This window comes from Columba livia, chromosome 1, assembly GCF_036013475.1.
Source record: "Columba livia isolate bColLiv1 breed racing homer chromosome 1, bColLiv1.pat.W.v2, whole genome shotgun sequence".
Classification (NCBI taxonomy): Eukaryota; Metazoa; Chordata; class Aves; order Columbiformes; family Columbidae; genus Columba; species Columba livia.
Window position 1 is genome coordinate 167187665 of NC_088602.1, and position 288358 is coordinate 167476022.

Sequence of the window (288358 nt, forward strand, 5' to 3'; positions counted from 1 at the left end):
CAGCGAATGTCTCCATGCCCACAATGTGTGTCCAGGATGGGTGCCAGGGAAAACCATGAGCACACTCTGCTCTGAGCACCCCTCAGCCCCAGCAAGGCAGCACCCTTTCCATTGCCTGCAACCCCATCCTCTGCCTCGCTGCTGTGACACAGAGAGGTGGCAGCTACATTTTGGTCCAGGGAAGGTGAAGGCTCCTGTGCCCCGTGCTCTAGACTCATAGCATGGCCCACCCCACTTTTGGAGAAATCATGAATTAGCTTTTTTGGGGGCTGGAGATTTCTCAGAAAAAAAACAAAAACAAAACAAAACAAAACAAAAAAACAAAAAACCACAACCCACTCACACACAACAACAACAACAAAAAAGGGTCACTTGGAGTTGTTTTTATATGCCTTCTGACTCCTGAGCCTTTTAGCTGCACTGGGCTTTTCTCTGCCCCCAACAGACCTAGCAGGTGACTTTTTATTTTCAGTGGGAGGCAGATTCCACAAAGAAGAACTGAGGTGCACGGCTGACTCACAGCCCAACATCCCCCTTCCCGCTACCCAAACCCGAGCATTCTTGGGTGCCATGGGGCTTCTAGATGGCAAATACCTCAGCACTTGGCCTTGGCTGCCATTTTTAACATAGTTCCAGTAAAATGGGGTGCCTGGGTTCCTAGTGGGGGGATGGCAGCAGCCACAGCAGCCACACTCACACCGCAGCCTGCGGGGCCTGGACTTCTCACCCCCGTCCTCTGAAGGAGCGGGCTCATGTCCCTGCAGAAAGGGACACAAGCACTGGGACGCCACCAGGCACAGCTTGACCTGTCCCCAGTGCCAGCCTTTGCAGCTCCCCGGCTCATTTCAGTGAAGGACCAGTTCCGTCTAGGATGGGACGGGGAAGGTGGCAGTGTCCCATCTGCTCCTCCTGGCTGTGGGTGGACAGTTGAACCAGCACTGTCCAGAGAGACTAAATGCACTCCCAAACTCTAAAAGTCCACATGCAAACCTAATTGGTTTGTATTAATCTAAATTATTTTTAAGGAACCGCCTGGGACTATTAGCATTTGTTGCTTTCATACAGAGTTGGACATTTCTGGTGTTGTGTGTAGACTTTGCCTCCTTAAAATGGAGCAGAAGGTACTCCATAAAGAACAAATTCAATGTGCTCCTCAATTTCTCCTCTCAGTCTAGACTGAGTAAACATTTTAGGTCCTCTCAGTGTTCATGGTCTACATTAAAAAAGCTGAGACCAATAGAGGTTAGTATAGTTCTTCTGTAGAGTGACTTATGGACACACAGGCCAGGGACATGGCAGCAATATGTCTGACCCACAGCAAAAGTACTTTCTAATGTTAGCATTGACCCAGTCGAATTACACAGAGATGCCTGTGTAATTATCCCTCTTTGAAAGGCCATTCACTAAACATATATGTGTATAAAGTGTCTTTCTTTTAAAGAACACAAAGTGGTTTGGGTCTTATTCCACACCATTTACACTAAGTCACCATTACACTTCTGTGGAGGTGAAACAATACTGGGCTTCAGCCTGGGGAAAACCACACGTGTTTGTGTCCTGCAACAAACATTCCTGGGTGCCTACACTAACATTTGTAGAGGTAATCACAAAATGAGCTACCATGGGGCCACAAACCTGGCTATAAATACATACACAAATTTCATGTTTCCTGAAGCAGGCACTGCTATTTATTGTGTACAGCACCTGACATAATGCAGTCTCAACCTGGTTAGGACTCCTGTGCCGTCCTGCAGTGAAATGGTAAATAAAATAGCAATGATGTTTTCTCCTTTCCTTCTGCACGGTATTGCTGGAGTATTTTCGCTTAGTCGCTCTAATTAGTGAACTTGCGGAGTTGCTACTGAATGAAAAGGATTTGGAAGAAGGCATGTTTTTTGCCATTTGTGAATCCCATCTACTTTAAAACAGGGCATCGGTTTCTTGAAATTTTGTAAGAAACAAACGTATAGTTTTTACAATAGTAATGAATTCTGTGCAGTGCAAAAGGTCATATAAGAAACAGCAGGAGGACAGGGTGCTGGGATAAAACACTGAGCAGATTTACTTCCTAAATTAACATTTTTTTCTCTCTTTTTTTTTTACTCTCACTGGGACTTTGTGGAAAAACAGCATCTTGTGCTAGACAAAGGAAATGAAAGAGCATTAAGTATAGGTATACTGCAAACACGGTAGGCAAAATGCTGGGATGTTTTTAAAGAAAACCAACAAAAGCACTCAAAAAGCAATGCAGATTTAAGTGGAAACATGCAATTCAGCTTTTCAGCAACTTTACATTTTATACATTGTCAAATGTATTAGAAAGATATTAAATTGACAAGTATGTGTAAAAGTTGTCAAATATGATGAACAAGAATGAAGTCACTGAATTTATGAGAAACTCATGTACATCTACCTATGCAAGTGTGAAGTAAGGTTATATGGCTGCATATTTCCTGATTCTGAAGAGAATGGACCAAATTCCTCTTTACCACAATTTAATCACAGTCTTCAGACATTTAAGAAGCTCATATTTGTCTGGTGTAAGTGCCTGAAAACTTAAGCTCCAATAACACTTCAATCCAATAGATGTATGAAAGTTTGGTTTAATAAATATAAGGGTCACAAAATCAAATGTCTGAGATGTTTGGAAGAAGTCTTAATTAAAGATAAGTTTAGCTCACTGCAGAGCTAATGATTTGCTTGTATGAGGTGTTTGGCTCACCAATAAAAATCTGTGTCAAAGCATAAAATATCACAACATGGACTTTGAGAACCTTGCTAAGTTTTTGAGAAATGCCCGTACATATTTGTCCCTTTGCATTACCAGCTGGGCCCTTCTGCCTGCTCTGAGGCCTCAGGAGGACACCTTGGCAGTGAGGCTTTCTCCCCTGGTCCTCATCCACCGGGTGGCCACAGTGATTTATCTCACCATCCGGCCACACCTTCTAGCCAATGCCAGGTGGGGGTCAGCGTCATTCCTGTCCTTCTGCATGCCAAGGAGATGTATAAACCACAGTCCTGACATCTCTGCCCGTTCTTCTTTCTTGGCTTCCTCCTCCATGGGACTGTTTCTAATTTCTTGCCTTGCTGTCACACTTGATGGATTCACCCATCCATCACCAGGCTCCCGTGGGATAAAAGGAGGATTAAGTTACCTGTTTTCTATTTCAGGGAAGAGTTTCAGGACCCTTTCCTGTCCCAAGTCCCCAGGATCCTGCAGGGCTCGCCAAGGATGAGCTCTTGCAGAAGGAGGGAAGCAGAGAAGGCACTCATAGCAACAACACTCCTTCCTGCTATCTCTCCTCATGCATCCTGTGGATTTTCATCTGCAGAATAGAAAAATATAAGCTTTGCCCTATTTTCCTTTCCAACAGGCACTGGGAGATTACCAAGAGGGCTAGGAAGATGTAAAAAGCATAAATATAAATATTAAGGCAAAGGAGAAAAAGCTTAAATATAGAGAAGTATATAAGTAAAAGGAGGAAAACAATGAAATGAGAAAGAGTCAAGAGAAGGAAGGTGTAGAAATCATGATCCCAGGTATCTGTGTAGCGGAGAATTCCATTTCCATGTCGAAGTGCGCTTCCTAGATTGACATAACTGTTCAGGAGCATTTTGTGCTCAGAAACACTAATTTCACCCAGAACCTGTTGAAAGGATCACAGAAAGCCAGTCCCTTGTGAAATGTGCTGGAATAGCTATATCCGACTTACTATTCCAGGGAACAGAGAGAAAAAGTCAATACAGGGTCATGGACTATATCATGCTCCTACATTCTGCCCGGAATTTCTCCCCAAAAACCTCCTACTGGGATAATTTAAAACTTCGAAGGTTTATAACCAGTGCATACAAATCGTATCCTCCTTTGCTTTTTCTTTATCATCTTCCTCCCAACCTTCCTCTTAGTTCTTTGGGTCAAAAGGGCATAACTTCCTGTCTGCCTCCTAAAACCATAATCTTTTTTATTTTGAAACAAGAATGAGCTGAACACGAATTTTATTTTGCAGATAGCTGAACATGAAAACATTTGAAATAAATAGAAACAGAATTTAAGTGCTTTTATAAATGAAGAAAAAAATGCAAGCAAAGTGATTCCTACAGAATACTTGCAAAAAAGAAACAGATGTTTTAAAAAAAACTAAATGTGAATATAAAATAAAATCCAGACCTGTGAAACCTATTTTTTGGGGCAAAGAAAGCCAGATTTATTGATATATCCTCAAAATATGGAAACAACATATTTGAAAAAGTGAAAAATAACGTGAAAATACAGCATCATAGACCTGAAAAAATCAATTACAAGAACAAAGTGAGTGAGGATTTGCAGAAGCCAAATAGATGCTGACATGACTTGAAGAGAGCAAAGAAAATAATTCTAGTTAGCAAAAGAAAGTCTCTGCATCATGGCTGAAAAAAATATGTGAGAGATGACACTTAGAAAGGTGATCTGTTATCTTCACCAAGAATTTCCTTGCTGAATTCTGAACCTAATGAGGCTGTAGTATAACATTTCTGCAGCTGATCATTGTGCTACTTAAAAGGGTGTTTGTTTATTTTTTATAAATCGGATACTAAGGCTACTTTGAAGTTTCCAGACACTAACATCACATACACTCCACCACAGTGTTTAGGTTGTTTCCAGGCTGAAAGGTTTAGAAAAATGTACAACTGATCTGCTAAGCATAAAATTAATCCCAATGAGATCTATAAGTTAATAAATTTAACATACATAACATAAACTGGTTTTGTTTGTTTTTTTTTTTTTTCTCATTATTCTAAGGAAGAACATAATAAAAGCCACACCTGAAATCTCACACAGAAAAAATGTGGGCTTATATGCTTCATCCTTATCTGTTGAACACTTAGCACACACAGATACAATCCTTATTCCCACTGGCAAATTAATCCTTATTCTCAGTGAACTTTGATGTTCAAAATACAGGCTTACTCAAAAAATCCCAAGTATGTATCTGACTAAAACCAGGGTTTTGGTTGTTACCTGATTTTCTTCTTCACAATTTTAAGACATGTAAGATGTCTCACACACATGTACAGATTCAAATTCTTCCAAGAACTTAGCTTATAATATGCAAGATGTCAACTGCTAAAATATTGGAAAGAAAATGTGACGACACTTGTGCTTTTTTTTGCAGATATTTCATTGGTGTCATTGACCAAAAAAAAAACTGAGTTTTTTAATTAGGACATCAGTGCAAGGTCTTTCTGAAACTTCTTAAGCAATTATGGCAGGCCTACACAGCCACTTCTAAACTTTCTTCAGCTTGTATCTTACAGAACAATAATTTTCTGCAACCCCTAATGCTGGACCCAGTAGTGGCATAATCAGTACAGAGCAGCCCTGTACGTAAGCATTAATGTTAGCAAAGAAATAGAATTTCTGTTGGATGCATAAGCCCACAAACAGCTACATTTGAGGGTACAACTCCTGATTTATTATAATAATATATATATTGTTTAAGCTGTCAGATACAGGTGAACACAGTTTAAATCCTTTTTCTCTTCTCCTCCTCTCCTCTCCTCTCCTCTCCTCTCCTCTCCTCTCCTCTCCTCTCCTCTCCTCTCCTCTCCTCTCCTCTCCTCTCCTCTCCTCTCCTCTCCTCTCCTCTCCTCTCCTCTCCTCTCCTCTCCTCTCCTCTCCTCTCCTCTCCTCTCCTCTCCTCTCCTCTCCTCTCCTCTCCTCTCCTCTCCTCTCCTCTCCTCTCCTCTCCTCTCCTCTCCTCTCCTCTCCTCTCCTCTCCTCTCCATCTCTTATAGAATGTTTGCTTTACAGCTCTTTAAAGCAGACCTCTTTCATGCTGCATACTAAGAAGTCAGAGATATTAGATTAAATGTTTTTTTTTTTTGTGTCCTTTCCATCTTTGATATTTTCTCTTCTGTACCCTGGAAGAATCCCATTCTCATCTCACAGACAGATGACTCCTTGTCATCTCTAGGCAGAAGACTCAGTTTAAGTCCTGCACAAAGTCACTCTGATAGCATATATCTGTTACAGAGTGACAGGGTGATTGATACCTTACCAGCCAAGATTGCCCTCCCCTTTCTAAGCAATTGAATTGAAAAGGTTAGCAGGTAATGCCAGAAGCCCTAACTTTGACACCTGAGGCTCCATCTTCTTCTCATCTAAGTACAAATACATATTTTCCAGGCAGATGACTTCCCTTTTTCTCCAGACCCAAGAAAAGTGACAATACAGTAGTTTGCAAATCACTGCAAGATAATACTTCCCTAAAGGTATAAAATATTCTCACAGTTCAGCAAAGACCTTGAAACAGCTAAGTTCTCCATTCTGAAGCAAAGGACCATTATCAATAACTGCTCATCGCTTCCTGGTGCCCTTGCCATGAGACCAAGAACATCTCAGTTCCCTGTTTCACTCCACTCAACAGTTATGCAGAAATTTGAAGAGAGGTGATGAAACAACATGCATCTTGGAAAAAAGGCACTGACTCTATTTTGGTTGAGTTCCATGGAAATTTAGCAGTTTTGTGAGTAGAACAGCTCATCTAAAAGGACTGAAATGCTACAATTCCAGATTTTCTTTGTGCTTAGAGGTCTCTAAACCGGCAGACCTACCTTAAAAGAAGCTGGCAAAGCTAAAGTGAGGTAAGACAGAGGTGATTCTTGCTGGGAGAAAGACAGGCATCATAGAAGTTGCTGTTTCCTCTACTATACCACACATCCTCAAGGGCATCTGTTTCTAGATTATTAAATTAATCTTTAGCCTGTGAGTCATTTTTGTTTCTTCACAAACATAAACTCCCTTGACAGCTGTTCCGCTCAACTGAGGAAAGCATCAGGCCCCAAAGGAAGGTTTTTGCATGTGGGAGAGAAATAGAAACGGAGACTGTGGGAGCTGCAAGGGCAGATGCGGCCCTGCCATAAATATGACTTATAGCCATGATTTAGTGATATGGCCCGCGAGTGCATGGGGGTCTCGCAGACCATGCTAATTGGGGAAGTACGAGGAAGAGGAAGGAAACCCTTTCAGCATCATGGTAAATGCCCATCTCGGTTACCTCCCACAGAAGGCGCTAGTCATGATTCTGGCATCACTGTTTGCAGAATTATACAGATCATTCATCTTTTTGATGTGTCTTTACCTCAATAAAATCCTCATAGAAGCACACACAGCTTTTTAAAAAATGTAATCAAATTATGAAAAAGTTTTTTCTGGGGTGAATAAATAATTGTTTGGAGCTGCTTGTAATGAGATTTTAAAAAACAAACCAACCTGAAAATGCAGGTTCTGAAATAGCTGCTAAACTTTCAAGAGACTGGTCTTTACTTTGAGTGAAAACTCTTTCACTAGAGCATCCCCTGTCCACTTTCACAGAGTCCAGGTGTCCCTTGTAACACCACCAAGCAATAGCTTAGTGATAAAAATGTGCTATAAGAAGCACCACATGAAACCAACCATCCCTGTGTCTCATAACTCCACTTTTACTATTATAACACTGGTTTGGGTACATAAAGGTTTCCACTTATCCTAGAGAAAGCAATGAGTTTACAGCCCTATGTGTACAGGTAACTGGGGAAACTGGTTCAGAAAGCCACTGCTTCGAAACTGTCTGTCTGTGCAACAAGAGAACCCTATAGAGACTGAAGCAAGTTATTCATCAAGCTGCTTGTTTACATTTTTTTCCTCTATAAAACTCAGTAAAGACTGTCTTATCTAATATAGTTGATCAGAAGTGTAACCGATAAATTAGGGTAAAATACACATTTCTTTTATTCTCCTTGAGTTTTCACATTGTTTTTTATAAACCTTGTTCTTGTTAAGATCACTATCACATGTGGAATTCTACACTGATGCCCCCAAGGAAAGAAGACTCCTGCAGCCCCTGGGGGGAAGGTATTGAACAGTTTGCACTGCTTTTGAGGTTAATCCAGAAAGCAGAACAGAGTTATCTATACCTTCTGGTTTCAAGAGGCTCTGACAGGTAAACCAAGATTATCTAGAGAACCAGAAAGACTACAGAAGACGTAAAGAAGGAGGAGAAGGTCAAAGCCTGTTAAGTAATCTGTGTTTAACTGGCACAATGCTGCACCCCAGGACAGCCCCGTCTTTCCTAGTAGCCTTTTGCAAGTGTTGGACAAGAAGAGAAGAATTTACATCTCCATGGAGCTGTGCAAAAAACCCCACTTGTTACAGGAAGGAAGAGCTAATGAAATCTGGCTTCATATGGATTTACAGATTTTGACCGGGTTTTTTGGCACCTAGTAAGTGCAAACTCCAATTGACTCTAATGACATGATTAAGGTATTTGTAGCATAAATCATGTGGACTCACTGGTGTCCATGACTTGTTGGGTTCAGTTGTACTTCCTCCTGATGTAGCATTAGCAGGGCCTTCTTTCCAAGAGTTATTTTGCACAGATTTTTTATGCAACTTAATGTCAGTTGGACTTTTGAGACCAATTCTGCCAATTTGGCTGAAATGGGAAAGCTTGGTTACCTGTTATGAGGGAGAACAGGCAGATGCTGTGTAAACACATCAACATGGGAAAATCTACAGCGGCACAGACACAGCTTCTCTCACCAACATTCACGCCATGCGTGATCACAAAAAATAATTTCTTATTAAAAAAAAAAAGGCTAAAGTTATTTCTGCCTCTTCAGACCATGAAGCCAATGTTTATTTCTGAAATACCAACATGGGTCTGAAATTGTTCATAATTAGCACAATGAAAATTCAGAGTAACACCAACGATTTCAGTACAGTTCTGTTGATTTAGACATGAGGGAGCCTGAGCAGAACAGGAATTGGAGTCAAATCTATTAACCACAAAAGCCGAATGCTCTAATAAAATCATAAACGTTTGCCACATGCAAAAGTGTAGCTCCTGCTGCTAATTGCAATTTTGTGATTTGCTTAGAAAAAAACACTCTCATCAATTTACAGTGTCATTGTATCAGTTTTAAACACAGGGTTGGTTGGTTGGTTGGTTGGTTGGTTGGTTTGTTTGATTGTTTTTGGGGACCACTCCTTGGCACGTCTTAGCCTTGTGCTTAATTACTTATTATGAAAGAAATTATTTTTATAGAAATTAAGTTTAGGCAAGAAAATAATAAAATAAATAGGAAGGATAAATAAAATCTAAATAAAACTAAGGTTAAATTGATATATACTTTTAAATCAGCTTGGTAATCAGCAAAGGCACAAATTTTAAGTAATTTTGTTAGTTACATCCTTATTTTGTTCTTCATACTAATTTCCTACAAGTCAAAACATTTCCCTTTATTCTGTTTGCCTGTTCTGTTTAGCACAAAGGGGAAGATAAACAAGCCAATAAAACATATACATTATCAGAAAAGGTGGAGAAGAAAATAAAAGACTGACAACTATAAGAAACTTTTATCTCAACAGATCTCATCCAGGTAGAGGGAGGAGTTTTGTTCTCTATTATTTTAAAGGCAAATTTTAAATAATCTACTCCTTATTTCTGATGTATTCCAAAAAATTGTCTGAAACCTCTGCATATTTTTAGAAGTTTCTGCCTTTTGACATTGTTTTAACTCGGCAGCCCTGTGGATCATTTATTGTTTTACGTACATTAACTTCAGTTGAAATTAATAATCAGTTTGTTTTCTGTTCTTCCCTGTCTACCTGACTACAGAATAATTATTGTCTGTCTTGGCCACCATCATGTCTTATTGCTATTTCTACAGAAGAAACATACATATAGACATCTGCATTTATATGTGTGTAGGGTTATAAAACAGGCTTCCAACATCCAGAGGAATGATACAACGGTAAAAGCCTACGCTAACTGATCAGGAACATGGTCCATTAACATTAACTAAGCTTTTAAAGTCCCTGTCCTTTATTTTATTGTCAGTATTGACTTTTAGAATGAATTAAGTCTGGAACTCAGATCAAAGGCCCTTACTAATTTCCTTATTTATTACTGGGAGTTAAGAAATTCCCGTACAATTCCCACAAGGATGCAGACAGAGTCTGGACAGACAGACAAGTGAAAAGTGGGAGCTAATGAATATTGCTCTGGTGTCAGACAGGTAAAGCACTCCCCCTTTCCTGTTAATTCAGTTGAAACAATGAAGAGAAAAACCCAACCCACCCTTGTCTTGTTTGGCTTAGACATGAACCCTTGATAAGACTCTGGAAAACAAGAAACTTTGTAATAGATTTTAGCTACCTTTGGCTGAGAAACTCATGGGTCATAAAAATGTAAAAATAGTAGTGTACTTCTGCAACCAATGTACACTCAGCTTGATATGTTGTACATAAAAGAAAATTACTGAGATAAAGAATAATATAACATTTCTGCTTGAATATTACATACTTTACATTTCGCTACAGAAAGGATATCCCAGCAGGAAGGAGAAAGGTGGAGCACAATCCCCATAGCATTTCTTGTTCTGTATTGTACAAAACTTTGTAGGGACAAAGGAAGAGGATACGGAAGTTTCTACAGGAAAACGGAGAAAAGTTAAAACATAAACAGCATCCAAAAAATTTACCAACAGTTTCTAACATTTCCTTTTTCTCTTTAAATGTTTAAAGACACATTACAGCATAGTTTACTATACATTTTTATAGGTATACGTTTTAGCAATTTCTCTTGCAATAATATCTCAAAGCAATTTTTAACATGAATTAGGCAAGCTATACTACATGGAGTAATGTGAGCAATAATGCATTTGATATAGCATCCTTCTTTTAGCAGAATGAGCAAGTGTCAGACTAACAAGTTTATACTACAATCTGTGTAGGATTTTGAAAAAACTTGGTATTTAACCAAAATGTCCCTGAAAACCACTTCCACAATAAAGCCCTGGCTGAAAAATCACTGAAGTCAAAAGAAACTTGTCATTACCTCAACACCTTTTACATAAGGATGTAAGACCTTGTCTCAGCAAAGCTTAAGAGGAGATGAGAGGGTTATAGATGAAGACCTGTCCTCTCGCCTGGAGCAGCCAGGCTTCACTGGATGGTGCCAGTGGTGGGACACAGCCATGCCAGCTGTTCCCACAGGTTTGTGGCTGTTTGAATTTATTTTTTGTTAAGCACAACAGAAGAGTGCATGGTTAACTCTTAAGAATTAGTTTACTGCATAGGGACTTAGGCTTGTGTTTATGGTCTTTTGCCAAGTCTGGTTAGGAAGGAGCGTACAAAAAAAGCTTTCTATGTAGATATGATACAGAACCACAGAATCACAGAAAGTTAAGGTTTGGAACAGATGTCAAAAGATCACCTAGTCCAATCCCCCTGCTGGAGAAGGAACACCTAGATGAGGTTACACAGGAAGGTGTCCAGGTGGGTTTTTAATGTCTGCAGACTAGGAGACTCCACAACCTCCCTGGGCAGCCTGTTCCAGTGCTCTGTCACCCTCATTGAGAAGAAGTGTCTTCTTGAATTTAAGTGGAACCTCTTGTGTTCCAGTTTGAACCCATTGCCCCTTGTCCTACCATTGGTTGTCATCGAGAAGAGCCTGGCTCCACCCTCATGACACTCGTCCTTTACATATTTATTAACATTAATGAGGTCACCCCTCAGTCTCCTCTTCTCCAAGCTAAAGAGCCCCAGCTCCCTCAGCCTTTCCTCATAAGGGAGATGCTCCACTCCCTTAATCATCTTTGTTGCCCTGCTCTGGACTCTTGATAACACCCAGTCAAGAGCACACAACAACACCCAAGGCAATATTCATATAGCTGTGCTTTTGACTGCATATCAACAATCTTCTTAGAACTGTAACTATCACTAGGATGTGATAAAAGGGTATCAGGTGGGCAAACGATACCATCTTTTCCACCTGTATATTTAAAGTACAGGTAGGACAGCAGTCCTGATCTAATACAGAGCAAGCCAGTATATGAAAGATGTACAAACTGGGTATTTTTGGAGGAACAAGATGAAGTTTGCATTGCAAGCCTGCATTACTTGAGTTTTTAGAAGGATCAAAATGCTATCACTTCTAAATTACTTAAGATGTATGTCTACCCTGAAAGCTTTTCATACTTGTAATTCAAATGTATAGTAAAAAACTCTGAAAAATCCCCCCATAGACAGCTGAAAAGTGACTCCACGCTTTAGCTGTACCGAAAACAGAATGTGAATCTAAGAGATACCTATGTCTTCTAACTCTAAGCACTGAATTTGGGCAGCTGAATTAGCTGAGGGGGCTTCCCAGGATCCCTGAACAGTCAGCAGAGCGAAGGAGGCACCTCCAGATCATTCATGGCAGGCTCCTGACTTACATGCTTTGAATTTTGTTTTCTGAAGTGTCTCTCTCTGTTACCATTCATCAAGAAAAATGAGCACACATGCACATGTAAGGAAAAGGTATTGAAACAAATTCATTTTTTTTTTTACTTTTTTGTGTAATGCGGCCCAGAAAAAGGATTTTCTAGCAAGCAAAAGGCAATGACAATTATGCTATGACCTGCAACAATGACTGGTTAAGGGGTTAATTTTGACTTTAGAAAAGAAAAAAAAAAATAGTTTGTTTTTCCAAAGTGTCTTTTCTATGAAGTTTATAATTACAGCTATGGAGTATGAGAACAGAGAGGGCTTTATGAAAATATTGATTATTTTATTAGAAAATGCACATCACCAAGAACATGCATAATTAACGTTGTAACTAAAACCATGATAATACGATCATTGGAACATCATAAACAAATACACAATAATAAGAAGAGGAAAAAAAAATGTCATTTGCACCTAACAGAAAATTAGTAAGTAGAAATGTCTCCCAAAGTGTGTGTGATACTGTGAAACATAAAAGCTGTAAAGTCTCTTGTTGAAGATAAAATCTGCACAATTTCATTCAGAAACTGAAAAACTTAGAATTAGTGTGGGCTGAACACAAGTGGCAGTGAGATGTGCTCCATTTTGTCCAAAAGAATCTGTGAAGAGTAGTTTAATTATATTCAGATGCTATGGTGCTACTTGGTTAAGTTATATTTAGAGATTAGGTTAGAATAAAATAGACAGATGGGAGACAGAAGGAAAAAAAAAATAAAGAGACTGATAAAATGCAAGTAAAGTTTTAGTTCAAACCTTCAACTAATTAGCCTGGAAAAGAAATTGCAGTAGAACAGATTGAAAGATTTAAGAGAAGCGCAGTGACCTCTGGAAGGGTTAATCTTTGTGGTTAAGATTAGACTTCACTGTTATTCAAGGATTCTTGGAATCCTCTTTCCCGGTTTTTAGGGATTGCTCACTTAGGTGCTATAGGCTCCTTCAACACACAGCAGCATGATATTCCTGCAATGACAAAGAAATCATAGGCAATTACAGTGCGCACTGGTGGAAATCCCTTATAGACCTTTCACTAAGAAGGCAAACCTAACAAAATCCTACATGCAAGAGATGCTTTTAATTGAAACTTACTGGGTCATGTGCTTTGTTCCACAACAACATCCAGGGAAAACAAAACATTCAGGAAAGCAAAAATGTGCCAGAGGAAGAGAAATGTAAAAGCAGTCATTTCCCCCAAACTTTCCTTCCTGATCAAGCCCCAGAATCTTCCGGGGGTGGGGAGGGGAGAAGAGGAAAACCCTGGGGTCTCCAAAACATCATTCCCTTCAGACCGAAGGCAGATGTCTAATTGCAATCCAGCAGTAATTCTCCTTCACAGCCTCTGTCACGAGGGACTGAAACATGCTCCCCGAGGGAAAAAGAAGTCCCTGGGAGGACAGAAGGGGCTCCTGCTTCCTTGCTGAGGTCCTACCATCTGCACAATATACTTGTTTCATGGTGTGAAGAAGAAGCTGCACTTATCCCTTCTCCTGCCTCTGACGGGAAACACATTAGGTTAAAACTTGCAGAGTTCCAGAGGCATGAAGTTCTGAACCTTTTGATGACGCCATGCAATTGTTTTTCCCTCTAATCCGATCCAGCTTCAAGCAAGAGGTTTCTCAGCAGCACACACAGTTCTGTCCATGTCTGCCACCTAAAAGCTCCCAGTTTTACTCTAGATAGCTCAGCAAAAAGACCAGGAAGAACGCTTGCCAGGGAACAATGTGCGGTCCAGTCTCTCAAGTTTCCATGGCTTTAGAGTCAGTGTGACATCCTGGAGATAGCACCATGCGCTATTGCAGACAGCGCTTTTCTTGACAGCGAAGCTCCCTGTGAGATGAGGTGATGAGATAAAACTGGGGACCTGACCGCTTTGTGAGCAGTATGGATACCCCAGGACTTTTTGGCAGTAATGAAGTTGTTGTCTCTGAAGCCCGTGTTTGTCCAGCTACAGGAAAGTGTGAAAGAGAAAAGCCAAACCTGCTAGAGGAACATTCATCAATATTGATGCAACATTTGTAAGGCATTTAAATAGCATGTTGTGAAGGGCGACCAAGAATCTTACATTAATTAGGCTGTCATTACAACTGAGGTAATTAGTTTCTATATACCCACTTCCCAAAAATCCCCTGGAAACCCCCTGTAACCTGGCAGGTGGTTATTCAAGCTAGAATTACCAGAAACTAAGAGAGAAGAACAGTTACGAGTATTCTCCCACAGAACCTATTGTGTTGATTGTCATAAAAGCAGACACAAATTTGAAGCCTCTTCACTACAGATCCTGTAATTCAGAAAGAAATGCAAACTGTTTACAGAGGGTGAAACAATGTATACATTCATTAAATATATTCACAATTAAAACATTAAATGAAACTACAATTCACAACCGCTTTCAACTTTGTTCTCGATAATTACACATGATTATAAGCATCTATGTACATTTAAGAAAAATCATGTACCGCAAAGTGACATTACAATTATTTAATTTAATTTAATAATTTAATTACAGTGGGACTCAAGGCTCAGAGTGAAATTACACTAAAACCTAGACCAACACAGACATGAGCCTCAGCCTGAAGAGCTTAAACAGAGATCTGGAGCACAGCAAATTTACTTTTATTTTTTTTGTTTCCTTCTTTTAGATTGGTTAATTACAGCAGCACATGAGATTTATGAACAGTTTAAAAATACGGTAGAAACAATCTGAAAGGACAGACAAAGCCTGGTTTCTTAATTGATGTAATCGAATCAAAATGAGGCAGAATTATAGTCACTATACTTAGGAACGCTTTGGGGCAATTTTTTCAACGGAAGGACAGGTTTATAAATACGGGCTCTTTTACAAACTGCACTATCCCTAGATAAACAGGACACAGGGACATCCTGGGTGCATATGTTTGTTTGGGGATCATCTGAACTCATCAGATCAGGACTTTTAGCAGGGGTAACCAGCTTTACTAGTTGAAGAGGAGCTGTCTCTAGTTACTCTTAGTCCTTTACAAGTGCGACAGCTGTTGTCTGAACCAACTCCGAACAAGGAACAACAACTTCTAGAGCTAAAAGCCCGAATCTTCACAGCTTGGGGACAAGATTCAAGCTTTATAATTAACAGTTGTAATGATAATATGTGCTGATGAATGGATGTGAATCAAGACACAGAAGTTCTCTAGTGTATCTACTAAAAGCATAACTAGCATTTTTATGACTACATCAACCAACAGGTTTTCTGAGTGAAATTGTTTTTTGCAGAAGAAAAAGGCTCCTACACAGCACAAACCTGCAATTTTCCTCATTCATCGTCTTTTTTTTCATTCATCATCTATTTTTGCATCAGATAATCCTTAAGGGTAACTGTAAGTCTAGGTTAATTTAGCCAGGCAGATTTCACAGATGAGAGAGTTTTGGCAACCATTCTGTAAAGAACAATGTTTGTATCAGGCACATAGATGTAGTTTCAAAAAATATTTTCCAGATGACATCCATAGTGCTAGAATCAGTAGCCATGGCCAGAAGCTCTTATTTTCCGCCCCTTCCAGCAGAACTTCATGATTTTCTCATGTTTCCAACATATCCTGGTGGCTTTATTCCATTAAGCAAGTTACACACTTTCTTCTCCAGCATCCGTAGGGTAATATGTAGGGTAATATGTATGGTAATATGAAGAGCCCTTATCCAGTGGCCAACCAACCTTGAACATGGCAGCTTTATTTAAATTTTAACTTCACTATCTAGAAAAAAAAAGGAGTGGTGCTGTAAAAGGTAAAGGAAAATAAATCGTACTGGTTTTGAGAGTTTGTTCTCTGAGATCTCCACACAAATAACCAGTTAAGGCAACTCTGGAATATCTCTGCTTCATCTTTTCTTCACAAAATCAACAAAAGATAAATGCAGGAGGTGAATTCTGATACCCTCAGCTGTCACTTCAACACTGTGTATTGGTACTAGAAGGCAGGAGGGCTCTGCAGAGGGATCTGGATAGACTGGAAAAATGGGCTAATTCCAATGGGATGAAGTTCAACAAAGCCAAGTGCCTGGTCCTGCACTTTGGCCACAACAACCCCCTGCAGCGCTACAGGCTGGGCGCAGAGTGGCTGGAGAGCAGTCAAGCAGAAAGGGACCTGGGGAGACTAATTGACAGGAAGCTCAACATGAGCCAACAGTGTGCCCAGGTGGCCAAGAAGGCCAATGGTATCCTGTCTTGTAACAAAAATAGCGTGGTCAGCAGGACAAGTGAAGTGATCCTTCCCCTGTACTCTGCATTGGTGAGGCCACACCTGGAGTATTGTGTTCAGTTCTGGGCCCTTCAGTTCAGGAAAGACATTGAAGTGCTGGAGCGGGTCCAGAGAAGAGCAACACGACTGGTGAAGGGACTTGAACACAAGACCTATGGGGAGAGGCTGCGGGAGCTGGGGTTATTTAGTCTGGAGAAGAGGAGGCTTAGAGGTGACCTCATCACTCTCTATAACTACCTGAAGGGAAGTTACAGCCAGGTGGGGATTGGTCTCTTCTCCCAGGCAGTTAGCAATAGGAGAAGGGGGCATGGGCTTAAACTCTGCCAGGGGAAATTTAGGCTGGATATTAGAAAGAAATTCTTTACAGAGAGTGGTCAGGCATTGGAATGGCCTGCCCAGGAAGGTGGTGGACTCGCCGTCCCTGGAGGTTTTTAAACTGAGATTGGACATGGCACTTAGTGCCATGATCTAGTATTTGGACTGGAGTTGGAACAAGGGTTGGACTTGATGATCTCTGAGGTCTTTTCCAACCCAGTCGATTCTGTGATTCTGTGGTACCATAAAAAGTTCCCCGGCTGCCCTGGTTTTGCAAAACCAGGTCTTCAGTTGTAGTTCCCAAACAAAGATTGATTCCTGCATCCTAAGACTTAAACTAATGTTTACAGCAAGGGCCTCATGCACCGCACATTTTAGTCTAGGAAATATGCTATCTAAAGTTAGACATTTTAATGCTTCTTTATTTGGGAAAAACAAAATGAGGATTTACCAGACCTCACACCTGTATTCTAAAATCCAGAATGACTTCTTAGAGAGTATTATTTAAGGAAAATAACAAAGTTACATAATTTGGTGTGCCAGTACCATATAATTTGTGCTCCCCCATGGCATGTTAGAAGATGAGAAGCAAGAAACCTGATGGACTTCCACAAGAGACTCGCAATTTGCTCACTGCCAGCTGTTCAGACGCTATTGACTAATGCTTAGTGGCCGACTATGACAAACTCTTTAATTCCATCAAAGCATACTTTAGTTCCCAATGGCATTGTAAGCAACAATCCAATAGTGATAAAAAATAATCAGAGCTTCTGTGTGACTGCATGTCAAGAACATCCTGAACTGCATTTATTGTGCTGGAATGATAAGTCTTGACTGTTAAAAGAAATAGCAGCGTATTATGCATTGAACACCACTGATGCACCAGGTAGACAGAAGATAATGTTGCTCAGCCTGAGAATTTCCAAATAAAGTTAGAAATCAACAATACAATGCAGATTTATGAGATACACAAGACATGAAGGATGTAAACTCCAAATACTGGAAATGTGTCGCTTTTAATAAATCCACACCAACAGTTTAGATTGGAGGTCTAGAGCTTTGAGGGTCAAAACTTAAAACCAAATCAGCAAGCTGCCACCGATCTGTCTCTGAGATATGATCTGAACGTGGAAGGTCCAGCTCAGACTTGATGATTTGACTTTAAATGTCGTTTCCCTCAATTTATGTTGTTGTGCCATGTGTGTATCTACTCGAGGTGTTGCACGGGAAGATGTCCAGCGCACCCAGCAAGCTACCACACATCACCAACCCCTCCGCCTCCACCAACCCAAACTGGAGGTGCCCAACTCCACTGCCACCTCAGCCCCCAGTTGGGTGGAACAAGCCCGGCCACCTCTCCCAGGGCCAGCGCTTCGCCGAGGACCCTGGCGATGCTCCGGGAGGGTAGAAGCGCTTCCCTTAAGCCCTTCCTGAGCATCTCCCGGCTGTCACCCGGGGGTACACTTATAGCAAACCACTTGGGCCGGCTGGTAGCCCGGTGCCGACGGTGGGCCAAGCGCCGGGCCGGCGGGAAGCTCCTCCCCAGGGGTGTAGCACAGGAAGAGGGGGAGGTCGGGGGAGCTCCCTGCGAGCCGGCGGCGTTCCCGTTACCCGCGCTTGCTATGTGTGTGTGTCTTGTGTTACAGCCATGCTGCACATCAGTGGCCAGAGCGAGGGGAGAGGGGAGGAAAAGCCTGTTTACACAGACTGCAAACCGCCTGGGGAATAATGCAGGAAAGGAAGTGAGCCGGCTCTCTGTCTGACTGCTCTGACTTCCTGCTCGCTCTCACACGGGCACACACACACACACACACCCCGGCCGAAAAAAAAAAAAAGAAAAAAAGAAAAAAAAAAAGAGGGGGGGGAAATCAGGATCTCATTACAGGAGCAACAGAGCGTTTGCAGAAGACTGTCAGCATGGAGAACCAGGGGATTTTATCCAGCTCCCTCTGAACTACCAGGAGAGAGCGGAAAAGTCCCTCAGGCTCTGGGTAGGTACAAGTGCTCCTGCGCCCGCCCCGGCTCCTGCAAAGTTTCAGGGGGTTTCGGGGAGGGGAAGGGGAGGCCGGCGGCTGCTGCTGCGGGGGTCGGCGCCCCCCTCGCCGGTGAGGCAGCGGGGGGGACGCCGCGGGGCGAGCGGCGGCTGGAGGTGAGGAGCGCGGGGGTGCAGCGTGGAGACGGGGGCTCGCAGCCCCACACGGGGTCCGGGGGTCCTGCCCCAGGGTCGGGCCCGGCCGGCGCGGCGGTAACGAGGGCAAGGGGTGGCGGTTGGGGGAATTCGCGCCGCCTCAGGGGTCCCCCCGCTGCGGTCTGGGTCTGCCCGCGGACCCCGGCGCCCCCCAGGAGCTGCGGGTGTCGGTGTGGGGACGGAGCGTGTGTGCGGGGCGGGCGGCGCGGGAGAGGGTGCCGGGGTGTGAGGAGAGGCAGGGCCGGGGGGAAGGCGCTGCCTGACAGGGCGCAGCGGGTCGGGGGGAGCCCTGGGACCCCTGGCCGCCCCGCAGCCCCCTCGGCGGTGGCGGGTCGGATCCTGCCTCCCTTCCCCGGCGCTGTCCGGCTGCCGCGGTCCCGCCCGGTACCAGCAGCGCGGTGATTACGGCGTTTGGGGCGGCGGGGGCCGCCTGTCACGGCGGCGGGGTCGGTGCGGGGTCCCCGGAGCTGCTGCGGGGCCGAGCGGGGCCGGTGTTGGGGAGGAGGGAGGGAAGGGAAAGCTCCTGCAGAAATTGCAGAAGGGGCTTTAAAAAAAAGGGGAGGGGGGGAGGAAAAAAAAAAAGTGTCGGGAGAGTTTCTGGCTTGTCTGGAAACAGCAAGACTAATTGCCATGCGCTTCCGGTTTGAAACTGGCAGCAGACAACATCTTGAAAATGAGTCACTGCAGCTCACAAAGAAACTCTGTGGTTTTCTCCCTCTCAGGTTTATATATTTGCTCCTTTTTACAGTTTCCTTTGTAGTCTTATGCGTTCTCTCCGGCCCTCCCCCTCCTCGCTTTTCTGAGCCACCCCCGGCCCCAAGACCCCTCGGCCGACGTGGATAGTTGAAAAAAACACTAAAAATGTTTGTAAGGGAAGAAAAAGAAGAAAAAAAAAAAGAGAGAGAGAGAAAGAAAGGGAGAGAAAGTGGAGAGTTGTTTTTGGATCTGGCTTTGCTGAAGGTTAGAGGGACTCTGATGCTGCAGGGGGAAAAAGTTCCCTGAATTTTCCACTGGCTGCAGGAAGAGAGCCCATTTAGTCATGGCTAAGTAATGTCTGCACACACACCAACTAATCTCATTAGGAGTTTCCGTTCCCTAACACAGGAGGGTTTTGTGAAGCCCTGTCAGCCTTTCTAACGTTGCATTTGAAAGGGAGACAACTTCCATCTTTATTTACTTTGGGGTGTAGTGCTAAGATGGGTTTACACAATGCAGCATCTTTTTGGTTACGAGGACTCCAACTTCAAAAAGTCAATGGTTTCATTTAATTTCAAACAGAAAGTCATGGTTCATCTCATATTTTGCTCATACAGACTCTTCAGTTATTTCAGATTAAGCATAAGTTATGCAAAAATAGTTTCATAGGGTTAAGAAATGGGCTACACAGACAGCTGCGTTAGCATAAGCATGTTCTGTGTGTTTATGACAATTGTATGTAATTGCATGATAAAAAGATTTGTGCCGAGATGCTGAGGTCATGGGCGTGTTTGAAAAGTATATTTGCTTATATAACCTTGATGTATTGGTGCTTTACATATTTAATTTCCAAGTGATATTTATTTGCTACATATCACTTGACTTAGTGGTTTGTGTAATTATTTAGTGAGGATTTATTTTCATGAAAATGAAAATAAAAAAAATGAAAAAAATCTGCGTTCAGAATGAGAAGCGCTTATGCCATGTCCCACTGATCTTTAAATCAGAATTTAATATTTTTTATCTAAAAAAAGTCTGGAGCAAACAAAGAAAATGGAGTCTTGTTTGCAAGTTGGTCTTAACTTAAAGAAATATCGAAAAGATGTAAATAAAACTGCATTTAATAGGAAATAACACTTAGCTACTTACTTGAATTATCATGTGATAGCATTAAACTAGCAAATATCGTGCAAAAAGTAGTATTTGGATGGAGGACTAATTGCAGTATACCACATGTTTACCTTTGGGGATCTTCAGTGTTTCCTGCACTTCCTATGTCCAAGCTGCACAGAAAAATTCTTCTTTAACATCACTTTACAGAGGACTTTTATTAGTGGATTAGTGACACAGTCTCCAGACACAGATGCCTCTTGATTTCTTGGTTGGGCAGAGAAGAATTTTTAGAGTAGTATGTAAGCCAGAAAGTGTCTGATCTATGTTTCAATGTAATGCAGTCACTGGGTAGTGAGAGCTATTTTCTGGTTTTGGAGTTTTATTTCTTTCGTAAAATTCTAAATTTTAGACAAAGTGGTGCATTATGTGGCGTAATATTCAAAATTCTGTGCAATATGGCATGCAACAGTTAGTGTGGTGTATAACACCAAAACTCTTAATGAAGAATGTTCCCTAGCTCTTATTATCTGTCTTTGAAATATGGACATTAAATCGTCCACTTATTGCATTAAACATTGCTTGAATTTCAGTGTGCCATCTGCTGAATCAGTATAGATGAAGCACACATTTTCATACATGCAGATAAATATATATATAGTCTATCTACACTATATAAATTTAATATATTTTATTCACTCAGCATAAGTAAAAACATCTTGATGTCCACATAGAAAAACAGATGTTGTAGTAGTAGTGTACCGGTTGTGTGTATTGTATATTTGAAAGAGTGAACGTGTGTTAAAAAATACGACAGTTCTATTTGGAACAGAAAAAAAAATCCAAATATTAAATAGTGCATGATGGTCCCCACTCTAAAAATGCTTTAATGGTGTTTTCACTGTAAGTATGATTTTATTATTTACCTGTTTTAATTTATGAAATATAAGTGTTTGAGAAGAATATATACCGTCTGCTAAGGGATGAGATATTATCATAATTGTTTCTATCTTGATTTTCCAAATCACCTGCGTGAGTTGTTCCTAAAAAGCAAAAAAAGCTCTGGGTTATATCCTTTCTGATACCACTAACTCCACCTGGATGCAACAGCTGAAATAAGCAACACAATCTCAGGGGGAGAAACTCAGTTACAGCCTTCCTTGTAACTGCCTTTATGAATTGTGTTTATGCACCACTATGCACATGTATACTATCATATGTAGAAACAAAAAGCTGTTTTGTTTTACTCATTAGCAATCATCACTGCTTACTGATTCACAGGTTTTTTTTGCTCCTTTAACTTAATGTTGTTGCATTAAAACCAAATTATGAAAACAAATCAAGTATTAAAGACTGAAGTATTCCCCTTTGCTGTGCATGAAATCAAGTTATGTAAACTTTACCTTCTTGTTGTAATGCCCTTCTCAGCATGGAGGCCAGCTTCAGGGTGTTCTTATGGGAAGGTATTGCAGCTCAAGTGGCTTAATGTAACTGAAGTTGAAATCTACCTTAGTTTAAAAATCTGTTCTGGAAGACTTAGCACAGAATAGAAGTCGTTTTGCAGGTTCACCAAGGTACGTGGAGCCTGTTGTTGCTCTGAGGGTCGTGTGTTTATATGTAGGAAGATAGGTGTGTGTATATATAATACTGACTGACCCTGAGGTCCATCAGCTGTTGTAGAAAATACAAATCTTTGCCTTGGGACTGCAATCACATGAGTTCAATGTGTTGCTTCCAAAAATCAAAAGAAAATAAGTAGATGCTGCAATAAAAAGTAATTTGGCTACTAAAGGTAAGGACAAGTGGGATAAGGCTGGGAGAGGCAACATACAGTTATTTGTGATGCATGTATTTATAAAGAGTTAATTTAGCTGGTTTGTCTTGGTGATACCATACAAAATTTGTGTGCCCTTGTAGTTACAGTTATCTCTCTGAGTGGTGCTCTGTCATAGTCTTAAATAATCGAAGATGGCAAAGAGCCGATACATGAGCTAGTGCTTCCCATGAGGATGCGACAGGTTGGACTCGCTTGTGTGTATTTACCAGCCCCTGTTTTTTCTGATGCCTGGATCCACCTCGGAGCCACGACGCTGGTCACAGGACACGGTCAGTCTGGGCCAGTTTCAAAGAGCGCTGTTGGTTTTGATCTGCTGTCTGTCTTCTGTAACCACACCCAATGGGGCTTTTGAAAAATCACGTTGTGCTGCGTATCCCCGGCTTGATTCACCGTGGCTTTCTCCTCGGTGATTCCCACAATAGGGAATCTCACAGTCCTGAATCATTAGACAGATGTTTACTTCATCTGTGGCTTGTTAAATGAATCAGCTAATATTCTGGAGGCTGTTGAGAGCTCTTGGAAGGCTGAATATGCCTCTTCTCACGTTGAAGTATTTTGTTGAATAATGAATGATTAAAGAATTAGTCACGATTTTTAGGAGAATGTCAAGGTGTAGGCACAGGAAGTCCAGCTCACGGCACTGCAATATACAGGGCTGCATGGATGGAAACAAAGCAGATGAAGCACAAAGTACCTCTTATCTGTGCCCTTCAGAAAAAAAGAAAATGCATCTTCTTCCTTAAAACTTTCTTTAGCTCATTGTGGTTTTATATGCCAGTAATTATATCAGAATTCAAATTCTTAAGGGTATGCTGTTAAGACTGGATTCTAATTAAAAAACTCTTTGAAGGAAACTTGCTTTTTTTCTGGAACCAGAAGCTAGAGAAAATACCTGCCATAAGCAGTGATATGAAAATATCACTAAGGCGCTACCTGCCAGCTAGTTTGATGCCAATTAATAACTGTACAGTCATTCTGCATTTTTACTTTTGTATGAGTACTGTGGTAGTTTCTGCAGTAACAAAAAGTACCTTGCAGTTGTTGGTCTGCTTAATTAGTATAACTCATGGTCATTATCTCATGGTGTACTGAATAATTCAATATTTAAGTAATTATTTTGAAGTTATATTACAGTAAAGAACATTGGAGACCAAATTTTGCCATCCCCTAAGCAGATAGAACTCAGCTGAAAATTCTGCTTTTTTTTTCACTTCAATGGAGTTGCAGTTACCAACACCATGTCCAATTTTGGCCCGCTTGCTGTGACTATCTGGAGCAGGGTGGGTTGTCCTTTTCGTATCTGTGGATCTGTGCCCACTGTGGTAGCACCGCCGTACTTCTGCCTGTGCTTCAGGAGGAATCCATCAACCTTCCTGCAGGGGCCACGTGTTGAAAACTGCTCACCTGTATGGTGACACCTATGACAGTGTAAGATAAATATCAGTCGACTGTGTAAGGACTGTGCCATGTTCTCTGTCTACATCTGAGTGATTAGATACAGCTTAGGGTCTTCAGGAGAAGAATTCCTGTAGGAAGCCGGAGGCTTACCTTGTTTTGATCTTTGAAAGCACTTAGGTATGTATTTAGTTTTGAGTGTGTCAGCACTTCTGTTACTGTAGGGAGGCTAACTGCATGTTGCAAACATTTAGATGCTAGCTGCGGCTTTCAGTGCAACTAAGGCATTGGAGTAGCTCTTGCTTGCTCTTTGCAAGTGTCCTCCTAGTCACAGAATCACAGGATGTCAGGGATTGGAATGGACCTCGAAAGATCATCTAGTCCAATCCCCCTGCCGGAGCAGGAACACCTAGATGAGGTTACACAGGAAGGTGTCCAGGCAGGTTTTGAATGTCTCCAGAGAAGGAGACTCCACAACCCCCCTGGACAGCCTGTTCCAGTGTCTGTCACCCTCACTGGGAAGAAATTTCTTCTCAAATTTAAATGGAACCTCCTGTGTTCCAGTTTATGCTCATTGCCCCTTGTCTCTTCCATAGCTTAGCTCTAAATTTTTCAGTGTCAGGATGTACCGTGGTTGTGAAGGATACTACCCATTCTGTGGCTTCCCTCACACCCGTTTCAGAGAGTCATTCCAATCATGTCTGCATCCCTGCCTACCGATTCACTACTCAATATTTGAAGATTCAGAATATAGCTTGGATAATCTTTATAAATACTGATTACTACAAGTTAATGTATGTTGGCTCTCATGCAAAGAACCATGTCTCCTTTTCTTCAGCTTTAAGTTGTAGTTTATTTTTTCATCTTGTGGATCCTAGCTCGAAGATTATTTGAGGTACTCGGAGAGGAAAACTTACATCTTACACATTATTTTTTTAATTTTAGCTGTCGTTAAATTATGTAATGAATCATTTGGTTGTAATTTAGGGGATTCTTACCAAGCATTCAAAATTAGTAAAAGCTTTCTAAGCACTAACCAGAGTATTAAGTCTTATTAATACAATTTTCTAAGATAGGCCTTTCTCTAAAAATATTAGTGAACAAGCAAAGAAGTTTGTATACAATATACTTTCGCAGTTGTACAAAAAAAGAGTAGACTTGGGTTATATACTTCATCTAAAGAATCTAAATGTTTTTAATCAAATGTTCTATAAGTTTCCCATCCTCAATTTGAAAAACAGCTGACAGTTCATCTGGAAAACAGATTTCTGTTATGCATCCATTTGCCTCTAATGTGGTGACAGTATCTCCTTACTGTACCTCTGTATATTTCTTCATCTATTTTGTTCTTTTTTTTTTTAATGAAGAAAATTGATCAGATGTATTTCAGTTTAAGCTTTTTGGGAAGGACAGTAATGAGTGTTATTGCTTTGAAATGTTTATACTGTGGTAATGTTGAGTGGCTTCTGTTATATCAAGTCACAATACAGCACAAACAAAAAGTTTATAGGCTCAAGTACCACTATTATCTCTTCCCAGCAATTAACAGTAATTCATGAGGAGAAACAATCTTTAAAATGCACTTAGAAAGTCAGAACAAACTCTTGTTTCCAGCTCTGTTAGTGAAACCTGGAGAAAGTTGACTACCTTCAGAGTGTGTCTTCCATGCTCTGCTAATGTAGCTGAGATGGGAATGTGGGTGTAGATTCTAGATACAGACCTCTGTGAAGTCTGGTGACTCAGAGCAGACTCAGAGCGACTGGCGTGTGTGGTTAGTTCAGCAAACTGCGAGCGTGGAGTGGGGCTGGTACAGAAGGGATGGCTGCAGAACTCCTTCAGCGCTCCCGCTTCAGCTCTGCCATGCAAACGCTTCCAACCGGAGCAGCACTGAGGCTGGACTGATTCCCTGGGGGGAGGGTACGATAAATCTGTGCGGTTTCATCCAAGTTGAGGAGGGGGGATAGAGTCTTTATCATAGGATCATAGAATCATTTAGGTTGGAAGAGACCCTCTAGATCACTGAATCCAACCATAACCTACTTCTAACACTAACCCATGTCTCTAAGAACTTCGTCTGTACGTTTTTTTGTTTTATTTAAACGTGGAATCTTATCCAGGATTCAACATACAAATCAAATTAGTGGCTGTTATGTATCCTGAGCAGCAGAGACACTAACAAGCTGGTTTTCACCAGTATTGATGCAACTTCAAAACATAGGCTACCTCGGCACCTTGGGTACAGCAGAGTTTGCTGAAATCATGGAAATATTGTCCCATTTGTCTCTCCTTCATAGTTTGCAGCAGCCACAGGAATTAGTTTGCAGGACACAGACAGTACAGGAGAGTAACAACCAGGTCTTCTGTTGTCTGAAATCTTATATATTTTATTACACATTCTGTTGAGTATTCCAGTGTTTAATGAACGATGTTAGGGGAAATGTGTAGGTGTGACCTTCAGGTTCTTGTTGGTGTAGTAGACAAGTTAATAATGTCAGAAGATAGGAACCTTTTAATTGGGTTTCAGTTTAGCTCAGCTCATGATAAACATGCCTGTCAGGACTTTGATTAGCACTGAGAAAGGAGGAAAATAGGAGATTTTTGAGATTTTGACATGTAAGAGTGAGTCTGAATTCAGGTTTTTACTATGAGACTGTTGCACACAGATATAATACCATTTAAAGTGAAAAATACAAACCTTGACTGGTGTTGTGACTAGTTGCTCATTTTTTATGACTAAGGAACCTGCACCCTGGCTTGTGCTCCAAGAACCATTGCAATAGCACTAAAGTTTTGGGAAGGAATTGTCCATGTAAAATGTCTCTCTATGTATGTAGGTTACCATATATTGAATCATGTTACACCATTTTCAGCATAATGCTATGACTGACTCCCCCTCGCAACATGAGAATCCACAGGTAAGCCTATACGTTATTTAATAGCTTAATGGCTCGTTTTGCTACTCCAGCAAATTCTGAATGTTCGGTGTGCACGGGACGACAAGCCCTGACCGCCAGTGTACACTGCGGTCATCTCGTTGTGCTTCAGGTCCCATGGAAATTGCCAGCAGCTTGGTTTGCCTGAGCAGAACTCCCAGGACAGCATTCCCCATCCTCCTGGCCAGGTTCCTCTCTGCTCACTGTATTCTGAAGACCTGCTTGTTTATCTGAGTTTCTAGCGTAGGAAAAATTAATCACACAAAAGGGGAAGATGCGTTGAAGAATCTGAACATGCAACACTTGAGGCAGTAGGTAGTATTAGTACTCCATTTAAAGCGTTAGAGCCGCTAGCATAGGTTACAAAGCATTCAGTCTGCTGTCACAAAATTAGACATTTTAACGCTTCAGTTTAAGAAGGCAGTACAGTAAGGATAAAGCATTTACATTTGGATATGTCAAGTGAACTTTCAGAATAGCCACTGTTCCTGAAGGCTGTTTCCTCTGCCCTCTTTAGCTATGCTTTTTTGTTTCTGTGCGTGTTTTCTCTGAACTTACCAAAGAGAATATCAGAAATTTTATACAGGACAGTCAAATAATCGCGATCTGTGTCCTCCCGATGCCGACAAAAATGTAAGAGAAAGTCATATGGGAAAAATAAACATACAGGGCTGGCTTTGAAAGCAGCAGTCCCTGGGGTTGCGGTGCAGCGCGCTGCCAGCGCAGCACAGATGTGCACCACATGAGCAGACAGCGAGCGGCGCGAGGAGCCTGCCTTCATTTCGTGGCTGTCCCAAGGTGAACAAATGCTTGGAGCCATTACGGGTTTATGTAGTTTTGTTTACAGCTAGCAGGTTGTTTTTTGGGTTTTTTTTTAAGGCTTTCAGAGGCGGGAAACTAGTTGTATTCCCTCCTGCAAAGAGCTTGTACTTCAGTCGGATTAAAACTGTTTCTTTAAGCGCATCCTTATGGAGAATCTGAAAACACTCGTGTTTTAGAGGCGGTGTCATCACACCTCAGCTTGGCAGGCGACCAGTCCTTTGTTGTATTAATGTGGAGGTTGCAGAACTTTCTTCCTTTGGACGTCTGCCTCAGCCTCTCTTTGACTTACCTAAAAAAATTTAGAACTGTGAACACTGTATTACCAAATGTACCTACTGGAAGGATTACTGGATGTTTGTGAGTGCTTTCTTTTCTGCAGTGGAACTTGGTGTTATCCTATAATATTTTGCTACATCTTGCTGCTGTCGCTTTTGTGCTTCTCTTAACCATAGGAGTCTGTTTATTTTTTTAAATGTCCCGTGCCAGAACAGTGGGTATTCTCACTTGAGAAGGAGACCTTGTAAATTATTACTGTAAATATTTTAAATTATAATATGAAGTTAAGACTGTTATGCAGGTGCGACAGAGTGGGCATACTTCATGTGACTCTGTTAAGTACACGGGCCAGCAAAACCCTCTCTACTTTTTTGGCACATCCTAGACCACTCTGAGTTTGTGTGGCAATATTAACTGTAGTTTTGCAGCAAATCAGAACTCCTGTGGCTGAGGCACTCTGTAACTTTTTCTAATGTTTCCACTGGGTGGTGCTGCAGGAATTCCTATTTTTTTTTTTTCATTTGAATCTGCATTTCCCAGAAAGACGCCTCTCAGATATAATAGGAGGAAGTCCTGATTTAGAAAGTTTTTGCAGTTTCAACACAATGGAAGAACTCAGAGGATGCTCGGGCAGGAAATGTCCTGGTTGCTGGATGTGGAAAAATTACCAACGTTCTGTATCATACACAAAACCAGTTCCCTAAAGTACCCAGCATATAGATTGCACCATTAGTTTGATTTATTACCCTCGACAGAGAAAGTTCTGCGTCAAGTTAAAACAGGTATATTTACACACTTGGTTGAGAGCTTATTTTTTCAAGGCCAATTAAATTAGCAGTAATATCTTCTTTGAAGAGTATTTGAAAACTTTCTGAGTAAACAAATTGATATTTGTTTTTCCTCCTTTCTGGCAGAATCACTAACTTTTCACCAACCACATCCTATTTATCACCCTTGAAGCATCTCTGTTGAGAAATAAAGTGTGAGGACTGACTCAGACTTTTGCCTTGTTCTTTCAAATGTTTCTGAGCAAACGTTTGGGCAGATTTGGCAGTTGTGCTAAACCTCTCATGATATACTCATTGTTATACGATGAATTTTCAGTGGAAAATGTTACGGCTGACTGCTTTTTTGATTATTCTATAAACGTTTATTTTCTTGATCAGTACTCTCTTGCTTCTGTAATCAAGTGCAAAACAAGCGTGCTTCTATTTTTTATAGAAACTAAAGTGTAAAAGAAAAGTTGGCCTACGGGATTTGTAAGCTGTTCAACTTTCCATACGGACATTCACTTTAGAACTATGTCAAACGTGTATATATAGCTGAAACAACTAGAGGCTGCCTTATTCCATATTTTTCTCTAAATATACTCTTTGATATTTGTCATTATGGAATGGAATTGTTTTGGTAATTTTAAACTAAAATTGTTTGAAACTCGCATAACTGTTGATTTTATAAGTATTAATCTACTTAAAAAATGAGTACGGTTTAGGAAAATCTCAATTTCCAGTGTTGAGAAACGGTGGTTTAAAAAATTAACGACAAAGCAGCAATGTTCTTTCCCATGTTATTGCAGCAGTCATCTCAAGGGTTAAAATGAACCTGAGAGACTTAGAAAAATAAAACCAGAGCTGCTATTACGAACTGGGACAGATGTAGGAGGCCAGGTTTCCTGTGGCCCATTTTCCAGTTTCCTGCCTGCAACCTGCAGAAATAAGGAAGCCGAACGCTTAACGTGAATGAGAAGCCAACAATGCCCCACGTCACGCCACTCCGAGCAACGTGCTGTTGGCCAGAATTGGGATACAAAAGCAGTAAATGGATGTACAAAAAGAAAATATATATATATATATATACACGTTTTCTAGAGTAGTTGAAAAGGACACACACACAAAAAAGGCATGTGTTACAGGGAAATGCAAAAACACATGCTTGCCTGTGGGGGAATGGAAGTGGAGGTGTGTGCCTGTTGTGGGGCAGATGAGAAGGAGCTGTGTCCTTTGCAGCTGCTTTGGCTACAGGAGGAATCAGCAGTTTCTTCATACATTAAGGGAAATTAATTTTCCTGCCCTGACTCTGCCTCTTAATCCCTTTCATGTACGTGTCTGATCACTATCTCTCTGTGACTACCTCTAGTGTATTATGCTGGTTAACGCCTTTTATGTCTTCCTGACTTAATTGATCTCCAGCTGATGTTTTCAGCCTCTGGGCTCCCCAGGCAGTCTGGCCCAGATGTTCCTCTGCGGACCCTCTAAAGCATCGAGGGGCTGGTTTTGAACCTAATGCCTTGAGGGATTTCTAGTTTTAGCCTTCAGAACTTGTTCATGTTGGTTGTCCAGGATCAGCAATGGATCTCTTTTATTTCAGAAAGGCTGTGGGGGAGCTAACATAGAGTGGGGAGGAGGAATCCAGGTAGGAAATCTGGAGTATTATGTGGGAGAAGGGGAAGGTAAGAACACAGCTGTAACATAGTGGTGTGGAGCTGCTTTCCAGCTTTCTGCCTTTTTCTTTGAGCTTTTCCCGTGTGAGAGTCCTACAAAACATAATGCCCCAAATCTGACAGTTCATGTCATAAATCTCTCTGATGCTGAGCTTTTTATTTAGGTAGCTTTGTTTCTGGGCTTCCTGGTTTTCTACTGCCTGGGTTTAAGATGGCTTGCTTATTTATTTTATTTTCCCTTAGCAGGTTAATGACTTTCTTTGGACCTTAATGCCACATTACTGACATTTTGTCACATGGAATTTCATATATATTGTCTTGGTCAAAAAATGGTCATGCAGCTCATCAGTATGTGTGTTAATTCATACATCTTAACCGTTTCTAGTGTAATTTGCATAATGTCTTCATAAATCTTGTTCATGCTGCCAGACTATGCACTAAGGGGAGAGCCAGTGTTTGGCATTTGGCCCCTCACCTAAGGGATTTGGACACCCCCTGTGCAGGACAATAATCTCTTAGATGGGATGCTTTACCTTGTAGATGTCTCTGTCCTTTTCTATTATTCTCTTCAGGGACTGCTTACCGTGTCGATTTTCCTGCTGCTCCAAGTTGAGGCATTTCTGTTGGTCCCTTGATGTGGTTAAAATGAACAGGGGCAGTATTATCAGCACAGATAATCTCAGTTGCCTCCTTCCCACATCAGTCCTGCACTTAAGATTTGATGTGTGGAGAGCACATTGTATCACACTGATCATGCAGTTGGTGGGATTTGTATGGGGGGGCACAGTTGAAAAAATGTAAATGGGTAACACAGAGGGTGCAAGTGTGGTTACCTGTCACAGCTGCCTGAGAAATGGATGTTCAGAAAACTCAGTCCTGAAAGATCCTTTTGCTGTCTAACACAGCATTTCCAAGTATAATTCCCACTAGCTTTGCCAGTGATTATTTGAATCAGCGGTAGTGGAGCTGATCACAAAGTAAAATTACTAGGCTGTTTAGGTCAGAAAAACCTAGCAAATTTTGTTTCATGGCTTAGAAAATACCTTTAACTGTCAAATGCATTGTATAAATATTTAAAAAATGGTAAGATGGTAAAGCTGCATGTGTTAAAGTTAATGGATGAAAAAATTAGTTGACTCTTGTCTGTATGAATTTTGATCAGGCTTTCCATGACACAGAATGTATGATTCTAACATAGGTTGCCTTTCTCATTCTGTAACATAGATGGATGCCACTGACTATGTAAGTGATGTTTTAAAACTATTTTTCTTCCATTCCATGTAGTTCAGTGTGTGGTTCCATGTATTATTTATTGCCCAGCATTCAAATTCTGTCCTGAGCACAAAAGTAACAGGATTATTCATTATTACTATTTAATATTAATAAAGAGTTGAGTGAAATGTGAAATATATGCCCTGTAGAAAGTGACCACATCCTGCCACCCGTTTCTGTCAAATTAAGGCAAGACACTAAATTCCCTCTGTGTCAGTAAAAATTCAAAAGAATTGGAAAATACATAAATGAAATACAATGTTTTCTGAAGATTTCTGGCTCCCCCCAATCATAATTTATAATAACTTTTAATACAGGTAGCAGATTCTTGGTTAAATTACATGTCCTGTAATACATCTGTCATGTGACTCTTTTGCTCCACCACTGAAATGAGGCACAGGTTAAGGCTTGGTACACTGAGTGGCCACCTTGTCCTCCCAAAAGGGTGGTTAACACTTTGTGGAACCCAAAAATGGTGCCCATAGAGAAAAACAGGTTAGTACTTCAGTTGACCTGATTGGAAATGAAGTATTTTGCATCAGTTTAAAAATCCTGTCACTGCAGGATCTTCGATTTTTATTATTCCCTTGCAAATCACATTTTGGAGAACAGAAATGAAATGCAAAGATTAACACCAGTTTACCGAATTCAAGGTATTTAAGATTTTACTTCGCTGTATATGTAGAGTGCAAAGCTTCTGTTAAAGGTAGTTACAGCTGTGAATATTCAGCACAGCTCAGACCTGAATGCCTCAAGTTGGGTGCTTAGAAGAAAAGTACTGTACAGTTAATGATGAGCTGAAAATCTAATTTGCATGATTTGCCTCATGTAGGAATCATAAACATAGTTATTATATAGGCAATATGGGAAGCTTTGTACAGGACCCCAGTGGCGGATGGAGGGATGGAGAACAGCTCTCCTTAGTCACCAGGACAGATCATGCGAGGTGGATACACCTGTTGGATCTTCTCACCCAGGCTTGCACTGTTCACATGTTCTACATTATGCCTGTGTGAGGCCCACACTCCATAGATAAACTGGAATCCAAAACTGTGTACATTTTACAAACTATAAGCGTCAGAAAACAGGTTCATACTGGAAAGTGTAGTGCAATGCTAGCTGTAGGTTACTCTGTGAGTGGTGTTGGGCCGAGGTGAATGGGGATGGTGGAGGCTGCAGCAAAATGTGCTTTGCTGTGAGTTCAGTTCCACCTTGGCTCCGCGGAGGTGAGATTGCTGATGATCTGAAGGAAGATGTTAATATAAAGTCTGGATGAGTGAGTTGCATCTCTGATACACTGTACTCTTTTGGCTAATGGCACGGTGGAAGAGTTTGTATTGGTGCTTCTGGAACTCTCTTCCATCTTTAATTTCCTCGACTGAAGTTCTACTGAGGTGTCTCTGTAGCACAGGAACTGTGTACTTATTTTAATACCATTTTGAAGAACTATTTTTATAAGTTACTTATAACTTTCCAGAGGAAAAAAAAAAAGTTCTGTTTGTGATTTCTTATTTGGAAGAGTTGTATGATACAAGCTGAAATTGTGCAGAGTATGGCTGTATAATATGTGACGTACAGAAGATATTTTAAAGTAATATGGCTGTATATACCTACGCATGTTTAGTGAAGTAAGTTGCAAAATTTATAAATAGTAATTTAAAAGTATGTGTATATATATATTATATGTGTATATTTGTATATATACTTGTATATATACAAATATATGTATATAATATATGTATATTTGTATATACACTTGTATATTTCTAGCATATATATATATTTGTATATATATGTGTATATATAATATATATATTAATAGGTATACTTTATTAGCTATCATGTTATAGAAAAATAATCCATTCAAGATGTTAATACTTGCACAGGTGGTGTAATTTAAAGGAACTTTAAAAGACTGCAAAACCAGTATAAAGCTTTCAGGTTTAACTTTCTAGCTATGCATTTTTTTCCTTGCCTTACACTATGTGGAAAATGACTCGTATAAAGTGATAGAAAATGCAATGAAGCGAATGCAAACCTTGGAAGGCGCCAAGTCATCCATACAATCCTGTTTGAGGGACGCCCGGCAGTCCGGGGAGCCTCTGTCCTCCCTGCAAGGTGCGATGTAGTTACGATGTTACGCAGCTGGGGGGCGGGGACAGATATTTTTGTCCTCGTCAGTCATACTGCACTCTCAGTTAATTAGAGAAATCAAGCTTTTGCATGGATAATAAGACCATCATTAGTTCTTCAAACCTTTGTTTGGCCAGCATACGTGGAAACTATTTGGACCAAAACAGAGCTCCAAATTCTGTTTTTCTGTAAAACTATTGACAGGGGTCTCTAGCACCTTTAATTTGCTTTTAAACTAGTGAAGCTGATGCAGTTTATTTTCCTTTACACCAGTGAAATTTACGCAGCACGATGCCCTTGGTGCTGGGACAGACTTGAGGAGGTAGATGTTCCCTCAGCCGTCTGCTGTCCTGCTCCGTGGGGTGGATGGCTGGAGGTCTTGTGCCCTCTTGTGGTCAGCACACCAGGAGAAACCTCGGGCCTGTTCTGGCTGTGTAATCCCTTAGGACACTGACGGTAATACATTAGGAAACAAGAGGAGCAAGGAAGTTAAAAGTCATCAGTTTAGATAACGACAGAAATATCCATTGGTACGTGGACAAAGTCAGGTAACAATTAGCCCCATTAGCACTATAGTCAGTCCAGTAATACCAGCATCTTTAAATCCATGATAGTCAGACATAACACATCCAAGTTAAGTATTGGAAAAGGCCAAGAAAAAATTATTTGATACAGTGTTAACATGCTACGGCTGGCAATATTGTTGAAAGGGGGTGGAAATCTCATTTTGTAGTTCTGTAGTTTAAAAGGTCAATTTTAGCCGCATGTTCATTACAATAATAGATTGTCTTCAGCGGTAATGCTCCCAAGTTTTAAGTTATGTATATGCCTGTGCTGAGTTGGAATATAGTAATTATTCAGTGTATCCTTTTACTGCAGTGCCTGAAAAAAAGGTTTACTGTAGGGAGGGCTCAGTAGCACAGGCAGTTAGCAGAGAAAGAAATATTCAAATAACCTTTAGCAGAGAAAAAATATTCAAACAACCTTAGAAGCGGGGTCAGGCACTGTTAAAATATTCCTAATTCTCAGCTGTATGCTTAATAATGAAAGATCCCTGTTAGAGAAGGGGTCAGGGTAAACATCACTTACTTTACTGTGCTTAAGTGTACTGAACTTTCAGCATTTCTGCAAAATAGATAATATCTTTTGAGCTATTTGGCTTGGCAACCAGAAGCAGCAAGAGTCATTTCAGGCCCTGGGAGAAACAAAACAGCCAACGGCCATATGACACTGGGATGGCATATGTGTGTGGTGGGACAGGAGAGAGTTTGGTTTCTGCCTCTCTAACCAAAGGTGACTGTACTGGTCTTGTCTTTTCCTCCTCTTCTTCACAGTGACATATCCAAACCAGTTCAGTATACTTTTCATGGCAGTAAACAGCAGTCTTTCGGCTCATTTCAGTGGATAGTTATATCAAGCCCTTTCCCTCTCTCCCCCATATGTTCCTTTGAATGGTGATTGGGTACATTGAATTGTCACCAGCTAGAGATGACCCTGTACCATATCAACTACATCGGCAACGCTTTTCTGAATGCTTACTGTATTTTCTGTGTCCCTTCAGAAAATTGCGGTGGGAAGAATAATGAAACGGGAGTGCAAGACCTGTAGGTCTTATGCATGTTTGGTTGTAAATGATATAGGAGCTTCCTGTGCTCAGTTACGTAGGATGACTCCAATACAGAGTTTATTACTGAAATGAGCATTGGGTGGAACACCTGCTCCCAAATGTTTTTCACACTCTTGCTCTCCTTTGTCCCTTGTAGGTATGGAGAGTGCAATCACACTGTGGCAGTTCCTTTTGCAGTTGCTGCTAGACCAGAAACATGAGCACCTGATTTGCTGGACGTCTAATGATGGCGAATTCAAGCTACTCAAGGCAGAAGAAGTGGCTAAGCTGTGGGGACTCAGAAAAAACAAAACTAATATGAATTATGACAAGCTGAGCCGAGCGCTCAGATACTATTATGACAAGGTAAATTTTGTTATTCTCATGCAGACTAAGAAAATAGAAACACTACCATTTAATATTTCACCTCTCTGTGGAAGCTATTCAAAAGTTCCTCTAACTAGTTTTTACGACAGACAACAGTATTGAAGGCAATCACAGTGAAGGTAAGAGGGCAGCTAAAAGATACACAGGAAAACCCTGTACATCTCATTTCCCGAGGAGGGGAGGTTTTGACCTAGGTTTACACTTACCGCTGCTTTCATGTGTTCATGCGTTTGGCTACCCTATATTTTCTGTAGCTTTTGACAACAATAAAATACCTGTTGATAACGGAGAACTGTTTGATTATTACAGCCCACATAGGGTCTTCTGGAATGCAGGGAAGTGGTAGAAAGCAGGGATACTGCGATGCAGCAGGCAGAGTGGCAGCTTTACCAGCAGGTATCACCTATGTCAGAACAAGGAAAAGAGAAACAAACAACCCGACAGCATGGAGAGCGGGACTGAGTTTTCACAGTTTTCATAGGACACATCTTTTGGAGCATAGATCCTGTTGGCCAGTGTTTTTAGCTGGTTTTGCCTTAGCTCTCCGGTAAATCTTTTCTACAGTTACATTGTGTCCTAATCTATTAGCTGGAAATACAACACCGAAACACTTCTGTAGTTAGGACAGCGCAGTATTACCTCAGCAGGATCTCACCGTAACTATTCCTTTGTTAATACTCAGTGTTTCTAGGAGTTTGGAAATTTTCCACTATGTCATTTTAGGAAAAAATCTGCTAGCTTGAACCGTAGTCTAAGTTACATGTTGCTGTCATTTAAATTAGCAGCAATATATATGAGAAAGCACTGATGTGGTGTCTTACTGGATGAAAATGCAGAATAAGAGTAGCAAACAGAGGGAAAAAGTGGCTGGTTGGATGGTGGGTATCAGAGCAGGGATACATGTGAGTCTGTTTGTCAAGGTAGCAGTCTCATGCTGAGCTCATCTCAGGTGAAGACTGTATTTGCTGTAGAAAGTTAAATTTACTCCCACTTGGGAACTTACATTCTGGGTATCTCAAGTCAAAAGAGTAGAACATGCGCTTTGGTAGGGTTTTCTACATCCAGCTTTTCTGTCCTTGCAAGACCTACTGAATTTTGCCCCTCCTTCATGGATACATCTTTTGGGGTTTGATAGAACTAATAAGAGCCAAGGAGTCAGCGTGGTTTAGGCAGCTACTTTATAACTGGCAAGCTGTGGTTATGTGGGTGCTCTCAGACACTGGTTACAAGCAGATAGTGTAGGCATACACTTAGTGCAGAGTTGTTGGGAGCTTGGCTTTCAACCTCTTCTTTTAAAACTGAAATTCAAAATGGCAACATATGGGACATAGTAATCTGGAATTATTTTGATCCCTCGATTTGCTTCTGATTTTCAGACGTCATGAGCATGCCTACAATCTAGAAGCGGTCAGTAGAGGTTACTGCTAGCTCGCACCTCTGAAAAGAAAGTTTCTGCAATATAGTGAGAGTTCCTAAGATCATTGTCACTCTTGTGAAACCATCCTTTACTTTGACATTTAGTCCTTGGTCTTATTCTTCAGCAGGAAGCAAGGTGGCAACAGTACAACAGAGAATGCAAAAATGAGAACAGAGGGTAACCAGGATATGTATTGGGTTGCTATAACAGAAAGATATTTGAAGGGCATCTCTCAGATGTGTCAAGATACTAGAAGAAAAAATAGTAGAACACATATGGAGGTGCTAAAATATCTTGCATATTCACCTTTCTCAATTTTAGACTCCAGTAAATTCAAGGAGTTTCCAAATCGTTTCTCTAGCCTTTTTATTGATGAACACTATGTTGTTTAAACTAATTAATGTTAAATCTTTTCAGGATTAGTTCCCCATAAATGGCTGTATTTTATAATAAGTCTAAATTAATAGGTTTTGCTATTTCCTGTATTCTTGAAGATTAAATATTAGAAAGAAGGACTGTTATAGATTTTGTATATTAAACAAGAAAATAGCCACGCTTAGCAGCCTCGTCTCATCTTGATTTTCAGAAGAGGCAGTGAGATGAGATTATACAGTGAGTAACACCAGCGTTCAGCACAGTTATGGCGTGATTGCTGCCTGCACAAGGCACAGGAAACTAGATATTTTTGCTGAACCGAGCTCGGAGTACTGTTGTCATGTATTACTTGTAGTGCACTTATTCTTGAAGGGCACAGTCAAGCTGGATGCTATTTTAACGCAGCAAATCAAAAAAACACGATCACAAATAAACTGTGCGCGATTTGGTGATCAGAATTTTCATTACCCACATTGGCATTTGGAAGGGCTCCTCCTGTAAGAATTTTTTTAGATTCAGAGCTGTAAGTTCTGCAATGAAAGGTTTTTAGTATTTCGTCCACTAGAAGTCAAATTTTTCCACTTAACATGTTTCAAATGACTGAGAAGGCACAAAAGGATTCAGGGAGGACAGTGCAGCGGCTGTTCCAAGCAGTTGGTGTGATGAATTCCTCTTCACTAAGCACTCAAAAGGCTTCTGCTCAGCATGGGGAAGCTCGCTTTATTGTGTGACTCCAGCCCCTCTGATTATAAACGTGACTGGGATCAGTGGAGACAGAGTGCCTGCTGGTGAATGAACAGCGTATCCAGGCAGAGCCCAAACGCACTGTTAGTGCCTGAACAGACGCCGCTTAAAAACAAGGGGTGAGATATTGGTAGCACTTTTCCTTTGAGATCTCTCTGATCTCTTCAAATCAATGCAACATAATGGCTTTTTACGCGAGGCTCCCTTTCTTCTTTTATCCCTTAACCTTTTATTTTTTGTACCCTTATACTGGTTTCAGTTGCCACCCCCAGCACACACACCTCTGTCATCTGTTTTGTCTCTGCTCACACAGCATCTGCTCCAGGAGTGGCTGTACCGTTCCTTCACCAGGGCTCTTGCTGAGGCGATTCCTTGCTCTTCTTACAGCAGTCTTCCCAGACTGTGCTCTGATCTGCCTGCAGATTTTATCTAGGTGTGGCACAAGGAATTTGGCCATTTTTCTGGAAGTCCTGCAGCCCAACGGAGGTTGTGGCTCCTTAGATTGAAAGAAGGAGAAACTCTTTCTTCCCAGTGTATTGTGATCAGGGTTTGAACCCCAAACCAAAATGTTGCCTATTGCTATTTAAATTGAGGGAGTAACTCCTTTAGTGGAAAACAGTGGGAGCTTCTCAGTCCCTCTGTGGATTTGGTGTGTTATGTCCTGTTGGTGCCCAAGGAGTGGAGAAAGGCAGATTATTAGGAGAGTGCAGAGAGACGGGAACTTGCTGCAGGTTTTGAAGTGTAAGAAATACTGGCACAATAGCAGATAATGAATCACAGTAGGCTGGTAGGGGGTGCTCAGCAGTGGGTTCAGTCCCAGATGCTTCCTCTGCTTTCAGTCTATGCTGCATAGCACAGAAAAAGAAGGAAGGAAGGAAGGAGAGAAGGAAGGAAGGAGGGAGGGAGGGAAGAAAGGAGGAAAGGAAGGAAAGAAGGAAGGAGGGAAGGAAGGAAGGAGGGAGGGAAGAAGGAAGGAAAGAAGAAAAGAAGGGCGGGCATTCTTTCCCTTCTGTAAAACAAAAAGGGAGGGCTGGTGAGGTGAGAGCCTCTCAGACTTCTGCACTCCTCTCCCCTGGACCATTCACCAATTTGTGGGATAAACAGCAGTTTAGACCCTGAGGTAGCCTTAAGGAGCCTTCTGAAAACCTTGTCCCCTCCCTTGCGGTTGGCAGTGATGGATGGGTTGGCAGCTGGATGTACTGAGGCACATGGGATGCACACTGAGCAAATGGGATAAACATTGTGCTGCAGGCTGGAAAGTGGCAGCAGGAAAGCCAAAAGGCAGAACTCTGGACAAGACTTCATTTGCATTGTGGAACTATTGACAGGGAGTTCTCAACCTATAGCCCAAATGACCTGGCAGCATGTGAGTTTGAGGCAAAGCGCAGAGAGTTTTTAGAAATGATGGTGGCACATGGGATGGTGCTTCCTTTCTTCAGCTGCCCTCTGCTGCTACTGGGTACAGCTGACACCAGCTGAGCTACTGCTTCATGGTTTGCCTTTGAAATTATTCACTGTGGAGAAATAAAAACTGATCACTGGATAAATGGAGGTTTATGAGCTCTGCTATTTTGCTTGGGGGGAACACTGGCTTGTTAAAATTCATCATGTGATTCATCTGAACTTAAAAGTAAATTAATTCCAGTACTGGGGAAAAATAACACAATTAGGACAAGTTCCTTAGCCTGGCTTTGAAAGGAAGCATGATGTGCTCTTGAGGCTGATGGCTAGATTTATATTAAATTCAAATATAAAGCACCCCAGGAAATGTAGAATGTAGCATGTCTTGATTGTAATTTGCTATCATGATTCTGTTTGCTAAAGGTTTGTAGATAATCTGAAGACTTCCCATATCCTCATTTGTTCCTTACCTTAATTCCCCTCCCCACTTTTTATTTAATGCATTTCCCCTATTCCCTCAACAGAGCAGCAGAACGGATGACAGATAGCGCTGAGGAAAGGCATCCTGCAGTCTCTCTACGTACAGCTTGAGCAGCATGTCCATCATGTCACACACTTCTGCTGCTCAGAAATCTCTTGTACTGATTTCAAGCAAGGAAGTCCTTCGCATCTTTTCCCAGGCAGAACACTTTAGCTTGATGTTTAGAACTAAAGTACCTTTATAAGTAAGATTAGTACCTTTCTTTTTGTTGAAGTTGCCCAGTTACTTTGTTTTTCTGATAGCTGTAATGACAGATGATACCTTTTGGAAGTCTCTAGCGGTTTCAGGACTGCTAAAGGTCTCCATGAAAATTTCAAGATGACACCACAAGAGGGAAGCTAGTGAGTTTTCCCCAAGAGGGTTTTTTGTTTTGAGGGAAGGAGGGCGAATCCAGGAATTTACATGTGGATACCAACACTAATAGGATGTAGCAGTTGTGGAAGTCAAGCCCTCAGAAGTTCGGAAATGCAAGAATCGCAGTTCCCTGGGTAACCTTAATGTTTGCATGAGTTATGTCACATCTTTAATTACACAGTCACATACTGTTGTGATGAACTATTCAATATTTTTTTGCATCCTCTCTGAACAGTATGTCGCCCCAGGCTTTACTCAGTGAGTGCTATTCAATCTGTCTTCTAAAGACAGAATAAATCATTTTAGTTTCAGTTAATGGCTGCCTGCTTGTTTAGATGGGTTGGCAGGGTGATGTACGGTATATAAATAATATGGGCTGCTTTGTGCTTGTTGCACTGTAAGGAGACAGAGCTTCTCAGGTGCTCTCAGGATTCAGGGGTGCCCATGGCATTCCCTCCCTTCCCATAACAGGTCAGACCCTGCAGTCTGGTTAAGTTCCTGTTTTAAATGCCCAAGTGTGGGTGGCAGCGTGGAAGAATTGCTTTGGGAAGAGGGTCCCTTGCTTATTCTGCTTACAGAACTTCAGGCTATAAAGTGATAATAGAAACGGTTGTTTTACTTTTGGGAAGATCTTCTCTTGAGTTACCTCAGGGGAGACAGAATATTACAGTGAAACAATTGCGGTATGATGGTGCTAGAGTACCAGCTATATGTTTTGTAGTGGTAGAGGTAAGAGGTGTTATAAGGAAATACTTAAAGGAGCGTTAGAAAATAGCTTTATAGAGAACTGGAAACAGCTTCTTTCCTGACTTCCACATGTTGCTCTTGAAAGTGCTTGTCTGAAATGGCATAAAAGTGATTATTGAGTGCTGTCCTTATGGAAAGATGGAAGTAAAGTATTTGATACTCAGTAAGAAGTGATGGGTAGAGGAGAAAACCCAAGAACCCCCGAAGGGCGTGACAAACAGTTGATGTTTGATGTGGGAGAAAAGGGACGCCCAGTGAGCTGCAGCAGAGAGAGTAGAGAACCTGGCCAAAGGTGCTGGCCAGAGGAACGGCCTTTGCCTTCCAGATGGAGGCAGGTGAGGAAAGACTGAAATCCAGCTAAAGGAGAGCCTTGCTCTTCCCAAGGTCTGTATAGGCTCACACTCTAGTAGCACCTGTGTCTCCATCAAAAATTTCACAAAATCTAGCTTCTGTGCACACAGTATAATAAGCATAAATGCATAAAGTGTGATGTTAAGAGAACCCGCCTGCCTGCACATGCTGAAATGGACACATGCTCTGGTTTTTGGTGCAAACTATGCAGCCACAGGTACCTCCTGCCAGCTTTTGTACTTCAGACATGGGGATGTGAGCAGCCCTCTCTGTAGGCAGGGTTTCCAATAGCCAGAGGCAGCCCAGAGTCCTGTGGGGAATTCATAGCCTAAGTGTCCCTACAGGTGGTCCCTTAGTACTCTTGGAGCCAGGAAACTTGCGACACATCCAAATGGGAGTTAAGTCCAGCAGCTACAGCTCTCGTCCTTCTTTTCCAAGCAGGGATGTTTAGTACCTACAGACAAGTTAATCCTGTTCTGCCATAAATTTTGAGATCTCGGGCACCTTGATTATAAATCACTTCCTGGGGGCAGGAAAAAAGTCCCAATCTGGTCTTTCTGCCCCTGAGGCCCCTCATTAGTCTGAAGTTCAACTGGGAACTGGGTCCTGTTTCCCAGCTTAGTCTCCTAAGACTCCTTAGTCTCCAGCAAACTTGCTAGCTAGCAGGTTTGAGCCATGCCACTAAAATCCTTGTGGCGCACTGGTAGTTAGTATAGTTACACCTTAGTGCTATATGGCTCAAACCAGGGAGTAAGAGTCAGAGTTGATGAAAATAAAACACATGACAGAAGAAGTCTGAGTTTCACCAGAAAACGCCTGTGAGGAAAGGAGAAAACTGGAAAGAATCCCAGAGATCATGTGCTGTTGAGAAGGGCAAACAGCTCCTCCTCTCTATTTTTGGAAGCCTTCCAAAAGTACTAGTGCAAATGCATAATTGACACACAGACACAAAAACCCAAACACCACATTATAGCCTGGTTTAAACTGCAGGGGGAACCAGGCCACTGAGCCTTTGGCATCCGGCTCAGCTGTCTGTTCTGTGGAGAAGGACAGGGGGAGAGACCCATCCCTCCAGCTGGTGATTCAGGGCACTGGGGTAAGGCTGGTTTTGGAGTTGCTCATACAGTGAGTGCCTGAAGCGATGTGGTGATAATAAAACCTGAGCTTCCTCACACAGCAGGCATGCTAGAGCAGATGTCAGGCAGTGCTGTACCCAGTTCTGATCGGCAGCTTGCAAAGCACTTTGCAATGGGGGTGGTCACATTTGCTGTAGTCACTGTGTGACACACTGGGGACACAGGAAGGGAAGTGTAAAGTGTTCAAGTGCGGAACAGTCAAGAAGCCAAGAGAAGAGGGGCATTCCCAGCTCCCTGCTTTCTTTCTAAATGTCAGAGTGCTGTCTCTTGATAAGAGGGTTTTTTTTTTAAGCCATTGGACTGGAGCCCCCGCTCCCAGCCTGCTTGCCCAGTTCTCCTCCCCAGCAGCTGCACTGGCCCAGCAGTTGCCATCCCCAGCAGCCTCGGAGTTCCCCACAGCCCTGGCCCGCAGCCACTAGCGCTTATGGCAAGGCTGCTCACAGGGGAACTTACCTAGAAAGTTAAAAGAACAACAATAAAAAAGGGCCAAATGTGCACATACATATATATATATATATATGTATCAGAAATTGTGTGGCCTACAGGACTAGGGCAGTGATTGTCCCCGGTACTTGGCACTGGTGAGGCTGCACCCTGAATTCTGTGTTCAGTTTTGGGCCCCTCACTACAAGGAAGACATTGAGTTGCTGGAGAGAGTTCAGAGAAGGGCAACAAAGCTGGTGAAGTGTCTGGAGCGCAAGTCTGATGAGAAGCAGCTGAGGGAACTGGGGCTGTTCAGCCTGGAGAAAAGGAGGCTGAGGGGAGACCTTATCGCTGTCTACAACTACCTGAAAGGAGGTTGTAGCATGGAGGGTGTTGGTCTCTTCTCCCAAGTAACAAGTGATAGGACAAGAGGAAATGGCCTCAAGTTGTGCCAGGGGAGGTTTGGATTGGATTTGAAGAAACATTCACAGAAAGGGTTGTCAGGCACTGGAACAGGCTGCCCAGGGAAGTGGTTGAGTCACCATCCCTGGAGGTGTTAAAAAGACACGTAGATGAGGTTCTTAGGGACATGGTTAGTGGTGGATTTGGCAGTGTTAGGGTTATGGTTGTACTTGTTAAACTTAAAGGTGTTTTCCAAACAAAATGATTGTATGATTCTGTATATTTACAGTCCTGCTACCAAGCGAGTGGTCTAATCTCCCTGCAAATGCAATCCTTAATATAAGGCAGCCTCCTTTGCTCTTCAAACTGAGGGTGGAAGACCCCTGCTTGTTGTAGTGCCTGTCGCTGTCTTCTGTGGTTTGAACCATCATCCACAGCTCAGAATGATTCTGACAGATCACTGAGGTGATGGTAAAATAAGCTGCTTTTTACCTTCACCTCTGTTATTTGTCAAAAAGAAATTTAGAAAAGCCAGTGGCATTTCAGAGGCACTTAATTAATTTGCATCCTTATTTTCTCTTACATGCTGACAGAGATTTCCTCAGGCTCCACATTTCAGAGAAGCCTGAAAGTTCTTGAGGGATCTGCACTTGGATCCTTTTCATCTCCAGCCATCGTTAAGCGGGCCTTTGCTGCAGGCTTAGAGAGTCACTGGAGCCACACTGAGACCTTCTTAAAATATAACTATATTTAATAATAACAGAGGAAGTATAAACTCATGAGCCGGTTTGGTTATTTTTATAGCAGTGTTCCCCTGTTTCAGGCCTGTATCAGTGTAAAAGTCCCACCCTGAAATACATTTAATCTTCTTCTGCTGGGACTCACATTTTCCAAGTAGGATCTCAGTCGCCAGGGCCTGATGTAGCAATAACTCAAAGCTGCCAGGAGCAGAGGGGAAGCATTATTTTAAATTAAAAAATATGTATTAAAAAAAAAACAAAACAAAACAAAACAAAATCCAGTTGGGATGTTTCTTTTTGTATGTGAGTAGTTTGGAGGTTTTGCCTTTTTCAAGAATGTAATATTGAGAGTGCAGAAAAAATGTGTCCATCCAATGTTTCACCTGATTAAGACACCCTCCTCCCCCCAAAAAATCTAGGCCTAGCCCAAAGCCATGGGAATTAAAGCTTGTGCAGACTGAGATTCTGTGGGCTAAGTGCATGTCCTGAACTTTTGGAGGGCAAAAATAGGCATTGCAGGATCCACCAGGTGTGGAGATGTGTGTACGGTTGGGCATAGAAGAGGGCAGTTCTGCGCCTTTACTCTGAGCTTGCTGAATTTAATTCTCTTTGCTACAGATCCCCGTTATCAACTTGAGAAACAACTTTCTCCATTTGTGCCACAGCTCCTGACGTGTGGAGCAAAGCTGTGTCCCAGGGCTCTTTGTAGGTTTGATTTTGTGTGCAAGAAGGTGCCTGAATGAAACGCCAGGATGTTCAGATAGATGAGTTACAGGGTGTAGAAGCTCAGCTGAAAGACAGAACAGGTTCTGATACCCAAGTGCAGACTCTTCTTTCCCAAGATGAGCCTTGCTTTTGTGACAAAAAAGGTGTAGTGTGGGCACTGCAAGCACCCAGCACTAGGTACTGTCTATATATAAATAAAGATGATGATTGTATTCCTTTTTCTTTCTCTCTCTCTCTTTTTTTTTTTTCATTTTCAGTCAGTTTAACAAATGTTTCCTCTACTGGTCTCAGAATCTGTGGCGGAATGAAAAGCAAATTAGATTTTTAGGAATACTGTAAATATTTACATCCCCATATGTACAGAAAAGCAGATGTCTGTTTGCAGAGTATCAGCTGGAGGTGCAGCAGACGTGTGGCACTAAAGGGAAGCTTCTTGGAAAGGGTTTTTCAGAGGTGACTTTAAAGACAAACTCCCCACCAGAGGCTTCAAGAGGAGAGAGATCGCTATGGAAGTCTCAGGAGATATCGCTTCTTGTTTTCCACAGAACTTGGCTTAGGGTGATAAATGTTCCAGTCATTTTCCTGGGTTCTACAAACCTTTGAGAGGTTTGAGGTGTTTTTTTCAGTAATTAATTTCAGTAGCCTGCTTAAACCGATGAAAACCTCTGCCTGCACCAGTGAGCATCCTGAGCCTCATGCCAACCTGGAGATAGCACAGGGGATACAGGAGGACACAAATGCTGTTCCAAGCTGTGCAAGCACTTGTGTCTGTCACAGACACAGTCCATGACTGTTGAGTGTCACTCCCAGCCCAGGTCAATCCTGCATGTGGTGAGGAAGGGAAGGTACATAACTGGAGCAGGGAGGTTGGGGAGGTTTTGTCCCTTGCAGACATTCTGAGAGTATTTCACACTCAGGGTAGTTGGTGTCAGTTTTGGGAGGCATAAAGGAAGGAGTTTGCAGTCGTCGTGAAACACAAACGATGCCATGGCTTGAGTGTGCAAGGTGGCAGAACAGTTTTTTTTACTGGAAAGAAAGCATTCCCAAGCTGCCTCAGAGGAAACAGGAGGAAAACTGCCCACCTCTAGGTCTTTATCACCTAGTAATGGTGATTTTGTAAGGCACCATGAGGAGCAGAGGGTGATTTTCCTGGCTGAGCAGGGACATGGGAATAAGCCAAGGATGAGCAGTGTTAGGAGCCCCACCAGAATGACCTGCTCAGCTCACGGAAGGAGCTGTGCCCACCCCCACCCTCATGCATCCCCTTATGTTTGCTGTACTCAGTGCCTCTAAAATGCTGATCTTTCTAGCATCTGCTTTTGTATTTGCAGAACATCATCAAGAAAGTGATCGGACAAAAATTTGTGTACAAATTTGTCTGCTTTCCTGAGATTTTAAAAATGGATCCGCATGCTGTGGAAATCAGCAGAGAGAACCTTTTGCTGCAGGACAGCGACTGTAAGATGCCTTCTGAGAGCAGGGATCAGCACAAGCACAGCTTGTCAGCACTCAAAAGCACAAGTCGTAATGAATATATCCACTCTGGCCTGTACTCCTCCTTCACTATCAACTCTCTGCAGAACCAGCCAGATCCTTACAAGCCAATCAAAACAGAAAAACTGGAGGAGAAGTCAGAAGGGAACACACCAGTCGAAGAAGTTCGGACTGTTATAAGATTCGTGACAAACAAAACAGACAAACAAGTGATGAGGCCCATGGTGTCATTGCCTTCCACTTCCGAAACAGCAGCTGCCTCTGCTTTTCTCAGCTCGTCAGTATCAGCTAAAATATCTTCCTTAATGCTACCCAACAGTGCCAGCATTTCATCTCCATCATCATCTTCCTCCAGGTCACCGTCTCTGTCTCCCACCTCACCCCTTCCTGCAGAACACAGGAGCCTCTTCCTTGAGTCCAATTGCCACGACTCAGATTCCCTTGAGCCTCTGAACCTCTCCTCAGGCTCCAAGGCAAAATCTCCATCTCTTCCCCCAAAGGCTAAAAAGCCCAAAGGCTTGGAAATCTCCGCCCCCCCCATGGTTCTCTCCAGCACTGACATCGGTTCCATCGCCCTCAACAGCCCCGCTCTTCCTTCGGGATCCCTGACTCCAGCTTTCTTCACTGCACAGGTAAGACCTGCCTGTTTGCTCTTGTTTTTGCCAGGTATTCCTTCTGTGTCAGCCCTATGGGTCTGTCATCATCCGATGGGGAAAAAAAAATATTGGGGGAAGAGGGAATCACAGCAGAGGTCTGAACAAAGGGTGGAAAGTAGGTTCCTCCTGGGGTTCCTACATGGGTGTGGGAAAAGCCATCACAGTTCACAGACTGCCTGGAGGGGTAACGAGATGGGCAGCTGTTACTTAACGTGAGTGAATTGCTTATCAGTTCAAAGCAGCCTCCAGGTCTACAGAACAAGCAGGAAAAAAAAACAACAAGAAAAACACGGGGGTTTTTGTAGGTCACGAGTTGAGCACGTGCATTGTGGGATGCTTGGTTAGATTTATGTCCTAGATGTTGTATCCATTCAAACAGTGTGACCTTTTCATTAGTATTTGAATACAAGGCAAATTAGGTGGTTTCTAAGACAAGGCTTTTAAGCCAGTTTTGATTTCCAAAGTTTTTAGATCCACAGAGTACTTGCCAGAGCTTCCTTTCAGCACAGACCTACTGAATAACCAGTAGGTTATTTGTTCTTTTTAATCACATATCTGTGGCAATGTCAATGGCGTGTTCTCAATTTCAAGCAAGTTTACAAAAAAAAATCTGGCAGTTCAGAGAAGAGGAAAATCAGGTAGCTAATGACTCGGTGTGTCATCAGTGAGTTTTGTCTTATGCTACCACTGCAAAACTAGACTAGAATTAGCCCAGTGGGGGAACACCCCCTAACATGCCCCCCACCCTCCATGAAACAAAACAAATAGTAAATAAATAAACACAAAGGTGTGTGTAACAAGCGCTCATTTACTTCAGGCTGTCTAGGGCTCACACTGTACGCAGAATCCCCTTGCCCCATTCACCTGGCAGAGGTGACGGTGTTGGATTTTGTGGGCCGCTATCTGTCGTTTTTGACATTGTAAAGCCTTTAAATGAAGTTCTGTTTGGCAGGAAGAACAGAAGTGTGGCGAACCAAAATTGAGGTGCATTGACAGGCTCTTATAACCTCTAACTGTGGTATAACCACAGTAAGTATTTTGCTCGTAGGGAGGAAATCTGACAAATAAATCGTATCAGATGCCAACCAGATATGATGACAGCATGGGTTATTACAAGCTCGCTTTAATCTGCTACTGCCCCAAAACTCAGTATGAACAGAGATTTCTCATTTTGTATTTATTTCTTTGAATATTTCATTTTCTCATTCATCTATAAACTGGTGTACTTATTGCCCCTGAAAGATGTAGAAGGGAATTAGATGGTTGTGTCTCCCCTTTAGCAGGCTGGCTGGCTAAGGCCGTGATGGCTGTTACGCAACTTAATGGCATTACAAATCTTGTTTTACAGGTTATCCTAACACAGAAGAGGCAGATGGCACCTGTGTAGGGTAGTTTCTCTGTCTACATATTTAAACTTTTGACTATACAGCAACACAGCTTTTTTCCTCTCTTTTAGCCTTCTATTTCTAGCATGCATAAGAAGCACCCTGCATCCTAAATACTTGACCTATTGAATATGAAATAAAAACCAGATGACAAATGTGTTCAGAGAACTGTAATACCACAATGCAACATAACCGCAGCCCTAACTTAGGCTGGAAATCTGCCATTCATCCCATTACCCTAGGAAGAGCATGCATGGTATCTCGGATGATCTCTGGTTTATTAGATCTCAGACACCTGCTGCAATGGGGCCGGTGCAGCACAGGGTGTCACACACCAGTTCCTGCTCCAGGAGTGATGTAGAAGGTCCTGCTGCCTGGGAGGGTGTTTCAGATGGCTTTCCACTGGACCTGCCAGTCACAAAGAATAGCCCTGGGTGGAGCCCTGTGGAAGGGCACATGATACACACAACCAGTTTCAGAAGAGAAAAACGGGTTTGAAGACGTCAGCTCATACAGGATCTTACTTGGGTAGAAAAATGTCGGCTTTCCATTTGCTTGGCTTCAAAGAGAGATAGCAGGACAGGGAACTGCTTGAGAGAGTCCAGCGCAGGGCAGCAAAGATGATTAAGGGAGTGGAGCATCTCCCTTATCAAGAAAGGCTGAGGGAGCTGGGTCTCTTTAGCTTGGAGAACAGGAGACTGAGGGGTGACCTCATTAATGCTTATAAATATGTAAAGGGTGAGTGTCATGAGGATGGAGCCAGGCTCTTCTCGGTGGCAAACAATGATAGACAAGGGGCAGTGGGTACAAACTGGAACACAAGAGGTTCCACTTAAATTTGAGGAGAAACTTCTTCTCAATGAGGGTGACAGAGCACTGGAACAGGCTGCCCAGGGAGGTTGTGGAGTCTCCTACTCTGGAGACATTAAAAAGCCAGCTGGATGCCTTCCTGTGTAACCTCATCTAGGTGTTCCTGCTTAGGCAGGGGGGTTGGACTACATGATCTCTTGAGGTGCCTTCCAAACCCTAACATTCTGTGATTCCATGATTCTGTGATATCTAGATTTTATTCAGTACTTGCTTCTTTTACAGATCACTTACACTCGTTATTTTTTCTTGGCTCTCCCTCGGCCAGTGTGGATACATCATTTTGACTCTTTTTCTTCAGGCCTGTACTTCAGCGTTTGTAACATCTACAACGCGCTGTTTCCTCACGGACGCAGCCGTGTGCCTGCAGCCAGCACGTGCGTGGTCTGTGTTGTGTCCCCATACACCGTACAGGCTCCAGCACGTGCCTAATGACCTGGGAAGTACCGTACGTGTGACAGCACTTGTCTGTTATCTCACAGCCAGAAGTGGCAAAGATTGTACTTACACGTATTCTTTGTTGGAGAAGTCAGGAGCTGCGGGCATCAATGCTGAACATAATCCTTTCCGTGCAATGAATTGTTTCTAACCAAATGGTTCCTATGCTTAGATTATAATGACGTTTTTTAAGTAGGAACTTCCCACTGAGTTCTACATCTAATACAGATGTACAGCTGCGTGAGGGCAGAAAATGAAGTGACACATCAATTTCCGTGTGTAATTTAAGGATAGCCTGTGCTGTGGTGGTGTTTACACTTACGTGTCCTCTGGTGGTTTTGATGCTTGGCTCATGGAGATACTGAGAACAAGCCTGGGAGGCCCCGTGCTCTTTTTGCATTAAATATTAACAGATTCAGAGGCTTGCTTTGGCTGGCTCTTGGCTCTGGCAGAACTTGCAGACATCAGTGCTCTGATCATCAGAGGACATGAACTTTTGCTGAGCACTGTTGTTAGGCATGTTAACATGCTTCCAGAAATGAATGGAGGACAGCTCAGTTTCAAACCTCCTCTCTCTCTGAAGACTTGCTCTGACTCTATCTAGGTAGGAATAAACACCTCCAAGTTTTATTCACTATTTTCAAAAGACCCTCTCAAGAACTGGATCTTCAGTTCTGGATATCTGCAGATTCTTAGAGGAAAAAATAAAGGACTGAGGCAGAGCTCATTGGAGCTCTTACTACAGTTGGCACAACAATGTGTCCTTAGCTAAATGTTGTTGGGTTGCTGATTAACGTCTTTGGTTTTAAGGCTAGTAGGCTCTTCTGTAAGTAGATCTCGGAGTATTTATCTGTCGGGGATTGGCTCAAGGAGCACAGACATGAGTCCACCAAGCAACTGTACGAGCAGAGCCCATTTTAGTTGACATAAGTAGGCCTTAGTTAGCTTGTCTATTAGGCCGTGGGAAAGGGGGGAACGGAAAAGTACTGACTAAAGCAGGGTCAGGATATTTTTGAAGAGATAAGGGTCAGAAGAATGTGGGATGCGCATAGCTAGCTAAACCCAAGTAGGTGGAGTAAGTAAATGTGCTTAGCCTATTAGATAGAGACAAGTATGCATAATTATGGTATTTGGTATAAATGCACGCCATCTCGGGCAATAAAGTTGAAGTATGCTTTATCACTCATATTGAGTCGGCCGCATTTCTTCCTCCGTCCGCTCGGGTCTGGAACTCTGATGGGACTTTTCTCTGCATTTATCCTGACCTAATTCGGTGTGTTCTTTGTCAGCCTTGTAAATCCCCATCAGTAGCTGCCTGCCTGTGGAGCACCAGCTTGTGAAGCGGCACAGGGAAGGTGTTCTCACGGGTGCTGCGCTTTTCCTGCCCCGTGGTCCCGCAAAGAGGCTGTTTGTGAAGGAGCCGTTCACAAGGGCCTGCTTGTCAAGCATTTTTTCTCAGATATTTTGAGAAGAGCTGTCACTTGATGAGATCAAGACAGAAGTTTTCTCCTTGCCAGGCCTCCACCCACTCTTTAACCCCTTCTGTTGTCATCCCTGACCTCACTGGTACTTCTGTGACCACCTTACCTGCTGTTTTACTGCATGAACACCTTTTGCTTTCCCAGCAATACCACATGTTTGTCACTCCTTGGGACATAACTGTGGTTTCTTCCACGGGGTCTGGTGATTCTGATCCACCTTCTCCAGCACAAAGGAGATGGCAGTGTCCTTCCCCCTTGCATTTCTCCATGAGCCCCTCTTCTTTTGAGATTCATAAGAGAGCAGCCAAGCTCACAGAATCACAGAATGTCAGGGATTGGAAGGCACCTCAAGAGATCATCTAGTCCAATCCCCCTGCCAGAGCAGGAACACCTAGATGAGGTTGCACAGGAAGGTGTCCAGGTGGGTTTTGAATGTCTCCAGAGTAGGAGACTCCACAACCTCCCTGGGCAGCCTGTTCCAGTGTCTGTCACCCTCACTGAGAAGAATTTTCTTCTCATATTTAAGTGGAACCTCCTGTGTTCCAGTTCGTACCCATTTCCCCTTGTCCTATCATTGGTTGTCATCGAGAAGAGCCTGGCTCCATCCTCGTGACACTCACCCTTTATATATCTGTAAACATTAATGAGGTCACCCCTCAGTCTACTCTGTTCCAAGCTAAAGAGCCCCAGCTCCCTCAGCCTTTCCTCATAAGGGAGATGCTCCACTCCCTTAATCACTTTGTTTCCCTGTGCTGGACTCTCTCCAGCAGTTCCCTGTCCTTCTGAAACTGAGGGGCCCAGAACTGGACACAATATTCCAGATGTGGTCTTACTAGGGCAAAGTAGAGGGGGAGGAGAACCTCTCTCGACCTATTAAAGCTCTTCGTATTAAAGAGCCTTTCAGACACCTTGGGACAGAATCACTGGGAGGACCTTAATGTTTGCTGCTCCTTGTCTCTCCCATCTCTTCTGCCAGTGTTAAACTAATTGTTTGACTCTGCTGTGAACTGTAGTGCAAGCAGGTCAGAGCAGGTCTGTATTATTCTTGCGCATTTGCACAGAGCCTCAAACATCACAGCCGAGCCCTCAGGCACCGCTTTGCAAATAATATGTCCATCGTCTTCGAAAATATGTGTGAGCTGTGGTACCTGCCTTTCTGAGCCTGCTGAGGCGGAGTCCTGGCAGCTGGATGTGACAGCCCGTGGTGGAAGAAGCTGTGAAGTGAGAACGCCTGGTTGCAGTTGCCAAATGTCGGAGTTTATATTTCTGTCCTGGTGGGAAGCTAGCGGGTACCAGAATGCATGACGTGCTCAGTAGTAGGGGGAGATACTGAGATACTCCTCATCGTCTGTCTTGTCTTCACATGTTCTAAACTCTGCACAAACTGATGCCCCAGTTCAGCAGAGCACCGAGACACTTGTCCTACTCAGCGAAATATATACTTACTCGCTAAGTGTGCACTCAAATTCCATTAAGTGCTCTGCTAAATAGGACTGATTTTGATAATTGGCATCAAGATTACTGCTGAGATTAATTCATTATGCTGAACACTTTGTTCAAAACTGTCACATCACTTTCATGTCGCAGTTTTTTTTTTTTTTGAAAGATAAAAGTTACTCTGGATACAAAATAATTCATGTGATTCTTCCTTTGAATGGAGATTTGAATGTGCTTTAACTTCATCTCCCCTCCAACCCTGCTTTAGAAGCGCCGAGAGCAATCCCTGTGCGCCATGGAACTGGCAGGAGCCACCTCTGAGCTGGGAAAAGCCTTGAATTCTTAGTTAGTGCCTTTTTGGTTCTTTTCTAACAATCAGCTGTGCTCTCCAGCGTCCCTCTGGGCAGGCAGCCCATACACCTGCCTCTGGCTGCATCAGCCTGGGCACCGCCAGGTTCTTGGAACTTCTTCCATTTCGAACAGGCGCCATCAGAGGAGTAAACTTCAAAGGGCAGCCAGTGGCTCTTTGGGCTCCACACGCAATTGCATTAATGCTTCAAAAGCTGCAGTCGATTTGAGCAATTGCTGCCCTTCAAAAGGTAAAAAATTATTCTGAAGGAGCCGAGGCTGTGTTTACAGGTGTTGGGGCACACATGGTGTTTTGTACAGTCACATGTGTGGTTCAAATAAACTATAACTGTGTTTCCTCTAAAGCAAATCACAGTAACATCTGAATGAATTTGCATATGAAGGAATATTAAACGTGCAGATATCCAGTACCGAGCACTGCGGAGACAGGATGCAGGGCAGGGTAGGGTAGGCAGTTGCTGTATGTCTGTCTGCATTCACTGGGAGAAGGAGCCAGTAGGTGAAGTGCAAGACTTTGGGGGTTATGACCATTGTCTGGAGCTGTAACCCCTGAGCCATGTATGCATCATGAGATGGGGTTTTTTTTGTCTTGCAGACCCCAAATGGATTATTGCTGACTCCAAGCCCGCTGCTGTCTAGCATTCATTTCTGGAGCAGCCTCAGTCCTGTTGCTCCTCTGAGTCCTGCCAGGCTGCAGGGACCAAACACTCTGTTCCAGGTAGGTCTTGCCAATGCACCAGGTATCATTTCTGAAAGTGCACATGTGGAGGAGACATCAGGGGAGCATCTCCTCACATCGATCTGGAGCTTTTCAAATAGTTTAAGAAAATACAGGAGTTACCAGGCACTTTTAAAGAGAGGTCTACTTATTCGCACCCTCTTTAAACCCTTGGCAGCACAGTCAGGACCCACAGGGCAGCATCTACTGCAGCAAGCACATACATGCTGTGTGAAGGAAACAGAAATAAATGCTGGACCCCAGTAAAAGCAGGTGACTGAGCTCTCAGAGCTTCAAGAGGAGAGTGCAGACCAGTCAGGGACCAGCCAGGAGAGTGGTGGACTCTAGGAAAACCGAGACAGGTTTGGGTCTCACACAGTAAGGTCAGTGTACGTTTATCCTTCTGTCTTAATGAGCTACTTCTTACTCAGAAAGACAGGGCATAGTTGTATTTACAACAGGGGTGCTCTGAACCTGAAGGCTCCATTTTCAGTTCGCCTGCAAATTATCCCTGTGTCCTCTACCAAGTGACTGCACAGCTTTGAGCATGACCTCTCCGTGTTTAACAGGAGAAAGGCAGCACTGTCCCTTCTCTCATGGGTACTGGGAGAGTAAAAATCTCCAAGTTTTATAGGGATGTGGTAAGTACAAAAGTTATTCAGTAAACTGCAATGGCCATGGCACTCAGCTGCAGCATTTACTGGAGACTTAAGAAGGAGATGGTATTATAATAGCAGCTCCAGCTGTAGCTGCTGAAGAACAGCTGATTCAGTAAGTCACAGAAGAAATTATGCTGATCAGCTAATTGGCAAGAAGCACAAGAAGCTGATGGCCATCTGAGCAGCTGAAGAATGCAGGGACACCCCTGGAATGAATTCCCTGACTCCTGTGGAGGGCTGGAACTAACAGAGGAGGGGCTGCTGCTATATGGGCCTGCTGCATTAGTCTCTGAACCTTCAGCATGACTGACTGCCCAGCTCCAGGGCTCTGCTCAGGTGGGGTCCCCTCTGGGGTAGTAAGTCCTGCCTCCAGTGGGACAGCTCAGCCTGGATCCCTGGGGCTCCTTATTCATGTTTCAGATAAACTCATTTATCCCCATTGGACCTTAGTTTTGCACAGGTGGTTAAAAACAGGCAGACATTTTGTTTAAGAGGGACGCGTCTGTGCCACGGCCTGAATCGAGCTTGTATGGATGGACACAGGCCAACCCCTGTGGGAACTGAGACTGAAGACCAGCCTTGACTGTCTCCCTTCTGAGAGACCCAAAGGGCCTTATAAACCATGTTGGATTCAGGCAAAGGCCATACTGACAAGTCTTTAGAGCATGGCACTTGATTTAGACAGTAAATAGGAAAGGGCAAGTGCAGCCGAAGCTTAGCCAACCCCACTGACAACTGCTGGTCATCCCGCATGGGCCTTGGGGCAGAGCTCCAGGCCCGGCTCCCTACAGCTGGGCAGGGAGGGGAGGTGAGAGCTGGGGCTGCTTCACAAGTCACTTTTGCTTCCACCTGCTCATTCGCCCTGGGAGTTGAAAGACCATTCGGTCCTTGTGGAAGGAGTCAAAGTGCTGCCAGCAGCAAGCGGCCGGGGCAGCTCTGCCGCTGCCCATCTGCCTCTGTGCCCTTTCCTGCTGGCGTGCGTGGAGGAGAGACTGGGTTCCTGAATTTATTTCAGGTGTGTGCTGCTTTTCACAACAGTGCTATGCTTGGCACTAACTATGGTTTTTGGTTCTTTAGTACTCATCTTTGTGTAGCACAAGGAGCAGGGTGGGAGCCACCCGTGTCCGTGGTCCCATACGACCCAGAACAAGCCTATGGGAGGGTGCAGTCCCTCCTTTAAGGAACCCTGAGGAGCCTGTTCTGGCTGTGCTGGACACAACTACGTGCCTGCTGCCTCACAGAGCACATAGATGCTTTTTAACCGGTAAAAGCTCTGCTTTGATGTTTATAATGTGAAAGCAACTCCCATACAGCTAGGCCTGTACACCCCTACAGCCCATGTAGAGCATCACTGAAATCTGCAGGCTCCTTCCACACAATTGATATTGACCTACCTGGCAAGTCTTCCCTTTGATGCCACACTGCTGTGTAATTAAACTTACTTTGATATTTTGTCATTAGTTTGAAATTACCACATAACTGGAACAGCAAAAGACTTGCACAGAATTGGTCAAGAAAATACAGCCAAAAGGAAAGACTACCAAGTCAGCTTGAATACTTATTTCAGTTAGCACTTAGCTAACTAAATGAAGTGTTTTATTTTCTTTGCTACCATTGTATAGATGGCAGCACTGAGAAGGCATAGGCCAGTCTCAGATCCTCACTGTATGGAGGTGTATGAATACAGAGCATCATCCTGGCCCCAGGGGCTACAGAGACAACAGGAAGAACAAGAGAGCTGGGTTGGGGTGGAGACCAGGAGAAGGATGAAATTGCGACACCAGCATTGTTTGCATCTCAGGCCGTAGTGCCAGTGTGCCACCGGCTTCAACAGAGACCTAACAACCCTTTGTCAGCTTTAGAAATCACATGAACCACTTTGTAATTTACATGTCTCACTTTGGAACCTAGACTAGAAAAGCAAGAGCTTGTTATCGAGTTCTGTGTTTTAATGAATCTCGGCAGAAGCGACAGAAACATTTCCTGAGGTTTGGTTAAAATAGAGCTATCAGCCGGTCCTGCAGCCCCCGGGAGCGCAGTTCCAGCCCCCTGCTGCCCTGCTCAGCGTGATTCTCAACATTGGAAGATCAATATCGCTATCTAACGTCTTTGCGGAAGAGTAATCCTGTTATGAGCCGATTACACACACGTGCAGAGGTTGATTATGCCACCGTTGGCTGCTGAAGGACTGATCCGATCGGTGGTAAAAGTGCACCAGACACTCCAAGTCAGGAGCTCTGTTATTCAGAGCCAGGAGAAGCGCGGCGCAGCTCGTGGTACCGGCCTGGAGGCCAGATGGGTATCTATGGCAGGGACAACTCCTGCCTCATGCCGCAGCACGTTCGTTCCACCTACTTGCTTTGCTTTTGCTCAGGTCAGATGTTAAGAACTAGTCACTACACGTCACTGCAAGCAAGTTAGGACGCTGTCATGAACTAGGAGTATACGGGTTAGGTATTGAATCAGTATTTTTTGCGCAGTATTTCAGAAGTAGAAGGTTAATACTGTATTACGGCATATTCTGCTTCACATAACGAATGATCCGGCCTACCTAGTCTGTGCTTTCTTAGTGAATACAGGCAGAAACTGTAATTACTTGAGAGTAATTTTTCCCATGTTTATATTCACAATTGTGTTTTTTCTGCCCTAAAATCTCTCTCAGCTTTCCCTTTTGCAGAGCTCTTTACTGCTTTTATGAAGGGTGAGCGAAAAACATGGATTTTAGTATTTTATAGACTGAAAAACATTTTGGGAAAGCAGAATGGATGGCAAAGATTGCTCTGTAGTATTCACTTTCCCAGGTTGACAACAGCTGTATCGTTACGTGAGCTCTTATATAAAAACCAGCCAGTAACAGATTTACACATCCCCACACGTGTACAAATTACTCAGATTTCATCCTCGATTTTACATGTGGTATATATCTTCCTGTATAGAAATGATAAGCCCTGAGACCACCCTGAGTCAGTTGCTGATGCTAAATGTATGCCCTTCTGGGCCGAATACTTTGAGAGAGAAGAGTAATTTCTACCCTTTGGCCTCTTCCAGTTTCCAACTCTGCTAAATGGCCACATCCCGGTGCCGCTCCCCAGCCTGGACGGAGCCTCTTCGCCAGTCCTGCTCTCTCCAAACGCTCAGAAATCCTGATGATGCCTCATCGCACCAAGGACTTACTGGTGGATTTAACACTTCATTCCTATGGGCTCGTTTTTCCTGTGTCATGAGAAGGACATTGTGAAACCCTCTATTACTTTGGTTTGCACTTTTCATTACATGGATAATCTACTTTTATTATGTTAGCATTTTTTAAACAGTGTTTATATATAAAAGTATATATAAATCTGTTTTGCATTAAATGAATTATAATTTTTTTATATCGTAGCTCTCAAGTGTTGAACACTTCTGTTGTTGATGAAGTACTTTTCTTAATGGATCGCAACAATGTATCTAATAAGGATGTGAAGCTTCTTTTTAATCCCTTTTTCTGCATATTATGCATTGTGCTTGTGTAAACTATAACCGGCTGTGCCTTCCTTTGCATATTGTCACGTAAATGATTTATATATTTTCTAGTATTAAGATAAAAGGTTGAAAGACAAAACTAGTATTGAACAGCCCTATGGTAGTTATTTCAGTATTTTCTCCACGGGTAGGCCATACGATGCAGTGTATTCATGTAACTTTGTATTAAGTGCTTTCCAATTGTATAAAAATAGCCTTATAATTTTTCTTTGCTGAAGTGAAAAACGTAATCGACGTTACAGTCGGGAGATGCATTTAGGAGTAACAAAGCCACATTTACACATTTATGCCCAAGTTCTTGTGCAGAGTTGCAACAGGGAGGAACTGGGCTGTGTATATTCGAGACATTTCCAGCACTTGAGAGTATATCTGTAGAAAATGAGATGTTGCTCAGAATTTAATTGGCGTATACTTCTTATGAACTGTCAGCGTTACAGCTGGAAAGACTGCAGGTAATCTCTGTCCTCCCAGGGAATGAGGATCATTCCTGATAGAGAATTTCCAGGTGCTTTGTTCAGCCGTGCCAAGTGCCTTCTACTATTTCCCTGGAAAGATGGTTCTGGCTGCTCAAGCTCAGAAAGTCACTTTTCTCCTCCCCCCAAAGCTGGAAAAGTTACGGGACTGTAAATGAATGCCTGGGGCTCGTCAAGAGGCATACTGTACAAGCAGGATGTTTATGTATAAACATCTGAATTCTGGATTAAAAACCAGCACTGTGTTACTATATACTCGCAACTTGAACTTACTGGGTATGTCCTCTACCTTGAGGTAGATGGTTTAGTCATCTAAATGTCAGGTTAGGCTTAGGCTAGACTCCCTGGCACCACAGATTCTAATCTTGGCCGGGCTGATGCAAATCTTCAGTTTTCTGAGGTGGCTAAATCGGGTTGAATGCAGCTTTACCACGTAGGTTTTTCAGATGAGACCTTCAAAAACCAAACCAAAATCAGAATCCTGTTTGCTACAGGTCATTAGAGCTTCTATTTTGCTTTCCAAGTCCGTTCTTTTGGAAAGTTATGCAGTGAGTCGTCTGCTGATTTTCTGCTTGGATGCATTTCAGTGATGATGTGTGTAGTTAATTGTAAAGTGCTTTTGGATCCTTCAACCTGAAAGGTGCTAAATAAACATTTTATTAATGCAGTTATGATGTTGAAAAGCCATTTTTGGGGCAGAGGTAGCCTGACAAAAGACAGCAGGAATTTTCCTCAGGCTCCTGGGTTGCACAACCAAAAATGACTCCTCAAGTTTCACTTGCAGCAATTAACGGGATAAAAACCTGCTGTATCTGTACAAAGTACCAGTGCTGATAAACAGAGCAATTAGGTGCAAGACATAAAGAGAAAGAATGAAGCCATTTGCTCGATTGAGCGTTTTAAGAGCTCCAAGAGGTACCACCCTGCGGAGTCAAAACCAGAAGATGAACCCATGCAAAGCTGAAGAGCGAAGGGAAGTTTTATACCGAGTAAAATCAGAATAGGTGTGAAGAAGAGGCAGCAGGTAACATGTTGACTAGTCCAGCGGAGATGAAATCACAAGGGCTCACAGGTCAAATATTCTCTTTCAGTGGATTCCTCCCAGGTACATAGAGTATTTTTCAGTAACCAAGTTAGAGAGAGGCAATTGTTCACACTCCAGAGCCAGTGCTCCTCTCACTTTTAAAAAAGCACAAATACTTCAGTGGGGTTTTGCCTTGAACACACCAGGATAGCTAACGGGAGAAAAAAGCAACAGAGGTGAAGGGTTTAAAAAGTAGATACTCATAAAAATTCTCATGACTGTTTCTTCCAAGGTTTTGCTATTAATAAGGCAGATGTTTTTTCTTCTCAAAAGGCTCAACACCACCTCAACACACACCCCCACACCTCCCCTACCTCCTTGAGTAACGTTTAGAGATAGTAGAAAATAGTAATTCTTGGACAAAACCCAAAAAACACTGTTTCAACAGATGACTGTCAAGGGTCTAAGAGAATCCAATAAAACTTAAGACACCTAGAAACTGGAAAGCAGAGCTGTCTCCTCATCTTTGAGAGAATAAAAATAGCAACAGAACACATCTTCACATCTTGTTTTGCTGGTTGATTTTTCAATTAACAAAAAAAACCCCAGGTTGTCAAAATGGAATCTGCCTTCCAAACTGGTCAATGATGTGCAACAAAAATTCTTCCTACTGGGGACAAAATGAAGTATTTATACAAATAAAGTCCGGCCCCTCAAGTCCAGCACTTACCAAAACCACTAGATTATTTTGCTTTACACTGAAGAAAATATTCTATTGGTAAATGTCTGTTGGATTTTCTTAGCAGGTATCTTTTTAACTGTAGAGGAAGGTCAAATAAACGTTTATAAAATAAATACAGTGAAAGCATCAATATTTCTGTGGCATGGAGAGCTCCAAGACACCAACCCTGGGGAACAAAACCGGAGTTATTCTTCCTTGAGTATTCTCTGGAGTAATTGCAACTTGATCATACTTCAGGGTTTGGGTTTTTTTTTGATAGATTTACATTTTACTCATGCTTCAGCAATACATGAAGTTTTCGGTATGATATAGGCTATGTGCATGATTAAGCTATTTTTGTCTTACCTTTACATTGTTTTATTATTCTTTTTCCAGAGAAGCAAGTACCCACCAGCAGGGCCGCAGTTACCGGGTAGCTTTGCCAAGAGATTGCACACATCTTCTGCCCTGGCACAGGTAAGTGGCTTCAGTTCTAAAGAAAACTTTCAAGGTGGGGAAAACAGCGATGGGCAATAGCAAACTATGGAGAAAGAAAGATCTGACACATCCATTACGTCAACAGTTTGTTTTGTCTGAATAAAACTGGCCTCATCAGGTAGGCACTTGCCAATCTGGAAATACCTACCAACGAAGCAATGGATGACTGTTGAAAGGGAAGGTGGCCCTTTAAAGCAGAAAATGGCATTTAATTTTAACAGAGCAAGTCTCTACATTAAGAGGCAGAGTGGTTTTGTGCGTCCAGGAAGCATCTATAGAAGCCATGATGACCACCACATCAATTTAGGAAAGGCACAGTAACTACAGGTAGACTTTTATGTAAGGGCATCACTGTTCCCTTCTGACCTTGAGACCGTTTCTGTATCCCATAGGATAAACAAACACGTGTCTCTCAGATTTGCAAACACCTCCACAAAGTTTTCAGAAAACTACAACTTTGGAAATCCCTTTTAGCCCCAAACTGTAACTGCTCTTCCCAAGTAACACATGAGCGCTTGGCCTACACAGATGGAGGACAAACCTATTTCTTGAGGGCCAAGAGGCTAGACAGCATTAGTGAGGAGAAGTGTACATTTATTTAAATGAAAAAAAGGAGAAGGGACCTTAGGCAAGGACTCCGGACATCACAACCTGCTTTGGGAGAGATATCTGTAGAAAAGCATCTTAGAGGAGAGGGCTTCAGGACAGGGTGTTTTTTGTCTTCAAAGGTTCGTGTTTGCTCTGCAGGAAGTGTGAATGGATAAATGTAACCTTAATTATTCCTAACACTGCTCCAGGGCAGCCGCCTCCTCCCACAAATTAAGTAAAAGGACATGGAAGAGGGAAAAAGGAATCTTTGGAAAAACAAGCTGAGGGTGTGAAAGAGGAGCAGGCAGCGCCGACACGGGAGAAGCTCTGCGAGCGCGTGTTGGAGCGGGGACAGGGAAGAGCCTTCTCCCCGGTTTGCAATCCGCAGTTAATGCCATTTCCATCAGCCAGAAGATCCCACTGCAGCAAATGAAGGAATTTCAGAGCTCTCAGGGGAAAAACGTGTTTCCACGTTTGCGTCTGAGCTAAGTAAGACTCATATTTCATTAGGAGGACCGTAAAAGCAATCTGCTCGGGCAGGCTTGCTGCTTAAGTGATTCTGGAGGATGCAGCCAGGACAAGAAGTTAAGCAGTCATTTACAACAGCAAGTATGTGCCTATGTGTACACTCACAGTTTGAGCTGGCTCAGAAATCACAGAACTTAAATGAGTTAAGGGATTTTAGAAAACGTGAATATAATGGAACATTGTAAAGTGCACATTTTTCCACTGACAATCTTTACAGTACAGCCCAGTGGAAATCACACAGAGAAGAGAAATAAAACAATCTAGAATAGCTGAACTCTAATCCCAGTTCTGACAACATGAATTTCCACTGGGGCCTAGCACAAGAGTGTGATTTCTCTGCAAGTAAACTCCACAGACCAAAGGGCTGGATGGTATGAATTACAAAGCTTGGCTTTTGTACTTTTCAGAATCATCCCACCTATACAGCCAGAGCTTACTTTACGATGTGCCAATGTGCTAAACACTTGTATGGTGCTTCCTTTATGTTTTGTAATAGATACTTGTTATCTTGTCAGTCTCTTACATTGGTCTGACATGGATGTTGGTGAGAAACGCGAATGTTGCTGACCCACACACAGGCCAAAGAGTAGCATTAAATCTCAGCAGCCCAGCCTCTGAAATGGAGAAAAGTAAGCATTCGAGTTCCTCCCAAAATTTAAGAAATTTCATAGACATGTTGCACTGTACCAAGGGGAAAAAAGGTACTGAAATGTGCTAACAAGATGCATGAATTATTTCAACTCTGCCCATTAGTGACCAGACAAAATGATCATGTCTGTGACCACATGTTGTCACAGACAAGGTAAGGTCTAATTTTTCTTCAGCGTCACTATGTGCTATAGCTGTGCATTTCCATACCTGAATTTGTTTGGATTTCTTTCAAGTCTGACCTTAATTCTGGGTATTTCCTGGGTTTATAATACTTAGCTTGGGGATATTTACAACATACTTTCCATATATTTTGTCCTCAATAACTGAGTGCATTCTTAACCTTAATTCCATCTTAACATTGCAAAACAGAAACAATGCACCTTTATTACACAGAAAAATTCCTGTGCAAACAACAAGCAAGCAGCCCAAAGAACGCTACCTTGCAGCTTTTCAAATGATTTGCAAAAACAAAGTATGCAGGTTCTTTAATAATAGTTTATTTCAACCTTTATTGCCCAGTTCAGGGATACACTCTGGCTACTTAATGCTGTGGTAAAGCAGCACAACAATAACACAGCTGTGTTGAGATGCACGTTCCACTAGAGCGTTGCTGAGCAGCTGGTTTGCCCCTTCCATCTCCACCCTGTCCTGTCCTGTCCTGTCCATTCCCCTCTTCCACCCGCCCTCTCTCCCCTTCAGCCTCCACCTGCACCCTCGTCACCACCTGCCTCCTCCTCCCTGTCTCCAAGCCCACCGGGTTCCCACACGCACCTACACGCACACCTTGGCGTTCCTACGGGAGCTGGGATACACCAGGGATCTCCTCAAAGTCATTTCAGCATCAGCAACAACTCGTGGGCCACTTCTCCTGAACTGACCAACTCACCTTCAAGCAAAGGTTGTCACACCAAAGCTTGAAAGCCGTCCATTTTTAGCGACTAATCTGCTTGGGTTTTGTCATGGTTGAGGTCTTCGACACTCCCGACGGTGAAACCAAGTCCTCGGTGGCTGTGGCTGTCAGAGAGGAGGCAGCACGCTGGACTGCGGGAAAAGGACGTCAGAGAAATGCCCAGTGACTTCAGACTCACTGACTGCTGCCCCAAACAGGCAGCTGCCACAGAACCCTCTCTCGCAGGAATTCCAATTACAATTAAAAAAAACCCAGAAACCGGCTTGACGATAGATGCCAAGTTTCTTAAGAAATCCATTCTTTAAAGCTACCTTCTGATGAAGCAAAACGATTCAACTTGCAGGTCCTTAGAGAAATCTCTTTATAAACAGAGAGCTTTAATTTTACGGAAGATCTTTTCATCTGTAACAAAACGGCTGAATTCCTACCTAAAATGGAAACCTCCTTTTGTTAGCTGCAGCTGACCCCTTTCTAAATTTGTTAACGCACTTGATTTTACCAGTTAAACCTTTAAGTCCTTTACTCGCTAGCGTCACATTTTACTTGTTCTTTCATGACCTATAAAATACTAACTGTTCTAGAAACGCGAAATCCCACATCTACCCACAGTGAACATTTACTCTATATCTTCACTACTCTCATAAAAAGAAAAGATGTTTTTCTGATACTTCTTCCTTCACCACCACCACGTCTACAACGTTTTCCTACAAAGTTAATCGGTATAAAATCTAGATCAGATCCATAGCAACTATACAAAAATATATATAACAACTATTTCAGGACAAAGGTTTTTCATCAGTGCCAAATCTGCCTCTGACGCGCACACGACGCTCCCGCGTGGGAGACCCACGCGCGTACCTGAGCCACGTATCGCACCCCTAGACCTCGGCAAGGCTTCTGATACCCTGTGACAGGCAGGACTTGCCCATCATTAGACTGCGGACCAGGTTTATGGTAAGATCCCGAACGGCCTCGATCGCGGATGAGTCACGTTGCGTTTTGCTGCCACTACTCCTGCGTTGCACGAATTAACCAGCGGCCAAAGTCCAAACCCACGACTCCCACAACACACAGATCTAGCTACACGTTTCCAACAACGCCCCAAGAACCGCGTTAAGTTCACTCAGTCTGTATTTTTAACAACACAGGGCCTTTGTTATTATAAATTTCAAAACAAAACCAAAGAATTCCACATAATATTTATACTTTCAAAAGTACAATATTAATACAGGTCGGTCAGTTAGAAATAACAGCAGTTTGTTAGGTCTACAAGATTCAACATAAAACCGGTTTACAAATGCTGAAAAGCAGTAGTGGTCCAATAGTCACCATTACACATGAATTTCTCTCTTCCAGAAAATTAAAAAAAAAAAAAAAAAAATCCCAATTCAAATTTACCAGCATCAATGAAATATTAATAAAACACCCCCAAACATGCCACAATCACTATTCACAAATAAAGTTAAAATGAAATATACAAAAATTCACTTAATACTGTTAAATAACAATAAACTACAAGATTTCCTGAACAGAAATGGTAGGACCCCTGAATGTTTTACAGTGAATGTCAGGAAAAATTAAGTTACCTATGACTATTTTCATGATATACCAGCCAAAGATTTACATGACCATTTCAAAATATACCAATAAAGATTTACAGTCTCTTTAAGATGCACTAAACAAATAGGTTCATAAAGGTGAACACAAATGCTTAAAAATACTGTAACCATCACCAAGGGTGTACTTATGATACTCACTGAGATGCATAAGCATAGTAGTAACATGTTTACTATCTCTGGTAAACAGAAAACATCTATGATCTGAAAAACTCTCTAAGTTCCCATAGTAAAAGCTCTGTAGCATAGTGAGTTCTTATCAAGTACAAACTTGCGTCTTTCCAGTTGATTTCAAGTGAATAATGCGCAAATGGGAGAGCAACAAGGTGGGAAAAGTGTGACATTATTCCCATGTTCTCGTAATTTGTTGTCCTGTTCCTCTGTAATGGAATTCTACATTTCAAAAGTAAGCCAGGGTCCAATGTCTATGAATCATCTTTTTACCGTTTGTATTTCTAAGTTAAAAACAAGGTAAAAAAAGTCATCGCTTCTGCAGGCCCCACGTGCACAACAATGTGCAAATATCTTACGCTGGAGTAAGCCTGAGAAAATGTTGTTGTCCAGTCTCCATGCTCAAATTTATCAATAACTAACGTAGGATCTAAGAGCAAATAAGTTACTGTTCACTTGTTTGAATCAACTTTCACACCATGTGCTTTTCAAAAACGTAAAGATGCGTTATAATTTCTCAACTATTTCAACACATACTTCCAATGTTAAATAAGGAATTAAGTGCCATGAACTTAGAGCATTAAAGATGGTTCACCTATAGCCAAGCAAAGCTCTGCTTACATTCCAGGAAACACTGCAGTTTAAGAAATACAAAAAAACCCCGCAGCAGTAGAACATTTTATGAAGAGAAACAGATGCATTCACATATTATAAAGCCATTGCAACTTCTTCAGGCATGGAACTGTTGTGTTAACTATACAGACAGTAGTTATTTAGCAGCAATGATTCCGCAATAAATAATGCACTGTGTTTCTCAGTCCTGCACAAAAATTGCAGCTACAGTTACATCAACAGCTGTAACCTACTGGCTCTAGTGGCAGAGGAGACCTTAAAACCAACTGTACAAAAAATTGTCACACTGTGACAACAAATATAAAAACATAATCTGCAGGTTGGAAATAAAAAGACCCCACTGTGAAGAGGACAGTGTAGACAAACTGCGATTCCAAGTCCACCAACAGAGAAGCACTGCCTTCAGATCCCAGTCCTTGTCGACAGGATAGGCTCGGGCTTGTCCCTGCACGTCCCTTCAGAAAAGCATGCTCTGCCTCCTGTTCTTCCCGTGTCCTGCAACACAACACGGACCGCGGTGAGAAACCAAAGCATTTGCACCACAGCTGTTATCTGCATCTGCTGTCTTCCCGCTTCGAAAGAATATCCTTTATTTGTGCTTAAACGGAGATCGGCATCTTTCTTTTAGCTGCGCTTACTGCATTTTTATGTACTTTGCCACTATTCAACGCCCACACAGTGATGGCTGGAAACTCCAAGACGTTCTCATATTAAGTCCTTCTGCCCATCCCTAATAAACTCACCTCCTTCTGTGCATTTAACTTATATGTCTCTACAGAAATCCGAGCAAATCATTCTTGATAATTTGAGTACATTCACACAGATCAATTTAACAAAGGATTTTTCAGTTCTGAACTGCACTCCATTTGCAGATAGGAGAAAATGTTGAGCTTTCTGTACCTGTCTCTGGGTAAGTGGAATTTCGAAAGCCAGGGTCTTTTTGCAGCTGAATCTCTTTTAGACTGAATATTGAAACACCTGGAATGTAACAAAGAAATTAATTCTGATCCAAACATAATGATGCCTTATTGAACAAAGTTATTCTTGATTATATAGTTTAGATAAAAAATGTTTCCCAGTCCCGAACACTTAAGTCAATATATACCAGACTTCTTTAAGAGAGTAGACTTGAGAGTTTTTCCTTAAGCAAGGTACTCAGCTTTAATCTACTATCTTAACAATACTCTGCTACTTTACTACTCCTCTTACTTTCAGGCAAAGTGTGTATTCTTGTTCCAAGACTTCTGAAGTATGCATGTTTCATGGCCTCTTCTGCTGAAATTCTCTTCTTCGATTCATACTATTAACATAAAAGGATACAATTGTGTTGATTTTCATTAAAAAACTCTTTGTACCAAGTGATTTCATCAAAGGGAGGAAAAGAATTGCACTTGCTCAATATTTCCACCAACTCACAAGGATAAATTTGTTTTCATTATTTTTAGTTCACATACGAAAATCTAACATATGTTACCTAAATCAGTATTATCAACATATAACAAGTTCGCTAAAATAGCCAAAATAACTGCTGTAAATGGATGCAAGTGAAAAATATACTTTATCTTTACTGACAGATGTCACAATGATTAGATAACAGACTTCTGTCTACATCATATTCTAATATTAAATTGCAATGAAATGCTATTACACGAGTTTTCTAATTTGATGGACTATGCTGCAGCATTTTGCATAAATTGGAACTTTAGACAACATGGTCTTCGATCTGTGCTCCAATATCTTCTGCTTGGCATGTGTGCACACTTGGCCAAAGATGCAGACATTTAAAAAGCTGTGTACAAGTAAGAACAAAGTGCAAACAAGGACTGCAAATACTGTTCTGACACAATGCGTAAATAGATGAAGACCTGATGTAGTATTTATATCACAGGCTGCAAAGCAGGGTAACTGCCCTCTGCCTTGTGTACTAAGAATTTTTAACACAGGGAAGTTACAGCGCATATACCCAAAAACTCAAGAGTTGGCCTCCATCCTGCTTTCCCCCTCCTGTTGCTTCTGTCTCATTTTTAATACAGATCAAAAGATTAAACCCACGTACTACTTCACCTTTTAATACCGTTTGCAGGATCAAAGAGTAATATTACACCTTAGCTTACTACCAGAGAAGCAGTTACCAAGTTCACCGTTACAGAAATTTGTATTTGTATTTAAAAGTTCTGTTTTAATACCATATTTCGAAAGAGATTTAGTTTTTTCAGGGAAATGCTAACACAGCATCAATTCTATTTCTAGAAAAAGCAGTGAGAGAAGAAATAACTTCTGGCAAAAATAAAAAGTATAAACATCAGGTTTTAGTTTCTTACAGTACATAAGCTTCCCCAAACTGTAATTCTTCCCATATCTGTCATCCCCTACAGACTCGGCTGCATATTCCGCTTTGAGATAGATCTAACAGATACTATAGCATCTAACATATTTGTGAATAATATATTAAAACTCTAAACTTGCACTTCTATGAAGTAAAGCCACAAAACACATCTTACTTGAAGGAACTTCGCTATCAATTCAATCCCTTCCGTGTCTAGCCTAAAAATAAAGATATTTTAAAAAATTAAAACAGTTACCAAACTATATTTACAAAAGCAAAACTGCAAAGGAACTGACTTTATTAAGTGATATCAAACCTGAAAATTCAATTTAAACATGGAAATGCTTCCACCCAAAACAAGTTTTCTGCATGTTAATACATGTACATACTAGTACCAATATCTCCGAACAAGATTATTTGAAAAACACTTGGGACAGATAAATACTGAGCTTTGGATTGTGATTTACCAGGTTGACCTGGATAAGATTTCCTGGGTTGACCTGATAATTTATTTTAGCAAAAAAGCCTTTTTTTTTTTAAAAGCCCCACATTATTCATTTAATAGAAGGACACTGCGAACACTTTTTCTTGAGAGTTAAGGAAAAAAATGTGTTAGTCTGTGTGGTAGTTTATTTATAATAATTGTGCAGACCCTTCAAATTCAGTTCCAGAATGATTTCAAGAGACCGCCTGAGGAAACTTTGCCATTTTAACAATAGGCCTATTACATAACAGAAAAGAATTTGGGTTATTTAGGAAGTGCTGTGTGAATACTCCTAATTCACAGACATTGTTGATGGGAGTTTATAGTTCTATAGGCCATTAAGGAGTTGTGGTACCTTGAATGATATTAGACAAAGTGATCACGTAGTACCAGGATTATGCTTTGCATTGGGATCTGCCCACAATAACAAAACCAACATGGAGTTTTCCAGCACTCAGTAGCAGAGCGTGACTGGAAACATGCTCACGTTTACTAATATCCAAAGCCACAAGGATGCATATTTGCTATTAATAAAACACAAAGTACCTTGGTGCATGGTTGATGAGGGGCTGTGGTTTGTACTTAGGAAAGTTGTAGTTTCTAAATTCATCACTGGAAGAAATTCCTGGCCATGTTTCTTGACATGGGGTTCCTGCGTTTAGAAAAAGCAACAAATCCAACTTAAAAAAATGTAAAGAATTAACTTTGTCATAAATAAGCATTTAATCCTGTAATTTAAACAGGAAAGGAAAAAAAAAAAATCAGTCAATGACTGTACGTTGTACAAACTCAGCTGTGCACTCAGCTCATTTTTGATCAAGTGCACACTCATTTACCTTAATTACAATGCAATATAAAATACCATTGCTTAAAGATCTACAGTTCTCGTGGTAAAAGTGTTTAGAACAACAAATGTACAGCATTAACATCACTGCTAAAAGTATCTGCTTACCCAGAAGTCTGAAAATTAAGTGCAGTTCATCTTCAACAGTCGAACCAGGAAAAAGAGGCCTTCCTGATGCCATTTCAAAAAATATGCATCCAACACCCCTTTACAAAAACAAAGAAAAAGATAAATCAGAAGCAATAAACAATTTAAGCCTTCAACTCTTAAAGACTTCTGTGATTTCCTTTCAATTAAAACAAATCATTACATTAGTTGTTAGCCACATGCTGCTATTAAAAATATTGTTTCGGAAGATGTGTACCAGCAACTAGACTAGACAAAGACTAAACAAGATCTATGTCCTATCTATATTATATCCTCTTCCTTCAGATGTCAAGTTTATCAACTGTATTGAAATTCATTGCAAACCACCACATTATCATGTCATTAGGAGAACGTTTGGTTTTTTTCCCCTAATGCTGTGGGCCTAATGCCTGCTTACTCCAAGCAACAAAAAGATACTCTGCATTTTCAGAGAGAAATAATAGCATCTTCCCTGTCTGCCAATCCTTTCTCTAAAAATCTAACTCCTTCAAAAATTAAAAGGATTAGTATTTGAATGCAACTACATAATAAGGAAGAGTTGACATTTTTTAAAACTTGACTGAGAACAAAGATTTAAATTAGACAAAGCTATACAAACCACATGTCAATTTGAGTTGAATACTCTGAAGATCCGAGGAGAACATCAGGTGGTCTGTACCATAACGTGACAACTTCATTGGAGTAGGTCTTTGTAGGAACAGACTTTGCTCTAGCCAATCCTTGATAAAGGAGAAATAAAGAGTCATGTGCAGCTTGCTGAAATGGGGTTTTTTTGCATGGAAAAGACAAAGAATTTCTAAGAGCTAAATCAACCTTGCTAGACTTGCTAAATACCTTCCCAATGATGCTCATTTAAAAGCTGTAATAAATACATTTCTACAACTTGTGATTTGCCTATTAGTACTTACAGCAATCTCATGATCAGCATTTTTAAGCACAGAAAGGTAAACAGATCAAAACCTGGAGTAATCCTACAAATTTCATTAAAACAACAATGCATTAGATCAACATGACACCTCCCTGTGTGAAAACCCTTCCGCACTCTTTCCATTTGAGAATTACATTGCAACCGGCAGCAGGCAACAAATGGATAACAAAATAGTGGAAAGAGACCAAATCAGTGTTGGATCAGCAGGGGTTTTCCACCCTAATGTTGTCAGTTTGTCGGAAATAACTTCAATAAAATTTAGGTCTGTTAGGTTAGATGCAACCTTGTAAGCAACTTTCCTTCACCCACAAGGGGAAAAACCAGCGGTAGCACAACTTTCAAGGACTTTCCTAACATCGAAGATAAGAAGAAACTGTGAATGCCCCATTTAACTGGAAATCCCAAAAGAACTTGGTGTGTCAGTGACAGAGTAACACCCGACACTTTCGCACATGGACCTGTTCTCTCTCCCATCGTGGTTACTCTGCTTTCGAGTGACTGTGGAGAGATAGAAAAAGCAACTCGAGCTCCACCTCAGGGATCTGACTAAGTGCCAATTTCAAAGGAAGCTGCAGAACTACTTTCAAACCACAACTCAAGTGACAGCATCACCCATACACATAACACTAATATCCTGTAAAAGGCTGACTTTCATTTTCCATCTGAGAATGCACAAATTCACTACAGACCCCATGTTCTCATGTCTCTTTTATAAGGAAAGATGCCTCTTCTCCTGAGTGAATAAAATATTTGTTAAAGAATAATTTCAGGCCATACCAAAGTCAGCAAGCTTCAGTTCTCCTTTCTCATTAATTAGTAGATTTTGTGGCTTCAGATCTCGATGTAATACCTTTCTCCTATGGCAGTATGCCAAACCACGAAGAATCTGGTATAAAAATAGCTACAAAAGAAAACATTTATATAAATTAGACTAAAAATGTTAATCTACAGATTACACGACTAAAACAGCCCATTTGGGCACTGTAGAGTTAACTCTCTATTATAAGCAGAATGAAAATACTTCTCAAAAAAGTTACCTATCCTTATGAACACATACTGAACATCTTCATCATTGTTTACAGATTTAAAATGCCTTTATGCTAATGCATTGCTTTAACACGATACTTCACAACAAAGATTTTAAGAGCAATTTGTTCTGGCTTAACTGAAGAGAACCACAGGCCTGTTTATTTTTAAGCATTTACCAATGCTCTTCTTCCACAGGAATATCTTTAAAGGTAACAGTTTCTGACAATACTCAAGTTCCCTTCTGCCACAGAATCCATTCTGAAAACGCAGCTCAGTATCCTTTCCTGTCCAATTGTGCTAAATTATGTAAATATTATTTTGGTTTGCTATTGGAAAAATACACTTGGATTCAGAATCTCATGAAACATGGAGAAATGGGGGAATGAGGATTATTAAAACAGCCTGGCTGCCTCTGGCATTTATATTCATCCCCTCACCTTGACACACGCAGGTTTATTTTAGTCCTTTGGAACAACACACCAAGCAACCCACTGCAGTCATGCATATTAATGCTGCACGTATATAGAGACAGAGGCAGAAAGGGATGAGAAAGGTTTGGCAGAGGGCAGCCAAGCCACTTTTCTATATCACTGCAGTAAGAACTACTATTTTGCAGTTTCTGTACCTATAATATAAAGGGTCTGATCTTCACCATTGGGCTTCTGTGTAACCACTGCTGGCATTTACCACACAACAGTCCTCTGCCAGTAGAGATGATCAAATGTACAATGAAAAAATACAGGTGTTTATCAATGTGACAAATCCAACATGTAATAATAGGACTTTTGAGGAGAAACACTAGAATGTTTTTATATAACCATTTTTTACACATTGGTTTATTTTTGTACGAGGTGATGCCACCAAATTCTTTTTCCTAAACTGGGCAAATAACACAGCAGGTGTAGTTTACATCCATCTGTCCTCAGTCTGCTTAAGCAGGATAAATCTCTTCTAAGAAAAAAAGTATTTGGGAATCAATTCTCTTTCTTTCTTTGCCTTTTTGATGAGCAGTATGAGGAGCAACAAGTTTTGGTCCATCTATTCGTGTCCACACTGCTGCAGGGGTAGTCAGTGCCAAGTGATATTAACAGGACAGCTGTGGAAATCAATGGCCGGCTCTAGCGCGCACTGGGACCGCAAGGATTAGTCAAGAAGGCAAAGCAGATTATTCTACAGAAAATGTGGATCTTCACCACAGCTGGCATGGATCCTCTTGGAAATGCACAAGTCGACATGTATTAGCTCAAAAATTTGTTTGAGGCAGTAACACCTACAGAGATCACATGCATCTTTATATTATACGACTTCATTTTGTTAAAACTGAAAAAAATAAAATTAGCTGAGGAATGTGAAGGGAATGATGACAAGGTCTCTCAAATGTTAATAATGCCCCAAGCCCCCACAGTTACTGGAAGGTAAGCACCTACAGCTACCACAGTCCAGCAGCTGCTCCCAGTGCCAAAGGTACTGACCGTATAAATCTGCTCTTGGGGCACAGCTTCAACCACAGGCAAACAAGGAAAAACAGCTCCCCTGCTCAGCTCGGATTACCACAAGCAGATTTGGTGTGTTCTCTAACTGCATTTATTGCAGGACTCAGCGTCCCACTCACAGCTTTTCTTTATTGTTTTTTTAAAGCTTAAACCACTACTTATTAACTTGTAGTTAACTGAAAACACAAGCATAATTACATTTTTTGTTGTCTCTCCGAAGTAGATACAAATTAAAGAATTTCCCTTTGCAGAATCTCAAAGGAAGCAACAGAGCTGGGTAAGGGCAGATGTCTGTCCCTAGAGATACTTACTGTAATGTGACAACAGAATAAAAAAGCCAACCAAACAGCAACCAGTATCTAGACTGAATCCCATATGCAATTCAACTAAGAACAGATTTCTCAACATGCAACTAAGCCAAAAACAAGGATAAAAACTCCACTGTAATGCACAGGAAGGCCCATCACTTCACAGTATTTAGTACGTTGTGTTGTCAACCACATTTGTGCCATGTGCTACTGTACAAGAGTAAAAGTAATTTTCCTACCATGCTCGCATGCTCATGGTTTTGTTCTTCAGGATCACAGCTTGAAGGTAATTTTTTTTAGGAGGCATGGAAGAGTTTCTAAAACACACTTGCCATACCGATAACATCCCTTATATGAATTATATATGACTTAATAAGAGGTCTGAAGGTACAGTCCAGCACAGGCTGCCACACAGCAGGATGATACTGGTAACCCAACCTCCTCGACAACTTCACTCATTTCAAGATAATATTATCCTCTGTTTTGAATCTTGTTTATAAAGCCATTAATTATTAAAGAATAGAAAGAGTTATTCCAGTTTTCCAAATCAAAAGCTGCTTGTTATGAGGGAGGTAACACTTGAACCTGAGTTAGTTTCAGAGGGACAGACTGGAAACTGAGTCACTCGATCTGGCCACAGCCATAGGTAAAAGGAACAGACACTTAAACCGTAAACAAAATAATTTCCATTTTATTACTAATGGAAAGATGAACATCACTCATTCTTAAACACATTATTTTTAATTTCTTACTTGTGTCATAGGCAGTGGCATCCAAACCCACATTCATGACTGAGGCTACATTGTCCTTAGTGTTCATAACTAGATTTAATTTGAGGATATGCCAAACTATAGACTTAATAATGGAAGGACAAGAAGAGGTAAAAAGACTTATAAATGTATTATTTTTTTGGAATTTTTAAATCTTAAATATATAGCTTCAAAGAGAATGAAAAACATATACAGTTATATATCTCCTCTTTTCAGTGCTTTGAATACTTCAAAGCCATCAAAACCAAAAGGAAAGACTCCATCTGATGTCAAATGCACCTAAACCAGGCCTAAAGGTCAAAAGTTACGTTTCTTCATTTTATTTATTTATTATTTTTAAGCCCTAAACCATATACCTCCTGATTATTAAGTTCTCTGAAATTCTCAGAACAGAGAAAGCTGGAAGACAGTCACTGTCACTAAAAAAAACCCACTCACCTTTACATTGTGCATGCTCATGATGTTACCACAGTCATCCATGTACTGCTTCAGATCTTTGTCCTGTCAAAACACCACCATCATTGTTCAGTAAAATCATGGACAATAAATTATGTGAATGTTGTTTGTTAGAACTGAATTAATTGCTCAGAAAATTGAGTTTTCTGCAAATTACGTTCAATGATAAGAAACACAAAAGCCTCAATATGCAGAAAAACAGCTTTTCAGAAGATATAAATGCCCATATTTTCCAGGAAGCTGCATCATCTCAGGTAATATTATTTATCTCCTTCTCCTCCATCTTGCGTGTGTCACAGTATTTTATGAAATTGTTGTATTCTCCAATTATATTGGAAGTAAAAAATACATTGGAGCTGGGTCTCTTCAGCCTGGAGAAGGCTGAGAGGGGATCTTATCGATGCTTATAAACATCTCAAGGGTGGGTGTCAAGAGGATGGGACCAGACTCCATTCAGTGGTGCCCAACGATAGGATGAGGGGCAATGGGCACAGACTGAAACACAGGAGGTTCCATCTAATATGAACAGAAACTTCTTCACTTTGAGGGTGATGGAACTCTGCAACAGGCTGCCCAGAGAGGTTATGAAGTCTCCTTCTCTGGAGACATTCAAAACCTGCCTGGACACATTCCTGTGTGATCTGCTCCAGGTGATGAACCTGCTTTAGCAGGTGGGTTGGACTAAATGATCTCCAGAGGTCCCTTCCAATCTCAATCGTGCTGTCATTCTGTGAAGAGTTTTTCTTCATCCCTCTTATCATGCTTATATATTCCAGCATATTATACAAAATGATCATTAGGTAAAGCTTCAGTGAGAAACTTAAAATTCTACAATGCAAGAGGTAAGCAAGTAAGAGATGTAATTGCAGACAATTGCTTCAGAAGATCGTTACAAAAAGTTTGAATATGTGTTTACTTAGAAGTATACTTTCTTCCTTTGTTTGAATAATAGTCTGATTATCCTTTTTCACAGGTAATGATTCTACTGCAAATGGACAGTCTGCTCAGGTAGATCACCACTAATTGATATTAATGAAACTCTGAAATGATCAGAAAAATTATACAATAATTTACAGCAATTTAAGAACTGAATACACTTTTCTCATTTTCACTTGGATGATTCTAGATGCAGGAGAAAACTATAGAAGTCCCAGTACTTTTAAAAACAGTATAGAATTTTGTTATGTCTATGTTACTTTGGAACAATAAATCAAATGTAAAGCTCGCTAATTGTTTAAGTGCTTACCAGATATTCAAAAACAAGAGTCAAAGACTTGTCTGTGTGCACAATATCGTGTAACGTAACAATATTTGCATGCTTCAGATCCTTTAATAATGACACTGCAAAAGATAATTGTAAGTAAAAAATAAATGAATGTAAAACACCTGAGCCATAAATGCATTTCTAGCAAGTTCACACATATCAACTATTTCTCTTAAATTAAAAAAGCTACTTTTAAGAACATAATACTCATAGAGATAAAGTTAGTAAGAAACTCCAAACAGACATTTGAGTAATAAACTGTAAATATTTCCTAAATTACACATTTCAGGCAGTGGTCATCATTTGGCAAGATGTATTCTGAATCCCTGAAAGTTACTCACTAATAATAGTCTAATTCAGTATAAAATCACACATTTATAATGCTGCATTTGAAACCAAAACCACCCTCATACAGTAAATAAGTATGTCTAGACTAAAATTCTCCTCACCAAAACTAATACCAGTTTAATTAACATCCCATGTAGCCTATGTATTTCCAAGTACCAACAGTACTTTGGTCAAAAAGAAATCCAGAAGTATCTGAAATTCTAAAGGATTAAGAAAAAAGTTAGCACCTTCTCTTATGGCTGTGCATGGTGCTCCCTCTTCATGTTCCAGGCGGATTTCTTTCAGGGCTACCAGGTTCTCTGTCAATTTACTTCTCCCCTTATAAACTGTTGCGTAAGTACCCTACAAAATGAAAAAAAGAGAAGGAAACTCTTAGATGTTGTTCCTTCATTGAAAAATCAGTCAAAAAAGAAAATATAAACTTCTGCCTGAGGTTCTAATAGGTTTCATTTGGGGTATGAATAGTTTTTACACTGTCTTCTTTTGATAAATGTAAAGCTACAGAAATATTTTGTCTGAACACAGAAGACCCAAGGGATGCATATGCTTAGCAACTCTGAAAATGACATGGAATGCTGTACACCACACAGCTACCAAAGAAGTCAGATCAGGTGGCATTAAGTTCACCAAGTTCACTGCTGGGATCATTTACCCCCTTGAAAGTGTCTAATTGATTAAAGCTCAGGTACCTCTACACTGCAGTTATGTTTCTGAAGGCTGCAGACAAACTCTTGCATTACTTTCATAAAAACATGTAACTCCTTTTGATAGATTCTTGTATTTGCTACATATTTTATATGAGAATTCTTTATTGGGGAGGGTAGTTGTCAAAGTTTCATTTTGGTTGACATAATGAACAGTGAATATTATGAAGCTTGTATTTTGTTTGTTTGTTTGTTTTCCTTAGACAAGAAGAGATTCAAAACTCTCAGGGCATGTTACATAAGGACAAGAAATTCTGACAAAACAGCAAAGTAGGTACAACTAATCCCAGCAAACGCAGAGAAGAAGCAACAAAGTTCCAGAAGCTGCCCTAGGTCATAGTACATGCCTGGTGCCTTGCGCTGCACTTTGTAAGCAAGTGAGATAATGTATACCTGCAACTATGACCTGATAGCTACTAGATTAACATTCCTCCAAAGATACGCAATGTTATGTCATGTCTAGTGACTCACCTAACAAGTACTAGAGGCAAAATAAAACAATAAATGCCTTTGGAAATGAAAATGTTGCAAACGGAGGACTAGCTGCAATACTGACAGCAGAGATGCTGAACAGCCCTGCTGACTTCTGCAATACTCAGCGTGCTCCATTCTGGTGCTCCTTGTCCATTTTTTATCCCATTGGCAAACCTCAATCAAACTGGACAGGGCTGATACATGGCCCCTCCTGAATTCTACCATTTCTCTGGAAGTCCGAGGCTGGGTGAAGGTAGAAAGCTGCATTGCTGCCCTCCCAGAAATAAAAGCAAGCTTAGCATTACATCTTTCCCTTAGCAGCCCTGGATCTACTCACGCCCAGCTCAGGCGTGAAGGTTTCTCTATGAAAACATGCACGACTACTATGTGGTCCCTGCAAACACTGACTTCTTGTCCACCAGGAGTGCTCCGCAACACCCAACCCATGGCAGGAGGGCACCAGACTTAACTAGTTTTATTATCCACAGAATAATTATGTTTATCTGCATACAAATCCAGCCTGTGTAAGAAGGTCACAGCTCATTTGCTAATGGAGTCTTGCTCTTCCCCAGCTCAGCGACGGTTTTGCTGCCCCCCTTTTTTTTTCTCATAGTATATGCATAGAATATTTGTATGGTTGTGACACTGTTACACATGTTGAATACATTTGGCTTACTGAAAAAATAAATTCAACGAGTCTTTTGAGGGATATGGAGATTTTCAGTTAACACATATGTAAAACTTCACACAATTGTCATCAAAGCAGTAATCATTTCAAAAGAAAGCCATACATACCTCTCCAAGCTTTTCTAACTTGATATAGGTTTCCATTTTTCCAAATCCAATTTCTGACTGCAGTGAAAAGAAATGCTAAATCAGTCACAGAAACTGAGCACTTTATTTACATATCATTTAATCAGCAAGCTAAACTTTTTTTCCAAAAAATACCTGGTAGTACTTGCCTAAACACCACACAATTCTGCTACTTTAAAAACAATTTAGCATATTGTGATACAAATGCATCCCAGCATCCAAGCCTAATGCTCAGCCTTTTGGGCAGTCTATGTACTGAGAGACACTTAGACCGACACCTCACTTTACTTCCTGCTTAAGTCTTCTCCACTCTTCTGATCTGATCACTACTAATGAAGTTGTTATAGTCTAAAGCACAGAAATAATCTCAAACTATTCCATCCTTTCTCTTCCGTAGCATAACCATATGCTGCTGCTTCTTTCACAGTAGCTTTGATTACTTATTTGCTCTCTACCAATATATATCTAACACATTTGATCTCAGTTCCAGTTTTCCTCTGCCATTCTGACCTCTCACTGCCTTTCAGTCTAAAACTTTGCCAGTAAAATCCCCAAACATTTTCCCACAACCTTCAGCTTTGTCTCAACAATTTACATTTCATGGCTTATAACTTTAAGTCTTCGTGTATTTAATTTGGATCTACTCACCTTTTTTTGTCCCCAACTCAGCTTTGCAATGCAAGCCAGGGGGGGTTGCCTGCCTATAGTATGCCTTTTTTATGAAGACTATAAGATCATTATTCTTTTCACGTTCAAATCCATTGCTACTCTCATATTTGATACGGTTATCTCTTACAGTTACTTTCATGTAAGACCACTTTCAATTACACCAAAGCTTTATATTGTTCTTATAGTGTAAAGAATGCTGAAAGCAGGCATGTAAAATATGTCCATTTTTAAATCAACTTAAAAAGTGCATTATAGCCTGTACTCTATCAAAACTAAAAATCCATAGCCTTCATGAGGTTTTGATTTACTGCCAATTGAACGTAAACTAAGACAAAAAGGCAGGTTTTCTCCCTAGCATCACCTTCTCCTTCCACTTCCCAACATAACTGTCCACTTGCTATTTCTTTCTAAGCAATGACACTTTTACCCCAGATTGGCTTCAGCACCTACATCCACAAGCCTGAAGATGTCGATTTGCTCCTAAAATCCAATGGATATTAAAGCTGTATATTATTTCATGATTAACACAGTGCAACAAATACTGCTGACTGTATTAAGATTTGGCAACAATATAATATGAAGGTATACTAAGAAAATTTGGATTGATACTTTATTTTCAGAACACATGCATGAAAATACATCTGAAGTGACTGTAAGATCGTCTGTAAAAATATTTGACATATCTAAGAGAAAAAATGGGCATATAATCAAGTTAATGCAGTATGAAGAGTAATTCTGCTTTATTAGTGTTAGAATTGAAATTTTTAAAACTGCATAAGGATACCTTATCATCAAGCACATTTAACAGCTTGTTGAAGCCAAGCTGTTTATCCCAAAATACAGGTAAAGTTGATTATCTGACAAGCCTTATAACTCCAGTCAGATTTTAAACATACCACTGATATAGGTACAATGTTAGTAAAATAAATATTATGTTTCCAAAGCGCATTTTGACCTACTTAAACAAACATATCTTGAGGTGAGTATTAGACAGTATTAGAAAAATAGGCTGCTTAGTTTACAGAGAAAGTAAAGGAGAACTCATAGCCATTGGCCTTCCTATTGCCAGACAGCCTGGAATACAACTTAGAAGTCTGATTTCTGAGTAACTTAAATGTTGTTCATCAAGACTAACAAACTTTAAATCTTCTTCAGACAATAAAATCATGCAATATTTCCCACAAACAGAGGCCAGATATTCTTCAAGACCTGCCTTTCAATGTACTTAGTTTTTTAATTACAATTTGGTTGCCTACCACTCAGTAGAAAAAACTGATTTTTACATTCCTCAAAGTAATACAAATTTCCTTTTTTCCTCAAAATAATTTCTGAACTCTTTTTTTCTGCAATTCACATCTGTCTATCTTGACTTACAGAGAAACAACGATGCATCATATTTATGGTCTCTTTAAATCGCTGGTGCATAAAAGTTAAATCTATGCTACTGCGCATGAATGTACATGTTTACACAAAACAAAATTACCATAAAAGCTAATTTTTTTGGTTGTATTTCAAAGAAATACACCAGGCCTAAAGTATAACAAGTCCTCACTTGATACTTTTTATAGCTTTCTTCCTTTGATTCCTACTAAGCCTTGAAAAGAGAGATGGCTTTGAAGCAGAGCACGATATTCATATATTGTAATGAGAAGTCTGCTAGCAAGCTTTCAACAACAATCTCAGAACAATGAACCCTTGAATTTCTTTTTTTTAAAGGTTAGTTTGAAATCATGAAAGGACAACGCAATAAATGCATGCCTGCATACCCCAGCACTGCTGGCAGGTTTCATTTTGGACTTTTAAGCCCTGAAAATGTTTTTACAAGGCAAAAAAACCCCAAACAAGCTTGTAACAGGAAGGTGATTCCACACACCCACCATATTCATTAGAGGGCACTGTTTTTCTGTTTGTCCTCTAGACCGTAAAGAGGCAAGAACTGCTGTTTCTCTCAGGGCTCATTATTGCATGAGCAAATGGATTCAGAGATATAGGAAAAATCTCTCCAGGCCCCCAAATTCTATATTCCTATCCTGAACATGTTCTATTGAAAAGGTACTTCACCAGCATCTGAAAGGAAAAGGTTTTGGGAAGTCTATTCCTCAGGTCAATGCTACATCAGTAACTAAGGGGTTAATGAGCTACAAAATTCTGGCACAAATATTTAAGCTTGTTACATTACTATTACTTCCACTGCTTTGATCCAATCTTTTCTTCTTTTAATATTTTTCTTGTAAAAGACGACATGCAGATGAGAGCTTTAGTCTAGCACACTAAATTGCCTTTTTTCAGGGGAAAAATACATGATAAAACTCAACCACTGCTTTGTTACAGACATTATTAATTCAGAAAGAATAAAGGTATTTTGCAGTTAATAAAAGCAATTCACTACATGTACTTTCGTATTTGTTTTTCAGCAAATAAACCATTAAATCAAGGAGATAAAGAATAATGTGGATTTCACAAACATATCCCGTTTTTCTCTGAAAAGAATTTCTCGCCAATGAATTTCCTCAGGAAGCCAGTAATGGTCTAGCAATTCTTTAAGATCTTGATTAACACTGAGAAATCGGATAGATCAAATTATGATCGAAACGTAAAGATTCTTGTAAAAATAAGACAATTTTTTTTCACTATTTGAGGGATGTGCATATTTAATATGTGTCCAGGATTTTGAGCATTCACACTCTAATTACAGTGTAGGCATACTTCTGCCATCTCTAAGGAAAGACTTATTTTAAAAAATAAGCCAATATCCTAAAAATTAATAAATCTAAACAAAATAAGTAATACATCTAAACAAAACCCAAACCAACAACAACCAAAACCCAAAACAAAAGCCCAAACAAAACCAAAACAAAATACACAAACAGGAAAAAACCTCAACACACACAAAACTTCCCTATCCTCTCAACAGCAATCTTGAGAAAGCAAATTTGTTATCAAATAGAAACAGAAGAGTGAGGAGGACCTGCCTTCATACTATGCTGCTTTAGGGCCTTCCTACTCTACCACGTGAGAGCCCCAACCTTGACCTAAGACGACATGGCCTATTTGCTCAAACAGATCATCCCTGCTCTAAAAAGCAGAAGGATTTAAGCATCCACTTTGGGAGATGAGTTTAGCCACTGATTTCAACAGCCCAAGCCCTTCCCTGAGCAACAACAAGGCCAAGTTTGCAGAAGAGAAATTAAAGAAAGGGTGAAATTCTTCAGTGGACTTTGACAGAAGTTCAGGACATGATAGCCAAGGTGCTACTGGCGTAGAATCGTACCTATGGTATAGAGACATCTGCATTAAATGAGACCTGAAGTCCCGAGAGGCTGGTTTAGCAAGGCAGATGCAATATTAGACTTACTAGGGATGCTCTGCGAGAACGTCGACTCATGGGCTGATCGAACGGCGGGCTGTTAATCTGCAGCTTTTCAAGGTAACCATCAGGTATCCTGATGTCAGCAGGCAGGGACAAGCGCTTGTTCAAATCCTGCAGTAAACAGTGTTAATAACAGAAGGGTCAGGGACAATTCAGTATTTTCTGAAACATTTTTTAACACCTGTAGTGTTACTGTTGTTATGGTGTTGCTATTTAAAAATGGAAATATGTACATGAATGAAAAATAAATAATTTCACAGAAGTTGCGTTTAAAAATATTCTCTTCTTGTAAGACTTCAAATTGCTTAGATAGCAGGTTCAAAATTTCAGTGATTTACAAACTCACTACTTTAACAAGAGGAATGAAATATTAAAATGTAATTAACCACCCTGTGGATAAATTTACTGAGTGTACGTAAATATTCATACATCCCTGGAATACCAGAAACTAAAAATTCAGAGCCTGGTTTAATAAATTTTTTCCATATAATAATTACATTAGTATAACAAAAGATATCCACAACTCAAAATATATCGCTCTCCCTTTCTCTAACTACTAAAAGCTATGATTGCTTCAACTTCCATTTTTCCAGTCTCACAGAACAGAATCACTTCATTATTGAGCCAAACTACTACAAATGTTAACATGTTTTTCTATTTCAAGCTCTTTAGCACATGAAAATCAAACTGCCACTATGGATATACAGTTTTTCCTACATCAGATTCTGTTTTTCACCAGTAAGTTTTTATAACAACAGGGATAGTTTCTAAGACAAGAGGGAAATAAAATTTCTTCACCTTTCAATAAAAACGAAGAAAATATTTTTTTTTCACGGCTGCACATCCTCATGTATTTTTTTAGTTTGGTTTTAATCTCAAACGTGCCAGAAAATGAAATACCAAATATTCTCTTAAAGTGGCTTGTCACCCCCCCAGAGATACAAAAGGAAACATATCCAGACTCACAAAAAATGGGAAGTAATTTCCAGAAGATCAGGAACTGTTTTTCAGTAAAGGTAGTTTATCCAGACACTGAAAATCACACTCAACATCAGACCATACAATCCATGCCCACAGATTCTGCCCTAAAGTTAAGAGGACATCTCTGGTTTCACCACTGTTTTCACACTTCTCTTCTGAGGAAGCAAGAAAACTCCAGATTGCTGATGGTGGACCTCAGATTTCATCAATCCTGACCTGAGGGCAGTAAGCTCTCCTTCAGGTAACCATATTCTATCTTACATGCCACCTCCAGCTTTGAATTTTGGGCATCCTGAGCTAAGCTAAATACCAACAGCTACCTCCCCCGTTCGGTTCCCCTCAGGCTTGGGCATGTGCTTCTACTTGTATCTTTGCAGCAGGTTTGAACGACTTCAGCATGCTAAATCATGGAGAAACCATTTCATGCGAAGGAAAGAGCTTCCTGCCAGCTTTGTGCTCCAAACAGGTTCAGTGTCAGGTCAGACAAGCTCACAGCCTGAACACAGGGCAGGAGAGGCAGCAGGGCAAGCCCGGGAAGCCAGCAGCTAAACTGGCTTAAGGCTGCCAAAGAACCGGATCATCAGACTTTCCAGAACTTGACATCTTGGTGGAGACCTCACTAAGCTTTCAGTGTTGGTAATGCATGTGAACCATGTACATGAATGATCCCTGCGTGTACCTGGAGCTAAGCAAAAAATATCAGTTTAAAATATATATTAAAAAAATGAAAAATTTTGGGCACAAACTGAAGCATAGGAGGTTCCATCTAAACATGAGGAGAAACTTCTTTACTTTGAGGGTGCCAGAGCACTGGAACAGGCTGCCCAGGGGGGTTGTGGAGTCTCCTATGGAGACATTCAAAACCCACCTGGGCATATTCCTGTGCGATCTGCTCTGGGTAAACCTGCGATGGCAGGTGGGTTGGACTAGATGATCTCCAGAGGTCCCTTCCAACCCCAACCATTTTGTGATTCTGTAATGTAATTTGGCAATTAATTCAATTTCAGGTAAAACCGAAGTGCTAATATATATCCCCCAAATGACTGACCTACATATGGTATTCATCAGATATGGTCAGAAATATTTGGAGAGATGATGACAAAGCTTCAACTTCTGGCAGCCGACCCTCCTGTTTTCCCTATGCTCCTCCCACCTCCTTAGGTACGGAGCACAAAGTCTGCCAGCTTCTACTTTGCTGCCCAACATCAGCTTCTTTGCATAGCTGGAAAAATCAGTGTCTATATTTCTTATTTTTGTACAGAAATTTAAAATTGCCTTTAAACAAAAGAAGTACTGTTCACAGAATGGCAGCTTTGGCCAGCATTTGAAGTTCAATTAAAAGAAAACAAAAGGATTCCTTAGTTTTGGCAGCCTCCAATTTCTTCACTAATTTTCAATGTTGGTATTTCAAATTTTTCAAAATATTGGCAATTTTAAACTGTCTATGTGGTTTTCAGGAGAGTGGAGGAACTAATTAATTATAACACCAGCCTGCAGTAACCCCTTCAGTAAAGCAGTATTTTCCGCTAAAGCATTTTCCTTCTTTATGATAGGGTCTGCTAATGCCATTTTTGTCACAGACAACTCAAATTTAGTGAAGTTAGAGTCCTCTCTTCTTGAAAAGAGAAATTCCTCTCCCCTACTGAAGAGAGCTTCAGATTATTATAAATAATTTCAGTCTATAATTGATTTCATTCTTCAGAAAACTCAGATAGCCCATGAAACCTACGAGCACAAAGGAAAGAGCTCCACATTGCCTTAAAGAAAGCAGCTTTGCCACCTCACTGCACCAGGAAACCACGGAATTGCTGGAACAAGACAGGGATGGCAAGAAGAGGACTAGCATCCGTCTCTGCTCCACCTTCCCATTGTAACCCCAGATCAACAGTGGGGCAATATCCTGACTTTCTTTCTCTCACTGCTCAAGAACATAAAGCAAAAAGTTGACAAATTCCAAGGCAGCAGAAAAAAAAGAGCATTAAGCTCTTTTCAAGATAACTTCCCAAACATAGTAGATATCATCATTATCCCATATACCCTGTGGCAAAATAGCTTTATCCTGTTCCTATCTATTATCTATGGCACAGAAACCTGATGTAAGTGCTCTCCTCTTACCGACCCATAGTGCTTGTTTGACAACAAGTATCTTAACAGTGTGTTTATAGGGATACTGAAACCACGGACCGCAAACCGAAGGCCTCATGAAACACCGAGTGGATTGTACTCCAGAGCCCTCCATCTCTCTGTTCTCTCCTCCCACAGCACTCATCCTTGGGGCAGCCAAAGCGGTGCCTCCCACCCATCTCCACAGCCTCGACGCAGCATTTCCAAGCACAGAGAGTTGGTGGGTATGGAGGAGGAAGGAAGAAAATGCAGCCTTGAAGCTGCAACGGCAATTTGAAAACTATGCGATTAACTGTGCACAGTGCCTGCCATCAATAACAACGTACCTTTTCAAATGGAGAGAAAGGGAAGCAAAACATGTTTAAGATGCTTTACAGATGCCAAGGATTCATTACTTTGGAGTCCTGCTACCATAAAAACTGGAGATAGCAATACTTTATGTACCAGAAAACATTATAATGGGAGCAGGTTGCAATTCTATTACAGAATTCCCCTTCCTTCATTCCCAAAAGCTCTTTTGCAACAGGCAATTGCAACCCCCCCATGACTTACTTCAGCGACCCATGTGACATCCTCCGTTTTAAACCAAGCTTAAGTTGTGAACTTAGTATTTGGTGCTAACACAGTGCTCCACAGTGCATAATACAGATACTGTCTGAACATAAGTACTTCCTGACACAAAGGCCAAAAACTATTTCAGCTTGGGGAAAAACCCTACAAACAATAGTCTACTATAGTCTACTTAAATGTGTAACAATGGTTCCCCTGCCTCGCCCCTACTGTCTGTCCTTAAAAGAAAACAACACACAACACAACCTGAGGGGAAAAGAAGGGAGAATTTTTTTCAGGATTGTTGTACCTGTTTTTAATGTAATTACTTATTTGTGTAATATAATGGACAATATATGACAGTGAACACTCTTCCCTCCCTCCCACCCCCCTCAAAAATGTGTATTTAGTGCTGAAAGCCTCAATTTTTGTCATGTAAATAAAATCAAAACACCATCCATTCTCCTTAACTTCTCAGAGCTGAAGAAAGTTTATTTTCTAAGAGGAAAACATAATGATTTCATGGAAACTGCAGCAGGTACCTTATAGATTCTTCCTCCTGATGATCTACACTACTTCCCTGCTTGCAATACACTCAAGTATACTTGGTTCCGTTGAAATATCAGCCAAGTCAAGGCTTCTTTTTTAAAACCATATATTAAAATTGTTACCTACCAGCCTTTTATGACATCAATATTTGAAAGATTACATATAAAGTTACATATATAAAGTCACATATAAAAAGTCTTCTTTGTATTATAATTATCCTTTACCTAACTGCCTAAAATAGGGAAAATTAAAGAAAATCATTTAGACCACAGATACCCGAAAGACAGAAATTATTGTTTTGTTTGCCTCTAACACCTTTATTTCTCCCAGTTTTTGCCATAATTGAGCCAACCACCTCTTGGGAAAAGAAAGCAATTGTAATTAAATGCTCTACGGCAACACGAAAGGTGATTCATCAGATGCGCACGAGAGAAATAAGCACAATGTTTCCTACAGGCTGAATAGAAAAACCGAAAACTAAAATTACATCAGTTTGACACAGTTGAAAAACCCAGTTAATTTAAATGAGATTATGTTAAAAAGGAAAACAAGAACCCTACCACACACCGAACAATTTTGAGCCTTCAGTGTTCAGACCGGGCTGTCCGCTGATGCTGGGGCAGCCTGTTCAGCTGAGGGCAACCTGGGACCTGTCCCCACTGTGGGCTGACCCCGCGGGGTGAACAGCTGAGCCCATGGGACGCAGAGAAGATGGAAGGACTGCGAGGAGACTTGTGGTTGGAGGTAATGACAGTTTCACAGGGAGAGCAAAAGCCGTGTGCCGGAGCGGAAAAGGAACTGACTCAGTGCGTCCTGCTGCAGGCAGGTGTCCAGCTGTGTCCCGGAACACTCGACCCCAGCACACCTGGCTTTGGCCTGGGACAGGAGAATAAACACCACAGGCACAAATGTCCCCAGCTTCTCCTCCTTCCCCCCAGCTTTTATTGTCAAGCTCCATGTCAGGTGGCACAGAACAGCTTTTTCACAGAATGAAGAGGGTTGGAAGGGACCTCTGGAGATCATCTGCTAAAGCAAGTTCACCTGGAGCAGATCACACAGGAATGTGTCCAGGCAGGTTTTGAATGTCTCCAGAGAAGAAGACTTCACGGCCTCTCTGGGCAGCCTGTTCCAGTGCTCTGGCACCCTCCAAGTAAATAAGTTTCTCCTCGTATTCAGATGGAACCTCCTATGTTTCTATCTGTGCCCAGTGCCCCTCATTCTATCACTGGGCATCACTCAAATGAGTCTGGCCCCGTCCTCTTGACACCCACCCTTGATATGTTTATAAACATCAATAAGATCCCCTCTCAGCCTTCTCTTCTCCAGGCTGAACAGACCCAGCTCTCTCAGTCTCTCCTCATAAGAAAGGTGCTCCATACCCCTCATCATCTTCGTAGCTGGCTGCTGGACTCCTTACAGTAATTCTTTGTCCTTCTTACACTGGTGAGCCCAGAACTGGACACAGCTCTCCAGATGTGGCCTCTCTAGGGCAGAGCAGAGGGAGACCTGCTGGTCACACTCTTTCTAATGCACCCCAGGATACCACTGGCCACCTTGGCCACAAGGACACATTGCTGGCTCATGGTCAACCTGTTGTCTACCAGGACTCCTAGGTCCCTCTCTGCAATGTGGCTTTCTAGTAGGTTAACCCCCTAACCTGTACTGGTACATGGGCCAGTTCAGGTCAGCTGTCAAGTCTGGGGGACATAACCCATCTCCCCACTGGTGCTGAGAAGCCTTCATGGAGTGGAGGCTCCGGTCAAGCCCTGGCCTTGGCGTGTGGGGCCTGGAGTTGCGTGTTGGACACAGTCACCATCTCTGCTCCCTCATGCTGCTGGGGCAGCCACCCCACTGCAACCTCAATATTGCTGCTCCAGTGTAGCAAAACCTGCTCTCCTGAAGCCCACGGCTTGCTCGTGGTTTTGGCATGATGCCAGGCTGGAGTGCCAAGTAGGGAACAGGGATTTTTTTACAATTTCTAATTCTCCTAAACCTCTGTGGAATTCCATGAAACAACGAAAAAGACACTTTTGGGACAGAGGACTTTATCTACACTAATTTAAACGATCAACTGAATCTAATGACATGCTAGTATTTCTCAGAAAAAAAAGAACACTAAAAAAAACCTTAAAGTAAGGCATATGACTAAAACCAAGAAACCTTTTCTAATGGAAATTATTAGCTGGCTGTTAAAAACTGTGGGCTGTTACCAAGTTCCTGCTACAATGCTTTTGAAAGAAGTAATAAGGAAAGATGTAAAATTAATGGCAGGATTGATTATTTTCCCTATTTAAGATTTTTAAGATAAGATTTCAAGCTTGTCAACACTACAGAGTTAAATGTCAATTTTAACACTACTTAATTTTGCATCCCTCTATGAATATTTAAAATTTTTCTTTCATTTTTTAAAGGCAGTAGAGCAACTCCCTATATTATCTTATGTATCCTTTTTTAAACATAACAGGTGTGTGAGTGGTGTACACAGACCTTCAACTATGCACAGGGAATTTGGTTGCATTCCTTTGTAACTCCAACAAGCAGAGGTTCACTGGAATGCAAAACTTGAGCTTCCAGGGACAACAAAGTGCTGCAGGTAGAATAAACTAGCTTTTAGAAAATTAAAATGATAGTATTTTCTTGATGTTATTTCCAATTTATTTTTCCAAATGAGGTCTGATTTATGAAAAAGCTCCTATCAATTCATAACATTTTCTAGTCTGGTTCTTTTATGCCTATCTTTAGGGTCAAATTGCAAGGAAATACCAGCCTTCAGTAAACACCATACTCCTAAATGTTCAAATGCCTACATTTAACTATATGTTGCTTAATGAGCTCGGTTTTGATCCAGTTCCAGAACATATTCTGAAGAACATATTCAGGCACCAGTTGCTTCGCTTTGGTAGCCAGAATGCTCGTGGCATTTCCCCCCTCCCCTACATCTTAAAACCACATTTTCTGTCTTCACGTGCAATGCTTATTCTCAGTCTTGCTTTATTACTGGCTAAGAAATGCATACTATTTTTATAATACGCCTGAAATAAGAATCACATTTGTCCTACTCTGCTTAATGGCAGATAAACATGTAAGCACTTGTGACACTAATATCACTTTGTTTCCTGTGGAGATACACTACCCAACTCCTGCTTATCTTTACTATCTGTTCCTAATGCTGGCTACAGCAAATGCTCTGACAAGAGCCACACTTCGTTGTGCCTTTTCTTTTGCCTGGTGAGCATCCAACTGTGCTGCTGTAACTTCATGTGTATGTTCTGTCTACCACTGACTACTTAATGCTTGGGCACAAGAAAAGGAGGCAGGTGTTTAAACTTAAAACCTGTAGGTCCTCTGAGCCAAGTTTAATTAATGTTATAAGTAAACAAACATGCCTTAAAAACAAAACAAAACACAACACAACCCCCCCCAAACATATACCAAAATAACCCCCCCAAAAAACATCCCCTGTTTTCCACATATACTTGGAAGTAAAAAAAAAAATACCAAAATAACCACATTTTTTATTTCTTCACTTCTGGTCCCCTTTTGTATGGCCTAAAATACTATTGCAAATATTAGCTTCTTGACTTGTCACACACAGTAATTAATTCACAAGAGTTTAACACTGCAATTTTGTTACCACAATCTGTTTTTCACATCTGACTTTCAAACAACTCTATTCCTTTGCTAACTACACTTTTTCTGGTTTCCTATTCTCCATTACACAAGCTTACAAGCTAATTCCTCTTTCTAATTGCTTGTCTTGGCCCATATGATATTCTTCAGTGCTGCAGTGCGACACTTTTCAGAATATTTCATTCCTGGTCAACAGATCAATTTTCACGTAAGCCCTGTGAAAAAAGTACGTTTTCTCACAAAATGAACCTACCCTTATTTGTGAAAGCAACACTCTTAACTCTTCACACTTCAAATCAGATATTAAAATCAACTTCCGTTTTTCTTTAACTCATGATTTAATTTTTTTGCCAAGACACAGTAGATAGAATCACAGAATGAATTACAGAATGGCTGGCATTGGAAGGGACCTCTGGGGATCGTCTAGTCCAACCCACCTGCTAAAGCAGGTTCACCTGGAGTAGATTGCACAGACTTCAGTAAATTTCACTGAAATAAAATAAAAATGATTCTAACTCAAGATATAGAATGTTTGAGCTCTACATGTTAACAAAGCTCTAAAAAGAAGCCATTTGAGCTAGTCACACTTCTTAGTCTGTCTTCTGACGACTGAAGTCATTATGTCTGTGATTATATAGCACATTTAGATAATAAACACTAACATTTTGCACAAACCAATACAACAATAATCAAAAATATAAAAATAAACAAACTGAAAATTGCCCTACAGAAGGATTTGTTGAGGTGTTCCTGAGTCCAATCCTTATTACGCTACAAAAAGCAGAAAAACTTCAGACTATTTCTATTTTTATCCTTTAACGAATGTGCCAACTTGCAGGCTGTTTCTTTCTCGCTGGAGTAGCACTAATAAATCCTTCCCAAATCTATTGGGCTACACATGCCATTGATCTTTTAACTGCTGGGCTGTTTGAAGCTGTCGCTCCGCTCAAAAATGCAGCAAGAGAAGAAAGGTTCGAGCTCCTGCAGTGAAGCAGGAGGCACAAAAAAAGGCAATCCTGTAGTACCAAGCGACTCACCAGAAAGATCATGAAAGCATCAGCCTCAGTTGACTATTCCTGGAATGTTTCATTTAGCTAATCTAACAGCCGACTACCTCCAAACCCAGTATTTTGTTGCCTGTGGCCAGATGTTGCCATCACTTCTTGGAGGAGAACATCTCAGCTCATGACACAGCGGTGTGGGGTAAGAAGGTCAACTGGTAGAAAACTATCAACTATTCCTTCAAAACAAAGTGAATAATTGTTGATGCAAGTGAATCTGTGGATGCAAGTTTAGGAGAGGTGAAGGAAGTCGGCTCTGTCAGGATCAGGTAGTCAGTGGATGACACAGACTATACTGCCAAGATGCATCTTTATATACCAATCCTTACTGCTTTGGTTCTGCAGTTGACTGACAGATCACATTTCCAGACCAACCACTACTTAAGGTACGTACTTACGACATGGCAGAAGACAACAAGCTTTCCACCTCTCCCTGAAATTTTATCTTTTAAGAGTAAATATTGTTAAATTCCATCAATAAAATTTTGTTACAGCCTCACAAAGAACTGTTCTTCTGAGTCTACAGCCATCAGTCTGACAGCCCAAACAATCCGCTATAGATCAAGTGGAAATGCTTTGCTCTCTTGTGTAAGCATCAGTCTGAATTAGTCTTCTCACCAGCTTCAGCAAATACCAGAGAGACATGTCAGCTGCGACCACAAGCTGTTCACTAATAAGTCATAGTGGTTTTGTTCACTAGAGAATGCTTAAAGAGATCTAAAATGCTACATCATATAACCCTCTATGCAACACAGTTCAATTTCATGACATGCTTACTATTAAAAAAAAAAATCGACTTTTAATAGTATTCTTTCCTTGCATATTTTAAATAAAAATGTGTATTATGTGCTACTTCAAAATACAGAAACAAATTAAAAACATTTGCTTATGCCAATGAGAATGTAAACATTCTAATATACAACCTTATATGTGTGTATTTACTGTACCATTTTAGTATCAAATACCATGTGGAGTTTTTTTCTGAAGGTTGCCTTACCAAATTTCAGTGCATTTTTGTCAAATGACAGCACAGTTGAAGCCAACTGGATCCTCTACAGAATTATGACATACAGCAAGACTGCCAGAGGCAAAAGCAAACAGAAAAAGAAAAAATAACAACCCTAAATCAGCGAATATATTTATAGAGAATTTTGTTGTTACAGCCCTGCAGACCTCCAAGGTCTTGAAGCAAAACACCAGCATACACATCCATCAAAAGAAACCTATAGCATCCTTGCAGCATGCTATTTTAACATCTTTATAAATAAGGCCCGATTACTGCAAGCAAAACCACTATTTTAACTGCTGGTATGATTTACCTATACCAGTTTTTCTATTGGGTATATAAAACCACCACCATTCCCTCACTCGCCTGATCAGCTGTGATGCAGAACATGCATTTTTTTCTGCCTTCTGCAGAATGGTTTACACCTGAATACCACATTTTTCCTTTACACTCGAATGTTGTTGTTATTATTATCATTCTACTGAAAACATTAAATCCAATGAATTGATTATTATTCTGTTAAATGTGAGGAAAGAATCAAAGAACTCTCTCTTCTCTTAGAAGTATGAGTGAAAATACAATCTGAAGACTCATCTACTGTTACCTCTCACTCCACAAATCCATGCTGGTTTTCAGCCAGTCTACCGAAATGCAACGCAATTAAAGAGAGTATCGATTTTGAGCACTGAATCAGGTGGCTTATATTTGAGACAGAAATGACCCAAAATATGGAATTCATTAATTGATTAAATAAAGTTTTTTTTTCCAATTGCTAATCAAATCAAGCACACAAAGTATCTTCAGGGATTTTATCAAGAGATGGGAGTCCACAGGCTATTTCAGACCCTGGAGAAATACCAACGACAACAGCTATTACATGTTCTCTGCACCTTTGCACAGTTTGTCAGATTTAATGTTGAGATACTAGGAGAAGACACGGAGACAAGTGTAATCAATGACGTATTGATATTACTAAGAATCCTAAGGTTTAATCTCCATGCGGGGACTAGGAGTCACATTTTTCCAGCTTATCTACCAGTATTAATCAACAAAGCAAGGACTTTACTGCCAGGAGTTCAAGAAAGCTATTGCCAATATTTGCAGTAGCTATGGCCATTCAAATAAAAATGTATTTTTTAAAAAGCACGGAAACCAGAAGTGCAAGCAGATAGCTTTGCTTCCATTTACTCTGGCACAACAAAAAAACTTACGGTAAGAAACCTCATCTCTTTTCAGGAATATCTGTAAAAATGAGTATTTTTGCACCCACAAAATTAGTATTACAGTTGAATAGAAAGGACTTTTTCATATAAGCAGTCAAAAATATGAATAATTTCTTCAAAATACTTTTAATAAGAATTTTAATTTCATAGGTATGGTGTTCAGCCTACTGACTAGCTGAATAAAAACTGCTCTTTCCTTCTTCTCCCCCTCCCACCCCTGACAGTTCTTTTATTTAATTCATATCTCCCAGCAGCTTTAAGGTGAAAGGCTGAAACTGTTCAGCACAAATACAGGATTCAGAAACTGCATTCCAGAAGTTTCTATTCACAACCAATGAAACCAAACTAAAACTAAACAAATAGATGTGACATATAAAACCATTTTTCAAAAATCCGAGAAAGGGGAAATGAAACTCAAATCTGAGACATTACTTTCTTTTCATCAAGGGTATAAACACACACAAAAAATTGTGACAAATTATGTCAGAAATACTTCAAAATTCTTCTTGGGTGTTGCTTTGTTATTGTTTTATTGCATTCTCAGAGAACCTGTAAGGAAGTGAACTTAGTATAAGGAAGAATAAGAAAAATAATAATAACCATAAAAAGACCATGCCTGATTTTGTTTGCCTGGCTAAATTATCACCTAACAAGATCCCATTCTATGGCATCAGCCTCTTAAGATAAACCCAGCTGAAATCCAAGGTCTGATGGCTGTCTGACTCAGTGGTAGGTGCTGGGCAGTAACAGATGCTAATTAAGCAACCTCTGCCTTATTTGCTGCTCCTTCCTGATTTTTAAACGTAGATTTCTCTATGTTTTCATCAGCTTCTGTAGAGGAGTACTAGGAGAAACTGCCCAAAATAAAAAGATAGCATAAGTTTACCAGCTTACAAGAAGAATGAGGTGGAGGGAAAGGGAACTGGAAAAAACACCACGAGAAACGAAACAGAACATATCACTGCACAAATGTAAGCCTGGACCCTTAAACCAGCTCTCTGTAATGTTAATCACTAACTTGAAACATTCACATCAACACAAAGCTGCAAGTACCAAAGAGAAAGTCCCACGAAGAAACTGGCTAATTCAAAATAAACCAGCCTCTTGAATACGGATACTGAAAATCTGATCTTCCTGGACAGGACGACGAGGCTGGAGTGCAGTGTAAGAAACCGCATCCAAGTACTAACTTCTCATCTCCTGCATTCCAGTGATTACTAGAGATGTGTTTTGTAGATGGCTGAACACATCCAATGTGATAGCAGATTACTCTTAAATGGAACTTAAAAGGAAAACCAAGTTATAAAGAAGCAAAAGCAAAAAAGCAGATCTTCCATCCTTACAGAAAGCGTACTGTTTGGTGTGGTAGCTTCTCTAAGGGAAGTAGCATTTGCAAGTGCAATACAAAAGCTCTAGCATCAGCATTACAAAGGTTGCTAACAGAAGAGAAAAAAACAAACCAAAACAACTTGCTGATAACATTACCCCTAGAAAATCTAGTAAAAGGCAGGTTTAAGAAATCTGTCTGTTATCCAGGCTGAAATTATTTTTCTTGTGCAGTGCCCGTTTTCTTCTGTAGAAGAAATGAAAGTCTGCTAATTGAATACATCAAAAGCAGGTCCATCAGTTTTGACAAAACCATACTAGCAATTTAGAACATGCACCTGTGTTTCTAGAAGAGGGATTTCAAAAACATCAAGCTTCATGTGAACTTGAAAGCAGAACTCTACAAAAATAATCGCATATTTTCTAGCGTAACCCTGCAAAAGGTTGAGACAGCTGCTGACTGTGACTGAAGGGAGACAATACAGCAATCCCTGAAAATCAAATAGCCTTGATGGTATTCGGCCTCAATTTTTTTTCTGTCTGGTACTGAAATCTTCTGGTAGGTGACCACAGGCTCAGATTCAAAGAAGAGAGAATCAGAAAAGCTATGCATTCTCGGGAGATGCAAAGAAGGAAATCAGACAACATCCAGTAAGTAAAAAGACGGTTGTCAAGCACAGAAGGAAAGGAGAAGGCAGAACTTCTGCTCAGAGAAGGCTCTGTGTGGTAATGCCTGCTGGGGATCCAAGGGAACCGCTTCAGCGGCAAGAGACATAGGTCTGAAAATTCAGGCTGTTCTTGATACAATGCTTCCTACCTCCAAAATTAACCACAGGAGAATATACTGTACTGCCTCTTGCTGAAAGCCTGGGTCAGTACTGCCGTCCAGTCCGCTGGTCACGAATGCGAACAGTTTACTGGAGCCAAGAGTGCCCTATTTGCACATGTGAATGAGGATCTAGGAACCACATTCTAATTTGAAGCCTACAGACAGAAAGTCTTAGCACTACATCAGTTGAAAACATCAATTAATCTTGTTGGGCTTTCCCTGGAAACAAAAGAAGCCTGAGCTACTCAGGCTGTGTCAAGACCCCCAAAGCAGCCACACCCCTGGTAAAGGTAGAGCTCACCAAATACTTCTTTCTTATCTACGTGTTCTTTGTTTGGGAGGGTGACATGTACAACTCACACACGACTAGCAGATCACTTCATAGCCTACGTAATTTCTCTCTGTTCAACTAAAAGCACTCACCCCGCAGCTAATCCTCCCAGGGGAGAATTACACCCTACAGCAGTGTGGCAGGAGCAGCCTGATCTGGAACACGCTCCCGTCACTAATGTGACAGTCAGACGGATAAGAACTGTTTCTCAGGATAAAATATCTGGGAAACAGGCTGGTGAACAGCGGGTTATGGCCCTCCGCCAGTTCACATGGAAAGACAGCTTACAGACCTTGGACTTCTGGGAAAGGGAAACAGATGTTTCAATTTGCACAGACTCTATCTCCCTATTTTATATCCACCACAGTTCTTAATGAAGCATTTGCTATCCAGTACACGGGCACAAGGCCCCCAGTGAACACTTATGGCTTGAAACATGAATTTATATAAATGTATTACTGCCCATGTCATCTTTTCCAGCAAATCAAAGAGAAAATGCTTTAAGGTATAACTCCATGATCTGGAGAACTGTTTCTCATTACATGATGAAGCACCTGCACTTAAAATATTGACACAGATGTATTCATTCTTAGGCTCTACTGCTCCTGGCACTGGAAAAAAAAGATTCCATACATCTGTTTTGATAAACAGTTTTACTGATTTACTAAGTAATCATTAATATTAGCATGAGATTAGTAGACATTTTAATTAAAACCTAACAGCTGTTGGAAGCCAAATTCCTCACACAATAGATGTTCGCACATCAGCATGGTTCCTGAATGAGGGGAAGGAAGGAGAAAAAAAAAACCCGCAACTGCTTTCTGGACCATTTGTAGCCTGTGGATTACAGGCAAAATAAACTTTATCTAGGCAACACAATGAGATTCTGGTATTTTCTCTTTGTTTTCTAAGCACACAAAAACAATGAACAATCATTAAAAAAAAAATATCTAGTCCAACAACTGCAGCGTTGTCGAATTCAGAAGCAGATGTGTTATCATCTCCCTGTCTGTAACAGTCACGCTGGTCTAAATTCTATGTCATCTGGGGGGAGATGACAGATTGAAAGTTGGTATCTCCATAGCTGCTACTGCGGATGGGAAGTTTTCAGCCCAGCAGATTGTTCACTGTGGAGCAGGAATATCTAAAATGCTTCATATTTAGGTTACACTGCAGTATGATGATCTCCTATCTAAACCAGGTCAACTTAAGGTTATGAAATTTCCACTTTCTATTGGTATGGAGATTCTGCTACAACAAACACATTTTCCATCTCCGTCTCCATTGTCTATTTTGAACTTCTCTATCTTCCATGATATCTCTACATGAAACTTTTAGAAACATTGAGTTTTCTTTCCCAACAAAATCTTTCATATACTCTGGACAAGAGAATCTGTCTGGTCTTCCATAATGTTACAATTTTATTTGTAGCTCTGAATTATTTAGTGATTACAGAAAAAGCAGCTTTATTATATGACTTACTGCAGTGGGGATGGACACTAAGAATCAAAATATATATTCTAAGGTACATAACATCCCAGGAATACAAATATTCAGTATCGGTAATTGGCATTTTGAATGAATAATGCATGTTTTTAGCAAGAATTTTGTTTTTTAATGGGCTGCTAATTTTCAGAATTCTAGAGGAAGTTCAAGCTGAGCATGAAAAAGTTGGCTATATATTCAAAGTTATTAGAGGTTAAAAGAACGGTTCCAAGGTTTCTGCTTTACCTGATTAGTTACCTTGAAAACAAACCTGGAGAAAAACAAACGAGAAATTATGTACAAAAATATTACAAATACAGTGAACACTGGCCAAACTAAATACAAAAAAGCATGTACTCACAGTGTGACAGGCACACTCATCTTAATGGGGAGGAACGAGGAATATTGCTTTATTGGGTTTATCCAGCTTCGTCTAGTTATCAAATAGATTCTACAATGGATTTCAAGTGTGACTACTGACTTCAGCAGACTACAGCAAAAACCTACTATCACATACACACTAATTCACTCCGACCTGTACATATACAGCTATAACTCACCTTAAATGACTATAAATGGCACACAGCCTCAAGCTACGCAATGATGTCTAGAGATGACAGATCCCCACAAACCAGCAAATTAAAACTGAAATAACAGAAACTTACTTGACAAGAAAGACTGTTTATTTATTTATCTTTTAATAATCAAATTACTACTCCTGAACCAGCCAGCTCCATGGCAGAAATCACCCAAGGCATGTAGGTAAGATTTCATACAAGAGGAAACCTTTTTTTGGTTCCCTCAAAGGCCACAGAAGCAAGTGATCCCACTCCATGAACAGCAAAACCAGTGAAATATGGATTTTAGTATGTATGTATGTATGTAAGTGTGCATGTTTTCTGTGGATGCACGTCTTGAGACTCAACTCAGATATGGATACTGTGGCATTTAATAAAGACTGCATTTTTCCCAGCAGTGGATGCATTAACAATCTCTCACGATGCAGAGCCTTTTTTTCACAGAAATTAATAGAAAATTAGCATCTGAGATTTCTATCCATCTGTCAAAACTGACAGAAAATGACTCATGGGAAAAATAGGGGGAGGAAAAGACAGGCAGACAATGTAATCACCTAAGGCCTTTCCACTTAGGAAATAAGAAAGTCGACTGAAAAGATTATGATTAGAGAGGTATTTTAACCAAAGCTACCAAGATTGTTATAGCTATTTTTTTTTCCTCTGGAATGCACAAACAGGTAAAAACCCCACCTACTAAAGTACTTCCAAGAAGTAAACTTAAGCCAAACAGAAATATCTCTCAATGACAGCATTCTTGAAATTCAGAAGTGAGAGTGTTCGTAGACATTAGCTTGAAACCTTATTGGAGAAGTCACCCTATGAACACTGAAGCTATTTAGGGAAAACATTAGAATTCTCACAGAATATACATGAATAGCTGCCAAGAAATTATTGCTCTCATTGACTGAGCCAGTCAATGAAGAAATAATGTTAATTTCAACTCGCAGGGACAAGCATTCGGAATTTGGAGAAAAATGTGAACATTAGCAATGGTTAAACAAAACTTCAACAAAAGCTTCCCAAAGCCTCTTAAATAGTCATATTAGAATTGTTTCACAGCTAAAGAGGCCAATGAAAAGATGTTTTGATTTGACACCTTCTGAAAAAATGCACAGAAATTGCCTGAACTTCAATGACTATTCCTGAGTTCTTTTGGAATTTCCTTTAGAGTTTCTTAAATCCTAATCTAAAAGAGATTTTTTTAATGGTTCTGAGCTGTCTCTGAAAGACTTGACACATTTCCATTTCAGTTTGTTAATTTCACTATATATCACTGATTTCTTTCTTTCCTGTTCTAAATGTACATTTCAAAATGTGGGGGAAACAAACAATGAGCAAAAAGTAAATAATCCTTTTAAATAATTTCCTTGATTTTCAGTTTTTCCAGCATACATTCTGACATGCCAGTTTTCAGAGACTTTTTTTTTTTTCCCTTAATTTAAGCATCCTGCAATAAATCAATAGACCCACCTTAGTTCTCCCAAGTAAGTGGTTTAACAGTCTTTATAACAAACCTGAGATTAACACACAAATTTAGGAATTTGGGAACAAAACCTCCCAGGTGCAAGAAGCAACATAAATCATTAATACATCTAATTCACAAGTTCTTGGAACTGTATCAGCGTTACATGCCTGGAGTCTTGGAATTCCAAGCATAACAAAACGCCTCACAAATACAAAATTTTTGGCATGTACACCCTACTCTAATTTACCCAGATCTGCTTCCCCAATCCTGTATTTGATAACAGGCATTGAATGAAGATGTAAAAATCTTACAAACTGCGCCTATCGGTATGTGTACTATAAAGCAGTAACTACAACATGTTCCGTGCTTCTGTAACAAAGGCGTTCTAACTGTAACTTCTGTACACTCAAGAAACAGGGAAGTGTTCTGTTTTTCTTCGCCAAGGGAAATGACAACAAAGCAAGCACAAGGGTGGCTAGTATTCATAATGAGACTCATAAATAAAGGAAATTATGTGCACAGTTATTCGTAAGGTACTTTTCCTCCTTTTGTTTACCATCCTGTAAAGTTCCGTTCATTAAAAAACAGGAAGAGAGGGAAAGGCTGAAGCATTCAGAAGCATTGCTGCTGTAGCATTAGTTTTACAAAGATTAGAAAACAGTCTTCAGTGAAAAATGTCTAAAAAGTCTATCTTCTTCAATATACTCAGTGAATTGCACAGAATGCGACGAAAAGAAATTCACAGGCTACACTTAAATTCTTCCCAAGAAACCAAATTTCAACATATATTTAGATTTTCAAAATTAACCACTCATAAACTATGCAACATAATAATCTGATTTCTGTGTGACAAATGGAGACAAATTAAGTTAATATTAAAATGATGCTCCCTGCATGGAATATATGTCAGAGTAGTTACAGTTAATTGAGAAGACAAGCAGTTAAAACAAGCAATTAAAGCAACCCTCAAGTCTCTGGTCAATTTAAATGATCCTTATATGAAAAGCAAATTACCTCCATTGAGATTCGCCTGTGTATCCGGTTTCTGAGACAAACACCAGTGGGAGATTGAACTTCATCAGAAGACGTTCCAGAAGCTTGGTCACTTTCACCATCTGACCCCATTTTCAGATTTTCATGAACAATATCTTAAAAATAATCCAAAGCATTGAGAACAGTTAATCAGAATTCCACGAAACATCTCTCTTGTACAGATGGAAAACAACCGTATCATTACTGTGGACTGGGTTTTATGGCAGGGAAAGACTCATCACGGTCATGATGTACTTTGTATAGTCTTCATACACCTTTTATGGCTCAGGAATCACACAATGAACAGGATTACTTTATCGGACTTCTACACAAACTTTATAATTATTTTTCTTTTTGTGCTTTACAGCAGAACTCAGTTTCCCAAAACGAAAGACAGACAGTCCAAACCGAATTTTAATTCCCATAAGCCACCTTCCCCTCATGGCTTCAATTCCTGGACTCCCTCAATACCTCTTCTCTTTTAGCTGCTCTTGGACATAAAACATTAGCATTTTCAAATCAGAGTACCTGATGTTAGCAACCTAGCCATATCTCAGGGAAACTTAAAAATACCTGAGAGCTATAGGCACTATTTTCAGAAATATCAAATATGGAAACTTCAGATATAAAAACCACTGGTGTGCACGTGTAGAGGAAGGGGACGTATTCTGACCATCTAAACACAGGCCTACAACATGCAAGCGGATTCAGCAGCGGACCTGATATTTAGGAGCAATTAAGGGAAACCTGTGACCTTATGGAGGAATTGAGGTAACAAACTGCCTGAGTTGTTATATATGGTGTTGCAGGCCCTTCATGTCAACTGAAATTGGTATTTTTAACACAATCTGGTAGATTCCTCCACACAAAAGCACTTCTGTATATTATGTACATGCATACATGTTACTTTTAAGCACCCCAGGATCTTCCAGACTTTGAAAGACACCATAATGAACGAACATCAAGGTGGTGTCAGTAATAGCACAAAGAGTCAAACAAATTGCAAAAGGACACACAATTGGAAACTGGTCATACAGGCAATTCACTGTGAGTAATGCTTCACCATCACCTCTGAAATATTTAAACTCCAAATTACTGTAGAGATTATATACTTACAAATATAAAGGAGGTGTTTCAAAAGACACCAGTTTCCCTGCCCTGTCCTGATCCTTGGTATTAAGCATGACCTTTTACAGGATAAAACAGAACCTGACGAACGACTAAAAATCTCAAAACTCTGCCCCTAAGAAATCACTAATTCTAGCAAAACTCACAGAACTCCATTCAGCCTTGCCACCAACAGAACTGAAAATATTTAGCATTTGCACAGCACTAATTAAAAAAAAGAGAACGTTCAAGTTTTATCACTATCAACAAGGAAGAAAGCTGAATTTTCTAAGAAAAAAACAAAACAAAACAAAACTGTACACCAGTGTTTGGGTATGAACAAATCTTCTAAAATGTCCATCCAGTTTGGCTCACACAGAATCACGTACACTTCAAAGGATCAAATCCTTCCTCAGTACAAAGAATTTCCTTTTACAGAAAACAGAATGGATATAAAAAGATTAACTCACAAGGTACTGGCAGCACGTATTTTAACTCAAAGTACTGTAATTAAACACATAAAATAAGCATGCATCCCATGCACCAAGAGTATTTTCAAGCAGCAATGTGGATCTAAATTTGATCTTGATTAAAAATCCACATTCCACCAGAATTTTTCCTGCAAGTCATACTCAGATTTGGACCGAATGAGGAAAAAAGAAAGAAAAGCTGCACTCCTTGCTTGATAAGGAACAAAAATTCTGGTTTCAAACAAGGTAAATATTCATCAGTGCTTCTAATAGCATGGTAGCTTGAAGCAGAGGAAAAGATTCTTAAAGATCAGCCTTAACCTTCAGCTAAGCAGACAAAATGTGATTCCTTTTTGCCCAGTCTCTAAGAAATCTCTCTTACTCTCTCGAATGACTTGGTACCTGTCTTTTCAAAAATATTTAACAAACTGAAGGGAATTGTTTTCAGTACCATAAGTCATTATTGAAAACAGTATTTGCAGCAAAGCTGTTATGGCAGCACTGATGTATCTGGTAAACGGCACATTCACTATATCAGTTTTTTATTAAAGATTCTCTTTTAAAACATTTTTTTGAGAGGTCATACAATTCATTTTAGCAATTACAGCTCTCAAGATTCTGTTTGTAAAATTAAGTGTAACAGCTACTGACAATTGTTCCCCAATCTATTTATCCTCGTGTTAGTACAAGCCCACTGATTGAGCCTCAAAGTCTATTTTCTTCAGAGAAGCTACACAAGAGACAGTCATCTGATCAACCTCACAAAATAAGGCTGATGAAATTAAAGAAGTATTGTCTTCTAAGCCATGGAGCAATTACATAATTTATTTTTTTAAAAGACTGACACTTATTAAAGTAATCATGTGATTAATACTATCATATTCTGTATCTTAAAATATGCAATGTTCAGTTCACAAAATCACACATGTTATGAAATGACCGTAAAAAAATGACACTCTGAAATGTAACACTCAGAACTACAATGAGCATCCTAGTTGACAAAGATAATTCTACTAAAAAGATGGCCTATGCAATCATACACAACTAATGCATCTTTCAGGAACTAGTGACACAAACCCATACATCTGGGGCAGATAATGTATCTGCAAGGGGATTCTGCTCTTTGTAAACCAGGAATAAGAAGACACTCAATGACAATGAGAATACAATGAGTACCACTCAAGTCTAAAGATGTGGTATTTCAGACTTCAATAAGATGACGGTCAGTCTATTATGAATACTGCTGTGATCTAACTAATTCTGTTAAGTCTGTATAAGCTATATATACCCATTACCAAAAGATTTTAAGCAGGATACCGGCTCTATCATCCAAAAAAAAAAAAATCAAAAATAATCTATCATTAAGCACATGCCTGAATTTCTGATGGGCTAAATACCCACCTCCTTCTATCTAGAAAGGTTTGCAGTGTTTTAATTATATTCTAAATAGGGATACTTTTAAAAAAGGTCTTAACCGTGTTATCATCTAATATAAATGTGTCCTTTTATTCAATTAAAAAGGCATTAGTAGAGCCTTATGTTAATTATTTTAATAGCATAAACCCAGCAATAAGGCATCAACCTAGTAATTTTAATCATTTTACACAGGTGCATGAAGATAATATTTCATTAAGCAATGATGAAAATCATGCAAATACTCCCTTAATTTCACTAAGCTTTTCTATTGGCAAGTTCACCTGCACCAAAGCCAGCTTGCATGGTCTTCAGAGGTTTTAATGGTTCAATAATTTATTGAACTGCTTACACTGAATACCCAGGCCATTCTCTTACACACGTTTATGTTAATGTACTCTACATATCTAATTAATTATTCAGTATGGCCACATAATGAAAAGTTGCAGATGACTACAATATAACAAGAAAACTACGGAAGAACATTTAAAAGAAAATATTGTTCTCATGTCAGCTATGGGGAATGCACCACACAAGAAATTCATACAGGGAACCTACAGTGCAGCAAATTAGAACTCCTCCAAGTGAGCTAAAATAATGTCCACTAATGAGTCAGCAGTGAGTGAGCCTGCAGGATCTTTCCGTCTTATTTCAAATGATTACAAAAATGACCACGTGACTTGCAGACTGGGTTCTTTCCAAGGTGCACTGTTCTATCAAGTGGCTAAATTTTACAATTAGTTTCATTAATAACAATTCAAATTGAGGAAGGCAATAGTGAGAAATTGCCTTTGCCATTAACACTAGTGATCTATGAAAGCTGTATGGAAAAATCATTCCTTTCAATTCAAATATTTAGGACAAAGAAACAAAGCCTCTCCGTAACTATATCAACACCACTGGCAAAAGCAGGGGAAACTCAGGTTCACCAGGAGGGTTGGCTTCAGTTGGCTTTCCACATGCCAAGTGCCTCTCCAGCGCTCCCAGTAATATAAATACTACAAGGACAACTAAGTTGCCTTTGCATTTAGCCAGGCCAGGTCCAAAAAGGGTTTATCAGCTCTGGCTCCATCACGGGCTGGAGGTGCAAGACTGTATAGATATATAGAGGCTGTGTAGATATATGTGAGCTAAAAAACCTCAGCCAAACCTTCACTCGCCTCAGCGGCATGGCCGATTCAAAATTGGGCCTGAGAGTCACCTACGTCACTTAAAATCATTACGACAACCAAATTCTAAATTAAAAAGGACTACAAAATTTTAAACAAATGCACACTTTGTAAAGATCCATTCAGAATTCCGGTCTTCACAAAACTTTTTACAAAACCTAAAGCTAACAGAGATGTTTCCAAGTAGAAATTCTTTACAAAGTATTTGCAGATTTTACATGTTACCACAACAGCAGGAACCCATGTTCGGTGCTCACAAAACAAACAAAACTCCAAATCAATCCGGGCTTCTCAACCAATTTTTGTACTGATAATCTCATTCAGAAGCAAGCAGCATGAAGATGCACCTGTGGCAGGTCTCATTTTAATCAGTTTTTTAACCAAATAACCAACCTTTAACTGCATCATTTTGTGATATCTCATTTCTCTGATAGCATTTTCCCATCGCTGGAACAGAGAAAAAAGTGGAAAGAGGACGAACGAAGAAAGCAAAGAAAATAGTCTAATGTAGTGTAGAATATTTGACTGTTTCATATCTGATGTCATTATCCCAATGGACAAAACCTCAGCATCCTGCTGAGTAATAACCATTCTCATATGGAGGAAAGATGTGGAGAAGGAGCAGAAAGAACATTAGTAATTATGCTTGTACATTCTTGTGTTATCTACCACTAGATAACATGTACAAGCAGCTTAAATTTTCAAAAATGAGCATTAAAAACAATTGCATAATTTACAGCATCACTGCATCCAAAGCAAAAAGGTGCTTAACATATACATGGTCCACTCAGTAAATCTATTCCATACTACTTCAATGAAACTACAAATTTTACAGGAATCTGTAGCTACTAGTAGTTATTATAACACTTCCTACCGAATAACATTTCAAAGTTTTGAGTGCTGTTTGAACACTTCATCACCTACAAAACTTGATCACCTGAGAAAAATAAAACTAATGGCATTCTTCTGCAAAATTTATATATCAGTATTTTTTTCATGTTAAAAATAAAGCTTTGAGAAAACTGGAAAAATCATTAAAAGAAACCACACACTGTTTATTATTTTCCTTTTGCAAAGCTGATTTGAAGTTCATAGAGAAATTTTGAAGAGGAATAAGTTATTGGTAAATTTACATTTAAAAATTCTATAGAATGTCTTTAAAGGCAATACACATGAACAAAAGCACAGAAGTATAAATCACTGGTGTTCCTATACATAGTTTATATACATACAATTTGACAAATAATTCACAGAAGACTAGATATTCCTAACCAGAGATTTCTTTAAGTACACAACTTTTTTTAAGCCTTGTCTTCCTGTTAGATTCTTGGCAACTTAAGCAAAATTGGTTAGACAAAAAAAAAAGAGAGAGAAAAAAAAAAAGAAAAAAAGAAAATTAAATTGTATAGGACTTGAGTTGAAATCAGGAATTGATATTCTAGTCAAACTGTTCACACCAAAACCTGTTTTCTTCTGTGATAACAACTGCTGCCATTGAAGATGACAGAATTCTTCTTTCCATTTGAATGGTGGCACAAACAGTAAAAAGGCAAGGTTTTGAACATGGTTAGTGATACTACAGCAGAGGAGGATTTAAATGGTTTGACTGCCACCTTGAAGATTCGTAACTTAATCTTGAAGGAGATCAGTTTATCACACTCTCCCTAATGAGGGCAGAAGATTGAAAAAATCATAAAATTCTAATTAAACTGTGAGTTACTCTCATTTTCTAGTATCAATTAACTAAGCATAATTTAAAATAACATAAAAGCAGGGTAAAATGGTGACTGGAGGCAGCAACATGACAAATTACTTGAAGGAGAAGAAAAAAACCTGTAATTTATTTGCCCCACAGAACCATAAATATAGATCGAGATCACAACAAAAAAAATAATTATAGCTGAAATTATAGTTGAGTGGCCTTAATTTACCACTGAAAAAATAATTTTTCTTATAATAACGAAAAGTCTAATTAATAGGCCAGTTCTTTTTAAATGCCACATAGAGGATGACGATCCTTATTTTTATCATACGCGATTTATTACAGTTCTCACCAATATTTAACTGAGATGGACACATAGGTTTCTTGCAAAATATTAAGAAATAATATTTTAAAATTTTGTAACTTTGCAACTGAAAAACATTCATAGAAGACTTCTCTCTGGTCTTGTATTTGCTTTCTTCCTGAAAATCTTAGGAGACATTCAGTACCTTAAAAACAAGTTTCTCTAACCACCCTAGAAACAGACTGTTACATTCCTGGAGATTTATTAAAGCATTACGATAACTGTATTTCTTGCTAAAAATCAATACAGACATTATTCTTCAAAGAAAAAATGAACTTAAACAAACAACGTAATGAATTACCTAATCTGCTCCCATTTCTGGGCATTGCCATGAAAGAGCCGAGGCTGCCCCCTATGACGCTATGTGGTCTCCGTAACGGGGGCTTCTTGAAAGATCCTGTGTACTGGTGGAGAAATGAGTGCATGCTGTGAGACGTTGGAGGCCTGCCATTCTTCACAATGGGCTCTACCATTCACAAGGATCAACATATTCATTCCCACAAGCAAGCAGGATGGTCAGGAACATGCCAAAAGAAAAAAAAAGAAAAAAAAAAAAAAAAAAAGAAAGAAAAAGAAAAAAAGAAAAAAAAACAGTTACTAGATAGGAAATCACCACTCTCGTAAGATTCTCTTTCATACTAACAGTAAATCATAATACTACCGCTATTTCTCTATTAACCAATTAACCAAAACATGGCATTAAATATTACCCAAATCTCATTTTATTACATTCTGTCACTCTGCTGCTGGATCAGTAAATGACCTGAATACACAGTTTAAAAATGTGAATAAAACCAGAACGTATATTTTATTATAAACTTTTTATCTTCTGAATTAATGATTTGTCTTACTGCACAATGTTTCATCTTTACTATAATTTAAACAGACCAGATGTTAGATCAGCTCACACAATGAGCAAATTCAACCACAAGCCTTTGGAAATATTCTCCCTCTCAAAGTTCTTGAGGATCACTAGTAGCAAGGCCTTACTACTGGAAGTCTTCAGAAGGAAACATACCTGTCTATACTCACCAGAGCTGCCCTGCCATGATTAAGGTTGTTAACTTAAAGGATATCATAATAATTAAGTATTCAGTGAGTTACTCTGGCTTTCTATTGGACTGTGTCTTAAACAGCACTTAGACTTAAAATCAGGACTGTAATTTTTTTACTTACTATTATTGACAAACGATTTCCAAAAAAAGACGAAACATAAGAAATTTTAAAATCTGATCTACAAATGAGCATAGAAATTAAGCGTTCATGTTCTCTCAGCATCCTGACTCTGCACACATGGGCTGGCACTCAAGGATGGCTGTGGCAATGGATGCAGTCTAACTCAGAACGCACTGAGGCTTTTTTATCCCAACAAGGAGGAGAACAGAATCCAGCCTGCATTGCTTGTCACAAAACTGGACTTACCAGGGCCAATGATGAAGTCAACTGTACAAGTAATCAAAGAAGAAATACTGTCACAATCCAAAGCATACCCAGAGGTGAGAGTCACCTGGCAGCTACATATAAGCAATGTCACCATACCAGGAAAAAGACCAGACATGTGATTGATTATTATTGATGATTAGGGGAGTGGAACATCTCCCTTATGAGGAAAGGCTGAGGGAGCTGGGGCTCTTTAGCTTGGAGAAGAGGAGACTGAGGGGTGACCTCATTAATGTTTACAAATATATAAAGGGTGAGTGTCACGAGGATGGAGCCAGGCTCTTCTTGGCGACAACTAATAGTAAGACAAGGGGTAATGGGTACAAACTGATACACAGGAGGTTCCACTTAAATATGAGAAGAAACTTCTTCTCAGTGAGGGTGACAGACACTGGAACAGGCTGCCCAGGGGGGTTGTGGAGCCTCCTTCATTCCTAGGAGACATTCAAAACCCGCCTGGACACCTTCCTGTGTAACCTCATCTAGGCGTTCCTGCTCCGGCAGGGGGATTGGACTAGGTGATCTTTCGAGGTCCCTTCCAATCCCTAACATCCTGTGATTCTGTGATGTGCCCACCTCACACTTTAGGTTCAAGTAATTTTATTTTTCCATCATGTGACTTTTATTACCCTTACAGACACGTGTTGTTTGGTATTATTTGGAAGACAGAAAAGGCAGCAGCCGCACACCCGGCAACTGCAGCATGAGTGCTGCTGATGGAGTGGCAGCTCCTGAGGCGTTTCTGGAGCCATTCATGGCTGCTCAGAGCCCCACTCGCACCCACTGGGACAGGGAACAGGCTGTGATGCTATTTCATCACCCCAACTTATATTCTCACATGCAGGGACTCCAAAATCTTGTTTTCCCTTCCAAAATAAGAAGAATAATATCACTAGATGAACTTATTTTATGGAAAATAACAGCAAGGAATACCTAATAACCCAAACAAAACAAGATCCTGAAGGGAATCTCTCTCCCTTCCCACATGAACAAAAAACTTTTGGAAATATTATTAGAGACAGAAGTACACAGACAGAACTACCCAAGAACAGGCCAGTGACTTTAAAAACAATTATGCAAGAAAATTTGGCATATAAACACAAATTATTATATTAAAACAAACAAAAAAATCACTTTAATTCAGCTGCTGCGGGAAAATGAAAAGCCATAAAAATGCTTCAGGCAGACAACAGAATGTGAAAGGACATATCAGCACAGCTGCAATCCTGCCTGCATCTTCCCATTAATGTCCTTTATAAACACAGCTTCAAAATGTGTGACTATGAGGAAAAATACACCGTAGATCCATGTATTGGTTCATCAAGTACGATCAGTGTCTTCACCTTCAAAATTCTGTGCATCTGTCCCAAATCCTTATTTCTGTGCCTAATACACTGCATCAAGCCTCTCCATTTCAGAGTGGCATCAGCTTCCTTGTTCTGTGCCTTCAAGAGCAGATTTACCCTGGGGCAGCAGGCAGTAATTCCTTCCTCCTGATTTTTTTAACAGCATCTATCACTACTTCCACATAACAGAAAACATATCAGTTCACATACAGCACAACTACTGCTTTGATTTTTTTATATATTAAAACTTGCTTTCTAACTTTCTTACTAATCTTTGGTTTTAATTTGATCTAGCTCCTAGACTAAGGACCTCACGCTGAGTTTATACATAGTGTCAAATGAATGTTAACTCTGGAAATCCAAATACCTCATGAGTTTGTTCTGTTGAGAGAGACATCACTGGTTGTAACCATCATGCTTGATGGGTTTTAGATGCTAGTTTGAGTCATTTTGCAATTACTACTTCATCTTTATTACTATTTAGGCAAAAAAATAATGTATATCAAGCATGCAATTCTACTTCATTTTAATTGTTTCTAAACTAATTTTTAAGGAAAATAAGAGAGAAAGCTCAAGAGATATTTTTTCTAGGAAAATCTTGGAAACAAAACTCTGCTGCCTTCGACCAAGCCCTGCTACACCAAGCAAAGAAAAAGTCCCTCCATTGTTTTCTTTATATTATTTTATTTATTATTATCTTTTTTAAAGCCATAATAAGAAATGTAAGAAGAAAGTTCTTGGAATATTTTTAGTGTGGAAAGGTACTGCTAAAAAAAAAAAAAAAAAAAAAATCAATTTTTTTTTACCACTTAAAAAAAAAATCTCTCAAATATTTTATTTTTTAGCTCTGTCACTATGGTCAACAGCTTTATGCTTGGGAGAGTAACTTAAATCTTGAGCAAGGTGCTGAGACGGACTGATGCTTGGTCACTGAAAAATATATCTCCCACGGCAAGATGACTTTCTCACACACAAAAATGCAAATTCTACATCAAAGTAAGTACTACTTTTCTCATCCTAATGAGCAACTGAGGATGCTAGGATATATCTCGACAGGGGCTGGAGAAACAAAGGCAGCAGAAGGAAGGGGCAAGGCGGCTTGGCTGGGAGCAAAGCTTGGCCTGCAAGTGGGACAGCACATTCGCCTCTGCTGTCCTCTGTACATTTGCACCCATACACACCTCTATACGTTCCCAGCCACTGAGGACTCCAGTATCATTAACACCGGAGTGTGTGCATACATGGGGAGTACAGCTGCATTCACAGAGTTGATTATTTCCCTTGTATGTTATGGCTTTTGACTACACATGCTAAAATTCATCTACTTCCATGAACTCTGTAGCATGTAAAAAAGGCCAGAGTTTATGATACACTGAATGACTAATTAAAGACTGAGGTTTATGTTCATTACTAACATGAGAGTGTGAAGAAGAGAGATTATTATTTAAAAAACTTGTTTTCCTCATGGCACTGATAGATTTGCACATATTTTATAGTTTAAAACAAAATTTCTAAAGTATCTTAACACAAAAAGTTCATCTCAATTGTAAACATAGATAAAACTATTAAGCAAACATAAAATGTATATAGAAATGAAATACAAATGGTTAATATAATAAGATGCAATTATACAGAAATAACTTTCACCATCATAGGCAACTACCACCTTCCTGCACTGTCGTAAGCACTGTTCTAAATTACGGAGGCCATTATAAAATTTAGCAACGATAATTTAGGTCACGTAGTAGGACGGGCATAACTACAGACAGACAATGAAATGAAGGTTACAAAAACTCTCAGATTACTACTATACTTGTGATTAAGAGAAGCATTAGTAACACTCAATTAAAAGTATTTTTAAAAATCGTAGTACACATTAAGTTAGGAAAAGGATCATATAGTGTTATTCTTTTTATGATTGTATAACTTACAGACTTACAGTCTGGAAAAGTATTTTTGTATATACAGGTAAGTTTGCATTGTGTATGCAAGAAACTTTTAAATAAATGTTCACATGACTCTGCATTGTGTGCTGTCTCCTTGCAAATGTGACAATAACAGCTAAGAACTGGAGCAAATATTGAAAACGATCAAAAACTCTTGCTGGAGATGAATTTATAAGACATTGCATCTTTATTTTTGTGCATTTACGAAATACAAGATTTAAATAAAGTGCTTTTGAAAAGAGTATTTAACTCTCTCTGGCCAAAGATTCCTAAGTACTTTTTCCAAAATTACAAGTTCATTTCATTCACATAAAGAATTCAGTTTTTTTGCAGGGTTACTAAGATGCTGAATCACTACATTTAAAGGGTAATGCTGCAGTTTTTAAGGCGTGAATTTAGTGCAACTGCCTCGCCTTAACTAAGATGAGTCAAAACTGTAAAAGTTAAATGCCTTTACTACATACATTTATAAACTGCTTCTTAGAATTTTAGCTCTGTGATTATAGGTTTGGTTTGTCTTTAAAAAAATGTTTCCCTGTATAAAACTCACTAACATTCCTTATGTGGTGTCACTGCACTTGGTAAATATAACTCAGTAACCACCCAAAGGCTTGGCTGACATGATGGATGTCTGTCCAGCAGCACAGTAGGTATTTTCATGGAGCTATTGGCTTAATATTCAGCCGCAGCCAAAATGAACAATGGAAATTAAAGAGAGCAGAAACGCCACTATGCAAGTGTACGGATATACCGCACTTCGACCATCACGCACAGTTCTGGTCTTCTTCTCTCAGATTAAAACTGCAGAAGGTGTGATACAACCCACAGACTTGTAGGACGGCTGCAGAGGGCACCCAGGAATCAGCTGCATCCACCAGCTCCTCCAGCGTGAGGGTCTCTGAAGCAGCCAGCCCTGGCAGGTTGCAGACGGTGCCGTTAAGCGGTTCTTCACACCGTGCATCTGTGGAAACTCCTTATCACGTTACAACCATCAGAGGTTTACAAGACTCAAGGGGAGTGAGACTGACAAATCTGCTCAGGGTTACTGACTGCACAGAGACCTGCCTAGTTCAGGGAGCCTCTGAACTAGAAACCAGTGCAGTACTCTGGGGAAATGATGTTATATTCTGGGCTCTAATCTTAGACTTGCCCTCAAATGCCATCCTTGGGGACAGGAAAACATCCAGGCAGAACTCTAGCCATCCTTATGGCTCAAGGCTTCTGCAGCACCTGGGCAGTTTGCTCGCGTTGGCTCACGCTGGCACAACCACTCCAGCAAGGGCCTTATTAACTATTGATCTCCAGCTCTCTTTCCTCATTGCACTCTATAATCTGAAATTCCAAACTGATAAAACTTGTAAATACAAAAAGTGAGCTGAAAGCAAGACTTCTTAGAGGCTCTTTTTTGACTGAGTTTGGTCAGTTGCTGCTGTATTATCTTATTTTGGTTACAAAATACTTATTTCACTCATCTTTCAAGGAATGTCAGCTCATTTCTTAAATTTCTCATGAAAGCTGCCAAGCTATCTTGCAAAACGAGTTTTTGAATGTGAAAAAGGTTAACAGAAACATTCTGAGAATATTTAGAAATATTATACTGGCACAGAGGATGAACACAGTTTTCTCTTCAATGCCCCTGAACACTTCTTGAAATACACGTCCCATTTTTTAAAAGTTCACATATATATACACACACACACACACACTTTTTCTTAAATGCCACATCCATGTTATCTTGCCAAATGTGCACCTTCAGCAAGGTTTACGATTGGCCAATGCATGGTGACTGCACTGTTGTATTACTTGATTTTCAAGTTCAGCAAATGCTGAGCTGCTGTTTTATTTCACTTGGATCATTTTCTTGTATTTTTTGCATTCTACCATTCAAACTTCCGTTATTATTGGCATAACGCGAAGTAACTACAACAGTACCACTGAGAGAAAATACTCTTTAAAATATAACTAGCCTGGCTTACTAATATTGTAAGAGTTTCCAGACCAGGTTGCTGATCTGTTTTAGAATACACAGATCTATTTTAAGAAAATACAGTACCCAGTAAGGTACCACTGCTTTGCTAAGTTTGAAATAATGCCAACACCAATGCTAACAAACAGACAAGAACAGAAAAATAATTCAAATGAGCTGCTGAAATCTTTAAGTAGTGAAGTGACAGAAATTTATGCTTAAGTGGCACTGAATTTTTAATTTCATAATTATAAGAACTGCCAGGATAGAGTAGAACAATAGTGTATATAACCAAGAAGCTTGTATGAGGAATTAGTCAAAACCAACTATTTCATGAGGTTATAAAGATGTCTCCTCTTTTTCTTTTAGCTGCAATTTAAACTAACCACAAACCCTGACCTGAAATTACTCCCAAGTTAAGCAATTTTTCAATAAATCGCCAATGTTTCTTTTCCTTGACCATCTATCTGAACAAAGAGCCAACACTACCAATTTCTTTCCTGGGCTGGATTTACTTAATTGGAGTTCCAGACAGGCTGCAGAATTCCCTGGCATTTCTATGCAAGGCCTCAGCAACTGACATACTGTCACATGTCAGTCAGCCGCTGGATTAAAGAAAGAAAGTGTTTTCATTAGGAATGCAAATGCATTGTAAAACACACTTTCTGCATAACTAATGCCACATACTCAACTATCTCTTCTTTTTTTTTATGTCCCATGAGTACCTCTATTATGTGATTAAAAGACCAAGCTGGCTTTCAGATTTCACTGCCTAAATTTTGGAATGATATTTGCTTCAGCTAGCTTTAATAAAGAATCACAATCACCTGTCATACATGGTGACATTCTCCCTTAAATCAAATCTCTAACAGAGCTGAAGAAGTCTGGAAGAAAAATTATTATTCAGTACACACTATCCATTCTGGACATGGAAACCATACACATGCAGAAATATATGTTTTAATTTCATACAAATTAAGTAGATGAGGAGTTTTTTCTAATCAAAGACAGACATTAGAGATGTAGCATTTATGACCTCTGATTTAGGTATATAATGGGAACTGAACCCAGGCATGTTCTATATTGTAAGCAAGGACGAATCACAGTGCAACAGCAAGCCTGCCACAATTCACCGCTGCTAGCAAAAAGGTGTCTCGAGGTCCTCCCCTGGCAAGAAATAAGTGTGATTTTGACTTCGGTTTTTCAACCAGATCATCATGGGGCACGCAGAGCGCGGGAGCTGCCACAAGGGTGGAGACAGAACCTCACTCGGCACTTTTAGCTGCAGCTTGACTTTGGATTGGCTCAACAAAAACAAAATCTCACTAAATGCCCTGAGAGTCAGCTACTGACTTTTATGGGACAGGACTTCACACAGTTTCTTTCCCACCCACCTTGGCCTCACCCTTGTTCCACAGAACTTCCAGGGTTGGTTGCTTTTATTTTTCTTTTCTGTTTTGATAGAGATTGCGGAAGTATAGAAACTCTACATAGGGGTACTAAATATTCCTTCTCTAAGCAGCCCTGCATTCACAAAGCCTGCAATCCATCATGATAACCTTTTAATAGTATTTATATTGACTGTCTCAAATGCTACTATCATAGAGCTTAATCATGTTTTGGCATAATCTACTACACATTCACTTAACTAATCTGAGTGTATGCTCTATTAATGATTACTCAATTTTTACATGTCTACTCGCAATAAAGATTGTTTGGGGTTTTTTTTTTGGACTTGCAATACAAAATATATTTTGAACAAACTGCTTTCCTGAAAAAGGTGTTGTCAAGAAGCCCTTTATTTCTTCAGAAATTCTAGAATGTAACCAGGTGAATTTCTGACATCTTGGAGCTGGTATGCTGCACTGTATGATATCTAATTACGCTGCTCTAAGGCTGTCAGACCCACTCAGTAAAATCAGTTGATTGCAGGTGATGGCTCCCACAAAAGAAATATTTAAATAACCTGAAGCAGCCATACATTTGGTATATCTGTATTCTCAGGGAGTCACAGGAGGAGTACTGCATAAAATACTGTATATTTATATATTTATACATTATTTTATGGGGTTGTTTTCATGGACTCCATTATGAGATATCCAATAAAACATTAAGTCACTCTAAAAATAGAGCAATCACGCAAAACTACTTAAAACTGTATTTATTCATTAAGTAATAAGATGAAACCTTCACATTAATGACTATTACAATATTTAGGAGAACCTCAAATGATTCCTCCCATCGTTCAAAATAAACCCATGTGGGTACAGCAGTCATGTGCAGAGCATGAAGAAATGTGCTGACAGCCTTCGAGTTTTTCCCAAAAAGGAAGCACCTCAATGACTAAAATGGCACTGAAATGCCCTGCAAACTTTTAATTTGGGACAAGAAGGACACACATTCTTCCAAGGAACCTGTTTAAACTACAGAAACAAGAGATAATACACAAGGCAAAAGATGAGATCAAGACATCTAAAAGACACTACAAAAAGCCTTTCAAAGTTGACTTCACACAAAGTTTTTTTCTTCAGTCTAGGTACCAAGACAAAGATCAAAATCAAATGAGACATATTTAAAGTCAAAAATCTGCCCTTGAGATTTATATATTTCATGCCATTTAAAAGGTAATTCTCAACACAGTACCTCTGGGTCATCAGAATGCGTACGGGAACATAAGCTTGGTAGTCCTGTACCTCCCATCTTCTATGCATGACACATCACCAGTTACTAATCTACTTTTTAAAAAGCATAATTCCAGAAGGCATTGCACTGCACTAAATTCTTCAGAACACTGTTTCAGGTACAATTTAAATCAATGTGAGTCATCACTGTAGCCAAGATACAAGTATCCCTGGCCTCCATCCTTGCCTGCCCACACACAGCTGCCCTATCGCTCCCAGGACAAACATCCATGAGGCCACACTGCCAACCAAATCAGAAGCAGAGGACCTGGCTTCTTTTTGTCCCATTTTCAGAAATAACCCTGTTGGCTAGTTTTGTCTGTTTTACTTTTCTGTACTTAACAAGTCCATCTGAATGCCACTTGAGAACGAATCTCTCCATATTCATCAGTGAGCCTACGCTAGCGGATATCTGGTGTATTTAGAGTATACTTCTGCATCTAAGCACCAAATTCTCCTGCCAAACCTGCATTCTGCTTGTGAAGGAAAACACTTCTGAGTGGTCAACCCCGCCGCTCCAAAACTACAGGTCTCTGCAGTGAGCTCTCGGGCACTGAATTTTCATGCACATTTGACTTTGTAAGCACTTCCACATGAGCAGAGCCCCAGGTTTTGTGGGAAGAAGCAAATTAAAACAGAAGGGAAGAAAGAACACCATGTTGTGCAGTGTACGTGGGATGAAGAAACCATACTGAACAGCACTAACAAAAACTGATGTATGCCACAGCACAGAAGGGTACATACAGACCAGAATAAAAACAGCATCAGCGCAGTGTAAGGGACAATACAAGGTTCAGCATTTAGCTGTGACAACTGCCAGTTATTTGCAGGAATCTGTAGCTCTCGAATGATCTCTACCACTTCTTGGCATTTCTCCTCCCACCCCACCCCCGATATTTTTATACTGATACTTTCCTCCAGTATCAGCAGAGAAATTGTATTGACTTATTACCAGTAAGCATTCCTGCGCTCATATTTTCAATTTAAGAACATCTTGAGAATATGTTGCAACACATTGTTTTCCTTCCATACTCAAGGAATCACACGTAGCAGATGGAATGGGAATTTCTCAGCTGTATTGAAGATGATTTGCAATGACTACAACTACAAAGACATTTGGATGTTCGGAGACAGTACTGCAACGTGTCAATTCTTATGAACATTCATGCCTCTTATCAGAGTAGTAACTAGCCATTAAAAGCCTTAAACCTAAAAAACACTTACGCACTTTACTGTAGCTGATTCTTCCATTATTACTCACACCTGTAAAATTACAAAAGAATTATGCAAGTGTTTGTGAAATGAGATCCTATGATCACATCACTGAGCTAAAACACACCAAATGGAGATAAATATTATTCTAGAAATTCATCAAGCCATTTCTATCAGAAACTGACTTGTTTTAGTTTAGTAGGTATGCGTGTATACATCTACATGTAAAATAAAAACTGGCAATATAAAATAGCTTTCCAAGTTACTTATACATTAATGCAAGAGCTGTGGATGTATTTATTAACATATCTTGTAATTATTCTAAAAAGCATGCTTGGAGCTCGTGATAATGTATTTCATAACATTAGATAATATGGTCACATTTTCTTGCTTTCATTAGAGAGCACATTCGTACGTATTTAAAGTATTTGCATAAATTTTGCAGTTAATTGGGCTTTAAATATGCATGATTTGCATGTTGCTTCTAGCCAAATTTCATTAGTATGTCATTGGCAAGGAAAAATTTCAGAAGCTAATTTAGCTGTCAACTGCTACAAATTATCATTTAGTATTTTTAATATTAATCTTAATACATATAGTAAGGTAGAATCTAGAATTAACAAAGCAAGCTGGCACATTGTTAGTTTGCTTGAATCAAGACAGAATGAAAAATAAACAACAAATCCAACTAATTGGCTTTATATGTTGAAACAGAGACCATGAAAAGCATCTGTACTTAGATAAAAGAATAGCCCAAAGTATACTTCATACAGTCCACAGTTCATAAGGCTTCAGATGTATATTAGGCATTTCACTGGTCCCTCTATTTCTATGGTTTATGCATCTGATTTTGCGATGTCTCCTCACCCAGAAGCCAATTCCGATGAACATAATTTGTAAGGCACATTTAATTATATATAGGTTTCTCATCACTCAATAATTTGATGGTGTTCCAAAAAAACCCCACAAAACCAAAAGCAAAACTGTTAGATATTCTACATTCAGTGCAATAGCTCTGTGCTACTGCATGGAACAATATGGGTTGATCCCTGCTAATCCCATTTTGCTGCTGATGGATGAGTGCTGCATACTGAGATTGTACTGACATCACGCAATGAAGGAGGCTGTGTATGAAATGACATTGCACACAAAAGGTAAGCTGATTCAGTGGTATCAATGCACTGCGAAGAAATTAAAAGTTGCACATCTATTTTTATGTCTGTGAACTGCAAATGGGACAATTTGTTCTGCATTAGGAGTACTGCTCTTTAAAAGCAAATCTTCGAACAACCCACTCAAAGCTGGAGCTAATGACAAGGTGGGTCTCTGTATCAGAGCAGCAGTTATCTGAAATCAGAGGCAATTGTTCTGGGAGAGGAAATGTGTGCCAGAGGGCTGAACGAAACAGATGAGCGCAGAAGGGTGACCCTGAGGAAAGGTCCTTGATCCTGTGTGCATATGATCTACATCTGGAACTGCAGTGCTGAACTGGAACTTTATAATCAAGATTTTACAGGACATGTATGTGAAAACCAGACAGAGATGAGCATGAATCCCAGGTCAGCACAGATGTGGTTTTCTATGGATACAGCCTGTACAGCCTTTAAGGTCCAGTTATACAGCTGTTTTCCAGGAAAGAAAAAAGCTAGCTTGTATAAAATTATATCCTTCAGTGGACATGGCCATCAGAATGGAATGACAGGATGTAAGACAGGTGATTTGCTAGGAAGAAAAAAAACAAAACAAAACAAAACTGGACAACAACAATGGAAAAAAAAAGCTGCAAAGGTCTTCAGTGTTCAGGGTCTATTCTTGCCTTCCAGCATGAGAACAGCTGCAACACCCTTCAACTTCTCAAGTTCGTGATGTAATAACAGTCAAAAATAAACCACATAGGAAGAACCACTTTCTGAAGACTGTTTGTATCCTTGACTTTGATTCTCTGTAGATCAAGATATTGGTTTGCCTTTGATTTACTAGACTGTGCTTTTCGAGTTTCTTAAAGAACAGATCCACAGCCTGCAAACTGGGCACATTTTGTTTCTCTGTTCCACAGGGTAAAGGAGCTGTTTATTCTTCTTAAAAGCAAAGCTAGGGAGATGGTTACTCCTGCCTTCTGAGATCAGCACCATCACAGTAAAAGATGCACTTTCAAGATCTTCATGCAGCTCTCACTTTATAAACTATTCTTCAAGAGACTAAGCCCCCTCGATGTGTTTGAGCTGGTATTTACACTTAGTACAGGCTTCTTAGCACTCTGATTTTATAAGATTCTGAGATAAACCTTTCTCATTTAAGCACTCTTCTGTATGTAATTTTTTTAATAATGTGCACTGGTTGGTTTTTTCTTTTTTTTTTTTTTTTTTTTCCCCAGGCTATGTTCTCTACCAAACTTGTCTTTCACCAAAAGAGAGGACTCATTTCCTGACTGTTTTTTCCAGCAATTGTTGCCCAAACCCTGATTCCTACAGTCTGTCTGAAAACTACTCCTTCAAAATATCGTGATCTGTGGGAGAGGTACAACTGCCTTTAGAAAAGCAGGACTAGCTGATGTAGCAAGCATTTTTCCAACCCAGCTTTCTGAAAGAAGGAGGGTTGGAAAGGAAAAACAAAGCAAAACAACAATCCACAAAGTAGTATCCTGTTCATCTCTGCAAGATCACAGATAGGACAGATACTAGTATTGCATTCCACAAATACAAAAAACCAGAGGAAGCAAATGTCAGTAAAACTTAGAATCACATAAAATTATGAGTTCAAGGTTACAAGTAGCAACAGCACAGTTTATATTTACTATCCTTCCTCTTTCAAGAGGTTCAACAACACTTCAGTGTATACAAAGATACTCAAGTAAGGTATTAACACTTTGCAGCTCTAAGCATAGCATGTACTGTATCACACAACATTAGCACATAAGCTTTCTTTTGGCCAATGAATTAATGTGTAAAGCAAAATAAAAGGAGCACTAAAAGCTAAATAATGACTTTGTAATTAGAACCTCTTTCTTCGATTGTGTTTTATAACTTTAGATACCTACTGAGAAGTTAAGTTTGTCAAAGTTCAGTGATAAGCATTCGGAAGACATCCACGTATTGCTGTTTGAGATAATTCTCAGATAAATATTATAAACTGTACATAGATTCATACATGACTTAAGATGGCATAAGCTCATGCTTCTGTTAATGAGTTATTATGTCCCCTGTCCCTTGAGCTGGCATCCAGAACATGATACAGCTTAAAAGAAAATCTTTTTGTTCTTCCTGGTCCAGTTTTCAACTGAATCCATTCAACAACTCAGTTCACTATACATTCACTGATGCTGGTAACAATTCTTGATGCTCATTTCCCAGCATGGAAGTAATATTCTTAGCACTCATTTGCATAATAAAATCCATCTGTCAGATGTATATGCAGGTGTGAACAAAATACGCATCAGGAAAAAAGGCTAATACAAGCGAAGCCACATATTTCAGAAACTACTTCACAGAAATCAGTGCAAAAATGCTAAAATTATTATTTTAGAGTAGACCTGTTGTATCAACACATAAAAAATTGTAATGAACATAATTTACCAAACTTTTGGGCATGGCCCACAATGAAGACAGGATATAGCAATGAATACATCTGGGATTAAGGGTAAAAGTGAATAATATGAATAGCTCTGTTTTGCGAAAGGTAAATTCAGCTTTCAAAAACTTGGTATGCAACAGATCTTGGATGAGGTTTCAAAAGTCTGCAGGGAAAATTCCTTTGTCTCTACTTCTGCTCAAATTTCCCAGTTTCCAATGGAAAAATTCAGAATCATTTATCGGTGTGAAGTGGAAAAAAAAAATCAGATCACTTGATACTTGAGAAAATCTTAGATGTCAGCAAAGCAAGAAATACTACTAATCAGCATAAAAGATGAAATATGCCTTAAAAGCTGCAGCCCAGAAAACGGAACGAAGCAATAAAATATTTTCCAGTCATTATTACTGCAGTTTGCATTCAAAAGCAGTATCATCATTAATGTGAACTTTATAGCAGCCAGTACATTTATGGGATCAGCCAAAGACTCATTTAAGAATACACAGACAAGTTAGTTATCCTGAATGTTTCCAGCTGCCTTCATATTGCTGAAGAGAAAATACTATTCAGAGACATGAAGGGGTGACAGAATTCTCAGAGTACTGCACTGCATCCCCAGCAATAAGATAAACAGTTTTATTTATGATACTTAAGCAATTACTATCAATTATATTACCAAATAATCATTTCGGGGAAAAATTTAATTTGAAGCCATATGAAGTTGATGTGAGACATGCTAAATTAATAAAATAATAGATTTGTTTATTTAAAGAGCATCTATGATCCTTGCTGCACACCACACTAAAATATCAATTCAGATAGCTGTTGATAAATAGCTGTATTACAGTTCAAAATCAAAGCAAACCAAACCACTGTGTGACAACATATCAACCTGTTAAAAGAACTAGGGTAGTCAAATGTAAGATAAATCAAAAGAACAGGTTAGTGAGGAAATCCATGCAATTGTGAAAACTGATATAAATCCCAAAAGCACTCACTTGAGTGGGGCCCATGACAATTCTTACATTTTCTGGAAAGTGAAAGATATGCTTACCGTTATCTTTGCTGCTGTTTTCTTCAATTGTCATTTGTTCTGCCAGCTCAGACAGCGATTCATCAATGGTCTGGCTTCCACGCAAGGTTAAGGAAAGTCTCCTCTTAAACTTTTTCATTCTATCAATGTTAAGTCTGGCTTAAGTAAGCCTGGGTAGGGGGAAAAAAAAAAAAGAGGGGCAAAAAGTGAGAAAAAATTAGTTCACCCAAACCCATAAAAACACAAGAAAGCTTACAGAAAATTTAGTTGGTGTACAAGTTACCCTTAAAACAATATCCTTAAAGCAGGATTACTTTACTGGCCTGAAGAAGAATGTCTTCAGAGGTAGGTGCCCATACATTTTTGCAATTTTTCTTTGTTAGGGAAAATGAAAATATTTGTTTCTTTAAAAAATAGCTGATTTGATCGCTAATTTTACAATCTAATAATAAGCAGCCATCTGAAAACCTATAGAGTCCACACTCTGTTGCCTCCTTCACCAAACCCACCAAGGAGGAGGAGGCTGGAACCTTCTCCCTCTTTCAGCCCCTTTGTTTATAGATGAAAAATTACTGAACTTCTCTGTATTTTGCCCTTTGCACAAAAGGAGGAAGAGGACAAAACTAAATGCTTTAAATACAAAAGCAATTCTCAAACCCGATCCGACCTCGGGAAATAGATAGCCAGGGCCTGATAACAACAGACAGAATGGACATTTCTTTCCAATTCGGCAATAAGACTAAACTGGGAGGTACTTTCTCCGTATAAAGCAGTAAGCCAACAAGAAACAGTAACAAAGGTCCAGGCTGATAAACACGTTACCACAAGTCTGAGCTGGTAAGTGAACTTTACAGTGTGCCATATTTTTGCCCATACATGATGAGAAACACAATTTTGTCCTTCATTACTCCATATGGACAATTTGCCCTGGATGTTATTTCAGAGTAACTTGTTCATCTGCTCATAGACTCCGATAGTCACAAAGGCAGCATGAAACACAAGCACACCATACTTTCAAGTCTGAGCTGCTCATGTATTTTTTTTCCTCCATCTATCAGCCTCCACACTCCAAAATGCAAAATTCACATACAAAATTAGAAAATCAAATTTTCCTCTATGTCCTCCTCCAAACACAAATGCAAGAAGTGGTACTCTAAAGATCTACGTTCAATAACAAATTGTGAATATGATTACTTTTATATTGACATTGTCCCTTACAGTACACACATTTCAAGTGTGCAGCTTACTCTTTGTTTAGATGCTACATAATTAAAAGGAGAACAAATTGGAAAAAGTTGGGAGCGTCTGTTGGTGGTAGGAGAACACATACGTAGACTGAATGATCACAAGACTAGATGGCACAGGACAGTAAGTAATATATAAGGACTGATAAAATAAGACCTTTGGGATTTGAGCCCAAAAGCCTGAGATGAACATTAAAATTGCTGGCAAAGAAGCAACCACATGCAAGGGGAAAGAGGTGGATTACAAAACACGGTAACATCTTAGACAATCACGTTTACTATAAGCAGAAGTAGTCAGGCACTGGGTACAGATATGTAGGAAATAAAAATATAACTGTTGGAGATACAGCTAAGCCAGCAGTTTCAAAACCACCCTTTTAATGTGTTGCTGTATGTGCAATAAAGCCACACCTTAGTATGAATAATTGTGCTCTCTCGCACTCAAAAGCAGGATATTCTTATTGTTAAGAAACTGCATTCAGAGAATGTTCCAAGGGGAACATTTACTTTTCCTGTTCAGGACCTGCTTTAAAGACCTTACTTGAAACTGCTGTATTTCTGCATTTACTTTAACTCGTCCAAAACAATGGCCTCTGTTTCTCTTTAAAACCTAGTTTAGAAAAAAAATTGGAAGGACACATCCTTTATACGTGGTTTTACTCAATTCTCCTACAGTGTTCTTTGAAACCTGCATCTTCCTACATGTATTACTCTCAAAAAGGGTATGTGCAATTTTTAGCTATGTAATGCCCTAAAGCTACCTGACAGCACAACAATTTCTTTCCAATTTTCCACTTGGGCAGTAACTGGGGCCTTTGTATGGAACAGGCTGTTCCTGGCTTCTGAGCTTGCAAATATTTAAGCCTACACAATTTTCTCATCAAAAAAGAAGGTCTGCTGCTGAAGAATATTACATATAAATTACAGACACATAGATCACAAAATCCAAGAAATATTCTAAATCTCAAACTACTACAAACGCATATATTTTATTAACTATAGTTACAAAATTTCTCCTGTTAAAGGAGGGTTTCATGGAGTGCTGAAGCACCATTTTTACTAGGATTCTGAATTACAGCATTCATGGCTTGATTTTGAAATAATTTAATAGTAAAAAGGAATCAGGAGTGGGAATCCACGTGAGTGAATGCTTCCTTCTATTGAAATACAATTCATTTTTTTAAAGGAAAAGATGCTTACCAATACGAACCCAAATTTTCTTTCTTAAAGCATCAGTACTCTCACTAATTCAGATGTGTAAAATATGCATACATTTAAAAAACAAACAAAAACCAGCCAAAAAAAGGCACAAAACCCCCACAAAACAACAGAACAAACAAACAAAAAGACAAACAAAAAAAAAACCCACCACAAAGAAGGAGAAGGACACCTCTCACTTTCGGCCAAAGTTGTAGAACCTGCTAAATTTTGATAGTTTGAGACAAGACCTCAGCAAACAGAGTTTGCAAATCTGATCTACCTGACAAATTTGGTGGCTTTCTATGACAGGCTTACAGCATTAGTGGATAAGGAAAGAGCAACTGATGTTATCTGCCTAGACTCATGCAAAGCATTTGGCACTGTCCCACACAACATCCTTGTCTCTGAACTGGAGAGACACAGATTTGAGAGATGGATCACTCAGTGGATAAAGAGCTGGCTGGATGGTCACGCTCAACGGCTCGATGTCCAAGTGACAAGGGGCTTTCCTCAGGGGTCAGTATGGGGACTAGTGTTCAACATCTTTGTTGGTGACATGGACAGAAGGAACAAGTGCACCCTTGACAAGTTTGTTGATGACACTAAGCTGTCTGGTGTGGCTGACACGCTGGAGGGAAGGGATGCCATCCAGATGGACCCTGACAGGCTTGAGAGGTGGTCTCTTCCAACCCAAATCATTTATGATCCTATGATTCTATAATCTATACAGTTCAAAGCTATCGTTGGTTCTCTAAAACTAACAAATTTAACAGAAAAGTAAATTTTAATTCAGTTTAACAACAGTAAAGGGAAATTGACTGGTATTAGTTTTCACCAATTCCACAGACACATACTTGTTTTCTCGATTTAATGGCAAATCTAATTCAAATTGAAAATCGAGTTACTTGACTAGCAATATACATCTAGGGGCTATGATCAGATGCAGTAGGACTCCTGATGTTCTCTTCAGTCCTTACCAATTATGAGAAGAATACTCACTGTTATTTTTATTTTTGAGCTCCAGAACAGAGCCCAGGGCTTGACTATTCTATTCTGTAAATTTATCTATGCTGAATAAGTCATACCAAAATCAAATATTGTAGATGTCACAGCAGATATATGCGTACACTTGAATGCAACTAAAGCAAATTCTAGTCTTCTGCAGACAGAATGAGGACAAGCAATCTGATACAATACTGTCTGATACAACCCAGAAAAGCTGGCAGAGACAAACATGTTCAATCCTTATACTGATATGAACGAAGGAAGCAACAATGTGGTAGAGGAACTGTTGCTTCTTACAATCTCCAGGCTAACCCTGAGAAGCTGGTATTTTTGTCTTTAAAAGTAACACAAGTTAATTCTTGAACATTATGCTAAAATTTACCTTCCGCACACATTCTTTTCCTTAAAACCTGCAGAAGAAGTATTTTCCAACACTCATTGTCATTAACTCAGTTTGCTTCAATAGTCTGAAACTTCCGCTGCGCTCCTGATGCCATTTAAAGCAATCTCTGTAATACAGTTCTGAAAACAAACTCTACACTTTTAAAATCATCCAGGTAAAACCAGATTAAACAAGTGGGTTCTGGCTTCCTTTCTTTATATCAGACCAATCCCTCCCACAACACGTGTAGTAGAGCACTTCTCATTTAGCAGACACAAATGTCCACCCTGGTTACATAGCAGACAGACATTAAAGCATTTTGATTGTAAAGTAATAACTGAACTAGATTCTGCACTCAACTATTCAGCAAAAATCAGAGGCCTTATAATGCCAATAGCCAGAAATCTCAAAAAAACCCCACACCTCCTTCAAGCTCCCAGAGCCTTGGTACCTTGAAAATGAAAAAAGTAAGACCTTTATACACAATTAATATATGCTGTGTGCTTAATCCTTGTAAGTTCAAACAAATTAGGTTATTTAATAGCTTAAATTTTAGCCAGTTCATTGCTGGAGGGTCACAAACACCGTAAGCTCACTAAGATTTTGCTGATTCAAAGCCCTCTGAAGTCAGTGGGAATCTGGCCTTCAATAAGCTTTGGATCAGACTAAGTGCCGACTCTTCTGTTTCCAGATGTTATATTTCATTAAGATGCCTCTACATAAAGATTAAGCATTTTAAGATTGCTTCACCACTTAGACACACACTGAAGTTGTTACTTGACTGTTTTTACAAGCTGATTTACGAGGTGGTAGGTGTCCTTCAAACATCTAAAGGCCCTTCTTGTTCTGGATAACTCATTTGAAGACAACAGCTGAAGTGGGAGGAAAGGACGGCAACAGAAACCCTACATAACAGTGGCATATGAACCACTGCATGGACACAAGCACGGTCCACAGTCTACAGTCACAGGACATCAAACCAAGCAGACACCAGCGTGGCCAGCTCTGCACCGAAAGGGCCAAGGGCTCACCCAGTAGGTTCCATATGAACTCCTAGGACAGGAGGAGATACAAACGTCCACATGGGACACTCAGTATGATTTTGTAAAATCACTATAATGTCATGGGTACACTTATATGGTAGTGGGCAAAACTGTAAAGATGCTTTAAAAAAATTGCAAGAAGGTATACTGTGGCACGGGTTTTAAGAGATTTGAAGATTCTGTCAAGAGACTTACTTTTTTTTTAGGATCTAAGATGGGAAATCAAGTAGGGTATTATGAACAGAAGAATAAAAACAGTCCACACAACTAGAAACAAGAAGAATGACATTTTCTCTCATATGTTTCTCACAATTATAATTGTTAATGATTCTCAAAATCCATGGTGTCATTCACTGTACCATTCAACTCTGAACAGATAATCATTTAACCTTCCACTAGCATTTTAATTACATCAGTTACAGGTCTGTTAAATATTGGCAAGCATGTAATAAACTATGAATCATTTGTTTGGCTGCATTAATAATTTTAGATGCATCTAACTTAAGAATAAGTATTTCTGAAGGTGATAATCCAAGCTTGTGTCAGAAAGAAAGGTCTGAAAAACTTGAGTACTGCAAACAATATTAATTAAAAAGAGAAACAGGAAACACCTGTCAAGCATATTGTCCCCTTAACCTAAAAAGCAAAGCAGCTTTCCATAGGGTTTGCATTTATTAAAATGTCCTCGGTCTACCACAATTAAAAAAAGAAAATCTATTGATCACATAAGCATTTCACACATCAATTTCAAACTATTAATCGCACTAGTGAGAAATTGATGGATAATTTATATAAGATCATAAACCACCAGTTTATGCTCATAAAATTCCCATCTAATACAGATGCACCTCCTTACAATCACAATTCTATTGTAAAAGAATGGATTATAAATATGGCATCTTACTCATTGCTTCTGTTCTTTGTATTTGTTTCAACGCATATTTGTTCACAATGGTGAAAAAATTTTATACTGCATTTCTCCACACTTGGTCTTCAAAAGCAACCTGACTCCAGCTAACTAGGCTCTCTTGTCAGGAACGTAAGTACTTTAAATGTTATTATATTTTATACTGCTTTAGGTCAAAGAAATGACACTGCACAGATATAAGTGACGTTGTAAAACAAGGACTTTGTTACTGATGAAAGAAAAATAATTATGAAGTCAATCTCACAGCCCAGTTTGACCTCCCAGTGAAAAAGGGGTAAAAGGACTCTCACAGCCATTTCCTTATGAATAAAACAACATTCAATATGGAATTAAACTTTTGAGGTAAAGCCCCTTTTTACATATTTATAGAATCACAGTCAAACAACTACTGAAAACTGGCAGTAGAAAAGTATTCACAAAGGTTAACTTCTTATCTGAGGCTAGTCTTCCTAGTTAATGTAGGCCAAAAGGCTCCTCCTAAACTGAATAAGAGCATCTATACTTAGCTCCTGATCTAGATCATCAACCGGAAGAACCTCTGCAAATAGAGCAAATATATGAAAATGAGCTTGTCTTAATTTAATTTAGATTGTGAATACTTTTCTGTATCTTCAAAAAAATATATTGATCATGACTACAGGCATATTTAACTACACCACCTGGCACACAATTTAAAAGAAACAAAAACACCCAATCTGCCAAAAAGGGCCAAATCTTGCAGCCTTTTTTTCATATCCTATACTTATCTTCTTTCTCTTGGACTAAAAAAGTTTTACTTAGGTGATCATAGCAAGTTTACATTCTTTAAAATGTACTAATTTATTCTCCCCCATATAGATACAAGCAATAACAAATAGCAAAATCAAGAGAGACATTCTATTTTAAAGACCTCCCTAGATTAGATAGATTAAGCTGATTAACAGCTCCACGTTAATTATCAAAAGTTCTGTTCTCTCAAGAGTCAAGTGAAAAAACACAGTATGTCTGGTTAAATTGGCTGACATTTATGCCAACAAAGTGAATGAGCTGGCTGGCAAAGCTTCTTGCATTTGCTGTCAGACCCAAAAACTACAAGTCTTTTTTCTCTTGAAGGGGAAGGCAAAAACCAGAGGGTTACATGAATGTAGCACATACACTACCAATGAGCCACAGGACTTGCCATCTCAAAAGATGTAATGAGCACTGGAAATCAAACAGCAATGTCTGTAATTTCACTAGTTTTGATTAATAAGAATAAAGCCTTAATACAACTTTCAGGAAAAAAAAAAAAAAAAAAAAGTTGTGCACACAAAGCTTGCTACTCCCTAATACTGAGATTATTTGAGGGACAGATTTAGACTGTTGCAGTCATCACTTCTGGGACCATCTTCCTCGGTCTTGCAAAGGAGCCAGTCTTTGGAAGAAAACTGAGAGGAAAGCCTCTTTTGAGCTCAAGAAGACAATGTTAGTTCTAAGACTGAAAAGCATCTCCAATTTATTGAGAGCCTGAGCAACTTTGTCACTAAAAGGCATGGACATTCAAAAACTAGAGGCTTGCTTTTTTTCTTTTTTTTTTTTTTCCTGCCACAATTCAGGCATCAAATCAAAGAATCTCATACTGAAGAACCTTCTCTCAACCTCCAGTAGCTCTCAGCCCAGCATCACCTGGTCCTGTAACCATCTGAACTTCCACGCCCAGAGTCTTCAACATTTGGTTCTTGTTGTGCTCACAAAAAAGTTCTATTTACAACCAAGACCTAAGGCAATGAAAAGCATTCAATTTATTTCTATATTCTTGAATCAAACACCAAGAGATACAACAAATACATCATGGAGATATAAACCAAGATAAAAACTAAAGACACTCCTGATTTGGATAAGCAAAATAAAAAGGGGTTTGGCCTTCTTCTCTTAAACCAGAAATTAATTACACTGGGGAAGCTGTTTAAGAAACCTTATCGTGGCCTGCTTGGAAATTAACCACTAAGTGATTGCTATAACAGAGCTCATCCCAGGAAAAAAAAAAAAAACAAACTTTGTAATTATTAAAACTACAAACAAAATTGACTATCATAAAAAAATCATTTTCTATGGTTAATTTGTACAATCTCTGTAAATTTATAACTTACATTTTTTCCTCCAAATGTCTCAGTTTTGGGTTTATTATTTGTTGAACCTCTATACATGTTCTATATAGCGTTAATATAAAAAATAACCCAGCCAACCACACACAGACACAAAAAACAACCAACCAACCAACAAAATGAAACCAAAACCAAAACAAAACCCACCAAACAACCCAGAAAGGCCTTGCATTAAAACCTACAAGGGAAAAGTAAAACCAAATCCTTCCAAATTATTGTATGCATACATGTCTGTGCATATGAGTAATATCAAACAGCCAGGAATGGTTTACAATAGCTTTGGGTACTTTTCTCTTACACTCCTATGCACATGGAAACAAACGATAATCAACAGCTTTGTTTTGCTGGTGTTTTTGGAAGAAAGCACAATATAGCAACACAGGAAGAATTTTCATTTAGCTAGTAAGAGATGCTATGAACAGCATGGTGATGTTCTACAGTACTGACAACATGCATGTATATTTTTCCTATTAATAACAGGCCACATTTAAGATCTGATGCCCTGAATGCACTGAGATACAAAATACGCCATTAAAAAGTGATAAAACAGACTCTTGGGAGACATATTCTAACACATAAGATTTATCAGTCTCTTCTGTATTCTGTATTTTTCTAGAGATTTCTGACAACATTAAGCTGTGGTGCAATTATTATTTCTGAAATAATAGAGAGATGAAATACCTTGGCTACCACTAAGTCAATAATTACTGACAGAAACAACAGCCTAAACAAGCTTCTTGTAATCAGACTGAGTATGTGTAATATCTCAACTGAGGTATTTTAAAGATAATTCTGAAGAAGCAGTAAATAAACTTATTTTTGCAATAAACCATCTTTGGTTCAAAAATCTGTTTGAATTAATAAATGTCTTTTACCTAAACTTATAAAATGCTCCAATGCAGTATTTTTTTAAAACCTCACAAATTACTGTCTTCCCTTCTCCAATCCTGTAATTGGTACAACTTCAGAGATACCTCACTAACAGAAAATCTCTAAACAATAAGTCAATTACAATTTTTTCTGCTGTATTAATTTTTACATAGCAGTCAAGATATCCCAGCATGAGACCAATTTGTTCTGGTACAACATTCAGACAAATGTTGCTACATCTGTCTGACGTACTCATTGCTGCCATTTAATGGTCAACTGGATATGCACACATGGATCATTTCAGCATCCATTGCCTAGGATACTAAACACATAAGAAAGACAGTATTCCTAATGCAAATTATTATCTAGTTGACAACCTGGGAAAGAAAGAAGAGGTTTGACATATGTTTGCCAAGCAGCTTTGCAAATACTTATGTTGGCAACAAAAAGGTGGTGGCAATATGCCCTACAAGGCAGAGAAGAAAGCATGAGCCTGCTTAAGCCAATTTAATACCGCCGTGGAAGCAGAACACTGATCACTAGTGCACATCGAACTCAAGGTAAGACTGTCCTCACTGGGAACAGTGCAATACAAGTGTTGTGTACCAGAAAAGTAGCCTGAAAAACGGCTGAATTTTGCCTTAAGCTTACTGAGCCTAGCTAAACAAACACTGAGATCTGAAACAAATGCCATCTGTGAGCAAAATAAAGGACAACAGCAAATGCTGTTAAGGAAAGATGACGTCGGAAAAGAAGAACAAATGGATATGAAATTAAGTAAAAGCATTCAGCACAAGTGCCTTCATCCTCTGCAATAAATAAATTCAGGCCATTACAATTCCCACTGCGTAAAAACCACATGCAGATTCCACTTTTTCTGTCTCTGTACTTCTCCCGCAGCAACATCCCACTCCCAAATTAAGTTGTCCTACCAAGCCTCTCAGGAAATATATATATATATATATATATATGGGGGGGGGGGAAGGTACTTCTTCATTTAAACATACAAAATAAGGCAACTCCCATGCATCAGGCTCTCACAACTGTCACTGTTGGCGCAAAACCAAGAACCCTACATGAAGACTAAGATATTTGGAGACTGAAGATCTTTCTGTATCATTGGATGTTCCTCTTCTTTGCCTGTGAAGATAATTATTCCCTGTGTGTCTTTTATACACAATTTTACATACTGTTCTTCATCCAGGTAACTGAGACTGCCCAGACAAGCGTTACCCAATTCCGAAACTAAGCAGAACAAGTAAATTACAAATACATTACACTCCAGTTAAGCAGTTCAAGAGGCCACTCCCCTCCCAGATTCAGCAAACAGCCCAACACATCAAAAGACTACTCAAACTTTACATTACCTTCTCTTAGTATTACCTGTTCTCTACCTGAAACAAGTAGTGAAAGATTAAGGAATGACAATAACAAAAAGGGTTACACAGAATTGAGACAGTGACAAGATGTCAGCTAGACTTTGTGAGGAGGAGACAAATGGCAACCAGTAAAAGTGGAAAAAGATGTACCCGTAAGTAAATGACAAAATCAGTATACAGGAAACCCAGGAAAGTAACAACTATTAATGTCAGTCAGTAACATTAAACCAGACATAAACAATTAGTGAACAAAACCTGAAGGACAAATAGTGTCCAGATCTTTTCTTTTTAATAGAATTAAAAAAGGTAAAATAACTGTGATTAATACCAGGCAAGCAACACTGATACCATTAACAAAAGCAGACACACACACAGAGCAAAGCAGAATTTCTCTAGGATCCTGGAAGCTACAGCTTACAGGCAGAGTGAGGATAGCTGGATATTTTTTTACAAAACCTCTGCAAAGCAGCAGCGAAAGGGTAACACAATATGCACAGAGCACTGTTCCCAAACACATATTTGTGCTGGGCAGACCCACTTGCTCTCTTTTGTTTTTCTGGCAGAAGACATGAAATGTTATGTTTTTCTTCAAAATAATTTCTTCTGAATTACAAACACAATCATTCAACTGCTGTTAAAGCATAAAGCTTATGCAATCTCATCCTGCCAAGGACTGACAGTGGGCCAATCCCTTCCACAGCAAACTAATTCCTATTCTGGATCCTAATCCTGTTGCACAGGCTGATATCGCTACTGCTGTCAGTGACCTGGATAAAGCTGCCAAACTGTAAGATTTGTCTCACAAACAGAAAACATTTTACAAAAAGGTAAATTGAAATCACTGCATCTACAGAGGTTCAGCATTCCAAAAAGAATCTTCCTTCAGCAGCATTTAATATCACAGCCTGATTTAGATCTTTATCGAAAATAAGTGTTTCACTTCGAGAAGTACCGAAGCAGATTTGCTGTAAAACTCCAGAGCAGAAAACTGTTTTATAATGTCATCAGATGAGACAACCCTCAAAATAGTCCAGTGGAGTTAGAATCACAGAATAGATTGGGTTGGAAGGGACCTTCAAAACTCATCCAGTCCATCCCCTTGCGATGAGCAGGGACATCTTCAACTAGATTAGGTTGCTCAGAGCCCCGTCCAGCCTGGCCTGGAATGTCTCCAGGGATGGGGCATCTACCACCTCTCTGGGCAACCTGTGCCAGCGTTTCACCACCCTCATCGTAAAAAAAAAAAATTATTCCTTATATCTTATCTGAATCTACCTGCTTTTAGCTTAAAGCCATTAGCCCTTGTCCTATCGTTACAGGCTGAAATAATTTGCTCAAGGACATTTGGTGCCCCTGCTCCCCTAGAGTGAAAGCACTGTCCAAGCTCCTCTAATTCTTTCCTCCCTCTCCTCTTTACATTCTTTCAGTAACTTGGTTCACATAATGTTTTTTTTATTTCTGGAATCTATGTGCTGTGATGAATATAAACATATTAGGAAATTCAGGTTAAAGCAGAATTAAAATTCAAAATTAGTATGCAAAGTTTAAGGGCAACAGATGTTATCTTAGTAATTAATTTGGAAATTGTATTTATTTCTCACTAGCTATTTGGATCTTTGTTTCTGAACCTTCTTTGGACAATCCTGCTCTAGTATGCTGTCTTTCAAGCTCCAAGATACAAAGTCCAACTGATTCCATCTGTCACCTCAAAGAATAGAAGACTGCATTTTGACTGATATAACATAAGGCCTATTTCTTTGAAATTTTAGGATATGCTATTCTTTCACCTAGCTACTGTTTCCATGTCAAGTACTTGAGCTGTTCTTGAATTATTCAGTTCAGCAGCCTTAGAAAACAGTATCCTTTCACCAAAATATTCTTTAAAATAAATTTATCTTAATTCTAATGGAAGCTTCTATCTGCTTTTACAGCCACATTTGCTACTTTTCAACATATCCAAGTATGCTGAAGAGTAACCAGAAGAATCCTCCCACTGCAGTTTATTTCCTTTTGATCAGTAGGATCCATAAGCCTGAAATTAAACAGATCAAGAAGCTTCTGTTTTTCCCTTGTAGTACTTGTAATTCAGATCTATAGCTTTGCTTTTTGTATTTCGGTTTAATAAAAGGGAACCCAAGAGAATGGTTTCACAAGGACAAGTCATCTAAGCCTTATTATTAATTTGTAAAAGCACAAAATAATCAAGTACTATCATACTGAAATTTCACTTGTGCATCTTGAATGCGGTTGTGGCACAACATCTGGTAACCACATCGATCTGTGAAGTAAACACAGTGAGCTGTTCAATTGTTTTTAGTAAGAAAAACAAACTACATTTGCTTTTTAATAAGTTTGGGTTTTGTTTTTAATGAAATAACTTCAAAATATCCCCTTTAAGATTCTCCTTACATGATTATTTCACTCTTACATTCTGGTGAAAGCTTCAGAATATAAATCTGGCAGACTGTTGTCATGAAGTGAACCTTATCGTTTTGTCGCCCTGGACTTCATGGTTTTAGTACACCTTTATAACAGGACTTGAGAATGAAACTTCTCATCAGCTGAATGCTAAACCAGAATGACAGGGGCTTTCACTATCACTGTTTACCACACAGGCTATTTACTACATAGAGACAAAACACACAATTAGATAACTTTGTTTATCTTCAATAAGAACAAGCAAACTTTGCTAGTAACAAAGAAACTCTAGTTTTAATGAAGGCCTAGTTATAACAACCATACAACAGGGAAACAGAAGTCATTTATTTCTGTGTACTGAACTGTGCATGCTGCTTTCAGCTGAATTGTTCAGAAGTATTCTTGTTTCTGCTATTTATGTTTTTAACCACATAAACTACTGGATTGCAGTCCAGTTGATATCCCACCTGAAGTGGGATGTTGTATATTTGTAGAGCATAACAAACTCGCACCTTTTTCTTCCCAATGTGACACATGTAATACAGGTGTTTTCTCTCACAGTAATCCTGTAGGCATTACCATTTCTTGCATCTGAATGAGTCACTGGAGCGAGCCACACCCTTTGACTAAATTTACTAAAATTGAGAGCAAATTTGAGGTTCTACTTCCAGATCCTGCTACTTTAAAAATTATTAAATGAAGACTGACTACAGTCAGGTATCATTTGACTGAATTAACCTGGTGGACTTTTTTTTATTGGGGGGGGGGGCAGGAGGGAGTTTGGTTGTTGGTATTTTTTTGTTGTTTTCTGGGGTTTTTTAATTATTGTAATTTCAAACAACTGGGACCATCACACTGCTCCAACAGCCTTTTGAGATATGAATCTCTTCTGTTCCACACAGCTGATAAAGCTTATGACTCCACTGTTCATCTCTGATCCAGGCACGCAGATGTCATAAGAACACCTTTAAAAGGGATTTTTACTTGGGTATCATGGAGATGGTATATAAATAAGCACTTCTGACATAATCTGAAGATTTCCTAGCCCTTCTAGATGACCTTCATTGCCTCAGCCATTCAGTAGTTCAGGTTCTTCTTTCACTACAATGCTATGGTGACCATAGACTGTAAGATTTCTTGCCAAACAAGGTCTATAGGTTGACACTCTCCTCTTACATTGACCGGGTCAAGCACACAGAAACTTGCCTTCTGCATAATAAAGAACTACCGCTAGTGTGTGGTTTTTTAGTTTGTTTATTTTTGTTTGGTTGGTTTGTTGTTTGTTTGTTGTTTTGTTTTGTTTTTTACAATTTCCTTCTTTCATCTATTGCAGTCAACAACTCCTTAGCCTGGGAACTTCCTCAAGATCACCTTACCCATTTCAAAAGCTCTAAGGAGGTATTACAGATACTTCTACAGTCAGTTCTGTTAATTCTTAAGACTATCCCACCAACTGTTCCACCTGCATGAGTATATACATATTGGAGAGGCTCAGCTCCAACAAAATGCAGATGAAGAGCTCAGGACATCAACTGAATTATGAAAACCTAAAAGTAGATAATAGAATCCACCACAGATCTGAAACAATGTCATAATATAGTAAAATGATGAATGTTTACAAAATTTTTTTAGAAACCTAGAGAGCTTTGGTTCTTCACAACTTAGATATCTCTGCTGTTGGAAGGCAGGGTCCAAAACATAGTTATTGACCATGAAGGAAGAAGGAAAAAAAAAAATATACAAATTGTTATGTGATGACATATTTCCCTTCTGAATTCATTAACTTTATTGAGAAAAGAGCTGTAGGAGAAACTTGATGATGGCAGCAAATGTGGTAGGCATGAAATGCCTTCTGTCTGACTAAAACTGAAGTAAAAGCACACTCACTTTCACTTTACACAAAAAATATGAAACCTACTCAAGTTACTGAAAGCAAAGATGGTTTCCAAGAATCAAAACTGAATTTGCTAAATTAAAGAGGGGTTGCTAAAAAAAAAAAAAAAAAAAAAAGAAATCAATTTTCAGAGAATTAACAAGAAAAAAATATTAACTTGGTATATTGTCACTGAAACCAAACAGACATAAAAGAAACTGATATCAAAGTCTCATACAGAAATCTTTGAAGGTGGCAAGCAACCCAGTAAACATTCAAGAAGTGCACAGGTTATAAAGATCAAAACACAACCCTGAATTCATTTTGACGATTACTGTTTCAAGCTAAACTTGTACTTTGCTGGCCATATTATAACTTACATAAAAGCTACTTCAGTCGTCTGTTCAGCTTATCAGTCTTCAGTTACATTAAAGCATATGAGCTATGGAAGAGAAATCATGTTCTATGACCATGCATCCCTAGGGAAAAAAAAAAGTACCAACTATTTTCGTTGGTAGTATCCTACCAATATTTAAATGACTACTAAAGCAGACTGTTAGCATGTTAAAAGCATTACATACAAGCTTGTTCTTGTTAGGGAAGTTACTCCAAAATATTTAAAAGTTACAACAAAACAATTTTTAAGGCTAAAGATTCATTTATGTTGTCATGATGAAGCAACTACAGCCACGGGAGAATGAAGCATCAGCAAGGAACTGCAGTGGCCAGTGAATGGCAGACAGACGCAAACCATGAAATGACGAGAGAGGAGAAATTGAGGCAAAGACTTATAAGAAAAGAAGAGAGAGAAAGGGCTGGATTAAGCTGTATGCAACAAGTTCTCTCACCAATTAAAAGGGAAAATGATGACACAGACTTTATTGACATTTCGAGACAGTAAACCAGGTATCAAGCTGCCCAATTACTCGATCAAGACCCCACATATTCATACAATGAGGCTCTCTGGCTTCTCTGTGCAAATCTGTACAAAACACTTTGTGAGTGTAATTCTGTTCCAAGCCTATGCTGAACAGAGATCAGATGTCCTGCCACAGCCACCACAAAGCTGAAAAGCAGCATTGTTGCATGTTCTGATCAAGTCAACAGCAGTGTTGTTATTTGCTTACTCTTGATCTGAATCAAGTTTGTACTGACAGGCAATCCCACAGTGAGAGTAATGAACGAATCCGCTATTGCTAGAGGTGAAGCTGAGATCTGAGGAACAGGAGCTCACATAAATCAGCTGTACAGACAACTTTCCAGAGTTAAACAGCAACCAAAACACTCTACAGCCACCCTGACAATCTTATTCCAGGCACAAAGAAACAAATGTTTTCAATAAATCCAATTAAAGGTTAATAGTCTTACTTTGAAATTCGTTTAAGTCTTTTCCACCATTACTTGATTTAGTATTTTTTATCTATAATTGACCTAATTACTTTCCCACTGAAGTGGGACTGTCTTGAAACTGAACCTTCACCTTGCATAGGAGCAAAAATTGAAGCATTCAGCAAAGACTATTAATTTGTATTTAACTTTGCAAAATTCATCAGGTATCTATAAACTGTATAATCTCAAGGGGTTGTTCCTTCAGAAATTACTCCTAAGAAGGACACATAGGAGTTAAGGACAAAGCTTGAGCTAGATCATAGTTGTGAAGTCTTCTTATAAAAATAATGCAAGAAAATTTGAAGATTTATCATCACTTTTGCTCTGTCACAAAATATGCTAATGATTTGCCACATTCAGTTAGTGAACCCTTAAGTGCCTATGGCAGGTTTTCATCTTAAAGGGCAATGAGACATAAGATCTCCAGAGCTTCAAAGATCTCTGGTTTCCTTTACTGTACACAGGAAGCCTTAAGCCAATGTAGTGTTACTATCTCAAAATCATTTGAACATTTGTTATAGTCAAGGCAATGATGCCTACTGATACCACATAAATTGGTCTAATTCCTCAGAGATGCAAATGCACTATGCAAGCTCTATTTTGCTACTCTCTTATTCCATCCTCAAAGAAGGTGGAAAGACCAAAATTGTGATGAAACCAGAAGTCAGGCCATGATGAACTGAAGAATAAAGTCTAAGAACAGATTTATCAAAAGTCGTGAAAATCCAAAAAGCAATTCTGTTTTATTCAAAAATACGGCAATATTAAAAATGGCTCTTTAACAGAATTAATGGTGACTCATCCCCTGCAGGTAAACCAACAATTTCTTTCCTTTTCAGAAACCACAAAAGACACGTGCCGTGATTTATATGTGAGGATGCTAGGATAAAAACAAATGACAATTCTTACACATAGAGAGAAACAGAGCAGCACGCAAACTTCTTACATGGTCTAGCTAACATTTTCAACGCGTGCTGCAAAAAAATTTTACTATTTTTATTAACTCAGATATATCTCAAAGCAAAGGCAAACCACTTAAAAAGTAATTCAGTTTTAATATAACGTAATCTACTAATCTTACATATCTTGCTTTAAAAAATTTTGAATTGTTCTAGTCTGTGTTTTCAGAACTGTATTTCCTTGTCCATAAAATTAAGACTAGTCCTTTCAACTATGAAGTAGATCACCAGTCAACCATTACTCTGCCATCTGTGCTCAGCCCCTTGGCCTAGATGGCAAATTTAAATTTCATGCAGCTGAAATTATTCAAGTAAAAACACTGAAGTGTGCTATTATTTCTAATTATCTTGTACCCTGCATAGCAGTTTCTTAAATTTGAAATAGCTTTGAAAGGAAGAAAAATTGAGAGAAATATGTGACTCAGGCAATTTGACAGGAAGGTTTGATATTTTACATAATTCACAGTTGTCACAATCCATATTCCTATCTGGGTTTGAAATAATTACACCTAAAATTTCCAATACAATAAACTACTAAACTGCAACATATTTTTTTAATCCTTAAAATAAGATAAAGACACTAACAACTGTACCATAATACAGTCCTTAAGCCTAAATATTAATGACAGAACTGATTTCTTGGGAAAAAAAAAAGATTCTTTTTTACTATGAAAAGCAACACGCTACAGTTAAAAGCCATACGGTGATCACTGATGATTTTTCTGTTTTCTTAGTGCGTAACTTTTTTTTTAACTACTTTAACTTCAGTGCACAGCAAGAGACAAAACAAGACTGCTTGGGAATAAATGTATTATTCCTCAAGGTACAATTATTTAAAACATTTGCAATATTTGACTACATGTAAGAACAGGTATGGCTAAACAATAGATATCTAATGGAACGGAAAAAAAAATATATAGTGATACAGACAAATTAACCAGCTAGTTGATGATTTTACCCCTGAAGGTGGATAGTCTCACCATTTTGCCCCAAATGAATTAATTTAACAAGAAAAATATTAACAATAATAACTTCCTTCATTGTATTTGCATGGCTACTCTTGACAAGTATGTAATAAAAAAATAATACTTCTGGAAATAAAAGAACATAAACAATATACTTATATACTAATCTTCAAAGAAGGATTTGCTCTGGACAAATGTCCGTAGCAATCTTCAGTTCTCTGTAGGGACCATTTAAGTTATGCAGGAGACAAACTGGGATTCAATGCTGCGATGAAGAGTTTTCAAGGACTTGAAACACGTTCAGAATAGTTAAGTATCAAATTCAATCAAGGAACAATAGAAAGGGGACAGTAAGTCAATACTACAGAAACATATCCATTTTTCCTCACTATTTTCAGGACAGTTTGTCTCACTACAGATTCAACTGTAAGCCCGACATTAAAGCATAACATAGGAACGTGGTTTTAGATTCCATTTTTCCCTCTTCTTCTCCATTATCTAATCTATTATCTTATGTAACAGTATAATCGAATATTAAAGCCATATTTAGAAATTCACATCTTGCTATTTTAACAATGGAAGGAAGTAAATACATTTTACAGTTGCTTCTGGTCTGATCCAGGTTCTATTATGATGGACACTGCTCAGAAAAGCACTTTCAGAATCTTGACTGTGCCTTAAAGGTAGCGGGATTTGTGTGTGTGTGTGTGTTTATTTTTCTCCCTGCTTTTTTCTTCCTTTTTTTTTTAAATAAAACATTGAAGAAAAAAAAGAAAATGCGAAAGCTCTTGCAAACTGCATGGCTCTGAAGAAAAATGACAAAAAACCCCAGTAAATAGCCCTCAAACCTTTTAAGCAAAATAAGAACACTGACAATGGATTTAGTCTCTCAGCCCTCCATGATCTCTACAGAATCAAAAGTCTCATGCTTAAGATAACATCGCCTTGTTTTCAACTGCATGTGTTTACAAGACCATATAAGAGCGCCTTTACAAAATCCACACCACTAAGCCAGCATTGTTTAAGAATATTCTCCTTATCTAAGTGTACTTTAATATGCATTTCTGTTCTTTAGTTTACTCTTCCTTGTGTGTCACAGCCTATTCTTGATTGTGAGACACGAGTTCTGATCTGCTGAAGGTAACCTTTCTGCATTTTAAAAAAAACCCCACACACAGCCAAATAAGCAAAGCTAATCTAAACAACAAAATAGTAATTTGTGACTGAAGCTTCTAGTGAAAGCATCACAAATGACCTGCTATAAGGCTGAAATCTCGACATACTTTTAGTACCAAATTTTTCCTCTTCTAGCATTGATTTTGGAAATTTCCACTTGGAGCTAGGCTAAAGTTTGTTTAAACATTAGCTACAATTTTTATTAGAAATGAAAATATCCAACATTGCATGTTTACAATGAGAAACTGCCAAAAAATTGAAAGCATTTCACGGATCTATTTTTAATGTTGAGAGATGCTGAGTGAATTACGTAAGAAATCCTATCCTTTTCAGGATACGTAAGAAATACGTAAGAAATCGTATCACTTTTCTCAAGTTCCCAGACTTGGCTAAAGTAAATTATTGTGAAGAAAAGCTGAAGAAATGAACAGGGATCATAGCAAGGATACACACAGTCAAGTCCTTTGTAAAATAAAGACCACATTTGCTTTAACTTTTCTGGCTGAACTCTGTAATTTGCATGTCAACAGCAAATCTGAAGTATTGAACGGTTTCTTTACCAACCATCAAAATATTCACCCCAAGTAGTGATGCCCAAGAATAAATACTTATCTATCATATCAACTGGAGAATTAATACATTAATGTCACATCTTAACCTTAAATATCTTAGGAGTCATCTCAATCTAAACAAATAAACTTCACATTCTTTACACTTTAAAATGCATAACTTTTTATTCCCTCTCTATTTTTGGTGAGTATGATTTATCTTTTCCATATGAACTTATTTCTCAATCTTGCCATTAGACTGAAAATACGGAAATAAACTAACGCTAACAGTCATAATGCTTGTGGACACCTGCTGTCCAGGGAGTATGCAAAATAATGAAGCTATTAAAGAAATAAGAATAAAGGCAAAATTGACTTCCTGAAAACCAGTTACTTGACTTTCCACATGCAGGGAAAAAAGAAGGCTTGGTCTAAAGGTAAGAAGTTGCAAGCAATTTTCTAGTTCAGCAGACTAAAGTATCAGTAATGCCACACAACCTGTTTCATAACATAACTCTTACTGATGATTCAAACAGAGATCGTGACCACTTGAGCTCATACACTTCTCTGAACACTTAAGGAAGTTATAAGCTGCCCACCCCCACAAGAAAGAAAAAAGACCTACTAGCCTGAAAACAGCAGAGGGAAAGGAATATTACACTTTGTTATTGCATATTTCAGTACTGACAGTAGAACACTTTTACTTTAGTTTTGAAAACTCGTAACATGACAACAGGTGATTACAATCCAATACAACACAGGGTTTCCAAACGAACTCCTGCCTCACGCAGCCTCAGCAAACACCTCACACCTTCAGCACAACGTGGACTGGGTTTTTCCTGTGTATTTAGATTGCATTTTCAAACTGCACAGCAAATTCTCAGAGTGAAGGAGAAATAAACATTCACTGATCACTTGCAATCACAAACCAAGAAACAGATTGTTGAAAAAAAACATTCACTCCAGTCACCAAATGTTGAAGTTAAATGAAACATGGAAAAGCAAAAGGAAAAGGTTTTTAACCTGCAGGGAATAAAAACTTTAAGCCATGGAGGGAGGTGACTGGAAGACCTCACATAGAGTTTTATAACATTTTTTGCAACTAATTCCAACAAACTGCTGCTGTCAGTAGCAGGATGCAAACCAATTACTTTACAGCCAGCCGCTGTGACTGCAGTGTACATAAAGCCGAGACAATGAAACAGGTACACAAACCACCACATTATGTCTTGTGTTTTTGTTTGAAGTGTTGCTACCCATACCATCCTTGCAATATGCCGAACCACAAACAGAATTATACGCTTTCACAGTTTAGGTTTTTACTAAGTTTTAGAAGTGCCTCAGCCTCTTGCTGCGAGGCAACCAAGGTATCAGGTGCAACTGCTTCTGAACTGTGGAAAGCCTTCAGATTAGAAATATCTTTATCAAATGGCTAACGTCAATAGATGCTAGCCAGCCCAGGTGCCGGCAGACAATCTATGTGGAAATACTCTCTGCCCAGCAACACTGGTGTTGCCTGCCCCCCATAAAGATATCACTATCAAGAAAAGAAAGATTTTTTTTCACTGAAAATCTAAAGTAATTGTCGTCTTACAGAATTAGAGACTAACTTGGCCTATGTCTTCTCAGATTTCTTTTAATTTTAGCCTCTATCACTATCTAATTTTCTCTTTTTTTGCCTGAGTGTAGGAGGAAATCCTACCCCCTGCTGACAAAAGAGATGGTAGGAGGTAGCAATTACTAATGAACCAGCAAGACAAGCTCTTCATTATAAAGCAAGAATTTATGAGAATCTGAATAAGGAGAGAAATATTCCCCACTTTCCTTCAGCAGCAATAAGGATGAAAATACATTTTGGACTCCCCCAGAGCTCTAACTACATCCCCAGAATGATGCTTTTGCCATCACATCTCACATGCTGGAAATCTGAATAAGAAAGCACAAATGCTTGTACATGTATTCAGAGCATGATTTCCAGACTGATACCAATTAGTTCCTTCCCTTCTGTTTTCTATCACTTGAATAAAAACATTGGGACAGATCCAAGCAGTGACATTTTGACAGCAAAAAAAGCAAAGGCATTCACACATTACCAAGGCAAATCTGAAACAAACCAAGCACCGAGGTACCGCTTTTCCCAACACCTAATTCCCCATGTCATGCTTCCATGAGCTCTAATCAGGCCCTTAACAAAGATCATACGCTTCCTACATGCAACATAAATTCTGTAGGTACAGATCAACTACCTCACCAAGAATCAGTCTGTGCATGCAATAAGCTTGAACAACTTTACAAATAAACACTGAACATGCAAATGTAACTATATGTAGCCTACATTCCCACATGCATACAAGATCTTAGACTCATGTAGAGAACAGGGCTCTGGCTTATAAATTTATACTGATAATGCGATGCCTGAAGAAAACCTCCCTTCAGCAGGGAACAAACTAGCATATTTGCACATTTAACTTCTGAGCTGAAGTAACTGAATACACAACTACCCAACAACCTGCTAGAAAAAGCTCTCAATCTTGAATTTGAAAAATTTTTAAACTAGCATGAAATGTACTACTTGTCCCATATTAGATGTCAGAGGGAAAAAAAGCCAGAGTTCACATACTGAATGGCAGAGATTCGCGCACAGAGCCAGGATGCCCTAAGGATGAGACTGACCTATATGAGCTGTCCTTTTTCCCACATCCATCTTCCACACCTCTTCATCACTCTGACAACACTCCACAATAAGAATCTCTATCATTCCACTAAAGAATCTTCTATCTACAGGGTCAAAAAAAATTAATATTGCTTTTCAAATATACGTTTATCATTAAATTTGTGCGTTAAACATTCAAATCTCATTTAAAAAGCAAAGAAAGGTTGGGACCAACATTTTTTAAGTCTATTCTTGTGACACAGTCTCTGCATGTTGCACAAATCTATTACAACAGGCTTAGATCAGGTATCTTGCTTCTTTCCAGGCTCAGTTAGCTCTTGCTTACTATTCAAATGTGACACCATAAGAGGCAAATAAGAAAGTCAAGTAGAAGAAACTTTTAGTTGATTAGAAATTTCAATATAAAGAAAATTAACCTTCTAAAGGCTCATGTGTATCCCAGCAAGATGATACTAAATAACAAAATATAGCAGGTCAGACTAAACTCTTATTTGGGGAAGGAAGACAGCTTTCGGGAGAAAAAAAACAATCTAAAGACTATTAAACCAAGATACATACATGTGGAATCCCCATGTACTTGACATAAGCACAGGCCAAGCATGCTTTTTACGCTAAATCTGATGATTTCTGAACACTTGAAATACACTCTACATCTTGTATCATCTCTTTAAAATACACATTATTATATTTCCTTCACAGCAATACAGAGCAAACTGAACATCAAAAAAATAAGGGGAGGCAAAGAATGAAAACACAGATACTGCTCTTCATACTAGCAAGAAGCCTTGCTAAACTTTCTATTCTCAGGAACAGCAAAAAACGCATCCAATTGTAAATACCATGATAAACTCCTCATACCCAAACAGCCAGTTTTCACAAAAAAATAAGAGCAAGAGTAAGGATTCAAGTCTTTCTACTACTATCAAACAGTATTATTCTATTTACTGCCTAACAAACTTCTTCTGGAACTTCATTTCTACTGCAGTTCACATTTTAGAAATCACAAGCAAAAATTCTTACTGAATGTATTTCCTTTAGACAGCCAAATAAGCCCAAAGCAGCTTACAGGATTGACATCATTCATTTCACAATTTATTATGATACTTGAGGAACTGTTCAAAATGTTTTAATTATGTATTATCCTGACATTTAGTAAAACACGAGGATATGAAGGGTAAGTGTAGAATAAATGTTTCTTATTAATTAGGCTTGTAATGAACAGGTTTCATGTCATCACTTAATTTATGACCAGTGTCAAAGTATTCCCTGTGACAATTACCTAGTCTAGTCACCACTTCAACTGAAAGACCTAAACATCTCCCTTCCTTATATAAACACTACACATACTTCGCAGAGCATCTTGGAGGATAAATTGAAAATGTGCATTTTTTCAAAAATGTATGTGTTCTATGAACAGCAGTTCAACACGTTCATGTTTAGGTCAACAAGCATACACAGCAGAGAGCTTCACAACAAATAACTGACGCAAGAGAACAAGATGACTAATCATGAACTCCTGTAAAAGGCATTAAATTCAGCTACCACCCAGAGAGAAAAGCACCACCTATTTACCACCCTGTTTGCAGCCCTATTGTGGGAATCCTCCATTGGTAAAGTCTGCAGAGCAGGAAAACTACCCAGGAGCACCAGGCGATGGAAAGGGACATCCTTCTACTCCAGCCTCATCACCACCACATTGCAGGGAAAACAGAGCGTGGGGACAAGGCTAAAGCAAGCAGGCTTAGTGTTATGCATGGGCATCTCCAGTTTACTTTTTAAAGAGTCTACTTTCATTTTCGACCTTGTCTGCAGTGCAACAGGTGAATAAGAGGATTTATGCAAGTTGCTTCAGCTTCAGAACACCTTAGTACTGAACACACACAAATCTATCCTGACTTTATATAAAAGGACATTTAGTAGTGCCACCAGAGCTGGCTTACAATCAGGTTTTCTGCTGGATCTCTAGAATAACAGAGGATAATGTCAGATACAAATCCTCAGTTCGAGAACCCTTTTTAGAGTATCAAAGGAAAGCATTTGTTTGTGTCTCACATTACATCTTTATGAACTAAAAATACATGTCAAAAGAATACAAAGATTTACTAGCTTTCAAATGGACAGGTAGAGTTAACTAAGGAAATATTTTACCACAAAAGGATCCCATCCAGATTAGTATATAATCTAGCCAGTAATGACTTTTGGAGGTGACAATAAATACAAACTAACTTCAAATCTTTTTTACTCTTAAACCATAAATTCTTTTTACCATTAAAACAGATATGGCACAAACAGGTGAAATATTCGGCTTGTGAATAAATGTTCATTCCCTTGTACCTCATAATATACTCAACCTAATCTCCTCCACAAAGACAGAACCTTTATCTTGGTACCAACATGAAGATTTTATAGAGTATAAGTCTGCCGACCAGGAAGAACCAATCATCATGTTAATGAGAATATAGACAGGAATCGGAATGCAGGTATTCACCAAATATTGCTCTTAGAGGAGGATTAATGCAGCAATTTAAGATGCTTTTCTGAGCTTTGAGGTAGCAAGCTAGTTTTATCATTTAAGAGTACACCCACAGGAGCCACCAGGTGACTGTGTTGGCATCACTGTCCCTGGCCCAGCCAGGATATAAAGAGCCCGGTCCTCACTGTGCCCTGACCCCTGTCAGCCTCACACCCCCCGAGACAGGAATGCCACCCCTAGAGAGACAAAATCTGTTATAAAAAAGCCTCAAACTTTGTTTTTAATTCAAATTATTTATGTTGATTTGGTTGTATAAATAAAAACACTTTGAAGTTATTGCTATTTCATTAAACGATCCTAAATTACAATGCATCATTTTGATAAACAGTACACCACATGCTACAGATAAGGTTAATTTTAGCATTGTACACCATTTCATACAAAGAAAGTTCACTTCCCCCTTTACAAAAAACAAGAAACTTCAAATAATTATGAAGAGCTGTTAAAAAGCAACTTTCTCTTTTAACCCTATTAAGTGATGAATACTGCTGGTTTTGAGACAGGATGCCTCAATCTGAGGCAGTTTCACTATCAAAAAGAAGAGTATTTTTAATTGATTCAGTGCTTGTTCTAAACTTCTACTTTAGTAGGAGAAAGACTTGAATATTCTTTATTCACACAATGGATTACTTCAGAAAGTGGCCCATGTACTGCCCATGCAGTCGAGAATGTAAACACATAGATACTGCTGATGACAGCATTTAGGTCTTGAGAGAATTCATTTAGTCTCTCAAGAGCTGCTAGACAATTCTGTGTAATGAGCAGTGAAAATAGTGAATAAAGTATTTATGATTTACACAGTTTAAATCATATTCTGATATGCCAGACATGCATTTATAATATGCCCAAAGTACATTAACTAATCATGAAGCGTGCAACAAAGGTAACTGCAGGAATCGCTTACAGAACATGCTCTTGCATGTGTGAAGAAAATGTGGTTGCATTTCTTTACATCTCATTTGCCATATACAAATTTCAGCCAGCCATAAAATTGCAATTTTCATCTCTTCCTCTCAACATATGCAAATATTTCACTAAAGAAATACCTGAAACTTTCATTGCATCTTTCAAGTAAAAATGGTTCTAAATACATCATATGCAGAATATTCTATAATCCAAAAGACAAACTAACTCTAAAAATAGGTCACATTTATTAAAGTTACTTCCAGATCTCTTAAACAAAATATACAAAGGCCTATGGTTCAGAAAGCCTTCTAATACTTACTATAATCCTAAATACCTTCTGTTTTCTACAAGGTCATAATGTCCTTCTATCCATCAGCTACCTTTCTATTTTCTATGAATTTAATTAACATTTTACATAGATCATGTTTTCTCTTTTTATACGTTCACATTTAGACTGCACGCTGCTTTTAAAACAAAAATCAACATTTAAAAAACCCCTTCAATGTAACAGATAGGCTCTCTCTAAGTCGTGCCTCAAAATGGCACGGAATTAAATCATTACACAGGGCAATCTTCTATTTAGGACTGTCCTAAAATTACATTCAGCCCTTAGAAGGCAACTGCGAGGCTGATGTGGCCCCTGGTGAAAATGAGTTTGACACCCCTGCTCTATCGTTTTCAAACATAGCTTCCCCATTCTAGACAATTACACGAGGTGGAAGAATTACACATTATCAATTTTAAACTTAGTCTAAAATACAAAATTTTCACATGAAGACTCCAGCCTTCATCAATCCTACTAAAATCCTACACAGCAGTATAGCTCCAAACAGGATTTATGAAAAAAATGAAGCCCCTATTATACATTGTGTCATACTGTAGAAACATTAATAGGCCTAAATATGGTATTATTGCATACTGAAACATCAGTAACCCTTTAAAATGAATCGTTTAAAATAAATCAAACAAAAAATTAAGCCAGCAAAGTTACAGATCAGAAGCTACAAGTTTCAATCACTATTACACCAATACAGATTCCCACAGCTAATCTCATGGAATTATTTGAGTAAATAAACTTCTGCACCAAATATATAGGAAAGACAGGAAAGAACAAAGAAAACCTGGGCTCAGAATAAGATCCTATTACTAACTTTGCTACTCAGTAATCTTGGATGCTTGAAGTATCATCAAAAACATCAGCTTTGCCATCTGATGGGCAAAGCAGATGAAGATTATTTTAAGGGCTCTTAAAAACAATAATATCTAAATTTAAACTTTAAAAAAAAATCTAAATTCAAAAATTAATCATTTGTAGTAGCATCCAAATTACTAAAAAAGACAAGGACAAAAACCAGATAAGCTGCAAAGATTTCAGTATACGAAAATTTCCAACATCAACAAGATAGCATGCCTCTTCTGGTATTCCCTACTGTCATTTTTAGGAAACACAGCACTTCCAAAATATTGACAGACAAAAAGACAACAAAACTATATCAGAAATTAAGGAGAAAAGCTGTTTATTGCCTTTAAGAAGTTTTGTTTTGTTTAAAAAAAGGAAAAGAAAAAAGAAAAAGAAAAAAAAAATTAAAAAGAGAGAGGTAAGAGAAGTAGCACAAGGCATCTCATAGCATAAGTTGGAGACCAGCACTCTATTGATGGGTAGAGAGCCACAGTGTTCTACTGAAGGGCTACTCAATGAAAAATTGCGTCAGAACCGTGGATAAGCTTAAACCAGTATTACTACAAGACAACACATTAGGACACATGAAACACTTCTTAGCTTCAACTCAATCTCCTCTGTCATGAAACTTTTGATGCTGCAGAGTGTGGGTTTGAGAGCAATGAACAACATCATCCACTAATCACCTCTAGCTTTTCTCAAACATTATATTATTGAAATGACAGGATTTCATAACTGGATACCTGAATACATGTCTATGGCCTACTAAAGTTCAAAACGTTTAACTATGCTTAGAATGCATAATCAGCACATATCATGAATAATACTGTATGCAGCATCTCTCCACGAAAACCTGCAGTACAGAGATCTAAGAGCAGATTTACATATGTTTGTTTCACTACATAAACACAGATGTCTGACTTTTTAGATCAAAATACAGTCAATAGCACAGAGAGCTAAGCCCTAAAAAACCCCTTAGGCCTTCCTCTGGCTTAAAAACAAACAAAGAAACCACCAGATCCCCAGTATTTCACAAGAACACACTTCACTAATATCCTATTCTGGATGCAGGGTGCCGGAATGCCGTGCCCTGACTGCAAAGCTTGGCTTTGGTCCTAGCGAGGTGTTCCTGCCCTCACTACCTGAAGTTGCCCCCAACAAAACCACTGCTAATCCTAAGGTTTAGTTCAAAAATACAGCAGAGCTAATCATCCAAGGAAGGGAAAGGGACATTATTAGAAGCTCACTTCTGTGCTGGAAAACAGAGTGCAGCTTGCCTGTGTTTCAGACTGCTTAATCAAAAAGCTTCCTAGACTTTATGATAAAGAGCCATGATAACTCAATGCAACTGGAATAATATTACTACCTAGCAGGAAAAGGCTGGTGCACACTGTGGAAGGAGCTTCGTCAGGGGTTAAACAAAATTAAAGGACCATCATAAATGTCTCCCACTTTTGCACAAAAAGGAATGTGTTAATTTTATGAAGCCTCTTATGATCATAAATATTTTTACATTAGAACTAACACAAATAATGTGGCAACCACCACAAATAATTTTGAAAGAATATTAAATCACATAATTTTCTTTATCCTCTTTAAGTCTCTGAATACAAGGGAAAAAAATCTCTTATGTCACTAGGATCCACTAAGCTAAACATATTACCTTTGGGGTGTGGCTCTTCTCATAAAAGTGACTATACAGAAAAGGAATTTTCTCCGTCAACAATTATGCTTCCTGTGCTGTATCAGAGGGTTGAGGTTTTTTTCTCCCTTAAGTGACAATGATTTTTTTTTGCTAACAGTCTACCACTGGAAGCTCTGTATACCAAACGTGGTTAAGAGAATATTCTGTGTAGAAGAGAGTCAATACGACTGCTTTCCAAGTCTGTGTTTCAGGCCTAGGCCTGCCAAGAAGCAGTGAGGTTACATGTGTTGGCTGTGTCTGATGTACGACTGGAAAAGGCACCAGTGCAATTACCTAGACTGGGATGTAAAGCATGAATGTTGGTTAAATAGTCCAGGAAAGATTAATTTACATTGGTATAAAAATACTGAGAGCAAGATACCACCCAGCCATAGAAAAGGGAAAAGCTACCCTATTGTATTAGTATAAAGTTGGCTTCAGGATATTTTATAGATACACCATCTTCCCTTCTCCTCCGGCTGTTTCTTAGAAATGTTTACCATTAGGTATTTGGGCACTGTCAGGTTATTATTTCTGTTAACACGTCTCTGCAGCCAACACTGTAAAGGTTGATTTTCAAAACCTCCTCAGCACTTCCACCCTGAAGATCAGTATCTTAAAGAGGCCTCAAGTTAAGCAATCAAAAACTGACATAATCCATCCCTGCATACTTTAGCTAGCAATGCACTACTTTCCATGAAAACTGGACGATGTCACTACACAAAACCTGTTGCAGTTATATCCTAAAATAACATGTTCAACAGTTTATCTAAACTAGCATAAAACTTGGTAAATCATGTCAACTTACCCAAGGAAACAGTTCTCAATATACAAGTAAAACAGAGATTTCACATCCTATCTTCCAAGCAAAACCAAAAAATAAACTCTCTGAATTAACACACAATTTCAGTTACCAAAAGCAGATATGACAATCCAGTCATATAAATACATACATTTACTACTAACATAATGCAGTGCAGTGTTGTTAAAAAGTCAATAATAAACATCAACTGCAAGTGTAGTATATGCTCTGATCTTCACTAGGCTTATTTTATCATGGACCTATATATTCTAAGAACCAAGTTTTCATAAGACAAAAAAAACATCAATTTTATTTGTCCTTGCAAGCCTAGTTTCTGAAACTGCCATGAGACATAGAGTGAAAACATATCATCCATCAACCTATTTCAATATTAAAATACACCATCACTACTACTCACATGACTAGAATTTTAATTCATGCTGAGCATCTGCAAGCAGAAATGAAGAATAAAGAAAAATCTGCACAATTTATTGCTTACATGTTAAAGATTCATTAGCATAATTTGCAAGGGGTGTTCACATTGTTCATCTTTAGGCACCTGAGGCACTTAAGAGAAAATTTCATACCAGTTTGAGGTCGATTAACAGTTTCCCACCACCAGTAAGAACATGCTTGGTTCCATCACCCAGCAACCCCCTCTTCCTTCTTCACCATGAACCCTGTAATTCCTGCCCTCTCTTCTCCCTCCAGTACTCTGCAGATAGTAGTGGAAACCTATTCAGTTTACTAATGCATCAACAATTATTCTGAAGCAAGCACTTAATTCAGCTCAAACTGTAATGTTGTAATACAAAAACAATGACTGTGATGGGCTCCCTCCAAGGTAATGTGGAAAGGGAAGCAGCTCGATATTAAGATCTTTGGATTACCCTCTGAACCTGTTGCTCTCTACTGATCAGAGATGAGCATAAAAAAAAAAAAAAGTCAAAACTCAAATCAGACAATTTGGCGCAGTTCATATTTTAGATGTGAATAAACTATTTGCTGAAAAAACAAAATAAAACAAAACAGCTTTTATCTACCCACTCCTAGAAACAGAGGATTAAAAAGAATATAGGTATTTCGTTAAGATGCATCTACAGGTGCAAATCATCACCAGCTATCCATTCATCCTGCAAATAACTTTTAACAATGAGAAATAACTTATGACTTAAATCCTTTAACTAATGTCTACCTCTTCCACTACCAGAAATATGCACAAATACCAGGAAACCAAAACTCCTATTATGTAAGGCCACCAAAAAAAAAGAAGCTCATTTTAAAGGAAGCAGGTTCAGAACACTTTGTTAACACTCAACACTTTACATTTTATACACAAACTAAAACAAACACAGTTTAAAATGTACTACCTAAGCTTACTACCAAAGCATATCAAACCCATACCTTGAGAACTCATGATCTACTTCATATTGCTCCTAAAAATGCATAATTCAAGAAGAAAAGCATATACCTATTGAGCAAACTAATTACTATACACTATTACGCTGTTTCTCCTGTGCTGTCCAGAAAAAAAAAAAAAGGGTATGCATAATAACAAAAGGCCTTCTGCCTAAATAAATTTTAAAGCGTTTTTTTGCTTATGGATCAAACATTTGGTTTTGAGAATTATATTGAGATGTATCAAAACCAAGTCACAGTAAAACATTTAGGTTAACTGCATTCCATGATCAACAACCTAGAATTATAAGCAGCAGGTTTAAAAATACTGTGACTTGTGCAAACAGGGACACTGTAAGCTGTTTATCTTGTTTAATCCTGAAGGTAAATAGCATAAGCTTTAAAATATTTTGCTTCTTCGCCATATCCTACTGAATCACATTGACAAAGGTAAAGAGAGAATCTTAAACTTTTGGAATTGCTTCTGAAACTTCTTTATCTGAGTGTCGTACAGGACATTATCCTTCAAGAACACCCAGCATAAACTTCAGTAATTTACATCCAAACTCTAGCTTCAAAAAAGCCAAAGACCTCATCATGTCTCTCCTGAGGTGATCCCTTCTTCAGAAAAAACAAGGACCCCGCACAACTCCCCTGTTGGGCCCCTGTAAAATATGACCACTATAGTTATTAACTGACTTTTTTTATTTAATTGTTGCCTATTCCAAAGATTTTTGAATGCCTGCCATAGCTTAATTTCAGCTTGTAATAGTACAGTTCTAAAATACTATTTTCAATAAAAAACATTATTTTCTGCTTCTTGGATTTCTTTCCTCCAACACTAACAATTCCCACATCAAAAATTCCACTTCCTTGCACAACTCCCACCCAAAGATGTACAGATGCTTAAAATTAAGAATATACTTTATATGATTTATTGGTAATTGTTTCCCCACTGTCCCTTCCTATTCAGTATCAAAAGAAGTTTCTGACCTGCTGTTTTGCACATAATTTCTAAAAGACTTTAATATAGCGTATTTAAAACTTTGACATATTTCGCAGTCAAGGACCTCCTTTCCTCTCAGTACAACAGGAAGTTTCCCCTCCCATCTGCTCAGGATATTTAAAAAAAAATAATTACAAACTGTTGTTTTTCCATTGATTCCGCAGAAAGTGACCATTATTTACATCTAAAAAACAAAAGTAAAGTTGAAGCTGAAGGCCTATTGAAACCTCCACGGGTTCCCTGACACAGTCATCAATGGTCACCAGACACCTGCTAGTACAGAGGCACCAGCCAGCCCAGGGGAAAACAACCACAGTTCTTATAGTGACAAAATTGTGCCAGTTCAAATTGCTTGTGGAGCAACAAAGTTATCCACAGGCAGTACCAGCCCAAGCTTAGTCTCCCAAAGTCATACAGGAAGACTTAAGTTTTATATTTAGTTTTCAGAGCAAACATAAATAAGGTGAATTATGGAACAGTTTCACATTTCACAAACAGACACTTAAACAATTTAGTAAGACATTTATGACAGAGCTTTAAGATCAAATAGTACTTAAGGCAGCAACAAGCCTCCTCTATATGTAAATACTGCCGTTTATGACAACCAGATCTGGATGAAGAGAAAAAGAACAGAGGAACCTTGCAATGAACTAGGGACAGACTGAAAAAATGGCTTTTAAATTTCCCCAGTTAAATATGTAAATGACCACAACTTTTTTGGCCTACACAGAATGTTTATGAATTCTACATTTAGGAATTCAACTTTGCTTCAAGATACACAGAAAACCAGTGGCAATATTATAAAATGTCATCTATTATTCCATAACTGACTCTCCTCCTCTTGTATATTATTAATGAATTAATTGTACTATTAATATGTTTTTAAAATAAAAGCTTGCCCTAAAACCCACATACTAAATGCAGATCAACACTTAATATCTGTTCTGCATTACACATTAAAAATTATTCCAAAGCTTTACAAAAGAAATTCAAAGCGGAAAGCTAATATTAACAACTGCTTATACTCTATTTGTTTTAATTTAAAAAAAAATCAGTAATTTATTTCAGAAGTTAACATACTGTATTCAATCTTTTAAAGTCTGATATAATATGCCACATCAAGAAAACAAGCAGGAAACTGCCATTTTTCCAAGCACCCACCGTGCGCTAATGACCCGTTCTGCTGTCTCTATTGTTTTCCCATTTTTGTGCGAGCTACAAAAACAATCAGCAATTTTTACTGGCTTTCCCTTCATTAGTGGCAGCGCCCGACAGCAAGATCTGAGCAGGTTTCCCACAGCTCCTTTGTGATCGTACTTGGAGGATGAGGAGTCCTCATCACACGCAGTTACACAACACGGCAACTATTTATAGTTAACCACTTGATTCACATTATCTGCCAGGTTGTAACCCATTTAATACGTAGACACTTGATCTATCATTTTAGTTCCTTAATCAAAATGTCACATAACAGCCAAGTAAAAGGTTTCAGAGAAGCCTGTCTGCAGTATCAACAGTGTTAAACCACACACAGTTTGTAATCCTACCAAGAGAACCAGAAGTTAATTTCATAAGATCAGTCTTCTATAAATATATGCTGAACAGCTATTTCCTTCACTTAAACTCCTGCTGTTAATACCCATTACTATGCATATTAATAACTTTTTAAATCATTGAAAGAAACCTGAAGTTGTGCTAAAACTACACAATTTCTCAGTGTTCTGAGACATACTGAAAAACATGATCTGCATTAACACTCCAGAAAGCACCCTATAAACATTCACAATTCTTACCATGCAACTTCAGTGCCAGCTGTTTAACACCCTCAGGTTCTCTCAGGAAGAGTTTCACATCATCACACACGACCATCATCTGGTTTTACCGAATATAGCAGTATTTAATGAACATCACCCTCTTCTGAAGACCGTCAAATGCCAACATTTTCTTAAGCATTTGTAACAGGCTAATGGCTTTGTTAGAATTCATTTTCCTCCTGAAAAGACTCTGCCTTATTGTCGTAGTCTGTGACAGCATGAGTTTTCCTCATCAATTCTTACCAATCATAGTCACTTCATTCAACTTGTTTACATTTTTGTGAACTGTCTTCTTTACTCCTACAGGCCACTGTAACTTTTTAATCTAAGAAGTTTTCTCTCAATTACAGGACAATAGGTTTGCCAATAAGAAGTATTAATTGATAATTCTCAGGAATTCGTATTTCCCAAAGATCTCTGTTGTAGTGAACACCAAAGCTTTAATGATTGCTGTATAAAAACGTCTGGCTCATTCATACCTGAACAAAATACAAACAAATCAAGATAATTCCATATCAGTAAGGTAAGAGTAGGAACTTAGAAATACCTGGAGACATTTCTGAAAGATGACTATGCAGGTTATGGCAGTTCACTATGATATAAGCATATCAGTACAGCTACATGTCTGCAAAACGCCCTAATCCACTGAGCACAGAAGAGAGTCATGATCCTGCCAACTTCAACACAAACTGAAAGCATGCAAGTACCCTTAGTGAAGCTGACAAGGTGCGGATGTTAAAAATCAGATACCATCATGCAACCCTACCAAGCCTTGAAAACAGCAGCAGGCAGAGAAAGGAGTACAATTATGAGGTATACATTACAATTAAATAAAATACGATTAGAGGGAGCAGAGTAACATTCGCTTGTGCAAGATACCTAGCAACTCCAACTTAAAATACATACCGGCAAGAACTGTAGCTCGGAGTGTACATGAAAGACATGTAATTTCTTTGTTCTGGTATAATAACACAGCCTTGCTCATCATAATATATGCACAACTAGTTGTTCCAGAGCAGATTAAAAGTAAGGAAAAAAGGTCATAATCAAAATCTAGGATAAAGCTGTTCTTTAGCTTACTGTATTTTCAAGCTATTACAGAAGTAAGCAAGCAGAAAATCATCCTGAAATTCACAGAAGACTTTGAGGGTTTTTAAATGTTATAAAGATAGTATTTTCCCTTTTCTTGCAATCATTATTTTTTCATGTGGGGCAGGATTAAAGTGTGATTTGACAGTTATTTTTGCTGCTGCTGCTGTAGTTTTAGCAATGCTGCTCACACATTTATTTTTTCCCTCTTTATAACATTCGTGCTTATACATAGGACCCTGTGGTAACCTCATGTACCCTAATGAAAGAAATTTCTAATCCTTTAAAAATAGGCACTAGACCACAAAAGCCCAAATATGCCAGTAAAGCACAGGGTTATTACTGCTTCCAGTATCAGTGTGTCTATGATATTTCATAATATAGTCAGACATAAGGTATCATGATCTCCACGGAAGTGGCAAAAGCCTTATTACCTGAGGACTGATTTATTACCTGATCTATGCATCTGTTAAGGTTATTGTTTTCCATATAACCAGACCACAAAATTCAATAACTATATTCTTTTCTATGTTCTTGTGCTCTAAGTTGGCAAACTACCTTAAGTTCCAGTTTTGTCTGTCCCTTGTGACTATCAACATCAGTGGTTAAATGCTTGAGGTTTAAACCGCTGTTTGTAGATATTCTAATTAGCCAGTTCTACTGAACTCTAAAAGGAGTCCAGGAAACCGACAACCCTGGAAGAACTGCCAATCCATCAGGTTAGTTAAAAATTTGCATGTATGGATTTGTATTGGATAAAGAATTATAACTACTTGTTTGACTAAACAAGCACCAACTCTCACTCTTCAGAGAAACAGTTGTCAAAAGTACATCACAACTCTTCATAAAAACACAGGAAAACAGAAAGTACTCCACATAATTAATGGGCATTTGTGGGAATTTACTATTTCTGGAGGAAATTCCCCTGCTTAATGGGGAAAAAAAGTTAGTAGGCCCCAAAAAGGTATGCAGAGCAGGATAGAAAACATTTGTAAAGTTCTTTAAAAAACCCTAGTCTTATATTTCTTAAAGATTTTTAATAAATAAATTAAAACTATTGTCTAGTGATCAAAATATTCAAATATAAAATGCTTTTACCTCTAATATCCAAGTAAGATAATCTTCATATCAGCATGTGAACAGGCACAGAAAAAATTTTCCAGTCCTTACACTCAGAAGCAAAAAGTCACTGCTACAATTACAGGTATTGCAAAAAAGGCAATGATCAGTAGCAATACCCTGGTTTAGTCTGTTATTCAGATGAGGAGCATAACTGCTGCATAAACATCAGGCCTTTTAAAAGGATTTTTACAAGCTAAAGTTGTGGAGTAGCGTTTCCTATCAAATTCAGAAGTACCACTGATGACAGTGGTGTCCAGCTGCCTCAGCAGATACATACTCAGAGCTTGCTGTAAAAATAAAAAAGCAAGCATTACAATGATGCAGCTAAGAACTTAAGATACTCCTAACTTAAAAACTGTAGGCAACATTTAATGAATTTACACTAGAAAAGCTTTATTATTATTGAGCTTGGGTTTTAGACATGATCTTGTCAATTCTCACATCGCACCAGATTGTGTATTCAATAAGGATACAACTGGTATAGATACATTTTTAAAAAACAGCTGATTAACTCTCTTGGCCAACAAACAAAAGATGATCAGTATGTGAAATACCAACAGCTTCCTTTAAATGTGTGAAGAAGGTAAAGAGCAAATTCACAGAAAGGTTTTAATACAGATTGTTCACTGAATCAGTTTCTAACAAAGCCTTTCCTGATTGCACTTTTTAGGTTGGTCTACTCAAATATACCATGCTTAAACAAAACTTAATAAGAGAGTGAAACATTCTATTTTTTTTTTCTTCTAGCAACAGATAGTCATTTAAGAAATTACAAGACGTTATATGTTAGTAAGCCATTCAAAAAAATCTGCCCAGTTTTACTGTAAGAGCTCCACATTGTAACTATAACACAGGCATACAGAATGTCTCAACATCCATGTCATAAGCTGTATCGTATTTTCACACCGCAGCGTTGGGCAGAAATTGAAGCCAGAGTCATTCAAGGGAAATACAGCGCCCAATTCTGGCTTTCAGTTGTTCTCAATCTAATTATATTTGGAATTATAAATCAAGTATTTCACTACGCGCCGATGGTATTTTACATATTTAAAAGATCAATTAATGCACTGCATCCTTAGCCGAGCTTGCAATAAGCTACTCGCTGCTTTCAAATTATAATTTGCTTCAGACGACACAGGCTCCAATCTGCAAGCTCTTTGGTATGGATGTAGGCAGATCCCATCTACTGATTTGCGTAGACCTCCATCGTGGGTAAACACAGGACTACACCGCACACTATGCAAATGCAAGGTATGAACACTGCATTATCCTTCCTACAGATTTTTGTATGCCAGACTCATTATCGTCAAAGCAGTATTTAAATAACGCCATCAAAAAAAGATGCTTTCATCTTTCAGATGTAAGTGGCCCTTTTAATGCCAAGTTAACATTATAATAGTTTCTCTGTGTTGGAGAAGAAAATTCAGTTTGTTCTTTCAAGTATAAACAATTTTTAAGGAGATTTTTCACTCTGCATTTCAAATATATGATTTCACGTTTTCATATCTGTTACTTTTGTGTTAATTATTCAAAACAAGTCTCTCTCACATCATTTATTGAAGTGCAGATATAAATAACAAGAGCTGCATATGATACAGAATTCCTACAACAAAGCAATATGGCAATTTCTTTAACATCCTAGGCACATAAAATACCAGATCATTTACTTCACTCCTGTACAATTCTAGTACAAAAACAAACATGAATTTGGTACTAAGGATAATTTCATTTTTTTTTTTCCTCTGCCCCACATCTCCCAAGTATTTAACCTTTGGTCATCTAGCTTCCAGTGCAATTCATACAATTTTAAAAGGGAAACACAGGCGGGGAAGCAACGGAAGAATGTCAAATCAGGCTTCCTCATCTCCTATCTATGCCATGATAGCTATAAGAAAGTTGCTATTGATCTTCTATTAAAATACAGAAAGAAAAAAAAAACAACAACAAACGTCTAAATTATTTACCAAAATTAAAAAAGGGAAACAGATGCTTCTTAAATAATTTAGTTTGGCTTATGATATACCTCAGCCCTGTTCCCCTCTCAACACCCGTAATACTGTTAAACACCGTTTGCAAAGTGCCAAAGACGGCACTGAGCTTAAAACAACTCCAGCCAGCTCCCGAAATTGTTGCAGGAGACAAAGGGGATCAAGGTCAGCAGCCTTCTACCGCAGCAGCTAATCCACCCCATGAACACGGCATTGGGACTGGCTGGCGTAGTAAATTTCCACGAAATATAAAACACACCTAATGCCACCTAATTTCCCCGTCCTTGAGAGAGAAGAACCATTTTGCTCTGACTGGACTCAAGCCATTACATATTTGAGAGAGGAAGGGGAGGGAGGAGTTCACAGAAGTTCAGGGTCAGCAAATGTTCACGTATCCTGTCATCTACCAACTCAAAGCTCAAGGCACAAAAACTCGCATGCCACGCGCAGAAACCTACATATTTTGGGTGTGCGTGTAGGGGGAAGACCTGCAATAAGGAGCGAATGTGTCATAGGTGCGGAGGCTGCGAGGAGAAGAGCTGTCAGGAGAAAGCAGCCTCGTTTGAAGGGGAGGAGGCGGCGGGGAAAGCACGGTTACCAACACCAGATCGCCGAAAAACCCCGCGGTGCCCACCGGCTGCAAGCCCCGGCTCAGGCCCGGCTTCCCTCCGCTCGCCCCGCACACGGAGCTCGAACCCCGGAGCTGCCCCCCGGCCGCCGCGGAGCCGCTCCCAGCCGACAGCGGAAATCCCCTACAGCCCAGCCCGGGGGCGCAGAGCGGCCCTGCCGGCCCCCGCGGGCTCCCCGAGCGCTCTGGCGGAGCGACCCCCCGCCCCATCTCCCACCACCTTCCTCCGGAGCCGCGTTTTGACCTCAACCCCCCCCGCGACGCCCCACGCACACGCAGGCCCGGGGCCCCCCGCGGGCCCGACCCGCACCCCGGGGCCGGCAGACAATGAGCAGCCACAACTCACCAGCAGCGCCCGAGCTCCGTGGGTCCGGGGGCGGTTCCTCTCCCCCTTCTCCTGCCCCTTCTCCTCCGACCAGGAGCGGTATCCGGCCGCCGGGAGACAAGCCCCCCGCCCTCCCCTCGCTGCTCCGAGACCCGCCGCCTCCGCCGGGCCGCCGGCCGCGCTCCCTCCCCGAGGAAAGTCACTTTATCCCCCGCTCCAACATGGCTGCTCCCCCCGCCGCCGCTGCAGCCGTCGCCTTGCCGCGACTGCCCGCCGCCGGAGAGCGGCCGCAGGCCGTGCGCAGGAGCCGCCCGGTGGGCGGCCGGCGGTGCCGAAAGCGGCGCGGGTGGCCTCGCGTCAGCAGGGCCGGGCCGCGGGAGTGCGCGGAGAAGAGGCGACCCGAGCCGGGCTGTGCGTCTCCACTGCAGGCTGACGCCTCCGCCCGCTCGCAGCGCGGCGACTCGCACTGAGCCAGCCCCGCCGGCAGCCGGGGCGCAGGAGGGGCGCGGGGGAGGCCCGGGCGCCGGCGACACCTAGCGGCCGCGGCGGCCCGCCGAGCCGGCGGCAGCGCAGGGAGCGGGGCGGCCCGCGGAGGGGGGGCTGAGGGCGGAGCGCGGGGCCCGCGCCGCGGGGATTGCCCCGGGCGGCGGAGGGGGCTCCCGCCGCGGCCCTTCCGTGCGCACCCCGCACTCGCGGGGGAGCGCCCGGCCGAGCTGAGCCGCGGGGGGCGCTGCCGCTCCCGCCTCAGCCGCCTTGCGCAGCCGCCGCCTGCCGCGGGAGGAAGCGGATCTCAGGGCACGGGCTCGCGGGGCCCGGGAGGCCGCCCCGAGGCCCTGCCTGGCGCTGGGCGGGCGAGGGGTCTCCCCGAGCGGTTTCGGGCAGGGCGATGTGGGAGGGGGTGTTTGCTCGCTCATTTTTTTCGGCGGTGTTTCCTCTCGGATTTGCGAGATGATTTAGCCCATCTTTGAGGTGGCAGCCAGCCCCCCTAAGCCCATTCCTCCCCGGCCGACAAGTCGGTAACTGAAGGGAAGCCATGTGGCTTTTTAGATCGATTTCTAGCTCAGTCGCTACAAAAACATCCGTATTTATTCTTGTGGTATTTTCTTTCCTTTGTCTCCTGCATGCACAGTGCCTGTACCATCCCTCTTGTCTTTCTTGCGGTGGCTCTGCCAGCGCCAACAGCACTTCTTCCCGCGCTTTGAATCTTGTTCCCCTCAAAGCGATGCAGTTTACATTCCCTCATTTCTCAGCCCTTTCCACCCCTAAATTTCCTAGGCTTCATGTGCTGCTGAACAGGACCGAAAAGCTAAAAACTAGTCTTGTGAGCCAGTTACTGTTCACTTTTGTTTTCATATTTCCACCATACAAAGAATATATAACAAGCAGGCCAACTCTTCCGTAATTTAAGTGACATGGGTTTGAACATGGGTTTGAAGTACCAGGTCATAGGTACACTTAGGGCAGAATTTGGCAAATAGCTGTTTTGTTTTGGTTTTAGCCATTGCTGATCCTCACTGCCTGCCTGCTCCCTCTCTCTTAGCTTTGTCAGCTGAAGTTCAGTGTCATAACCACGGGGTTTTTTCTCAAAATGGGTCTCCCATCATCACACAGACTGGGGTTACTGACTGAATGTGCCAGGCCACATCGTGGGCGCCCAAAGAGCAACCAACTCAGAGGTATTTTGAGTCTTTGCTTCACCACATACAGTGAGTGAGACTGAACCACCACCACAATGTGCTATGGTGTGTTGAGGTGGAGAGTGTATTTTAGTTTGCAGCAGCAGCAAGCTCCTGAGCTTGAGTAACTCCACGCGCAGCTTAATCCAGCCAGGCCTTCTCCAGATCAGGGCGAAGTGGGAGCTGCATTTGCAGGAGCAGTGCCAGCTGAAAATTCCCCTGCTTCCAGCTCTGTTGCACCCTTCCAGCAGCACCAGCAAACCATAACAGAGATGAATATGTTTCCCAGTAAGCAGAAGTCAATTGCTCTTGCCTAAAAAAGGAGTGCAAGCATGAAACCACTTCTTACATGCGCACAAGTTCACTTTGCTCATCCAGACGTTGACTTTTGGGGAAATCAGTTGAGGATAAAAAGTAGTTAGTATGACTCAGAAACACACTTGGCTGTTCATAGAGACAAAACATGATTACTGAGGTCTTTTTGAATGTTTTCAAGACATCGGATAGCTAGCTTACCTTTGCAAAACTTGTGGGATTTTTAATAACATAGAGAAAGCAGATATTCAAGCTTTGAACTTCCTAGTCATGCAAAGATAACCCTTATGGATCTGCTTTAAAGCGCAGGACCTACCAGTTCTTGCTAGACCTACCAGTTCTCCTGATCTTTGAATGCCAACAGGATGATCTGTGTTTTGTTTTATCTTATTAAATTTGAAGGCTATTTTAAATGGTTGTGAGTTTGTTATTACATACATGATTTGTAAAACAAGTTCTTGAGACAGCACGGCAGTGAGTGCGTTTATTGCAGCACGTCCAAGTAAATTACGTTTCATAAACGAAGTATGGGGAGAAAGTGGGTTGGAAGTTTGTGAAGCTGTGTTTTTGTTTTCAAGTATTAAAAATATCAGCAAAATATGCTTGTTTTGCTTTATACATATTCGTGTCTGCCATTGATACTTCTGGTATGACGGGAAAAGTAATTACGACAAACAAAAGAAGAAACAAAAAATGAACAGTTAGGATGAGTCACCCAAGAAATATGGGGTCAACACTAGTTCCAGTGCAGTGAAAACGTTTTAAGGTTTTCCACTTATAATAGGGAGAATAATGAGTTGTTAATGGGGAAGAATCTCTAACGATATAAAGCTTGATATCCATTTGGCCTTTGTGTCTACCACTACCTGGTGCCTTCAGATAAAGATTTCCACATCTGGGCAAAAGACCGTACAGAAGCAAGACAGAATGACAGACATAAGTTCGAAACATAGGCACTGATTTTGATTAATTTATCCCATGAGTCTGGTTTTATAACTATAGCTATTGATATGTTTTATTATTTAGTGGAATATGTAGCAATCAATCATATTTCCATCTAGCTAACCATGATTATTAATATTTTAAACTAGTTTTAAGATGGATTGGCTGCTGAGTGGCATAGGTCTGCTCTCTGTGCTAGTGAGAACAGAGTACGCACAGGTTAGATGAAATGAATTATTGCTACTGGACAATCCGATGAAATCTCCATCAGCCATTAGAATATAAATCCAGCAGTAGGACTACAGTGTTGTCAGGGGACCAAGATTTCCTGCTTTGAATATGAAAACACTGGCTTTGCCTCTGCATTTATTGAGCAGAAAAATTATTTTGTGATGGTAAAAGCATAGGAGTTAAATCATTGAAGTTCACATAATGGTAGATGGAAACCTCACAGAAACATGTGCATTTTTAACACCACGTATGTGGAAAGCAGTTACTTTCCTGCCAAGAGCTAAGTTGAGGATTTTGTGTCGCAGCAGCAGGAGTCAGCAACCTCACAACCAGCCAGCAGCGTGGGAAAGCATTGTGTTCAGCTGACAAGGGATGTGTTCTTCTGCAGGGGAAAGACTGAAAGTCTTGGCAGGTAATTAAAAGGGGAAATGATTTTCAAATACAATATTTTATTTTGAAATGTGGTTGTTTTGTTCTATTGGATGCCAAAAATTTCTGAAGAATGCAATATCCTCTAACTAATTGTATCTGTGCTCTGAGAGAAGAACTAGAGCTATTGTTCTGCTCACAGCACGAGCTATGTATATATTAGTCTGTGTAGCACTCCTTTCTGTAATGATCCTCTTCCACCTACGCAAAGCTCCAATCCATTTAAAGTAATCAAATTAAGATAGTTTCTTGTTTTCTTATACCAACCTGGTATTCATATAAAGTATTTTCCAGGTTACTTGGATTTACTGCAAAGTAATACTTGCAGACCTCGAGGCTAGAAAAAACAAATCTCTAGCATCACTGGAAGACCAAACCTCTTTTTTGGATGAATGGAAGCAGGAAATAGCAACAAGAAGGTGGTCACCCTTGCAAGAAACAAAAAGCTATATACTAGTTCTGCTAACAAGAACTGTAGCCATTTATACCGTGATTTGAGTAACTGATGACTGGTCGTTGACTTAGTTGCACTGTATATTTCAGACAGAAACAGGGAAAGATACTATTTGTTCTTGTAAACCTTGCTTGCTTGACAAGCAGGAAAGAGTTCCTGAAGTGCAAATAGTGGGGTTGTTACCTACACCTGAGATTTGCATTTGTGTAGCTGTACTGGTGTTTGGAGACTGGTCGATTGCTGGAGAAATTACCATTACTGGAAGGTCTGTGTCATGCTGTGCTTCTCCCTTATCCCTTTATTTTGTCGTTTTCTAGCATATAGATATTTATTATATATAACTTGACATATACATAGCACATACCACTGTTCACTCTCTTTTTCCTTTATGTTTCTTAATCTGTCAGTCCCCATATGTAACTTCACAACATCCTATCAAATTGCTACTTAAATATTATTTCTCATTTCCTCACACATAACATTATTTATCATTCATGCAGACAATACTTAGAATGTCTGAACTGATGTTTTTATTTATATCCAACATTTCTGGGAGTTAGACATAGAAAGTGTCTACTGGCTGTGCATATTTTTGGGACATGGGTGGTGCTGGAGATTCCTCCAACTGATATTAGTGAAGTATTTCCATTGACTTCAGTGAGAGTCCGGTTAATCCTTTTAGAAGGAAGTTAACAGCAGAGAGACTCTTTCTGTACACTTCTGCCCTGGTTTGCAAACAAATGGCTAGACACTCCTTTATTCCTCTGCTACTGCTTTGAAAGGCAGGACATCCTGCTTTTCAAAATCCAAGATATTAGACCTACCCCAGCCCTGTACAATTTTCATACTTGATAGTAAATTGTGAGGTATTTTCTGTAGATTGTCTAAAAATGAGGTTTCTGCAGTAGAAGATAGGTCACTATGAAAGTCTAGCCTAGTGATTTATATATATATACATATATTACATATAGTTTACATTTTGTGTTGGAGACCAAACCCAGTGAAAAGAATTTGAGTGAAACAATGAAGATGTGCAGGTAATGAAAGCCGTTCTCTTCTGTATGCAGATCTCTTTTCAAGGAGATTCATCTCCCTTTATGAAACAGAAACCTGAAATGGCAGGGGAAGAGGCTCCTATTCTTCTCTGTTTCTTTCATGCAGGTTGAGTGTCTTAGACAGAATAGCAAGTATCTCTTTCTCTTCTTCATTGCAAGTAAATCGCTTTATAGAAATTTGCAGTCATTACTCACTGAATTGATTAGAAATGCCATCAGTGAGTCTCAGAACATTTGTACTGTTGCCAGTTCGAAGTACTTAGTGGATTTGAAAATAAAGCACAAAATACACAGGGACTCCTGCAGTTACAAGATTAAAGGTGTCCAACTTCTGATTTTTTTCCTTATTGTAATGGTTGCTGTCTCCAGAGAGTTTTAGGACTTAAGTGAAATTGCTTTCAGTCATGACAGCTGGTTACTTACCTGTAATCCTGTTACATTAAAATGAAGCTTTTTCTACCAAAGATGGTGTTTGTTTCAGCAAAGCTGAAAACAGATCGTTCTCAGATTTATGGTTTTAAGGATGGACAGAAAGGTGTGGAGAGACGTGGGAATAAAAGAAGTGGGACCGGAGCTAAAATCTGGCATAGAGAACATGAAGACTACGAGAAAGGGCACATGAAAATGGAAGTAGTATACATAGTGGATGTTGAAGATAAAACAAGTACAGGAAATCTGGGGACAGAATGTAGTGGGTTGAGGGAAACATGGCTTACTGTAGGGAGGACTGCATGATGCCCACATTATTCTCTGTGCCCCAGGTCAAGGGTTTACAATGTATTGCTGATGTGCAGAAAATTCCTTATATATTCTAGGGATCCCTGTGCCTGCTCAGATCAACTGCATTTTGGAGTTCTGTGTGCACTGGCAGCTGGCTGTCAGGACTGCTTTCAAAGTTATAATGGCAGCTTTTGAGATGTCACTGGGAGAGTGTGACTCTATGCAAAGCAAGCACTAAGGTAAGAGAAGGGGGACAGAGGCAAGCTGGGATAGATGAAAGAGAATGCAAGAGAGAAGACATGCAAAAAGAATTCAGGGAATTAGGAGGTAAGCAGATGTAAGGGCTTTACCTGGCAATCTAGGCCAAAGGCTTTTACTGTCTTATAATCTTAGAAACACTAACCATGCAGGGTAGATAGGTAGAATTAAGACGTTACTTTTTAATGCTGTACTGCCCCAGCTAGTTGCCCTACCCTTCCGCTGAAAGTTGTTACAGCCGGAGGGAGAGAAGACGGGAACTGTGCCTGTTTCCCTGTGTAGTGTGGCAATTAGTTTTAACCACTAGTGAGAACATCAAGACAGGTGACTCAGATGCCTGTAGTTCCTTCTACCACACCTCCAGCAAGGACAATACCCTCTGGCAGATGGGAGGGACAAAGAGGTGTGGTCTGTAATTTTTTATTTAATTAGCACAGCCAGATCAGTCCTCCTGCTTTAGACAGCCGTGTGTATATTCATATGTTGGTGCTAGATTTGGAGGACTGCAACCAAGTGTGAGAGAAAAAATAAAACCAGAAGGGTACAAATGGCAGATCATGGAAAGAACAGCTTCCTCTTAGGTTCCAGTGAGAAACCTTACGTTTCTACATGTGCATTTAAGGTTCAATTATAATCCTGGGCTGGCTTTATTATGAAGAACCTAAAAAAAAAGAAAAAAATACAATTGATGGAATTAATGTGTAATATATGGAATATTTCTGACACTGAAAGAAGTGCATCTTCAAATGAGTTGAATAATTTCCACAGCTGTAAAGATAAAAAAGGTCACTCATAAATTCCAGTTGGTTTAATTGTGGAATTCCTCACTGATTTATTTTTTTTGTAGTTTCTTGTTATTTATTTTGCCAAATCATTGGTTGATCAACTAAACTGTTCTCTAAGTCAAGCACAGTGTTTTTCAAGGTCTGTTTCAGCACTGTATAAGATAATTAGAGCTATAAACAAGAAAGAAGCAGGAATACCACAAACCCCCACATATCTATTACTTGTCATCTGTAGAGTCTAGCTGTTACCACAGAAGCATGTTAAAATTAAATGCTGAGCTTTATTTAATGTACTTATTTGTTCTCTCCTTCTTTGCCTTTACCATTCTTATTTCAAAGCTCTTTTGTTCAGTTCACAACATGGCATATTCATGGTCATGTGGATACTTATAATCCACAATAAATTGCTGTACTATTATACTTAGCTTTTAAAAGCAAACAAATGTTCGGTTGGAGCTTTTGTAGCCACTACATAGGTGGTTGTTACAGTTAGTTAAGTATTTTGCAGGACTGATATTCATTTATATCAGTTTGTAGACCATATGGCATGTAGGATAAATGTCCACTAGAAATTAAAAAGAAAAATAATAAAAAAAGAGGAGGGAAATACGTACTTGAAATTCTGTATTAGCATGATTTCATACAATTAGCACTGCTGCAATGTTTTGTTTTAAAAATTAATTTACCTTTTTTATAATTCATCAAAACAGTTTATTTTGCCCACCAACAAGCTCTCCATAGAAACAGTCGTCTCTTAGTAACATAGCAAGAATACTGTTCAGGGAGTATACTACATCTCTGTATACTACCTTTAAAGAGATAGAAGAGTTGTCTTTCTGTCATTGTAGTGGGCACAGCACTGCAACATGTTTCTGGTGCTTCCTAGGTTGATGTCCTTATGTGTGAGATACAGGTCACTTCTACCTGCATTGTTCCTTGGCCTTTGTAGGAACATCTCAGCAAAGATATCAAACTGCTTTCCATTACAGCTGGGGGTTTATTTTTCAGTTTTATTTTAGTTGGACACTAGCAAATGAACTACATCAACACTTTATGCTTTTGGCCATTGTCAACTGAATGCAAAACTGTGTTGGCTGCTGCCCCTGATTTTTTTTTTTTCCCAGTCTTTCTATATAGAAATATCTTGAAAATCTTACGACTGGTGTCACCTCTTGTGAATCTGTAGTTGCTCTGTTGGGGACCCCTTTTCCAGCATCCCAGAGTCCAGCTGGAGGACTCCAGGTGACCCCAGGTTTACCAGCTCACTGTTTCACCTCTTCCCTTTTTGGTCTCCCATGATTGCTGTACAGTACCTGTTTGTCTTCTGGCACTTGCCTTTATTATCTCTGTTCCTCGCCATGCTGAAGTGATCCAAGGGAACGATTACGATGACATTTGAGCTTCTCTGCAGCACTGTGTCGATATTTACACTGAGCTGATTATTAGCAAGTTGAGCATATGACTACACTGTAAAATCTACTTAAAGTAGTGCTTCAGGGGAAAAGCAGCAGGAAGCAGGGAGAGGTGCAGGGGCCATGTGTACCTCACATGTTTGGGCCGGGCCTCAGCCCTAGATCAGGATGGGGGCCGTGCCATTATTTTGTCCAGTTAGAAAGACACAAAGCATGATTTTTCAACTGACTCTTAGACCGCTTTTTAGTTATTAATTGCTGCATCACAGTTGAGAGTAATGCCTGCCTTGGCTGGTGATCTCTGATTCAGAATAATGCCGGCTATTTAACACTACTGTAGAGTAGGGGTGTCCCAACTCTGGCTCTCCACAGAGGCTTTTAAGATGTCAAGCAGCAGAACAACCTATCACAGGTTTTGATTAAGGGAAAGAGTGGTTATCAGCTTTGCTTTCAGGCCCAGACTAACTAAGGGAACAAAGACAGAGTCAAGCTATATCTTGTCTCAGCATGCAGTTATTAAAAGAACATGTCTGGAGGCAAAGAAGAGGCCTAGGAACCAGGCGGAATCAGGCAGATTTAAAAGGAAACTCTCTTTCCCTCTGTGTGGGGAGAATGAGGCAGAGAGAAAGCACCTGCTGAAACATGGTTTTAAAAATTCTGTACTTGTATAGTTAATAAAAACTTGCAGAATTAGCAGGTGAGCTATTTCAGAATAAGAAATGAGGACACTAGGAAGGGTCTTTTTTCTTGTTCCAGGGGAATGTTAGAGTGCTATTAAATGCCAGTGATGTTTTAGGAGGCTGAGTGAGGAGGAAAGGAGGCTGAGGTATGAAAAAAAGCAGAAGGGTTTTAGAAGTCCCTCTCACAACCTATGTGAGACCCTAGAGACACTCTTTGTTTCTCTGTGGCTGTGGCATCTCCATGTTCAGGACTCATGCAGCTGTCAGTCCTGACTCTACAGCCTGCATCATCTTTCAGCAGCCACAGTTTGCTTCCTTTACCTTCCACACAGATGGTGATGGGGCAGGTCAGGGACCTTTTCCTGGTGGTATGTGAAAAAAAGAAAGAAGACAGAGCACTGATAAGAGAGCAGGAAGGCCTGCAGTGATCTTGAAAGGTGGTCTATGTGGAAGGAGGAGATTCAGCCTAAATGAGCTGATCTCCTCTTCTTGGCCATAGAGGAACTGGCAGATTGCTGCCTTCAGCAGCTGTCAAAGGCTGTGTCTACGTTAGCAATTTGTTTCAAAGCAATAGTGCAGTTTGGAGGAAAATCCTGTCATTGTCTCCATTTACCATGTGTTGTCTCAGTTCTCAAGAGTGGTTTTGGTGCATACAAACTAAATTACTTAAGGAGGAAATGAAAACAGCAGCTCTGCTTCAGATCTGCTCCACATGCACCCTAGTGCTAATGAGGACAGTAGGTTCCAAAATAGCATGTGAGCTGCATCATCACAAGGTCCTTTAGCACATATCTAACACTTTTTCTTCTCAGAAATCTTCAAAACACATGTGTAGTGGAGGTGTTTGACTCCAAGGATGAGGCTAAATATAATCCAGAATAAACCCCCAAAACACATATCATGGAAAAAGGAGGTGCCTCAGCATCAACTGTTTCGTTCTACTGATCCAGTCCTAATGTGCTGAATTAGTTTCTCATTAAAATACTGCCTACTTTGCCTGCACCTTGAGCTGGCTTTGGGATATGGCAAATCTAGCATAAACGTGTACCCAGACTGCTTCTTGTGTCTGATGAGGGGATGTACCCCCAGTTTAAGTATATACGTTTGCTCTTTAGCCACTAATGAGGTTGCTTATCTGAATTTGAAGGGGAGAGACATAGCAAAACCTGCTGTCAGTCACAGTAGTAGCTATGCTGGTATCACAGCTGAGGACACAGGAGAGCTGTGGAATTGTACTCCGGGATGGGTAAAGGTACATGGGCTGAAAACTGCACTTAGTAAGATGCCTACCCACTAAGGAAAAAAAAAGACAAGACAGGCATGGCTGGGTGAATAACTGTGACAATATTATTCTCTTCTAAATGGAAGCTATTACGTGCATGCTACAAACATAAAAGAAACCAAACAATGTATAAGCCACAATGATGAATAGATTTAACAGTCAATACTTACTAATCAAATTACAAAACTATATAAATTATTAACTGTTGTATTGTCTTTTTTTCCCACTTTTCCTATGATTTCCATTTATTTATGAGCTCCTTTATTTGCATAGCTCAGTGACAGCACTGATCTGAGCTTCTGCAAGTACACAGTGCTCTGTGCTGTTATTGTTACCTACATTCGAGGTTCAGTTATAGCTGCTCCCAGGAGCCATAATGTGCCCCCATCCCTCACATATCCTACTGCGAATTGAAAACCTGTTCTAACCAAATGTTATGAACGGGCATGCAAGATTACAAAGACATTTTTTTGGTATGGAAAATTCTTGTGTTCTTTAGGAAGCTGTAATTTGTACAGTTTAATCTTTTTTTCTTACCATGTCAGATAAACCTAGACATTCTGCTCTCAGATGACAGCACGTTTGGAGATCTGAGAGAAAACAGGGAGCTGCTGGAACATATTGCAGAAGCCTAAAGCACTTAGCAACAGAAAGAGTGTGGGATGCAGCGACAGAAGCCGGAATGTGGAAACAAGTGACATCAAGGCGGCTGTTTGGGAAAGAAGAGCTTTTACTTTGTTTATGATTTCAGTAATTCTAAAGAACTTCACAGTGTGGGAGGTCACTGCAGTCTCTGACTCTGCAAATATTCTTCTCTGTGTGACTGTTTTTCAAACTCCTATGATAATTGTTAGCCAAGAGTGCTGGATGTATTAATTTCCTTTTGTATTTCCTGTTTCTCTCAAAAACCGGAGAAGTAAAATTGAGATATTTGTTTTGCTTCAGTTCATCTTGTTAAAACATACTCATGTGGCATGTGCTGTGAAGAGATACATATCAGAGAAGAGCTTGATTGCAGAGCTTGATTCTCCACATCTAATATAACCCTCTTTCTGCATACAGTGAAGCAGCATTCTTATTTTGTAATAGGTCCGGTCTTTAGACTGGAGTGATACAAGCGTTCACCATGATGATTTTTAGTGCTTTGCACTAGAACATCCTGACACTGTACACATTGATGGATGTCAAATAACTAGTAAAGACAAGATGGCTGATGGGCTGACCAGGATAGAGTTGAGATAAAGAAAAAATCTTTCTCACATCAGAGTGAGTTTTAGAAGGGAATTCAGAAATCAAGTGTGTTTCTAAGCTCTGCAGGTCCCGCTGAGGTAGAAATGATCAGGAGAATGGACTTTTACTCAGCAGTTGCTGGAAACTATTTTTCTGAATGCATATATACATCTGCAAATGCAAAAATATCCCTTCCTCTGAACAATTATTGTGCACTTTAATTGAAGGGGCTGCATAGCTCTAGGGTTGAAACAAAGTCCGTGGGCTATACAGGATGCTTGAGGACTTTGGAAACCTTATCATTCATGTTGCATTTTGTATTTAATGAGGGTTGAACTAGCCATTAGCTTGTATTTTCTTTTTCCTCTCTGTAAATCTCTCTTGTGGTTTGCATTATTCAGTAATATAATTGTGTCCACTTTTCAGGTATTCTCTATTAAAAATAATTGTCAAAGGAAATTATAGAGGTGTGCTATATTATTATAATATTAGAGGTGCTACAGAAATGCGTAGAACAGAAAAAAATATTAATAAATTAATATATAATAATGATGCTGGAGAAACTATTAATATTGAAATCTGACAAATTTATCTACTCACTGAATAGTACCGTATAGAATAGTTTCAGGCTCCTGTTGGTATTTTTAGCCCCACATGTGACCTGTCATTGGGTAACTGGCCTTTTAAAGTGATCAGCTGTTTACTTCCAAAATGCTGCTGTGCTGCTGTAATTTCAGTTATTAAAATCCAGTAATCATCTTAAACTAAATGGCAAAGTTGAAAAGAAAAAAAAAAAGTAAAATGAAATGAAATTTTTAAAGGATACAAAATGAAGTCACTAGACCAAAGCTGGGTAACAAATGTATTACCAAGAATATTATTGAAGTACAGAGACATCCCTAGACTGTAAGAGAAGTGTAGTGTAGACAAGGCATTATCGAATAATTCAGACTACAACAGGGTGAACCTGAAAAGTCATCCCATGACGCAAATAGCAATCTCTTCAACCCTTCCAAAATACACCGGGACCTCTTACAGCTCACTAATGAAGAGAAGATCATCTTGGCCTGAACCTCCCCAGCTCCCTTTGCTTAGGAATAACCCTGAAAAAATGTTCTGCCATTATAGTCTCAAGGCAAAACACTTTCCTTGAGGAAGTTTCCCACACATCCCTGTCTGCAAACTTCTTTGGGACTAAGCGCCAGACAGTCTTTCTACATTTTAATGACTCTCTTCCATATTAATAGCTACAGAGCCCCAGAGAGGAAGTATCACCTGTTGAAGAGGTTTAAAGACCTGAAATTCCAGCACCATTCCTAAAACGTATGCCTTGACCTACTCCCACTTCATGTGTTTCCTTTCATCTTACCTTCTTCTACTGCTCTCACCCACTGCCTTTCTCTTCTCCTAAGGAAGAACATTATCTCAGTTCTCTGCTGTACCCAGCATATGTAATTGCCACCATCAACCCTAATTCTCTGACTCAGTAAATGTAAGTTGGAGGCTTGAGGGGGCTCCACCCGACACCCGGAGATCTGCCCGACTCCCTCACCTTCCCATTCAGAGCTCCCACTCTCTGCCTTCTACTCCAACTGCTTCTCTGAAAAACATCTTAGATCATGGAAAATGTAAGAGCAGTAACATTAGCCCCCACCTTTGCCTCTGCTGAAAATCTTTTTTTAAATGGTACAAAAGCTTTTGCAAAGAAAACAAAACAAAACACTTCAGGATGTTACAGACACCATATTATTCACAATAACAAATTAAGGGCCTTTTCCCAGAAAATGAGCCTGGAACCCCCCTTTAAGGTGTGAAGGCAGCCAGCATCGCTATCACACGGGGTGCTAGTGCTGGATACTAGTCAGGGTTGCCATTGTCAAAGAGGAGTTTGCCTGATTTTAGACCCAAGAAACTGAGGCCTAGGGTCTGCCACAGCTACCTTGATCTTGTTCCTTGCCCAAAAACCCAAGCTGCAACAAATACAAAGCTGCAATAGATACATGAAAGTGAAAGTATCTCTTTTAGGAAGAATTCTGAAGGTATTATTTTTCTTTTTCATGTATTTCCTTCTTCTGTCCACTGTCTTTCACTATTCTCTGAAGCAGCCTCTGGGGCTGTACTTGAAAGATCTACTTCCATCACTGTTCGAGGCATAATTTCTTTTTTCTTAAGGGAACAGTGTCCTCCTGAGACCTTACTTTTAAGCATCATTGGCACTTAGGATGCAGCAGCCCATTTTCCTTTCCTCTGCTGTTCCTTGTGACTTCTCCCCTTCACTCCTTTCTTCTCTCTTCATCTCCTCGGCTGGTGCTTTCTATGGATTCCTAAATTACGTCTGGAATTCCTCCTATTCTCCCCTCAAAAAAGAATACCACTCTCATGGTCTTTTCCATCCTGAACAATTACAACAGAAGTGGTACTATCATCTACTACAGTTCCTTCTCCCCATGTGCCGTATATCACATCTTATAGCCCTCGAGCTTTCCAAGGCAAATTGTGGTCTCTTAATGCATCCTACTAACAACAGTATCTCCCATCTTGTCATCTCCATATTTTTATGTTCCCAGATCCCTCACTTTTTGCACCTGTGGTGCTGTGAATACTGGCCATTAAATGTGCACCCACACTATGCAAAGTAGCACCCCATCGGAAATACACAATGTGATCCCAGATACGCTAACATCAGAGACAGGCTGTTCTGGTACATCCTTCTGCTGCAATTACATTGTTTTGGTATTTCCACGCAGCACAGCGCTCTGCCAAGTGGCTAAGCCTGTTTAGAGCTGGCTCAGATGCTGCATCTGACGTCACATCAGGACTGGTAACAGAGTCATCTGACCTCTCGCTGAAATTGTGATTCGGCATTATGGCACTGGTCAATTAATTTCCTTTTCTTCTTATGCTTCTCTGGAAACTCAGCAATTTTAACTCTCCCTGAAGTGTCAGGCTCTTGCAAATGATAGATCACATAGGTGCTGAAAAGTCACAGAGGCCTTTGGACTGTACATGTTGCTGAGTGAGGTCTCAGTGGGTATTGGTGGGATAACCGAAAGAACAGCAGGAGCAGTGCTATAGTAAGATAGACATTATTCTCAGACAAGTTTCTGAGTATGTATTTTAAGGAAATTATTATAGGTTCTCTGGAGGAATCATGTACCTCTGCAGCAGGGATAAAGGTAGGCTCCCTGTTCTCTCAGTCCCTGCAAATTATTGTAGTCAAACAGTGTGAATGAAGCCATCATACTGAATCTGCTGGTCTGTGCCTGATCTGCCGCCTACCAACTGAGCTGCACAGACAAGTGGTCTCTGGGTGGGAACAGCATTTACATGTAGATGTCCTATGGAGAGTAGTCTGGAAAAAATGGAGGCTCCTAGGAAAGTACACGATGCATTAACTTCGTTAACTTTGTTAAAGGAGATAAACCAAAGATCTAAAGAAAATGACGTTGCATTTCCAGAGCTGGAGAACACTTTTTGTAGTAAAGCTTAACGACGTGGTCCTTTTTTTCTCAACTAAATCATGAGGCAAACTACAAACCACGGGCATAGGCCCTATTTTAAACTTTAACCTTGAAACAGAAATTATACCATATACAATGCGCTGGCATGTTTTGTTAGGTATCTATGATCACTGCAGTTTTGTCATCTATGCCAATGGTATGGAAGAGACATGGAAAATCTTTTCTTTAGCTTTTTAAGACACAAAATGTAGTTCTGTGACAAGTAAGAAATGTTTAAATTGTGGCATAAATTTCGTAAGCAATTTCTCTCTCCTCTATCCGCAAAGAGAAGTAGAGGTAGCAGTGGTGTCTTAGAAGGCTTTATCTTCAAGTATAGATATTTTTAAAAGCAACTCTACAGAAATTGCATAAATGTTTTTCTGTATTGCTTCAAATAAATTTGTTTCCTATTGAGCAGAGCAGGGTATGGCTATATCAACAAGGAAAGCAGTGCACTCAGTAGAAATCTGTACTGGGAAACAATTAGTCCCAGGGACTAAATGTTCACATCATGCACATTTTGTGGGTTTTACTTTGAACTCAATTCTAGTTCCTTGAGACTGAATCTCCAGTACCAGCTGCAGGTGTGCTCATGGAGTGCACATTTCAGCTGAGTTCCATTCAGATGTTCAACCCATGCACCCAAGATCATTCTGCAACCTGAAGCAAGTGCAGGAGCTGGGTTTGCTTCAAAAGCGCTGATCACAACCAAATTGCTATTGTAAATGCATACATAATCTCAGACGCACAGATTAGCCTGGGGTGGGGGGGGAGGGAATATTCATGTTAGATACCTAGTAATTATGTTTCTGATGACTAAATTATATTTAAGTTACCTTTCTGCTAACTCAGGTGGATGTATAATGCTTTATTTCAGAGATGTTGTGTCTACCTTCTCTAAGGGATCATTCTGTTAGTCTTAATAATGGAATTATACAAGTACAACATAACAAAATTTGCTCCTTTAAGGATAATTTATTAAGCAACTCCATTGCTAACAATACAGGAAGGAATAAAATCTAGCTCACTTACGTTGATTCTACAAAGACACATACTATGCTTTTGTCTCTAAATATGACACACCAGAGTATACAAAGTAGATCTACTGAGTAAAAAATAGCCATGTAAATATACCTAATAGAGGAAGAGCCGTATGTCCACTTGAAAATATTTTAGCAAAATTTTCAAAACTTGCTACCAAAGTTTCATCTACGTTTGTGTGGCTGAGGTCTACATGCTTTTTATTATTGCATCAATTAAACATGATAAAGTGCTGACAGCAATTTCTATTTTTCATAAAGTGCCATCATGTAGAGAAAAAGCAATAGTTCAATCTTTGCAATTTGAAATACTGAGGGAGAAAAGGGTAAAGAATACAATTTTATTTAGACTGTGTCTTGGATTAAAATAAAAAATGTAAAGAAAAGACTGATAGTATGCTGACCAGTAATGTACAGTTGTATAGTTCTATATATAATGTATATAATTGCCTTTGTGTTCTAAAAATGGCAGTACAAATTGCTATCCTGAAGGAACGGATGGTACTATTGATGTATTGGTAAGGGGAAGTACAAGTCTCTTGTTCGTTAGGAAATGGGTACTGTAAAAGTTGTCAGCTTGGCAGTTTAAGACTTGAACAGAATTATAAAACTGCAAGCGTTAGGACCTATTGCCTTTTTCCTCTAAAAGCCTATAATAGGGATACTAAGAACAGACCTGGAAAATGTCATGTATAAGATCTCAAATTAGTAAGATGATTGAAGGATTCTTCACTCACATAACTTCACAAAAATCATGTCACTGTTTCTTAAATAGGGATTCCCAACAGACCATACATAGATTATTTGCTGATACTGTTTTATTTATTTTTTTTCTTTGTTACACTTTGATACTAGATGAAAGTGTGTGTTAAGGCATATAAGCTAAACTTTATTGAATCACAAATAACCAAGAACTTTATTCCATTATTGTTTTGGAATTCTATATAGGTATGTATGTTTTACTGCCTCTCTTTCTCTGTATTCTTCTTTGTTTGTCTCAAAAGAGAGAGCTCACAGCCTGAAGTTTCACATGAGTCCAGCCCAGTCCTGGAATACTGCTCCATCCGAGTTCTCTCTGCACCAGAGAGAAGTTCAAATGTACAGTTAATAAAGTTCACTTAGTCTGCCTATTAAGAGAGTTATGTCTACATTTTGTGGAGGGTCCTTCAGTCTGAGGAAAAGGATTAAATTATCTCATTCTGATTGGTAAAACAGTGTTTCCAAGTTACACTATTGACATTTAGTATCATTTTAATAAAGTATAAAATTCTAAAATATTTTTGAAGTAGACTAAATGTTGTTAAATATAAGCCCTAGTGAAAACTTCTAGTAAAAAGACAATCTGAATAAAAACAAACAGAAAAAAATGCTAGGCATTAAATAGAAATAATAAAAATGCATAGCAAACAAGGGTGGCTCAGAAAAAGAAGACATATATAAGTATCAGTTATTTCAAACATATTGCAGTCAAAACTAGAAATCATTTGCCACACTGATTATAGCTGCAGGACCAAACACCAGGAAGGGTAATTTTTTTAATATAATAAAGGGGCTCTGCTCCCATTAAGAATTCACATACTACTATTCCTTTTGAAACTAATACTGAAAATAATCATCTGCCCTTTAAAGTGTTAAGAAAAAAAAGCTAAAGGAAGGCTTACTGCAACCACATTAGCTCTAACGTATCTATTTCTGCTCTCCAGCTTAATTTCTGCGGGCTTATGTATCACTGGCAATCAGTGGTTTACCACCAGAAGAAACCAGAATCCCTGCAGGAAACACCTGCACTTTACCCATTCTCGTTAGCAGCTGGTTGCAAGTCTGGGATTTTAATCTTCCTTCTAACAACTGTTTACTCTTTTTTAGTGCTATTATACTTTTTTTATATTGTAACTTTTTCTACAGCACTACTAGGGATCTAATGATCCAGTATCTGCATTTCCACAGATCTACTGTTAAACATATAATCCTGTTTCTGGACAGTTTGTATTTCATAAAATAGAATCAGACAACAGCACCAATTTATCTAAAAATAAATTATTCTAATTTTTACTTAAACTGAAAAAAGGCCAACATGTTCGTGTCCCACTGTTCTAAAAACTAGACATGTAACCTTTCCACATGTATGTTTAATGCAAAACAATGATTTGTTCTTAAAGATTAATTTTCCAAAATTCTAAAGTGCTGAGATAAAAGTTCACAATGGTATACATTATTACATATATCAATATTAGAAATAATACATACCAAGATAATAATATATACTAACAGCTCAGACTGGTATGTATTATTAGAAAGAATAATCTAGAAAATATAATTACATAGAATAATAAAGTATTGTTGAAAAATACGAAATCTCCAAATAACTATGTGAAGACAAAGCTATTTTTTTCTACTTCCTCAAATAAGCAAGGCTTAATAACCAACAAATAACTACTCTTCCACAATGCATAATTTTCTGCTGCTGATTTCCAAGCTGCTAAATCTCCTAGTCCAAGGTCAGGCTATTGCCCAAAACAATTTCTATCAGCTGCTTGAACAATCCTCAATCAGCCGATGCTTTGACTTTAGAGTAAAATATTCTGGCAAGTGAGTAACTAATAAGAATGAAAAATTGAAGCAAAGATGCCAAAAAGTTTCAAAATTCGTACTGTAATCCAATAAGAAATGGCATGAACAGAAATGCATTGATCTAAAAATATTGGAGGTCATCATGAGGTTATTTTAGGTCTCCCTTTGTTTGTTGCCAGTGGTTAATTCCCAGAAGAGTCTATTTTGATCCTGTGAGTACAACCAGACCAAATGCACAAGAGAGAAAGTGTCATGATAAGGATGCATTTGGCTACTCAGGAGTTACAGATACGAACAGCAGTGTTATTTCCCCACGATGATTTCTATCTACAGCATTTGTAGCAGCTCAGAATTATAACAGCAAATGTGCATCAGGAGAATATGAATAAAAATGCACTGTCATATTTGGCTTCAAGAGAGATTTGGGAAGGGTTTCACAACTTATTTATTTCTTGGAGTAGGCTATACTTGCTCTCATTTCAAGTTTGTCTAGAGAATCTTCATGGAATGAAGAAAATGAATGATGGTTTTAAACAAAACATGTCACTGCTTTTTTTTCCAAAATCAAATCTTAACTATTAGATGCCTAGCAATCAGCTTAAGCTGAATGTAGCTAAACCAGAATTCATTTCTGTGCTCCATCTCTGCTACTTCTTTTCTCGCATTCCATAGGAAACAGAACTATCATGCCCATCGCTCAACCCAGTAACTGGATGTTGCCTTTAGCTCAGGTCTCTCTCTTGGTTTGTGCACATACAGCTGAGTGTCTTGCATCTTTTAGTATGTTCTTAAGATGCAGGTTTCATGCACATCACTAAAAATTTTGTTCACACTTTCACCTTTTCATGATTGGAAGGAATTTACAGGGCTTTTGCACTAGACTGTTTTGTGTTACTATTGCTCTAAACTAGCCCTAGGCGTAGCTGCTTCTTTAGAAGAACCTCTAAAACTTCCTGAGATCTGAGAGAAGATCTTTAAGTTCAGAGACAAGAAGTTTACCGCCATGGTCTGTCTAGTGAACCAAAATTAGTACATCATTAGTAGTTGTAAACTGGAATAAAGCATATCTTAATCAAATAAAGAAAACAACAGGAATTTTAGGTGAACCATCTCATTAAAGCAATAGTCCCATCTTCTGGAAAGTCACTAATGGACTTTGATGTGTCCAAATGCTACCTTAGGTACTTAAGCCCATAAAGCAGACCTCAGAATCTGTTGTGTTTCAACTTAAACCTCTTAAAAACTCAGGCAACTATGTAAAAAACCTGCTGCATCTCCATCCCAAATGACTGGTTAACCCACTCAGTGCATAACAATACAGCCTAAGTGGGTGAGTCAAATCTCACAGATTGTTCACAGAAATATTACACATTCCTACACTTTCTTTGCAGGAAAAAAAAAATCAACTGAACAAGATAACTTCTTTCATGTAACAGATTTCAACCTAAATTCATCTACATGCCTAAGAATATTTCTCTAATGATAAAAAGAAACTGAGAAAACCTTTTTGTAAACATTCATATTCACATTTAAGAAATATTACTTTTATATTATAACCTTGAAAACTTACACTTCATCTTTAGAATATGGCACTGAAACCTTTCATATGATACAACCAAAACACAGTGACAACTGTCACCCCAAACTTGAACAGCTTTATAAGAGCCTGGCAGTTGCACAGTTCTCAGTTGCTGCAGCTCTTTCTCATGTTGATCACTTTTCCCTTCCTCATACTACACTTACGCACTAGATCAGAAAGGAAGCCAAGAACCCTTTTCAGCTAAAAATTCAGTGTTTTCCTTCTCTTAGGATTCACTTGCATTAATACTGTCAGAGATCTGCTTTTGGTGTATCTAAAAAGACAATCAGCTGTCAAAATATTCACAAGCTTCAGGTACTGTGTTAATGTATGTTCCAGACTTGAGGGACCATTCCATTGTTTGACAAATACTGTATACTGCTCAGTGACAGCAACAATGCTGGAATACTTCACAAACATGTATTGCCATTTCAGTAAAGGGCTTTGTCTGCTGCTTTGTTTGTCCTTCCTCTTTAGGAAGCTCTGTATGTGCTGAGTTTTTATAATGCTGCAATCTGTATTGTGTTCTAAATAAGCCATTTCCACCATCTTCTCGCATTTCTCTACCTTCGCAGTCAGGCATGTACTTTCCTGATTCAGGACAAGTTTCTTCATGGTGCAGGAGAAAATAAAATGCCTTCAAAACATGACAGTATATCTCTCATCTCCTTACCAGCTTTTCCATTGAAAGGCAGCAATGAGATAAGGTCAGGAATCCACAAGTTCTGTTTCTATGTAAAGGCAGATACAAGTAAGGCATCTCAGTCTAAAGACTCTATTAGTAAGCCACAAGCAGCTCTACCTAACAGCCCTAAAACATGAAGGGCAGAAGGATGGGAAGGAAATTATGACAGTATAGTCCCTCATAGCTACCCTTAAAAGCCATGTATTCTCATGTATGTTTCATCATTTGTAGGTATAGACAAGAGCCACAGACTGAGGTAGCAATGAACTTGCACACATGGATGCTGCACACACACCTCTGCTCCCCACACAGTTATTTGAAAGGTACATTGATTCCAGCAAGTGGCTCCTCTCCTGTAAGATTGGTACAAGTCCTCCCTTTTTCTCCTCTCATTGGACAACTTTTATCACATTTATAAAGTATTCTCTTATCATTCAGCAACTTAATTCATCTCTTCCAGCTATCTGTTGGCTTTAGGGCTATTCTTTTGCATCATATCTGATTCCCCTATATCATATGAATAGCAAATTCTGTACTGCCATATAAGACTTCTTTCTTTTTTCTGTTGGTCCTTGTCCATGTTTTTCTTGCCTGATTCATAAACTGAATTCCTCCATAGGAATCAGCACATATCTGCCACCACTTCTTTCTCTAGAGTTACCTCTGTTTTGTAAATCCAACAATGTACTGACACTCAAATGGGGAGAACTGGATTCTCACTGGCACTTACAACCAGGCAGGCATACCACAAGGAGAGTAAATGCAGATCCCAGTTCTGAATATGCTTGTCCATAAATATGTTAAACATTATTTTGAAGTCCCACTTCTTCATCAGCCTGTCAGCCTGAAGATGCTAAGCAATGGCCCAGAGTCACCCCAACTCAGACTTTTTTCTTAAAAGTATCAAGGAAAAGATGACATAAACTTAGCTCTTTCTTGTCTGGGAATGGTCAAGTTAACCTGCAGAAGTCTGGTAGTACAGCATCCATGCCCGTCTCTGTCTCTGAATGTCATCAGCAAAATCTATGCACTCCGAAATTCATTTGTGACGAGCACCTTAGGAAGGGATCTGAAAATGCATCTCATAATTACTCACAGGAAACAAACATTGATTGATGTACTAAATAGGGCTGGGCAGACATTATCTCAGCCTCTGTACCCTGATACCACTGGCCACTCTTCCTGCCTAACTTTGCTGTCATCATGCAGCGTTTCCCCCCTTTGTTTGCTCTTAGTAACTCCACTGCCCTTCACACAAGTGGAACTGCCGTGGGAGAAGTAAGCAGGCAGCTTGATGAGTTAGCAGCAAAGGTTTTCACCTTTCCAACTCAAGCATACTCCTGCCCCTATAGCCAGACACTTCCTATATGGGTTTTTACTAAGTTAACCCTTTGTGTGTCCTTCTCTTTCTGAGGCAGCTTCCTCATATCTGACCTGGTGGTAGTAAATCACAGGTTGCTATGACCTCTCTGCTTGAGTCAATGGATTTACCTAAAGTCCATTTATTGGGATCCTGTCTGTGCCCACTCTCCATAATCTCACCTACTTTCTCCCTAATTTTACTGTAATTCAGATTACTATCTAAATGTTAACCTACCAACGATGAATACACCATTAGCCTTCCACTTAACAAATCACATTTTTAGGGTGTAGGGACATATGTAATTCAAAGAATCGCTATAAACTTTCCAAATAATACAGGTACTGATATGTATCCTCAATTTTTTGAGGAAATTCTCTTATCATGGTTGCAACTTCAAAAGCCATCACTCTTACTGTTTTGTATACACCAAGCTTTTCTCTGTAAACATCAGATTATGCACGCTGTAGGCTTCTGAAGAATCTATGATCTTTCTGAAGTTAAAATGTTCTGTTCATTTGACTATAAGCCTTTTTGACTTTTGGATCCATTAAATATTTGACCCATTAAATGATAGATGGAGAGTATCTGAAATGTAAGTTTGAGTCTTCTCCAGAACAGTAAAATAGGAATGAATATTGTGAGATCTAAAACTGAGATAACAGACAAGCCATCATGCTCGCTGCACTGTAGTTCCTTGCAGTGGTTCTCCATGGCTTTCCAGCGTGGGTGCTGTGAGGGTCAGAACTGCCCTCCTTACACTAAACCTCCACCTCCCAGGGAGCATGTGCTTGGTCCCTGTCAAACTCTGACCAGGAATTTTAGAACACTCTTCATGAGCTGGCTGATAAGCTACGCCCTGGTTAATCTCCCAGTGTTTAAAGCTTTATCTTTACATAGCTCTGTAATCTTCCCCTTTGGGAAATGGCTATAGTCCATTTCTCTTATTGTTTTTTTTTTTGACTCAGTTTGTTTCTATGGCTGAAACACTAATTCAAACCGCTAATGTCACATTCAGTCCACCATCTCTTAGCCAAATATTAGAGATATGCAAAGTGTCACTCAGCATCTCGTTGCCAGTCTTTCAAGTTCCTCTTGAAGCTTCCAGGCACTGCTGCTTTGTTAAGTGTAGGACTCCACGTCCCCGGGAATGCGAGGATCAGCCCTTTAGGATACAGCACCATCTAGTGAACTACCTCAGGTGTCCACAGGGACTTGAAGCAGATGTCACCAGCAGTACTCACAGCGGCACAATCCACCTTTCACAAGAGGCCAGTGTTTATTACCCATCTGGAATCCATCGCAGGAAGCTCTTTGGTTAGCATGGCAAAGCACAGACAGAATCTGTAAATGTAGCAATAATTGCTCTCCAAGCCAAGTTCTCATATTTCAGTTGTCTTGTAAAATCTGTCTCTGTGCCCAGTGACTTCTAAATCCAGCATCAGCACCTTTGTGGCATGTCTTTTCATTGCAGGCTTGTTATCTACTGCCTCCACAGAAATCTGAGGAACTCGCTCCCTCTTACACTCAGCCATTTACTCCTACCTAAATGCATAGCCATTGTCAACAGAATTAATTCCATGCATACGAATTGCCTGTAATGATTCCTGCTAACACCCTCCCAACTCACACAATACCTGCTGGGTGATGGATCCACACAACTCCCAGCAGATAACAATACAAAATCGGTGTGTTAAATGAGTCAGGCATATTAGTCATAACTGAATTAATTTTTTTGCATGTTCCCCATAGTACCTAAATGATTCCTGCATGTTATCTCTGGCCTGGCTAATGCAGTATTTTCTGGCTCCCATCATTCAGCATGCCGATGCTACATCTCTCTGGTCATTCAAAGGGTAGTTCCTTTACTGTCATCTACGGGCTAGTTGGATGCACTTTTCAGATACTTCTTTGCTTTACCCCTCCCTGTTGATCCTTTTCCATTCACTGTCAAGAAACAGCCTCCAGCTGGCCCTGGCAGCTGGGGCTCATTGCTCACTCCCCACATTTCCAAGCTTTCACTTTCATTTTTCAATTAAGCCGTCCTTTATGCTCATCATGACAATGAGTAAGGCCACGCAGACATTTTCCTTCAGGTCCCTCCCAAACCTTTTTGCCATAATGCCTATAAAGAACTTGAAAACAAATTGTTTGCTATGGCCACCTCCTGTAACATTGATGAATACAGCTTGGGGGTTTCCCAGTTTGCCACCTTTTCTTTTAATAGATTTAGAGGGTTAGCACAGAATCATAGAATGTTAAGGATTGGAAGGGACCTCGAAAGATCAACTAGTCCAATCCCCCTGCCGGAGCAGGAACGCCTAGGTGAGGTTACACAGAAATGATTAAGGGAGTGGAGCATCTCCCTTATGAGGAAAGGTTGGGGGAGCTGGGCCTCCTTAGCTTGGAGAAGAGAAGATTGAGGGGTCACCTCATTAATGTTTACTAATATATAAAGGGTGAGTGTCACAAGGATGGAGCCAGGCTCTTCTTGGTGACAACTAATGATAAGACAAGGGGCAATGGGTATAAACTGGAACACAGGAGGTTCCATTTAAATTTGAGAAGAAACTTCTTCTCAGTGAGGGTGACAGAGCACTGGAACAGGCTGCCCAGGGAAGTTGTGGAGTCTCCTTCTCTGGAGACATTCAAACCCCACTTGGACGCTTTCCTGTGTAACCTCATCTAGGTGTTCCTGCTCCGGCAGGGGGACTGGACTAGATGATCTCTCGAGGTCCCTTCCAATCCCTAACATTCTGGGATTCTGTGATTCTGTGCCCATCAAACTTCTCCAGCGGCCCCACCGCAGCGCGCAGCCTCGGTGGGAGAAAAATGCCCTTCATCCTGTCAGAGAGAGGTCTCCTACGCGTCGGGCTGTGTGAGCCCCCTCACTCGCTGCAGGGGCTACATCCCAACCCCTGAAGCCGAAAAGCCCGTCTCCGGGGGGTGAAGGCAGATTCGCGGAGCGGGGGCTCAGCGGGGCTGTGTCAGCGCTCAGCCCGGCCCGCGAGCCTCAGGGGACGCCGCCCCAGCGCGCCCGGCGGGGCCGTTGCCCGAGGCCGTTGCCCGAGGCCGTTGCCTGGCGACGGCGGCGCGTTCCCAGCGCGGCCGGGCCGGATCATGGCGGAGCCCGCCGGGCCGCCATTCCCGGTCCCGCAGCCCCTGCCAGCCGCTTTCTTCGGGGCCGTGGCGCCGGGCAACCCGGTGTTGGACAGCTTCGAGGCCGAGCTGCGGGATGTCCTGGTTTCTCTGCGGCGGCTGGGGGGCGCGGCGGGGTCCAAGCCGCAGCAGCACGACCTGCACCGCCGCGGGTAGGGGCTGTGCCACCGCACCCGCGTCGCCACCTGTTCCGGGAGCCCCTTGTCGTTCCCACCTGCGCCGGCCTCAAATCCCTCTCCCTCCTGCTCCAGCCCCTTCCACTCGGCCGCCCCACGGTGTCTTTCCGCGGGCCTCCTGTTCTCGGCCTGCCGGGCACCGCCGGGGCGCCCGCCGCGACCTTTCTCTCCTTCCCGGCTCCTTCCTCACATCCCATAGGCCGGGAAACCCCTTCCCTCCCGCTCCCGCTCCCCCTCCCCTTGGTTGTTCACCTGGGCTAGCCGCCCCAGCAGTGTCCCAAAACACTCAACACAATTCTGTTTGTTTGTTTTTAGGTTTTGGTTTTGTTTGTTTGGTTTGGTTTTTGTGCTTTGAGGTTGCTTTGTTTTTAAGTAAAAATCCTCCAAAATCTGAACACCTTTTCCCGCACTTCCTAGAAGTTAATGCTTTAGGAAAAGAAAAAAAAAAAGCACAAGGTGTTGTGGAAGTTGGCAGCCCCACTGTTGTCTGGATCAGAGCTGCCTTGAGCTTTCTGGTAGGAAAATCCCTCCACAGTCCTGGAGAAACTGGCAACCCAGCAACATGTGCTACTGGGCATGAGGGTGAATACGTGTGGGCACGTACATTCCTCTAAAAGATGGTGCTCACAGTAGGGCTACATGAGGATAACACCACACAGCTCTTTTTGTGCATATGTCTTCGTCTACGTTGGTATATTTTTATACACATACATACAGGCTGAGCATATGGCAAATATAATTGTGCATATTTGTTTGCTCGCATACATGCCTATCTGTGGGTATGCATAAATCTAGATTTTGTAATGGAGTTAAGACAGAACAACTGGGATCGGTGTGTGATTCATAGTGCATGCATATGTCTTTTATATAATAGACTGTACATTTATCATGTAGCTCTCCTTACATTATGAGATGAAAGTTCAACTGCTTCTTTTAAGGTAAATGGTTGATTTTCTATCATTATTATCTGAACAGTGTTCTATTCTGAATTTACAGGTCTTTAATATGAAAAAAATGAAAGTTTCCCAGGTTGTCAAAATTTCATTCAAAACCAGCACAGGAGTTAGGTTAGAGGGTGGTTAGCTTATCACTTAGGTACAGCTTCTATCCTTATGTATTTCACTTGATGCTTTCCTTGGTGTAGTCTACAAATGACTATTCTCTAAAGGAGCTGTATACATTTTTAGGAGGTACTCAGATTCTGCAGCCGGCCATTTGTCTGCACTGGAGATCTTTCCTTTTCTAAGCCATCTGGATTTCTAATTTGTTTATGTGGCATATTCATCCTCAGGTCTAGGGCTAGGTCTGTGGTACAGGTAGCGCTCTCCAGTCTTTTAGCCTCTAGTGTTTTGAATCTCCATATATTGGCCTTTTGTATTGCTTCAGCAGCTGGTTTCAGTGCTTTGCTATTTTTAATCTTCTGATTTATAGTTTCAGACCTTTTTTTGCTTTTTTTGCTTTAGCTGATCTGTATTCTTACTGGGAAAGTTATCCCCTCTAGGCTCCTTAGAGGAAGGAATGCCACTCAGTCACTTCAGCCACCACCAAAATGAAGACATTCATTGTATCTTCTTCACATTCATTGTATCTTATGGTTGGGAGTTGGGTATGCCGATTCTGATCTGTTTGCCAATGTCATGACAAGTAATTAGTGTTTCTGAACGGTGTCTCCAAACCTTTCTTTACCCTCTGGAATATTTTGACCTGAGTAGGCTCTGTCTTATTCAAACTGGTATTTTATGGATGTGACCGATGTCTGTACATAACTCAGTTGGCATGAGAGCATTCCCTCATCCAAAGAATTCTGCAGCATTCCTCACAGAGATGAAAATGATTGCTGCCTGGGTCTTGCTCCCAGAAGTCACAGGTAGTGATGATCCATGCCAAAATTCCAGGTCATTGAGAATGTTGTGTGACATTAAGTTCCCAGTAGCTCTTCATCCTCTGGCATTCTTTTGTATAGAGGCAGTACAGAGGTAGAAGACTAGAATTCTGATTATTAGCATATGTTCAGGCAGCTAGCAAAGCCATGGGTATTTATTTGTGTTTGTGAAATTTCAGGGTTGTTCCTCCCTTGCCCCTCACTGTTTGATAACTCAAAATTACAGTGTTTGCTGCTTGCAGAACCAGCCCTAGTGTAGTTGTTCCTAAGAATTTCTGAAGGTAATGGCTATTACAGATACTTTCCTAAATGCTCTAAAGACTTCTTGTGTCACTTGTCAAGCTACTTTTCCTGGCATGGGTTGAGATCAAAGTGTTCTTGTTATTAGAGGAGCAAGAAAACCAGCTTCCACATGGCAAGTATGTTCACTGTAGAAAAAGAAAATTGTCAGCTTCATTCCTCCAATGCTGTCAGCCTTTGGTGTTGATAAGTCAACACTAAGGCCATAATTTAGGCACTTAAAATGTTCAAATGTAAGAAATAAAAATTACTGAGGACTTGCCCTGTACTGGAAGCATGAATCTTTTCAATCAGAAGTGACAATCAAAAAGTGTTTTTTCCCCAACTGAAAGAGAAGTTGTTTTACCCCATTTCTCTGGCATTGGGGCCATAAAATCAATAGCTCAAGGCTATCATTTGATCTCATGTTCTGTGGTTTAGCCTCCCTTTTTAGTAAGACACCTTTTGATCAGTGTCAGAGAATCCTTTCCTACCTGTAACAAAGCCTTTTGGCCCAGAACTATTGCCATGTGGACGTTACTCTGTGCACACTAGTACGGGTTGACCTTAGGGATTTTTTTTTTATTATTCCTGGAGTGATTGGAAATAAAGAAACTTCACCTCTGAGCTCTAACAGCCCATTATTTTTTTTTTTGATAATTCACTTGCTTAACTTGTTATTCTAGTGTCCTACAGCCTCTTTAAAGGAAAGGCTGATGAGCTGTTTGGGCAGTGTCTCACTCTCCTCCTTTGTCTGTGTCAAAGAAACATTCCTGTGTCATGAGCTCACTTGTAGTTAGTCATGGCATTGTAGCAGATAGTATTTACCTTAATCTTCCCATTGGAGTTGAAAGTCTAGTCAGATTTGTCACTGCTTTACTAAACTAGTTTATTAAGGACTTGTTAGTTATTTATTACATCTAAGAATATAATTTGTTAATATAAGCATTCAAAATAGAACTTGATACTCACTGGGCACTTTCTAGTCGATCAGTTGTAAAGAAGTTTATTAGTCTCACCTTCCAGAACTTTATCCACAGTCATTCTTAACTTCAGTTACTTTACAGCCTTACAACCTGAAAATTACTTATTTTCCCCACCCCACCCCACCCCACAGCAGCATCCATTAAACCTCTTGAAATCTGGAAGTCTCTTCCTAAGCTTCTTCCCTTGGTAGTCCAAGAGAACTGCTTGGATGCCTGACAGATTCCTTCACTTTGGAGCCTCTGCAGATTTTTCCCTACTAACCAGACTGGTAGCCTTCTCTCACCATAAGAAATCAATAGCCACTCAGGCTGTTAATTGCTTATGGATTGACCAGGAGGGACTCATTCCTCGTTCAGAAGGTGCTCTTCATTAGACCAGGCTACGGTTCCCTTTAAAAACATAATGCCTCATAAGACTTTATTCAGGTTGTTGCTTTTGGCCTAGTTTGTGCTGTTACTGCATTTTTCCTTTAGGATACACCTCTAGAATGTCCTACTTATTTCTTTGCTGCTTACTTTCAAGAACTGAGAATTATGCTGAGATGTCACTTTTAGAAAAAAAGGATTATGATTGTTGTAATTCTTTGGTGTAAAGATGATTTTGACAGGTTTCTCATACAGCCATCTGTTTCACCTTGAATTGTGAAGGTGGCTTGCAGCCTTCTGTGTGGAAAAAATGACGTTACTTATTGTGCTTTTTTTATTGTGAGTCTTCTTATAAGCTGAAATGAAGAGCTGTCTGGGAGACTGTAGGAATGGATTTCAGGTCTCTGAATGTCAGAAAATGGCTTAAGAAAGTGTCTTGCATTCTAGTCTACAGTCACTGTCTTAAGAGACTGAAAAGCTCCAGCTACATACCAGTGAGCACAAGGTTTACATGTCAGAATTCAGCTAGAAGGTTATTCGAAAACATTAATTCCACTATCTTCAGTTGTTTTCCTTCCTCATAAATTGCTACCTATGAATAATTCAGCTGTTGTGGTTTCACAAGGCACCCTTTTGCTGAGGTTTCTGTACAAGGGATTTGTTAAGAGAATAAATGTAAGAAATGCCTGACACTGTGAACACTGCCAATACTATGATATTAATAATTAGGTAAGAGGATTTTTCTCTGAAAAATCCCTGTGCTTGTTATCAGTCTGACTGATCAATTATTGTTTTCCAATTTGGATATAGCTTTCTTAAAGAAATCTGGAGTGGGAAAGTTGTACGCATGAGGGCATCAAACAGCAATCAGTAGGGACTAGAATACTGGTGTGATGTAGTCAGTTCCTCTGTAGAGCAGCCAAAATGCTCAGAGCCAGTTACTGGGTGGCTCGCCGGTTCAGCCAAATAAGTAATTTGTTACACAGAGTTATCCTTGATGACAGCTGTGGCTGGAGTAACAGGCAGAGGCAACAGAAGAACATTGCAACTATTGCCATAAAATCCTTTATATTTTAACAAATTTGTCATTTGCTTCTTTCTGAATCCTACCCTTTATGATTTAAAATTCCTGAACATTTCACACCAAAAGCAATTCATGCTAGAGGCTAATGACTTTCTTCTTTTGCGATGCATGATATAAGTCTATATACCGCAGGCTCTGTAGTTCTATGTTCTATAGCTCTATATACTCTATAGCTCTGTGTTTTATTCTAGGGATAACCATTCCTGAGTTTGTTGCTACCTGACATACAGTGTTATTTTGGGATCTTTTTTCCTGTTCTTAGCATTTGTAGTTGCCAGTCAAAAAATTGCTGTAAGCTGTAATCCAGTGAATTTCTTGAAAATACCAAATTGTTTCTTCAAACAGAACCTCTCAAATATGAGCTGAAAGGTGGGACAGATTGTCCACTTATGACTGTGTTTGAACAATGCAAGGTGATTCATACTAAGACATTTTAATAAGAATTTACACAGGAGAAAATTCATCCTACTTTAAATGTATGACAAAAACTGGTGGCAGAAATGAAACCCAGAAATGTCCTTTGCTGTCTGCTACATCCAGTTGTAATGATCCCTTGTTTTGAAATACGTAGAGGTTCAAACAGATTTGGAAGAAAGGAGTTTTCACAATTTGAAGTTTTCCTGATTTGTTTACTTGTTGTGACAGGTCTACTGCCAGTTTAATCTGAAATCTTTCCTCCTGTATCTTTTTTAGAGCAAATACTCTGTTTAATATTTGGGTCAAATATAAGCCTCGGCTGCCAGAGTGGTATTACAATGAAAAACTTCTGAAAGTTGGTGATTCTCTTGCTCAGATCAAAGTAAGTCATATGAAAACAGAAAAGGCTCAGTCACAGTATTTGTTTCATTATGTTTCTGTGCTACTTTAATTTTTAATAATATTTTACTGAAAGCTATTTAGAAAGTAGTGAAAACTTTTACAAAATAATTCCAATGAAAGTGGTGGTTTGTATCTCTTGCTTATTATTGTAAAATTGCCTTGATTTTTTGATATATTTTGTATGTCTCTATTTCCTGTGCACCTGTTGCCTTTTTAAACACCCTGAAGTCTTTTTTTAATATTTGTTTAATGTTTCAGCGTGGTAGAGTACAATATCTGTCTGTGCCTATAGATGCTTACAAATTGGCAATGATAGAGTGGTGGTGGTTTGTTGCACTGACATATCAACTCAGTGCTCAGTTAACCACGCATGAATGTAAAGAATTGTCAGGAGAGGAACAGAATATAAAAAGCAGGGTGCAATTACACATTATACAACTATATGTATCGATGATCCTCTTGCGTCTTGAATTCTATGTGCACTTCTGGTCTCCTCAAAAATGGTAAATCTCAACTAAAAAAGATTCAGGAGCTAGATTGTTGAAGACTTTGAGAGTATTTGGGGGATGTTTTGCTGCATGATAACTCTGTTTTTATACTCTTACCTAGTCAGCCTTTACTGACTACTGTTGGAGATGGGATACTGGGCTAGTAACTATTGGGCTGACTCAATAAGATTGGTCTTATGTTATATTCTTATATAATATTTGTCCTTTGTGTCTGCTGGGAAAAAAGCCCTCAAAGGTGTGCCACTTATTACCTCCATGATATTTATGTCAGACAATCATGTCATAAAATCTGAGGCTTTCAAGGGTATTTGCTAAAGAACACTTAGAAGCAGGTCAAAGATGTACAGTTGAAAGCTAGCTGCAAGTCATTCCTTTTAGGATTGAAGAAGGGTGCGTGATCTCGAGTGATACAGTTGTGAAGCAGAATGTGAGGATAACAGAATTGTAGGTTAATTTATTATGAAGGTTCAGTAGTTGAAAAGTTGCTTCATAAAATACACCTAAAGTTTGTAGAGAGTTAGCATAATTTAGACTAAAGGACAGCTCCTAAATAGATGTTCTCTGCTTAGTGTGATTTTGTGTTTGTACTGATCCATCAGTGGATTTTTCTACTTTTTGCCACTAATGTATTTGAAGATATTTATTTGGTCAATAGTACTTTCCTAGCTTAAAACTCTGGTTATTTAGCATGTCTGTACTGTGAGACAGTCAAGTATTTATTTTAACTATGTCCTTCAGTCTTTCAGGGCTATTTCAGACACAGATTTTTGTAACAGAAAAATTTTGTAATAGAAAAATTATATTTATAGTGCAAAAGTTAGCGAAAGTCTATAATTTGTTAATATAATGTTTATGTGCTTTTGGAAGAGTTTCTGTAACCTCTACTTATTTTTTGAACATAATGGGAATAAAAAAATAGATTAAGTCAAGTTTGTATTTTTTTTTCAGAATGGGAGTATTAAATTTAAATTCCTTTCCATGCTGGAAAGAAAAACAGATAACTCATATTGTGTTTAAACTGAAAATAATTTTAAAGAACAGTCTATTGACTTTTGCATTAGGAAAGCAGTTAAATGACAGTTGTCACCCAGATTCACTCTTTTTCCTTCTCTGGAGTATATGACACTGTTTGATTCTCTGTTTTCACCTGTAAAAGAAGAGGACATAATTGGAAATGTATCAGGATAGTTTGAGGGGCCATATTTTGGAGGAACGCATTCTGTGGAACTGTTCTTCTACTATTATGTCCTTTGCTTATGGAATCCAGCAAGGATAAATGCTATTTATGGGAAGCATATATATATGGTTACTAGGTGAGCTTTTCTGCAGAACTGGGCAAAGATATGAGTATCACACAGATGTAACAAAATCTTATATATGTATCCTTTACTGCATCTGCCCTAAAGACTTTGGCAGAAGGGACCTGTCTCCTTAGTAAAGAACAGCAAAAGCTGAAGCTGAACTTCAGCAGCAGTCAGCTCTGACTGGTAGGTTGAAGAAGGCATGTAGAAGAGTCCATAACTGTGGAGCTGTTATAATTGAAGGTATAGGCTCATGGTATAGTTTTAGAAGTAGTCTGAAGTTCTCAAGGAAGCTTGAATAACTGCATTTGTTAATAAAGCCTTCACTGCCTAGGCAATTCCTAGTTGATGTTAATGTTTTCCTGATGTTTTCCTCAAGTTTTCATCCCTTCTGGGCTCTAGGAATTGATCAGAATATCATATTGAGCTTTTAGTGCTTGGGAACTGCTGCTCTCGCAGCATACTCGGTAGGGTTATTTCTAACGCATCAAATCCTGCTCTGTGTACTTTATATTGGCTTCCCATAGCACAACTCAAATATAGTAATTTGGTCCTTATGTTCAAGGTCCTAAATGACCTGAACACAGATTGCCTAGAAATAATGCAGAATTCTGACTAAAGACTTCTGCTTGCATCTTCAGTACTCTAATGTATTTTTCTACAGGAAAGGTAAAGTTATCAATGTTGAAAAAGTTGTTTGCTGGCCAGCCTAAAAATCTGAAAAGAGCTCTCTTAGGATCTTAGGAACTCCCATTTTTAGGTGCATTTATTTGACTTTATAAACTTAGTTTTCATTCTATCCACTTTTTTTTTTTTTTTTTTCTTCCATGAGGAAAATAAAAAACATGAGATGGAAGTTAATCATAAATTTCAATGCATTACTGGAAAGATGAATATAGCTTAACATCAAGCTCTGTGATAGATGGGCTGGAGCCTATTCCATAAGTAAATCTCTTGGCTCCTATTTGAAAACTGCTAGTTTGAATCTGCCTTTATGTTATATAATACTTAATGATGCATCGTCTTTAAAAATGAATTATTGAATATGGGTACTCAAGAGGTAAGCACCAACTTAACTTTCTCTCTTTTGCTATTTTTTTAGTACTTTCTCACTTCAGATTCCTTCCTATTATATATCTACTGTTTATCTTTTAGGACACACCTGAATTCATTACGTCATGTATCTGGAAATTAGTTACCCCATTAGTCATCATACTGATCAGTACTGACTCATTTTTGTCCCTTCCCTCTCTGCTTGTATCCGCCTGTTACCTCTGATCTTATATTGTAAACTGTCTGGGAGATAAATTGCCTTTTTGCTATATATTAGTTACTCACTCAATGGAGTTCTGATCCATGACTTCAGATTCTAATAGTTATCACAGCCTGAACCTATGCATTAGTTTACAGAAGTGACTGACTGCCCATAGCGGTCCACGGCAAGTAAACGTTTGTGTGTGTGGCTGCTGCTTTCATGCAGCAAAGAGGACAACAGGGCCATGTGAATTAGACTCCTCAGACGATTAAAAATTCAGGTTGTTACTGTGGTAATAGGAATTTATACTGAAAAAAAGTAGGTTCAAGGAAATACTTCTGAATGTGATTAAACATTAAAGGATCATTGTTACAGATACGTTACTTCTTTTCCCCAGAATTTATCACAACTGGTGTGTGTGTGTGTGCTAGAATTAGTGGAGCTGGTAGAGAGAGCTCTAACCAGTCTTCGCTGCAGGAAGTGGTGGAGGTGATTCAGTAAGTGGCACTTCCACAGCTGAGTCAGAGCTGAACCACAGTCTCAGCATGATGTTAGAGCGGTTCAACATGCTGCTGGGGAGCTCGATTTTGAATGAGATGTAAAGCTCAACATCCTGTTTGTTAACAGTTCTTAAAGACCCAGTGGCAATTTCTCATCTATTAATGCTGACTCCTTGGCCATGTGTAAATTCTGGTTGTCACTTGTTTAATTATTTTTTAGTGCATCTTATTCTGAAGTGTTTGATTTCTGATAGGAATTTACTCTTCCTCTTTGCGTTTATTGAAAAAAAAGGCTTTGGCATCAAGGAAACAGGGGGGAGAGAAGTGATGATGCCTGTATGTTGTTTATAAAGTTCTGCAATACGAAGCGCATTACTCAGAAGTGAAGTATCATTATCATTACTGTTGCAAAGCTGCAGGACATTCCGGGAACCTTTTGAGTTTATTACATTAGCCTGAAATAATATTTTACAATTGTTCTCTGATATGTCATATTTATGATTAAAATAAACAGCAACTCTCAAACCACAAGATCTTTTAAATACTTCAACCTTTCGTGTGCTGAGTGTCCACATTAGAAATTACATTGCTGAATGTATGAAACTTCAGTGTTTTATTTTTAGCTGCTCTTCCACATCAGTACTTTTTTACATAAAGTTAATAAAAAAATAGCACATGTTTAACGGAAATAGAAATATAATGTACCAACTGTAAAAATAACATATTATTCGTTCTTCAGGAATATAAGTTGGCCCTTCTACAGTGCTATGGAAGATACCTTCAGCAGTTTGTTTCTGTAAACCTTGATGATATCGTAAATGATGTGCATCAATTTAAATCCACCTTTTTTCCAAATGGTATTAGAGACAAAAACGCAGCACATACGGTACGTTGTGTGGTGTTTATTTTTGCTGTTGTTATTGCTGTTTTTGTTTTTTTCCAAGACGTGCACAGATTCAAAATAAATAGCCCGTTTTATCCTCCACAAATGTACTTTGTGTTAATTCAATATTAATATTAACTAATCTTTAGTAGTTTGTCTGTATAGGTTGTATTGAGATTTAATAGTCATATGTGTGATATGAACGTCCAGAGTTGGTGTATATTTTTAAGAGGATTTAAGTGCTTATGCTTTTGTGGCATAAGCCAACCATTATCAGCCTAATGTCAAAAAGGCAATTTTCTCTGAACAGGTTATTCTGGAACTGCCTACAGCAGTTTTTGCTCTGAAATAGTTGCTATGAACCACTGTCAGAATCAGGCTCTGGGCAAAATTTGATAAATGTCCTACAATTGTACAAATTTTTGTATGATGTGATCTAAGATTTGGGCACAGTTGCAGGAGAATTAAAACATTGCCATTTGTACCATAAATGTGCAAAAATACTACACGTAAAAAACCCTCATGACACAGTAAAAAAGCAGGATTGCATTACTATCAATAGTTTGCTTGCTCACTATGAAAAAAAGAGGCAGAATGCTGAATAGTTTTGTAAGTCTTCTGAGCTCTGGGAAGCTGTGACCTCTAAAGCATGTTGGCATCCTTTCGTGTTAATTGCTTATTGAGGCAGGGACTTGCCATTTGTCATTTGTTATCCATGGAAGAAAGTATTTATTAGGTAGAGAGGGAATGCTAAAAACATATTAGATTTTATCATAAGCAGATCTTTGCTGAGAAGCTCTATTTTCAGTACATGGTGGATATTTAAAAAGAAACTAATGCAAGTTATTCTGTGATCAAGAACAACAGAAGGAAATCATAGACATCTCCCATGTATTGAGTTAATAAAATTCATATTCCTCTAGTCAGAGTTAGATTGTAAATAGGTGTTTAGTAGGAGAAAAAGTAGACAGTTTGCTTAAAAGCTAGAAACAGATACCATGACAGAAGAGGTACATTGTTTGTATTATTTTATTGCCTTTCAAAAGTAGTTCAGCTTCCTAGAGAGAACATGATCAAAGACTATGTTAACCCATTTTATTTTGATTGAAAAAAATGCCTTGTAAATATATTTGAAGCCCCAGAGGTGGTTCCTCCTGTTTTCTATATGTCTGCCTAGACCTAGAACCCGTCATAGTGCCAGATGTTATTATGAGTCTATACTAAATTGCCTGTTCTATAACTTAGCCTTTAGACACTGAGATATCCCTAATTTTTAGATACAGAATCTAGTCTGACAATGATCTCTGCAGCTGGAAATGGATAATGATAATGTGTCAGATGATTATATCTAAAGGCTTTATGTGCCATATTTCTGCAACTAGTATTTATTTTTTTTATGTGACACCAGGGAAATTGCAGAAACAGAGTTCCAGGGCTTGCAACTTCCAATTTCAGTGAATTAACTGCAAAAAAAAATAAATAATATAATTTCAAGTATTATCAGGTTAGGAGGTTTCTGAGAGGTTGATGGCTACTGACTGCCTGTGTTCCACTTAGCTCATTTTCTCACATGTTGGTTTGTTCAGATGACACCGAACTCCAGACAAGACTGAGCTCACTTTATGTTAGGTTTTACAAGGAAGAGAAGAAGCAATGCATCTGTAGAAAAGTAACAAGATGAGAGTGAGAAATATAATCTCTGTGATACAGATGGAAAAGTAAAGTACAGAAAAGTTAAGACTTGCCTTAATTTACAGAGGACATATACAGAGAAGCCAAGAATTAAAGCCAGATTCTTTGAATATAATTATAATGCCTCATTTATCCTTTTTCCTTATGCCCCTTTCAGCAGCCCTAGTGCACTAGATGCCTTTTCATCCTGTGACTCAGTGGAACCTGACTCAGGCTAAGGGTACAGCAACTTTAAAACTTTAGCACTTTCTCCATATTCTAATTCTTATTTCAATGTCACACCACTTTTTTTCCTTGTATGCTTGATCTTTCAGTATGCGCCTTTTTGTTGGCTGATGTAAAAATTGACGTATGTATTTTATCTCTATATATTAATTTTACATGTTTCCATACCTTTTAGTTCCATGCTTTGCAAGAGAGGAATGTTTGCATTTATCAGCTGGTTTGCAGCAGTGACAGAAATCTCCAGAATCAAGAGTCCCTGCAGACTTGTTTCAACGTCTTGTCCTCATTACGAGTTACTATGCAAGTGGCTCTACCTCAGGAGAGTTTGTGTTGGCTTATCTACAATGGTACCTCAGGCTTTCCATTTACATTTCTTTGCTAAGCAAACCTGTGGAGGGAAACTTATACACATTCTTTATGGTCAACATAAGGGTCATAAATAAATCTCTAGTTAGTCTTCAATTGCAGTAGGCTTTTTTTTCTCCTAAAATAAGGGATTTTTAAATTGACGTTTCTACATAGTGTGTCTTTTTGAGATCTACAGTTGTAAAAGTAATAGCTTTTTCATCATGTGGTAAGCGTACTAATAAAATGAAATCTAACAGTATAATAAGGGTTTGTTTGAGTGAACCCTGATTTTAAAAAAAATCTCATAAGATTTTCTGTTAATAAATTGTTTGTGTTAATGGGTTTGTTTGTTTATTCATTTGTTTTTAAAGGGGATTGCAGATCTAGGAGTAGAAAATGACTGTCCATGACATTACATCTTTGTACTTTTTCTAAATGATCTTTAAGGCTGGAGTTAATAATGAAACTATTCTAAAAAATACCATATGACATTCAAGAATTTGAATATCTCTGCATGTGATTTTAGTGTGCCACTTATAAATGACTGAATTAGGGAAAAAGATGAGGAAAAAATGAAACTTCCATGAATTAGATACACAGAGAATGGTATATAAAGATCTTTATTTCAAGAACAACAACAGTATCTTGTTGCTTTGAAATGCAATGTTATTTAGTCAAAAGACTATTATTAATTTGTTCTACTATGATCAGTTGTTGCAATATAAATTGAAGACATTGTGTGGTTTTAATTTAATTTTGGAACATTTACTTTCTTTGAACTGCAACTGGTCAAAATTCTTAGTTTTGTTTTGCTGGGGCTGCCGTTTCCCTCAGTCCCTACTTTTGAGGTGTGTTTTTTGTCTGTCTGTATCTGTGGGAGAAGAATTAAAATAAAAATATACTTACTTGCCATTCTTAAGTCCCACTCCCTGTGTGTGGGACAGGCCTCTGTACAAAACCTAGCCAATAGTCTAATCTGATTAGAAGTAAATGTTAGGCAATAAATCAAATTCTTCCCAGTTCCTGAGCATTTTTCTGTCATGTCTGCAATAGACTTTGTGCCTCATTACGCATCTGACTGATAAAAAATTATCTTCCTAACGTTTCTTCAATTCTTGCTTACTGGGATAATAACACCCTTCTAGCTGTGACAGTTGACATTGTGAGGCCTCCCACTGCCACAGGTGTCCCTTTCTGAACATTCTTACAGCAGAAGAAAAGACTTCCCCCTCTCAGAACTTCAGTGTCTTTTATACTTCTAGGGCTGATTTTTGAAAATCATCTTTTTGACATAGTCTAAATTGATTTTTTGACAGGATTTTATTTGTAAGTCACTTTGATGCTTTTGAATATTATATTCACAATTGATTGTCTTCATTTCACTTATTGAACTTAACATCATGTAATAGTGGTATTGTCTGCTAGGACAGTGCCATGACAGACTAAAAGAATCACATAAAGTCTGTGAGGAGAGGTAATATATTTTTTAAAGGGGCTGGCATTTGAGGATAAAAATTAGATTTTTCTCTCTATCAGTTATTTAATAAAAATTCAATATAGTGGATTTTTAAGATTTGATTCTTTTATGATACTATTTCATCGTGTAGGTATTTTTGAAGCTAATACTGTGTAAGAATTCAATGGCTTCATCTTCTCTGATTTAAAAGTAGTTATAGAAAAGTTACTAGTTCATTTGTCATCCTCTGGAAATAACCCAGATACTAAGAAAAAGTTTCATTTGGTTAGCATAAAAAAATTCATGTAGGATTAGAGAATGTACCTGTTTTTTTTACTGATTTTCTTTTGTAGGTACTATTCATATATACACCATATGCAGACATTTGATGATGAGAGGTCAGTCTGCTAAGGTATGGCAAAGTAAATAGAAACATTTGAGAAATTTACAGAAGACCAGAAAATACACCTGTATTTTGCCTAACACTGTGCTGTGAGATGTCAATTGTATTGCCGCTGCCAATAGTAGCACTTTGTCACAAGAGAATAAAATGTCTATGTTGCAAAATGGCCAATTTCTGAGCCCTCAGGCCTTTATGGCTCTGCTCCTTCCTCGGTTGTGGAATAGAGCACAGCATGATGTCTTGCTGGTCTTTGAGATGGGATATGATAGACTGTTTCAAAGGGGTCTAGGTGCCTTTTTTTTAATTATTTTTTATTTTTTCAGGGAACTGTGTCAAAAAAATTGGTCTTTTGTTTCATAAAAGTGGAAATGTACTGACACCTGGTGGCTAGGTTGTTAGTTGTAAATACTTGAGAAAAATGACCTCCCCCCCCCTGCCTCGCCCTTTTTAATCAGGAATGCAATTTTTATTTGTCTTAGCTTTAGCTTTTTCCCCTAAAACTTGAACAGAGTCTGACTCAGCCTCGATTCAGTATATTTTCTTATCTGTTGTTTATATCAATCTTTCACCAAGCAGGAAAGATTTTTTCACTTTGACCATCTTTTATTGAACTCCGAAGTGATTTAGCACCTCCTTTAATGTATTCAAGCTTTTACTGTACAGGTAACAAAGGAACTGATCATAGGCATTTCAGGTTCTTTCAATTCAGACGGAAAGAAAATCTGTATATTGACTTAATTTAGGACTAAGGTTATGCATATTTTGTGTACCTCAGGAAACAGCTGACCCAAAGAAAATACAAGGGGAAGATATTGTTCAGTCAATTTAGCAGGACTAATTATTAAAATTAGACTGCTGCAATGACTATGTTGACTGTAAAGTTAAGAGCCGATACTGTAGTTCCATGGTTGTAAATTGATCTGAGTGCAGGCTGTAACCAGAGAAGGCAGACTCCATTGCATCCCAAATGAGCTCACTGATCTAGTTGGAAACAAACTTAGAAAAATATGATCGCTAGAGTTGACACAAAGGAGAGGGAGAAGTCTCAAGAGCAGATGAGACAGGGCAGGACCTCTGGTGGCAAGACTGTAGTGAACTGGAGTGGTTAAGGTAGCTTGGAGACTAAAATGTAATGTTTGACCACAGATTCAAATGAGAAAAAGCCCCAATAATATGGAGGAGGAATGCTTTGCAGTCAATAAAACATGTTAAAAATTAATACAATTTCTGTGATTTGTATTTTCCTGTTTTAATTTGTCCTAACAGGTGAGGATAAATGTTGGTATGTGTCCTTTTTGTATATTTATGTAGTTTAAAATGTATCCAGTTTAAAGCTGTATTTCTTCAATACAGGTTCTGGAATACTTACTGTGGGCCAGTATATGTATGGAATCCTCTATTCCGCTCTTATCTGTACATTATTTGACATGGAGAGCCACCCTATATACTGCAGTTTCTCAGTGTTATTTTGATTGTCAAGTTGGCATTCATGGAGAGGTATCCTGATTTACTATACGTAGCATTCCAGATGCAATCAGATGGGAAATAAATATTTACATATAATTCCTAGATTACACATCCTGCTTATTATCAGATTTTATGTATTTAGAGTTCTGCCTGTATTCCAAAATTCAACTGCAAATTGGAGGTGTGTTGCCACATGTACATGAGTAATCAATTTAAAGTTAAATGCAATAGTACTTTGAAATATAATCATAGTCATAGACTTGTAGCATTATGTAATTCCCAGCCCCTATGCATATATACAAAAGATGTGTTGTGAAGGTTTTATTCTCCTTTTTAATTTTTCATGACCTGGCTTTCATGACAGCTCTTTGCAGTTGTCTGAATTCAAGAATGATATGATTCTAAAATTAAATACCAACATAAAGAATATGAAAACAGAGTGTAATTTTTTTTTTTTTAATATTTTGGACAGATGTTTGCTCGCCGTGGTCTGATTAAAATTGATGAACTGAAGCAATTAGAAAATATCAGTTCATCACTGGAAAATTCAGAGAGAAAGAAGATTTTTAGAGAGGCCACTCTAAAGGTATAATTCTGCAATGTATTATGAACAGGTAGAGTAGTTACAATCTCTATGAACAGAACACATAACACAGTTATTTACTTTCTTTTTTCTTTGTGTCAGATGTCAGTAATGATTTTCAAGAGAGCAGTATATGAATCCAGAAGAAAGCCAAAAAGTTCCTTTCGACCTAAGTTAAGAGTTAGCCTGAAAGAAATACAAAATGTAAGTCTAACATTTTGTATAATCATTCTCTTTGTTTACTATTTGCATGTGGTAAATATGTGATAGAATTCTGCTTTGTACACACGGTGCAAGGAGAAAGTTGTACTCTTTCAGTTTCATAGTTAACATGATTTATTATTAATACTCACAAGAAACTTGAAAGGAGGGAAGATGTAGTAATTACTACTTTAGAAAATACTGTTTTTTCCTAGCACTCTTTTCCTTTAGCAATTATGTTAGTGATAGGAGAAATCTTGTTCGAATTCATACCAAGTGTATGGGAGCCCCGAGTTTTCCATGCTGTGTTAAATTAGTGTGAAGATAAAGGGATAATTTGAAAAAAAAACTACCATGTTTTTAAATTTTTTTGTACTTATGTTGAAGAACTCTCTTGAGAGATTGTTTTTGAAAGCCACTTTTCTGCAAGCCATCGTGACTTATAGAAAGGAATCTAGGATACAAAATAAATTTTTAAGGAAGTAATTTCCTCAAATTTCACTCCTTCCTTGTGTTCTTTACAGCCAGTGTCAAAAATGAGTGATCTATTGGTATAAGAATTAAAAATAATCAAAGAAAATGCTTTTTTTGTGTGAGTGCATTGTCCCTTTTTGGTCAGCATGCAGAGTTTAACATATTCCCTTTCTGATGGACAGATGATTGTTCTGCTTTCCTACTGTTTGCAATTGTGATTTAAATGAATTTAATTCTTGCAGTATTCCATAGGAAGCTGGCAGAGAGGAATGATTGAAAGTACTAATCAGCAAGCTTCCAAAACCACACTCTTTTACTAATATTGCCTGCTCATTGGGATGCTTTGCATCCATGTAAGCAAAAGATTTTGATGCTTTTGCACTGTGACACCCCCTTGTGATAAAAAGCGCTATTCTGTTTGCTGATGGTGATATAAATATAGATAGTTTGGTTTGATTGAGTTGTTTGTTTGTTTGTTTGTTTGTTTTTTCATATTCTGCATTATAAAGAATAACTGATATTGCATTGTTGTAGGAGTAAAGATGTGGGTTGCATGGGACTTCTGGAAGTCATTTACTCCAGCCTCTGACTTGAAGCATGACTTTTGCCAATGACAGATAAATCAGATGTGGCTTTGTCTTCAACACTTTCAATGAAGGAGATTCCCTGGCCAATTTAGATAACTTCTTCCAGTACTATATTACACTCCTAATTAACATACTTTGTACTGCACTGCCCTCCTAATTAACATTCTTTCCCTAATGTCTAATCTGCAAGTCATCCCTGATACTTTCAGCATCATCTGAATTGAAGCCATCCAGTCCAGTCACCAAAGTTGAACCTTGTTATACTACCTGTTTCTTCTCAGAAGAGTTTGGCTTCTTTACTTTCATAAGTCTTCTTCAAGAAGTTGTGGGCAGCTATTAGGTCGCCTGTTAGCCTCCTCTTTGCCAGACTAAGTCTTCCTCAGCCTGTTCTTTTACATTTTATGCGCCTAATCATCTTGGTACACCTCCAAGGGACCCTATACTGTTTCTTATCTTCCTTTTTACAGAGAGGAGGCCAAAAGTGGATGTAGTACTCTAGGTGGACCCTCATGAGTTCCAAGTAAGGGAAGAAAATAACCTCTTAATGTGCTGTTTACACTTCTCCTAGTGTAACCCAGTCTGCAGTTTGCCTTCTTTGTGACAAGAGGACGCTGCTGGCTCAGGCTTAACAACCAGGTCTTTTTTTGGCAGTGCTGCTACTCCAAAAGTTGGTTTCCCATCTGTAGAGAACCATTCTCTCCCATATGCAGAGCTTGGCACTTCTCGCAGTGGAACTACTTCCTTAAGTTTCTCAAGGCCTCCTTGCACTGAAATTCCATCGTCCTTTAATTCTCATTATGTACATACAGATCCATTATGTATGTACCTCATAATATAATGCAAAATTGAGGAATCTCTTTGCATTATTTGAAAGATAAAAGGAAAGAGGTACTACAAAGTGACAGCTTCTTTAATACAGTTTATCTGATGCTAGCACAGATTCAAACATTCAGAGCTGAATGAATAGGTTTAATCTGGATTTTTTTGTTCATAGCAATCTAATTTATTCATAAAATACTTTGAGATATGTACTTTATGTAAAAACATATACTGCACTAGGTACAGTAAAAGCCAAGTAATTAGAAATAGGAATGATGTATTTTCTGTCTTAAATAATTGTTTAATATTGATCTATTTTTTATTTAATTATTTCTTGCCATTAGTCTATATTACGTTCTGGGTTTTTTTAAAGGAAGTTGTCTGCATTAGAAAGACTTACCAGAACGAGCTGAGATTGCTCATTTGATACAGTTTATGGTTAATAGTAAAGTTATAATGAAGTTATACCGATACGTTACAGATGTGCTCTGACTGTGTAACATGCTTCTGTTATGTAAGTTATTAATCAAAGCTTTTAAAAAGATTATCTGATACTTCAGTTTCAAATAATTTACTTGAATCATAATTAATATTAAACAGCTGCATGGACAGCACAATTGATCTGTTCCAAACGTCACTTACGGGAAATTTCCCATTGTCCGAGGTAGGGCCCAAACCTGCACGTGTTCAACTATGTGTGGTTTGCACGTATAAAGGTACAGCTCAACTTTCTCAAGGTCAGTTGATTCTGGAATAATTAAACACTTCTGAATGAATGATGATCATCTAAAAGTCTTGCAGAACAATTAGGATATTAGGAACTCAGAATACTTTCAAATAGGGTGTTTGCTCATCAGACACCCATCATGTCACTAAGAACCTATGTCACATAGCAGGAATCACAAATATCTGGTCTCCAGAAGCATGAAAAATCTTCAGTAATTGATTTAGTTCTGCAGTGTCTGTTTGACTTTCTGAGAAAACTCAGTGCCTGAAGTTAGCAACAAATTTTTAGAAATTATGCTGTTAATTACCCCCCCACCAAAAGTGTTTTGCTTCTAAAATGTGCTACAGTAATTTTCATTACCTTATTTAAGAAGGAATAATATTGAATATTTATATTTGCTTCTGCTTACCTTTTGTAGTTTGACAAGATTTGTTGAATGATGTAAAATCTGAAAGCACTGTTTTAATAATTATTTCAGAATATTTTTTAAGTTTATTGTTAAGTAAAGTGAAAATATGGGACATTTATTTTTGCCTAATGTTTTGACTTTTCAAAACAATTTCCTTTTTGAATTATAGGACATGTATGATGCAGTATAACAGGTAGAACAGTTATATTTAGAGCTCAGTCCAGTATGTTACAGAGCATATTATGCTTGGACTAGCAAAGAATTAAAACTCTTCCTTCTCCTCTAGTATGTATGCAGTGGAATTTTGTTTTGTACTTGAATCACCCTGAAAAATGGATACACCCTAGTCTGTGCTATTTAGTTTAAGTTGGCTTTCACTTTGGGGTTCTTCTGCACCAGTGCAATGTTTGTCTTCTAAACATGACACAACAATGCTTATGCAAAAATATTTGTAGTAGTAAATTACATGCCCATCTGCTCTGCATTTTTACAAAGGTATTTAAACAAAGCCTGCAATTTGTTCTTAGCCTGTCATGGAAGATACCTGATGGATATTGCTTTCTACTTGCATAGATCTTATTCCTAGATTGGGCTCATAAAGCCAAATCTGCAGTGTGGGGAAAAAAGATACATTGAATACAATGACATAAAATGTATCATGTGCTTTGAAATTTGTTTAGCGTGAAAACATAATTATGAGGATTTATTAAAATAGATGTTGAAAATTTGTTTTGGAAGGAGAATGTGCATCACAGAATCACAAAATGGTTGTGGTTGGAAGGTACCTCTGGTGATATCTGGCCCAAGCCCTCTGCTCAAGCATGGCCACCTAGAGCTGGTTGCCCAGGACCATGGCTTTTCAATATATCCATGGATGGAGACTCCACAACCTCTCTGGCAACTTGAGCCAGTACTTGGTCATCCTCACAGTAAAAGAGTGTCTCCTGATGTTCAGAAGGAACCTCTTGTGTTTCAGTTTGTTCCCATTGCCTCTGGTCCTGTCATGGCACCACTGAAAGGAGCCTGGCTCTGTCTTCTTTACTTCCTCCTTTCAGCTATTTATACACATCTATGAGATCCCCGCTGAACCTTCTTTTCTCCAGGGTGAACAGTCCCAGATTTCTCAGCCTTTCCTCATAAGGGAGGCACTTCAGTTCCTTAAACATCTTCAAGGATGTTGGTTGGACTGTCTCCAGTATATCCATGTCTGTCTTGTACTGGGGAGCTCAGAATTAGACACAGTACTTCAAGCGTGGCCGGACAAGTAGAGAGGAAGGATCCCCTCCCTTGACTTGCTAGCAATACTCTGCCTAATGCAACCTAGGGTACCGTCAGCCTTCTTTGCTGCAAGTGCTCATTGCTGGCTCATGTTCAACTTGGTGTACACTAGGACCCCCAAGTTCTTTTCCGGCAAGCTTCTTTCCAGATGGGTAGCCCCCAGCATGTACTGGTGCATGAGTTTGTTCCTTCCCAGCTGCAGGACTTTGCACTTCTTGTTGAATGTCATGAGGTTCCTATCAACCTGGTGAGGACCCTCTGGATGATAACATGACTCTCTGGCTTATCAGCCTTTCCTCCCAGTTTTGTGTCATCTGCAAACTTGCTGAGGGTTATGGAAGACAGTGTCAAAGGCCTTATTGAAGTTTAGGTAGACAGTATCCACTGCTCTCCCCTCGTCTAGCAGACAAGTCATTTCGACATAGAAATTTATCAAGTTGGTCAAGCATGACTTCCCCTTTGTAAATCCATGCTGACCACTCTTGATGGTTTTGTTGTCCTTCAAGTGCCTGGAAATGGTTTCCAAGATTAGATACTCCATCAGTATCCAATATTAACTATCTTTTGTTTTTACTTTTACTCTACTCCCAGCAGAAATGGTTTGTCTTTTTTTGGACCAGACAGATAGTTACAGTATTGATGAGGCTTACTCACTGTATATTTGAAAACAAAAATAACCTGTTAGCTTTAATACTCTAAATGCTGTCAGATACTGAATAGTCAGGTTTGGATTTTTTTCATTCCAGTACACATCGAAGCTTGTCTGTAAGTATTAATTTGGAGGCTAAAATAAAGAATGTGGATCCAGCAAATCAAGAAGGAAATTCACAAAGTTTTGTCTGATTTAATATGCCCAGAAACCGATACAACGCAAATACATTTTGGTGTGATCTGCCTGGTATTTTTATGTTATGCTGTTTGAAATGTGCAAGTGAGAGAATATAATAATGTTTTGCTTTCACTGCAGTGCTGAGCATCCTAATCTTTCTCTGATTTTCTGCAGTGTGTAGAACTTAGCTCCTTATGGTCAAGTCTGTATCATTATAAGGAGAGACCTGTGTGGATTTAAACTGTGTGGCCTTAATACTCTCATTCCTAATTTCTATTGTATTGCTTTCTAAATAAAATACCATGCTGCAGTGCGTGTTGTTGCTATGAACCTATGGCACTTAAGTACTGTACCCACTTAGCGCGAGGCTTTGCTATGCGTTTGAAGCGTGAAATGAATAACAACAATATATTTTATAGTATATTATTTTCTCTTTTAAACATGTACTTACTTTCTGAAGGTGAACTGTTTTGAAAGAAATCTGACTTTATTGTAGCTCGGTTTAGATATTACAAGGTGTACATGACATTTTCTTATTTAGTTGTCCTGGCCTCGCACTACTACCGAACGGCTGCTGACAGAAATGTTTGATGGTGCCGCAGCTCAATTCCTTGCCATCCTGGAAGCTCTGTCTGATAGTAGCAGGCATGTTCTGCGGCCTGCTCCTCCTGTTCCTGATGAAACTGAAATTCATGATGTCATTTCAGAGCTTTTTCTGGCAGGTCTGGAAATCCTCTCAGGTAACAGCATAAAGAAGTGAAAAGAGTGTTTGTTGGTGAGGACTTTGTACCTCCATTTTATTATTTTTTATTCTTTGCTATAATAGAAAGACCTTATCTGAAGGCATATATTTAATTTATAACAGTAGCACCTGTAAAAGCAGGCAATGTTTTTCATCTTCATTAAATTGAAGTCAGTTGGTCAATCTCTGTTATCTGTTACATCAGTAAAAATCTAGAGTAATCTAAATGTTTTATGAACAGGAAGGAGATAATTTTCTTCATAGCAGCCCTTATGGTGCTGTGCCTCCCATTTATGGCTAAACCAGCATTGGTAACACACCTGTTTTGGCTGTGCTTGTACAGGGTCAGTGCTGTCTCTTCAGCTCTCCTCTTCCTAAAGGCCAGTAGGCTGGGGGTGGGCAGGAGGCTGGGCGAGGACACAGCTGGGACAGCTGACCTGAACTCACCAAAGGGCTGTTTCATACTATAGGACATCATGCTCAGCAATAAAACCTGGGGCTGAGGGAGAGGGTGGGACCATATTAGCGGTTATTACATTTGTCTTCCCAAGCAACTGCTATGCATCCTGAGGCCCTGCTTTCCAAGAGGTGGTTGGATATCTGCCTGTCGATGGGCAATAGTGAATGAATTTTTTTTTTTTTTGTTGCTTTGCTTGCACACACAACCGTTGCTTTTCTTATCGAACTGTCTTTATCTCAACCTATGAGCTTTACTATCTTATTTTATCCTGCTGTCCTATTGAGGAGGGGAAGTGAGCGAGCAGCTGGATGGGAGTCTGGAAGCCACGCAAGAACAACTCACTGTGGTGTTTCATTTTTTTTGCCATATAATTTTTTCTTAAAAAAAAAAAAGCCCTCAAATATAGATTGAAAAACTTGTGAAAAATACTGGACTTGATGATTCCTTCCAAATCTTTTTTTGCTAGGCTCTGGACTGAATATAGCCATAGATATAGAGATACTGTGTTAATAAAAGATTCTTTAGAGACTAAATACAATTCAGAATAATATTTTCTAGAGACAATTACTGGCTAATTAGAATATAAAATGCAAACTGATTTAATAAATTGTCTATGTTAAAGGTGGAGTGAGCAGTACTGGTATTCAAGGAAATCATTGCTCTGATCATTTTGGTATAATTAATGCATCATCAACCCTTCTGCAGTTGATACTAACAGGTAATTAACAGGTAAACTATCTTTGAATTTTCAAAGGATTTTGTACCCAGTGATGCAAATGATTTGTGAGGAGAATTCATGTTCATGGTAGTAGGAGTTTTATGCATAAAGGGACTGCAAAATGGTGTCCTCTTTGAGTGAGATATGTTTGTTTTTACATATGATGTTAAGGCATTCAAAAGGGATTATGTACAGATATCATTAAGGTTTTGTTAACACAAGTATTGTTAAAGTAGTATATAGTAATATATGAACATTGTAATCACATAATGTTCAGCATGATAGTTGCCTAAACAATCATTCAAAGTTCTAATCCTGCAATGATGGCCTGGTGCTTTCTTATGGAAGAGGAGTGGGATGTAGTAAGAGAACTGTTGTAAGCTTGTTGAAATCCCTGGACTGATCACTGTGCTGCTTCAGAAAATAACAGCTGATTTAAAATTACTAACATCTTTTAGCTGAGTGACCACATACCCAGGTGATATGACAATGACTATGACATATTCTTAGGACTGCAGAACACTGCTGAAAATACTAGCTAAGACATGTACTTAGAGTTCCAAGGCCCAGGAAATGCCTTTTCTGCCTTACTGTGGTTTGGATAAACTTGAAGTGTGAGAAAATAGACTCCTTATGGGTACCTGCACATTTTCTAATATAGTAATGAGAAATGCTCACCTATCTTGCAAGAAATTGTTCGTGTTGCTGTACATTTTTTTATACTAAATTTCTGTGAAGAAGGGTTGTTAAGGAGTGATACCCAGATTTAAGCTGTTTCTGCAACAGAAAGGACTAAATTCTTGATATCCGCTACACAGGTACAGTAGTATCAATAATAGTACAGCCTCATTGGAATGAGACAGGACATTGCAGACACATCATTAAAGTAGTATATAAACTTAGACATTACAGCAAAATAATAAAGCTATTGTGTCTTGTAGAGCTCTCAAAAATCCTTCAAAATCGTGCTGACTATTAAAAAAGGTGTAGTTTTACCTTTGTATTTATCAATACTTCAATTATTGCTTAAATAAACCTTCCGTATATATGTAAAAACCAGATAAAATATTTTTTCATCACTGCAGGAGAAAGGGGCGTGTCTGGAGATGCTGCTGTGAAATTTATAAAACTAGCTTTCAGCTATGAAGAATGGGACGTGTTTGATTCTGCTATTGAATTTGTTGTGAATTTTCTCCAGGTAATCCAGATGCTCTTTGGATATTCTTTATAATATATAGGTTTTTTTTTTTTTTTTTTTTTTTCCCATGAGGGTAAGGAAGAGTAAAAGAACATAATTTAAAGACAAATTTCTATTGGCTGTTTCTGTCAATTAGGCTCAAGATGATCTGAAATGGAAGAAAGCTGAAGTAGAACTGAAACTTCTTACACTGGTGCAACCTATACTATTTCCAAGCAAACTTAAACACGGTTTGTCTATTAGTGAAAGCAACACCAAAGAAGCTAGCATGTCTCATGATTGTGAAAAGAGGCAAACATCCAGAAGTGAGTGTTGTTCAGTTATAGCTGTGTTTGCATTTCAAATACTTTTGCAGCAAGAAATTTTGTTTATTATTTAAAAACTAGTTAATATAGAACATGCAGTATACTGTGACAAAAACTAGCAACTGAGAAATTGCAGCTTACTGAGTTTTGTCCGGTTCTCGTTTATCTAAACTTGACTTTATACCATTTCCCTTGTGTGTGAAATAGCATGTATGTTTAACATACATCATTTTATATATGAAGGTGTAAAAAGAATGGATGTTTTCAGACAGGTTTTCAGGAAAAAAAGTGAAACAGATGTATTACCTTTTCTGTTGTTCTTCTACTTCTTTTATGTAAAATTTCTTGGCATTGAAGCAAGAAAAACTTTTTAAGGCAACTGTAATTGAATTGTATGACATTCCAAAAAACTGCAAATATCCCAAACACTTTCAATTTCCAAAAATAGGAATGTTCACTTTTCACGGAAAGTAAATAAGCTTGGGAATTGATTCGCTCAGATGTTTTCAAACATAGGTTTGTAACTAGAAGTAATGTATTGCCTTTCCTTTCCTTCCTTTTTTATAAACATTGAATGTAGAGGATTCTTTAAAGCATGGAGAGCCTTCTCACGATCTCATGATTTTGGCAACAACAGTGTTTTCCTGTGTCTGCACATCTAAGCAGGTACAATAAAATTAAAGGCATTTCTTCTGAATGAGTTACATAATCTGTAATGAATACATATAATTTAAGATGAAAGGAATCAGTTGCATCATTAACAAACTACAAAAATGAAATAGCAAAAATGAAAAAAAATATACCCATAAGACATGATTTATTGGTGATTTAACAAAAAATAAGGTGTTTTGTTGTTGGTGTGTGTGGAGGGGGTTTGTTTGTTTTTTGTCTTTTATTGGTGCAATGTACTCAGGCTACTTTAAGAATGTTTCATAGATATTAAATCAATTTGCAATATCATAGAGCTAATTGTATGTTTCAGCTAATCAAGCAGAGACAAATTCTTATATTAGATTTAGGTGGGCAAATATGCTCAACTGTAGAAAACACTTCTGCAATATTTATAGAAATGGAAGCAGTGACCCTAAGGAATGATAATGCTTTTATAGCAGCAGTATGCCTGCAATTTAAGGTAAATTCTCGCTTCAGACAAACAAGCAGCAGCAACAACAGAGTGCAACTTTTTGTGCTGACGTTTGTACTTCAGAATAATTCTGTTATGTATCTGCTGGTTTATTCCCAGAGTAACCACTTTCAGCTTACTTGCTCAAACTGAGATTTCCCTTAATGTGCTGCTGTACAGTGCAATGTCTCCACTAGCATTAACACTAAAATAGCTTGTGATCCAAAAGGCTAATGCAAAGTTTTCCTTAGAAAAACACATGTTTTGCTAACATGGCATGATGTCTTAACTGCAAAATTAATTTTAGATATAATTTGAATATTGGCCCAGTCTGAGTATAATTGGGGCATATGCATTTTTTAGCTTTAGTGTAATATTTTCAGTCAAAATACACTAACTGTGAAGTAGTTATACCTTTAGATAGCATGATTTGTCATTTTTTACATGACCACTGTATTATGGAGGCAGGTTACCTGGATTTAAGCTCTTCTGGTTCTTCTACAGTTTCCCACAAATCTCCTTGATACCTAATCTGTCTGTTGAAGAATGAGAAAATTTCCCCTCATTAACAGGGAATTCAGTGATGGTAAAGTTACATGATATAGCTGAGCCAATCTAACACCTTGCTGCCACCAAACAAGTGGCAAAAGTCATCTTGATTTACTTCTTTTTTCCATATTTGTTTTGTTGTGTTTTGGTTTTTCCCCCTCCCTCTACTTCTCAATATCAATACCCCTAAAGTATTGCTCTCATATACATACAGGTGTTCAGATAGTGTGGATATCACAGGCTTGAGTTTCATTGCACCTGAGATATGAGCCCAGCTCTAGTATAAATGGCGATAAAGACGTGTACTGCTTCTTGATCACTGTTCAAAATGTGTTTAACACAAAGTTGATGGACTTTATTGCCTTTTAAAATGTTTTAAACAGGAGGTCAACTGAATAGAGTTTTGAATTTGTTCATTATTCTCTTCACAAGATGCAGATGGGTTTTAACATTTTTTTTTCAGTTGTTGGATATTCCACTCCAATCTTTTTTTCTAGTTGTCTAAGCTGTTCTTCACTGCTCCCTCATCTGAGATGCACCAACAACCCATGGAAGTTCTCTGTCAATGCAAAATGAAACCTACTAATCTAGATCATCTTCTGCAAATATTTAAATACTGTAATAAAAATAAACCTGTTAAATTATATTACTTATTTTCCCCAGAATGTATTGACTATTATAACATTTCACTGATTGTTAATTTGCTTGTCTATCCCATCTAATTTTCATCTCACTGCTTTCCTTGTCTGTTTTACTTTTAAGAGCTTGACAATAATTAAAAAAACAAAAGAACAAAAAACCAAAAAAAATCACAAAAAGCAGGCCAAACCAAACCAAAACACCCTCCCCTCCCCCCCCACAAAAAAGCCCCAAACATCTAAACCACTTGCATTGTTGGAAGAAGAAAAGCCTGGGTGGTCTACCAGAAATTACTTTAAAAAATATTTCTTAAGCTTTCAAAATATTGTCACTCATTATGAGAAGTTACGTATTATAATGGTTTATATACTCACTTTGAAAAATTTAGACACTGCTTATGTACTGAGTGTTTTGAGAATGTTTGTATACCTACCTGTTTCTATAATTATATTGTTTTTTCTTTCCAGAATATCCATCCTGACAAAGAAATACTTGTTGATATAATAGTGTTTTTGTGGCAGAAGTGTAAAACAGGACTTCAGCGAATCCAAATGTGTGGAAGTGACTACTTAAAATCTATGCACAAACACAAAGCTTACCAAGTACTCATTTATTATAATGTATTTCTCTTAATATCAATGCAGTCTGTTATAGCAATGCAAAGATAAAATATTGCTAGCCAGTCTAAGTATATTTTCTAATGGTAAAATGCAGATAAATCATCTTGGCTGAAAATGTGAATTGTGTATGTAGTTTGAACACACTGTGCTCCTACATGCCAGTATCAAAATCTCTCTTAGCCTTTTCCCAGTAAAGTAACCCAGTCTCTGTCGGTGGGCCATGGTGGAGAGAAACAAAATAGTGAAAGCATTCGGGCATGATGTAAGAAGGAGCTTTTGGTGTGTTGTGGCAGAAAATGTTTCAGTTTCTTAGATCAGTTGAAGAAAGTGGCAAAAAACTTTACAGCTTAAGAGAAAGGAGATGGAGGTCAATAGTATTTATCCCAAGCCTTACCTTGAACTTTTCCTGAGACTGAGAGGCTCTTGGTGAAATGCAGTCTCATGAAGCATAATTTACACTAGCTTTTCTGGGCTGCCAGTTGATGCTGACCAAACAATTTCTGGAGGAGATCATGTTGTGGCCCTGGTCCCTGTAATAAAAGTTTTCAGAGATTCTCCAGAAGGTAGTGTACAGTTGCTTTCCTCTGTGTGTACAATAGGAGCATTCAGGTCTCTTTTATATTGATTAAGAGGGAAGATATGGGGATAAATGAGAGGCATATTATTGAATCTACTGGAAGGCTTACCATAATAAAACACAGTATAAAAGTTGTGCCTGTAGAACATTCGTAAACCTTTCTAAAATAATATAAAATAATAATAGTCTAAAATAAGAAGTCTACTGTCCAAAGAAATAGGAGCTTTGGAGCAGCGTAACTTCAGCATCTTAGTCTGGTGGCATTCACAAAAAGAATTCAAATCCAAGACAGGAGTTATATCCATTGTTGTGAATATTTTTAAACAACTTTTAGCGCAAAATCCTAGGCATCTCTGTGATACATAAATATCTCCCAAAAATATGTTTTAACTCTGTCTTGACACTTTTTCCACACCTGTCCTGCCTCGCTCCCCCCCTTCTCCCCCTTTTTAGTGGGTTCGTGTACTCTGGATAATAAATGAAGTAATTCACAAGAGCACCATAGCAGACACTGATGCTGTAATGCTTGCAGAGGTAACCCTACATCTAACTGCAATACTGGAAAACATAGCTGATTCTACAAGTAAGTCTAAGAAAAAAGCAGGTAAAGCTTTTAACAAAAATTTCATTTTCTTTAAAGAATTACTTTCAAGATAGGAACGTTTCTGAGTTGAAAACTTTGACAAACATACCTATTCAAAAATTATTGTCAAGAGATTGCTGAGAGTAGAATGATAATTTCTTGTACGCACAATTTCACCCATAATCAGAGCTAATGAAACCTGTTTTTCAAAGGATTTATGCCTTATTTCCTTACATTTCTCATTCTACTGAAGTAACTCTATTGTGAATCACATCTCTTATGACTCACCCTCCCCACTGGCCTTCTCCATGACTCTTAAACCCCTTAGAGTAGCCTCAAGTCACTCATATGTTCTCTGAATATTGGCTAGGAAGAAGGCAGTATGTGCTGTGGTCATTGGGAGCATTCAAGTGCTGGTTGACTAGTGGCAGGCCAAAGAGAAGAGTGACATACTGAGTTGATAATTTTGCTTTTGCTTTTATTGGGTCATTAATTTGGATCTCTTGGTACAGGAATTCAATTGTCTTTGAAATTGAACTTAACTTGGCCGACATTATTTGGATATAATGCAATCACAACCGTGTTAAACAAATTTCCATCTAAAACCTGACTAAGGCTGTGAAATATGGATATTTAGACATACTTGTAAAAGTTATCTGTTGTTGTGGATATAGGATCTTGGAATATGAATCATAGTTCTCATAAATGTTTTACAGTAACTAGGGAGTAGATTTTAAGGAACCTTTTAGAGCACATCTAGGAACAGAACAGAATGACAATATCTTTCGCTCTTTTGAAAATAAGAAATTCTTATAACATTACTATTCATTATAAAGGTAGAGTAGGTAATGTTTTCTGCGATTTTATGAAAAACATACAATTCTGATGGAGATTGAGTGAATCCTCATTGTAGCATCTCTGCTATTTTTTTTCATCCAGTTGAAATATGCCTTTTTGATGGAAAACCTGAATAGATGTGAGCCATTGGTCAAAACAGGCTGATAAATAGCCAGTCAAGCACTTTTATGCTGAGAAGAGTCTTTTTACTGAATGAATGCTGATCGAATCTACATTTTCTTATTTATGAGAAGGAGACTGTGAACAGGCAGAAATGGCACAAGGAGTACAGGAGTGACAAGAAGTTTGTCCCTCTGAAAGGGCAAAAAATGTATTTGTTTCGGTGAATAAATAAATTTTTGACAGGCTAGAGGGCTGTAACCAAGAGCTAAGAAAGTGTTTCCTCTTGTTTTGGCTGCTTCCTCTTGTTTTTTGAAAGGAAAACACAATTCTGGGTGCATAGTTTATAATTTAAAATAATTTAAACAATCCAAATGAACATTAAAAGTGTGATAATACCCCTTCCTGGAATATGAAATTGAAATAATGTATTATAAAAATACAACCTCACATATTTAAACATCCTCATACAAGTTAAATTAGCACTAAAACTACTGCAAATTAGATAACAATAGATCTGAATTGATTTAGAAGTGAAAAATTGATATGAATGCTACAACACTGTGAGGAACTATAAAATGAGTCTAAGTTTCACTGGCTTCTATTGCAGTAATGTTGCTATGAGACATACGGTACATTTTAAAATAGTACGTTATTGGATAAACATATACAGAATTAGTGTAATTGTACATATGTTGGTATTGTGTTAAAACCCTGAAAAGCTTTTCAAGAAATGTGAAGACTTGAATTATTGCCAGACTCTCAAGTTAATACTAGAGCTAATCAAATGGTACTAAAACCTTCTGAATATATTTCATTTTCACTTTCTGATTTTCTTCCTATAAAAAAGGAAAAATAAATGCCCCTCTCTCACAAGATGAAACCTGTGATATTCCTGAAATACTGATGGTACGTCTAATTTGTTTTCATTAATACAGCATTTTTGAATAGCATAAGAACACTTATTTCTGCTTGAAGCTTTTCATACTATTTTGTATTTAGTTTTATAAAGCTGAAATGTTTCACATAATCATACTAATGTAGAGGAAAAAAACAAATTTTTTTTCAAACTAAATAAAATCTGAACATTTTCCTGTAGTATGTTTTATTAATTTGTGATATGGAAGAAGTTTTATTTGAATCTTTTTACAGCATGATCACAGTGATTTCCACTATACACTCTTTTTTATGCCAATGTATGGTACCAGATTTAAGTGGTTTAATAGTGCATTTTTTAAAGGTCATACAAACTTCAGCCTTTGTTTCGTTTAGGAAATTTTTTTGGGTTGTGCTTTTGCCTGTTTCTTTTGTAACGGTGATGTGGAATAGATGAAACATCTCGAGTGTCCTTACTTTGTTCAGTGTGTTCAGTGCTCAGCACTTTGCAGAAGTGTCAAATATGATAGTTCAAAATTACTTACTTAAACACATAAAAAAGAAAAGACATACGTTAGTCTGAGGATTCAAGAATTTTGTCAATGTTCTGTCTTAACACATACACATACGGAGAAGCTTTATTTCAGGGACAGTCTTGTTAAAGGTGTTGTTTTCTGAAAAATCAGCTTTTCTTAACAGTACCTGAAGGACCATTGAAAAACTACTTGTGAAAAATACTGTGCTTGTCAACTTAATTCTCAGAGTTCAGTTTCATTCTGCTATAAGCTAACTCTTTGAGTTAGTACATTGTTTTTTTGAGAGCTGAAAGAAAATCAGTTCTAAATTAATCAAAATCACTTGAAATTTAAAACATTAATATTAGTATATAAAAGCATGGGGAGCAATGCCTATGTAAAGATTATTTTACAGAGTTTAAACTACAACAGCTAAAAATAATAGCACTTTACTTTGGATAGTCCATATTACAGCTTTTAATGTGGTTATCTAATAAAGTGTATTTCTATATGTGCTTTCATTTCAGAAAAGTCCTACAGAACAATTACAAGTTGCTTATGAAAGTCTTGAAAATGCAATTAATGGAATGAACACATGTCGCTTAATGACCCTTCTACCAGATGGAAAGTCAATATTTGACAGCTGTTGTACAAAGGTAAAGTCTACAGAAAACTACACTGCAACAAAATCTTTAAATAATATATTGGATTTTGATGACACAAAACTCATATTTTCTTCATACATCGAAATCTTAGCATTATCGAGCATACCTCATCTTCCTGCCCCTTGTAAGAAGAGAATAGAAAAAATCAACCTCTGTGTAGATAAATAGCATTTTCTCTTTCATTAATAGACTCTTCTAGGTTTCCTTTGCCATATTCTTTTAGAAATAATTATAATTTGTGTCTTTCTCCTTTAAAATAAAAGCAGAAATCCTTTTCATATTTATTGCTTTCAACTGTTTATTATTAAAATTAATTTTTGCTGTTGAGGGGAATTCAGATTTTTAAAATAGTATAATTCTACAGTAATATGATCTTTGTTCTGTGGACTGGTAACACGATAAAACACATTTTTCTTCAGTTTTGTATTTATTATTAATCTAGTTTCCATTATGAGATTTTGTCTTAGTGTTTGTTTTTTTTTTTTTTTTTTCCAGTATCCATGCTTTCTCTGTCTTGTTATTCTCCTTCCTTCCATACTTTCTTGAATGACTGCATGTTACACAAACATGACAAATTTCAGTGTTTGTCAATTTCTGAAATTATACCGATGTCAAGATAAATGCAGTAAGCTAAGTAATAGGAGTTCATGTGTTTAATTGCCACTTCGTATTTATTAGGTGGGCTCAACTGATCAGAATTTGAATTCTGTTTTGGGATGTGGTAATGATAAGACAGGAACAGGTGATGGTTTTGTAATGGATTTACACTTGGAGCTCATACAGGCCCAACATCGAGTAGCTGTGAAACTTCTTAAAATGACACAAGGTAGGTTTCAGTAAAGCTAAATGATCTTCATAGCTTCATTAGAGTCCTCTGTTAATACATTTCGTAACACTAAGAAATTAAGGAGTATCCATTTCTAAAGAGGAAGCTGATGTTGGGCAGTTTGTATGCCATGTGCAGACAGAAATAATGTGCTGAATTGCAGAATTCAGATTTATCACATGGTACTATTCTTTAACCTCTACTCAACCAATGGGAGTTAAATTTTGCTAACAACTGGATTTGTTTCCCAGAGAGTTTGTTGTGGTACTTCAGTTACAATAGTAACTCTTACAGTGTCAGTAAGGGAGAATTTGCTGATGCTCTGCAGAAATTGTTTTCTGTAACGCTAATTTGCTCTCTGGAGAATAACTTGAATATTTTAATCAGTACTCTTTGTAATCTGAATTTCTACTCCTGTGAAGTTGTCCTTATCTCTTCCCAGTCAGAAGATACCTCAGTCTTGCCAAATGCCTTCTGAAAAAACTCTACTTGGTGTCCCAATCCTGGTGATTTTGGTTTTTTAATTGAAAGCTAGTATTAGTTTGACATTGCAGAGCTCCCCTGTGCACTGCTCCCTGTGATCAAACAAGATCCCTCTTTTCCTGCCGTGTTACTATAACTGTTAAAGATGCTAGAAGATGAGGGTGGAATATTTTTAGTGGCATGATCCAAGAAATTCTCCTTGAACCAAAGAAAATAACATGAAATGGAGCAGAGCTTTACTACAAAACTACAAATTAACCCCCTGACTAAAATTTTCCTAGTAGCACTATCAGAATGAATAACTTGGGATTTTCTTCCCACATAGGTGCTCAAAAGGGTGACAGAACTCTTAAGTCCAAGAAGTCTCATGTGAAGAATATGAAAGATTACCATTATTTAACAGGCAAGGCTTATTAATTAAGATTTTAGAAGTATAATAAATTACTGCTACTGTTTTATGAATGTCTTATAATATCTATTTTACAGAGGCACTTATAATGAGAAAAATAAAAAAGAATAAGCTATCCAGAGCAATCTATCTGATGCAAAAAGCTACACAGAAGTTCCCTGAAGAGTTGACCACTTCTTCCCAAAAGAAGCTACTGGAGGTAATAAAAAAATATTATGGCAGAAATTCTTTATCATTATCACAGTTTTTCATGTTCGATATAGTTAAGACGTGGATTACTCCTTCTTACTAAAAAAAGCAAAATGGAAGGAACCTGAGGGATATTGGGAGGTTTTATCTTCTGTTATCAAATGTTCCCTAAGGAGTTTTATGATGATGAAAAAAATAAGTGACTTAAAACAAGGAAAGAGCACATCCCCAGATGTTGTGCAGACATGCAGACTGCAAGAAACCTGAAAGAAGATTTCATCTTTCTTTCTGCACTTAGTCGTGTAGGCTTTGCAATTGTGAACTTCTGCCTTGCCAAAAGAGGTTTCCTTCTCCCCATTGCATCCTTCAACATTCTTCTTTTTCCAAGATCTGTAAGTTGTGTTACTTTGTCTGGTAATGATCATATGAGCTTTATTCTGTTCTTATTTAATAAAGAGTTTAGAAGTTGGAGATCTTGGAGTTTATTTGGCCTAAAAGTAGGCTCTTCATGGACTTATTTCAAAGTCTTTGGAAATCAATGGGAGTCTTTCCATTGAGCTTTGTACTAGCATCTGTCCATGGAAATTGCCTTCTCATCAGTGCGGCATAAAATTTCATTATAGCCTGTACAACAGATAGCAGAATCTGCAGTTCTGTCTATAAAATATGTGAAAAAGTATTTTAAACAAGAAGTTACTAGAAAGTATTTTAAGTGCTACAGATTTGGGAGCATGATAATGAACAGACATATCTTCTATGTCAGAAGAATGCAAAAACTGGAAAAGACATACACTGAAAAATCTCTCTCCTGTATTTGTAAAATAGATGGCATTTATGAATATTAGGTGTAGTGATATGGCGTGAAAGTTGTAACTGTAGTCACCAATGACGACTTACAAGCAATTCCCAAGAAACATGCTGTTATCTCAAACAAATGTTTGCAAATGCCTTATAATGGGCGTCGCTGTATTTTATTTCTGTGCACTTTTAATACAGGAAGGTGTAGGTAAATAAATATAATAAATTTGCAGCCAGTTGCCAGAAAATGTCAGAATTAACTTTGTTTGGACAAACTTAGCATGATCGTCTTTGATATTTGTACTATGATGAAATATTTAATTATGTGCTCCATTAATTTTCTTAATTGAAGTGGATGGTGCTTACTTCATGAACAGCAAATTCATACCTTTATTTTCATTATTTGTGTAGAAGATTTTGACTTTTTTATTGTAGAACATCTAAAAGATCTATATAGAATGACTCATATCTTTTGGTCTTTTCTACTGCACTCAGCACAATGTAAGTTCTTATTACACTGCAAAATAGGAAAGCAGGGTTGTTTTTTTTTTTGAGAAACATTTGAATAACCTTTTCTCTTTCAGTGAACTTCTGGGCAGGTATGAAGGCTTCTGAGTCATATGTATACTGATCTACATGACACTGCTTAAACACTGGAGCTACTGTTGTGTACCCTTCTTTTTTTTTTTTTTAATTTTTTTATTTTTAATTTCTCTCATGGTTGTTTCATTCTTCCTTCTTGTCCTATATGTTTAGTTGGACACCAAATCTTTACAAAATTGGGTGCACTGGTAGTTGTTGTTAGCCTGCTGTAAAACTGATTTAATGTGGTGAAGCTAATACCACAGTGTCAGTGTGTGGCAGAGGCAGGAATCTGGTTTATCACAGGATAAGCCTATGGCAGAAGCAAGGATTTTTTTTTTATAATGACATTTGGCTTCCTCAGCCATAAGATTATTCTTTCTTCTCTTGCAACTCTGACACATTTATTATCTTCCAACTACTACAACTAATGCAGGACGTGTCAAGCAGGACCACTCTCAGTCACAACGCTATTTTTTTCCAACCTGGGAGCAGTTCCATCCTTGCACTAATAAGAAATATGTCTTCAAAGAAGAATGAGGCTGTGATGGTTTTAATTAAAAATTGTATCATAGTACAGCTTGCTATAAAGAAGTATCATTTTTAAGGAAGATAATAACTTTACAGTTACTGACTGCAGAAGTTGAATTGATTGTATGAGGGAAAGAGTTACTACATATCTCATCAATAATCTTCTTTTCTTCCTTAAACATTTCTCACGCAGGTGGATGCCACCCTAATCTAAAGGGGGACAGAGTAGGGTGAAGTGAGGGGTTGTGCAAATTATTAGCTATGTTATGTGTTTAAGGCTCTATTAAATCTTAGCTCCTCATTTCACTATAAATCTGTGGCTAGTTTTTGGTCATTTTTGAACATGAGATACAAGGCTTATTCAATCTGTCATCTGACCTGGTATGGTTGTTCTTATACCCTTATAAACATATGAGGGCAGAAACAAGGAGCTGGTAAGATACAAGATTATGGGACTCTCACTGAATAATTATCAATTTGGGATTTTCTTTTTCAGTTTAGCTTTCAGACTCAGTTCAGCGTAAACCTTTGGTCCAGTGTATGGTACTAAAAGGTTTCAAATAAAAACTCTAGTTGTAGGAAGACATCATCTCTCTCTTCTCCCAAAAGAATGTAATTTGTCCAAGGCATCCCTGATCATCTTTGGGAGGTGGCCTTTTTGGCTTTGATTTGCACTGGATGGCTGCCACAAGTAAAGACATAAAAGTACTAAATTCTTAATATTAAATTTCTTAATATTAAGTTTCTCTTCTCCTAATAATGCAAACTAAGTGAAGAAACCTACAAATTTGCCATTCAGTTATATAAGAAAAAAGTGTACCTTGATTTCCAAACAAATGGCTACATAAACACTGTGTGCTGGGGGCCCACACATTTTTGGAAGATACTTAGAGACTGTCAGTCAGTGCTCAGTTCTCTCCAGCTTGCCAAGAGAAGTGGCTACTTCAAATGTTCTACTTTTGCCAGGCCTGCATTCTCCTCCTTTGGGTTGTTTCTGGACTTTATTTCGTTCCTGTTTCTGTAGTGCAGAAAATCAGTCTAACCACTTCCACAGCTCCTTCAGAAATTCCACAGATTAGGTGTCCAGTTCTCTCCTAAATAAGAGTTGGTATCCTTTCTGTTTCTAGCTGGAGCTAATAACTGGTTGCTACTAATTGCTAATCAATGTTATTTGTGATCACTTTCTTTTTTCCTATAGGTTCTTACAAAATTGGACATGCCTCAGTCCTGCTTCTTTCATATGCAACCTTGCATTCTCTTTGTTATACATTGTGAAATTAGTCTGCATATGTAAGTCTTGCACAAAGTACCATTCATCCTAATTTAGGGTATTAGATCATATGAAAAGCTATAAAAGTTTTCGACATAGCAGTTCATTTTTTATAAGATCATTTTGAAAGCCATTTATAAGTGTTAAATCTGTCTAATTGTTATGTTTTAATAGTTTTTCCCTTTTGTTTTAATTTAAAACATAGGAAGCACTAACTTTAATTGAGCAAGTTGAAGCCGAACAAAGTGCATTGTATCACAGTCTCAGAGAAGCTATGAGCAGTAACAAAACACGTGGGACTCCTCCTCCTCCTCTATTACTTTCCAGATCACATTGCTCCATGACATTTAAACCAGCCACATTCTCCTCAGATATTCAGGTAATGTTTTTCGTGATGACTGCATAAGAAATAATAAGAAAATTCACAAGAGAGCAAATTTGTTTCAACAGTACTATACCATCACAGTTTTCTCGGTTATTCTTGAGACGATTGTTATTCTGACTTAATTAAGTATGCTTTTTTTTTGTCCCTGTGAGTCAATTGTGAGTCACTGTTTTGATCTTCACATTTGCGTGAAACTTTCTTTGTCTCAAGCATCGTGTTCCTTGCTGCTTCTGTCATATAAGCCTTATTTATTCTACTTGAAAAAAGCTCATTCTCTCACTTAGGGGATGACATGCTCAGAAGAGATATGAGGCTATTGTATCATGTGATGCAAGTACCACACTGAGACCACTGTTAATGAAGTGCTGAAGTGCCATAGTTCAGGTGGAAAAATCCACCTTCTGTTGAACATGTTTAATCACAGAACTACTCATAAGGGATTTTAAGAGAGGTCTCTAGTTCAACCTTCTGCTGAAAGTAGGGTCAGCTGTGAGATTAGACCAGATTGCTCAGGGCTTTATCTAGTCAGTCCTGAAAACCAAGGATGGAGACTGAACAGCAGTAGGGCAACCTGTTCATGCAGAAAACTTTTTTCTTTATGTACTGTTGGAATCTCTTGCTTCAATTTAGGTCTAATCACTACAGTTGTTCAACATTTCTTGTTAGCTTGAAGGGAGGCAGGAGGGAAACTGTCTGTAGTATCTAGATGTAGTTTAATGAGTGCTGAGCAGAGGGGTTAGTCACGTTCCTCAATGTCCGAACTGTACTTTCCTTAATAAAGTTCAAGATGCTTTTAGGCTGCATTGCTGACATGCACACCACTGTGTCATGCTCAGCTTCCTGTCTAACAGGACCCCAGATCCTTTTAATGCAGCTCTCCAACCCATCGATCCTCAGCCTATATCTTTGCAAGGAATTCTGCCTTTCCAAGTGCAAGATTTTGGATTTGACCTTGTTAAATTTCATGAAGTTCCTGTGGGCCCCTTCCTCTGGGCTCTCTAGGTCCTTCTGACTAGCAATCCTGCCCTCAAGGATATAAACTGTTTCCCTCAATTTGGCATCATCTGCAATCCTGGTGAGTGTGTGCTCACTTTTTTCTTCAAGTCATTTCTAAAGATATTAAACAGGACAGGTACCAGGGTAGTCCCCTGCAATACTCCACTTGTTGCCACCCTCCAGGTAGAGTATGAACCAACAACTAGTCTCTGAGTCTGACCTTCGAGCCATTGTTTTACCCATTTATCTGTTCACACCCCCATGATGTATCATTCTAACTTGAATATGAGAATACCGGGAGACAGTGTTGAAAAAAGTGTCTTGCTCAGGTCGAGGTGAATGATACCTACTCTCTCACCTGCTTTGCAAATCAAGTAGTTTTGTCACAGAGGCCAGTTGTGGTAATCAGCCATGATTTGCCATTGGTAAATCCATGCTGACCTTTCTAAATCACCTTATTCTTCTCCGCATGCCCAGAAAAGGTTCAAACAGGCTAAAGTATGAAAAAGGCACTAGCTGCAGTTTTCTTGAGAGAGACGTTTTCATAGAAATTTTGCAAGCTTCTTCAAAATTATGATGTGTATAAAATTAGCAGAAACTCAAATATTTTTAGTAGTGGTAAGAATGTTTCTGTGAACAGTTGTTTTATAACTTGCAGTTTTATTGCAGTTTGATTAGTCAATTTCAAAGAAATTAATTATGAAAAATGTCTTCCTTTTTGTCCCTAATGAACATAAAATTAAAATACTTATTTAAAGTCTGGTAGTTCATTTGTTTTACCAAGTATTAATACTTCATTCTGTTCAATACAGGAGCATGAATGTAACATTGGGCCACTAGATGGTGCAATGTGATTAATATTTTTATAATTTAAGCCCAGATATTCGAGATGATTTTTTTTTCCTAAAGATACGCATCACTGTTGAGCAGACATGAAAGGTATTTTTTTATGAAGAACTTATTAAAGGAAATGGATACTTAGGATTTAATTAGACAAATGTAGTTCTTGTATTATAAGTAAAAGTATCTCTAAAATTTCCTGAAATTAAAGTTGCTCATTTGCTGAAAAGAAAGGCCTCTATTTCAACATCTCCTTCTGAAAAACAGTCAAGATTCATTGCAAGACAAATCATGTATACTACAAGAAAAAAATGAACATTTTAGGTATTGATAATTTTTATATGCTGAAAAATGACCTCATCTGCCAAACCTCATGTCTGTTTAAACGTCTACTGAAAAGAGACCTAGCACAGTTTTTAGTAGAAGACGCTTAATGCAAAAGATCTTTGTCAGATGCACAACTTACTGAAATCCATCTGCTCAGTTCTGCAGAGGTGAAATCAAAATTAGTTTCCATGTTTGATCTCACTAGACACAACTGAGCACTGATCCAGGAACGCATGCTCACATTCTTCCTTGAGTAAAAGTATTGAGAAGTGCAGATTATATGCTCAATGAGATGATCAGCAGCTCGAGGGCATTAAAAAACTCATTGATTTCAACAGGAACTAAGAACATGGCTTGTTTAGAAAAAACAACTGCGTTACTCTAAATCTGCATTTCTGTTGCCTGCTTTTAAGGACCTGTCCTCAAGTAGTTTGCTGAATCAGAACTTTTTCAACTTTAGAAGAATACCATTGCAAGGATCAAATACGGGATCTAGATAACTTTAAATCTACAGGATGACCTGTGGAGTTTATGTTTCGAGATAGGTTTGAGGTATAGGGTAGTTCAAGGTAGGAGACAGGATAACGGAGAGTCATCTGCTTTTATTTTAGTATATCTAGTTGTCCAGCTAAATGAATTAAAGAATTTTTCTAGTGCAGTTAGACTATTCCTTTTTATAACTGAGGGGTTTTTTATTTTTTCAGAGACTTTTCACAAAATTAGTGTGTTATACATTAGGCAAAAGTTGGAAATACTATAATGTATCAACAATTTTTTTTTTTTTCCATTTTCTTCAAAGGTTTCATGGTACAGTATTTTGGGATGTGTGGCAGAAGGAAGTAATGTGAAAGTCAGGTTAAATAACAATAAACTTCGGAATGCAGGAGAAGAGGTAAGACAGAGTTGAAACACCTTCAGATCATTCTCTCTTTCTTTAAAAAAGCCCAGCTTTCTAAATGTATACACCTGACATCTTTTTCTAATCAGGTAACTTGCCAGGCCTTTGACAAACCTTTTGATTGTTATTTTAAGCAACTGAAATTTTACTAGGCTGAAGATACACTGAAAACCAAAACCAGTTCTAGGAACGTTTTTTGAATGATGAGTTAAATGATTCAAAAGCTTCATGTTAGAGAGGTCTATGTCCCTTCTGTTACGATCCTGTTTTTTGAGAGACATTTAAGAAATACAAAAGGAAAATAAAGTATATGATATATTTATAAAGTGTTCCCCAGACACTCCACTTTCCAGAGATTCAAAAAAAAGAGAAATTCTAAACAGATATAAAATTTAGTATTTTTCTTAATTGTGCAACTTCTATCAGACTTTACCTTCTGTAATTCTGTCAACATGGTTATATAACTCCTTCAATAACCTTCACATTCAGACATTATTGACTTCTAGGTTCATACTCTATCCCTTTCATCTTGTGAACATGTTGTGTGACATATCATCCCACACATCTTTGGTTACTTATGACTGATCACATGTCTGTGTCAGTATTTTTAAATAGTTTCTATATTGCAATTTGGCAGTTTATTTTTGGAATTTTTTTGGGGTTTTCTCTTTCTTTTTAATGTAGGTTTTTGTTTTTGTTTGTTTGTTTTTGTGGTTTTTGTTTGTTTGTTTTTGTAGTTTTTGTTTTGTTTTGTTTTGTTTGTTTGTTTTTGCCTTTGGATCACAGTCTGATGTTCCTGCACAGACCGAGAGTTCTGGTTTTCAGTCACTTACGCATGCTATTGCATTATCCATCTAAACGATGATGTGATCCATCCAAATACTCAGCATTTTGAGGTTTAAGAAAGGAGCAAAAAAAGCTTCAGCACAACCTCTTCAGCAAATTTTGCTGTAGTCTTAGATTGGAATGATCATTTTTGTATCTGGAAATCTTGGAAATCCTGTTCTTTGCAGGGCAGGTCTCTGTTTTGCATTGTCACAAAAGAATGATCTCAGCCTCTTTTGTCCAGTGTTTCAAGCTTTCCTGGTTTTGTGAACAAGCTTTATACGAACACTGATAGACCTGTCTTTGGTGATGGAGAGGAAATCTTTCCCTTTGCACCTGTTCCCTGCATCTCCTCCTAAAAAAAGGAAGGTGTATAAAAAGAGAAGGTGTGTGTTGCTACTGATAATAGAGGGTTTGATGTTATTCTTGATATTCTTATTATCAAATCCAGAGAACTGAGCTTCCTGAGATGTCCAGTGAGCTAGTTTCAATATGCAGTCCTGCTCCAGGTGAATTAAGCATTTAATTGGAGACTTTCACCCCACTGCTAGCTGTTCTTTTTGTGAACTTGCTGCAGTTCATCCAGGCCACTGACTGTCTTAGCTCTGGCAGGCACTGGAAATGCCCAGACCTGAGGCTAACCATATGCTTCAGCAATTGAACTTCTGGTTGCTTGGGGATATGCTTTTGCAAAACGCTGATCTGCAGACAAAGTCACAATCTGCCTGGTCCATGGAAAAGGTTTAGAATAGAATTCTTGGTGGTGGAATGGTCTATCAACTTTTCAACAAGAGAAAAACTTGCTCTAAAGGGATACTACAGACTGTCTTACCCTAATTTCTGGTCTGCTGGTTCAAAATTCAGTCCCAGCATTTGAAAGGATTTCTGTTGTTCAGAGGTCTCCTTACGAAGACCAGACAATATTTGAATAAGAGCACTGTGTTGATGCTACCTTATGATAATCTTATTTGTCATGTTGTGCATCAGTCACTGTGTCAGTTGTCTGTTGTTTCAAGACCCTAAAACTTTCCTTTGTCTAAGTTGTCCTGGTTATGGAGAGGAAGGTGGAAAAGTCTGTTAGAAGCAAGCCATGATGTTTAAGTGCAGATGGACAATTACTTGAAGGAAAAATGAAGATCCTGAAAATATGTCGTTTGTTTTACGAACTCTGAAGTCCTGTTAATGGTGCTGAGAGGACCTGAGACATCCCCTGCCCATATCTAATCCATGCCTGTGGCATGTATGGAGGAGAGCCATGTGCTTTCTCTGGAATTCTGCTCAGGGTGAGAATGTTTCCAGCTCAATGACTGCAAGCATGAACACTCACAATGTGAATGTGCAAATGGACAAAAAAGGTTTAGAGAAACTCCAGGTCCTGGTACTTTACTGTTCTCTTATGTTATGTGCTCTGTATACTCAACTGCATTCCAGAGAAAACATACTTTTTTTTCCCCTGTTGTTTAATTGTTTTCTTATTGTCTTCAATAACCTGCTATTATGTGGAAATGTGACATGCATGTTAATCTAGGTTGTGCTTTGATTGTATCCAAGACCATCAAATACTTTATTTAACAGTAAAAGCTTTGAATTTGAGATCTGTTTTTGGTATGTTCAGTGGGTGTAACTAAAAAATATTTTTATTGCTAGATACCAGCTGATGGGAAAAGCCTCTTGGAAATACAAGGCTTAGATCCCAATGAGAAATACATATTTGCAGTTGCAGCATATTCTTCTGATGGAAAACTTATTGGTGATGCAATTGGGGAAGCAACTCAGCCCATCCTTGCATATCCACCTCTTTCTGTTACTGCTGTTCGAGCCTATCTAACTCAGGTAGGGCTAGAGGCATGATGATGAACACATACTTTAATTTGACTGTAATTACTTGTTTTCACTGGTAGCTCTAAAACTTCTTGTAAAAACTCAAGACTTCCTTGCCAAAAGCTTGATAAGCAGAAATCACAATTTTAACACAACAAATGGTATATTTGAGTAACTCAATTCAAAAATATTGGAAATTCCAGTTGAAGAGGAAAGATGACTGTCAGGTAGTTTTCTTACTCTGGTTCCTGTTTTTCAGTCTGCATTTAACTTCTTTATTCTTTGTTGTAATTTATTTTTTCATTTTTGTGATTGAGACCAAGTGCTAGAAATCACCTTATTAGTCATTACGGCACAAGATGACAAATGTGATTGAAGTTACCAGGTATCAAATCCAACCATTTTCATACTGAAATTATTTTTGTAGTGCCTTGTGAAAGACCACAAAGGCTCTGTCAGACCTTTACCATAATTTTCTTTATTCTTAATAAAGAAAATTTAAAACTGATTGTGGCATGGAGAAAAGTGAAATTGTCTAGCCCTACAGCTCAGATCATGGGGAACTGTTAGAAGATTTCCTAAAATCTCCCAGAGAGGTATCCACGTGAATTTGTGCCTACTTGTGTGGCTCCATTTGCATCCCATTATCCAGAGCAGCAGGGCATTCAGCAGTATTAGTGAAAGTAAAATGAACCTAGATGAAATAATATGCCTTCGAAAACTGCAGCACAATACCTGTGAAGTATTCCAGAAAGGATATTAGATCCTTGGTCAACAGTTACGAAAGTGTTTTGCCTTCTCTAATGCTAATTCTGAAGGTAAACTAATAGTAGAATCAGATTGCTGCTACATTACTACATGTTTTTTATTAAAATATATAAGAATATTCTTACAGAAATCGTAAATTTACATGTTGGGAGGGAGTTTTAAAATATTTATTCATGCTATAATCATATTTGGCTTGGTTATTTGATAAACAAGGAAACTTGTTGTTATTGGTGTTTGGTTTGGTTTTCTTTTCTTTTTTTCTTTTTTTTCTTTTTTTTAGGCAGCCTATCAGACTTGCAACTATACATTAGCCAGAGAAGCATTTTCACCAATGTGGGATTATTTTGTTTCTTCTCCACTGCCTACCAATGCAGGTGTTGTTTCTGCAAGTATAAATTTGACTACATGTGAAAACAGGTAACTGGCAAATCCAAACGTAAAATAATAGTCAATTATAGATGTGCACATTTTCTTTTTGAGAGTGCCAGGTTGTGAAATTTTGTTCAGACTTGTGATATGAAAAACATTCTGAAAAAAGGTGTGAAATGTGTTATAAAAATATAGTGGTTTATAATTAGCAGAGGATTTTTGTTATTTATGGAACTGCTAGCATTTACACACCTAGTTCTTTATAATGATTGCTTTGTCAAGGTAATTGGGAAACATTTATAAAGTGGCTATTAATTCTGTGTGATGCATTTTCATATGCAAAACTTGTAATGTGCACTAGGTTCTTGACTTTTAGTTCCAGCTGAGAGAAGTTTAGAAGGGTTTAGGAATTCTGAAAATTTTGTCAAGAACAGCACTCAAAATGGATAAATGCTTGCTAATTTTGTTTTGGGGTGGTTAAATAAGTCTACCAATAATCTCTGAATATACTAGAGTGGTTTAAAAGAGATATTTAAAATTAATTCATTTATAAACAAATATCAAATATTCAACCATAATATTATAGGTTTTTCATGATGATAAAGCCCAGCTAGAAATTTTTTACTAAAATTCAATAGATCCAAATGCAAAAATAAATAAAAACTTAATTAATTCCCAGATATGAATGAAATAATAGACACGAAATACTATAATAACAAGAGTAATTTTAGATGTTAGTCAACTGTTTATAATTTGATGATGAAATTATATTATTTATATTAATATTTATTTATTTAATATATTAATATAATAGAACACAAATAATCATCTTCAATTGTGTGGAATTCTTTTTAAACCACTTTGTTCATAGGAAAGTTTTGTCAAGTTTGTGGAGGAGATATGAAAAAGTTTTGCAGCATATCCGTTTCAGTTTGACAGACTTAATTTTGAAACCACAACAACAAGAAGCAACCTTATTTCATGTGTGTTAATTGTTCTTGAATGTTTCTAGAATTAAAGAATAAATAAAGAAATACAGACATTTGTATCAAGAAATAGATATTAGGGGAATTTCCTATACGTTTTTTTCAGAACACTTCCATTTCCACTTTACAGGTGGAATAAACGGTAATCAAAATCAACCATTCTGAGACATAGGATGTAACTAGTGTTTTCTCCAGATTGTTTTGACATACTTACAGCAGAACCCACTGTCTTCTCACAGTGATGCTGTTTGGATGCAAGTAGAGAGTGAAGGCTTGTGTGTGCTTCGAATCCTGTCGTGGGAGAAAACTAATGTGTCTACGTGTGCTTCTTGTTATTTGGGCCTCAGCCAGAGCACTGACGTGTGTCCTGTCTGTTCTTCAAGTGCCACCATTTGTCTGATACTGGGCATACAAATTGACTGAGGGTCTTGATGTTACATGCCATAAGAGCCTTTGGGATTTTCTGGTAGCCTGTGGACTGCGCTGATGTCACCAGGCATCCTGTTTCATGACTATATGGATGTTTTAAATCCATCCCTGGCCTGGGCAACAAAGCAAGAATGCAAGGCTGGTCATTGCGCTTTTTTTCTTCCCACTTGTTCATTTTTCATTAATCTTTTTTCCTAATCAGCTTTTTGTTGTTGTTGTTGTTGGTTTTTTGTTTGTTTGTTTGTTAACACATGCAGCTCCAGAGGTAACATTTGAACAAAACAACTTTCAAATAAATCAAGTGAAATGAAATAAATCAAATGAAGACAGGAAGTTTTAAATAACTGTGCAAAGTGGTTTCAGGGATTTTGCTTTTGTGACAGTTACATCCAAGCCTTATTTTTTTTTTTACAATTAATATGGAAGTTTCTCAAAGCTGCAATATCAGCCCTGAAACGAAGTAGTTTCGGTTTTACTGATCCGCAGCTAAGAAATTGGATAGGACTTAAAGAGACAGCAGAGGGAGCTGGAAGGAAAGGAAACCTCTTGTTTCCAACCTGAAGCCCTGTTGATTCCTTGCTAATGTCAAGTATGTGAATATGTCTATTGGATCTTTGTTCTTGAGTTTCAGCCTCTTTTACAATCAAGGAGATGGAGGAATTTACTTCTTATGCTTCCAAATCATAGGATTGTTTCTGTAACATAAATAATATAAAAAGGACAAATGCTGATCTGCCACAGGGCAGGAAAAAAACCCAATAAACAACAAAAGGGCAGGCGGAAGAAGAAAGATTCTTCTGAGCCTTGTAACACAAAATATCAGTGATGAAATGGAGTCTGTTACTAACGCTTAGTAATGGACATCACAACTGCATGTGTCATTGTCAGAATACAAAACAAGAATGTGTAAAAAGAGACAGTTAAAATAAAGTAGCTGTAGCATTCCAAGTTTTCCATGAAATTTCAAAGTAAGTTTCACTGGATTAGATGAAACAGCTAAGGAACTGATGTCTTAAGATAGTAGAAGGTGGACAAGAATTTGAAAAGGGGCCTTATCCCCTTTATTTATTTTAAGTTAGAAAGTTTAAACATTTTTCCAGTTTTATGTCTAAATTTCCAGCAGTAGCTACAGTAATACTTTTGTACAGAATTTTAAAATGAAATATTGCATTTTCATATAATGCAGTTTTAGACATGAGAGGTCAGAATGATTAATACACTTTTACTGTTATTTTGATTTTTTATTTTGCAGGCTATGTTTTGAGGCTGTATCTCAGACTTCTCCTATTACCTTGCACCTGTTTTTAAGGAGTTTATTTGCTGTCTGTGACATTAATGTAATGGAAAGAGGACTCTTCTGTGATTCCATTTTTTCCAGTGAGATACTCTATAAGGAACAAGTATGTGTGCCTTAAAGTACTACATGGGAATTTATTTTACCCTTCAATCAGCTTTATTTTGTCATTCCAAGATAAATGGTGCAATGTACTAATCCTATCTGCGGAGTACTAAAATTTCTGCTAAGTTACCTGGTCTTCCTTTCTGAAGTATTCTAGTAGCCGTTGCTTATTTTGTATCCTGGTAGAAAGATGGTTTCTGAATCAGTTATTACCTCATTAATACCCTAATCCAAATCCTACTGATTCCAGCTGATGAAGACGTTTCCTTTACTTCAGCAGTGGTAGACTATAATTTAAGAGAGGTATAATCATTGCTATTTTTGTCCTACTAAGATGCAGCATGTTTAATTGTAAACATTTCTGCTATTTAATACATATATTTTATTAATATTAGAGTTTCATGCTTTTGATATGCTAAGCTTCTTTTAGCTTATTTCAGTCTTTATAGTGTAATAACATGTTAATAACACAAAGAACTTCCTCTGTTATTTGAATAGTTAAGCTTTGCCTTTGGTGTTATTACATTCCCGTTCCACTCTTTCTTTGCTAAAGTATTTGTCTCTTAAAAATGTGAGCAGTCACTGGATCTGCTCACACATGCAAGGACTGCAGCAGATGTCTGGAAGAGAAAGAAGGGGATTGTTATCCTGCCCTTACCTACTCTGAGGGGTTGGGATGTGAAATTTCCACTCCACACAGGGTGAGGTTGTTAACCAGGCTTTGTAAACTGCATGGATAAATTGAGGGGGCAAAATTAGGTCAAGAACAATGTTTTCCTTTAGAATAATGAATAACGTTGCATTTGTTTATATACTTCTAAGGGGTGCCAATGTATATTCAGTTTTAAACTTTTATCTTACTTGCTGCTTACTCTGCTTTTTAAACTGCAATAACATGTCTTCTTTCACTCTTAAATGATTTAAAACAACAGAATTTATATTTGAATCAAAATGTGTTTTTCTTTTACAGGTTGCTAGATTAGCAGAATGTGAAAGAATGGCTGTGGCAATTGAACTGAGTAATTGGTTGAATGATGCAAGTTATACCCTGCAGTCTGTTGTGCAATGTTATGGTCTCCTTGCTCCAATTATTTATCACAAGATTTCTTCAGTCCCAGTAGTTCAGGTGAGAGCATTTTAAGACAAAGAAACTAGCATCCAAGTGCTGGAGTTATAGCAATTTAAATTAAACTTCTAATGGAGTATACAGTGGGAGAGCCAAATATCTAGGCTCTGAGTTCTTAGTAGCTGCTGAAAGAACAGCCTTTTATGGGTTTATGTGTTCCCAGTTCATATATGTTTAGTTTACGCTGCACAGATTCTGCTCTCAAATATGCTAAAACAACTGCAGAATATTGATTATTACTTCAGGATGATTTTTTTTGTATTTTTAAACTGTAGTATAGTATATAATGTAACTTCTACTTGAATGTCATTTCCAAATAGCAATTCTGAGGAAAGAAAAGCAGCATTTGCCTATGGCTTTTTTTTTTTTATTTGAGTGTTTGCTTCATATACAGTTTTCTTCTTAAAAAAAGAGAAATCTATTCAATGTCTTGATAAGGCAGTCTTTAGCTTTCAGGCATGTGCTCCTTTCCAGAAGCAAGCAACTTCTCTTTGAAAATAGAGTCCCTGAATCCTTTCCTGCCATATCTGAAGCAGCAGATTTAGATTCAGCAATGATACAATAGCAACATGCACCTTTTTGCTAATTGTAGGTAGTTTTGTCAGGGAGCAGCAGTAAGAAAATGTTCACTCTGTGAGGAAGGATGAGGTGACTTCAGCGCAGGCATTGCACAGACTAGCAGCATCTGAACATGGCAGGTAGAGCAAAGTACTGGCAAGAGGATCCAGTGAGAGTCCAGAGATGGTGGATTGGCTATTGTGCTCGTCCAGGGTTCATCCAGGAGAAAAAGTCAGAAGCTACAGGAGTTGGAGTCAGAGACTAGAGACAAGGCTACAACACAGGTCCCAGGTCTGCCCAGGAGACAGAACTGAAGATCAGCACACCAATCCCATAGCTCAAGCAGGGACTGAAGGCCTGGGTCTGAGCTAAACTGGGACTCCTGGGCAGAAGGTGTGGAGGACACCCCAGGCGAGCCTGCTCAGGGAACAACTATTGGGGCACTCAGGGACTTAACAAGTTTTTAGGTGTGTGTAAACAAAAATAAATACATGGGTAGCCTCTTGCTTAAGAAGATATTGGCTGTGATGACCTACCAAAGACACAGCTAGCAAATGGAAATGGCTCCTCGTTTAGATTTCCTAATTAAAGGGAAAAATAATTAAGTTGCATGTTTTTTATTATGTCTGTCATACAAAAATGGGGAAAAGGAGTCTTTCATTTTTAGATCATACTGGAAACATTTTTCTTTAATTTAAAATTCTGATCAGCTCAATATAGTTCTAAGCAGTCTTCTACTAGGAGTATGTAATCTCACTGAATTAAGCATTCTTTGATATCATGTTAATTACAACATCATGTATCTGTAATTTAATATCTGTGATTTTATGTGAATATGTAATTTATTCCAAAGGGCTGTGGTTGAAATCTTGACACTGTTAAATTCAATGAATATTTTACTGTTGTCTTTTGTAGAGCTAGCATTTCACCCTACCTGTTGGATTTTAAGGTATTTTTAAAGTTTGCCATCAAATACAACAGGCTTTGCAGAGGTACAAGCTTGTAAATTTGTTGCAGACTCCAAACTTTATTTTAACCCTTCTATTTACAGATTCTCATTAAGTGCTTGGCTGTCCTTCAAGAAATTCCAAGTGCTACCTTGCAGAGGAAGCATGTAGGATGTTACGAGAGTGTTCAGCATATGATAGCTTGTACTTCATTTTATACAGCAAAGGTATGGTGTGCATTATTGTGCTTACAGCATAGTTTAAGACACAGCTGTTGTCATTTAGAGGAAAAAAAATATTTAGTAAGCTGGCCTTCAAACTGATATCTTGAAGAAGCAGCAATCTTAAATAGTAAAGGTATATAAATATTTATTAGTATCTTTGTATCAGGGGATTTTATATAAAAATGGCATTTTGAGTTTTTAACAGAATTGAGATTTTTCATTTGGTTATAAAATAGATTGTAATTATTACTTCGTGAACATGAAATCTGTATTTTATATCATTGCATGTATTTTAAAATTTAAGGTAGTAGTATTTTCAATAAGGAATGTATGTAATATATAAATTAAAAGTTTATTTACTGCATATAGCTCATATTTGTAGTTTTATCAGAATGACATATATGGCTTATTTGCTAATTAGATACAAGAGACTTTATACTATTTGGTCCGGCATGCTGGCAGGAACAGAAACGCCTTGACTTTCAATGATCAGACATACATGCAGATCACATTTATTATTTAGATAATTAATCTACTTATTAAGATAAGGAGAAATGTGGTACAGGTAGGATTTTTTTACTCAGCTATAGAGGCATGCTAAAGTACCTGCCACAGTAGATGTATAATGCTGAAAAAGTCAGCTTTCCTCAAGCTCTAAGTGCACCTCAGGTAAAAAAGCTCATTCCAAAACTGAGCTACAGCTGATGCTTTCAGGGATTGCCCTTTGTTGATGATCCCTCTCCTCAGTCTTCATAGGAGATGGATCTCTGTGCTCACCTCACAAGACCAGATCAGTGTCAAAAATCCTTAAAAGTGCACTGCAAGAAGACCCGGTTTTCATTCATTTAAAATGTATAAAGATGAATATTTTAGGACTAGTGTTGTCATTTTCTTGGTATTAATCAGTTACTTTGTGGCTGTGAGGGCAGTCTCGGGACGTGGTGAAGGCTGGGGAGCTGTGAGCTGAGGGCAATGCCATGGCTGTCAGGGCAGGATCTGGCAGTCAGGTTCAACCAGGAGTCCAGATCACCAGATGAGTTTGTGGTGATGAGGCAGGTTCGAGGTGAAGCTGGGAAGTCAATCCACAGGTCAGGATCAGGTCTGGTGAGGGCTGCTAGGGTCAGACACAGCCCAGCAGGCTGGTCCATCAGGGTGGGAGCAGTCTGAGGCTAAGCTGAGGAGTCGGTCCACAGGTCAGGTATCCAGATCAGTGGATCCATGGCCAGGCTCAGGCATGGCTTGGAGTGTGCTGGAGACCAGCATTCCTGCCAGATAGGAGCTGGCAGGGACTGTAGGCTCACACCTGAGCTGAAAGGGATCTCCTGGCCACATGTGGGAGGGCTCAGGTGGAGGCTGTCAAGGCCAATAAGGCCTCTTAGGAACCTTGAAACCTTGATAAAGTGTCTGTTTGTTGTTGGATTTCCCAGCTATATGACTCTGCTTGAAACACTGATTTTCTTTTTCTTCCCCCTTGGAGATAACATTTCAACAGAATAGCATACAGAATAGCAAACAGAATGGTTGAATTGCAAATGCTTCTGTTTAATTCATAGTATATAGTTTTCTGTTGAGTTGCAGTCAGGCCATGTACTGTATTTAACCCAAAGTAATCTATAGACTTATTTTCTGTCCCAAAGACAAATGTCCTAACATGAAGTTACCTTCACAGAATCACAGAATGGTTAGGGCTGGAAGGGACCTCTGGAGATCATTTAGTCCACTCACCTGCTAAAGCAGGTTCAGTGACAGGAGATCACACAGGAATGTGTCCAGTCAGGTTTTGAATGTCTCCAGAGAAGGAGACTCCACAGCCTCTCTGGGCAGCCTGTTCCAGTTCTCTGGCACTCTCAAAGCAAAGACATTTCTATTCATATTAGATAGAACCCCCTGTGTTTCAGCCCGTACCTGTTGTCCCTCATCCTATCATTGGGCACCAATGAAAAGAGTCTGGTCCCATCCCCTTGACACCCACCCTTGAGACTTTTATAAGCATTGATAAGATCCCCTCTCAGCCTTCTCTTCTCCAGGCTGAATAGACCCAGCTCTTTCAGTTTCTCCTCATAAAAAAGATGCTCCAGATCCCACATCATCTTTGTAGCTCTCCACTGGACTCTCTCCAGTAATTCCTTGTCCTTCTTAAGCTGGTGAGCCCAAAACGGGACACAGTACTACAGATGTGGCCTCAATAGGGCAGAGTACAGGAGAAGGATAATCTCCTTCAACCTGCTGGTCACACTCTCCCTAATGCTCCCCAGGATACCATTGGCCTTCTTGGCCACAACGGCACATTGCTGGCTCTCTATATATTGCTACTATAAGCACCTTGCTTATAGTAGAAGTACTTTGGCCTTTAGAGTTTGATCTAAAGAAGATAAACCATCTAAAAACATTCCTTACACCGTTAATTTATAAATTTCATAATTTTAAAAATAAATTTATCCTTTCACTAATACAGTTAAGATTTTCAAATGTGTGCTTGATACCAGGGGGTAAATGAGGATCATTTAGTTACCCTTTATGTTCTTTGATAGTAGTACTACCTGAGAACTGGGAGAACGTTAATCACAGCAACCGATACTTCTGGTTAAATCTTTCTGTTCTCTGAAGGATCAGTTAAGCTGAAGTAGAATTCATAGATAACATATCTGCAGTTCCAATTATTTTACAGATCTATAGTCCTGTTTTTGTTGAGGGAAACTTAAGTATCGAGTATTTAATTTCCATTTATAATAGTAACACATTTTCACAATTATAAGTAGACAATAATGAAACATTGCATGTTATGCAAAACAAAAATATGTAACATGATTCTTTAATAGGTACTACGTTCATGGAAAGAATACGAACTAGCTGTAATTATTGTTAACTATGGGAAAAAATTGCTGGATTCCTCACCGGCAGCTTCACCTGACCAGTCAGGAGCTATGAAAACTGAAGAAACACACACTAAGAAAGAAGTCAAAGTAATTGCTCCAATTTTCACTTTTTATTTTCTCTAAATATTGTATTCTCTTGAGAGGGGTTAGCAATAGCACAGTTCAGAGCCATGGAGATAGATAGATAGATAGATAGATATACACAGATATTTATACAAGGATCTTTAACTGATCTTTCTTCTCCTATAGTTTGCAGGAATGCTTTATAAGACAGAAAAAAAAAAATTATATAAGTAGAGCAAAAATATCTTAAATAACATAGAAAGCCTCTCATTTGATGTAGCAGCTGCTTGAAACTGAGTCATTATAAGAGAGTGACTTAGGAATTGTGTAGACTGAAAAATATTTCTCAGTGGAGGAAGCACTTTCAACCTCTAACACCTTAATATTCAAAGTACAAAGAGATGCATCAGGTTGTGAGGATTTCCTACAACTTAGAATCAAAGTTTTAGAATCTAAGTTTTGATAACTAAGTATTGGATATTTCAGAGCACTTCTTCAAAGGCATCCCATTTTTCTGCAAGGGAAAAAGCAACAGAAAATCTAAATGCTCTTGAATCAAATCTCCTCAGACTGACCAAACCAGGTGGGTGCACTATTAAAACACTTCTTACCTTTTTCTATGCAATTTTCTATGGCTTCTTTGTAAAAATTATTTGCCCAAGAAGAACTTTTATTTCATATATCTTCCTTGATAAATAAGGTCACTGAAATTATGATTTTAGTTGATTTATCCATGGTAGTGATGTGTATAATGACTTTCATTCATTGTTTTCATGGTTTCCACCAAACCACTCAGTCCTTCTTAGAAAGAAATGGTCATTTTTGTTCTATTTTGCAAGCATATATGTTCTCCCAGTCTGTGTATATCGGGTTCCATGTTATTTAGGCTTGCTTTATTTTTCTGGATCAGAAAATACTGTGGCAAAGTCCATTCTCCATTTACAGCATGTGTTACTTTCCTACCATTGCTAGTAATAATGACCACTGCAAGAAATTTTAGTGAAGAAAAGACTTCCTGAAGAAAGCTAACAGGAATTGTGCTCTTTGTGAAGAAATTGCCTGCATACTAGCACTTAACTAACTTGTAACTGGAGAATGAAAATACCAAATTTTAAATACCTTAGAATCTGGATTAAGCACAAGAATTTTCAGGCTAATAGTTCTGCCCAAGTTAGATGAATTAATAAATAGGACTTATAAAGGAAATTAGAACTTAAAACACAGAGCCACTACTGATTTTTCTTCCATTATATTTACTTGGCACCTTGTGCTCCTTGGAGCCTGGATAGACTCAGAATAATTTGGGTTGGAAGGCATTTCTGGAAGGCATTTATTCCACTACCCTGCTCAAAACACATACGATTAGATGATGTTGCTCCAGCACTTGTCCTGCCATTTTTAGGTCTCTGAATAAAAAGATTTTGAATCTTTATGGGCACCCTATTCCAATAGTTGACCACCCTTATGGTTAAAAAGGTTTTCTTTAGATCTATTTGGAATTTAATGATTTCCCACTTGTGTATATTGCCTCTTGTGATACCAATGAGGACAGTCTCTCTCCCCATTCTGTATTCTTGCCTATCAGGTAGGTGCAGACTCCTCTTAGCCTTCTCTTCTTAAGACTGAATAAACCCAGTTCTCTCATCCTCTTCTTGGTTTATCATGCACTCCAGCTCCTTATCATCTTGGTGGCCCTTCACTGGACTTACTCCAGCATGTTGGTGTCTTGTAGTACAGTGTCCAAAACCAAACACGATAATCCAGATGTGGTCTCACAAGTGCTGAATAGAGGGCAATAATAGCTTCCCTTGGCCCACTGGCTATGCTGTTTCTAATACAGTCAAGTACGTAACAAGTCTTTGCTGCAAGGGCATGCTGCTGACCCGTGTTACAGAATGGTTGAGGTTGGAAGAGACCTCTGGAGATCATCTAGTTCAACCCACCTGCTAAAGCAGGTTCACCCAGAGCAGATTGCACAGGAATGTGTTCAGACAGGTTTTGAATGTCTCCAAAGAAGGAGACTCCACAGCCTCTCTGGGCAGCCTGTTCCAGTGCTCTGCCACACACAAAGTAAAGAAGTTTCTCCTCATACTCAGATGGAACCTACTAAAACACTTGCAAAAAGGCCAGTGTTCCCCACTTGCTTGTTTACTAGTGAAACATGGGTTTTCTGAGTGAATTTCAGCTGTGAGGCAGCCTGTCTTTGGAGAATGATGTTGGCTTTCTTGTTTCAGCCTTCTGTATTCTTGTTTTGCCTTTTCTTCATTTAACAGAAGGTCACTGAGAATACTGGAGTACCTGAAGGAGATTTTGAGCTGGTTTTGGATGGGTTTTCTGTCTCTTTCAATCCAGAGACATGGTGTCCATATCATCAGTCCAAAACAGTGATTCAAAAAGACCTCAAAGCTTCTGCTTAGGGGCTGCCTTACGTACCTCTCCTTGATCTACTAATTCGCTGTGTGCTGTTCAGCTCTGCTCCTGCCTGCCTGCAAAGGCCTCTCCTGTCCCAGGGCTGAAGTCTGGGCATTAGGGTCAGCCACCTACTGTTGATGGCTGAGTCCCTGCCCTTACAAATCTCTGTCCTGTACAAGTGCTAACCCTCTACTTGCAGTTCTCCCCCAATGGAGAAGCTCATTCTGGTCCCAGCAGCTTAGGTCTTCTGTTAAGGGGTGGCATAAGACAGCAGGAAACCCAAGGTGGGAGAGCTGAGCATGGGTCACAATGGTCACAAATGTCATGGGGAAATGGCTGCTTCAGATACAGGAGCTGAGCATGTCTAGTAGCCTATAAATAAACAACTTTGGGGCCCAGGCTTTCAGACACATGTATATGTCACAGAAATGCCTGTTTCTGTTCTAGTTATCTAGTGTTCTAGTTATCCTCCATCATATTTGTATATGCATACATCTTAGAAGAGGAAAGTATTTCTGTAATAAATAGGATAAAAAGAGTGACACAAAAAATCCATTCATCTGTGCACCGATCCTTCATTTTTTGCTGCTGACACTGATTCCTGCATTCCTGCAGAACAAGTTACAGGATGAATGAATTCTGTAGGTTAATTGAAACTCACATTGATTACTTAATAAAATGATGTTCCATTCTTACTTAATAAAAAGCCAAATTAATGGTTTGATCAGTTAGAGAAGAATGCATTTTCAATAACTGGCAAATACTTAATGACTGAGGTCTGCTCTGTTGCTGAAATAGCATATTTGTCAATAAGTTTCAGGATACAAATTAAAGAGGAGTCTTCTGCTGAGGCCATGCAAAACAAATAACAAAGCTTACAGCTGTCTTTACAAATATGTGTAAGTGTTTTAGGACAATGTGCATACCTGTAGGCCATGCTGTTAAAAATATTTTGGAAAAAAATGTGTGATAGCTAATCCTTAGAAGTGCATAAGCACTTAGTATGGTGGTCTAAGAGAAAAATGAAAAAGAGATGAAACTACTTTTTTTCATAGGAAACTGAGAAAAACAAAATATTTCATACACAAGACAATTTAAATTCTGAAATTTCAAATGTTTTCCCATTTAAAAAATTTGGGAGGTGTTATTTTTTGTGAAAATGACCATTTGAAGCAATATATTTTTGAACTTGTCAGATAGGAGAGAGTATGAACAAAAGGTGTGAGTTGTCCTAAAAAGAAAATTAAAAGAAGTCTGCTTGTCTTGCTGGCTGTCTCACTTAATTGATCATTATTTGCACTCAACGGACTTCAACTGACAGCTGCTGCTGGAGGGTGTTGCTATTGATCCACTATCACAACTGGTTGTTTCAGGGACTAGGTGCGTTGATCTTTTTCAACCACAGAACTTGCCTAAGCACAAAATTTGTAGGTCATGTTTATTAAGGCAAAATAGCAACTAGCACATGTAACATTGTCCTGGTGCTCATCAGCTGGTGACACAGTTGTGTTTAACTCTCAGAAGCTTGAATCCAAGTTATTGTTCTCCTATATATTAAATATACTGTTTATATCTCTATATCGTCTCTATTATTTACATCTCTATACAAATATATTATTTATAGAATATGAATCTTTATATTTGTATAAATGTATTTATGTACATATTTATGTGAAGAAAAGAAATTATTTACTTTCTTATGCTATCCATATAGCAAGCATGTATGTAAGCAGTAGTCACTGGCAGCATCATGTGTTCAGTTCATGCTGTATATCTTTAAATACCATTTTTAGACGTGTCCTTACTGCACATCCTCCTCCAAAGATTCTTCGTATGGACCTTTGTTAGACCTCCAAACTCCAGACATCCTGCTCGTTAGTCTAGTGGCTGGAAGTTCATCAGTCACATCCGTAAGCTCTTCATTATTCAAGTGGCACAACTACTTAGGTTAGAAAAAAAGAGCCAGCCTTTGAATTTCTCTCCGGATGACAGTGAGAGATTTAAAAGCAAACTCTGTGCTATAGAAGGATTTTTCTAGTTTTCAGTCACAATTCCAGGTAGATTTTATACTGTTCACTATTGCTGCCCATCATAATGGATTTGGTTTGGTTATTGATGCAGGTCGTGGACCAGGGCTTACAGGACGTGAAGATCCTTTGTTCCTCTACCCTGTAATTACATGTTGGACGTCAAACAATGCTTATCGAGAAGGTAGGATAGTTGGTGTTTATTTTAATTGTAAAGTCTTCTTTACTTTAGAAAGTTGCTGGTGAACTAATCTACTTCTTTCTTGGAATAAGATCTTGGAAACTTCATCTTCATTTTGTTCTCATTTATACAAGATCAAGTACACCATGGCTTTAAAAAAGTCCTTAATATAGTCACATTTAGAAGTGGATGAAGTACTTGCAACAAATTATTTTAAATGTTGATATTAAGTGTATAAAATATTAATATTTAAAATAATTTGAATAATGTTTATGAGCTCATTTTTTAAAGTTTTGTCAAGTTTACAAAGATAATTTGTTTGGAATGTTCTTTTTAAGTTGAGATACCCCATTTCCACATTCAATTATGTTACTGAAAGAGAATTTCACAGAAGACTGACTATACCTGAATTTTTGAAATAGAATTTAAGATTCTGGTATGTGGCATTTGCCACTGCCTTATTTTTTAAATACTGGTGTTTAAAATAACAATGAAACTCAGTCTGTAAAGTTAATAGAGTCTTCAGATAGGATAAATACTAATTTATTTCTTGATGATAAAGAGTTACTTTGTTTATACTTGCTTTATTGTTTTTTTTTTTCAGGATTCTCAGGCATGTGTACAATTAGGCATATGGAATATTTTAATAATATATTTTTGCATGTTATACTGCATGATACAAAAATAGTGTTTGCTATTCTAGGGTTGTAAATAGATTCTGGATGCCCAGTCAAAAGAAGTATTTAGCAACTCCTATTCTGCATCATGGTCTGTCTGATTTTGGTATCAGTATGCCTTTTCTTATTTGTTACTTCATTGCAGTGATGAAATTCAAAAACAAACCACGTTTTCTTGAGTTCTTTGTACAAGTTTTGTACAAAATCCTGAATGAAGAGATGTTTCAGTGTGTTCTCGAATGGGCAGACAATGTGCAAGTCTACTTGAAAAGGTAGATCTCTATTATAGTAGCAGTTCAAAATTGCTATTTCTGTTTACTAATGTCACTGTTACAGCAGAAACTGTAAATTGTACCTGGTAGGAGTCCCATCTGCAGCCAGTTCCATGGCTTCTAGTCTGCAGAAGTTCCATGAACACAGGATTAGATCTCTATAGAAAATATTGTATTATGACTTTGTTGTACGTGGAAAATTCTCCCTTGGTGTGTCTGTTTAAAACCCCAGTCTATCATCAGCAATTTCCAGGACTTACCTTTTCATTGACACAACTTGGTAATATGGCCATTTGAGGCAGTGGGACAACTTTTAGAAAAGTATGTTGGGTTAAATCAAGAGCAAACTGATCAAGGCCTACTGTAGTGTCTAAAAAAAATTCTATACTGAAAAGACAAGTGGAATCAAATTGTAGACACCTACCTATTAATAAAAGGATCCCAAAGAAATTTAAGTATGACTTTGTTAAAAAATGCACACCAGTATTTCTAAAATTTGAAAGGCAAATAACCAATGAAAAGAAGATATAAGGAGCTGGAATTGCTGTTGCAAAGGACCAAAAGAATTGTGCATGAAGAATTCTTTGCAAAATTTCAGAGTAAAATGTGGGTAATGAAGCACACTGCTTTGCTTTACTAGGAGTTAGGAAGGTGAGACAGTTGTTACCTATAAATTCAGATTTCTATAATAAGCCTTGAAAGTGAGCAGTACCTCTTTTTGAAGGGGAAGAAGGAAAGAAAAGCTGCTGAGTTTGCAAATAACAATGAAACAGGAATTGCATGTGCTCTACCCATTCCCAGAGATAATAATTTAACTATGGAAGGAGTTAAACATGATGATGATGATTTTGACATTATTTGCTTGTCAGGAGGAATGACCACCTTCTCTCTATTGGTGGAATTTCAACAGAAGAAACAAGTTCTCCTACTCTGTCAGAAGGCATGGCGAGATCTGCTAGAGGAGCTGTGGGGTTTCAGAAAGTAAGTTTTACTTTTAAGGAGTCATGTATGTCTTTACTGGGCAGCAATATTATAAGCACCAAAATAAATTTTAAAAAGCTGTCTCCTAAAAACTTCAGCTAGAGACATGCGTATACAAACTAGTCATCATCTCACCTCTGCTCTCAGAAAACTAGGAAGAAAAGTTGGCATAGGATTTCTCTGAGAGACCAACAATTGTGAGGAATTTGAGATGAGTCAGAGTAACGCATTCCAAAATCAATGAAAACTTGCCTTTCATCAGCTCCCTTTAAATATGTTAATAGGAAATGCCTTGGGTACCATCACATCAAGAAAAGGAGATTCCTTTAGGCCTTTTTGTACAATATGTTCTACTTACACTTTTTCATGAGTAGTTGTTCTTGGTTTACTACTTGTGCAGATATTCTAATTGCACAATAGAGGCTTTTTGTTCAGAATTCTTTTAAAATAAGTTTTTGCTTTTATTGGCAGGTAAGAATAATCTTAATGGATTTGTTGTGTTTTGGAGGAAGCGTTTTCTCTCTCATAACCCTCTAGTAATCCTGTAATACTGCATCTGTGAGATAGATAGATAGATAGATAGATAGATAGACAGACAGACAGACAGATAGGGGAAAGGGTTTTCTGTCTCACTTTTTCCATTGTGAACTCAAAGTATTTATAATAATAGGAAAAGAACTATAATTATTTTTGAGATGAAAAACACTAGTATATGAAAGAAAATATTTGAGGACCTGGCTGGCTTCTCAGTGTTGGGCATTTGACATATACCTTCCAGAAAAACTGAAGCTTTCTGGAATATTAAATATTTATCTTTCTGTCTTATTTTGACAAGCAGTTCCAGAATTTATTTTCTGTTCTGTTCTGCTCTTGAATAAGCCAACCTGCAACATGTCTCAACTAATTGATAATATAGATATGAGTAAGTATTTGAAGTATATTTAAGACTTTAATGGAATATTCTTTTAAAGCATGTAGAGACCTCACCTTTAAAGAAATCAGAGGCATCAACTGTGAAGAAACCAAAAAAAGAAGTCTCGAGTAGAAAAAAAAATCCTCTTAGACAGTATTTAATGAAACATCCAGAAGTAATGGAATCTCCAGAAGCAAAAAGGTAAATGAACGTAAGTCATCAGGTTCATATACAGAAGCAAAATACTTTTATGGAATTTTAGTTTACAATGAAGTGTACATTTTAAAACTTTTTTTCTATCAAAGCAATGAATTTGTGCAGCATTCACTCACTTTTCTGTTTTAGTTCAGTATAAAATTGTCTTCCAATCAAGAGAACAAAATCTATCTCATTTCTATTTCAGAGAATAACTGTTGAAGATTCTGAGGTCTTTGAATTAATCAAAGACAATATTTCCGTTGTCTTAGCTTAGACATGTTGATTCATTATGGTGGAAAAGCTATGTTAACTTCCTTATTATAATGCTTTTCAAACAGTACTGGGGAGCTTACCTGTTAAAAATCTAATAAAGAATATTTATTTTTTCCTGATGTTCAGGTAGTTTCAGAATTATTTTTACCCTTTTGCTAGTCTTTTAGGATTATCTGTTCTGTAGCTTTCAAAAAACTGTTCCTTGATAGAAACTAATGAAAATTCATTCACCTCTTCCTTTGACAGATAATTCTATATATTTGGTTAACTAGGTAATAACAGCACCTTCTGACCTAAAAGAATTTGTGCTATTCATTATCTGGCACTTTGGTCAATAAAGCTTCAAGCAATCAGCAAGTAGAAAACTAGAAATATCTGAATATGAGCAATCACATAACTGATTCTGTTCTTCCTGTTCTTCCTGTTCTTCCTGTTCTTTCTGTTCTTCTGGATTCTATTCTCTAAATAAAGAATGTCAAAAAAGTCTTCCATACACAATCTTCTAAATATTTATCTAAACTGTTCATTTTTCCTTCCTGACAGAAAAAAACTTAATCTTACACAACATGATTTTATGGCTTTCACTGAAAGAGGGAATGTTTAACTTATCCTGGGCTTTTTGCTCTTTCAGAGACTCTTTTGTATCTTACATAATAATATTGCTGTATAACATAATCAATATCATATATGGTATACTGTTCTGACCACATTTTAAAGGTGGAAAATGGGCAGAAAAATAATTCAAATTGATAAAGGGATCAGTTTACAGTTTATGAAAAACAAAAAATCAGATTTGATTTTACTACAGCACTGTGTGTATCTTCACACAGAAAAAATGCCAGGCAATACAGAATTGTTTGATCTGGCAGACAAACATTAAAGTAAAAAATCTATGGCTGGAAATGGGATCCAGCCATCCACATTTGAAATAAAATGTTTTCTTTCCATTATTGAGGATGAGTAGCTACCAAAACACAGCAGTAAAAAGAATGATCCAAATTTACAGTCTTGACCTCCTGAACAGGCTGTGTGAAACATGCTGTATTCCCTATGATAACCCATTTGGATGATTCAGGTACAAATAACTTCAAACACAGAGCTAAACTTTTTGTAAGTACTGAGACAAATATCTTATGGAAACAGTAAAATCTAAGATAGGATTTAGTATGTGTTAAGTGCACTTAAGGAGGAAAAGCACCATTGCTTTTCTTGACTGCTACAAAATATCCTTTTGCTAGAAATATGTCATATGCTGCTGAGTTAATATAGGTCTGTGGATATGCAATGGGATACTTCTGTACCTCTTCACAGTTATTTTCTTTTTTTGGAGCTCCAAGAAAACACGGTTTCATTTTTTGCTGCTTCATATATTTTGGTTTAGGAAATGCCAGGAACAGTTGCAGAAAGTAGCTCATCAGACCTTAGTGTTGCTGCTGAACCCAATTGTGTGTGATTACTTAAACCGAAAGAAGTTTCATCAAATATGTCTTGAAGAAATGCCCTGGAAGTCTCAGATGAATATCTATCTGGCAATTGCACACTACAACTTATTTAGAAAGAAACTGGAAGAGCAATATAAAGTTGGAATTTGTGTTTCAGAGCATCTGGAGAGGTATATGTTGCTGCATTATCAATGATTCCTATTAATATATTAATAGATTATTGTGTTATTGCCATTGATGCAAACAGATTTAATTATTATCAGTTTGTCCTATGAGCATTTCAGCATCCAAATGCAAACTCGTTTACTATGGAAAAAGTTGTTTTCCATCATATGGCAGGTGACATTTACATTTTTGGTTGCTCACTTGACTGGTTACATGAAGGTTTTGAAATATGTTATATTGTGCTGTTTTTTTGTTCCTTATAACTTTTGGCTATCATTCATTATTTTTGATTCCTAAAGTTGCTGGAAAGTAATCAAAACTCACTTTTGAGAAACTGAATTTTGTGTGTTTATATCAAAATTCTTTCTAATATTGTGTCTGGGGGGGGTTTATGTGCTTTCTTCTTTTTCTTCCATTCTGCAGTTACAATATTTTGGATCCTTACGTATACTCATTAAATAATGCTGGCACCGTAGTTTTGAGAGAATCTGAAGAAAAGGACATAGGAACACCAAGTCTTCATCTCCTTAAAAAGCCAGGAACGACCAAAAAAGAAACTTGTAAGAACTTTGAATGGGTGCATAACTGGAATTAGTTTCAAAGGACATTGTAGCATGGAGACTGTTGGGCTCTTCTCCCAAGTAGCAAGTGATAGGACAAGAGGAAATGGCTTCAAGTTGAGCCAGGGGAGGCTTAAATTGGATATTAGGAAAAAATTCTTCACAGAAAGGGTTGTCAGGCATAGGAACAGGCTGCCCAGGGAAGTGGTGGAGTCACCATCCATGAAGGTGTTTAAAAGGCATTTAGATGAGTTTCTTAGGGACATGGTTTAGTGTCAGAGTTAGGTTATGGTTGGACTTGATGATCCTGAGGGTCTCTTCCAACTGAAATGATTCTATGATTCTTCTTTCTCTTAATTTCTAACCTGACCTCCGTCGTTATTTCTCCACATCACCTTTGGAAAAACACTCAAGCCAATTTAAAGAAAAGATGTTTTTTGATTTCAGAACTATCCTCTGTATTTTTTCTCTTTGGCATACGTAATGTAAAGGAAATTATTGTTAATAATGGGGGATTTTTAATAACTCTAAGCATTGTTTATTGTATTGATAAATATGTTACTTTTTATCAAGTGGTTACTCTTTATCATATAGTGACAAGTTTATAAATTCTAATAAAGTAGTGATACTAGCTTTTGGTTTGCAGAAGCCTCACTACCTAGACTTATTAAACTGATAATATTCCAAATTATTCTAAATGCAATGATAATTTTGATAACTTTCTGTGGTAGTTACTTGGTCTATAGTTTCCTTCAGGTGAATAATTTCTTGGGTCATTCTGTAAGTCTTTCTTACAGACTGAAGTTTATTATTATCTTTCAAATTTTAAGTAGAATAACATAAGTTTCCTTCTCCACTCCATGCTCCCCAATGTTTTCCTCTGGCAGAGGCTACCTCAGGATCAATTTTTTAATCTTCTACCATTTTTACTTCAATTCACTGTCTTTCACATTTGACTGTTCTATTATGGCAGCTATTTTCAACAACATCCTTTGAGGTTTCAACAGGAGCGGAAAGGCTCCTGTTTGTAGGTAATCGTGAAATATAGAACTTTGCCTCGGATGTTGGTGATGACACGCAAGTCAACACAAAGTAGCTTACCTAACCACCATTAGTTCAAGAAGAAATCACAACCCTGGTCTTTTCAACAGCCCTTTGGGAAACACATTCTTGCCACAGCTATGGAAAGCAAAATTCTCCTATCGTTCTGTGTAGGACTTAGGTGGGAATCAACCAGCCTCTCTGCCTTTTCCAGGGAGGTGTGACAAAAACTAGAAGTTGAATTCACTGGTTCTCTTTTGTCTTGGTGCTCACAAGTCTCTGCGAACTGAGTCACTGAAAGTTGCTGAAAACTAATGAACATCCTGTTTACAATCTCCTAGCCTTTGCAGCAATTCTGAAGGAAAGAATTTTGTGAAGTGTGTAGTTTGCCATAAAGTTCAAATACTGTTTAGCTTGAAATTAGTTTCTGCCTGAAACCTATAGCTCAGATATTACTGTATCAAACTACCATAACCATTTGTGTTTTCCCTTGGAGGATATCTGTTATTGAACAAAACAATGAAGTAGTTCTACAAACACCACAGAATTTGTCAGAAATCTTAAAATCTTCCCTTCTCCCTAACTTCTTTTAAGAGGCCTTGGTTTCAGAAATGTTCTTGGGAGCTTGCCACATGATGGTTTCTTCCTAAAACTTCTGTGTTTTGGCTTTGAAGCTGAACTGAGAGAGCTGAAAAATATTTGCTACACATTATTATTTTGCCCAAACTTTTTTTTTAATCCTTGCTTCTCTCAACTCTTAAGTAAAAGCTTCTTATATTTTAAATATCATAACCTTATAAATATGATAACCTTAAGACTGGCATTTCCTAACATTTAAGTATTTAGCTGTCACAGGAAAATCCTACCTGGCTGATGATTTTTTTTTTTTGAGAACTTTAACTCATTTTTAACCAGTGAACTTTTTGTCTTCAGGTAAGGATAAATCTTCTGACCGCAGCACTAAACTGAGAGGGACAGATACTCCTCCAACTCAAACAACAGAAACATTAGTATCTCGTTCCCCCAAAGAATACCACCAGTTTCCGCCAAATACTGTTTTATTGGAGCATTTTACAAAAATCTTGTTGCATTTAAGAAGAGCAGTGGTAAGATATGCTTTTTCTATTAAACATTTTATTTATTACTAAGCATTACATTACAATACTTACTTTCTACATTAAAAATCCCCACACTTCAGAAACTTAAAAAAAATTTTGTGGCAAAAAACAATGTTTTCTAATCTTCTGCAAAATGTCCAAGTACAGGGTATGAAATGTCAGACATATCACCTATCATAATATGTATTTCTATCAAACGTGTAATAATTTATATAAATGTTTTATTTTTCATTTAGTCTTTGTAACTTTTCTTCTCATGTTTGTTTTGTCTTTCTGAAAATGCTTGCAGAGTTATCTTTCCCTTTACGGGTCTTAGTGAATGACTGAAAGGAAATTCAGACTCACTAGTCTTCCCATAAATCCTTCTTAAACCACATCAAAATGCACGTATAGGTGGTGTAAATGAATTGTTATTTCTTATTCTCACTCCAAAAGCGATAATTAAATTCAATTATAAATGAGTGCTTCTATGAAAAATTTCAAAATAAGGTTCTATAGTGCTTTATAAAAATTGAAATATTGAATGATCTCTTATGAAGGATGATCCTCAGACTGTAATTTTGAAAGAGTACTTATACCTTAGCTTTGCAATGAAATAATGAAATTTTTAATTTCTTTATTTCCAAAGTATAATTATATTTTGAATGATATGCATAGGTTCTTGCTCACCGTGGCGGACACTGGACGTTGCTTCAAAATGCTTGTCGAGAACTTTGGAATTATGCTCGAGATTTCCAATATATTGCTAACCTTTTACGTTCCCATACGGATGCATTTCCCATTACCAGGAATTTTCTTAGGAAGACCCTCTGGTTGCCATTTTATTTGGCATCAGACATGATCATTGATATGATAAATGAGCTGCAAGCCAGCAGGTCTCTTAAGGTAAGAAATATTTTTATTAAGACAGTGTACTCTTTATTATTGCATCCTCCATAGAGATAGTTTTCTTTCTCTTACATTATATTCTGATATCTCAAAATATTCTCTGTAGTAAGTTTTTAGACTATTACAGTATTTTTTAGTCTTTATAATTTGATTTGTCCTAAAAAAACCCTTTGAAATTAACAGGTAAAATAATGTTTATTCTCTGTAGATTGTGGATCCTGAAGGAGACTTCTGCATTCCCAGTTGTTTAGGAGGTATTACGGATGAGAATGGTGGTTCTAATCTCCATCCACAGTCTCCCGTGGATGATGTGAATGTGGTTGACTTGAAATGGACATGTAAACTGATTTTTAGAACAATAGCATTGTTATATCAAATGAAGAAGTGGGAAGCACTGGTACACATCGCTGTACAATTTAATATATTTACACAGTAAGTTACATCAACTCAAATGAAACAAAAAAGCAACATTATATAGTTAAATATACCATCATTTTGCTTAATTACTATAGTTTGCTTTTTTTTTCAGTGAGAGATACACAGAACAAGTGGGTCCTCTGCTGGTGTATGCTCAGAGGCAGCTGCTGGAAAGGATACAGCAATTCAGTGACCCATACAGCCATGAATCTCATTTCATGAAATATCTGTCTGATAATGCAGAAAAGGTAAATCTCCGATGTCTTTTTTTGGCTATGCCTCTTAATGTGAACTAAATACAGAGTTCCACTGTTCCACTGATGAGATTAATATGGTTTTTTACAGTGTTCAAAAATATTCAAATATAATAAATTAATGAACTTAGTTGATTGAAGTGCATGAAAAGGCGTATATGACATGATTCCAACAGCAGCAGAGGTGTGGACTTGATGACCAGTAGAACATTTCTTCCATGCAAAATGTAGCCATTCAATATTCTGAGCCTAAATCTAATTTTATGTTAGTTCTTGATGACACTCTTTTCACCTGAAAACGTTTATTTGGATATTATGCAATCTTTATGTTTAATTGAAATTAAACAAAAAGAGATTGCTTTGTTTATGCATTGGAACACTGCTCCTAAAGACCAAAATTAATCAGATTGAATTAACACGAACATTGACAATACCATTAATAAACTTGATTGCTGCCAACAAAAAAACCTAAGCTGCTCAGCAAGTTCCTCTTATTATAAGACATGGCTCTCTATATTTAGGAAACTAACATTGCCAATTGGAAATTTTTAACAGAATTAGTAAAAATTAGGATTTTCCTTTTTTTTAACCTAAGGTTTATTTGTAAGAAGTTTTGCTAAAGTCAGTTGTGTGGTTGATACTTTTAATATGTTTTTGTTACTAATATAAACACAGGACTTGAAGGAGTGTGGGGGGAAGGCGGGTTTTGAAGTTCCAAACAGGTTTGTTCTGAACACGAACGTGAGGTTCAGTGAGGCCCTGCCTCGCCTAGAGAGAGCCCAGTGCTGCCCAGGGTCTGCAGGAGCTCTGGATGGCTGTTTCATGATGACTTCAGTGAGGCCCTGCTGTTCAAAACAAAGTCCTCTGTCTAAAAAAAGGGCAGCCTGGCAAACCATCACATACTGCTGTAATCTGAGCAATGTGGAAAAGTAACGATAGTTTTGAAAGACATCTTACAGAATAATGACTAATGTCAGATAGTAGTAATAAGGATTGTTCAAAAAAACCATCATGAGGTTAGAAGTTTGGAGGGTATAGCTACATTTCACAATGGGGTGCGATTCAGAGAGACTAGAACTAGCTCTGAACTGATTCTTTTGCTTCTGAAAAGTAAAACAAAATTTCTGTGCTAGATTAGCCCTTTATAGAAGTCTGGAAGTTTGCTTTTCTGACAGGGTTATTCTGCTTCTGTTATTAGCTTAGAATTATTTTGTATATCCCTATACAGCATTACATTGTGCTATACAGGCAGTGTGCTCTTTAGGTGTTTTTACACTGAAAGGTTCTTTGCAAGCATGCATTTATCTAGCCAAAGGAAGGTGGAATATATGCTGAACATAGACAAGTTGCTCATGATTATGGCGAATACCAAGTTTAGTTCATTACTTTTATGGATATTTATAATGTAACATAACATAGGTGAACACAACACTTACATGTTATATTCAATATTTAGGTGTTGTGAGTTTTTCACCTCTTACTGACACAGATACTAAATATGGATGATTGGTGTCTCCGTAAATTGGTCCTCTTTTATTTTGTCATATGACTGTGTATTTAGATACTTAACTTTAAGCACCAAACATGGATTTTTCTGAATTTATTCAATTATCCTGAAACAAAACTTGCTTTTTAGATGACTTGCAGAAACTACATAGGGCAGAAATTACTGATGCCTGTTGCCCCTTCTGCTAGTGAACAATGTTTTCATGGATGCTTTTTCTATCCTGAGATGAAAAATGATGACGCAGGTAAAAACACATTTCATTATGACTGCTCTTTTCTCCCAAACCGTTCCCTTTTTTTTCATACTGTATATGTTTTTCCTCCTTATTGTAGGTCTTCCACTCTTCCTATAATCGGTTTCTTTTAATATAAACTCAGTTTTATCTTCAAATTATTATTTTTCTTATTTTGGATGAATAGTAATGTTGTCAAGACATTTCCAAATATATTCAAACTGTACCTGAAAATAAAGAAAAGCATTTGTCACCCAGATGCCAGATGACCTACAGTACATTAAGTGACCTTGGTGTTCTTGGTCCAGATTTCCATTGGTATAGTTGAATATCCAGCAAGATACCCAGAAGTTAATGTGAACCCGCATTGTTATTGATAGAATCAATAGAAAAAGTGAAGTGATCTAGAAGGTGACAAATCACTTCTTTTACCCACAGTTGTCGTACTTTGCAGTCAGCATTAAAGTGTTATAGTCATTAACAAAAGTTTGTAAAGCGAAGTTTCTCATATCACAGTGACGTCAAGGCATTGCACACAAGGCTTTGTGTCGAATTCAGCTGAGAAAAGTCTTTAAACAATAAATAATACTGTATGTAAGAGCAGATGATATTACGCATACAATGAAGGGATCATGCCAGCTCACAGGTTCGGTACACAGAAGCTGTGGGAATTATAATAAACAGGGTCAGCAGTTGTAGTAAAAGATTTGTTTCCAGACTTAAGACACCAGAATTAAGAGCAGAGATCTAAGCTGAAACATGCCCAGGGCAGATGTAATTCAGGGAATATAGATGTCATGTGACAACTAAAATTTAACACCAAAAAGCTATAAATGCTCAGAAGTGCTCCTGGTGGTTAATAATTTTGCTTTAATTCATAATCCAACAGGAAACAAAGGTGACAATTACATAAATATAATTCAGTTTTGAAGTTGTGGAATTGTTCAAATGTATGTTTCATGAGGTGATTTATTACAAATATGTATTTGTATAATGCAAAATTATTCTCCATAATTATTAATTCCTTTTAGATTGCTGTCAAGCAAAAGCTCTAGCTTATGTACCTCTTGATGTGAAAGATACACTGAAATGTTTTAGAGAAACTCTACAAAAATCTAAATATCACAGCAGAGCACTGAGACACAGCAGAAAACTGCTTTCATTATTTCTTGCATACACACAAGGTAAGTTATTTATTTGCTGCTCACTTACTAAAGTGTATATGCAGTTAAAATACTAAACAGTGAAAAGAATAGATTTTTTTTAAAATCAAGTTTTAGTTGTTATTGACAATTAGAAAAAACATGGAATATATATAAAGTTATGAAGTTCTGTAAGCACAAGCTCTAAACGTACTTTCCTATGATTTGTGTCTCATGGTTGGATGACAAAATTTTTTTTCATACAATAATGTCACTTGTCTGCCTGAAGCCAAACCTCTGTCAGAGGACTGCCTGGAAGATCTTCCCTAGTTTCTTTCTCTAACAGGGGATGTATTTTTATTTAATTGCACTGACCTACGAGTTAAGTCCAGTGAGTTCAATAAGGAGATGCACAGACAGAATCATAGCATAGGAAACCAGATAGAAACAGGGCACACAGGCAGTGTATATTTGTTTGAATAATGTGGTGCAGAAATATTTGTGGTTCTAGAAATAGTACAATACTTTTCCAAACTGATCATAGAAATCATTTTTCTGATCTAGAAAGCTATGGAAGAGCAAGCAGCAGTCATACCTCTTCAAAGAAAAGACTGGACTTTAATCTGGGAGCTGAACTAATATATCTACCGACACCACCTGACCTTTCTCAAGAAAAATTTAATTTCTCCCCTATGGTTGAGAGTAAACCGATAGCACAGTCACACCTTTCAGTAGTTATCTCCTCCTATGAACAAACTATTGGTAATTTTAAAAATAAGTTTCTGTGTACAGCTAACATGTAATATCATTCTGCTTATCCATGTTCATATATGTTTATTCCAGTGTTATTTTCCTCTGTCATACAGTTAGACCTGTCTGAAAGATGGTTTCCAGAAATACACAACCTTCTTTCTGTTGATGCAGCAAATCTGCATTAGATCCTAAACAAGCCTCTATGGTATCTCATCTTGTGACAAAGTATTACTTCAGTGGTGTTACTCTGATTAATCCCAAATTAAAATCAGCTGTAGTGTTCAGCACATTAATTTTTATTCCATGATAGTGTGTTTTTTGTTTGTTTGTTTGTTTTGTTTGTTTGATTTTGTTTGTTTTTCTCTAGGAAACAGACCGTTCAGGATCTGTGCATTTGAATATGAGACCTAGTTGTGTGGTTTCCACCTTACATTCTAATATGGTTTTATTCATACAGTTACAGCTTAACTGTTTTTGCTGTATGGCATAGTAGGTGAAATGTAGCAGATCAATAGATGCCATAAGTGGTTTTATTTGAAGTAAAGGATCCAGAAATGAGCCAGGGCCAGTGCTACTGTGCTGTATGCAGCATTGTTGAGCAGGGCCCTGGCCAATGGCCTGCTTCCCAGTTTATCTCTTGAAGATATTTGCTAAGTCTGATAAAACAAAAATACAAAAGCTTAGATAAACAGTTCCATAAATCCATCTTAGTGTTCTATTTAAAGTTAGTAGAAAAAAGAAATTTTACATTTGAAGATAAAATATACAAGCCTAGTAAATATTTTAAAAAATATATATTTATGCATTGAATTACTTGTGAATGCCTGTCTACTTCCCATGCAAAATTTGTTCAAGATGCAGTAATGGATTGAATGATGTGACAATATATTTTTTCTAATTTATTAAAAAATAACAGAAATCCTTGAAATATACAAGCAGAGAGACCTCAAGGTTCAGGCTCTACATGAACTTGGAAATCTTCACTTTTATACTGGAAACAAAAGGTACATGGTTATTGGATTAAAAAAGAGCATGGTTTCATTTTTTTAAATTGGCATTCATATACCTTTCAACTGTCTTGTGAGATCTTGTGGTGTTGTCGAATCCATATAAGTTTTTTCATCTCACTCACTATTAGCTCTTTTTTGAGAGGCTTTTTTTCTAGAAACAGTTTATTTTTCTTAGCTAGCTAATTGTAGTGAAATAAATTAATTAAGCATCTCTATATGTTTTTAGGAAGTAGTATCTATTGCTTGACAATTTAATTTTAGTATAAGTCCACATAAGTCCCTGTTGACCAGGAGTGGTGTCTTTTTGTGTTGCAGAAACTGTATTTCAGCTTTTGACCTAATCAGAATTAGTTATAACTTAGGCAATAAAGGTAAAATGAAACGACTCTTATCTTCCACTTTGGAAAATGTCACCAATATGATGAATACATTTTTTATGTGTTACAGAGCGGCTTTTAAATATTGGTGTCAAGCCCTTGATGAAACACTCAACGTTGCTGATGCTCTTAAAAACTGGCGAGAGTTCAGTTTCCCAAAGAATCCTAGAGACTGTTTTGCAGTTGGAAGACTGGCTGATATTAGTCAGAAATTTCTTTCTCAGGCTGGAATTTGGGGATGTTTACTTGCCGCAGTCTTAGTAGCTAAGATAGCTCAGTAAGTATTTTATCTATATATGTATTTCTTTCCTAGTTTAAACAAATCGCTCATCCAGGACAGTAGGCAACTCGAAATGAATTTAAAAACAGTAATGAGTTGCTGTAAAAAAGACTCATCAAAAGCAGAGGAATTTTTCTTTTCAGGAAGCAAGTTGCTCTTTTGGAGAATAGAGTTTTTTCCCTTTTCTTGAGTGCTCATCTTTGATCATAATTGCAGTTATGTATTATATGGAGAGATCATTGAAATAAAACAAAATGATAAAAAGTCATAAGCGCAAGGATTTTACAGTCATATTGATTTTCAATTGAAATATCACATCTCCCAAGTCATTGCACATATTAAATATTAATGTATCTTGAGGGCAGATTTACTGCCTAAAGTACTCATTTTCTGGTGAATTACAACTAAATGAAATTTGAATTACCGTATTAAAGTCTACCATCAATAAATATTTCTGTCCAGTACTCCTTGACTGCTGGTAAAACACTATGGATGTAATTCTGAGCTGTTCCTCAATGCACAGTATAGTATCAAAATGTACAAAATATAAGCTAGGTCTAAATGACCTTAGAAGTATTATACTCATGAAAGCGCAGAGCTTCATCTGAGTAAACTGTCTTACCTGAGAAGCAGGCCACATTCATAGCACTGTAAAGTATCTGTAAACCAATGTAGCTTTGAAAGTATTAGCACGGGTATTTCAGGATGAAACAGCATCATCACACTCAGAATTAGCACCCAAGAGGAAAAGGAATGAGTTTAACTTGATTCTAAACCACAGCTCTTCTAATTCTGAGCTGTGGTGCAGTCTCAAGTCCAATTAGGCAAGACCCAATCCCTAGCTGCTTTTACAGGGGCTTGTGGCACAAATCTGCTGCACTGGATACTAGCCCTTGACTGCTAATATGTCCATTCCAAATCCTGGTAGGGATCTGGAGGGATCTATCCTCTCAGCTTCTCCCTCAGGCAGATCTTTTCTATTCAGACCTCACTTGGGCTGTTCCCTTGAGTTGCTCTTTCAAGAGCAATTTAATCTCAAGCTGTAAAATACAGGTTGAAGGATTCTAATATTGCATTAAAGATTTCTAACACTCTAGATCAGAGGATCCTGCTACCGGGATGGTTTAAGGCTCTGATGAGGTACTGTGTGGGATTCATTTAATCTAGCTAGATATAATATCTACCATGTGAAAGTCCACTTGTGCTGTTTATCTTAGGCTTCCTTTACAGGAAGATATACACTTCAAAGTGAGAATTGCTTGACCTGCTTTATCTTTCTAGTTTTGTATGGGATGAATTTTGCATTTAGACTGCCTGGTTCCCTCCTTTAAAGAGAATCTAGACAACTTGCTTTGTCTAGGTATGTCTTGGGTTAATCACTTCTTTATTTGCACAGCAAGACTGAGCACCTATCTGTAGAACAGGCAGCCATTTTCCAATAGGGAAAAAAATCTAGATTGTGTTAGTAACATTATTATACTAGATTAAAAAAAGAGTTTGAATAATTTATATTAATGGGCATGTTCATATTTCTTATTATTTGTTGTACTTTAGGTATATAACAACATCAAATATGAGATTAAGAGCTAAATACTGCTATTTTTCTGCTATACTTTTTAAGGTAAGAATACAATTTAACTTAGAATTCATGAAGTTGACAAATTGCTTCTAAAATTTAAATCTCAATAGCCTCCTATTAAAATACTTCTCTTTTCATTTTGATTGTAAAGGAAAACTGGAGATCAGAGGTAGTTGACAATTTAGGCACATTGGATTAGATGTTTTATTCTCTGTTTTTTAACATTATTCCTGTATTGCAGCCTAAAAATTATCACTTCAATAAGATGTTAGTATCTCAGAGAAATAATGAAATACTGAAAAGTGAAGATGGCTAAAATACTTGGCAGTCCAACATATTTTTCTCCTCTTGAAGTATTCTGCTCAGGAAGAGCTGGGTGGCATCAATAATAGGAGAGTGCTCTCTGTCAGATCCATACAGAGTCTTCAGAGATTGTCATAAATTCTCAACTAGCAGAACAGACTCTTTAGAAAAAGAAATTTTTGATTCTTTTTTAGCATGGAAAGATATTGGTTTGTAATACTAAAATCTCAGCTCTGTAAGAAGTTTACTCTGAAACTAGAGGATAGTCAAAGTAATTCCATTTCATTTACAAAGAAAATAAGATCATTAAAATTAAGTTTCCAAACTTTCAGACACTGATAGAGGAAAAAAGGGTTTCAGTTTATTTCTAAAAGGAAATTTTAAGATACCAGTGATTAAAGTGATATAGGAAAAACAACTGTAAGTATTCTGCCAGTCATACTGCACTGGGATCAATGCTTACTCATCTCAGTGCAGCATCAGGAAGTTAGTTGGCATGTTCCAAAACAAACCAATGCCACTTTCTAACATCTTGTGCTACTTTTAAAACCTCATTTAGTTCTGCACAAGGAAAACAAGTTGAAGAAACAAAGGTAAAGGAGAATTTTGACTAGATTCTAGCACTGTAATTGCTGGTGGTACAAAGCTGAACGATTTTGATTCCTCCTTTTGACAGAAATAGTAGTAAGCGTTTGTTGGAGTTGTATAATGGTAGAAATAATTGTGACTTGACTGAAGTGGATCTGATATTAATTGGGCTAAGAGCAGCTTGCAGGGTGAGTGTCTTGAAAAATATAATGTTACTGTCATCGCGCCTTGTGAAGTTCAAGCCCACAATTTGTTCCTTGATTTAGAAAGGGCTTATAACCTAATTTAAATTCCACCTCTGGTACAGGCTTTAGGCTTGTTAATATCTCAGATCTGAGTTTGTAAATGTATATTTCTCTAGCATATCATCACTAATTAGAACAAGATAAACACAACTGAGAAGGAACTTTTCAATCAGAGGCAATGCTAGCAATCCCCCATTTTTAAAGGAGAAATGTTTAAGTTACTTCCTTAAAGTTCACATCACTTTTACGTTATATGATTTAGGCTGCAGTAGCTGACCTTGTTAAAGGTGGAACTAGGCTAGAATTGGCCCTAAAGTCAGCAGCTCTCCCAGAAATGACAGATGAGGTGATGATGGGGCAAGGACTTAAGGCTAAGTAAGATCAAACTAGCTTTCTTTGCTTGTGGGGAGAATAAAAAGATTCTGCTTCTGATGGAAGACATTTTCCATGAAACATTTTTGGATTGGTAAAGAAATGTTTTAACACATCCTCAGAATCATCTCAACAAATTTTTCCTATGCATTTTCCTTGATTATGGAGATATTTTTATAAATTATTAAGTTCTTTCTGTCTGCTCATCAGAAGCTTATCCTAATACTTATCTAAGAAGTCTTTGTGAGAACCTCTAGTGATTTATTAGTTTTTCTGCAGCACAGAGATTTATTTGGGATGCTTTGACTTGGAATCTGAAAGAAATACCATTGGCTCTTCAGGAAGACTTTTCATTACCTGCTGAGGAATCTTTCATGATTATTTTTCTCCACCTAGATTAGTTTTTGTCTTTTGCTTATTCTATGAAATACTGTCCTTAGACTAATCACAGCCTGCTTTTTTATGTCCATCAAGGTCACAGATTAAGCATTTTTGTCTAAAAAGATTTTTCAGGGTTTTGTTTGGAAGCAGCTGGATGCTTAAGATAGTAAGTTTCATTTCTGAAGTAATTTATGAGTCTCAAGGGTAGGAGTTTTATAGTGTTTCACTAATGCCTATACAGCTTTTCACAAGTAGTTAATTATTTTTACTTTCAGACCCTGTTTAGAGCTTCTCTTCCACATCCGACATCTGACTGTGACTTTGCACAATATGAAACAAATACGCTTGTTCCTGGTATTGACTTGTTCTCTGATCACTTCAGAGCTGATATCTGTACTGTGGTTGCAAGTCTGAATTTCCTTATGTTTGAACTACATTGTACAAAACAAAATTTAATAGTAAGTATTTTTTTATACTCTGGAAATTAATTTTAAGACATCAAGTCTTATTTTTTTTTTTGGTGAACTTATGTGATACTGCAGAAGCTCTGGCAAAATACCTGTATAGTTAGGTTCTGTGGCACTGAGAGAGAGGCATGGTGTAGCTTGCTGCCTACAAGTTTTGGAATATACAGGGTACGTGTTCATTCAGGAAGATGACAATATGCTGTCCAGTTAGCTTAGGCATTTTAGAGGAAATTTCCTAGTATATAAAGTTTGACATACACTGTACTGAGATTTACTTTAAATACAGTATGTCCAGGATGCTTTCAATAATTTTACTTTCACATTCAGTAAATAAAAGTCCCTCCTGCCTTTCTCCTTCTCATGTTCTCTTATTCCTCCATATGGAGTGTTTTTACAGCTTCATTCTTATGTTGATCATGTGCTTATTTTCTCCATTTAATGACTGACTATTTTCCCTTTAATGCAGCTTCTCTCAAAGGTGCAGTGCTGTACATTGGAATAAATAGATTGAATTGATTACTAGTACTGAAAAAGTTGCAGCTCTGCCTCTGTTCCTGTTTGGTTCTATATGCTCTAACAAATTTTCCTGTCAGGCGATTCTCGTATGCCTCTATAAATCAACTCTCAGCATGACAGAAAACTCCCCAGCAGAAAAGTAGATATTTTTCTCCAGCTTTAATAAGTTGAATCTGCTTATGGAAAGGTACTGCAAGTGGAAGAGACAGTGGAAGGGAGGGGAAAAGATCGTGTGGGAGGGGAATAAGAAAAGGTTAGGGGGTAGAGATGGAAGAGGAGTTAGAAAGGAGTAGGCAGCAAGAAGTTACCCCTTTTTTGTCAGCAAGCCATTTGTTGGATTGATTTCTTCTCAAACTTCAGGCTGAGTGTCTGTCAAACCCCCTGTTGTTGCTTCTTCCCATCCTGCTTTACTGACGTTCACTTTGTAATTAAGCTTTGTCTAACTGCCCTCACTATGGGAGATCAAGTGAGATCAAGAAGCAGACAGTTACCTGGAGGCAGGGACACTTAATTTGACTGCTTGCTTCACATGGCCATGCACATTTTTGACTCTTTCTGCACTTGTACTAGCAGAATATAGATCCAGGTCATAGGTCATGGTCAAAGCAATTGCAGTTTCAGCAGGATGAGAGCTTCATTTCCACTGGATGCTTGATGTGTGGGAATATTTTGGATTGTGGGCACTAAGCTGATTTGACACTTAAATGAAAATACATCAAGATTCAAGTTTTATTAAAAATAAGACTTTAAAGACTGATTTTGTTGAACTACTTCAACTATCAATTGGAAACTGTATGGGAGTCAAGTAAAACATTTGCCTCAAGCAGTTGTAATCCAAATTCAGAAGTATTAAGCTACTTTATGAAAACTAAAAGTGCATTTGACTAAAAAGTAACAATGCTTTTGGCTTTTTCCAAGCTTGGGGCCATTTTAGAATCATAGAATCATTTTGGTTGGAAGAGACCCTTAAGATCATCGAGTCTAACCTTAAATGTAAGAGCTGAATAGTGATTAAATTTTGGAAGTTCTTTCATTTTCAAGAAACAAATACATCTGTTAGGAAATAATCAGCTTTCTCTGAAATATTATATAATAATAAATACAGTGTTTGTATACTTTACTAGAACTCAGTTTTAAAATGTTTTTTCATTAGTTGCTGCTACAAAAGATTTCAATTTGAAATTAACTCAGATAATTTTCTCAATAACCCTCATCACCATCCTGTTTGTTTTAAAATTCATATAGTTTCACTTAGGCAGTTGCAGGACTTCATTGTGGTTATTTTATAAAGCTTACAGAATTCTACTGTTCTGTTACTTATGCTGAAAAAATTATGGCATCAAAATGCAGACAGTTTTAGGAATCCATTATATCAACATCTTTCCAGTAGGTTTCCTCACTAATGGTATGGTAAAAAGCTCCACCTTGAACACAGAAAATAATCTGGGGAAGCTTCACTTTCTATGTTGTGAATCATAAGATAGCATAAGGTGTTAGCTTTAGTCAGCTGAAGAACTTTTTAATACATTCGTCCTTCTTCGAGCACAGGAGAACTACTGGTGATATATGGCAGTGAAAACAGTACTCCTATATTATCTATATATTTGTGATATATAATTGCAATGTACATTTCTATAATTGTACTCTTTATGACATTTGTAACTAAATGACCTATTATTTTCCTACAGATTTTACCATTGTTGACATTATATCAATACCTGGTTTCTGAGGTTTGTAAGGAACCAGCTAAATGTATTGAAGGAAGAATCTTAAAGGTAATGAAACAAACTTTCTTTTTATCACATCACATCACATCACATTATATTTCAAATAAACTTTTCACTTCTTTGTTAAATGCAGTAAATTTAGTATTTCTTCATATATCACTACTACAAAAAGTAACGCTTTAAAGTTCACCTGTTGTTTAGTGTTTCGTAGCACAACAGATTGTAGAATAGGAGTACTTTCTAAATGCAATTATTATTTATATTCTCAATTTTAGTAGGATGTATGGTTATTTATACAATTTTACTGTTAATGTCCTACAGAGACTGTTAAGTACTTCCATAATTTCTTTCTACTCATCATTTAACAACCATTCTCCTTAAAGATATGATCATAAGATTTTCCCTCTTAGATCAAAAATTTTACTTGGTATTTTTTATCTTGTTCCAGCATTCCTATAAATGTTTTCTTAAGTGCAAAAGTAAATTATTTTTTGTTCCTAATGTTCACTTCTGAGTATGTTATCAGTATAATGGTAGAACAAGGTTGTCTAAATTCTGGGAACAGATTTTTGTCATTTCGCTAATGTTTGCTTGTTGGTTTAGTTTGGGATTTTTTCAAGGCCTTTTTTTTTTTTTAAATGAATCTAACTTCTAGTAAGAGTCAAAGTATTATTGATTTTAGGTGTTTTAGGAAATGCTACTAGAGGTTAGGGAGAGTAGCTGAGTACTACAAGACTAAGATGAGTAAAGTCCATGAAACAGATTTTGAGAAGGGGCTGACATCAGACTGATACCCAAAGCTCTAACCAAATGAATTAAATTATTTTCCCTTGTCAGGAACAAGTTTTTGAAGAGTAGGTTTTTGTGGTGTTTTTTTTCCCATTTTTGTTTGTAAAAGACCCATTTTTGAGATTTCACTCGTTTATTAAAAAATGTAAAAGATTTATTTTCATTGAAGAACATTCTCCATCCATGTCCTATTCCAGTAGCCAAATCTGCTTGAAAATCACCTTTGAATACGTTATAAGTTTTATTTTGAGCAAAAGGAATAGTTGAACAGCATTTAAATCAAAGGCTCTGTTATTTTTCACAGATTAAAGTACTTACAGATATAGGATTTTTTACTGAGGCCTTTAATGAACTGTCTTCGCTTAATTGTGGAGAGAGAATTCCATGGAAAATACCTGCAGGATACAGAAAAATTGAACAAACAAAGGTAAACACCAGTAAAATATAACATAGAACTATAACACTCAATCTTCTTCATGAAATTTCACATACTCCATATCTGCAAGTGATTACACATTCCTAAAAAAATCCTTTCCTTCAATAGGCAGGTCAAAGAGTAGAAATTGAATGACATTACTTTGTCTCACAGAACAGCAGGAACAAACGTAAATTTTGAAACATACGTGCTGTTTGTTTTATACAGTAATGTAGATGGTACTGTTGAAAAAATAGTGTGTGATTTCATGTGTAGACATAAAAAATATGGATAGAGTTTTCACCCCATTGATGGCAAAATCTCTACCTTGCCAGCCAGGAGCAGGGCAGCTGGGGGGCAGGCGGGGCAGGCCCCAGCCCAGGGCACCTCTGTAGGGCTGGGGACAGGCTGAGGATAGGCCAGGATGTCAGCCTGCAGGTGGGGGTCAGGATCACACCTGGTGAGGAGAACCAGGCTCAAACACAGCCCCAGGATGGCCACACAGGGCCATGGGGCCTGGCCAAGGCTGGGACGGGATGTGAGCCCATGGGTGGCCCTGACTTAGAAGACCCATAGCAGGGCTGTGGGGAGACTGACCCTGCTGTGGCATTGCTGGGGCAGGGGCTGATGGCCCTGGGGGTTGACATAGGATCCTGGGCTGTGGGCAGGGTGGGGGAGCCCTGGGAGATGCTGGACAGTAAGAGCTAGTGGTGCCCTCAGAGCCTCGACAGTCATGTCGCTCCAGGTCAGTCTCTTTGATTTTGTCTATATCTAAAGCCAGGTAGGGATCTTACCTTGATCACTGATGTGCTACAAGGTTATGAAGCTGTTAACAATTGAACTGGCCTTCTTTGTTGTACCTGAAGTTCATGAAACATGAACTTAATAAAAAGTAAAATTAAAACATTTATCAAAAAGCTGACCTTTTTAATTTGCCAATGATACTTTTGTATTAACTGCATGAGAAGATAAGAAATGGAAATCTAGTGATTTTCCTCAGTGCACAAGATATTCTCACTCAGCTGAGCCATAAGGGGTTATCAGCATCCCCACTGGAGCTGGTTCTGCCAAGCTTCCCTGTTCATGGCTACAGTCAGGGATGTGTTTACTTCTTGCTGATGTTAGTCAGGTTAAAATGCATCTTTAAGTCCTTTCCTTTATTTGTATATGGCCTGAAGAGCTCATAAGAGTTCAAATGAAATCTGATTGATTTGTCACTTGTCTTTTTCTGACTGGGTTCACAGGTGAATGTTCAGGTGAAGGGCAGAGAAGGTTCAGCATAAGGTCTCTGGTTACGGTGTGATGCACATAGGAGCTAAATCCTTGCTGAATTTTTGCACAGCTCTCAGAATAAGAAGGATCCATGTTCCAGGGAATGACAGAGATGATAGAGGGCTACATCTGGAGTAGAGAGTTAATAAAAAAGTTAATAAAACCCACACAGAACCCAGTTGACAGTTGTGTGTAGAGCTCTCAGTTATGACAAATGCTGGAAATGACCTTTACCTCTGCCTTTTCCTTCCCCTTGGTAGACTGATTTATCTCCTGGTGAAAAGGTAAAGGGCTATTGAACAAGGACTAGAATTAGGGTTAGGGTTCAGAAAACTGAAGTACCTATAAGTCAAGAAATAGTTGTTTTTAGAGCCGTCAAGCAGGTTGAGGTCTTAAGTTCATCTTGACCTGTAGTTCTCATTTTTTTTCCATTCACAGATCTGTGCTCTGGTGAACTGCAGAGAAAGCATGTGCTAAGTCTGAAGTTATATTTGGGATTTAGAAATGTAAAGAACATAAAGGCAATTGACCAATAAAGACAGTTGATGTCTGTAGAGCTCCTAGAGTTTGGGAAAAGATTTTTGTGGGTTTATACCATTTCTCCCCTTGCTTCAAGTTGCATAATCCTGGTGAATGGGGTAGGAGGTGTAGGAATAGTTCTGGGTCTCAGAGTATGGTCCAGAAATGTAAATTCCATAGAAACCAAGTAATTGTTATTTTTAGACCCCTCAAAGTATAGTTGCAAATGCACTACACTTGTCTATGACTCTGCTAACTCACTTACTTTATGCTCATATTGTAACACATTACTTATTTTTGCTTTTATCCATTTTACAGGCCTTACAGAAATTTGACTCTTCAAAATCTCTTCTGACTGTTACAAATTTACAGGTAAAAAAAAAAAAGTCTGAAAGAGCTAAAAATGTTATGCTAGACATAAATATTTATTTTTCTACCATCAGTAAGAGATTATTTGGTTCAGAAAATATACTGTTATTAGTAAAAACCAGTAAATAGAAAACATATTCTTCTCAACGTTTTAGCATTTCCTAAATTTGAAATATGATGGCTGACCTCTCAAAGGAGAGGCAAGTACCATTATCACCATTTTTCAGATGCGAAACTTAATATGTACAAATCTGGGATGTGCCTGTGCAAATCATACCAGTAGAATTATTCAGGTTTTGTCATTATACGTAGGGTCTGCTGTTTATTCTGCTAAAATACTGAGAACATCAGTCATTTAACGTTATAATTTCTATCAGTCAGAGTTATCTTTATAGATTTGTCCTAATTCAGACTGAGGTTGAAGTCCATTTCTGGGCAAAAACAAAAAGGTGAATTTGTAAACCAGTTAATGAACAGTCATTTCTCATTTTTATTAAAATTACATGTTCATCAATGACTTCTTTTTTGTTTTTCAGTTTTGATTATTTTCTTTCATTTGCCTTGTCACAGATCCTCTAAGCCAGTAGGGGTAAATGTTAGCAGAATGTGGAAAAGAAGCTGTACCAAAAAAACAAATGGATAAAGTAGAAAACCTCACTTTTTTCCTCCACTTTTCTCTGTTTTGTTTACAGTAAGCTTGTGCTTTTCCTACAACAGTCGATATTAGAAGACATAAATGAGATCTCTATCTTGACAGCTTTTGATCTCACTAGTTTCGGATTTATTTTGAAGTTGTGCTTTATCTTGAGCTTTTGATTTGAACACTTCACAGTCTATATGGGGCCCTTATTGGTCTCCTTATGATTTTGCAAAGCTGTGAAGCCTTTTGTAGCCTTTCAACTTCTAAATTTATTAATCTAAAGTGAGAATATTAAACTCAAGATAAAACAAGGGCGATACAATGAATAACAAAAAGATTCAGTGGAATACACTAGAATGGTCTGATGCAGGAATTTCTTTTCCTTGCTTAATCTTTCTAGTTAGGGTGAACTGTAACAACAGACTTTTCTTTGAGCTGAGATTTCTGAACTACGGATTTACCTACTTATTTTTTTGTGACCACCTTAGCTCAAAGAGTGCTATGAACAATGCAGAATGAAACTCACATAGATAATAGCTGTAATTTCACAGATGCACCATCTACTGGAAAACTGATGACTGAGGCTGACGCAAATGCTACTAAAGTGTGAAATAAGTTTGGAAAGGAAAACAGGAATTCATTCATGATAATTAAGAATGTATTAATAACATTATTCATGTTAATTGTTGATAAACATTATTAATAGAAGCAGAATATGCCTTGAACAAGAAAAAAAATAAATAAATCATTTCAAATAGCCTCAATTGTTAACTTTCTTGTAGGTACTGGAAGATGTATTTAATGAGAGTCTGTCTTCAACAATGGTACCACTGTGCAACCAACAAATTATGAATAGATTAACTTTAGCCAAAATGAATTTAATCATTTGCCTTTCTGCCACGATAAATAATATACCTGAAAAAGTGGGAAAACACATCTATTCTGTTGATAACAACAGTTTGAAGGGGCAAAGCAGAATTACAGCTTCAAAAGTAAAAGGTAATTATAAGGGTGGTGGAAAAGTGCCTTTATTCTGCAACTTGTTTCAAGCATAGTTTTAACTGCATATATAACATTGTCATATTATAAATCATATTCCCACTAAATGTTGCTGGAAAAATCAGTCATTATTGAAACAGTAAATATTAAGACTTTTCAAGTTTTTTTTAGCCAATGTGTCTAATATTATTAGAACTATATTCAACTCTTCCTGACTTATTTTGATATTTTGATATTGATAGTCCCAATAAATAGAGAAAAAGGGGCATATTCTTCAAGTTACTGAGAATGCTTTGGTTCTGCTTCTGTTATCTGAAATGTCATTTTAAATATTTTGGCAGCTGATGCTGGTAAGGATTCAAGACAACAAGGACAGAGAGGCACAATGGTGCAGCTTGTTGACTGTAAAGACGAATTAAATATGGCCATGCTGAAGGTAATTACTGCAGATTGTTCCAAAAATATTGTTAATGCTTCAATTGTAACAGAAATTACAATGGGAGTATGGCATCTTACTAGCTATACATGAAGCTTTGGTGGTTCGGTGCAGTTTTTCAAACCATTTAGTTTATGCCTAATAAATGTCCATGGGAAATATTGTCACAGTCAGATCTCAGTATGAATGTTGCAGCAACAAGGGTAAAGACTGAATGGGATTTCAAGGATAAAATTTTCTCCTTTCAGAGGCAGAATCTGTCGAACATGTCAGAGACTCTTTGATGGGGTAGTATGCTCTACAAAGAATGGAAAACCATTCTCTACCATATATGAAATGACTCATTTTTTTTCGTGTTGCTCTTTCTGATACTTTCTTTTGGCAAAACCATACCGCAGCTTATTGGCTTCTTTGTTTGCAGGGGTTTCTTTTTTTGTTTGGTTGGTTTTAGTTTTAGTGGTGGTTTGGTGTTTTGTTTTGGTTTGGTTTTCTCTATTGTTTAATTGTAAACTTCACACTTGGCAGTTTCACATTACAAAAATACCAAAATTGAGGGCTGACATATTTGTCTTTCAGAAGGGTCTTCCATTTTGGAAGGATCTACTTTTGGCCATTACAAACAAAGTAATGAATTCTGCTGAAAGCTATGGGATTGAGATTTTATTTAAATTGATTTGTTTTTCACAGCTTCTTACAGCTTTGTTTGACAGAAAGACTGTAAATTGCACTTGAGCTTTCAGGATACATGCTGCTCTCAAGGATCTGTCAAACTATAGACAGAAAATAATGTAATACTTCTTGCAATATCCATAATATTGTATTTTATTGTTTAAAATTACTAAACAGTAAGAAGTACAGTATAAAATTATCAAGTGTAGCTATAAGATAAAGATAGGAATGAAAAATTATTGAATGATATTGCTAAGCCATAAAATATGTAGTTAAGTGTAAACTGCAATAGGACAGGCACAGTTCATCTGTTGATACTTTCAACAAATCAAATATGTAAACATGAAAAAAGCAAAATTACACCCCACGTGCTATTTATGGAAAAGACACTGTATTCAAATTTGTTTATTTTAGGATGCAGTGATGGTAGGCTGTAACAAAATAAAACACTTGTAAAGAAATTTATTATTTCTTTCATTATTTTTGAAATCATACAATGCTGTGTTCTTTTCTAGGGGATTTTATTGACAGAAGCTGAAGAAAGTCTTAGCCATCTTGTGCAGAACATACAGGATAAATATAATGGGGAGACATCTCTGTGTTCTGCTGAAGATTTAGAGACTCTTGTTGAGGCCAAACTTCAGCTTGCTGCTATTTCTCAGCAAAGGCATCATGCAGCTTTCAGGTAAATAATATTACAAACAACCTTATGTTGCACAGTCTTGACTACAGAAGATTAAAAAAACAATAAAGCAGTTTTTTTCTTTGAATCCTTTATGTCTACATTAATATTCTAAACCTTAGTAACCAGCTGTAACAGCCCCACTAGTATACCTGGAATTTCAGTTTTCATTATTGCTTTATTTTACTTTTTAAAAGATCATCAGTTATCAGTCTATGATTTATCTGTGGGGTGTTTTTGTGACACATTGTTATACAAAATCAATGAAAAAGCTGCAATGTTCATTGTTTTTGTTAAAGTAAATGTCTGGATATGTTAGGACCCACATTTTTTATAATTTTAAAGTATACAGCAGAACACTAATGTTATCTGTGAACTACTGAATTCCACTTAGTTCTAGAATATCCTGTGTTACTGTCCCAAAAGAACATTTCCTCTTGATGTACTTATTGCTGTCAAATTAAAATGTAGAAAGTATATTTTTAAAATTAATTTTATTAAAAAGCATTGATGTAACCTTTAACATATCAGACTATATTTTAACAGGAATTCGTTATATTGCTAGTGATAGTGTGTAAAATACTGTTGTATTTACATGATCTGCCAGGTATTTTCCCAATTTATAATTTTGAAATTCTGTGAGTATTTTGAGGTTCCGATTTGTTTTGGAGAACTTAATGAAATTATGGTTGTGCTGTTCTTTGAATATATGGGGCATAGAGATGCTAAATTCTGAACATTGTTTTGATCTTTTAGCTAGGAGGATTCATATGTTTACCTGTAATCTAAAATTAATTTGTATAAGAAGGATAATAGTTTAAAAATACATCATTTTTATTAGTGTCAAGCTGTTTTTATCTAATTTTTTATTAGGTTGAAAATTTTTTGAGGCTACAAACTGTTAACTAGAGATGCAGCATATAAAGGTGTAGCACTGTCACTTGTCAGTACAGGTTGTTTCAAAAAGATGGACTCAATTTGAAATCACTATATCTCTTCAACCACAAACTGCTCATGAAACTCTTACCACTTGAAAGGTCAGGGCATAGAGTTCCAAATGATTACTGTAAGTTTTTGTGTTATTGCAACATGTTGCCATCATGAAATATACTGCTTTGAAATTGGGTCTTTTTGAAATACCGTGTACATTGCGATTAGGTAGAATGTAATCAACATTTGTAACTTTTGTTAGGTCTAGCCTGACTAAACACACCAAAATTATATTATTAAGGTAAATCTTAGATTATGGTAAGCACCAAGAAAAAAGCAAAATCAACATGTTTTTATTGTTGGAATACTGGTGAAGATTGCTCTAACACTTGTACTGATGAAATGGTAGGTGATTCGGGTGGCCAACAGAGAAACCAGTCTTATGTTTGTTGGCTTTTTTTTTCTTTTTACCCAACTAACAAAAAATAAATGTTTTCTTCCATGTCAAAGGCAAAATGTCTTCCTTCTCCCAGCTGTCTCAGGTGAATAAACAAACCTCCAAACCAGGTAGCCTTAAATAGCCCAATTCCTTTTTAACTGCTATGGTACAGCAATAGAAAGAATACAAATAACAAGGACAGTAGCTTTACAATGTTGTATAGACAACTGAATGGAAAACAGTAGAAGTACTGAGTATGGTCTTTCACCTGGGTTTGTTTATGTCTTTTTTTTAAAAATAGAAGTTTCCCAAAAGTTCAGATACTAGGATTGTAATAATTTAGTAGTAGTGTCATTAGCGAAGATGGGAAGTAAGAACTTGCAGGCTATTTGTGGACAGTTCTCATAATGAAATATTGATCTATTTCAATGACTTTTGAATCAAATGAATTTGATTCATTTACCAAAAATTTGTCAAAGAGAAAACAACACATCACTGGACAGTGACCTCCTTGTGCTTTTAAGTGCCATGTGGATTTTATAAAATTATCTTATTAGTTACTAAGGACCAGTGCACAGACTTAGGAAATATCCTGTGCATAAGCTCAGTTTTACTTGTTACTGGGCTTCATAAAACCTGTATTAGTAGAGTTCTAACCAAAACTTTCTACCTTGCAAAACTGTTTTCAGTATGCAAGCCATTTTCACTGCAGGACCCTTGTTTTTGACATGCAGGTGTATCCTAGAGAGTAGTTGCTCTCTCTGTTTATAACTTGTCTCAGATTGAAGAAACTTTTTTAGAATATCAAGGGCTCCAATGGATGTCAAGCATTTTACGGATCATTTTTTGGAACTCTCAATTTTTCAATGGGTGTTCAATAGGCATCATATATTGATAGTGGTCAGATAGCAAGAAAAAGACCCCACCAACAAACAAAACAAGGGTTTGGGTTTTTTTAGCCTATTTTACAATTTTATTGCACTGCCATCCATGGAAAGTGCTGATATATCTGCCTCAGATACAAATGAAACATTCCTTCAGGCAGCTGAATGTTTCCTGCCTGCCAGCCTAGAAATCAAACTTTGCATGATATTACAGAAATTCATCATTTTTTTTTTCCTTTAGCGAAATGACTTAGTGGTGAAATTGTTATAGTCAGCTGTACTTTCCTGTTTTGATCATCTTGTCACTTCCCGATTCAGCTGATAAAAGGATGTGTATTTTGTCAAGGGAAATATATAGACACATCACTCTTGTTGACAGTGGAAGAGGGTCACAAAAATTTCATCAAGGGAAGCTTCTACATTACAGCCTCCGTCTTGGAAAAAATGTATGCGTCAGAATAAGATTATGTATAGGACTAATTCCACTGATCTCAAGGAGAGGACTTACATGGTGTCCCCTCTAAATATGTGAGGTTTCTAATTACCTAAGTATGTGCTTCTCTGCTTTACTGCTTCAAATGCATTACTGCTTCAAAACAATATGTATATGAATCTTTGGGCTTCTGGTCTACATTTTACTCATTAAATTTATATGTAAGCATGTAGGTAAAAATGGCCTCATTTTCAGAATTGCTAAATATTGATGATGGCAATAAGCTGGTGTCAGTGATGCTTTGGAAATTAGGTTAATATTTCTTAAAAGCCTGTGTATACTTTTGGATGCTGCATCTTCTCCAGCTTATTTGAGAAACGTTAGCCATAGCCATAGCATTCAAAACAATGTTTTGAAAAATGTCAGGTTTTGCTGTAATTTTAACTTTGATGCCTGGTTTCAGGGGAAAACTCTTCTTAATAAAAAAAAACAGGTGTGATATTTCATTGCCTTATCATTACTGTCTGTTTTGCTTTTATAAGCAAATTCTGTTTTGTCTTTTCCATTGTTAGAGAGAAGGTTATCATCAAATTCAACATTGATTTATTCTGGTTTCATTTTTTTGAATAAAACTGAGGTAAAGGGATGATGAAGGAGATTCATAAGGATTGAATTCTGAGAGCTGAAAGGCAAGATATTAACTGCTTTGGTTCTCACTGATACTTTGGGGTCTATTTGTGCTGAATTGGTGTAATCCATCTAGGTCTGCATCAGAAAACCAGCAAACAGGATAGAATCTGAAATGACAGGAAGACTTTACATCTCTGGAGGTTATCCATCCTGTGGTTAGATACATATTGGCAGAATAATGCAAGTAATTTTCAAGTAGTGCAGCTCTTATTTGGACTCCTTTGAGCATGAATCAAGAATTTTGCCTTTACAGCAATTAATCTAGAACATCTCAAAAGCAGTAAATTTACACAGGCCCTGAATCTCTCTTGCATTAAAAGGTCTTTCTAGTGTTCTGGCAGTGTAAAAAGGACTTAAGGTGATCATCTATTTTTTTTTTTTCTTATGCTGCATAGCAGCCAGTCTCTGTGTAAAGAGACTCTATGTAAAAAGACAGCATAGATGAGAATTTTGGTTATCCATTTTTAACAATTAACATGCTGAAATATCTTTAAGAGGCGAGCTAGTTGAGCTGAGGATACCCTCAGGTCCTTTTGCATCATTATGAAAATATGTTTCAGTGGGTAGCGAAAAAGTAGCAAACCAAGCAACCAAACAAACAAAACAACCAAAAATGAGAAGATGTAGAAAAGTACAGATTTACAGATCTAGGGGAAAATGTACCATTAGAGATGGAAAACTAATACCATGAGACATTGGTTTTGGCAGTTCTCAGAAAATGTTGAATAGTGCGTTCTTTGGACAACAAATTCTATTGTAGAAAATATCTCACTATGTTGGTTTTGCAAGTGTCTTCATATAATGAAAATAATTATATTCACAAAGTCTGCTGTTATAGACACATTTTTATAAGCATCATGAAAATTGAACAGTGTATCTGAAAGCTTTAAAAATGCAGCATAATTTTAAGAAACCTGTCAATAGTTTGGGATCCTCACTCACCATTTTTTGAAATGTGGGGTTGAATGCTGCACCTGTCTTCATGGCGTCTGTATCTTTCTTGATGCTGTTTGGAGTGAACTTCAGAAAAGGACTTATGATTGGGGAATGAGGCAGCAGACTCAATGTCAATGTGATGGCACCTGGCTCAGTTTTGGTTGATGTTGTTTACTAAGATCCTGTGAGTATTTGCTAATGTGGATTTAGCAGAAGAAATAACATATAGTCTGGAAAGGCTTTAAGGAGGAAGGTATTTTCTTACCTCTCTAGTTGTGAATGAGATACAGAACTTTTTAGTACTTTTACAGATAATTTCTGAAAGCCCATCCCCGAAGACAAATGTGTGTAAATCAAAGTTATAGTGGAGTTGTGTTTTGATTGCTCCAAAAGAATACGATACATCGTGACGTATCCATTACTATCAGGTTTTGTTACTGGCAAAACTTTTTCTCTTACTGTTGTTTTCCCACTTTCATACTGCAGTGCCTACAAATTCAGAATATACTCCAAGTACATTTTTTTTTCTACTGAAGCAAAAAATGGTAACTGCTTATAGACCTCTCTGATGTCAAAAATGAAGTATCTATTATAATAAAAGCATAAAATGGCAAATATAGTTAGTATTTTTTAATGATATTGTTCTATATCACAGTGTCGCTTTGGCTTTCTCTGCAACCCGAATTCTACAAAATGCCAAAATTCTTAGGATGGAAATGACACCTTTTCAAGAAAAAAAGAATGCCAGGAAACGTTTGGTATGTGTGGTTATTGCTTCTTAGTATATGAAGTCTTGTATTAAGTGCTGAATGATTTTCAAAATACTAGACCACAATATCTGTATTAAGTAGTTACCGTTAACCTGAGGAGAAAATTATATATGACATGTTTCAGTTATCTGCTTGCCTATAGTATATCCAGTAGGTCTATAATAATTTTGATTTGTATGTGGTTAGGAATTACAGTTCTTACTTGTATAGTCTCAAATGCCAGTATGGAAAATCTCCTTTGTTTAAAAAAAACAAGCAAACAGGAAGTGGAAAAATAAGTTATCAGATGAAAATCTCATATTATTCAGTTAACGTAATTTAGGTTTTTTGATTGAAAACCTACTTCAGAGCATCTACTTTCAAAGACCCAGACAGACCAGTTCACATCATTGCTGTGTTCCAAATCCTCTAGCAAGATTCCAGCTGACTTCTGTTGTCTAACACAGAGGGGCACTGACGTGTACTATGAAAGCCAATATACAAACCCCATTGCTAATACACCAAACATTCACTCTCAAGAACACAGTCAGTCAAACTGACTCATATGGACAGAGCAATTGAGCAGCAAGGCCATGTTTTGTAACATGCATAATGAAGCTGGATGTGCTTGCACGCAGTGTAACTCTTCTCTGTCTGTGTTATCAGGGCCTTCTGTCTTTCAGGAATTGCTCCTATGTTTTCATAGGACTGCCCTATAGCCATTAACTGAGTTACATAGTTGTTTTCCTCATTTACACCAATGCAAGTCATTCATGATGATTTTTTTATAAGTAAAACACAGGTGGTGCCATGTCCATTTATTACTTGCTGATACAAATCTTTGCAATATCGACTGTAGAATTTTAGTAATAGAAAGACTGTACATAATAGGTGAAGATGGTACCTGGAGTTGAGCTGAGAATTCTCCCAAACACTCACCAGAAACACTAAAAACTAGAAATCAAGAATGAAAAAAATTCTTTCTAATCACAAGTGAGGTACAAGAACTTGATATTGATCCTGCTCTACAATTAGGCTTTTATGTGCCTTAGAGTTTTGTGGAATGTTTGTGTTTGAGAGGAACAAAGGCCAAACTGTTAGAATTATTCTGCATGACACGTATAGTAAATGGATATACGTATGGACTCTCCCATAGCAGCTTGTTTAATTTACATTTGTTACAATTCTTTTTTTCTATAGATTAAAAGGTAAATAATAAATGGGTCCGTTATTAAAAAATATATTTCTTCCTTTCAGATAAACTTATGGTTATATTTTTGTCATTATTTGTAATATATCTGTATTAATTTGATGTATTTTGGACAGATGCTGCCCTGTTGCTGTGTTTGTAGTAAACTAGTTGACTCAAAGTGACATTTCTCTTGCTCTTGGCAATTATTAGGACTCCCATGTTGAAGATGTTCAACCGCTTCGCAGTGTAACAGCACAAGATCATATGAATTTGCATTTGTGGCTAAGATGTCGTACAATGTTAGTGACTGCACTAGTAACACAGATACAGGGCGTTGGTGACATGGAAGGTATTGCCTTTTTTTGGCTTAGACTTTTAGAGTAAAATGGGCAAATGAGCCTATTCAGACACAATTCTTATTACAAAGTATTAACATTAATTCTGGGGCTGTATTATCACTTAGTAATTATTTGTATGAAATCCATTCAATGCAATAGGGAGAAGATATTTCTGAGTACAATCTCTCCCTATAGCATGTAAACACAAAGCATTATATTAATGTTCATTTAATGAACATTCCAGTTGTGTGTGGAAAGTTTCAAATGTTCTAGTCTAATTAAGTTAAATAAGTATGCTTCTTTTAAAAAAAAAAAAAATTGTTGCTATATACCTCTAGTTTTAAAAGTCTCAAAAGTGTTTTTTTCCCATTTTTTATATCTACAATACATGAATTTTTTCTGTATACCTTCTAAATTTTTTCCAGATTCTTTAAAAAAAAGAAATACATGAGATACTACAAAATACACTTATTACAGTTTGATTATGAATACTACGTTTTTCATTCCTGAATACTATGAAGCCAGTATAAACTCTGAAGCTCACTTGAATACCAAAATCTCAGTCTACATCTGTAGCCAAACTCTTATTTAGTCTCTTCTGGATATCCTGTGAAGGCTGTTACTATTTTGGAATGATAACTAAGATCAGATTTTTGAACACGTAGAATATGTTTTTATGCTGGTGGCTTACATATAGGAATATATTTGGATGAATGTAAACCAAGCACAGTTTAAAAACTAAGTAGTTTTTCTTTCTTTTGAGAATAAATTCAGGACAAAATCAATGAAATGTTAAATGTGGAATCTACAATGTCAGATTTTCTGTAAAGTTTTAGCGTGGAAGTGACTTCTCAAGAATGCTAGAAGATTCTGTAAAGTCTTTTCTATTGTGTTTTTACTATTCATGTATGCTCTTCTTTTAGAGAATGATGTGGCTGAACACAGAAATGTGATAAAAGAAGTAATACTAGAGGCAGAAGCATTTGGTGATATTGAGAGTCAGGCTGAAATGATGATGCAAGCTGCTATTCTTGACCTGCAAGAAAAACGTCCCGTGGCAGGCATTAAACTTCTTTTGCAGGTTTGAGCACAAAGGAGAAACTGTTCACTTTTTGTTGATGCATTTTTCATGTAGTCAGAACAGCTGATGCCAGCATTAAATAAGCTTGAAATAGTGCTTCTAAAATAGATTTTTTCTCCATTTGTGTGATTTGTCCTCATAAATAGACAGCAAAAGTAGTAACTACTTTGGTTTATGTTGTCTGTGTCCAAACAGAATATCATCAGTTTACTTCAAGAAGATACATTTATTTCCCCTCCGGCTTCTTTGACTCTAGTGAGAAGTATGCTCCTGCTGGCAGACATCCTAACACTGCAAACAGTAGAGGATACTGAACATTGCTCTTCTACAGCAGAACCATTAAACTTACTAGTTTTGGCACATGAGCTTACAATTGAAGCAGTGAGTATATGTTGCTGATTTACACAGCATTTGCAAATCCTTCCAGCAATCTTAATTAATCTCTTCTGGAAGTTATTTTAACAATTTATTAAAAAAGACTATTCTTATTAATTGATCACTTCTGTTTTCCCTAGATTATATAGTGTAAAGAGGTAATTCATTTTACCAAACTTATTTATACTTTGTCATCATGCATCCTCATGTATGTAGCCTGTTGTTTTCATACAGTTTAAAAATACTGAATACTTGCAAAATAGACATTCATATGTGAAAATTAAAAGATGTCGTCTGACAGATGTGATGTGGAGCACTCACTTCTCCCATTTGAACTGAGGGGTATGTTTGTACTCAGAAGCTCAGGGAGGTTGTTTATCTCATAAAATTCCTAACTCTTGAGCATCCATTTTTAAGAATTTAGCTTTTAATCTTAATTTAGAATAATTTGAATTAGAAAATTTATATAAAGTAGCATATTGTTTATGATGTTTTAGATTGACAGATTGTTAAAATCAGAATGAAGAAATCATTGCAGGTAATAATTTAAATAGGCAATAAAAAACATTAAAGACATTAAATCTGTGAGAGGAATGTATAGTAATAAACCATTTACCTATTTGGTGATCCAAAATTAGCTATGCACTCCTGCAGTCTCTACCCTTTCTTGATATATTTTATAAAGAAAAGCTTTTGGATCAAATTTTCTCTTCATATTTCCTAATACAGAAGTTTTATTCATTGAAATATTTGTTCCCCCAAGTAATAAAGAATCATATGAATCACGTCAGACTCAGTCTTCTGCTTGTGAGACTTGCTACCCTTCAAGAGGCTTAACAGTTTACAGAATGTCCCCATCACCTTATTTTCATGAATGAAAAGTTTGACTGGTCCATACATGTTATTTTCTTTTTCTTTTCTGGCCTTTGTTGGATGTCAGATTTCTTTATAGAAATGACAGTTTCTTTCTATGGCTTGGGTCACTGGGGAGATCTATTTCTTAAAGACTGATTTCAGGGAATTTGCTTTCAGAAACCAAAGCCTGACATTAATAAATTTGATCAAGAGTTCATTGAAATTGTTCATTTGCTGCCAAATTCCTTTGCAAATAAAGCAAGTACAAACTGAAGCAAAGGAGTTTAGTAGTATCAAGCCCTTTTTTAGTGCTCTTTCACAAGACACGTTTGATTTCCAGTGTTCTGTGATATCTAACTTGCTTTATCAAACTGCTATTTACATTGCTCTCTGCAACTTGATTTTACAAAGCATAGTCTTTTCATAGATTTTTGTTTGTGGAGAACCCATTGAACGGCAAATAGAAGACAGTACATTGACTTGCCTGGTCCTACCTACAAAAAACATCTACTTGCCACATATCAACTTGCTAGCCCAAGTCAAAATGAGAATCGGTAAGAAAAATGCAAGTCATTATTACTTTTCATTAGGTAACTTGCAGCATCATAAGGTAGTGAAATTAATCACTTGGATTTTTGAGAACTGAATTGTAACTGTAAATACATAGTAGCATTTGTTCTAAGGAAGTTGCTTCTTTTTGCATTAATTGCTTTTCTATTATATAATTTATAAAGAATTGTCCTTTTTTCTTCCCCACAGGACACGCATTAGCTGAAAAAGTAGCATGTACACCTGGAAGAGGAGATGCACTGCAACGGCTACATGCTCTCAAACATTTAGAATCAGCATTGAAGCTTTGCAGAGCATCTGCAACAAAAAAAATAGATATGGAAGCTGAACTTCTTTTTCAGATAGGTAAATAAAACCCTGTTTGTACATGATAATTGACTTCATAGGAAATGTTATGCATGTGGCCTGTCTTAAAATGGCGATTTTTTTTCTGTAAAAATAGAACAGATATGGATATTTTTCACCCTAACTGCAGATCTCTCCTGTGTTTAGTATCACACCAGCACAGTTCAAATATTTTCAAAACTGCAGCAGAACTTCTCCCACCTCTGTGTTATCAGGGATCAAAGGCTGTAGCCAATGAGATTAAGGACACTGCAGAAAGCCAATTAGCTTCTTTGCATCAGTCTGAACTAAAAAGGATGAGAGGCTCAGAAAGTATTTCTAAACGATTTAACAAAGCCTAAATAATCTTATGTCCCCTCAGATGCTGAGAACCCTGAGTTGTGCTTCCAATCAGTGTGTAGCACAACACGCAGGTGCTATCTGTGGAAAGGTTGCCTCATTTTGGTCTTTTGAGCTGTTAGAGGATTTTCTCAAAAGAAAACATTTCTATTCATCATTTCTACTGTCAAACAAAATGCGTACTCACATAAGAATTCCTTGCTGCACTTTTACAGAAAGGGTAGGTGGTGTAATCACTGGTATTGAGAAGATGCTGCCAACAGGCTCTTCTGTTACGGCCAGCTGGCTGTATTTATCCTGCAGCACAGGAGCAGGATACGTGGCCCAAAGGCCACGATGTATGTGCAGCACAGGGCAAAACAGAACAAGCCTCTGTGTGTCCATTAACTCTTCTGTGTATGGTGGTCTTCTAGTTAGGATCACTGCACATTGGGAATCATTACCATTCCAAAGATTGATTATTTTAGCTGCTCTGTGAAGTAATTTGCTATACAAGCATTATGTATTGTGTTTTAAACAAACTGGAAAAGATTTTGCATATCAGGAAGAGGATGATGTTGTTGAGTTTTCCTGGAGGGAAACACAGGTCGGGTCTTACAGGAAAAAAACAATTTAAAAAAAATCTTGCAAATCCACTTTCTATATTTCTTTCTTAGGTAAGGTAGAACGCCAGATAACTGAAGCAGGCAATAACAAGTCATCTCAAGCTGTTGAAACCCTTTTGGAAGCTATAAAACTCAGCCAGCAACATGATCAAAAATTTGAGTAAGAAACTACCTATATAACATTCAAAGTAATTTTAATTACACAAAAGTACAGTTTTTTTGACAGTTTTCTGAGACTTCTGTTATGAAGCATCTTTTGTTTTGGAGAGTCTTCTTCTATTGCATTATAGAAAAGCTACTGTATATTATTTTATTTTTAAAAATGCTAAGAACGTTTAGAAGTATATTTTAGAATATACAAAGTTACAGCTTTCTGTTCAATTTCCAAATTTCTAGCCTCTCTGTCAACACCAGGAACAGAGCAATCAATTAAACGGGGGTTTTATTCCTATTTCAGAAGATGAGCTGTGATCTGCCCCCTTCCAGATAATAGAAATTCAGCTTGAAAAGGTTAGCGGCCAGAAACAGTCAGAAGAACAGAGGCAGAGGGAGCATAGGAAATGTGTTTGTAACAGATATCAGGACAGTGACTTTGGCATTAGTTATCAGCATAGAAGATGCCTGAAGAGCTGAGCCAAGCCAGCCAATAAATTCTGTCAAGCAGCTCCGATACATTGGACTTTAGTTTTTTTTAGTTTCTTGACCAGTCTTAATGAATAATGTGCCATATCTGGTTACGGACAGTGTAAAGGCAGCAATTTACCTTGTTTGTTTGGGTATTCTCTTACTTAAGTTAATGAACCAGAACTCTGAACACAGAAGCAGTAGCATAGTAATAAACCTCTACAAGCAGTCAGCATGATGGAAGATAGTACAGAAATGAACTGTGGTGATGTTCTGCAGGTTTAATTTGCTACGCTGCTATTTAATTTGCTGCTGTCTTTTTACAAGAATGCACAGCAACATCAATGGACCTTGGGTTTCTTATTTTAGAGAACTAGATGTCCTGATCATGCTTATACAAACCCGCTGGTATCTATGGGATTGTTTAATTAAAGTTGTTTCTTGATGTTTCAAATCCTTTCTTGTTCACAAGTCTAGAAAGTTAACTAAATTGTCACAAACTAAGTATAGAACTTGCCATCTTCCTACTTAGTTTGCCCTGTCTTGAACTTTACAGGATTCTTTGTCTTCTGTATTTTGCTTTACACAAGTCATACCAAAGCTGGAATTTGTTGCACTATATAAACAGCCAACTCTGTGCAATAGGTCTCTGTCCAGAATAGTAACTACATTAGCAGGAGGTTGTTGCTATGCTTAGGAAAGCTAATTCATAGGGGAGATCTGGAGAAATCTACAGAGCCAGGAGGAATTTGCATTAAAAGGCTGTTAGAAGCCTATAGGGATTAGAAATGCTGGAGAACTTCTCCAGATACAGTGATTTTCAACAGGTCAAGGGAAGTATTTCTGCCCCTCTGCTCCACTCTGGTGACACCCCACCTTGAGTTCTGTGTCCAGCTCTGGATCCCTCACTACAGGAAAGACATGGACCTGTTGGAGAGGTTCCAGAGAAGGCCACAAAAATGATCAGCGGGATGGAGCAGCTCTGCTGTGAGGACACACTGAGAGAGCTGGGGTTGTTTAGCCTGGAGAGAAGGCTCCAGAGAGACCTTATTGCAGCATTTCAGTACTTAAAGGAGGCTTACAGGGAAGATGGGGCCAGACTTTTCAGCAGGGCCTGTAGCAGTAGGGCAAGGGGTAATGGTTTTAAACTAAAAGAGGGGAGATTCAGGCTAGGCCAGAGGAAAAAAAAAATGTTATGAGGGTGGTGAAGCACTTGAACAGGTTGCCCTGAGGGGGTGGTAGATGCCCCATTCCTGGAGACATTCAAGGCCAGACTGGATGGGGCTCTGAACAACCCGATCTAGTTGAAGATATCCCTGCTCATTGCAGGGGGTGGGACTAGATGACCTTTGAAGGTCACTTCCAACTCAAACCATTCAATGATTCTATGATTTTTGCCTGTTTTATAATACTACTGCAAAAATAACTGAAAGGAGAAGATTGTATAGGAGGAGATCAGGAATTTCTGAGCATAGTCTGTCTGAAGATGTAGAGTATTCTGGTAGAGAACTCAGAAGGTTCCTCAACTGTGCACAATGAAGAAATGAAAGACTGTTTTGGTCACTCCAGGTATTTCTGCTGATTATTGGAAGAGTTTGACTGAGACCTGTATTGAAATTCAGACACCCATGTTTCAGGGAAACCAGGACAAGGGATATATGCCTTAATTTGAGGAAGGAAGTAGAACTCATAAGATTCTGTACAGAAAGATCATTTCCCTTGCAAAATCAGTTTTCTTACAAAATGTTTGCAATTTATTTATGGTATATTTGTTGCACATAATGCAGATTATATTTGACATACTCTTAAATCAATGTGTTCTTTATTAGGCATACCATAGGGATGTTTTAGACTCACTAAGACTTTAAAACAGGATCACATGGCTGTTTGAAAGAAGATACACTTTAAGTAGATGGTGAAGTCTGGATGAATTACTTATTTGGTGAGACTGCCTGGCTAGTCTTACGTAGGAGTCAGACTGTATCATTGTAATGCTTACTTTGATAGTAACATTGATTGATCTCTGTGTTGTTTCTTACAGGTTAATAAGAAGATCATACCTTGAAATAGCACTATTATATTTGCATTTAGCGAGAAATAATGAGGATGTGTCACAGACAGATAAGATGGTGCCTTCCAAATCAAACGTATGTTTTCTATCTTTTGGGTAGCGGCCTCTTCAAAGCAGAACATTGTGCACCTTGCCAGACTATTACTTACAGTGCCTTATAAATCATGCTGATACTGAAAATCCTACTAGAAAAATCACACAAAGCAATCACATAGTACAGCAGTAGAATTTTATTGTTTGATATTATTTCTCGTGTTTATTGCATTGAATGATAACATTTAAAATATTTTTCTGTATAAAATGAGAAGGAACAGAACCAACAGTGTTTTCATTTCTGATTATGTACTCATTAAGTTGTGCTTTGCAAAGAAAACATAAGATTTAAACCTGTTTTTTAAGTGCTAATATTTATACTTTACCAGGTTTCTTTTTTTCACTACAAATGTGAGCGACAGCAAGAAAAATATAAAAGGCTTTAACCACATTAAAGTGGCTAAAAGTCATAGATTCAAAGCATAATGTGTAACATAAAAGAGATAATTAAGATTCCAAAACATGGAAAATTATAGCAAAACTGTATACAGTAGTGGCTGTAGTATGATCTGCTCTGAGAAATTTTTTACAGAAGCAGCCAGTTAGTATGGTCTGGAAATATTTTTCCAATTTTAGGAATTAATTAATGGTTTTACAATCAATGCTGATTTTTACAACTTGTGAATAAAACAATAATTCTGTAAGAAGGAGGACTATTTTCTATATTCAAAATATATTTTAACATAAAACATTTAGAATCCTAATTATGAACTGATGTATAATTTTAGATCACTCCTGAGGAGGCTCTGAAATCAGAAGGCTACAAAGTACAAGCCTGGATTGCAGTTAGAGCAGCTACACAGGTTGGTGCAATATTCTGAAGAGGTGTCTGTTGTTTTTTTGTTTTGTTTTGTGGTGGTTTTTGTTTGTTTGTTGGTTGGTTGGTTGGTTTGGTTTGTGGGTTTTTGTGTGTGTCTTTTTTTTTTTTTTAAATTTCATTTTATGCTACTTACACAAGCAAACAAGACAAGAATTAACTTTTCCTGAAATTTCTGGCAAGAGTCTTATTTGAGGAAATTAAAATGGACACTCTCTGAGTAGTGGATTTAATCTCTCATGGACAGATCTGACTCTGTTTACTTCAACTTTGATTCAGTGCAAATAAAACAGCACACTGCCTGATATGTGTGCACTTGTATTTGACATGTGGGTAGACGTCAGTGGCATCCAGGTGATGATATCTGATTTGAAATCACGTATGCAGTAATTAAGCTGTCAGCAGTAATGATGTATTTAAGTAGATAATGTACCATACATCAGAGAGAAAAAGAATATTTTCCTGACTTTTAAAAATATCATATGTTGAGTAATTAATTTTTTGTCATCACCTTGATACTGTCAGATTTTAAACCTTATATAAATACTGTAGTGAACTGGTTCAGAATAAAATAAATATTATTTTTAGGTCAGTGAGGCTGTGCTTGCTTCTCAGCTATTAATTGGAATGAAGAGTGTTAAAGAACACAGCATGAAGGATGCAGTGCAACAGAAAATCCCAGAATTTGCTTCCATGGATCTTCTTGCTTCATACAGAGATTTCTTATCTGGTATTCCTTTATATCTAGTAATGTTAGAACATTAAATAAGTAATAATACTTAAGTAATACATTTAATATCTGATTTTCATTTATGAAAAATTTTTAGTCACTTTTGGAAAGTAAAAGCAAAATCCTCCTCTTGCATAGCAGTACAAAACATTGAGTAGACCTAATGGGTCTTTAAATATCATGTGCATGTGTTCTATAGGTTAAGAAAAATTGCATTGTTTGCATACTGGGGCTCAGAAAGACAGAGTGCACATGCTGCCATACTTTTAGAAGAAGAGATGGGCCTTTGTTACAGGACTTCCCCAGACTTCTAGAGTAGGTCTTGAGTAGGTATATTAGCTTTTCCTTGAAGATTTCCAGTTTTTCTTTTGATTTTGCAAAGACATGTCAGCGTTGAATAGCTTGTCTCTCTCTCCCCTTCTCCCTCCCAAAAAAACCCCAAACATGAAAACAAACAAACCTTGGAAACTCTTACAAAGTTATCTGTCTGGGTGCTGTATTCTAAAAGTCAAAGTCAGTATAATAATAATAGTAGTAATAATAATAATAATAATAATAATAATAATAATAATAATAATAATAATAATAATAATTTTTAAAAATCACTGTCCAGTCCAATGGATTATCATTTAGAAGTGCTTCCATTAGCTTGGTAGAACTTTGCCTTTGTCTGGTTTATTTAAACCGTCTGCAGTAATTTTATGGTTAATGGAGTTGACGAAAGGGAAGTTTTTGATGAAAAAAAACCCAGTGACACTAGGAATTCTGGGATAATGGTTGCCAGATGTTATATAAACACTAAGGCAAAATATATGTATTTATTTTTAAACTGGGAACTATTAATTTAGTGATAAAATTTTGATTCAGTGGCTTAATTTCGATCATCCCAAGTGACTGACAAAGATTGAATTGTTCTGCCTGATAGTTGCTGGCAAAGCTGAGCAATGTCTGCTTACTCTACAGTGTTTAAACATATGTGTTTTGATTGGTTTATGAAAACAAATGTTGTATGCTAAGACTTTCCATCAATCTGATTGTTTTGTACTAGCTCCATTTGCCTATAATTACAGATCATTTTTTCTTTTAGCAAATGCAGCAGGTGTTTCTCCTGATAGTTCTGTTAGGCAATACAAAGAAGAACAGAAAACGTAGGAAAGCAATAGTAGGCCAAAATATATAAAGGTAAACTGAAATGGAAATGATCAGCACAGCATGCTAAATATTTTCTGTAAAACCATTAGTGAAACACATTGTTTAAGTTTAATCTATAAACAATGTGGCCATTTTAACTAAATTCTCTTTTCACAATTGACAGTGAAATATCAGGAATAATGGAGACATTCAGATTTTGTAGAAGCACGCATAGTTCTTTTCTGGAAGTTAACTATTAAGAATTACTGTAACACAATGCTTTTTCAATTCAGGATGAGAAACAGGAGAAGAATTTGAGAAAGCCATGTCCTAATACAGTAAAAAAAATTACTGAGTATAAGCAGTGATATAGTGATAACTGTACTGATACTTTTTTTCCTCTTTTTGCATAAATATAACTTTTAGGCAGCACTAAAAAAACACATTGTTTTAGTCTATAGTCAAGAATCAAGTTAATTGATGACACGCTTAATATCTAAAAGGGACTGCATTGAAGCTAATGCTAAACATTACAGAGTACCTAACTCTGAGGAGTCCAGGTCAACTTAACTGAGAAGTTCAACTGCTGTAGTTATGACTGATGACTCCTAGTATTGTTTCCGTTCTGTAAAAATCTGCTATTGAACAATTTATAAAAATAATGGCTTTATATTTAGATTCAGAGAGAGTGCACGAGCACCTTGCTCTCTCATCCTTTTAGCTTCTTGCAAAGATCAGTCAGATTCCTGGCCATGATCCGAGAAATATTTTCTTTACTAGTTCAACTAATACTAAAGCAGAATAGAAATAATTTTCCCATTATGAAAAACATAACCAGGTTCACAAGTTGCTCTTTTAGTTACATATTAGTCAATTCCAACATAATGCAGAAATAGCTTTTGA

The 288358-nt window shown here is 38.2% G+C and overlaps 3 protein-coding genes across 12 annotated transcripts in view; 2 read left to right on the plus strand and 1 right to left on the minus strand.

Annotated features, from left to right (window-relative positions):
• Positions 1–18325: 18325 nt before the first annotated feature.
• Positions 18326–59451, plus strand: ELK3 (ETS transcription factor ELK3). 5 transcript variants are annotated; one of them, XM_065043420.1, is made up of 5 exons: positions 18326–18824; positions 35699–35907; positions 46617–47411; positions 54008–54130; positions 57838–59451. In XM_065043420.1, the coding sequence occupies exons 2-5, from the start codon at positions 35701–35703 to the stop codon at positions 57934–57936; spliced, it is 1224 nt and encodes a 407-aa protein (XP_064899492.1). In that variant the 5' UTR covers positions 18326–18824; positions 35699–35700; the 3' UTR covers positions 57937–59451. The 5 variants fall into 5 exon arrangements, with proteins under 5 accessions (XP_064899492.1, XP_064899518.1, XP_064899511.1 ...); XM_065043439.1 differs by lacking the exon at positions 18326–18824 and adding an exon at positions 18931–18982; XM_065043454.1 differs by lacking the exon at positions 18326–18824 and adding an exon at positions 25802–25976.
• Positions 59452–63269: 3818 nt separating this feature from the next.
• CDK17 (cyclin dependent kinase 17) lies at positions 63270–160986 on the minus strand. 3 transcript variants are annotated; one of them, XM_065043393.1, is made up of 18 exons: positions 160809–160986; positions 122158–122306; positions 117549–117587; positions 107247–107411; positions 100703–100836; positions 82537–82662; positions 78495–78551; positions 76749–76863; positions 76156–76250; positions 74892–74954; positions 71631–71754; positions 70524–70644; positions 69887–69984; positions 69481–69586; positions 68626–68668; positions 67334–67424; positions 67025–67102; positions 63270–66619 (listed from the first exon to the last, which is right to left on the minus strand). In XM_065043393.1, the coding sequence occupies exons 2-18, from the start codon at positions 122273–122275 to the stop codon at positions 66582–66584; spliced, it is 1611 nt and encodes a 536-aa protein (XP_064899465.1). In that variant the 5' UTR covers positions 122276–122306; positions 160809–160986; the 3' UTR covers positions 63270–66581. The 3 variants fall into 3 exon arrangements, with proteins under 3 accessions (XP_064899465.1, XP_064899473.1, XP_064899481.1); XM_065043401.1 differs by lacking the exon at positions 117549–117587; XM_065043409.1 differs by lacking the exons at positions 107247–107411; positions 117549–117587.
• A 25074-nt stretch (positions 160987–186060) lies between these two features.
• Positions 186061–288358, plus strand: part of CFAP54 (cilia and flagella associated protein 54) — a 115661-nt gene continuing 13363 nt past the window's right edge. The window contains exons 1-62 of one of the 4 annotated variants that reach the window (XM_065043480.1): positions 186061–186302; positions 191617–191722; positions 196047–196193; positions 198283–198454; positions 200265–200323; positions 201668–201811; positions 202254–202367; positions 202467–202568; positions 208230–208428; positions 209513–209608; positions 210694–210806; positions 210943–211111; positions 211692–211777; positions 213890–214024; positions 215073–215202; positions 217010–217068; positions 218078–218206; positions 218894–219041; positions 219850–219927; positions 220011–220132; positions 223509–223682; positions 226651–226743; positions 229222–229407; positions 230444–230580; positions 233200–233347; positions 234317–234472; positions 236082–236204; positions 239021–239164; positions 239627–239723; positions 243674–243763; positions 244583–244709; positions 245579–245690; positions 246662–246804; positions 248456–248686; positions 249105–249241; positions 251216–251388; positions 252058–252285; positions 252497–252720; positions 252818–252953; positions 254596–254710; positions 255730–255882; positions 256405–256602; positions 257510–257597; positions 258051–258257; positions 259815–259881; positions 262004–262186; positions 264400–264486; positions 265532–265654; positions 267752–267805; positions 269225–269441; positions 269783–269877; positions 271062–271231; positions 276196–276298; positions 277692–277830; positions 278743–278900; positions 279096–279281; positions 280558–280684; positions 280890–281045; positions 282041–282149; positions 284655–284760; positions 285506–285580; positions 286183–286324. In XM_065043480.1, coding sequence (XP_064899552.1) covers positions 186112–186302; positions 191617–191722; positions 196047–196193; positions 198283–198454; positions 200265–200323; positions 201668–201811; positions 202254–202367; positions 202467–202568; positions 208230–208428; positions 209513–209608; positions 210694–210806; positions 210943–211111; positions 211692–211777; positions 213890–214024; positions 215073–215202; positions 217010–217068; positions 218078–218206; positions 218894–219041; positions 219850–219927; positions 220011–220132; positions 223509–223682; positions 226651–226743; positions 229222–229407; positions 230444–230580; positions 233200–233347; positions 234317–234472; positions 236082–236204; positions 239021–239164; positions 239627–239723; positions 243674–243763; positions 244583–244709; positions 245579–245690; positions 246662–246804; positions 248456–248686; positions 249105–249241; positions 251216–251388; positions 252058–252285; positions 252497–252720; positions 252818–252953; positions 254596–254710; positions 255730–255882; positions 256405–256602; positions 257510–257597; positions 258051–258257; positions 259815–259881; positions 262004–262186; positions 264400–264486; positions 265532–265654; positions 267752–267805; positions 269225–269441; positions 269783–269877; positions 271062–271231; positions 276196–276298; positions 277692–277830; positions 278743–278900; positions 279096–279281; positions 280558–280684; positions 280890–281045; positions 282041–282149; positions 284655–284760; positions 285506–285580; positions 286183–286324 — 8416 coding nt within the window. In that variant the 5' untranslated portion in view covers positions 186061–186111. The remainder of the gene's footprint in view (positions 186303–191616; positions 191723–196046; positions 196194–198282; positions 198455–200264; positions 200324–201667; positions 201812–202253; positions 202368–202466; positions 202569–208229; positions 208429–209512; positions 209609–210693; positions 210807–210942; positions 211112–211691; positions 211778–213889; positions 214025–215072; positions 215203–217009; positions 217069–218077; positions 218207–218893; positions 219042–219849; positions 219928–220010; positions 220133–223508; positions 223683–226650; positions 226744–229221; positions 229408–230443; positions 230581–233199; positions 233348–234316; positions 234473–236081; positions 236205–239020; positions 239165–239626; positions 239724–243673; positions 243764–244582; positions 244710–245578; positions 245691–246661; positions 246805–248455; positions 248687–249104; positions 249242–251215; positions 251389–252057; positions 252286–252496; positions 252721–252817; positions 252954–254595; positions 254711–255729; positions 255883–256404; positions 256603–257509; positions 257598–258050; positions 258258–259814; positions 259882–262003; positions 262187–264399; positions 264487–265531; positions 265655–267751; positions 267806–269224; positions 269442–269782; positions 269878–271061; positions 271232–276195; positions 276299–277691; positions 277831–278742; positions 278901–279095; positions 279282–280557; positions 280685–280889; positions 281046–282040; positions 282150–284654; positions 284761–285505; positions 285581–286182; positions 286325–288358) is intronic. The other 3 variants (XR_010468444.1, XM_065043467.1, XM_065043473.1) reach the window with 3 other exon arrangements.

Coding starts and splice junctions, on each gene's coding strand:
- ELK3 (XM_065043420.1), top strand. CDS start 35,701: ATGGAGAGTGCAATCACACTGTGGCAGTTCCTTTTGCAGTTGCTGCTA. Junction 35,908..46,616: donor TCAGATACTATTATGACAAG/GTAAATTTTGTT, acceptor TTGTATTTGCAG/AACATCATCAAGAAAGTGAT. Junction 47,412..54,007: donor CAGCTTTCTTCACTGCACAG/GTAAGACCTGCC, acceptor TTTGTCTTGCAG/ACCCCAAATGGATTATTGCT.
- CDK17 (XM_065043393.1), bottom strand. CDS start 122,275: ATGAAAAAGTTTAAGAGGAGACTTTCCTTAACCTTGCGTGGAAGCCAG. Junction 82,663..100,702: donor ACAGGCGAATCTCAATGGAG/GTAATTTGCTTT, acceptor TGTTTACTGCAG/GATTTGAACAAGCGCTTGTC. Junction 69,985..70,523: donor TCAACTCAAATTGACATGTG/GTTTGTATAGCT, acceptor GTTTTTGTAAAG/GGGTGTTGGATGCATATTTT.